The sequence below is a fragment of the Acartia tonsa genome, chromosome 5, assembly GCF_053477335.1.
Source record: "Acartia tonsa isolate MP-2025a chromosome 5, ASM5347733v1, whole genome shotgun sequence".
Taxonomy (NCBI): Eukaryota; Metazoa; Arthropoda; class Copepoda; order Calanoida; family Acartiidae; genus Acartia; species Acartia tonsa.
The window spans coordinates 6616645-6889943 of NC_137264.1; the positions used below are offsets into that span (position 1 = coordinate 6616645).

The following is a 273299-nucleotide window of genomic DNA, read 5'->3' on the forward strand; positions in this document are numbered from 1 at the left end:
AGTTATAATTATTCTACAAAAAAAGGTTTTTAAAACAACTACTGCTTTCATGTGTTAAGGGTAATATACAGCATCTATATTTTACATCAAAGGCCATTTTAAAGTCAAATCATCACACATTATTTGTTAAAATCTTTGAAATTCTATAATCGCGAAGAAGGAACAGATACAATTTAGGTAAAACCAGTTTTGATTCAGCAAATGTGTCTATTTATAGGATCCATTGGCCGCTTGTTGCGTGTCGGTTTTAAATCCGCTAAACTGTTGAGGAAAAGCGTGTCCAAATTAGTTATAAGGATAGAAAATATAAAGAAACTTACCAATACCTTGCATTGTGTTTGTTTGTTTAGAGTTTAAACTCAACTGATTATGCGAACTAATTTCTAGATACAAAAATAACATTATGGAAAATTCTAGAATGTTTTTTTGTGTTGTACAAATTTACGTCGTAAATAAATAAATTCAGCGCATTTTGGCAAAGAAAATTAAATTAGAATTATTTGCAGACAGTGTGTAGTACGCACAATAATTGTCAATGAAACAAGCTTTATCGATCGTGATGGAATAACTAAATTGATTTTTTCAGTATGGCGTAGAAACTGATTAATATTCGCTGAATTAGAACCGAGTCTTCTGCTATACTGAAAAATAATGTATAGCATCGAATTACAGGCAATTTTTCAAGAAATAAAAATCACAAAATTTATACCAATTTTGTTAGCCTGGGCCTGCGGCCCCTCGGGGCTCACAAAACTGGTTTTAATCTTATAATTTTTCATTTTAATATCCGCGGAAAGCTGTCTATAAAACGATGCGATAAATAACTAAGGGTGAAAAGTAAAAATTCTGAAAAATCCTAAATTTAAGCATCTTTTTTAATAATCTTTATTTTCTTTTTCTTTTATTCACATTGCAATTCGTTGCTACCCTATCCTATTAATGATTCTTGTTTTATGATTGTTATGAGCATTGTTTTTGAATATTATTAATATCTTTGCTTAAAGTCATTAAATATAAAGGATTTTTAAAAAATCTCTCTCAAATTTTATCATTATACTTTAATGTTAAGTGGTCTTATTGCTTAAACAGTAACACTTAAACTTGAAATTAAAAAAGAAAATATATATTGATCTTGTATTCTTGGTATAGTATGTTTTCTTTCTAGCTTATAAGCTTACTCGCGGCTACGCCCCTAGAGGCCTCTAGTGGCACTTTAAATGTTTGGTGTTTTAAAAAAATAATGCGATACCTTGCAATGTTGCGAAGGAGTCTCTATCAAATTGCTACGATAATTTGCAATGTTACGTAGGAGTCTTTATTCGAGGAAAAAAAATTCGATTTGCTGTTATTTCTCTTGGGAGGGTGGTGGTACCCTCCCCCAAAATAGTTATAAACCTTCCCAGGACCTATGAGAAGCTACCCTGTTAAGGAGAACCCGATCGGTTCAGCGGTTAGCGAGATCCTTTGGTACAAAGACACAGACACACAAACACACAAACAGATAGACATCCTGTTACTTTATTATAAGGATTATAAGGATATTATTATAAGGATAGACAATCATCATTGTATATTACATATTATGTATATATGTTTCAAATGTATAAGATTAACATATATTTGATGCTCTATTAGCCTTTAGCCTATGAATCAAGCTTTACATTGAAGTTGTTCTAGCAATGTGACATAACATATTTTAACAATATTTAACTACAATATAATTTATGTATTACAGTTAACTAACTGTTGTAGTTGCTACTCTTGACACAATTGTTCTTGTTTTGCAACTTTAAAATATATCAATTGTTATGTTGTGATGTATGAACAACAAAAAAATATTTGTTTATTTATTTTTTGTAGTCTTTTATAGGGCATAGACGTACCCAGGGGTGGGGTAAAAGAAAGTTTAACCCTCTCAAATTTTGAAACCTCTTATTTAAACCCCTAAAAATAACAAAAAATAATACAAAAAAAGGTTACCCCCCCAAACCTTATAATCACCTTATTTTACCCCCCTCAAAATAAAAAGCTTTGAAGTCCCTATAATATGACATAGAAACAAGACTTGATTTTATAAGTATTTATCTTATTTGAAATGTACCACTTTTAAAACTCTTCTTTAGAAACCTATCAATATTAAATCTTGCAAGATGATTCCAATAAAAGTGAGGTATAATTTTAACTTTTAAATTACCACAAATATTTTTAGCTAAATCTTTCAAGATAGATTATTGAAATAGATATTCCTAATATGTTTCATTTAGAGTGTCTTGGGAATGGTAACTTGCTTTATCAGACAATTTAATACACAAAAAATATTTGTTTATGTATAATAGATTTAGCATAAAAAAACATTAGAATATTTGTTGTAAACCGGTTCTCATCCATACGAAAATTTATGTCTAGCATCGTATTAATATAAGCTTTTCGCGGACACATAATATTTAATTTATTAAGATTAAAAACTGGTTTTAATCTTATGATTGTACATTTTTATATTCGTAGAAAGCTGGATATAATACGATGCTAGACATAGTTTTTTCGTATGGATGAGAACCGGTTCTTATCCACAGGATTCAAATGAATACAAGAAAAGTTATTAACATATTATAATTCTAAAAGAAAACAACTTGTCCTGTCCTAGGAAATATTCAACTTCTTGTTAAAAATCTAACAAATGTGTACACTTTCAGTTTGAAAATACAAAATCGTTTTTATAGATAAAAGATAAAAAACACATTAATTTTGTTATACTATAATACAAAGTAGATGGATGTTTGTCTGTCCTTCCCTCCTCTTGAGGTAATGGCTGGCATGATAACTTACGATGACATAATAGCGACACATTTTTTGACAAGAAAACAATAGCAATACATGCTTCCCGTTCCCTCTTTAGATGTCTATAGAAGTCGAGGTTTACCCCTCATTGGGGCAAAATTCCTTCAGGCTAAATTCGAAGCTATTGTTAAGTAAATAAATGACACAAAAATACAAATAATCGTTCATATTGCTGACTAAACAAGGATGATTATAATTTGGCGTAATACTTATATTAGATCCATTTGGAAGTGGATATCTAAATTACCAAGCTTGGGCGGCCTATGGCACCTGAGCTGGATTTTTAAATCATTTTAGAGGTGAGCCAGACCGGGGTGCGCCGATTTTCAGCCAATCACAGCGCGGCATTTCATGAAATGCTGTGCTCTCATTGGTGGAACATTGGCTCACCCCGATCTGGCTCACCACTAAAATGATTTAAAGATCCAGCTCTGAATATTTGTCCCTAATATGGATAGAACTAAAATTAAATGTATAGTAGCTGCCAGAGAGAGAGAGAGACAGACAGAGAGAGGGTACAATAGGCTGTTTATTAGTCTTATCCCCAAAGTCCTATAATAACGTTTTCTTTCTTTTGCTTAACAACTTTGGGGACTAGTGAATTTTGATTATTTGGTTAATTAAGTTGAGTGTTCAAACTTTTCAATTTTAATCTACAGAAGAAGTAATTTTAGTGTCATAATTGGAGATGTACATCCATTTATTAGCCATTATCTTATCCCTGTAGATCCCTGAGTAGAGGCACTAATAAAATGTGGTAAGACGGCAGCATACGGACGGGCATTATACAGAGTTGCTACGCAACGGCTTATCAAGTCAAGCCTTCTGCACTAATCCTATTATCACCATTCACCCCTGCCCGCTGAGACCCCACAGGCAGCGGTCAGATTGGACTGGCTAAATGGGGGAGGGACGCTGCCACCTTACAACCCCGCGCCCCAGGCAACTATCCTACCGGGAGGTGGTTACCTTCCCCTTTACTGCAGCTTACCCCACAGATGCCTACCGCTGCAGGGCTACGCCCTTGTCTCCCCACACCCCCTTCAACCTAACTTATTGTTATCATCTATTTTTGTATATATAGTAATAACCCTATTGTAAATGTATTCAGTTTTAAATATATCTTTGTAGTAGTAAATACTGCTAGTTTGTTATTGGTAGAATTCTTTAAGGCTAGGGGCTTGTTGGATTCGAACTCGCGACGGTAAGCTGAAACGCTTCAACTTACCACATCTTGGTGTCAGCGTGTTTCAATCGAGCCCTGCTAAAACTAGCCAATTCTACCTCTGATTGGACCCTTTTGCAAGTAAGGGGACAGTCAGCCGCCAACTGACCCGCGAGACGGCCTTTTTAGGTCGATTTTCCATCATTTTGAACGCATTATGTAGGCCTCTGGCCTAGGGCAAGCAGATTTAGCCTGCTAAAAGCGCCAGTTGACGGCGTTTTCCGTACCGTGTGGGAGCGGCGCTAGGTGCGCAACCACGGTAATCGGATAAATTAGCTCAGACAGCTACAGAACTGAGTCTAATTTGGCACGTGTAGCTGGGACAAGCCCCAGGACACCCAGGCCAAATCTAGGAGACGGACAGCTGCATAGTTGGTCTCCCTGAGAAGGCGATGTGTGGCTGTGAAGCTTCAGCACACAAGTAAGGCCTACCACTGCGACGGATAGCAGAATTCGAGCCCAAGGAGCGGCAGGACGGGACATTCCCTGCCGTCGCCACTCCAGACGCAACCCATCGGCGCTTGCAGGACGGACATTCCCTGCTGCCATCGCTTCCAGAATCACCTCTCTGGATTCGAACCCGCGGCGCTGCAGGACGGGACATTCCCTGCCGCCGCCACTCCAGACGCAACCCATCGGCGCTTGCAGGACGGACATTCCCTGCTGCCATCGCTTCCAGAATCACCCTTAGAGCTCCTAGTGATAACTACACATAAGTGTTTATAAATGTCAACCCAGTGATAAAATATAAAATTGTTGACCCAGTGATTTGATAAGCTCTAGTGATTCGAAGCTCAAGTGTAAACCACCACCAAAGGTTTGCACCCACTATGGTAGGCGAGAGCACCATAGCTGCGGCCTGGCCGCCGCCAAAATTTCGCCCGACACCGGCAGAACGGGAGGCCCCCTTGTCCAATGGGCAGGACCTCCACTTCCCCTGCCATATCAGGGTGAGGTTCCCCACTCACGACCCTGCCCAGCACGTACAGGTTGATGCCATGGTAGATTCTGGCAACCGTGTACCAGGGTCTGCTGTTATTTCCGAGCACCTCATGCACGCAATGGGCGTGCAGAGGATGTTGGTTCCAGAGGAGGAGGGCAGCCCCTTCAGGTAATTGGAAAGTTATATGAATTATATATGGCAGTCTCACACACTCTTATACTCCATCTGTACCACGTGACCGTGGTACGGAATCTCTCGCACCCCCTGAACTTAGGGGGGTACTTTCTCAAGGAGTTCGGAACTAGGCTCTGTTTCAACATGCAACCCCCCTGTCTGTGGGTGCGTGGGGAGTTTATCCCACTCCGCGGCGTCCCTGTGGACCGGGAGACCGCCGAGAGAGAGTTGAGTTACGAGGGGCCCCTGCCAGGCCCGCTGCCGGAGCAGCCGCGCGTAGTCGAGCGAGGGACACACTGGGTGGATACCACGCTGAACGCCCACAGGGGGACCAACCTGCTAGCCATGGGGGTGCCCCCAGTGCCCCGGGTGCCTCTGGAGAGCCTGCCAACGATGTTCCCCGAGATTTCCAGCCCTCCAGAGCCTATCTTCTCCGCCGATACCTTTATCAACGGCCAGCCGTGTCCACCTGGCCCCCTCTACCTGGGGCCCCCAGCAATCCAACCTGCTAAGTCCGAGACCAGGCCTGTCAAGTCGTGGTCTGATGCACTCGGAGCCGCGCCCAACCCCCAGGATTCAGCCTCTCCCGGCGCTGAGCCCGTCAAGTTGTGGCCGGACGCCCCCGGAGTGAAGGCTGGCCCTGACAACCCGGCCTCTCCCAGCGCCGAGCCCGTCAAGTCGTGGCCGGACGCCCTCGGAGCCACGAATGGCTCTGATGCCTCAGCCACTCCCGGCAACGAGCCCGTTAAGTCGCGGCCGGTTGCCCCCGGAGCCAAAGCTGGCCCCGTGCCAGCCACCACTTACAAGCTAAATGCTGTCACTCCAGCAAATGGCCAACCACCCCAACTCCGTACGGCCAAGCGGGTGGCCTTGCCTGGGCGCAGCGTCATGGCTGTCCCTGTTGAGCTAGTGGGACACCGCACCAAGGATGCCATCCAGCTGTCTGCTCCGGAACAAAGGTTTGGGGAGTATCTTGTCATACCAGAAGGCCTGTATGCGCACCGGCCTGGCTCCGCCAACGTGTTCCGAGTACTGATGGTCAATGAGGGGGAGATGCCTCTTCTGCTGAACGCCGGCCTCCCCGTGGCTGGGGAGCTGGTGAAGCATTCTGGAGGTCTCAGACGAGCCTCCCCCTCGCATCCATTCCTTCCAAGAGCCTGCTGAACCCCCAGATATGCAGCAGCTGTGGGCGGATCTTGAGATGGAGGAGAACGAGTTTCTGCGCAAGGAACCCCTGCTCAAGAAGGAGGTCTTGACTCTGCTGTCGGAGTACAGGGACGTCTTCTCCAACTCTACCCCGGGCTGCACCGACGTCGTAGAGCTACAGCTGTGCCTCAAGCCAGGGACCCAGCCGATCCGCCAGAAATTTCGTGATTTGAACCCCCGACAGGAGGCTGAGCTGGAAAGCCAGCTGGATACCTGGCTGAAGGAAGGAGTCATAGAGCCCTCGGACTCAGCCTGGAGCAGCCCCCTGGTGCCCATCAAGAAGAAGGACGGGAGCACCCGTTGGGCGGTCGACTACCGGGCCCTCAACAAGTGCCTTGAGCTAGACAGCTACCCCTTGCCCAAGATCCAGCAGCTGGTAGAATGAGCTGGGGGACACCGCGTCTACAGTGCCTTAGACGCGGTGGCTGCATACTACACCATCCGAGTGTCCGAGGATAGTCGGCCCTGCACAGCCTTCACCACCCCTAGGGGCTTGTACCAGTGGAAAAGGATGCCCTTTGGCCTAGCCACCGCACCTTCCGTCTACTCCAGGTTCATTGCCGGGGTTCTGAACCCATTGGGCATGGCCAATCTCCAGTCATACCTTGATGATGTCCTGTCCTTTCACAACGACACCTGGGCCCACCTGGCTAGGCTCCGGGAAGTCTTGGAAGCCCACCGCAGGGGAGGAATCCGCCTCAAGCCCTCCAAGACCAAGCTGTTCCGAGCCAAGGTAGACTATCTGGGCCACACCCTCAGCGGTGAGGGCATAGCCATGCAAGAGGATTACATTGACTGCATCCTCGACTGGCCATCCCCCAGCACCCCCAAGGACCTGCTGGCGCTCCTGGGGTTCTTTGGCTACTACCCGCTGTTCATCCCGGAGTATGCCGACCTCACCTACGAGATGAATCGGCAGAAAACGGCTAGGACACTGACCTGGACAGCTGAAATGGAAGCCCAGCTGGTACAGCTCAAGGACAAGTTTCGCTAGGCCCCCATCCGAGCGCCACCCATGTTTGACCTGCCAGCCGTGTTCCAGCTCACCACGGATTACAGCAGCCGGGCCATCTCTGCCATTCTCAGCCAGTGCCAGGACGGCAAGGAGAGGCTCATTGCCGCCGTGGGGCGCAAGACGACCAACCCCGAGACCCACTACCCGTCCTGGAAGGGAGAGATGGCCGCCATCATGTATGGGATCCGTAAATTCCACGGCATCTTGTCCTACCGCAGTTTCCAGATCAACACTGATTCCTCGGCCTTGCTACAAATGAAGTCACTGAATGCATCCACAGGGATGGTAGCCCGCTGGCAGGAGGAGCTAGCGGCCCTAGACTTCACCGTCTGCCATCGCCCCGGCACCCAGAATACCAACGCTGATGCCCTCAGCTGCCGGGAGGATGACAACATGCCGGCCCCGTCCGCCGAAGAATTAGCAGAGCAGGATGAGTATCTCCACCACCTTTGCCAGCTAGGGGAGCCTGCAGCTGGCAGATCCTCCGCAGTACGGCTGGATCCAGCACGAGTCTTGGAAGCCCAGACCCAGGATCCCCTCCTGCTCCGTGTCCGCCAGTGGGTGCCTGACAGGAAGCCCCCAACTAAGGCTGAGCTCTGGGGCAAGGACCGAGACAAGCAGCAGTACGCCAGCCGCTTCGCAGCACTTGGACGGCACGTACAGAAGGTCACCAAGGAGAGGCTAAAGTTAGGGATACACGTGCCCTCCCGGCAGGGGTATCCACAGCAAGTCCTGTTCATTGATCTGGTGGGGCCCCTACCAGAGACGCCAGCCGGGAACCGCTACATCCTCACCTGTCAGGATGGGTTCAGCCGGTTTGTCAGCCTCCACGCCATCCCCAACAATCGCACCCTCACGGTGGCCGAGACCCTACTGCACCGCCACCTGGCCACGTTCGGATGCCCCCTGAAGATTCACTCCGACAATGGGATGGAGTTCACTGGCCAGGTATTCAAGGAAGTAGCCTCCAAGCTCGAGATTGGCCTGACACATCCACCGCCCTACAACCCGCAGTCCAACCGGGTCGAGAGGTTCCATCGGACGCTCAACACAGGCATGCGACTGTTTCTGGATAGAGACGACAACAACTGGGAGCCACACTTGCCTGCTATTGCCTTCGCCTACAACACCAAGACCTGCAGGTCCACGGGCGTGACCCCCTTCCTGGCCTACTTTGGGAGAGAGGCCAAGCTCCCGGTGGACTTGGTACTCCGGCTGCCGGACACTGAGTATGCGTCAGTCCCAGCCAACGTCCAAGCCCTCCTGCAACGATACCACGCCGTGTATGACGCAATCCAGCAGCGAGAGGATGGGACCATCCGAAGGAGTGCGGCAGCCTACGAAGGAACGGCCAAGTACGAGGTTGGAGACCTGGTCTGGTATCTGGCCCCCCGCCTGGTGCCAGGTAAAGCAGCCAAGATTACCAAGAGATGGACCGGCCCCTGGAAGATAGTGAGACGGGCCACGGACGTCCACTACGTCATCAGACCCGCCTCTCCGACAGCCAAGGTCTCAGAAATCACCGCGCATGTTGGCCGACTGCGCAAATACACAGGAGATGTCACCGCCCAGCAGATTCCAAGGGACATTCAGGACGACCTGGACGGCGACGAAGACGCCACTGAGCTGCCGGCCGGAGCCGCGGCGGTGCCATCTAGTGAACCAGGGCAGTTTCCAGTGTATCAGCCGGCGGCCGCAGCAACCGAAGCCCCACAGCCTAGCTGCCAGGATCGTGACCCGGTGGAAGAGAACCTGCAGCACCAACCCAGCGAGCCACAGCTAGCGCCGCCGGCCCCAGAACCACCCACGGATGCAGTTTGGAACCCCGACGCGGACATGGAGCCCCTACCTGCCAGCAGCGAGCCCCCAGGAGGAGAAGTTGCCACTGAGATGGAAGTCGCGGCCCCAGAAGGTGAAGCAGAAGCGATGTGCCCCCTCCAGATGACAGCCGTCCCCATCCGGGTGGGAGCTAAGAGGCGGAGTAACCTGGACAAGATGGGCGCCCCTATGGAGTTCTACGCGCCTTCCACCATCGTTGTCCCTCCCCTGGGAGCCTCTAGAGTGAGCCTAGGCCTCCGTGTCCAGCTACCAGCCAAGACAGAGATAGTCCTGCAGACAAGGCCTAATTTCCAACGCCGAGGCCTGGCCGTTGCCAACCCTCAGCTGGGAACCAACCGGGAGCTGACAATGCTGATATCCAACCACAGCCAGACCGAGCAACGAGTATCCCGAGGAGCCTGTGTAGCCCGGGCTGTCCTACACCGAGCTGCGCCCCAGGGAGAAGCTGCCGTCCCCCATGGTTCAAGGCCTGGCGGCCCGGTGGTCCCGCAGCCCTTGAAGGGGAGGTTGTGGTAAGACGGCAGCATACGGACGGGCATTATACAGAGTTGCTAAGCAGCGGCTTATCAAGTCAAGCCTTCTGCACTAATCCTATTATCACCATTCACCCCTGCCCGCTGAGACCCCACAGGCAGCGGTCAGATTGGACTGGCTAAATGGGGGAGGGACGCAGCCACCTTACAACCCCGCGCCCCAGGCAACTATCCTACCGGGAGGTGGTTACCTTCCCCTTTACTGCAGCTTACCCCACAGATGCCTACCGCCGCAGGGCTACGCCCTTGTCTCCCCACACCCCCTTCAACCTAACTTATTGTTATCATCTATTTTTGTATATATAGTAATAACCCTATTGTAAATGTATTCAGTTTTAAATATATCTTTGTAGTAGTAAATACTGCTAGTTTGTTATTGGTAGAATTCTTTAAGGCTAGGGGCTCGTTGGATTCGAACTCGCGACGGTAAGCTGAAACGCTTCAACTTACCACAAAAATATCAATTTATAGCATTTTGCATATTTAAGTACATAAATATTTAAACTAAAATACAAAAAAAATTCTATATATTTAATATCAAATCAAATTCTTTTGAATTAGAATTTAATCATATTGTTCATATTTGTATAAAGGTAATTGTATTTATTTTAGTGGTAAAATAAAACAAACATATTTTAATATATGTTTTATTATATATTAAAATCAAACTATTTTAAAAACTTAATTTAAAGATATATGAAACACGATTTGCTCGGCTTTAATCAATGAAGCTTAAATTTTAAGCAAATATTCCTAGGCCTAATAAGCATAAATTTGTCATTTAATTTGTATTGGATAAATTTTTTTAAAACTGCTACTTCCTTTCCTAAATATAGATTTAATCTTTAAAAGAAAATTGTTTAACTTTTCGTTTTCAAATAGGGATATCCTTCAATTTGGTTATGACCAAAGCGAATCTCCCACAAAAAATGCAAGAAATCTCAATGGATTGACGAAATTGAGAAAAGTATTTTTATTTAAGACTATATATGGTTCCATCTTTATATATATTTTTTTATTTATATATCTCTCAATTTTTTTTCTATAGTCTATAATCGTCTATAATTAAAGAAAAAGACTTTGATAAACAAACAAGAATTGATTATAGGCTAAAATATAAACAAAGGTCATATAAAACGATACGAGAAACAAATGGAATATATATGAAAATTAAGTATTATAGACTTTTCTAGGTACATGTATGATAAGAACAAGCATGTCCACAACAAGCGAAGGTATTCCCACGAGAAGAATGTAGAAGGTTGTTGAGTGTCCAAATTTTTCAACCATTTTTATTGTAGTCTGTTCTTTGATGATTATTGCAACATTAAATTTTGTTTTATGCTATTATCAACACAAAGAGATGGATGGAACATTGGGTGAAACACTAGTCCCCAAAGTTTTATAATAATGTTTTCTTATTCGTTGGTTTAACAACTTTGGGGACCTTTGTTGAATTTTGATTGGTTGCTTCGTTAAATTGAGTGTCCAAATGTTTCTACCACTAATTGTTATCTACAGAAGGGGTAATTTTGTATCATCATTAGAGACACCTCAACATATAACAATTATAGAGTAGCTTTTCTATCAATTATGACTTTATATGTATATATACATACATACATATAATAATAATAAACATAATAGGTCGAAGGAGGTGGTAAATAAAAATAATGGATCTTGTACTCTGCTACATACATATACTCTCCATAATAAATATGCCTTCATTATTTGTTTACTATACATGGTACTCTTAAAAATTATATAAAAAATAAAAAAAAACGTAATTTATTGTTGGATTTTGTAATCTTTACTTCTCTAAAACTACAAAAGGTTAAATTTCATTCTCTAAACTACTTCTTAAACAGACAAAACTTAGAGGTTTCGAGATAAAAACAATAATTTTTTATAGTATAGTGCATAAGTATGTTTATTATATGTATACTTTTCTCACTTAATAAACCAATATATGATTTTCTTACCCATACCTATGTAAAGTTGTCATATAAAATCACGGAAAATTTATATTTAAGGTGGACGTACTTATATTTTATGATGAAATTGTAGAGATATTACACTAATTGATATAACATAATAGTTCTAGGAATCAGTATTTGAATAATCAACTTAATAAAATGTTGGTGTACATCAGCCAGGGTTGGAGGAAGGGGACAATGGACTGAAAACAATTCTCGAATTTTATAAAATTTTCTTTCATTTGTTGGCTATAAGACTTTTGGAGCATTTGTTAAATCTTGACAGGTTAGTTCAATCTTGCAGTGTCATAACTTTTCCTCCATTAATTTTACCCTGCGGAAAGAATAATTTTGTTTGTTCTAATTGGTAGTGTATATCAACTTATCGTCCATCTTATCCCTGCAAAATAGCCTTAATTTAATATTTTTGTTATAGTAATCCTAATGCATAGTTGACAACAATTCTACGATTTTTACATGCCTAACAAAGAGTATTTTTAAAAGCGAAGCTTTTCTATAATTAGGGTCCTACATTTTCATGTTTTTCTGATTTTCTCAACTCCTTTTTAAGATAATGGGCTGAAATTTTCAGGGATTGCTTAAATTTACATTTTACATATTTCCTTAAGTTTTATTACGATTTTTATATTAATAGGGGTGCTAGATCGATTCCTAGATTTTTAGGTTTTCTATTCTTTTCTCAATTCCTATTCAGAATTTGCGGCTGAAATTATCAGGGATTGAATATGCTCATATTCTACATATTTCCATCAAGTTTCATAAAGATTTGTTAATAAATTGTGGTGCTAGATCGATTCCTAGATTTTTCATTTTTCGTGCTTGAAAGGTTGCGTGATTTTGAAGTTTTTGTCATTTCCCTATTTCATCAAATATATAGGATGACACTGGTATATTGTAAATATATTCATAACATACATTCATAATTTCTGAGCTTCGCTACTTATGGATGCTGTCATCCTTGTTTAACAACAAATTTTTATGTGATCTTATTATCCGTTTGATCGGATTTGTGGTATATAGATTCCTGGGACAACAAAGTACAATATTATAAGCGAAGCAACTCCATAATCAAGTCCTAAAAATGTAAGTATGTCCATAAACATTATCCTGTATCAAGCAGTTTTTCAACAAAATTACTTACAATTTTGCTTCGACTCTCATACTTTTATATGCTGATTATTCAGTTCTGACACTAAGCAAGTATTAATGTCCGTTTGTCCTACCGTTTCAGTGCTTTGCTTTTTGGATGTTGTCATCCTTGTTTGAGGAAAAAGCACGTGTAATTTTGATTGAACGTCAATTTCTGATATCCATTTCTAGACTCTAGAGATTGGTTAATGTATATTGCTAAAAAAAATACTATTATTATCAAGAATATGTTAGGTTGTTTTTAAAGATAATATTATTTTTATATTCATTAAAAAATTTGAATATTTGGGTATAGTCCCTTTCGTTGTAACGCCTCTTAGGGGGCGATTCGTCATATTTTCAAAGTAGCTTTTGAGAGATTATTTTAGGTAATGTTAGGTTAAGATTGATTAAGGGATTGCACCACAGGGTTAGGTAATTGGCCCCGCAGGGGCTAGAAATAGGATAAAAGCTACTTTTAAAAAAAGATGAATCGCCCCTTAAGAGGCGTTGCCACGAAAGGGACTATATCCGATTATTCAATACTTTTACTTGATAATTTACTTTAATACTTTTAATTTAAAACCTTCCCTTAAGCTATAAAATCAAGGGAGGGATGAGTCTTTGCCCTTAATATTAAAGTTTTAAATAATCAGATCTTTCATACTTTGGTTTCAAAATGTTTGGATAAGGGCCCGGGGTAATTTTGTTTAAAGCTGTTTCCATGATTCCTTCTGTATTGATTTTTAGAAATATAGAATTACTAATCGTCCACCTTTTATTTATCGATATTATGGTTTTAGCCTATTTCCAAGGGAAGTTCAACCCCCCCTAACAACTACCAAAAAAAACTGAGAAAAAATTTTAATTTTTTTTTAGCTTAAATCTATGTTTTTTTTAAGGCTACAGCCATTAGTTAATGATAAATTATCTAATATATGTAGTATGTATGTAGGGTAATATCTATAATTTTATTATTTCACACAATTTATAATAATTATAATAAGAATAGATGATTATTTAATATTTATATTATATCTTACTTTTATTTATAGTTTATTATCATTATGATGCAAAGTATCTCTATAATCACGCCTCAAGTAACTGTAAAATCAATTATATAAATAGCTGAATAATTTTTAAAGCACAAATTGTCTCTTCCCACTAATCATAGCGCTCTTTTATACTTTTTAAAGCGAGGCTAATCTATAATTAAGGCATGTAGTCTGTCCGTCCGTACGTAACAATTAGCTCTTTTCGGCAATTTGGGCATGACAAATTGTGACACACAGAAAACTGTCCCGAATTTGTATTAATTTTGAGGAACAAGACTCCAGTGACGTCATATTTTTCTTTCCCGAAAAAGGGAAGGGGGGAAGGAAATCTTTTCAAAAGAGATGGGGAAAACCCCCTTTCCTCCCATCTCTTTTTTCTTCCCCCCTTCCCTTTTTCGGGAAAGAAAAATATGACGTAACTGGAGTCTTGTTCCTCAAAATTAATACAAATTCGGGACAGTTTTCTGTGTGTCCAAATTGTCCTCTCGATTTCATACTTTGGATGCTGATTCCTGTACCAGATTTGTACGATTTAGAAAGCGTTTAATCGTTACCCAAAACTAAATATAAAACATGCTGATTTTTATCTTTTTGGACAATATTTTTCGTATAATATCATTATCCTTAATGTCCTTTAATTGATTTGATTTCATGGCTTTTATGGATGTTGTCATCCTTGTTTTTCCCACATATTAAATAAATTATATTGAATACCTATATATATACATCCCTATATATAGGTACTAGCCTCTATGAGCTTTGTCCCAAGAGGTAATAAAAAAAATAATAAGTACCTCTGGTGCTGCAACCACTACATTCTAAATTCACTACCTAAAAAAACAGCTACTGCTGCAGCCTACCTACTGCTGCAGTCTACCTAGAAAAATTAAGGGTGATTTTTCTGTTTTTTTTTTTTTTTTTTTGGGGGGGGGGGGTTCGGGGTGTCCCGTCCCATCCCCCCAAGAAAATAGCTTAAAACCACCACAGTACCAGAAGGTATATTACATGAAGAGTAGAATCAGATCGGTTCCGTGGTTACCGAGACAGACAGACGGACAGACATCAAGCTACTTTGTATTTTAGATAGTAATAATAATGACCCTACTCTACTAGTATTACTATCCATGTTTACCTAAACCTATAATAACATACATATTAAAGTTTTTAAATAAAAATTCTATGATGTATGTCTGTGTATCCGTCAGTTTGCACCGAAATATCTCGCTATAACTACAGAACCGATATGGTTATCCTTTACAATAAAGCATCTGGGAGGTTCAGAAAAGGTTTAAAATTATATTGGGGGAGGATACCTCCCAAAAAAAATCCGCTACAGAAATAAAAATTATTTTCTATTTTCTTGACGGACTGAATTTCTAAATTAGACACACAAAAAATAATTTATCTTACCCCCAATTCTACATAATTGTATAAACACTATCATCCACCCTTTTACTTATAATCTTAAATCTTGGATACTTGGATAGATAATTCAATATATATAATATTCCTCAATTATTTGAAGGTCCGTCCGTCCGTAAATCACAGTTAGCTCTTTTCGTTAATTTCAACAGGTTAGAATTGTCCTATCGATTCCAAACTGTGCATGATGATTCCTGTAGTAGTAAGGTGCAACTCTATTATCAATACCAGAATGTCTATGTGTCCATTTTAAACATGTCGTTTTTTGACAACAAATTTTTGTATGTTAAAATTATCTGATTCTTCTGATTTTTTGACAACTGATTCCTATTACAACAAGATACAATGCGAAGCATCTCTATAAACAAGTCCCAAAAATGTAAGTATGTCATTAAACAGGTTATTCTATTCATGCAGTTTTGCAACAACTTTACTTGCAATATTGTTTGTACTGATGCATTAATATTCTGCTAATTCAGTTCTGACAATCTACAAGTGTTAATGTTCGTTTGTCCTTACATTACAGAGCTTTGCTTTTATGGATGTCTTTTAATCAGGGTTCTTTAGAGATAAGACAAAGGACGATAAATTGATGAATATCCCCAATGATGATAAACAAGATTACTGTTTCTATAGATTGAAATTATAGTTTGAAAAGTTTCTAGACTACTAGTTTGACCAATGAATAAGATAACGTGGTTTTAAAACTTTAGTTTGCAGTACAGATAAATGTAAAGTATAAAGACCCCTCCCTCCTTGTAACTAATAATCGTATGAAATAGATGAAAATTATTCATCTTTCATTGAACTACCCATTTATCCCTGTAATATTGTATTGTATACATTGGGGAACCAAAGGAACAATATTATTAATGAATCTTTAATGCAAAGACCACGGATAAAGTAATTGTTACTTTTAATAATGAAAAATTACATTTCAGCCATGAAAATATGGCTCCTAAACTATAAGTATAGATGTATAATCCAGACAGCTACCTGGCCCTTACCTTTGGGACCTTTCGTCTGCTAGCAAATTGCTTTCTGCTCTTTTGTAGCGATTTTGCTGTGTTAATATTTAATGCTGATATGCAAAAACTCAATTAAAAGTCGGCAAACACTTCTTGTGAGAGGTTGGGGGCGTGTTTCTTAAGTTTTGCTTTCAGTGAGGAAGGGGACATTGGGCTGTTTATTACACCTGAGGTGGATTCTTTAAAAAAATTTGCCCCACTAATCGCTTGGTGGGGAAAAATGTTTTCGTGAAAAATCCGCCAAAATCACATTAAAAATCTACAAAAATTAAACAAAATCATAGAATCAAAAACATAAAATTTTCTTTAATTTTTGTAGTTTTTTATGTGATTTTGGAGGATTTTTCACAAAAACAATTTTGCCCCACTAAGCGATTAGTGGGGCAAATTTTTTTTAATAAAATCCACCTCTGTCCACAAATTTTATAACGTTTTCTTATTCGTTGGCTCAACAAACTATGGGACTATTTTAAATTTGGATTGGTTGATTTATTCAAGTTGACTGTTCAAACGTTTCAACCACCAATCATAATCTACAGATGGGGTAATTACATATTACTGTTATTTTTCTATTAATGGTAATTATTGCTATGCATTTTATAAACATATTCATTATTTTAATTTTAAATCTATTTACTTGTCTTTTTACCCTAAGAGATAAATAAATGTAAATGGTAATACTGAACAATCAAATATATACTTACAAAGATCAATGTATTCATATTTTTCGAAGCAGAGCTACTTTATAATCTTTGTATTAATTTTATAAATTAACGAAAAAGCTATCCGTTCCGTTCCGGACGGACGCACCGACCCTAGTTATAGAAAAGCTTCGCTTTTAATAAAGATTTGCATAACTATTGATTGAGTTGTCTGTTTTAGGGAATGTTATCTGAGTTCCCTCCCACAGTGTTTATATATGCAAATTATTCTATACCTCTATGAGCGACTACTTTTTCTGTTTTTTACCATATGAATTATTTTCGATAGATTTTTTATAAATCGGCTTGATTTATTGCATCAAGATCCATGACAGATCTATATAGGAAATAAACGTCTATATATGAGCTCGAGTCTTCCAATGCAATGGTAGAGTGTTTATTACTCAAAGTGCTCCAAAAATCCACAATAAACTCTCATTGACCAGACGATAAGACCCATTATTTTACTCTATAAAGAATAAATTCATTTTTTTATTTCATGTTGCTATTTGAATTATATTAAAGTATTAAATTTCTATTCTTAAAATAGAAAATTTAAATTTATAAAATAGTAAATCAAAGAAAACTTAGTTTTCAAATAATTTGATACTAGCGACGCTTCCGTAATGTATTCAGATATTAAACTAAAATTTAACATTTAACTTAACATTTTAACCCCTTGAGGACGATAATTTGAAACAAAAAAATACTAGGATCCTAAAATATTTTAAAGAAAGAGAGACAAAATTATAAATACGGTTTTATTTAAAAGTAATGAAATTTAAACAAGGATGACAACATCCATAAGTAGCGAAGCACAAACAATTAAATAAGAATTTAGATATTGGTTGTCAAAAGCATGTATATTAGGAAAAAAACCACGAAACCTTTTCAACATTTGTTTTTAATTTCTTAATATTTATATTTCAGTACTATGACTAACAGACTGACGGTCAAAGTAAATTACATACTGGATGCTCAAAACAAAGGAAAATTTAATTTTGATATTTTTAACTACAAAAATTTTAAAAAACGGACCATAAACACCAAAGATAGGAGGAAAAATGTGAAAAATATAAAAATAGCCAAAAACCTGCATAAAGACAGTCTGACTGCCATTGATGTTTTCTTGAAACGACAGGAAATTTAATTTTGATATCTATAACTGAAAAACTTCGGAAAGCGGGCCATAAACATCAAAGGTATGGAGAAAAATGTGAAAAATGCAAAAATAGCCTAAAACCTGCTTAAAGGCAGTCTGACCGTCATAGTTGTTTTCTTGAAATGACAGGAAATTTCATTTTGATACTACAACTGAAAAAATTTTGGAAATCGGACCATAAACACTAAAGATATGGAGAAAAATGTGAATAATACAAAAATAGCCTAAAACCTGCTAAAAAGCGGTCCTACCGCCATTGATGTTTTATAGTTAATTGTGCTCCCTAATAACGGGAATGTTGTCAAAAAATTTCAGCCTATTATCTTTTATAGGAGCCGAGAAAATCACGTTTCCCCCAAACTAAGACGGACATACGGACATACGGACTTACGGACATACGGACAGACGGACATTTCAAATTATAGAGTAGCTTCGCTACTAAAAAGACGAAAGGAAAGGTAAGTGAGAGAGAGAGGAACATTTAATCTTAAAAAATAATGAGAAAACGAAAATTCAGGGATATGACAATTGAAAAAAAAAGATTAATATTCAATCTAGCCTGTAGCGGTATAATTTTATAACGCATCCTCTAGTTTGTTATATTTAAGTCTTGATATAGTTTTATGCTATTTTCCTGTCCTAGGGGCGCATCCGCTAGTATGTTATGGAGTAGGCTGGCTTTTTTTATTACTTTAAAAAGTTTAGTCATAGGGGAACGTTTTAAAACCGAGATTATGAAAAATGTTCGCTGGTAAAATTGTACTTTTGACCAAGAAAAGTATTAAATGCATTAGTATTATTACTTGTTGATATATTTTTCATTGTTCTATCTGTAAACGATGCTACTTTCGTTTTTGTTGAAAATACACTTTGTTACTTGGATATTTTAGTTTAAAATCCATCTTAAAAGTTGGTATTGTAAGTCAATCGACAACCTCCTGGTCACATTAGCTTAGTACCTTTGAACAAGGAGGTTCATGTGTTTTTTTATGGGGTTGGGGTAAATAGTTTCAATATGAGAATAAAGATATTTTTATCTATTAATGGGAGGATAAAATGGCGCAAAATCATTATTTACCTTCTTCCCCCCGAAACTGTTTAAAATCTAGGGGTAAAACTTACAAAGGGGGGTGATTACCTCATTGAAATTTTTTTTTGTAAAGGAAAGGTAAAACATGTTCTAATTTTAGTACTGCCATTATTTGAATGTTAATTTTCGTTTTTGCAGCCGTACACGATATTTAAATTATCATATACGAAGAATTTAAAACAACTATCTGCTTTTGCGTATAAAATATATTTGAACCAATAAAAAAATTGAAACTAAGTGTCCTTTTAAAAATCTCTTTCTCTCGCTATAATTTACTTTAATGACTCCTTTGACCCTAGGGCTCTTTTTAAGACTGAGTGCTTCATTCAAAATAGATAAAATATATTTTTAGCTTAGGTAAAATAACAGATCAATAGTATAGATGTATATACAGACAACTACTTCCCTTCCTTTTTCAAATACCTCTTTTGTCTGCTTCTAAATAATTTTCTGCTACTTGGCTGTGTTAATATAAGCGACACCATTGGTTGATTTTCAATGATCCAAATGGAAAGGTTGCACAAGGCAGTTGCGATGGGGAGATACAGTTATTTATACCTTTCTCCCTCTAGTGTTTTACTCTAATAGTAGAATTATTTTTATTGAATTTGATGTATTTTATAGAATTAAATATAATTTCTTTACCGAGATTTATGGGCTTGGTTATAAAACAGGAATATGACTTGCAGACAAAGATTATACAATAAAAGGGTTGTTATTGTCTTTTGGGGGTTATGTTTTTTTGTTCCCTGGGTTGATGGACTTTTGACCTGTTACAGAGTCATGATAACAGGGGCATATAATTGTTTTTGTGTGGCTTTGTTTAAGTTTACTAAGATCTCGTAAACGAACGAACCGACCACTCCAGAATTTCCAGGTAAGTGGATTTATGGTCCATGTTAGGTTTCAAGCTATTTGAAGAGAGGATTCGTCACACCCTCCCCCTTCCCCCTACGATTTATGACCCATTAAAAAATAAGACTTCTAGAAAGATATATTATCAAAAAATAAATTTTGGGGTTGGATCGACATATTAACCTCCAAAATTTATTTTTAAAAGTTAGATGTAGGTTAATAAATAATATCTTTAATTCGAAGAAAGCTAATCCATAATTTTCTTTCGCTTTTATGTAAGACTGTCTTATCTTTTATAGAAACAAAGATTTTTTTCATATATCATTATCACAGTAACTTTTAATCTTGCAGTAGCCTGTTGTCATATTGTTAGTTAAATTAACATTATGACCTTAGAAGCCAGCATAGGACTGACGCACTCATTTAGTGTAAGATTTGCGTAAGTGCATGTGTGTCTGTGTGTGAGTGTGTGTAGATGATGGTTTTGTGTTTGTGTGTGCGTATGCGTTATAACTGGTTCTATGTATGCTCTAGATAGGTCGGTCTATCAGTAAAGTAAGGAGAGATACAATTTACTTTTTCTTTAGTAGCACAGCAACGCAATAATTGTTTATTCAAGAAGTTCAATTATTTTTAAGACTTAAAAGTAGATCATCAACTTAAACTTTTATGTGGATGTGTTACAAGCCTTTCATGTATTTGTAATAGAGGAGTAGGCATACATTTTTTTCTAGGCGGTTTAAGTTCTCCTTTCTCACACAAAATAGCCTAAAAACTGTCCTTAAAAAACATATGTACATACAGACATATATTAAACACGCCCCTAGAGGCCTTTAAGGCACCTAAAATATTTTCTTTTTAATCTATATGAAGATCAGCTGTTTACAAAAAAAAATCGCCGCTAAATGGAGTTAGTTATGTTTTTGTATTTATTGCGATTTTTCTTTGGAGGGTGGGGGGGGGCCCGGGGGGGGAGCACCATCCCTCGAAAAAGCTATTAACCTTCCCAGGAAATATGAGAAGATATACTGTAAAGAAGAACCATATAGGTTCAGCGATAATCGAGATCCTTTGGTACACACATTTAGACAATTCAATTTATTTTGTCAGACAAATTGTTCTGATGGACTGTACCCCTATGCATGCTCAAGTCTAATCTAAACAAAAATATTACGGTCAGTATTAACTCAACCTACTATAGCCATATCATGTTACTACTAAAGGAATAGTGCTTAATAACTGTTTATTTTATACTTTTAGTAGCAAAGCCACTCTATAGTTTGAATTGTATGTACATTTGTCTGTATTAAACTTAGCTGTATAAAGTGATATGGATTTAAAATGTTAATTTACTAATAAAGAAATAGTGCTTAATAACTGTTAATTTAAATTCTTAAAGCTGCAAAGCAACTCTATAATTTGAATTGTATGTACATTTGTCTGTGTTGACTATTGCTTTATACAATGATATGGCCACAATATGTTACTACTAAAGGAATAGTGCTTATTAACTGTTAATTTTATGCTTTTGTAGAAGTAAAGCAACTCTATAGTTAATTGTATGTCCATTTGTCTAGCTATAATTTGTTTAAAGATAAAATGTCAAACAAGGTATTTTTGTCAAAATTGATCATCAATTACCATTAACTGTTGGGTTTAATATGTCGTTAATCCTTATTGTTACAGGAATACTTTTTTTTTGTTAGAATGATTCAAACATACCTAAATTTGCGATTAAAGTTAATAATAATGTAAAAGCTATATGTAAAAAATCATCAGTATTTGATTGACTAAATTTTGAGAAAACAAGGATGACAACATCCAAAAAAGCGAAGTACTGAAACGATAGGACAACCGGACATTAACATTATATAGTGTCAGAACTAAATAATCATATTATAAATGTATAAGAGTCAAAGCAAAATTGTAAGTAAATTTGTTGAAAAACTGCTTGATTCAGGATAATGTTTATGGACATACTTACATTTTTAGGACTTGATTATAGAGTTGCTTCGCTTATTACATTATACTTTGTTGTCCTAGGAATCAATATACCAAAAATCAGATCAATCGGGTGATTAGATCACATAAATATTTGTTGTTAAAAAGTAAAAAAATAACATGTTTAAAATGGACATACGGACATTTTGGTGATGATTATAGAGTTGCTACGCTTTCTAAATCCTACCTAATTATTAAAGGAATAACCAAACCATGCAAAATTTGAAATCGATAGGACAATTCTAACATGCCTGAATTAACGAAAAAAGCTTTCTGTTACGGACGTACGGACGGACCAACCCTAGTTATAGAAAAGCTCCGCTTTTAAAAACTTACCAAACAACTATTATGTTGATAAACTGGACAAACCAATAGAAATAAACTTCAGCAAAATAAAGTAACCGTACATCAATAGTTATAAAAAGCGAAGCTTTTTTGCAATCAGGGACTGTCCGTTGGTTTAGACATGTTAGAATCAACCAATAATTATTTCTTATTTTTTATTATCGCGGATTTTTATGATGATACATAGGTTGATTAGGCACAATATTATAAGCGAAGTGTCGACGTTTTACCTTATTTTGGCGTATTATAAAAAGAAGATTAGATTTCTTTTTATGTTTTCTTTAAGAGTATTAATTTTGTCAAGTGTTTTGGTACACTTAAAAATTAAATACAAAATACTTAACACAAAATAACAAAATTAGTATATTTTTGTAAAGAAAATTTGAAGTGGGTTTTGAGATTTTTCTTGCTTATCTTTAGTTATTAAAATTGCCGTAACAGTGTGATAAATTGAAATTTTAAATAAACGAACATATTTACATCTTTAAAAGCTTCGTAGATTTAAAGTGCCTTAATGTGTAAAACATGTTTGCTTAAGAACTGTGAAACTGGCTTATTATTATCCTTAAAATAAGATAAGAAATCTGTAATAATGTTGTAAATTCTAGTTATCAAGTACTATTATTGTTTGTATAGATCATATTGATCTGTGTATTATGCCTTCATCAGGCAAACTCTTCCCCTCAGGTTTGTATTACCACAGAATTTCTTGTATTATGTGTGATAATGTTAACTTTATCAAATAGCAAAAGTGTGTTGCTATGTTTAGCTCTGAAGGGCTCCTATTTAGTTAGCCTCTGTTGACCTTTCTCAATTTGGAACAGACGAAATCTTTAATTTATTTTTTCTAGGTTTCTAAGAAACTTTGAATGGCTCCTGTGCTCTCATATTTGACTTCGCGACTAAAATTTTAAACATAATTATTTTAGAAATTCTGTATCTTCTTGCATAAGATTTAAAATTTCACAATTTGACAATCAACCTGTATGTCATTTGTAAAGTTTTATAAAAAAATATCTTTAAAATAGTTAAGAAGAAGACAACCTTTGAATAGAAATGCACAACAACAGCAACAACAACAGCTACAGCAGCAACAACAACAGCCACAGCAGCAATTCTTTTCAACAGAACCTATTGTTATTGGTAAACAACAACAACAGTTTTGTCAGGTAATTAGAAAGCTCTTTTTGAATGATCTCAAAAGGATATATATCCTTTTTGTACCTTGGTGATTTCTCATTGAAAATCTTTTGACACATTAACCAACTTATTATGCTTTGTATCAATATTTTTGATAAAGTCACTGTATTTTGTCTATCTATTTTCTATTTATCTAAGCTATGATTATGTTTATCCGCCTATATCTATCTATTTATCTATCTATCTTTCTAGAATTCTATCAATATATTTGTCTGTCTTGAATTTATATCTATCTATATACTTATCTGTCTGGCATTTCTATCTACCTGTCTACTTTTCTGTCTATATCTCTATCTATCTACCTATTATTCTATGTATGTAGGGAGATGATATATATGTAGCAGAATAAGCTGATTATCTATCTATCTGTCTATATCTCTATCTACATGTCTATCTATGTTTCTAGGGAGATGATATATATGTAGCAGAATAAGCTGATTATCTATCTATCTGTCTATATCTCTATCTACCTGTCTATCTATGTTTCTAGGGAGATGATATATATGTAGAAGAATCAGCTGATTATCTATTTATCTAGGGTGATGATATACATGTAGAAGAATCAGCTGACTACCTATCTATGTTTCTAGGGATATGTATACATATGTGTAGAAGAATCAGCTGATTGTCTATCTATGTTTCTAGGGTGTTGATATACATGTAGAAGAATCAGCTGATTATCTATTTATCTAGGGAGATGATATATGTAGAAGATTCAGCTGATTATCTATCTATGTTTCTAGGGTGATGATAAATATGTTGAAAAATCAGCTGATTATCTATTTATCTAGGGAAATTATATACATGTATGTAGAAGAATCAGCTGATTATCTATCTATGTTTCTAGAGAGATGATATATATGTAGAAGAATCAGCTGATTATCTATCTATGTTTCTAGGGAGATGATATATATGTAGAAGAATCAGCTGACTCGTGTAATCAATTCTTCCTATGTGCCAATGGAACTGTTACTTTAGAGGAAAATACAAAAAAAACCATAAATTATCAAAGTAAACAACTGCTCTATTGCTAAATAAATATCTTAATAAGCCATTTCATAATGCACTAATTAATTTAGGCTAATCTAATTATTTAATTCATAGTATATTTTGTGGACTTACTTAAATTGGAATTAGAAAAGGATGAATTTTTGAAAATTTTGTATTTGGAAAACAGACCTGTGAAAATGGTTTACTATTTGACCGTGAGATGGCGTTGACCGATGCTGTGCACAATTATTGTGTTTACAATTGGAAAGTGGATTGTGGTAAAAGGCCCAGAGATGACACGCCCATTTCTTCCCCAGGTATATTTTCAAATAGGGCTTAGCAAACATTTACACACAAAAAGTTCTATAATATTTCATGGTATGAAGGCCGCTTTCCGCGGATATCAAATGAAAATTTATTTTGAAAAGATTAAAACTGGTATGAATTGTATGATTTTTTTAATAATCGTGGAAAATTGGCTGTAATACGATGCTACACATTATTTTTCAGTATGGCTGGAAACCTTTAATCTAACGGTTTCGAAGCAATACTATAAATTTTTTTGTGAAGTTAATTCACTTATTATTTTTACATATTTACTTTTTTCAATCTGTGTACATTGTTCTTTTATAAATCTAACTGCTAACAGGATGTGAATACAGATTTGGTATCTTCCCAAATGGAGATGGTTGCAAACAGTCCTATATACAGTGTGCTTTTGGACAGGGGACTAAGGTATGCATATGATACTTTCAATAGGCTTTTGTCATATACAGACAAAAACAGACAAGCAATCAGTTAACATAGTGACAGACAGAATTACAAACATAAGACAAAAGAAAAACATACTGACAAACATAGACATAGAAAAACAAACAGACAAACATCCTCTCCAACATGAGACAAATATAGAGACAAACATACGGACAAACATTCAGACAAACATACAGACAGATATATAGCCAAACATCAGATGAACATACAGACAAAGATATAGAAAAAAATACAGACAAACATACAGACAAACATACAGACAAACATACAGACAAACATACAGACAAACATACAGACAAACATACAGACAAACATACAGACAAACATACAGACAAACATACAGACAAACATACAGACAAACATACAAACAAACATACAGACAAACATACAGACAAACATACAGACAAACATACAGACAAACATACAGACAAACATACAGACAAACATACAGACAAACATACAGACAAACATACAGACAAACATACAGACAAACATACAGACAAACATACAGACAAACATACAGACAAACATACAGACAAACATACAGACAAACATACAGACAAACATACAGACAAACATACAGACAAACATACAGACAAACATACAGACAAACATACAGACAAACATACAGACCAACATACAGACAAACATACAGACAAACATACAGACAAACATACAGACAAACATACAGACAAACATACAGACCAACATACAGACAAACATACAGACAAACATACAGACAAACATACAGACAAACATACAGACAAACATACAGACAAACATACATACAAACATAACACAACCATAAAAACAAACATTCAGTTATGTAGACAACCAAACATACAAACTCACAGACAAATATATAGACAAACTTACATAAAAACCTAGAGAAAAACACACAGACAAACATACAGACAAATCTATAGACAAACATACATAAGAACATACAGACAAACATACAGACAAACATAGGGACAAACATACAGACAAACACACAGACAAACATACACTAAAATATACAGACAAATATACAGACAAACATACAGACAAACATACAGACAAACATAAGACAAATATATATAGACAAACATAAGACAAACATAAGACAAACATACAGACAAATAAGGGATAAGACAAGGAAGGACAAATTAGATTATTAGTTGAAACGTTTGAACTCTACTAATTTAGAACCAATCTAACAAATTTCTTTGAAAGTATCAAAAGATTTTTTTGGCAACAAATAAGACAACATGGTTTTAGTTATAAAAATTTGGGTACCAGCGTAATCTACGATCCAATGTTCCGTCCCTGACTGACTTGTTTTGATTTTAGCTGCCCTGCGAGAACGAGAACAGCAACATCCCAACGACATTGATGTTGTCCTATGATGCCAAGGCACACAAATGTGATTGGCCTGATCTTCTCCTAGACATCGGGTGCAACCCAGAGGTAAGTAGCGCAGGACGTCTAAGCTTTGTTGAGGGTGTAAATTGAGGGTTTTAAAGGCTTGAGGGGTGTAATCTTATGTATTTCTTAAAATTTTGAGGAGGATTTGAGGGATTTCATAGTTTAACAACCCCCTTGGACGTCTATGGCTACTATATAAGTAGGCTGATCATACATACAAATATAAAGTTTTAGTACCGGAACTACCATATAAATAAGATACGTGATCTGAAATAAAAATCTTTAAAATTAATCCCTTCCCTCCACCCCCCCCCCCCCCTCCCCCACCCAAGTCTTACAAATTGTCAACGCCTAGTTAGCCTGTAATTTGAAGTCAAGCTTAACCTTTAAACATTCTAAATAAACTATTTTTTTATATAAAAAAATTTCAATTTTATTTTTTTTAGTCTATGGTATTTATGGAAAGTACAACCAATGAAATAAGTAAAAGTTAACAAAAAGTGAACAATAAAACTTTTCTGAACCCTAAAACAAGCGTTGTAAATAAATATTGGTGGCTAGTTTTAAACTATTATGCCCATACAATGCAGTTTACAAGACAATAATATCCAAGGACAACGTTATTTACACTGAATAAAGAATTATATTATTTGGTCTCTTAGTGAACTACAATTACACAAGCTGTGTCTTTGTCCAAAGTTAAACCGTTAGACGGACTGACGGAAATTTACAATTGTAGAATGAATGCGCCACTAAAACATTTATAAATTATTTTTTAGCTTTTTTAAAGAAACAGTTTCTATAAGCGAAGTTACTCTATAAGGAATTTTGTCTTTCCTTCCGTCCGTTAATTATGACGCTATGGGAGAAATCGTATTTTCCTAGCTGCTATTTAATACAGATTGCAGATCTTTTGTCAATATATTCTAGATACATCCAGTTTATATCTACATGATCTGTTATGCTAAAATTTCATGTTCATATATCTTATATAAAGTTTTCATGATTTCCAATAACGCATTGCATACTTCTTTTCCTCTCTCTCTCTTTTCTTTCTCTCTCTCTCTCTCTCTCTCTCTCTCTCTCTCTCTCTCTCTCTCTCTCTCTATCTCTCCCCCCCCCCTCTCTCTCTTTTCCTCCGTCCCTCCCTCCCTCCCTTCCTGTCTCTCTCTCTCTCTCTCTCTCTCCCTCTCTCTCTCTCACTCTCCCTCTTTCCCTTCCTTTCTCCCTCCCTCCCTCTCTCCCCCCTCTCTCTCTCTCTTTCTCTTTATGACCACTTAACATCTCTTCTTATAACTCAGTATATTTGTTCCTCCATGATTTTTTATGCTTCGCTACTTATGAATGTTACCATCCTTGTTGTGTTGTATACCCAGCGCTGCAAATATTATTGGTCCTGTTTTTGTGCAATATCGATCCAACTTTTCATTAGCTTCCCTCCCACTCCATACAACATTATAAAGCAGATATAAATACAGCAAAAAAACTTTGCATAAAACCCTTTTAAAATAGGTAAATGTTTTTTTTTATTTGAAAATTTGGGTATAGTCCTTTTCGTGACAACGCCTCTTAAGGGGTGTTACGTCGTATTTTCACAGTAGCTTTTCTTCTATTTCTGGGGGCTCTAACCCTGCGGGGCAATCACCTAACCTAATCTAAAATAACCTATCAAAAGCTACTGTAAAAATACGACGAAACACTCCTTCAGAGGCGTTGCCACGAAAGGGACTAAAACCGAAAACTTTAAAGAATCATTTAACATTATTTAAAAAACTTCAACAAATTTTTTTTAAAAAAGGAAAATTCTAAAGTGATAAGATGGAATAAGTCAGGAAAATTCATCCATAGTTTTTTTTTAATTTGAATAAATTTGTTCTTGTTTTATCTGTAGGAGATGTTCCAGTTCCAATGTCCCTTGACAAGAGATTTTGCTGGCACCAGAAACGAACTCTTCGCCCCTTTTCCTAGATTTTCTGTTGAGGTAAAATTTAATTATTTATATCAAGGTGTTTTCCCTCAAAGTTCTTAGCAAGCACACAAACCTCTCCTTATTTTAAAATAAATTGAAATAATGGGATGGGGGGGGGAGGGGTTTCTTCTATGCCTTTCCACTACAGGACCTACATCTCTAGAGTGCACTAACCCTGTGGGGCTATCTCTAACCAATATAGCCTTACCTTACCTAGCCCAAGGTAACAATTAACACTAGAAAAAAACTGATTCCGGCCCTCCTATTCTAAATTTATATGAAAATAAGTAGGGGTTTCTTTGCTCGACTAGGCTATTGAATGATACCGCCTATATCTATATATCTGTATTTTGAATATATCTATCTATCTTTTAATATAAAAATACAATCATATATGTCGAAGTTTCTATTAATCTATGGAGGAGGCTATTTTTTCTATTGGGTAGGATGAGGTACCCTCCCCCAAAACTGATATAAACTTTATCTGACCTATGAGAAGCTTCACTATAGATGTGAACCATATATGTTCAGCAGTTAGCAAGTTCTAAAGGTCCACACAGAAGACAGACAGACATCCTGTTACTTTTATATAAGGATTAATCATTTTTACACAGAGGACTCTAAAGATTTGTGTTAACATTAATGGATGTTTTCAGCTCCTAATGTTTTTTTTAATGTTTTCCTGGGGATTTTTTCAATGTTTTTGACCCATGCAAAAAATATTTGAGCGAGAGAAAAAATATGTTTTTTTCAGGGAAATGAGAAAGTGTACATCATGTGTGTTGACAACCAGCCAAGGCTTCAGAGTTGCGGTGCTATTGATATCTGGAATCCAGAGACCCTGCAGTGCACCAGGCCCAGAGCTTTCTTTGGTTGACCGTCATCATACATCCGGGAGGGAGGGGACATTGGGCAGTAAATCTAAATTTTATCTTATTCGTTAGCTCAGAAAAATTGGAATTTTGATTGGTACATTCTAAACTTGTAGTTTAAAATTTTTTAACAAATTATTCTAATCTTTAGAAGGGGTTATTTTGATGATCAATATTAGGGATGTATTTTTTATTTATCGTCCATTGTCTTATCCCTTAAGATCTCTGTCATACACTTATACACACATTACTGCGGAGTTCTATAACTTCAAGTTACTAAACTAGTTTCATTTGTACAATAATATACCTTTTATACGTTTTTACTTAATTTGCCTTATAGGCAATTTAATTTAAATCATGGTATATATTAAGATTTAATATTTACATGTTGATGTAATTATTTAAAATCTATATTTAATGCAATTAATATTCTTTTTCACCCTTAATATGACCAATAAAGAAATGTATATTTAAGTTACCTAATAAATTCTTACTATTGAAATTGTTTTCAGTTCTTAATTTAATAGAAAAGCTTCTTAAATAAATCGATCTTTTATGATGATTGAAAAGCATTCCACTTTTTTCATTAAAATGTACTTTTTAACTTAAAAACTTGGCAACCTTTACCAAACTCACTTCATGGTCAATTTTTCCTATTTTACAAGGCTTGGCACCCGCACGCCAGCTACCTGTCAAGAACAGACAAGTCGTCATTCAACTTCAAAATTCTGCCGACTGTTTAATCATGCTCCTTATAAAGCAGTCATTCATTTTTTTAAAGCTAAACTGCTTTTAATTTTGCCCATTATTAACAGCTGATCCACCAAGCCGCGGCTGCCAAACCCTTTTTTTCTCTTTTGTGTACATTATAAATTTGTAGTGCAAATACACAATTCAATATTCCTCCTCAACCTATTTCATTGAACAAATAGAAAGAAAAATTTGGACTTTTCCTCTGAATGTTATTTAACACATCTCACTAACCCCTCTTACAGTGCCTATAAAAGAATGACGTCATACAAATGACAAATGACCAATGACAGGCTAATATACAGACCAGGCCAGTGTGCATTTTAATTGACCAATTGATGTCATTTTTAGGCACTATAAAAAGCTTGTATCTTTCCAGGGCTAAAAAAAGTATGGTTAGCGAGACCTGCCAGAAAGTCTAAATAATCTCGATGCAGTTGGAACCAGCAGGAACAACGTTTCCAGTATGGCTAGATTAGAACCGGTTCTAAGCCATACCGAAAAATCATGTATTTTATCCAGTTTTCTATGAATATAAAAATGCACAACCATTATATTAAAACCAATTTTGTTAGCCCGTGCCTTCTGCATCCCTGGTATAACATTACTGGTTTTAATCTTGTACATTTTTATATCCACGGAAAGCTGTTTATATACGATGCGACAAATAACTATTACTTTATTTATATACAACCCCTGTGGAAGCTATACTTCTTAACCTAACCTCTGTCAAACTTTTACAACCAAGACATTAAACATCTTTTATAAATATACTTTAACTGCCACAACACAATAAGCCTTAGGAGGTAGGAAGGGGGGTGGTTGTTATTGGTGTTGAAATAACAATTATAACGAATTTCCAATAGATAATTCATCATATGATATTGAGTAGTATTGGGCCGGATACTTTTTTGGTCGGATACCGGATATCCGGCCGATTTATAATGCCTGACATTCGGTAACCGGCTGGATATTGAAAATGGCCCGATATCCGGCAAATTACTGGATATCCTTTAAGTTACCAGATATCCGTTTTTTGAAAGCAGCCGGATATCCGGTATCCGGCCGGATATTCGGCTAAATCCTAATATTGAGGATATATATTTTAACATCGCCTATGATAACAGGTAACAAAACCAATAAGTGATATGATCGTGAATAGCAGCCGAGAAAATCACATTTTTTGTCAAGCGTTACGGATTTACTGACTTTCAGACGGAAAGAACAGACAAATAAAGTGAATTATAAAGTAGCCTTGCTACTAATAATGTTAATTTCCAAAACATCTTTATTTTAATGATGAAAAAGGTTACTTTTGAACTTAAAATATCAAATTACAGCATTTAGAAAAGAAAAGAAAAGAGTTTTTCAATGATATCAATGAAGAAGCTGTCAGTGTCTTCAGTTTCTTTACATTCAAGTTCTTCCTCAAAAAATCTGCCATTTCTGCTGTTATGCTCCAAGGTGCATGTCTAAACAAATATTCATCTTTATTGGTAGTCTGTCCGTTTGTCCAATAAAATATCGCTAACCACTAGAATTATTGTGTTCCTCTTTTAAGTGAGTATTCCTTAAGAAAATGTTTGAAACCCAAACAAATTAACTTCCTTCTCCCAATCCTCATAATAAAGTAACGGGATGTCTGTTTGTTTGTCTGTCTGTACCAATAGATTTCGCTAACCGCTGAACCGATCGGGTTCTCCTTAATAGAGTAGCTTCTCATAGGCCCGAGAAGGTTTATAAATATTTTGGGGGAGGATACCACTACCCTCCCAAGAGAAATCGCCCCTAGAAAAAAATTACCCCCCTCCAAAAAAAAATAAAAAACTTTTGGGTGCGGTCTCTAGGGGCGTAGCCGCTAGTAAGTAATAAGATATGATGGGAAAATGTTACTTTGGGGTTTTAAAGCCACCAACCAACAATCTTAATTTGAACTAAATAAAAATTGTGTTTGATAAAATCTGTTTGTAATAATACCTGTCCTTCATAGGAAACATCACAAGAAAAGTCAGAGGTTGGGCCACCAAGCCTTAAATAAAGCCACATAAATTCCAATAATTTGTCTACTTTCAATAAAAAAAAATGAAGGTAAATTGCATTACATGAATATTTAAAAATTAAAATCATTCTTGATAAAGAATCTACCAAACGGTTAACCGTATTCCCTATATTTATAAATACCATTTCACTTAATTTTATACATTAATAAAGCTACACAAGTACAAAAAAAAATTTATAAATGTTTTGACTTTTGTATTACTTCCCAGGTTATGTCATACCGTTTAGAAATTTTCATAGAACGTTTGGAATCAATTAGACGATTCCATCATTCCAACACATATAACTCTGTATCAAATAACCAACAGTGCTATCAATAGCGCCATACTAACAAACGGACTAAGAATCATAAGGGTGATTTCCCTGAAATTGCATAGAGAGCACATGAACCCACCACCTTGTTTTAAGTAAAATGGAGTATTTTTCTACTTTAAGTCAAGATTCTATGGGAGCTATAATATATCCAATATACCTCACCTAAAAAATAAACCCCCTTATTATTTACTTATTTGAAGGGAGGGGCGTAGCGTTTCTGTACTCTCTAGTCATTTTGAGGGAAACCGCGATTAAACAACTTACTTCATACACAGCCATACTTTGTCAACAGGTACCGTGGCTTTGCAGGAAGCTATGAGCATTGTCCCTTAAATAAAGTAAATCATTTGACTTCGATGAAACATTCTTGACAAAATTGAAGTAAAAAATTTGCAAATTAAATGTAAGGAAAATGTGAATTTATAGAAATAAATATAACAGATAGAAACGCAGTCGTATCTAAAAAAAAATAAAATAAAATTACATTATTTGGTTAAAAAATGAAAGACGTTTAATTCCTTTTATACAAGTGAATTACAAAGAGATTATTGTCTGTTATTCTACGTACTAGCGGCTTCGCCCTCAGCCTCTAAGGACTTTGCCCAAAGAGGTAATTTAAAAAAAAAATTTAAGTACCGCTGGTGCTTAAACTAACTGCCTAAAAAAGGGGGGGGGGTGGGATTTTATTTTTGGAAGGGTTTGGGTTGTGACACGCCCCAAGAAAATAGCCGAAAACCACCACAGGACCAGTAGGTATATTCTCTAAAGTAGAATCCGATGGGTTTAGTGGTTACCGAGATCTTAAAGGACAGGCGGGTGAACAGATATCATTCTACTTTGTATTATAGATATAACTTTTAAGTGTATTTGAAATTGCTCTCAGCCATTTGATAACTTAAATTAAAAAATGAATAGCTTAAATGCCATCCCGTGTCCTAACTAGTAAAAAACTATTAAAAAAATTTTGTTTGGGGGGGAGGAAATTTTTTTTGGGGGTGGTGTGTCTAAACCCCCTGTTTTAACTTTAGTTTTAAAAATAATTTTTTTTGGAGGGGTAATTTCATTTTTTGGGGGGGTTGGGGGTGTCCCATCCCCCAAGAAAATAACTTAAAACTAGCAGTAGCAAGGGACCAGCAGGTAAATTCTCTGAAGAGTAGAGCCCTATCGGTTTAGTAGTTACTGAGATCTCAAGCTTCAGAGAGACGGACAGACATCGTTCTACATTGTATTATTGATGATATACTTTGATTTTTGAGCCACAGATTCGTCAGATTCACAGTTGTCACACAGGTGTCTGTTCAAGAAGTTCTCGTTAGGACATGCACTCTATACAAAAAAATAAGATGATTTTATAACATTTTATAATTTATCATAGTTTGACAAAAACAAAGCATTCAATTTACCAATAAGAAATAGGGATCATGGAAAGAAAACGAAGTAACGGGTTTTGTCGTATTTCCACAGTACCTTTTGATTTGGTATTTTAGGTTAGGTAAACATTATGTATATAGAAGATTGCCCTGCAGGGTAAGGAAATAAGAGAAAGGCTAATTTGAAAATACGATGAAAGGGGGTTTCGTTTTCTTTCCATAATCCAGAAATAGTATAGGATAGATAAAATGGACATACTTATATTTAATATTGTATTATAGAGATGCCTCGATTATAGACCTATGCCTAATGGCACTAGTAATCAATTTTCTAAAAATTAATTTACCACCATTATCATCTCATATAAAAATGTAGTCAAAAAAGCTAAAAATATGCTGTTTAAAATAATTAACTTAACGACTTTTCTTGTAATTTTTATAAAGTCAATTGTGGTTGTACCTACAGGTTAAAGGACGCCTGCAAGAAATAACACGCTTTAACTGCTGAAAGACTGCCACAAGAAGACCCAATACCCCAAATTTAAAGCCTTCAGCTTCAATAATAAAAAAGTTCTAGGCATTTCAAAATAGCATTTTATGTACAATGGAATTTTTGAAAGATTTCCAATGCTCATAAAAGAAAAAACAATATTAAATTACGTCGCCTAGACACAAAATTATAACCTTATCTTTGTCAGAAACTTAGATTGCCTGTAACTGATTACATTTTTACAATAAAAACACCACATTTCATTGTCAAAATCTATGAAAAAAATTCGATTTAGATTGCATTTTTAAACGAAAATCATAGCGGAAACAAAGGGGTAAACTAATACAAGCTTAGCTGTGATTGGTTGTTAAGCTGATTCAGCCTTCTGATTGGCTACAGTACATTCGGTACAACCCAAGTAAAACTAAATTTTTTTTAATGATTTTGACTATAAAAATGGGTATTTTTATTGTAAAAATATAATTAGTTACTGGAAACCTAAATTTATGACAAAAATAAGCTTATAATTTTGTTTCTAGGCCACGTAGTTTAATTTCAAAGTTTTCAACATGAGCATTGCAATTCTTTCAAAATTTTCATTGTACATAAAATGTCATTTTAAAATGCCTAGAACTTTTTTGTTATAGAAGCTAAAGGCTTCAAATTTTGGGTATTTGGTCTACTTGTGGCAGTCTTTCAGCAGTTAAAGCGTGGTATTTCTTGCAGGCTTCCTTTAAGGAACATTCATGCCAATTCATGTTTATAATTTTTATAGAAAGCTTTTTGAGGGGGTTGTCTAAAGTGATCAAATTTTGAGGAGGAAACACCCTTTTATCCACACTCTCTTATGACGTCTATGGAAATTAATTTTTAGGCACCTTCAAAATAAACCTAATTTTGAGGCTTATTTTAACACCCCCCTCCTCTACCTTTTTTCTGAATATGGTTAGAATATTAATTTTACCTGAGCAATGACCGCTAAGAAATAGACGAAGGATAAAACCAAAAGTGTTTTCATTTTGACATTCAATTGTAAAATATTCTAGATATAACAGATCTATAGTATAGATATACAGATAACTACCTCTCCACTTTTTTCAATGAACTTTTTCGTCTGGTAGCAAATTGTTTCCTGCTAACTGGCTGTGTTAATATTCCCGTTACTATTGGTTGATTTTCAAAGACCCAATTGAGAGTCGGCACAAGTTCAGTGCTATAAGGAAATACAGTTATTTAACCCTTTCTCCCTCTAGTTTTTTACTCTAATCTAAATATGTTTTATAAAATTATTTGTACTAATTTATTGTAATTTATAAATTGACCTTTTACAAGGAAATTGATAAATTGGACATACAGAATGATAAAAATATAAATTAAAATTTTTAGTAAAATATAAGTGTAATTGTTACTCTTACCTTATGAAAAGCTTGCAAAGAACAAATGCTAAAATAAGGCATAGTTTGCAATTTTGATTCTAATAAAATCTTGTTTTTTTAACAAGGATGAAAATATTCATAAATGCGAAGCATAATAGACATTCAATAAATATTATATGAAAACCTGTTGAAAAATTGATTCAATATTGATGCCCTCTTGTGATAAAATATGTACATCTTTTTTCCAATTATGAGATCGGATTGTTAATTTTGGTCCAATCATAGATGTCATAGGAATCTATACTAAAGAGTTCAGCAGTCTACCTTGAATAGGTGCCGAGTAAATCAAACATAGCGTTACGGACGGACTGACGGACAAAGTGAATTAAAAATTACGAATTGTATTCAAATTAACTTTCCTATTTAAAATCATCAAGTAAAGAGATAAAAGATAAAAACAAGGATGACAGCATCCATAAAAGTGAAGCTCTAAACCGAAATGACAGACTCCTATATAGTGTCAGAACTGAATATACAAAATATGAATTTATAAAATTTGACAAAATTATACGTAAATTTGTTGCAAAACTTCATAAATACAGAATTCTGTTTAAGGACATACTGACATTTTTAAGACTTGATTATAGAGATGCTTCTTTCCTTCGTACCTTATTGTAATAGGAATCAATAATCCAAAAATCAGATCAATCGGATTATTTTATCAAATAAAAAATTGTTGTTATAAAAGTTTTAAAAAATGAACATGTTTAAAATGGACGTATGGACATTCTGGTAATGATTATAGAGTCGCTAAGCTTTCTAAATTATACCTAACTACTACAGAAATCATCATGCAAAGATTGAAATTTATAGTACAATTCTAAAATGCCTAAATTAACGAAAAAAAAGCTATCCGTTACGGACGGACTGTCGGACTGACCGACCCTAATTATAGAAAATCTTTGCTTTTAAAAATTGTATATTTATCTTTTCTTAGCTTTGAGCAGGAAAAGCAATTGAAAAAAAAACAAGATTAAATATTATTTTAACCCACACATGTTGAGAATTAAGAAGACACTTAAAAATAAAAATAATGTTTCTTTAACAGGGATGAAAACATTCATTGAAACAAAGCTCAAAAATGACACGAACTAGTACAAACATAGAGTAGCTGTACTTTTAATGAAGAAACATAATACTGTTTTGAAAACAATACTTGGGTATTTTCGGTTTTGTGACATCGCCTCTTAAGGGGCGTTTCGTCTTATTTTCACCGTAACTTTTTTCTCCTATTTCTAGCCCATGCGCGGCTATTATTACCATTAACCTTATGCTTACCAACCTAAAACAACATAATAACCTTAAGAGGCAATACCCCAGAACTTAAGGCTAACATATGTATCAATAACAAGCAAATATTTGTTAGGCTCCTAGATGAAACTTATCATTCGACTTTATTCTAACTAGCAGATGCGACCCTTGCATAAAGGAGCTTTGTATTCAAAGAAGAGGAAAGCAAAAAAATAGTCCATAACCATCTAAAAACTTCCATAAAAGACCAACAAATCAGACAAATCTATAACAATAAACAATGCATAGAATTAGCATACTTCATATAATAATTAAAAGTAAAACAGTGGTTTAAGTTAACAATTTATTCCAAAAAGTAGTTCAAAAATGTAAATAAGCATATATGTATTTTGGTATTTAAAATTATTTAAAATTCTTGAAGGCACTTAAGTGTATCATATAGTAGGTATCCAGGGTCTGACATCAGGTGTTCAAATTCACATTCCTATATAAAAAGATCATTTATTTAGAGTTAACAGGAATTAAAGCTAAAGACAGACAAAATCATAGATTAAAACATTTTCTTTATAAAAGGTGTACAAAAAAAATACACGGCTTGTGTTAATGGTAGAAAAATGGTTAGAACCGCTATGAAGTCTACTTTTAGGAAATATAAGAACGGTTTCTGTGCTATGTATAGTTAGGGAGCTACGTGTTAAAATGTCTCAATTGACGTAAAACTTGACTTGCGAGTATATTACTATATATTAGAGAATAGAGTGTGCAAAAAGAAATGTGTACATTTTTAAATTTCAAATTGCGCGGCTTGTGTTAATAGTAGAAAATTTTTACGCCTACTTTTACAACCGCTATGAACTCTATTTTTTGGAAAGAATGGTTCCTGTGCTACAACAAATTTAGGAGCTAGGTGGTAAAATTTCCAAAATTTACTCGCAAGTCAAGTTTTAAGTCATTTGGGACATTTTAACACGTAGCGCCAAAACTATCCATAGCACAGGAATTGTTTTTACATTTCCTAAAAGTAGCCTTATAGCGGTTCTGACAATTTTTCAACCATTAACACAAGCCGCGCAATTAGAATTTTAAAAATCTACGCATTTTGTGCACACCTTTTAGATAAAAATAAAGTAGTAAAGAAATTATAAATTCAAAAGATATAGGAAAACAACAATTTATAAACTGTGAATGAAGACATAGCCTGACAAAAATTATATCCACATTTTGATTTTAAAATACTATAATTTGAAACACAATGTTTACCGCGTTAATTGCCTTTTCTATACATGTCCATTCACAGCTGCAAGCATTTCTAATTATAAAGGAAAAAATTAACAAAAGGACTAAGATTGTAATAAAAATGCAAATATTTAAACGACTGTATCCCTTCTATTAAATCATAATTAACAACATAAATAATGAGTATAATTTAAACCTTTATTTTATACCATGACTTATCTGACAACAATAAGACTGGAACTTAGAATTGTACAGTAGGGAAGGGGACAAAGTGTCTCAAAAAACCAGACATGTGACTTCGTAAAAATGAGTGACTATCCATCTCATTTTTAGGGTTTTTTACTCTTCTCCTCTTATCTTTCTCTTTTTTTATGACGGCACATGGCTGATTTTTTATACACTTTCTCCGGTACCCTATTGTGCAATTCTTAGTTCCAGTCTTATTGTTTGCAGATAAGGTACATGGTGTAAAAAAAAGGTTTAAATCATAAACATTAATAATTTCATGTTTCAAGGTTCCCTACTGTACAATAAGACTGGAACTAAGAATTGTACAGTAGCTTCGCTGCTAAAATAATCTTACGTGCATTCCCAAACTATTGGAAAGGTATAGCTTCCTAAACAAGTAGCTCCTAAAAAATACATAGATTTTTTATTAGTTTATTCAGGTATAAACCCTTTCGTGGCAACGCCTCTTAAGGGGCGTTTCTTCGTATTTTCACACTATCCTTTCTCCTATTTCTAGGCCATTACGGGGGGGTCTAACCCTGCGGGGAAATCGCCTAACCTAACCTAAAATAACCTATCATAAGCCATTGTGAAAATTCGGCAAAACGCCCTTTGAGAGGCGTTGCCAAGAAAGGGACTATACCCATTAGTGTGGCCCAAATGAAGGTCTAAATCGCTTTTCAATGTGCGTTAAGTAAAAAATAGGTTATGCATTGTTTGTAGATTTTAGCCCTATAATTGATTTTAAGAAAAAATCTATCGCTATCTCGTCATATGCATTTTTATTTTCATTCTTTCTTCCCCAATTAATATAGCTTTACACAAGATATAAAGCAAAACATCAAATTTTCTGTCTGTTTGTTTACAAACATTGAAATAAAATATTAAAATCACCAGGAATAAACATATGAAGAAAGAAAGTATTTAATTTTTTTTATGTACAATTACAATAATTTGGGAAAGCTAATTCATACAGCAAAATCATTGAAGAAAAATAATTAAAGATATGCCTTACTCTTTATTCCTGGTTTGATAATAAAGAATCAAATTATTTTTTGCAATATTAATTTTTTTATTAGTATCCTTTTTTTAAAGTTGGATAAGAGAATAAGTGTTTTACATATTTTTTTACCTTCATATTTAATTTCTTATTTAAATAAATTGTCTCTTTATTGGCGATAATGTCTGTTGAGACATGAAATTTATTAAAAACTCTTTTTCCTATTTTATGTCTTTAAAATGTAGATTTTTTAGAGTTTTTCATCATTTCTCTTCTCATAAGACTAATGACTACTGTTTTAGTTCAATTTCTTACACAAATTATCATTTTAAATGAAACAATGTTTTTAGACGTTTTTTGGAATTATTCGGCAGGAATGGCGGTTCTGCCTACTTTTTATAATTGCTTCATATTTGAACTCTTGTTACATTATTTTAGGTTGGCAGTTCTTTACTTATTTCTTGTTAAAATCATGAAAATATGAAGTTTTTGATAAAAAGCTTAAGATTGAAATTTCGAGATCAATTTTCATTGTACAGAGATCTAGTTGTCACTAAAAGGTCTACTTTTGAGCCGGTAACAACTTCAAGGTATCCGCAAATTGATATGGTAAAGATTTAAAAATTCATGTTTTTTTGGGCCAGTCTAAATTACCCATTTATTCAATAGAGAACATGGATTAAAATATTCTTAAAATAAGGATATACTTGACATCTCAACAATTATCAGGCATCTTCTTTTCAATCATCAAATCAAATCAATCAATCAGACAAAATAACTTTTCGATATTTTTTTATCTCCATTGGTAAGAATAGTCTATAAGGCTGTTACTCTGTTCTTTTGTCGTAAAAAAAGTAGTATCTTTTTACCTTTTGGTGGCTCATAAGTTTTAGATGTCCATTCCACTTTAGTGATTTCACTTTCAGGCAGGTAGAAAATAGTAATCATATTATCTCTTTCTGTTTGGCTAAAAATAAAAGAAGCAACTATGACAATCCGACTGGAAATTTAATTTTCCTATCATTATCTACAAAAATTTGAAAATCGGACCAAAAATACTAAAATATGTGGGAAAATGTGAAAAATAGCAAAAAAAATCAAAAAAGCAGTCCGACCGCTATGGATGTTTTGTAGTTAATGATGCTTCTTAATAATGGAAATGTTGACAAAAAGTTTCTTCCGTGAATCTTGAATAGGGGCCGAGAAAATAACGTCTCCCCCCCCCCCATTCGTTTCTGATGGACAGACGTACGGACGGAATTATAGAATAGCTTCACTAGTAAAAAAACAAAAACATAAGTTAATTATTTAGAACGCACATGTTTAACACAAATAATACCTAGCAAATAATTGTGCCTTTTCTTCTGTATCACAATCTTTGCACCAATGCTTTTTAACAAAATTTGTGTTTGGACATATTGCTGTATAGGTTGGTATCGTTGTTGTTGATGGAGGACAGGTGGTTGTTGAGGGAGTTGTAGTTGTTGCAGTGGTAGTGGCAGTGGTAATTGTAGTAGTTGTGGTAGTAGTTGTTGTTGTAGTAGTGGTTGTAGTTGTGGTAGTAGTTGTGGTAGTAGTTGTTGTTGTAGTAGTGGTAGTTGTTGTAGTAGTTGAAGTTGTTGTAGATGTATGTGGACAAGGTGTTGTTGTTGTAGTTGTAGTTGTAGCTGTTGTTGTTAAATTTGTAGGTGTTGGCTGGGTAATTGAAACAAAATTTATAAATTGATAGTTTTAAATGTTTCTTCAGTATAAAATTTTTAAAAGGAGTAATAAAAACTTTTTAAAAGAAATTATTTTCAACAGGGATTGTAAATATTATACCTGTCCAAAACAACTATAACAAACAGTCATTGAAGAAACCTAAATGTGTAAAAGTGTATTCAAAATAAGGGAATCAAAGCTTAATTGAAAATGTGGGTATAAAAAAACCAAAAGATTTTAGTAAAGTGTTCGTTTACTTTTGTGTTTCAATCTGCTAAAAGTTAAGACAATTTTAAAATTTTAATTGACATCTATCTATAAAAACAAATAGTATTGGCATTTAAAGTCATTTTGAATAGTACAAATAAGATACTTTAAAACTCATTACCAAAAGAACAATTCTAAATATTAAGCCCATCATTGTTAAGAGCCTTATTTAAAACTAAAATTTTTATTAATTTTTTTGCATTATAAAAACTATAGTTTTGTAAATTTATTAGCACTTGTTAAATTTGATTGTTATCTTATTTTACATGACAAGCAGTAAATCTATTAAAGGTCAGGTGCAATTTTTGACATTGCATCCTGTAATTATGAACAATAAATGTAATTTTTTTGCATGTATTATATTTTGATGTTTTGAATTTTTTATCATACGTACTTGTGAAGGAGAGACTCCGCCTCTAGCATCTAGGGTAGTAAGGGTACAGTAAAATCTCTTTAAAATATATAGTGATAGACCTCAATCAGTTAAGTGTTTAAACTTTAACAGAGATTTTAACGGTCAACAAAAAATCGTACCACTTTATAAAAAATAATTTATAATTTGAGACGGAACCACTTGAATGTCCAATTTTCTCCACAATTATAGCCTATTAATCGTAGGTTTCTTTAAATATTAGATAGACAAAATGAGTCTTGTCAACAGCGTAGCTACTCTGTAACATAGTCTAAGAACCTACATCTCCCAGGGCTCGTAAGCCGCCTGTAAGGAAATCAACCTTTTTACAATATAAAACATCAGCTGGAAGTCTAAACCTGACCAAAATATCTCAATCCCTCCTTAATAATATTTTGCAAAGCATCAAAGCAGTTTTAAATCTGAGGCTTAGTCCCTTAGCTGAGAAGTGGCTTTTCTATCCTTAACCTTAATGTTTTGCTTAACGTAATTTTTTTTAATATAAATCTTGTATTCTACAAAATTTTTCCAAATATATTATTTACTTTTCATTTTTTAACAGAATTAAAATCGAGTTGTTCTACACGTAACTAAAATGCTTCTGTGTTGGAATGATTTTCTTGTATTCCCTGGCAAGTTCGAACCCATTAATTCCCTTTTCCTTATACCAGAGAATGAGTGTGTTACGCGGCATTCCTAACTATCTCCGCGCTTAGCTTGTAAACAAACAAAGGCGCGCACATTTTTTCCTTGTTGATTCCCATGTGAAGAGCTACGTGAATAAAAATAATGTATTGGATGGATATACATGCGCTCTAATCCGTGGAAGATCTCAAATAAGCCTTCCTGCTTAGTTTGACGTATAATGTGGTAAGAATTTATCTTTAATTCTTAATAATAAGTGTAGTATGGTATATTTTTACGAAGAAATTTAAAACATTAATTTTTCAACAAATAGACCATTTAACTGCTAACTTTTGACATACGAATATTTTCCTTAATTTTATTGATCATTTGAACCTAAAATTATCAATTTCTGATGCTATTTAATATGTTTCGTGCCAATTTAAAGTTTTTTAGAAATTTTATATTTTTAATTAAATTGAAATCACGCAACCTCGATATACAAAAATAATAAACCATTAATATTATGTTATTAATTTTTATATTTTTGTTTTAGATGCACCGTTTTCATGGTAATAAATACACATTTGTAAACATTCACATGTTGGTCATTCGGAGGGCTTGGAGATTAAGATTTCGTGTACGGCAAGGCATGCGTACCGAAATAATGAAAACGAGACAGAACAGATGCGGCTAAGAAAATATCTGTGAAGTTTTGTGAATGTGTTGGTTGTGATACCTTACCACACACTATTATAATCGTAATCAGTACAGTTAATTATTGTGACAATCATGGGTCCTAAAAAGAATAAAGGCGCTCAACTGGGACTACGGCTGCGCCCAGCCGTCGAGGCCCTAACCAGTGAACTAAATAAAGTGATGAAGTTGGTCAGTGAATCTTCAGAGCTTGATGTTAGACATTTCACTAAGGAGTCAATCCTTGTCCATGACAAGTTCGAGACATTCGATAGCATTATGGTCGGTTTTAGCAAGCTTGGAGTGAGAATCCAAGAGCTTGAGGAGTTTAGTGACATTTATTCTAATATAATTACTGTGCAAAAGGATTATAACGCTCTGAAAGATGCTCTAGATGCTATGGAAGAGCTCAGTGACATTCAAAGTGTTGTTGATTTAGTTGGTGATAATTTGCCTGACCATAAGGCTGAACTATATGATCGATGCATAAAGATTGTGAAAGTTATTAAAGGGTCATACTTTCCCTTACCAGAACCAATTATAAACACTTTGTCTGCTTTGATGAAACGGCTGGCCGAGGTTAAGCTTGAACCTGTGAAGCCGCCTACAACGACGGCGGGTGCTTCGACAGCATCGCCATTTGTGTCGCCGTTTGGCACACCACAGTTCGGCACCGGTTCTATATTCACGCCAGGATATATGAATCGTGTCGACGAACGTCTTCTTCCAAGCTTTGACGGCTCAGAGTCAGCCTACGTAAGTTTCAAGGACAATTTTAAAAAGCTTACCGTAGGACAGGACCCGTCATATTTACAGTTATTGTTGAGCAGTGAAAAGGTCTGCAAAAATAAAGAGTTGAGACTTCAGTTAATTCAGATTCAATCACATGAATCTCAATGGGCTTACCTCGACGCACGTTTTAAGTCCAAAACACGTCAGATGCTCTGCCTTTTCAACCAATGGGAGAAGAAGCCTAAACCGTCGGACTCCAACCAGATTGTGACAGTCTTAGCAGAGTTTGGTGGTGCAGTTAGCCAGCTCGAGCAGCTGACTAAGGATGATGATGATGAGGAAGTCACCACAAGCCAGTGGTTGACCATTATTCTTTTGGAAATGTTATCCAAAAAGTTGCCACGTGATTTCCAGGACAAGCTCAACCTGGCGTTGGGCTCAATGGATACCCCAAATATTCCTAAGCTGTTGAAGATTATAGAGGAACAGCGTGGCGCCATTTTGATGAGGTGTTCATTCGATGTAGACACCCCCTCCAAGAAGAAAGGTAATCCTGCGGCCGCAGCTACAGCCGTTGGTAAACCTGGGTCTCCAGCTAAGACCAAGAAGAAACAGCCTTGCCCGTCGGAAGGTTGTAACTCTGATCACCTGTTGTTCAAGTGCTCCAAGTTTAGGGATATGTCTGTTCCTGAACGCAAGGTCTTCATCAAGAAGATAGGCGCCTGTTTGCTCTGCTTACAAAAAGGGCATCGGGTGGCCGATTGTCCCAGAGCCGATAAGCTTGGCAGCTGCACCATTGACAGTTGCAACCAGCCTCATAATTCATTATTACATGAATCGGTTGCTAGTGGACAAGTTGCGGCAGTGTATGAATCACAATTGTTTAGCAAGAACAATTTTATGCTGATGTTGCAACAGGTCCCGGCGTTGGCGGCTGACAAACGTCAAGTCACCGTCAATGCCATGTGGGACAGCGGAGCAAATTTGACGTTGATTTCGAGAAGTATTGCCAAGAAGTTAGAGTTGCCATCTACTGGTCGCACAGCTACTATTTCTCTGGCAGATGGAAAGAGCCAAGCATGTCCTACAGTCAAGATTTGTTTGGTTGACCGCAACCGGAATTCACATATTCTGGAGGCGGCGGTAGTGCCCAGCATTGGTACTGAAGAAGGGTTGCGTTCTATTGATCCTACAGCCGCCGCCGACATTTTCAACATGAAGCCTGATAACTTTTCTATGGTCGACGGCAAGATTGATGTTTTAATCGGCCATTTAACACCAGCTATGTTCCCGTGTGCAGATAAAATGGTTGGTGATTCTAGACTGTACAGAAGCTTATTTGGTACAGGCTATTTAGTTGTGTCTGCAGATGGCAGGACTGTTGCTAATCCTGTCGCCTGTAAAGCTGTGAAGTTGGAGGTCAGCAAGATGGAGTTCCTGAGTACTGAGAGTTTGGGAATACAGCCGCCATCAATGTGCAGCGGTTGTAAGAACTGCCGTCATTGCGCCGCCATAGCTGCCGGGCAGTCCGCCTTGGATGTGCGTAAGCGGCAGCTGATTGAAGAAGGTCTGACATTAGATCTTGAGAACCATATTTGGACGGCCTCATATCCCTACAAGCAGCCGCCAAGTGTGTTATTTGACAATTCAGAGCAGGCCTATAAGATCTGCTTACGTGACCGGCAGAGAATGATTAAAAAAGGTGAATACAGCACCTTCTGCCAAGTGTTCCAAGAAGCTGTGTCTCGTGGAGTGTATCAGAAAGCTTCGCCAAAAGACCTAGCTTATACTAAGCCCGTGTATTACTCGAGCCTAGTTTGCGCATATAAAGAGTCTATTTCCACACCGTTGAGGATATGCGCTAATTCTAGCCTCTGCTGCAAGGGGCTAAGCCTCAATAGTATTATGATGGACGGCCCAGTTTCATTATATACTCTGATGCACAATCTTATCCGGTTCAGAAGTTTTAAGTGTGCATTCGTGGCTGATATTCAGAAGTTCTATAATTCATTATTAGCTACCTATGAAGATTCTCAGCTGAAACGTGTTTTTTTCGCTGATACAGTTGATGGAGAGCCAGAGGTCTACCTTACCAAAACCATCAACTTTGGTGAGGCCTTGGCTGGAGATATGGCCGTGACCGCCCTCAGACTCACTGGTCGTATTTTTGGTGGACGTTCCCAGCAGGATGTTCAAGATGTTTATGGATCTGAGAAGATTAGAGGTTGTGACGTTGTAGCCCAGCAGGATGTGTGGAGAGATGTTCAGCAACCACTCAGTTCTGAATTTGTTTTGTATCAAGATCCTCCATCGGTCAAATTGGAGACTTGTACTTACGTGGATGACTGTTTGAGCGGTCATAACAGTAAACCTGAAGCTGTCCAGCTGGTCCAAGAGCTGGAGGATATGATTGCACCTGGCAATTTCAAGTTTAAATCTGTTGTTTATTCTGGAGATGATGTTGACAGTGTAAAAGTTCTGGGCCTCGTTTGGGACCCTAAACAGGATAAGTTGTTCCTACCTGTCAGAGCCAACCACGGCGAGAAGATTAAGGGTAGAAAGTTACTAGAGGATCTGGACCTGGAGGATCTCTGGAGAAGTCTACCTGAGTTGATAACTAAACGTGAAGTTTGGAGAATTGTGCAACAACTTTATGACCCAATGGGTCTAGCAGCGCCATTGCTGCTTAAGTCCAAGCTTTGTCTGCGCTCAGTTTGCATACATGGATGTAACTGGGATGATGTTATACCTGGAGAGTTGAGGTCGGAGCTCGTGTCCAGCCTCCAGGACCGTTCGGCACTTGGAAATGTGTCGTTCAGACGTTCGATGGTCCCTGATAAGCCGTTGGGGCTTCCAATGCTTGTTGGTTTCTGCGATGCATCTAACCAGGCCTATGCAGCCATCACCTACCTGAGATGGCCAGTTCCTGGAGGATATGATGTAGTTTTGTGTTGCGCCAAGTCACGTGTCGCACCAGTGAAGATTGAGTCTATACCAAGGTTAGAAATGCTTAGTTGTCTAATTTTGGCCAGGCTTGTGGATACTGTAGCCAGAGCTCTACCTTTCAACATTTCTGGCAAAGTATTTTTTAGTGATAGCAGCTGTGCCCTAGCTCAGCTATCCAGTGACAGTGTTATGTTAAATGTTTTTAACAGTCATCGTGTTTCTGAGATACAACAGTTGACAAGCCCTGAAGATTGGAAATGGGTTCCAACCCAGCACAACATTGCCGATCTGGCAACGCGTGGTTTGTGTACGATTGAGGATGTACAACCTGGATCTACATACCAAGAAGGTCCAAGCTGGTTGCGCCTGGAACAGGACCAGTGGCCCGTTAAGACGGCGGGTGAGGTAAATGCATCCATTCCCGAGAGCGAGCTAAATCCCAAGATGGCGAAGCTCAAGGTAATGTTCACACAGGTAGTGGACAATGATTTCTGGAGGTCCCTGGCAAGAAGGACCTACAGGCAGGCAAGGAGGACTGTAGCCGCAGTTCTTAAGGCTGCCAACTGCTTTAAAACGCTGCTTATCAAGAAACGTGGCGTTACAACAATTGAGGATGATGTTAGCAACAATGATAGTTCTAAGCATTATGAGAACTATACTTTCACAAATACATACATGGATTCTGTTTGTGACCTGTTTTTGACTTCCTTCAACCAAGAGAAGGAGATGACCATGGACGCCGAGGGGAAATTCGACTCCCTTCAACCTTATCATCACAAGGTCCAGGTTTGTTGGCCCATTGTAGGTCATGATGGATGTTATCCTCTTAGGACATTTACAATATTGAAAATGTCCGGGAGAGGAGATGAGGCTCTTGAGGCCGCTGCTGGAGGCCCCAGGAAGATTATGAAGGACAGCCCAGGTGTTGTCTTGCTCAGCCGCCACAACAGGCTGGCGCGGCTCATCCTTCAACAGTCCCACGATGAATTGGGGCATGGAGGCCATCGTAAGACGTTGGCGCAAAGCCGCAGGTATGCATGGATCACACATGGCCGCATGGAGGCTATGAAAGTGGTCAAGAGTTGTGCTGCATGTTCCATTGAATATGCCAAGCGTTCGAGTCCCGCAATTGCTAATATTCTGCCTGATCGTGTCGAGCCCTCTATGCCCTTCAAGGAGGTGCATATGGACCTTGCGGGGCCGATCGAAGTTACGAAGCCTGGCGTTGGTACCAGGAGTTCCAAGACCAAGTACAAAGTTTGGTTGTTGATTGTGGCCTGTAGATTTACACAGGCTGTGTTTGTTGATGTGTTGACTGATTATTCAACTGAAGCCGTGCTGGTCGGCTTGAGAAAACTTCAGGCGTTTTACAATATGCCTAGAAGGGTTACCACAGACAGAGGCACCAATATGGCCGGTGCCAAGCGAATTATGGATGAACTTTTGAAGGATACCCGAATGCATTTTGAATGGCATCTGGTGCCCACCGCAGCACACTCGTTCGTGGGTACTGTGGAGAGGCAGGTTGGGCTGGTCAAGCGTGTGTTGAACAAGAAGTTGGCTGGTGCTACTGTAACCTTCAATGATTTATTGGTGTTGTGTGCTGAGACTGCAAGAGTCCTGAATTCTAAGCCATTGACCTACGCCACCCAAGGAGATGACGTCAATTGCTGGAGAATAATTTCACCTGCTGATCTGTTAGGCGGCAGGACCAACGATGCAATCTGCACCTTTGAGACAGGTTGTAAAGAGCCCATCACCAGGAGGCTGGAGAACTTGGAGGAGTTGACCCGTCAGTTCCATCAGGTGTACAAGGAGCAGCTCATGCCTGAGCTACTCAAGTCCGTCAAGTGGCGCAGCAACAAGGTGCTGCTCGAGCCGGGAGACGTGGTGCTGATCGACGATAGCACAAATTTGATGAAGAAGTTCAGATTGGGGCGTGTGGAAGAAGTGCGCCCAGGTGGGAGGACCGTGGTTTGCAAGTTCAAATTATCAGATGACGCAGCCGCCACGAGTAACGAGACTTCCGCAAGACGTCTGCTCAAGATCAATCTACCCAAAGTTTAGTATAAGTATCGTTCTTGTTTAACTTTGAATTTTATTTTACGGTAGATTTATCAGATTTTTTTCGAAAGACAAAAAACGCAAATCTTAACTCAATTTCGTTTAAACTTTCAAATCGACGCAAGATTTTTTTCATTTGAAATGCAAACTTAAGTTATTTATACGTTTACGCAAGTTTTTTCAATGATTTAAGTCTTTCCGGGACCAGGGATTTTTTTCGCGGAAATTTTCCTAGGTACCTACGCAAATACGAACATTTTTATACTCGTTTGATTGAAATTCGATATGATAAAAAAGTAACACAATGAGATTTTTTTACATCATATAAATATTTCTTAAGATTTATTATAATCACATAGATAATTTAATATTACATATATATTAAAATTATTTCTATTTACCTTTTAACCGATGTACCTAAAGAAAAATGCAGATTTTTTCGTCTTGAATTAAGTAGATTCTTTGAGTTCGAAGATTTAAGCTTAATAAGACCGCTCTATAGTGTATCTTAGCTCTGTTACCTCGGCCAGACATACTACAGAACGGCAAAACTAAAGCATAAGATGATTTTATTTTGATTGCTTTGATTGATGATTCTAAAGTTTCTTGAATTATTCATGATTCTTTTAATTTTTGATTTGATTTAAACATCACTAATTATGTTTATTTTCAGTTGATGGAGCCCTGCGCCAGAAATCCTGTCGGAAATTATGCAGTATCAAAAAATTGTGATGGAAAGACATAACGTCCGTCAGGATAGCTGGAACATGGCATTATTAATATTTGAAAGATTGGTTAGTTTGTATCTTGAGGGGTACATTCTAACTGAGGCCCCAAATTGCCTTAATTTTGACTGTATGAATATGTACAAGTTGCTTTCTTCTTAAAACAGAGAGAAATTGCAAACTCAGCATTTAAAGAAGTTCTTTTCTTATAATTGAGCTTTTGTTTTATTTTGGTAATTTAATTTGCATATTTCAATTGCAATTTTATTTACGCAATTTTGATTCACGAAGATTTAAAATTATGAAATTTTAATTTTCCGATGTTTGATGATTTTTTTTACAGTCATATTTTATTTAGATTTAAGTATCTATTTTATTAAACATGTTAGATTTAAGGATTTACCTATCTTATCTAAGAATGTCTAGATGTAAGCCGAGTATTTTTCCGCTGGAGAAATGCTTAATTTTGAGAAGTTTTTTATGAAAATTCTATTTTTCTTTTCTAGCAAAAAGATTTAGTAGAAAAAATGTCATTATTTAATCTTTCTTTCTTTTGATTAAAAGTTTGAGTTGATTATTTAATTATTGATGCGATTTTTAATATAAAAATCATTTGCCTATTATTATGTAGGTACCTAATCAAAGTTTAGGTACTATTGATTATTAATTCATGTATTCGCAATTACATGGTCTGTAATTCTAACTTTAATTGAGATTATGAGGCCATGATTAATGAGATGTGTGAGTGGTAAATGTGCATTTCATGAATGTTGAATGCTTTTCCCATTCCTTATTCCTATCCTTATGTGGTAGTGGAGTCGGTTTGAGTTATTGTGGTGTTCGTAAGTTACCATAATTAATTTTAGGCCTGATGGCCATGCCATTTTAAACTCTTGTAATTTATGCGTTATGAGATTGTGATTTTGTGGACACTGTCTGCACGCATGATGTTAAGATGAGTTATTGTGTTCGATTCCCAGTGACTAGACGGGTGTGTGTTGGAATGATTTTCTTGTATTCCCTGGCAAGTTCGAACCCATTAATTCCCTTTTCCTTATACCAGAGAATGAGTGTGTTACGCGGCATTCCTAACTATCTCCGCGCTTAGCTTGTAAACAAACAAAGGCGCGCACATTTTTTCCTTGTTGATTCCCATGTGAAGAGCTACGTGAATAAAAATAATGTATTGGATGGATATACATGCGCTCTAATCCGTGGAAGATCTCAAATAAGCCTTCCTGCTTAGTTTGACGTATAATGTGGTAAGAATTTATCTTTAATTCTTAATAATAAGTGTAGTATGGTATATTTTTACGAAGAAATTTAAAACATTAATTTTTCAACAAATAGACCATTTAACTGCTAACTTTTGACATACGAATATTTTCCTTAATTTTATTGATCATTTGAACCTAAAATTATCAATTTCTGATGCTATTTAATATGTTTCGTGCCAATTTAAAGTTTTTTAGAAATTTTATATTTTTAATTAAATTGAAATCACGCAACCTCGATATACAAAAATAATAAACCATTAATATTATGTTATTAATTTTTATATTTTTGTTTTAGATGCACCGTTTTCATGGTAATAAATACACATTTGTAAACATTCACATGTTGGTCATTCGGAGGGCTTGGAGATTAAGATTTCGTGTACGGCAAGGCATGCGTACCGAAACAGCTTCTTTACAAAATGATTTTTTTTAAAAATATAAATACAGAATTAGTAAATAAAATATTTCTACAGATAAGAATGAATTTATTTCCATGGCATAAAATTTAGGTACACAATACAAATTTTTAAAATCTATAATTACTGTAAATGGTATAATATAAAAATTTTTTTCTCGTGGGGCAGCTGCTATAAAGCCAGCGTTTTACATTTGTTGATTTCCACATCGAAGTTGGCGATAGAAGTAGTGTCCAGAATTTTCTGAATCATGCTCAAACTCACACATCTAGAAATTAAAAGTTGCATTGGGACTCAAAACTAATTGTTTGATAAAAGGTTCTATTTATCCTTATTTCAGGTTTGGTTAGGTTAAGTAAAGTTTAGAAGAACCCCGCATTGTTAGAACCCGCACAGTTTAATAAGATTTATAACGGAGTGGTATTTCATATTTTTAGTAGGGTTGGGCCGGATACCGAATACCGGATATCCGGCTGATTTCTAATGCCGGATATCCGGTATCCGGCCGGACATTGAAAATGGACCGATACCTTGTATTCAGATAGTTTTAATATTCGGTATCCGGTATGATATTGAAAACGGCTGGATATCCGGCCAAACCCTATTTTTTTGAAAATAGTTTTAATACTAGATAGATAATTAAGTGAAGTAAATTAGTTAACTACTAAATATCTTTATTTATAACATGAAAAATCTAATTTACCTCTCCCTGATATAACATGCGACAAGTAAAATCAGCATTCTGAAATTTCCTAGAAAATATTTTTTTCCAATTTGTAAGAATAAAATTAATAGGATATACGTAGAAATATCAATAGTGAAAAATTTGTCTTCAATTTAACTTGCTAATGTGGTAAATATTCATTGTGAAGTTCGTTTATCCAGTAGAAGGGTAGGGGATGGAGTAAAAGGAGTTGATGGGGAGTATCGATATTTTAGCCAGCTGCGAGTATCACTTTATTAGAGTATATGAAAATCTGATGTAACATACAAGTAATAGTATATCAATTTAGAGAAGTTGCAATGCTACATTTAATTTGAAAAAGAAAAAATAAGGGGGGGGGGGGGGGGGGTTAATGCAACCATCTCGTAATCAATGTATAAATGGCACTTGGAATTCGAATTTTGATCCGAAATTTTACATGAGTAATCCTTGGTAGGTATATTTTCCCTAAATCGAACAAAAGGTTGAAAAAGTAACTGCTAACGGCTCATGTCTTAAATTACGTAGGAATCAACTTTTTGAAACATATTTTTGCTTTAGATCATGTGAAATGATACAAAAAGACATATTTTAGATCTCTAGTACCGGCAACTACCGGCTAGAACCATTTGAAAACGTTTTAAAGCGGAAAAGAGTATTATGTGTAGATAGATTTCGTGATGAATTTCCCTTGAAAATAGCCCAAAAATGGCTGAGCCGCCAGCCGTTAGCCGCTACTTTTCCAACTTTTTGTTCGATTTAGGGAAAATAGACCTACCAAGGATTACTCATACAAAATTCCAGATCAAAATTCGAATTCTAAGTGCCATTTATACATTGATTACGAGATGGTTGCATTAACCCCCCCCCCCCTTTAGTATTTTCTCTAACATATTTTTTAAAAATAAAAAATGTGAAGAATCAAACCTACTCTTTAGTAAGTTTACCTGCACTGCCAAACAATGTGGACATATTGCCTTGCAACACATGATTTTACTAAAAGTGTAGTAATACAAGTGTTAAAAAATAATTTTAAATATTTGTAATTCGGTGTTTAGATTTTATTTTATTACTACCAGCTACGCCCCTAGAGGCCTCTAAGGGTACTTGAGGAGGGGGGAGTTGAATCCCAAAACCCATTTTTAGTTTTTAAAAAAATATTTATTTTTTGTGAGGGGGTTAATTTCTAGGGGCGATTTATCTTGGGAGAGTAGTGGTACTCTTTCCCAAAGCAGTTGTTATAAACCTTCCCGGGGCCTATGAGAAGCTACCCTGTTAAAGAGAACCCGATCGGTTGAGCGGTAAGCGATATTCTTCGGTACAGACCAACAGACAAAAAAACATCCTGTTACTTTAGCATAAGGACAAGCTATTCTTTTTTTACAATCAGTCCTTCCGTACATCCGCAGCGTTTAGTGATTTTGAAATTTTAATTATGATTTATTATGTGTCAACGCAGTACTTTTGTGAAAGCCTGGCAACATTACAATTATTAACAGGAATGTCAAAACATGTTGATTTTTTACACCACTTATTTTCTACAATTTTATTGTGGATTGTTTTATTTCTGAAGGTTTCTTTTTATGGATGTTGTCATCCTTGTTTATCAAATGACTTACATCCACTGTCATATCTTCTGGCAATCCATTGAATTCTGTTCATATTAGGAATGTACAGCACATCATTTACATGACTCTGTGGTATTCTATTTCTATAATATAATAGTTATTTATCGCATCGTATCATAGACAGCTTTCCGCGGATAATAAAATGATATATTACAATATTAATTCCAGTTTAGTTGGTTTCAAGGGATCGGAGGCACGAGCGAATTGAATTGGTATTGATTTTTTAATTTTGTTTTGTTATTTGTGGAAAATTGTTTGAATTACAATACAATACATGATTTTTCAGTGGGGCTTAGAACCATTTCTAATCCAGCGGATAATAATTGGATTAGAAACCACACATTTTTACCATTCTGGGAATTATATTTCTATACCTGGAAACTATCAACCTATCTTTATACAAGGAAACTATCTACCTATCTGTATACCTGAAAACTATCTATCTATATCTGTATACTATGCTGTTATGTAATATTTATCCCTGAAATACAGGTTTTTTCAGTTTTTGGTTATGTTTTGTATGATTTGTTTGATATTTTCAGTTTGCGTCTTTTATTCATAGCGAGAGTTTGGTATTATAATCTGGTGTTTCTGTTATGTAAAGAAATACAGATAAGTTTTCATATTATTTTATTCTATTGTTTAAAAAATTGAACTTATTATGCAAGAAATCTATTTAAATATTTTTAAGTACATTGTTTATTTTCGGTTTAAGGCTTTAGTTTTATTAAATAATTGTTTTAAAAATTTTCATTTTACTCTAGATATAAAGTTAATATGAATTAAGTATGTAAAATGTTTTGTTATGTATCTGTCTTATGTTTTAATCCTGGGCCATTTTTCAAAAGCTCAACTAATTATTATTAAATCTTATTTCAATTTGGTAATTGATATCTGTTTTGGATTTTGAATATCATGGAAAATTGATACACACAAGATTAAATTGAAATTGTTTTAGGGTTAAAAATTGTCTTACTCGTAGGAAAGCAGAAACGTATATTAGAATAGCAATTTATATTAGTGTCACTTCTTAATAAACTAGGGGGGGGGGGGGGGTAATATTTGGGTAATTTTAAGGTTGATTAATTGTATAATACATGTTATTTTGAGTGTAGAGCTGTTTGGTTTCCAGTGTTAGCCGGTTTTACAATATAATGTAATTATTATAAAAATATAGGTTTGGATTAAAATCTACGACATTTGAAATAAAGTTTTTTGTTAGTGGCTACAGTAAAAGAAACACTAGAGTAAGAAATTTACATGCCTGACTAGTAGTCTGTTTATTTTCGATGATTATTATTTTTTTTTCTTCAGAATATAAGTTGTTTAAAGATTTTTGTTTTTAACTTTAAAAATAAAGAAAGAAATTTTATTTTGTTGCTTTTTCTCACATTATTATAGTGCACAAATTCAAATTATTGTTTTGTCTGGTTTTAAATGAATATCTATTAAATGCCTAGAATATCTATTTGTTGCATCGTATTATAGAAGTTTTCTGCAGATATTTAACTCAAAATTGTAGCAATAGAACCAGTTTCTGTTAGCCACGATATTATACAGCTAATTTAGTCTGTTTTTCTTTTAGGCAATAGTAGTGCTAAAAGAACAAGGCAAACTGCAAATCTGACAAAGAGTTAAGATGCAGAAGAAACGGCAGCTGAAATTTAAGGTTAGAGAAATAAATTTGTTTAATAAGGTTTTGGTCTAAAATAAGTTGTTTATTATTTTTATTATCATTAGATTATTATTTGTCTTAATTATATAAATAAAATGTTTACATTTTTGATTATAAGACTTATTACAACTATATAAAATTAAAATTAGTCAAAAATATTCACTTATTGAAATGTGTAAATTGGTTGTAAAGTACTGCCTTAAAAACAGAGGTATAAAAGAAAGAAAATATAGTGCCGTCGAATATAAGTAGTGTACATTTCAACAAGACTAATTCAACATGATCTTTTATTAGAATGCATATTCGTGATAAATGTTGTTATTTGGGGTTAGACTAGTTCAAAATGCGTAAATAATCTAATTATCCTGATTTATTCTGGTTTTAAATAAACTTCTAAGCCATTCTATTTTTGTTATTCTTTTGAAATATCATCTTATCCAATATTAATTGGAATAATTGAAAACTCTAATATTTAGTTACTAAAATATCAGCAGATTCGACATTAATTGAAAGTTGTAATATTATTTGTTAAATGGAATGGATTCGATATTATATAATAAAATATTAACAGATTTAAATTAAAATATCAGCAGATTCGACATTAATTGAAAGTTCAATATTGTTTGTTTAAGGAATGGATTTGAAATTAATTGGGATTATTGAATGTTTTAAAATTATTTGTTTTATGCAAAAGAAAAAAGATTAATTGAAAGTTCAAGCATTATATGTTTTAAGGTATAGAAATACCAACCGATTTGATAGTTACTTGAATAATTGACAGTTCTATTATTATTTGTTATAACAAATTAAATATAACAGTTTCAATATTAATTGAAACAATTAAGAGTTTTTTTTTTTAAGTCAAGGAATGGAAACATCCACAGATTCGATATTAATTGGAATAATTTCATGTTCTCATATTATTTGTTTTAAGGAAATAAATATCAACAGATTTGATATTAATTGGAATAATTGCATGTTCTCATATTATTTGTTTTAAGGAATTAAATATCAACAGATTCGATATTAATTGGAATAATTGCATGTTCTCATATTATTTGTTTTAAGGAATTAAATATCAACAGATTCGATATTAATTGTAATAATTGAAAGTTCTAATAATATTTTTCAAGGAAAGGAAACATCCACAGATTCGATATAAATTGGATAATTGAAAGTTCTAATAATTTTTGTTTTACATAAGTGAAATATCTATAGATTCAATATTATTTGGAATAATTGAAAGTTCTAATATCTTTTTGTTTTGTTGTTGAAAGCTCTAATATTCTTGGTTTAAATACATGGATATATTAATAAATTAGATGTTAATTGGAATAATTGAATGTTCTAATATTACTTGTTTTAAGGAATGGATATATCAACAGATTTGATATTATTTGGAGTAATTCAAGTTCTAATGTTAATTGTTTTGATTAATGAACATATCAAGATATTCTCTTTTATTGGAATAATTGAAAGTTCTAATATTATTTGCTTTAAGGAACGGACATATCAACACAGTCTATTTTTGAAATAATTGAAAGTTCTAATATCATTGGTTTAAGGAATAGACATATCAAGAGATTCTTTATTACTTGGAATAATTAAAAGTTCTAATATTATTTGCTTTAAGGAATGGACATATCAACAGATTCGATATTGCTTGGAATAATTAAAAGTTCTAATATTATTTCATTTAAGGAATGGACATATCAAGAGAGTATATATTATTTGGAATAATTAAAAGTTCTAATATTATTTGTTTAAGGAATGGACATATCAACAGATTCGATATTGCTTGGAATAATTGAAAGTTCTAATATTATTTGTTAAAGGAATGGAAGCATCAACAGATTCGATGGTGCTTAGAATAATTAAAGCCCTAACATTATTTGTTTCAATTAAATGGAAACTTTAACAGATTTGATGTTAATAAAATCGTTGAGATTTCTATTATTAATTATTTTTAGGAATGGGCATATCAACTGATTCTATATTAATTAGAATAATTAAAAGTTCTAAAATTTTTTGTTTAAGAAATGGACTTATCAGCAAATAAAATGGAGCTCTATTATTATTTGTTTTAAGTTTTACTTCAACATCAACGGAATTGATATTAGTTAGAATAATTGAAAGTTATAATAATAAATAATAAATGAAATTATCAACAGATTTCATAGTAACTGGAATAATTAATAGCTTTATTATTATTTGTTTCATAAATAGAAACTTCAAAAGATTTGATATTTGCAGGAAACATTGACAATTTTAATATTTTATATTTACAGGTTTGATGTATATTGAAGTCATCAACAGGTTTGATGTATATATTGAAGTCATTAACAGGTTTGATGTATAAATTGAAGTCATCAACAGGTTTGATGCATATATTGAAGTCATAAACAAGTTGGATGCATATTGAAGGCATCAACAGGTTTGATGCAAATATAGAAGTCATCAACAGGTTTGATGCATATATTGAAGTCATCAACAGGTTTGATGTATATTAAGGTCCTCAACAGGTTTGATGCATATATTGAAGTCATCAACAGGTTTGATGCATACATTGAAGTCATCAACAGGTTTGATGCATATATTGAAGTCATCAACAGGTTTGATTTATATATTGAAGTCATTAACAGGTTTGATGTATATATTGAAGTCATCAATAGGTTTGATGCATATATTGAAGTCATAAACAAGTTGGATGCATATTAAATGCATCAACAGGTTTGATGCAAATATAGAAGTTATCAACAGATTTGATGCATATATTGAAGTCATCAACAGGTTTGATGTATATATTGAAGTCATCAACAGGTTTGATGTATATTGAAATTATAATCAAGTTTGATGTTTATTTAAGGCATCAACAGGTTTGATGTATATTAAGGTTCTCAACAGGTTTGATGCATATATTGAAGTCATCAACAGGTTTGATGCATATATTGAAGTCATAAACAAGTTGGATGCATATTGAAGGCATCAACAGGTTTGATGCAAATATAGAAGTCATAAACAGGTTTGACGTATATTGAAGTTGTCCACAGGCTATGTGCAAATTAAAATTCCGAACAGGTTTGATGTAAACAGAAATCCTCAACAGATTCTATGTAAATGGAAGTCATCAACAGGTTGTATGTAAATGGAAGTCTTCAACAGGGTTTATGTAAATGGAAATTCTCAACAGGGTTAATGGAAGTCATCAACAGGTTATATGTAATTGGAAGTCATCAACAGATTCTATGTAAATGGAAGTAATCAACAGGTTTTATGTAAATGAAAGTCTTCAACAGGGTTTAAGTAAATACAGGTTTTATGTAATTGGAAGTACTCAACAGGTTTGATGCAAATTATTATTGAAGTAATCAACAGGTTTGATGCAAATTATTATGGAAGTCATCAACAGGTTTGATGCAAATTATTATGGAAGTCATCAACAGGTTTGATGCAAATTATTATGGAAGTCCTCAACAGGTTTGATGCAAATTATTATGGAAGTCATCAACAGGTTTGATGCAAATTCTTATAGAAGTCAACAACAGGTTTGATGCAAATTATTATGAAAGTGATCAACAAGTTTGATGCAAATTATTATGAAAGCCATCAACAGGTTTTTATGCAAATGAAAATATTGACAGTAAAATATTTTTATTATTATTAAAATAACGATTTTAAAAGTATCCTTTTTATTTATTTATTTTTTAATAATTTGACTTTGTGATTAAGTTTTTCTGCACATTATTTTTATTTTTTTTTTCTTCAAATTCTAAAATGTTCAAAGTAACATGTAATTAAAAATGTTCATTTAAATCAGCCTAGGTTTTGAACATTTTTTTTAAGACCAGAATTCTGTTAGATGTTTTCAATGTTGTTTTTGTACTTTGCTTTATATTTGAGAAATATATTTTTTTTATAGTTTAATTTGGTTTAAAATTGACATTCTTCATTTTTGACTGGATCATTTTTATGAGATCCAGAAAATTAGCATAGATTATATTTTTTTCTTCTTCTTCTAATTATGTCTAATCAAAATATTAAGTATAAGAATAGGTGTTTCTAATTGATTTGTTTGTTTAAATTTGTTTTCTTTGAACTAAAGTTTCTGTATTAGAATAAAGATGTTTTTATTTGTTATCTTTTAGTATTGTTGAATATTTATGTAATTTTTATGAATCTTTCTAATTTATGATTGACAATTTTTTGAAGGGATTCTGTAGGAATAATGAAATAAAAAGTATACATTCTTTGGGTGGACGGGGAAGATATCTTTTATGTGTCTGGTGTTTAATCATATGAGTATTATTAATATTCTTATTTACCATCCAGCTTTGTTGGGTTTGGACTAATATCTGATTGTTGTTTTATTTTGGGATAGATATTGTATAACATGTGTTATTTAGACTTGGATAAATAATATGCTGTTATGTAATATTTATCCCTGAAATACAGGTTTTTTCAGTTTTTGGTTATGTTTTGTATGATTTGTTTGATATTTTCAGTTTGCGTCTTTTATTCATAGCTTCCCTCCCTTTGTAGTTCACCCACCCTTATTCGTTGGAATAGTTTTTAAAATTCGTCCATGCATGATATGGTTATTGTCTATTTTAAGGATTTTATTTATGATTTTATGATTTTATTTATGTAATTAATTGTATGGTATTGCACATTTGTATTTTTCTATTCTCGCTTTTTATGAATAAATGGACTAATATCTGATTGTTGTTTTATTTTGGGATAGATATTGTATAACATGTGTTATTTAGACTTGGATAAATAACTGGAAACTATCTATCTATATCTTTATACAAGGAAACTATCTACCTATCTGTATACCTAAAAACTATCTATCTATATCTGTATACCTGGAAACTATTTATCTATATGTATACCTGAAAACTATCTATCTATAATCTATATCTGTATACCTGGAAACTATCTACCTATCTGTATACCTGAAAACTATCTATCTATATCTGTATACCTGGAAACTATCTATCTATATCTTTATACAAGGAAACTATCTACCTATCTGTATACCTAAAAACTATCCATCTATCTGTGATTTTGTATACCTGAAAACTATCCGACTATCTATCTCTATTCCTGAAAACTATCAATTTATCTATTTCTATATCTGGAAACTATCTATCTATCTGAATACCTGGAAACTATCTATCTATATGTATACCTGAAAACTATCTACCTATCTGTATACCTGAAAACTATCTATCTATATCTGTATACCTGGAAACTATCTATCTATATGTATACCTGAAAACTATCAATCTATATCTGTATACCTGGAAACTATCTATCTATCTGTATATCTGGAAACTATCTATCTATATGTATACCTGGAAACTATCTATCTATGTATCTGTATATCTGGAAACTATCTATCTATATGTATACCTAAAAACTATCCATCTATATATGCATACCTGGAAACTATCTATCTACATATCTGTAAACTATCTTTCTATATGTATATCTGAAAACTATCCACCTATCTGTGATTCTGTATACCTGAAAACTATCCATCTATCTATCTCTATAACTGAAAACTATCTATTTATCTATCTGTATACCTGGAAACTATCTATCTATCTGTATACCTGGAAACTCTGGCTGCTTCAGCGGCTGTGCTACAGTTATGGCACAAATGCTTTTCTGCAAATGCGGCATGCGGGCAGTAGATAGTTCCCTATAATAATGTCATCTATAAAATAAAGTAGAACGATGTCTGTCTGTCCGTCTGTTTGAAGCTGAAGATCACAGTAACCGCTGAGCCGATTGGGCTCTACTCCTTATAGAACATGCCTACTGGTCTTATTATGGTTTTAAGCTATTTTCTTAATACCTTGCTGACCGCTACACAGATTCTGGAGGAAATTAATATATTTGTCACATCATGGTTTTAAATTATTTTTTATAAACAATCTTTCCTGAAATATCAAATTACAAAGCCCCGCCTTAAGAAGATTAATAATACGATATTAAATGTTAATTAATACTAAAACTTTAAGATATAATCATAAATTAATGTTTTTTGGATGCTTTCATGCTTATTTAAATAATTATTACCTGACTCGGAATACAATTATATCCAATCACAGCAAAGATCAATAAACAAAATATTTTCTTCATTTCCAACTTGTCGGATATTAGTGCATAAATCTAAACAAAAACATTTTAAAAATATTTAAATATTTTTATTTTGGAAGATTTTTAAAATTTAGCTTCCCTAATTTTTTGCTTATTTGTATAAAAAAAATGAATCTTGAATTCCGCTAAAAAAGCTATCAGTTTCGAAGTTTATTCCCACAGCCCAACAGTATCTTGATATTGACTTAACTTAAACGTTTGTCATTATTGGTATTGCGTCTTTTGTCTACTATGAAACACTTATCCTGAAAAAGACTATTGAGGATGGGATATACTATGATATCTTATGATGGTCTAAACCAAATCTTGCTTGATTATATGATATGATCAAACAGTCTTCAGCTGACAACCAACTTTTTGATTTTGTGCCAAGGCATTCCCCATACTCTACCCATTTAGAACAATTTATAACGTCATTAGCTATGAAGCTCTATTGGGATGAGTTTCGAACCAATTACCTTCCTGACAACGAGCGGATAAGCTGAGTGGTAAGCCACAACAGCGGGTATCTTTCAAATACTTATCAGTTGTAACAAGGACGTCCAAGGGGTTGGGTAAAGTGGTGATTACCCCCCCCCCCCCCCAAAAAAAAACGAATTTTTGGGTGCCTACGGTAATTACCCCCCTCCCCCCCAACCAAATTTTACCTCCCTCCAGGGTAAAAATTTGGGGGGGGGGGGGTAAAAAAATTTGCGGCGCGCTTTGCGCGTCATTTCACCCCTCCCCCATTAAAAAAATGTTACCCTCCCCCCCCCAAAAAAAAAGCTTGGACGCCCCTGAGTTGTAATACTATAGCGGAAACTATAGCACACCATATTTTAGATATAAATAATACGTAGTAAAAATCAAATAAACTTTCGTTGGAAAATCTATCTATATCTTGATTTCTTGATTTATCAAATAAACTAAAATGTTATGTATAAAAGCTACGTACAAGCTTTGATTAGACATTTATAAATAGATGGACTTACAATTAGGCAAATTTTTGTAATTTTTAAGAAAAAAAAATTGTTTTCGGATGAAACTCAGGGGAAATGGGAATGACATGGGAGAAAATCCAGGAGGTGAGTATTAAATAGTTTATTGCTGTGGGTCAACTCAAAAAAGTCTTCTTTAGAAAGAGTCTGCCATTCGTTGGCGGATGGCTGTTCTTATAATTTAGGTTTCTTGTAATTTTGAACAAGTTTGCTTTTATGAAGTCTTTCATAAAACCTCTCTGTAAATGATTTATTTAAGGCTGAATTTACGTGACCTTACCAAAGCAACTGATAAAAATGGCCATGAATCAACTCACTTTAGGAGTGGTTTTATGAAGAACTTTATAAAAGCAAACTTGTTCAGAATTTTAAATAAATAATCTTTGCTTTTCTTGTCATGATTATGTGGTAACCCCTAGGGGATGAAAATTGAACTTGAAATTTTCGAATCGAATTTTCTCAAACACGGCTGCATTTTAGATTGAAAAGTGAAATTAAGTTACCTAACCTAGGGTAATGAAATGCACTATATCCCAATTTAAGTTCTGACACAAAAGTCAAAGAACCTTCGAACGCATGGTGGTAGTTGAAGGGAAGTGGGTAAGAAGAGGGAAAGAAGGGAAGAGGGTTGTGGGAAAATTTTCACTTAGAATTGTTTGTCTGAATCACATTCCCTAGTCCCTAGATATGAGGAAGTTTCGTTCAGATTTTATGTGATGTTGAATATTCAATGCATTGTTACTCTTATATTTTATTATGTTGGTTTGTTGGACTTTTATGAATGTTGTCATCCCTGTTTGATTAAAATTTTAGCTATTTGTTTGAATATTTTTTAATTATTTTATGTAAACATTTCCAAATATTTAAAATATTTGTTGCTACCCTGTATTTCAAGTACGCAGATTAACATAAACAAGGTTGACAACATTAATAAAAAACAAAGCTCTAAGATGGTGGAACAAATGAATTGTAGAGTGTCAGAACTGAATAATCAGAATATAATTGTATATAAGTCGAAACAAAATTTAAGTAAATTTGTTGTAAAACTGCTTATATACAGGATAATGTTTGAGGACATTCTTACATTTTTAGGACTTGATTATAGAGATGCTTCTTTTATAACATTGAACTTTGTTGTCCTAGGAATCAGTATTCCAAAAAATCAGATAAATAGGATCATAGACGTTCAAGCTTTTTTTGGGAAGGGGGTAAAAAATTTTAAGGGGGGGGGGGTAATTCGTATTTGGGAGGGGTAAAATGGCGCGCGAATAGCGCCAAAATTTTTTTTTACCCCCCCCAAAATTTTTACCCCGGGGTAAAATTTTTGGGGGGGTAATTTTATGAAGAACTTAGTATTAAAAATGCGCGCAAAGCGCGTAAAAAATTTTTTTATTAGAGATTTTTTATTTTGGGGGGTATTTACCCCTCCAAAATTGTTTGGGGGGGGTAAATACCCCCCCCCCCCCTAAATGGTTGGAGGTGCCTACGGCACCCCCAGGGTAGGGTAGATTTTAAATGGGAGGGGGGGGGGTAATCGCCCCATTACCCCCCCTTTTGGACGTCTATGAATAGGATAATTATATCACATAAAAATTTGTTGATAAAAATTAAAAATCAACATGTTTAAAATGTACGTACGGGTATTCTGGTAACGATTATAAAGTTGCTACGCTTTCTAGCTACTACAGGAATCACCATGCAAAGTTTGAAATCGATAGTTTAAATCTAGCATGCCTAAATTAACGGAAAAGCTATCCTTTCCCGACGGTCGGACGGATCGACCCTAATCATAGAAAAGATTCGCTTTTAATAAGGTTGACAACATGAAACATCCAGGTAGAGAAGATCATAAAATTTTAAAACAATTTACTAATGTAACAAAGCAATTGATAGACAAACGGATAAGGTCAATAGTTGAGTAGATATTCATAGGTCAATCACATGAAAATAGCTTAAAACCATCACATGATCATAAAATATATTCCCTATGAAGAACAACCTAGGTGGTTCAGTTGTTACCGAGATCTTAAGCTTCAGACGGACAGACATACTAAACACTTTGTATTATAGTTTACTTGTTTTTTTTTTGCAAATATGTGAATATATAAATCAAAAATATGCAAGTTGTACACAATGCCAAGAGGTACAAAATATAGCTACTTATCGCATCGTATTATAGACATCTTTCCGCGGATAGTAAAACGATAATTTGTTAGGTTTATTCCGAAAGCTAACTGGTATTAATATTATGATGTAATCCAGCGAATAATAATCGGTTTCGAAGCTATACTGGAAGGGACATTTGAGGGTTTGAAATTTGTTAAATCTTCAAAATTTTTGAATTGTGGCTTTGATCAAAGAGAAGCAGTTTCAGATATCTATATGGCCACAACAACTTACTCGTCTATGCAGGGATTTTTTATTACATAAGAATATAGACAATAGATGTATCATGCAAAACGAAATAAAGTTAAAGAAAAACGTGCGTATTTTGATAATGCTTCGATTAATTTTCTTAATTAATCGACTTAAAATTAGTTTTCAATATACTTATTTATAAAAAGAGAATATTAATTTCATGACAATGTAAAGTGAGCAGGACATTCCAAGTATCAGCTACTTCTGGTGCCAGGTATACCTCTCAACAGGATGCTCCAAGTAGTAGCTTCTTCTGGTGCCAGTTATACCTGACATCAGGATGCTCCAAGAAGTAGCTACTTCTAGTGCCAGGTATACCTGTCAACAAGATGCTCCAAGTAGCAGCTACTTCTGGTGCCAGGTATAACTGTCAACAGGATGCTTCAAGTAGCAGCTACTTCTGGTGCCAGGTATAACTGTCAACAGGATGCTTCAAGTAGCAGCTACTTCTGGTGCCAGGTATACCTGTCAACAGGATGGTCCAAGTAGTAGCTACTTCTAGTGCCAGGTATACCTGTCAACAGGATGCTCCAAGTAGCAGCTACTTCTGGTGCCAGGTATAACTGTCAACATGATGCTTCAAGTAGCAGCTACTTCTGGTGCCAGGTATACCTGTCAACAGGATGCTCCAAGTAGCAGCTACTTTTGGTGCCAGGTATACCTGACATCAGGATGCTCCAAGTAGCAGCTACTTCTGGTGCCAGGTATACCTGACATCAGGATGCTCCAAGTAGCAGCTACTTCTGGTGCCAGGTATACCTGACATCAGGATGCTCCAAGTAGCAGCTACTTCTGGTGCCAGGTATACCTGTCAACAGAATGCTCCAAGTAGAAGCTACTTCTGGTGCCAGGTATACCTGTCAACAGGATGCTCCAAGTAGCAGCTACTTCTGGTGCCAGGTATACCTGTCAACAGGATGCTCCAAGTAGCAGCAACTTCTGGTGCCAGGTATAACTGTCAACAGGATGCTCCAAGTAGCAGCTACTTCTGGTGCCAGTTATACCTGACATCAGGATGCTCCAAGTAGCAGCTACTTCTGGTGCCAGATATACCGTCAACAGCCTTACTGACTTTTGTAAGCTTATTATCAATGTCACTTTGTGTTTTGAACAAAAAAGACTGTTATTAAGTAATTTTTATACACCTTTTAAAATGTACATGAATATACTTGGATTTTATATTTATTGATCATAAAAATAATTTCACTAATAGCTGTATATTTGTAACTATATAACCTTTCCTACAACTTGAATGAGGGACAAATCCCCCCTACCTACCCTGGATTCACATTACGCTCTTACATAATAATATTTAACTTTGTATGATTTTTCAAGATTGTGCCTAATAGTTGTAGGTATCACTATTCCAAAAAGCAATAAATAGGACAAATTTTTGTCATAAAAATAAACAATGAACAGCTTTTAGTTTACTGAATACATTTTCTCCGTTATGGACGTACAGACCGACATTAAATGTTATAAAGATTCGCTATTAAAAAAAAAATTTACAAACCTCTTTTAAAGCAATGAATTTTACTACGAGAATGATATTTCATATGTGACATATGCCCCGGCCCAAAGTCAACTATCCATGTATCTTAGGCGTCTCAACTATGTTTCTACAATTTCACACAATTTTCATGATAAAATCAGTACTTAAAAAATTAAACAATTAAATAAATGTTCTCTTCTATATATGTATGTTTATTTGATTAGGGTATTAAGAAACAGCTGTCCATGAATAGGAAAATTGAGTAGTCGAAGGCTTGGGCCAACTAGGGATGGATTTATCTTAAGACTTACAATTTCTATAAAACTACAAGAAGTGTTTTTTCAATATGGTTCAGAACCAGTTAATTAATATCCAGCAAAAAAAATCTGTCTGAAGCATTTCAGTAATATTTTTAAAAACGAAGCTTTTCTATAATTAGGGTCGGTCCGTCCGTACGTCCGTCCGTAACGGATAGCTTTTTTCGTTAATTTAGGCATGTTAGAATTGTCCTATTGGTTTCAAATTTTGCATGGTGATTCCTTTAGTAGTTAGGTACGATTTAGAAAGCGTAGCAACTCTATAATCATCACCAAAATGTCCGTACGTCCATTTTAAACATGTTGATTTTTTTCCTTTTTTAACAACAAATTTTTATGTGATCTAATCATCCGATTGATCTGATTTTTGGTATATTGATTCCTGGGACAACAAAGTTTAATGTAATAAGCGAAGCAACTCTATAATCAAGTCCTAAAAATGTAAGTGTGTCCATAAACATTATCCTGAATCAAGCAGTTTTTCAACAAATTTACTTACAATTTTGCTTTGACTCTTATACATTTATATTATGATTATTCAGTTCTGACAATATACAAGTGTTAATGTTTGTTTGTCCTACCGTTTCAGTGCTTTGCTTTTATGGATGTTGTCATCCTTGTTAATCTTTGTGTTATGTGCGTTTTTGAAAGGATTGATGTTTAATAAAACTATATAACAGCCTTGGATTTGATATTTGTATTTCTTAGAAATAAAAGAAACACATTATGAAAGAAATTGAATGATTTGGACTGTATATCTTTTTATATAAAGTAGTAAATTTCTTTTGCCTGTAGCGAAGGATCTCACTAACCGCTGGACATTTATGGGTCTCCTTTACAGTGAAGCTGTTTATAGGTCACCCCCCACCTAAAGTGCCCCTAGAGGCCTCTAGGGGAGTAGCCACTAGTATATTTTAAAATGAGATGGAAAAAAATAATCTTTAAATTAAAAATTATTTGCATATGCAGATTATTGTACCAATTTTCATTAAAATTCTTGTGGTATTTAAGAAATTGGCGATTGTAGGAAAGGGCCGAAATTTTTGTAAAATTCATCTATTCATTATTTAAAGATTTTCTTACTGCAATAATTTGAAGTATGTTAAATTAGTTGTAATCTATAAATCTATAAGTAGCGAAGCAAAAACAAATTTTAATAATGAACAGAAAACCATTAAACCCAAAGATTCTATGTCAATTGTAAAATCATCCAAAATTCTCAGTGTACAGATGTACCCTAGTTAAAGAACATTTGCTAAAATAAAAAAAAATAAGGACATACAATTTCATTTTCCTTGTTATTTACAAATAAATCAAGGGTGTGCATCCAAAGAGAGTAGGGGCAATGGGCTGTTTATTACACTAATCACCAACGTTTTATGATAACGTTTTCTTATTCGTTGGCTTAACAACTTTGGGGACTTAATGAATTTTGATTTGTTGATGTATTAAGTTAAGTGTCCATACGTTTCAACCACTAATTTTCATTTACTGAAGGGGTAATTTTGTGTATAAAATTGGGGATGTTCTGTGTAAATCAATTTATTGGCCATTGTCTTATCCCTTTAGATCCCCAGCCTTTCAGGGAAATGAGATTCGGAGATTATGTCCTGTCATTCTATGTTATTTTTTTATAATGGTATACGAAGTTTTGGGGAGTAGGAAAACCGGGTATAGTCCCTTTCGTAACATCGCACCTTATGGGGCGATTCTTCGTATTTTTCACAGTAGCTTTTCTTCTATTTCTAGCCCCTGTGGGGGGCTCTAACCCTGCGGGGCCAATTACCTAACCCTGTGGGGCAATCACCTAACCCAATATAACCTAACCTAGCCTAAAATAACTTATACAAAGCCATTTTAAAAATATGACGAATCGCCCCTTATGGAGCGATGTTACGAAAGGGATCATATTGGCTGGTGAGATCCTACCTCCATTTAAACTATTTCAATATATGGCATTCAATATCTTTTAAAGTTGAAGATCTCCTATGTTTAAAATTTTGTTTATGCCCGCGTGTGTGTGTGCGATTAAACACATGGAAAATAATACGCAGATAGACACACAATTCTTATAAAACTATAACATAGAGGCATTCTTACAATATCACAATGAAAAATAATAAGAAGTTATCTAAATTATTGAATTGACTGAAGCAAAATATCTCAGGAATGCTCGAAAGATGTTTCTCGTATTCGTTTGAATCCGGTGGATAGAAACCGGTTCTCTTCCATACGAAAAAACTATGTCTAGCATCGTATTATATCCAGCTTTACAATATAACGAATATAAAAATGTACAATCATAAGATTAAAACTAGTTTTTTATCCCTGGGGTGCCGAAGTACATTCTATATCCGCGGAAAGCCGTTTATAATACGATGCGAGAAATAACTATTCTTTCATTTAAATTTCTATTTATTTCCTAAGGCATCCCCATTTTATTCTTTTTAGCATTGAAGCTTCTTTATAATTCGCTTTGTCAGTCCGTAACGCTATGGGGGGAAATGTGATTTTCTTGGATGCTATTGAAGAAGAAGGCTGAAAATTTGAGTGAAGATTACTAAGTTTATACGTTGTTTTGTCCGTCTGTCTGTCGGTCATGCTCTAATTAAATTTAAACCATTTATTTACGGTTTTGTGATTTTCTTTAAGCTTTGGCATATGCTCTCTCTTTCTTTTCTTTTCTTTGTTATGACTATTGAACATCTGCAGTATAACTCACTGTGTCTGTTTGTCCATTCCATGATTATTTTGTTATATTATACATCAATTAAAATCTTAGTTGTATTATTGAATAACTTTAAACACCCTTCACATGTACTTTATGATGTATAAAACGTATACATGCATTCAAAAACACGGCCGTGAATTAAGAGATTATGTTAAAACTTTAAAAATTGGGGGGGTGGGGGGGGTTATGCTTTTCTTTTTCCATATTTTATTTGGTTAATTCTATTATATTTATAATAATTCTATGTGCCTTGTTGTACTGATGTTTTGGCATATATGGCCTGATTGTAGAAAACCTTTGATTGTAAAATTTTTTTTTATAAATTCATGCAAATATGCGAATTGTATTATGTACATAGTACTTATATCATGAATTATTGCATATCAACAATAAATTTGCAAGGATAACAACATTCATGACTAGAGTTTCATATGGAAATAACTTAAAAAGAAGATAATCACCTGTAAAAGCAGTCGTCAAAGAGAATCTAGCTTCTTAAACAGCATCTAAGAAAAACACAATGTCCTATAGAGTATAGGCGACAGACCAATGGAAAAAAATAGACACATAAATTTTGCTTTCAAATATTTAGCCGTCTATCTTTTATAATAGTTGAGTAAATCCGAAAAACCCAAAAAATGAAATATCGGCAGACATCATAATTTATAGACTGGATGCTTATTGGTTAGAGAACTCTTCAAAAAAAAGCGCACTATATTTTAAAACAACTGAGAAAATCTCGTTTTTCTTTAACCCTTACAGATCGGGCGGCCCCTATTTCCACCTTAATAGATCGGGGGGGGGGGGGTCATATTGACCCCCCCCCCTCTATCTCGGCTCCTGTTACAGTTAGAGACATAAATTTTTTTTCTGGTGGTTCATGTGTATTTTTAGAGAAAATTACTTTTTCTAGTCATAGCAGTCAGACCGCTCCTTAGCCGCTTTTTAGCGGCCAGCCGCTAAATATTAAAACAGCTGTAGAGCGGCCAATTTTGCAGCTAGGATGACCAAATTTTAGGACGAACTTTTATTTTTCATAACAAAAAAATTACTTTTTCAGATCATCGCCGAAAAACGGCAAATAACGGAAACCGCCATTTTCGGCGGTTACGGCGGTAAAACGGCGGTTGGCGGCGCCAATTAATGTTTTTATCTGTTTACTGTTGCTCAAGGATTTACCAAAAAAAATTTTAGACCTCTAGCTGTAATAGAAGCCATGATATTCATGATATATGTATATAGTAAAAGCTGGACAAAAATCGGTCATAAAGTCGGTCAGGGAGCGGTCAAACGGTCATAACACCACTTTTCTCAGAAGGTCATTGATATCTAAGTATTCACCAAAAAATTTTTAGGTTTCTACCTTATAAACAAAAGTCATAATGTAGAAATTAAGATTTATTTAGAATTTTTTCTAAATTTGGTTCCACCTAACCGACTTTGACCGGACGCCACGACCGACACAGACCAGATATCCTTATAAGATCAACTCTTGCCGACGTATAATTACTAAACTTAAAAAGTCATGAAGTCACAACTCTCTATCTTACCTACAAAAAAAATGACATTGAAAAAACAGAGGGGGGGGTCAATATGACCCCCCCCCCCCGATCTGTAAGGGTTAAGAAGTGCGGACAGACAGACGGTTGGTCAACAGTATAACTAAGTAATTACTTAACTTCTAGCAGCAAAGCTACAACATATCTATTTTTACTTTGCTCGTTCTTGTCAAAATAAAATTGTTTCAGTCTTATTACCATTAGGAAAACTAGTGGCTACGCCCCTAGAAGCCTCTAGGGGTACTTAAGGTGAGAGGAGAAAATCGAACTACACCCACTTTTCAATTAGAGTTTAAAAGAAAAACATATTTTTGTTGGTAGGAAGTGGTAATTTTTTATTGGGAGGGTGAAGATACCCTCCCCCAGAATACTTTAAAATCTTTCCTGGACATATAACAAGCTTCACTGTAAAGGAGAACTATTTTGGTTGAGTGGTTAGCAAGATCCTTTGCTTCAGACTTAAAATCTTACTACTTTATATACTAGGATACATAAAAAATCTTTAAACTGTTTTGACTGTGATAATTATATGAACTCATAAGGAGAAAATTTAAATTCATATGCTAAACAACATTAATCTGTGATTTGATTATGAAGTAGCCACAGATTTATTTGCTATTTTTAAACTCATAAAAAGCTGGCAATAATTATATCAATTTAGACATATTATACTTTTTGAAGAGAGAAAAAATGAAATAAATGAATGAAAAAAAGAGAAAAGAACGAAATTAATGACTTCTTCAATAGAGAAAAATGATATAGGTAAAATTGCACCGAAAATCAGAAAAAAACAGAGCTGGATCTTTAAATGTGTAGCCGTTGCCGTAGCCGTGGCCGTAGTCGTGGCCGTAGCTGTAGCCGAAGCCGATGCCACTGCCAGTGCTGCCAATAAAACATGGATAGTGTCCAAGCGTAGCCAATTTGAATGAAAGATCGCTACTAAGTTAGTGGCTGTACCTCTGGCAGCGGCAACGGCTACACATTTAAAGATCCAGCTCAGTTAAGGATTGGTCTGACAGTCAACGTCATTATATGGTAAAACATGTTAATAAGCTGACATTCTACACAAAACTCAGATGGGTATCTTTAATACATGTCTAGAAATGTTTAAAAATCATACACTTCTTTAATGCAAAACGAATTATCTTTTCCTCTTGTGCTTACGTACTTACAAAAAGGCCTAAAAGGCTAAAGTATAGAAACGATTCGGTTTATAAAAATACATATTTTTTTAAAAATAAACCTTAGCAACATGTTCTTAGACAATAGACAAGGGAATGTATTCAAAAAAAAATTAATAACAGCAGAAACAAATAAAAGAATAATGGGGTATAGTCCCTTTCGTGTCAACGCCTCTTAAAGGGCGTTTCTTCGTATTTTCACGGTAGCTTTTCTTCTATTTCTAGCCCCTGCGGGGCCAATTACCTAACACTGCGGGGCAATCACCTAACCTAACCTAAAATAACCTGTCAAAAGCCATAGTGAAAATGCGACGAAACGCCCTTTAACAGGCGTTGTCAGGAAAGGGACTATACCCGAATAATGTAATTATCGAATTACTTGTATAGGCTATACAGAACTTAAGCGAATTTATAAGATTATTAAAGAAAGATTTTGATATTTTATTTATAAAGATATAACTTCATTTTTGAAGCTTTTTTACAGTAGAAAAAAAAACAGATTCTTTTGCAACTATTTAATATTTTATCCTTGTTTTTCAGAAAGTGAATTTGACAATTACAATATTTTAAAAACTTGATTTTGTAGAAATCACAATTTTAGCGAAAATTTGCCAAGCAACAATTATAAACAGAGTAAAACACAATTAAGCAATTTTAATCGATACCATACTATGATAATTTTTGGATGCGTAACATCTCTACATGTATCCAATATCCTCACTGACTTAAAGAATCATGGACTCTTTTCCTAAGAAGTTCTGCATATCGATATTAGAGTATTTTCAATTAGAGTGTCCTGAGAGTATATGCTGTTAGAGCATATAAATTTAGCTTCAATTTAAAGATATCTTTACTTGCTTAATTTACTTAATATGTTCCCTTTTTGATGGAGAGATATTACATTTACTATTTTGTACGGGAATAGTCACTTTCATGGCAATGCACCTTAAGGGGAGATTCGTCGTATTTTCAAAATGGCTTTTTATAGGTTATTTTAGGTTAGGTTAGGTTATATTGGGTTAGGGGATTGCCCCACAGGATTAGGCAATTGGCCCTGCAGGGGCTAGAAATAGGAGAAAGGCTAATGTGAAAAATACGAAGAATCGCCCCTTAAGGTGCGTTGCCACGAAAGGGACTATACCCTTTTGTACAGTACTTTTATTAGATTGTGTACTAAAGCTTTGTAAAAATTAAACTTATTTTTTTATTTTCCAATTTTCAAGGAGGGAGAGGAAAATTAAATCAATAACATTTACGCATCTATGACCGTTTTCGGTCTTGTTTTCTCGCTGGTTTTTTTAAGTTGATCTCGATCCCAACTTTGGACAAAGTTCGTATAAGCTAGGGGTTAAGCCTCTATAGTATTTTAATAAAATTTGTATAGATCTTTTGTGAAATATGAAAAAGGAATGCAATTTTGAACCTAGTAATAGTGTCTGACTCTGATTATGACGTATAAAAAAATTAGCCAATGAGAGGCCAGTATACACTGTAATTGACCAATTGTAAAATTTATAGTGATCTCTCATTGGTTAATTTTTTGTACGTCATAATCAGAGTCAGACTTTTTTTTCAAAATTTTGTGTTTAAAAAAATTATTTTCCATGTATCCAAACCTGATAAAAATATTAATAAATCTTAAGAATGTAGACGTAAATTATTACAAAATGACTAAAACAATCATTAAGAATAAAGTAATTTATCTATTGGTAAAAGTAACCTTTTTGGTTTATTTCCGAAGATACTTAGTTTAAGAGCAGAAGTTTTTCTATAATTCACCTAAAATTCTGTAAGTTCTTTAATTTTCCTATCTGTAATATAATGATAACGGAGTGGGGACAAAACACCTAATTTAAAAATGCCTAACTAAAAATGCCTAACTAAAAACACCTAAGTTTAAAAATACCTAATGTTAAAAACACCTACATTAAAAACACCTAATTTATAAATGCCTAATCTATAAATGCCTAATTTAAAAACGCCTAACTAAAAATACCTAATTTTAAAAATGTCTAATTTAAAAAAAGCCTAATTTAAAAATACCTAATTCTAAACTACCTAAACGCCTAATTTAACAATGTCTAATTCTAAAATATCTATTTTTTTCACTAAAATACTTAAAATTTTGAAAACATTGATCCAATTGGCTGATTGTTCTTGCTGAAGGATCTCGCTAGTCATTGAACCAATATGGTTCATCTTTACAATAAAGCTTCCCGTAGGTCATGGGAAGGTTTATAACGCTTTTGGGGAGGTTACCAACACCTTCCAATGAGAAATCACCCTTTGAAAAAATCCCAAACCTCCCTCCGTTTTTTTTTTATATTTCTTCAATCTTTCTTTATATATAAAACTAGAACTAAAATGGGGGATGGTAAACTATCACCCCCCAAGAAAGCGACGCTACGGCTACTTAGGTTAGGGAAGAAACCAATAAAAATTAAAATTCATTTTCCTTGTCCTTAAAGCTTTGATTTTACTAATTAATTTATTTCTCATGTGAGGTGCCACAAACTAATCATAAAATTTTATTTTTAAAAGCGAAGCTTTAATATAATTAGGGTCGATCCGTCCGTACATCCGTCCAGTTTTCTATTTCAAACTACATTTTGAAATTTTGGAGGGGGGTTGTAACTCCCCCCCCCCCCCCCCCCCCGACTAATTGAATCTCCGCACTGCAATCGCCCCTAGAGGACTCTAGGGGGCATAGTTGCCGGTTTGACATATTCAACAACAGTTTTAAGATATGCTTAAAATTAGGTTTTTTTAAATTAGGTATTTTAAAATTAGGTATTTTTAAACTTAGGTATTTATAGTTAGGTGTTTATAAAATTAGGCATTTTTAAAATTAGGTGTTTTGTCACATTAGGCATTTTTAAAATTAGGTATTTTTAAATTAGACATTTTTAAATTAGGTATTTATAAATTAGGTGTTTTGTCACATTAGACATTTATAAAATTAGGCATTTTTAAATTAGGTATTTTTAAATTAGGTTTTTTGTCCCCACTTCATGATAACTACATGTTTTTTTTGTTTTTTTTTTAAATATACTTAATTCACTTTCCCGTAACTTCGTAGCGCGACAAAGTGTCTCAAAAATCTGCCATATAACGTCATAAAAATGAGGGAGATGAGAGGAGAAGTAGGAAAGAAAAAAAGAGATGGATAATCCCTAATTTTTATGACGTCACATAAACATGGCTGATTTTTGAGACACTTTGTCCCGCTACCGTAACTTCCCCCTTTTTCCCCTCTACTCTCCTAACCTTCCCAGGTAAAAAACATAATTTTTGGATTATAATTATTATAGTTTTTTTTTAATTAGCTAATAGATAAGATTAATCAAGTCAAGGTTATAAGAAATAATTATGATAGTTGTATAATTTATATAAAACTAGCGGCTTCGCCCCTAGCCTCTAGGGGCTTTGCCCCAAGAGGTTTGATCAAACTGATTTTTCGTATTCTAGATTTTAAAAAATAATTTTAAAAAAATTTAATTTTGGGGGGTGAATTTTTTTTTTTTTTGGGGGGGGGGGATAGTCGACCCCACTATTTTAATTTTAGTTTTAAAAAGAAAAAAAAAATTTTTACACCCCCCAAATTTTTTTTTTTCGGGGGTAAAATTTGTTCGGAAGGGGGGGGGGGGTAATTACCCCTCCTGAAATCTGTTGGCAGGGGTAAATTTTTCCCCCCCCCCCAAAAAAAAAAAAATTTACCCCCGGGGTAAAATTTTTGGGCGGGATAATTTAATAATGTAAAACCTACCTAACGATGAAACACTATTAAATATTTAGTAGTAAAAATGCACGCGAAGCACGGCAAAAATTTTGTTAGGGATTTTTTATTTTGGTTACCCCCCCCCCCCCCCAAAAAAAAAAAAAAAAAAAAATGAGAGAGAGAGAATAACTGCAGTAAATATGTAGTATCGTAAGAAAGGTAAACCATCATATTAATAAACATTATAATATTTTTTGGCAGGTTTTAGGCTATTTACATGAAGTTTAGGTCAACGATAAAATTCGATTTATCATACTTTTATTTACTTTTTTGCTCCATTTTTCCCTGTTTTTTTACACTAATATGTTAGAGGAGTACAATATTACTTATGGCTAATTACTCTTTTTACTTTGTAAGGTTATGGATCATATATTTACATAAATACATCAATATGTGTTTTACGAAGTATTTTTTACTTGTTTTCTTGTATATTTTACTAGTGGCTTCGCCCCAAGAGTGGTTAGTGTAAACTGCTATTCTATCCACCAGAAAAATAGCCTAGAGCCATCAAATGACTAGTATTTTTATTCCTTAAAAGTCACAAATTAATTATTACAGAGCGGTTAGCAAGATATTAAGGAAAATATGACCGGACGGACAGACAGATCGTTTAACTATATAAAACAGATATGGAAGGTCAAAAAAATCATCTAAGATATTATATTTCTAATTTCAAAGCAATTTATCCAAATTATTCAGTGTATAGGGTGGGTTCATATCGGAATTAGACAAAGCGGGGATATGCAACAGATAAAATTAACCTTAAAAACATTTCTGACTGAAAAAGAATTTTAAAAAATTGAGTTTTAGAACACGACCACTTAAAAATATAATTCATTACTTATTAGTATGCAAAGACGACATTCAAAAAAAAATTTGAATCAGAACTATGGCTTCATGGTGCTCCCTGGAAAGGCCTTGAGGAGCTGAATCAGGAACTTTTGTCCGTTTCAAAATATCTCGTTCCTAGCCTTAGAAATCACTAAAAAAACAAATTTTTTTAAGGTTTATTGAGAATTGTCCAATTTGTAGAGGTTTTTTAGATTTTCTCAGGCTAGGAACGAGATTTTTGAAACGGACAAAAGTTTCTGACTCAGCTCCTCAAGGCATTTCCAGGGAGCACCATGAAGCCATAGTTCTGATTCAATAAATTTTTGACTCCCATTTACAAATAGCTATACAATTGAATGTCTGGTCGTCAGCGGTTTTAAGACTTAGGATAAATTTTAAATCATCCAGAGGTGTATTATATCTATATAAATTGAGTGCAGATCCCCGCTTTGGCCTCAGAAAAAAAATGTCCAAAATCGACCCACCCTAGTATACAGTAATTAAAATTTTTCCAAGTCTTGAATAAAAAAAAACGTTGATTGCGTTTAAAAAAAATAACTTTTTAAGATGAATATAAAATAACTTCAAACATATTTTCCCATGAAACATTTAGATATACGAGTCATCTTTAATCTTTTCGTTTGAAATAGAAATATTTTGACAAAAGTTGCTTATCGTAATTTAGACACTTTTGACTTCCACAAAGCATTTGACAGCAATTATTCCTTTTTTTTTCTAACAAAGAAGTTTTTAACGTTTCCATGGATACAGGGACGGGACAACAAGTCTATTAAAATTTAATTACATTTTCGTAGACTTTTGGGGATAGAACTACTTCAAATTTTATTATATTGACTGATTTTTATAATTTTAGGGGCAAGTTAACTATATGTTTTGAATGCTGGTATAAGTTTATTATTCTACCAGACCAGGAAACTTAAATTAGACAATTAAATAAGTTTCAACTGTTTACTTACATCAATTTCAGTTTCGTTAAGCATCTGACATAGCAGCAGGAGTAGGAACCATTTTGAACATACTTTATATGATCTTTATACACTCCATTTTCAATTTTGGTTTTAAGAAGAAATTTTTTTTAAAAATGAGGGTAGGAATTTTATCCTGGGGACGATATTTCCAAAGGGGGTGAGTAACCTGCCCCTAAATAGTTATAACCTTTAAATGACTATTAGAAGGAGATTCATATTTGTTCAACGATTACCATGATCTTACTCTAAAGAAAGACAAACATCCTGTTACCTTCATATAAGAATAAATGTTTTAAAAAGTTATTTTCTTACAAGTATATTCATGTTGATGGAAACAATTATTTTGAAAACTAAATAACCTATTAAGTTTATCTTCTACCTAATAATATGTATGTTATAAGAAAATATATGTTGGTAATATTTGTTTAGTTTATTATGTTTACTATAAGTCTCAGGTCTCTTAAACAAAACTTTTGTGTGTTTACAATTACCTTCGGGTGCCTAGATCCCAGGCATAAATGGGAAATAATAACAACCAAAAAAAAAACGTACTGAAAAAAAAAATTTGATGCTTATTTTTGGTTTATTTTCCTAGAAAGGTGTAGTTTTTTTTAAAATATTTGTGAGGAGAGTAATTTATGAAGAAGATTTCTTTTATATATGTGTTAATCAGGGATAAGGGATGGGAAATGTAAGAAAATATTATTCCAGGCCTATTTTCCAACTAGGCCTAAAAAACCAGTTACGGGAGGGTGCAGCAGTTGGAACTGACAACTATCAACTAGAATAATGAAATAGCTAAAAAAGTCCAAAGAAGATAATAGAATAAAATTTAGGTAGCTAGCCTCAAGTAAAAATAGAACTTTTTTACCCAATATATAAATGGCATTTGTTAAAATTACGTTTTGATGTTTTTTATTAATGAATAACATTTTATTTGAAAATATCATTGCTAATTAAAATTGAAAAAAAATAAATTAATAAATAAGCAATGGGTAACATTCTATCAAGTTCTATGGATACTATTATGTAATAATAGATTTGTACTGTTTACAAATTAGATAATAGTACAAAAAATAAGGTTAATGTGTTTTATCCATTCTGTATAAAATTGTTAGAATTTGAAATACAACACTTCATTTATTAACTGCCAATTGAATATTCTTAGCTATGCACTTCCTAAAAAATAATCCCTCTATTTTTGTTTTTTATATAAGGTATTTTTTAATGTAAAACTCTAAGCAGATTTGATAATTAAGCAAATGTGATCAAACACCATTTCTATTATTTTTTTTAGAAGCAGACAGCTCATTATTTTTTCTAGAATTGTCTGCTTCTAAAATTGCCGCGGTTTTTATATAGCTTGCCTCCAGTTGCCCATTGGTTGATACAAAACAAGCTGATTCTTATTGGTTGAGAGCGATAGCTAATTTAGAGCTGACTCCAATGACTATATTTACTTAGGAAATGGTAAAAGTTGCAATATCTATTGTGAAACTAGGCCAGGACATAATTTATGGCCAAGTTTCCTATCCCTTATTCCTGGTGTTAAAGTGTCATGTTGATATTCAATATTTTTTTCGTAAATTAAAAAATTTTAATTTCTTAAAGTGTAATCTGTCCCTGAGAGTTTGCGTGGATATTGAGAGAACAAAAAGTTTTCAATGCTATACTTGAATATGTTAGAAGGAGTACGGCAATTGGAGATAAAACTGAATTTATGTCCTGTTTTTCAAAATCATTTAACCAAGGGGTTTACCGTTATATGCTTGCTGCCAGGGAGTTGGACCAAAAGAAAGCGTCATTCTAAAGACATTTAAAAAGGTGTGTACTGCTGTTATATCAGGCCCATGTTATCACCAGTAAGAGTAGGTGGTTATGTTTCAACGCGTAAGCAGGCACAATTCATTACCAAGCACAGTTAGATCATACAGTTAATTGATGAGGATCGAAAAATATCCTAATTTCTTATAATGTCAAATAAAAAATCTAGCCTGAATATTGTGCAGTTGTTGGTAGATAGGATTTTATATTGTATCTCTTATTTGAAGTATTAAAAATATTTATTTTCAAAAAAAACAATATTACTTTTAAAATAGAAAAAGAGAGGGTTTTAAATCTTGTTTGAATTCTTCTGAATTTAATTTGTTTATTGTAACCCCTAGTTGGAAAGCGGACTTTTCAAAATTTATTTCAATACAAATTGCAATATAAACAGGGATGACAACATTTTAAAGTAGCAAAGCAGTAAAAAATCATGGATGAACAAACAGATAAAGTGAGTTACAGATGTTCCGTAGCTCAAAAAGAGGTAGAGGCAAAAAAAGATAAGGTCAATGTAAATAATAGTATATCATGATACATTTGATTGGCGTTTGTAGCATGCCTGACTGAGAGACCGGCGGACAAGGTCAAGTTGTTTACAGGATGCTTTTGGGCAAGAAGTATCTTCACAAAAAAAACAATAACAGTTGAGAGACATGGTGAATTATAGAGACGCTTCGATAATATAAAAGCAATTGAACAGTAATTGAAAGAAACGTCGATTGTAAATTGTTTTATAAAGAAATTAGTCTTTGATTGAGAAAAATTATATTCAATGATTAAAAATGGATGATTAAATCGCAGCTGAAAAAATAGGATTCCAAGCAAAATGTGTCTGCAAAACCCCATGGAGGGAGGGAGGTGACTTTGGACTGTAAATTACACTGGTACCCAAAGTTGTATAACCACGTTATCCTATTGGTTGGATTACAAACTTTGGGTACTTTTATTAAATCGTAATTTGTAGATTCAAATTCGAACCTTTCAAAGTCAAACAATTACCTTAATCTACAGAAGAAGTAATTTTGTTTAATATAATTGGGTATGTACTTCAATGTGTAGATTGTCTTATCCCTTAGAATCCCTGCCACAAACATGATTTGTTAGTACATTTAAATTTGTGCCATGTAAACATTGCGAAATTTCAAAATCGGGGATTTCCAAGCAATATAAAAATTTGAAAAATGAAAGAAAATAATAGATAAAAATAATATTTTGTATTCATTTTTATAAGATAAACGTTTGCTTAACTTTTATTATCTTATTAGAACAAAATAAATGCAGTTCTCTATCATAACTTTCATTTTTTCAAAATTGTTTAGCTCATACATTTTTTATATTCAAAATAAAAAATTTAAAGAAATGAATCAGTTCTAGCGTATATCCTTTTATGAAAAGAGGTAAATTTTTTGCTTGTTCGTTAAAATCTCACTAACCACTAAACTGTTTGACTTAGATCCTTTTTAGATAAGCTTCCAACATAGGTTCTGGAAGTGGCTTAGCCATACTCAAAAATTTTTAATTTAAGTCTTGGAATAGTTTTAGGCTATTTTTCTGGTGTGACCTCCCATTTTAAATTCAGATACCCTGGATGCTGAGGACACAGCCACTAGTCTATTCAAATGTGGATAGCTGTACGACTAATTGAAAATTGTTTGAGAAAATTATAGAAATTTCTAAAAGTGTTGTTTATTGGTATTTGGGTAAAAGTAATATTTTGTGAGCTGTAGCAAAATAGGATGAATATACGGAAATCAAAGCATCAAGGCATTGCAAAGAATCCCTCAACCTTTTACTAGACTATCTTTACACCCTCTCTATCCGGCGTTTGTGTAGTTAGTATCACAGATTTAAGGGGATCAGACAATTGCCGATAAATTGATTTACATCCCCAATGATGATACACAAAATTACCCCTCCTTTAGATTACAATTAGAGGTTAAAATGTTTGGACAAACCAATCAAAATTTTAAAAAAATTCCCAAAGTTGTGAAGCCAATAAATAAGAAACCGTTATTATAAAACTTTATGGACAGTATAATAAATTAGCTCAGATTTTTTTAATTGTTAAAAAAAATTATTTTATGCTTTTTAATCTAAATGTCACACAGTGCGTTCGAAGATGCTTTGACTTTAGTGTCAGAACCTAAATTGGGTGCATTTCATTACCCTAGGTTAGGTAACTTCATTTCATTTTTCAATAAAATCTAAAATGCAGCCGTTTTGAGAAAATTAGATTTTAAAATTTAAAGTTCAACTTTCACCCACTATGAGTTATCGAAAAATCATGGCAAGAAAAGCAAAGATTATTTATTTAAAATTTTGAACAAGTTTGCTTTTATAAAGTTCTTTATAAAATCACTCCTGAAGTGAGTTGATTTAAGGCCATTTTTATCAGTTGCTTTGCTAATGTCACGGAAATTCAGCATTAAATAAATCATATATAGAGAGGTTTTATGACAGACTTTAGAAGAAAAAAAATTTTCAAAATTTTAAATAAATAATCTTTGCTTTTCTTGTCATGATTATGCGGTAACTCCTAGTGGATGAAAATTGAACTTGAAATTTTCAAATCTAGTTTTCTTAAAAACGGCTGCATTTTAGATTTTATTGAAAAGTGAAATGAAATTACCTAACCTAGGGTAATGAAATGCACTCTGTCCCAATTTAGGTTCTGACACTAAAGTCAAAGCACCTTCATACGCACTGTGGTCAGTAATATTAAATCAACAAAGCATTTAATCAAAACTATCAATATAGAAATCCTTAAGAAAATTTTACATAAACTATTAAAGATTTAAAAATAAGAATATTTGACTATAAAGTCTACTCTAATATTTTTTCTAAAAAGTTACGAAGTAATTGTTCAAGCTGTCCTGAAGTCACATACATATTCATATCCTAGGATAGCCTATAAAGGACAGGTTACACTACAAGCCCTTGTTAAGGAGTGACTCTAAACCAAATTTTGCTTAAGGATGAGTATATTATATAGTCAAACGTCCTTTAGAAAACTAACTGTTTGATTGCAAGAATTATGTCTTGAAGAGTCCTAACTGTGGATAGCAATGAGTTGCAACTGTTTTTTGCTGAGACATTCCCCTGAACATAAATAGAAGTATAGCGCAACTGACATATCAGCAGTAGGAACCATGTTTAATGTCTGTAGTTATAACACGGTGTTTGTCCGAGATTCGAACTTATCACCTTCTTGACAACGGGCAGATGCGCTACGCAGTCTTGGGTTCATACCTAGAACCCCAGCTTCTGTAGGAATGTTCATGGGAAAGGAGGGTTTATTTCAACTCCACAATTAAAGCTTTTGTGGAAACTGGCGGCAAATGTGAATAAAATGATCCAAATTCAAAGTTTATTCCTCCATAAGCACTTCAAATAAATCCTTAACCCTGGTATCTACCAGGGACAAGGGATGGGTAAGTTTGATTTTTAATAGCGTAGCTATTCTTTAACCAGGGTTGTAGTAAGTCAAGAATTTTAAGAAAATATTTTTTCGACGTTTGATGTTGCCTTTTTCCTGTGAATTTACACATATGTATCTGTAAATCTATATGTGGGTTCCATAAACAAATGCATAGTTTTAAATAACAGTTGGATTTTAGGGATTGCCTGCCTGTTTCTGTACTGTTCTGTATAATTTTTGGATCCAGTTGTATTCTTGTATCCTCCAGGTATGGCAAAAGGTATCCAGGTATGATTTATTCCCGGATATTGTAGGCACTGGGGTACACTCTCACTTCAGATGTAGTAGAATAATATCAATAGATAACTAGTAAACTTAACCTTACATAAAGTAACAGGATGTCTCCACTGCATCGATATGGTTTTTCTAAGTGTCTTCTGAACGAAAGTGAAGGGTCGATTTGTCCCCTCAAGTGCCACAAGAGGTCTCTAGGGACGTAGCCCCTTTCGTTCAATAAGGTAATGAACAAGAAGATAAGGATCATCGTAAGGATCCGCACCTAGTTTAATTTTTTGTAATTAAGCAGTTTTTTTCGGAGGTTTTTATCGTGTAATCTTGTACTCTTATATAATAAAACTTAACTAACCCATATCTTAGACTAACCTAACACAACTATTGGCGATTTAGCGAAATTTTTGCAATCCTGTTTGGGTGCAATTAAATGTTCATCGGGACGGGACAACGTGTCTCACAAATCAGCCATGTGACGTCATAAGAATGAGGATTATCCATCCCTTTTTTGGGAGGGTTTTCTTTCCCAATTCTCCTCTCATCTCTCTTATTTTTATGACGTCACAAGGCAGATATTTGGGACACTTTGTCCCACTACATGTTCCTCGTTTAAATTGTAACCTAGTAGAATAGAGAATCTAGAATTTAAATCTATTATTTGAATAATTTACAGAAACACATAAATATATTTTAGATTTAGATCAAGATCAAGATAAAAATACAAACAAATATTTTTTTGGGGGGAGTGAAATGTCATATAAGGAAGCTGCATATGGGTCCTGTGCTGGTTTTAAGCTATTTTATTTTTCATCAAATTCTTTCTATTGTTATAGAATTTTTTGTCACCCCCCCCCCCCCTCCTTTTTCGAATTCAGAGCCCCTAGATGCTAAGAACGCAACTGCTGTTCATTTTTGGAATAGATAAATGAATAATTATAGAAAATATGTTTTGATTTCTATTATCAGAGAAGCTTTATATGTAACGTTATGTGGTTTTAGGCTATTCGGCAGAGAACCTCAACACTTACAGTTTCTGACGGCTAATACTAATAGCGAAAATTAAAGAACTACACACTTATGAACTACATAGATCCTCCTTAAATAAAAGTAAGATAATATCTACTAATGTTCTAGATACATTTTATTCATTAAAATAAACATTATACATATTAGACAAATTATACAAAATTTACATAAATAAATAATCTTAATAAATTAATCTAAATACACATTTGTTACTTTGGGTTAGGAAAATAAGGAACAGAAAAAATTTAAACAAAATAAAGCATTAAGCGCAGCTACTCCAAAAGTTTGGTAATTTAAAAACATGTATAGATAATATAATATATTCTATACTGAGTTATTTGCTTTAGTACTAGCGGCTACGCCCCTAGAGGCCTCTAAAAAAATTTTTAGGGGAGGAATATTTTTTTTGGGGGGAGGGGGTGCCCCCTCCCCCCTGTATCTTTATTTTTAGTTTTAAAAAATGTACAAAAATTTTTTTTGGGGGGTGGGATTTTTTTCTAGGGGCGATTTCTCATGGGAGGGTGGTGATACCCTCCCCCAAAATAGTTATAAACCTTCCCGGGACTTATGAGAAGCTACCCTGTTAAGGAGAACCCGATCGGTTCAGCGGTTAGCGAGATCCTTCGGTACAAACACACAGACAGACAAACAGACATCCTGTTACTTTAGTATAAGGATTTTACTAAAATACAGACTTTTAATCTGTAAAAAAATGATAACCTTGTTATTTCTGCGCTACTTTAACAGATGATAAATAAAAATTTTAAGTTACAAATTAGACAACTTAAGACAGACGTCCAAGGCGTTTACCCCCCTAAAACTTTGAAAACCCTTTATTAACCCCCCTTTTAAAATTTTAAAAGATACATTAAATGACCCCATCCAATCATTTGAAACCCTTCATTTTACCCCCCCTCAACATAAAAAACTTGGACGTCCCTGATTTAATTAAAGATTTTAAAAATAACTTAGTAATATTTAAAAGGATTTATTTTTACATTTTTAGGAAGTTAGTAATACAAAAAAATGATAAAGCTGTTTTTTTATAGAAATTGTTTAGGTGTAATAGTCAATCTTAGAACAAGATTTTTAAAAAAATTATCAAAAAATATAAGACAGGATTTAGGAAAAAGAATGAATTAATCTCCCCCTAAATTTTTTGTCTATCTTTACGTAAAAAGATATGAAAATATATTTTTTTTGTTAATTCTCTTCATCGGGGGAAGATTATATCAGAACTTTATTAATAATTTTCTAAAATTAGAATAAAATATAAAAGAATAAAATTGTATTATGTTAGTTTACTAGTTTATTTAATACCCAACCTTTAATAAATAGCCCATGCCACAAAACAAAACATTCCAAAATCGTTACCTTTTAAACCTTACTCTGATCTTGACCAAACATTGATCTTATTAAATAAGATGGTAGTATTATTATTTTAGTGAAGCTCTTTATAGTGCCTATAAAAAAGGGGGATAAAAAAAAACTTTTGGCCAAAAAATATCAAATTGCGTCATATTAGAATAATAAACTTTTCTAATATGACGTCATTTTTTGTCTTAACTGGCCATTTTAACAAGCCTATATTTTAGGAGGTTTTAAATTGTGAAGCGGGCATTTAATGTTATTATTATAATAATAATGTTTTTTTCTCACTTTATTCATATGATAATATAAATAATTATGATTATATAATGTTTGTGTTATTATGTCTCTGTCTCTCTCTCTAAATTTCCTTGTGCTTCACTCTCTACAAATCACGTTCAGGATCTGAAATTAAAACTTTTCTTAGAATATACAGGGATCTAAAGGGATACGTCTTTGGTCTATAAATTGGGATCTAAAGGGATACGCCATTGGTCTGTAAATTGATGTATGTCCCCAATGATGACAAACACAACAATTGGTGGTTGATTAACAACCAATCAAAATTCAATTATATTCCCCAAAATTGTTAAGCCAACAAATAAGAAAACGTTAAATTAAATCTTTGGGGACCAGTGTTGTTCCCCCCCCCCCCTCCCTTAGAATATCCCATAGACTTTAAACGAGCAATACTAGACCACTTTAAATTCATTTTCAAATTTTAAATTTGTGTTAAATTCTGGCTCTAAAAACCAAAACTTTTAAGCATTGTTTCTTAAAATTTAAAGGACAGGCACATTTTATTAACTTTTTTAAATCACAATTTTACTATAATCAACCAGGAGCTGCGCCCCTAGAGGCCTCTAGGGCCACTAAAAAGCTAGGAGGAAGGGTATGTAAACCCACAACCTTATTTTAAAAAGTACACAGTCTAAACAAATTTGAGTGTTATCAGTTTTCTTTTTTTAGGGGATATTTCTCTTATAAAGGAATACTTGAAAACTCAAAAAAAAATGAAAAACAATTTGGTCCAGTAATTAACGAGAAATTTCGGTACAGACAGACAACTTACTTAATTATGTAAGGTCATTGTGGAGAGGTTGAAATAAAAGGTATCAAATTAAGTAAATGTAGATAATGACGAAAACTTTCCTTATTTTTAATTCAATATTTCAATTTTGATATATTTGGCAAATATTTCCATATGGATAATAGTGTGGCATTAGAATAAACTTTTATCAACTTGAGCGGAATGTCTTTACTTCATAGTTTTTTTATTTACATTTATAAACATTTAATTAGAAAATATTTCATGAACTAAGAAAGATGCCTACGTGTAATGAGCCAAATAAGATCTCGTAAACAGCTGAACTCATTTTTAGCTTAGAACTGTTATAGTAAAATAAATAGGCTATCTTTGAGTGATTTGGGGGTGGCGTGGGGGTGTGCATAAAAACTCTTCTAATAAATATACCTAATATATTTTGATATGTGGTGAAGAGATCCTTTAAAAAAACAAAAAAATATAATCAAATAAAAGATTTGTTTTGTATATTAATCAAAAGACTTTGATCAAAAACAAACATGTGTATGTAGAAATAAATAGCTTTTTATTGAATCTACATATATTATCAGCAAAGAAATGTGAATATATTATAAGAATATCAGATTAGTTCACAGTTGTCTCTTCAAACGCCACACTAGATAAGAGACACAAATATTGAGTAAGACTAGCACAAATCCATACCATATAGATTTTAGTAAAGTAAGGTAATAGACATATAACCAAATTTATTGTAATTTATTGTAATTTAGTAATAACAAGTACAATTATCTGCATAAATAGCACAGTAATGTTAATACTTTTTTCGCGATATTTAAGGAATCACTAAATATTACACTTAAGATATTAAGGACAAAATAGTTCACAAAAGGACACAATTTTAGCAATAGCCCCCGAAAACACCATGAAGAAATAAACAAAACAGCAATATAATATCTATTGCCATAATTATACAAAGACATCTTACTGGCTATTTTGAAAAAGAGGATACCAAAAATCAAAGTAAAAAGGCCAATTAGGTTTCTCATTCTAAAATTTTATTACTTTTTAGATTACTAGCGGCTTCGCCCCTAGCCTCTAGGGGCTTTGCCCCAAGAGATGGTAAAAAAGGTGTAAGGTGAAATTTGTAAAAAAAAAATATTCCACAAAGGAAATCTTCTACAAAGGAAATCTTCCACAAAGGAAATCTTCTACTAAGGACCAAGGATATTTATTACAAAAAAAAAAAAAAAAAAAAAAAAAAAATGGGGTTTTTTTTTTGTTTTTGGGGGGGTTAGGGGTGTCCAACCCCCCAAGAAAATAGCTTAAAACCACCACAGGACCAATAGGTATATACCCTGAAGAGTAGAATCCAATCGGTTCAGTGGTTACCGAGATCTTAAGGGACAGACAGACAGACGGACGGACATCAATCTACTTTGAATTATAGAAAGACCTCCTTAGAAATAAGAGGGCCAGGAATCCCCATCAACTGAGCTACATAATGACAAAATAGAGGTACATAGCATGTAGATAATACCAATTACTGAATATAATTAACTTGTAAATTATACATTTTAGTGTTGTCAAAGATATCTTTAATGTAATCTTTTTACCTGGTAGCAAAGTATCGTCTCTCTCCCTTCTGTTGCTCTAGTGCAGTGTACACTCCGGCGGAGGATAAAGGTCGTCGTTTTACTATTTCATCATCTTCTTTGCCAGGGCAATGCCTAAACATAAGATTTTTATAATATCACATTAGGGCAAATACAGATTTAATTGTGCCAGCTTACATGACAAACAATTTAGAGTTTTTAAAATCAAGGCTATCATTTCTCAACATTTTACAATCTCAGAAAATTTTGAATGAAAAAATTCTTAAAATTACTTTTATTTTTATTATAATTTTTTTTTGTTCTCAGCTGTGAAGGGTTTTAATTTATACTTAATTATCACTAAGTAGACAAGATTAATTATGTCAATAAGAACTGTATAGGAAATCCAAATTTTTTTTGAACAAATAATTGCTCAAATTTTGTTATAATTTAAGTTTAAATGATTATCTGGTTAAAAACTGAGATACTTTTCATACACTAATTTTAGAGTAGCTGGTTCCTATTTAGGGGTGTATATTTTCAAATTTGACCCTGCTGAGGGGGGGGGGGAGGGAATAAAAAATATGTGGTTGGGGGGAAAAAATGTAAAAATTAAGAGAACTGAAAGCTTTCATTTTTCTCACCTTTTTGGTGAAAAAAAAAACTAAAAGAATATGTGGGAGGGGGGATAATATGAATAAAATAAAGAGTTTTGAATATATTTTTACATTTTATTTCCTTCCCTGCTGGAAAAAACTAGGAGGGGAAAAAAATAAAAAATTTTGCAGCAGAGGAAAATAATGAATCTTGTGCAGAATATACACCCCTGTTCCTACTTGAAATATTTTACCTTATATGAGTTTCAATATCGTCAATTCTTCTTAAACACTCAGCAAGTGTGGCCTAAGTTTTTCAAAATTTTGAAGATTAAATTTCTTCATACATTAAACCATTCATTTTGATTATTTATTTTTAAAAAGTTTTTGGTTTAGCATTTATTCTGTATTACATCTTTTAGACCTAAAAGTGTCTTTTGTAGATTTTAAAAAATCCAAAATCCATCTGATTTTCAATATTTTAGAAAAAATTATTTTAAATCTCCAATTTCCTTGAGACATTTAATTTCAACATTGTTGTCCACAATAACCTTCTCTAGATCTCCAATTCTTGACCTGAAACAAACAATCATTAGAAAATGATCATCTATAATACAAAGAAGAAAGATGTTTGTTTGTCTGTCTGTCTGTCTGTCTGTCTGTCTGTCTGTCTGTCTGTCTGTCTGTCTGTCCGTCTTGTCTGTCTGTTTGTTTGTAGCAAAGGATCTCGCTAACCGCTGAACCGATTGGGTTCTCCTTTACAGGGTAGCTTCTCATAGGTCCCGGGAAGGTTTATGACTATTTTCTTGGGGGGTGGGACATTCCCAACCCCCCCCCAAAAAAATGAAAAATCCCCCCCCAAAAAAAAAAATATTTTTTTTTCTTTTTAATTCTAAAATTAAAATAGTGGGGTCGACTTCCCCCACCCCAAAAAAAAAAAAAAATTCCTCCCCCTAACGGAGAACACAGTAATAGTGTCTGACTGATTATGACGTAACAAAAAAAATAGCCAATGAGAGGCCACTATAAATTTTACCATTGGTCAATAACGGCTTCTCATTGGCTAATTTTTTTTGTTACGTCATAATCAGTCAGACACTATTACTGTGTTCCCTAACGGAAATTTTTTTTTAATTTTTCTTTTAAATCTAAAAGACGAAAAATTGGTTTGATCAAACCTCTTGGGGCAAAGCCCCTAGACGCTAGTTAATAATATAAAGAATGAGTCTAGAAAGTTATTAAAAATCTTTATTTAAGAATTAAAAGAATTGAAGTTTTGATTGGAATTTTGTAAGTTGGGACCATTTAAACATGTCGTTTGGATGTTTAAAAATACTTGCTTTGGCAAAAATAAAATCAAGGAGATTAATTTATCAAAACTGTTAAATATTTTCTTATATGAGCCTCCTCAAGCCAATGAAGAAAATAAGATATTATTAGATAATAATTTATGTCAAATGAAAATTACCCCCTCCCCCTATAACACCAAAATTAAAAGGCTTAGACGTTCTTGAAACAACTTATTCAATATTTGTTAAAATGTAGACACCCTACCTTAAATTCAAATTCTCAGACCTAAGTAAATTCAATATTATTCTCTTTCACTTGAATAAAGCTGGGAAATCTCAGGTTTTAAAATATTTTTCATCTTTTTTGCATTTTCTAGAAATAAAGATACTGGATATCCTATTATACAAAGTAGTAGGGATTTTATTTTAAAATTTCGATAACTACAAAACTATTTGAGATCCCAAATTATTCATAAATTTAAGTCTTGGGATTATTTTAGGCTATTTTTGCTACTTTCCATGTCTATAGATGCTAGGGGCACAGCCACTAGTTAAATCTAAATTCACCAGTGAGGAAACAGAGCCAGTCAAATGAATCTACAACCATTTCAAGCCCTAAAAATTTGCTGTCTATCATCAATCTATAATACAAAGTAGCTTGATGTCTGTCCGTCTGTCCGTCCGTCCGTCTGAAGCTTAAGATCTTGGTAACCACTATACCGATCGGATTCTACTCTTCAGAGAATATACCTACTGGTCCTGTGGTGGTTTTAGGCTATTTTCTTGGGGGGTGGAACACCTCCAACCCCCCCAAAAACAAAAAAATCCCTCCCCCATTTTTTCTTTCTTTTTTTTACGAATTTCACCTGAACTTTTTTATCATTTCTTGGGGCAGAGCCCCTTGAGGCTAGGGGCAGAGCCGCTAGTTGTTTTAAAAAGTATTTTAAATAAGTATAAGTGCTTTTAAAAAAATCAATTTATTTTAAAAACTGTTGAACAAAAAGAACTGTCTTTATATTCTCTTTATGCATAATGTAAAAATGTATCAACAATAGAAAAGATTTTTAACAGAGACTAGAGTCTTGTAGTTTACATGAATAACTTGAATTTTGAACATTTTTACACAAGGTGTAAAGGAATTTTTCTCTCTATTTTTTCCCTGTTTTACGTGTTATTACAGTCCTAACAATTACAGGTTAGGAAAGGTTCAGCCTTTTGAAACTAAGACATCGTAGTTTATGGTCTTTTATAAAAAAAAATTTTTATGATTTCCCAGTCAAGTTTTTAAAAATAAGTTTGACATTATTTACTTTTAATTTAAATACAAATGCATAGTGTAAAACCTGGACGTATATGTCCTTGTTGTAATTTCCCAATTTTAAATGACTCCAGGAACCAGGTTCCTAGTCTGTGTATTGATAATAAAAACAGTATTGAAATACACTACAAGTAATAGTAGTATATAGAAAGTAGAAAAAAACTCTATCACAAAATTTAAATACAAGGTAAACATAAAAAAAAGGACTCTATTTGCTTTTGAAAAAAATTATTTTGAAGTAAAATAAAAATGCATTTCTAAAGATAAAAATTTACTTTTAATGAAATCTTATCTTATTTCAAAATCAAAAAAGTCATTTCAAAGCCGTTACTTTAAAAATTTATAAACATATTTTTATGTCTTTTTATGGCTATAAGAAAATTTGTAGCACCCTGTTAAAATTTGAATAAGATAGGGAACAATGAGAAAATTTATGTAAAAAGTAAAATGAATTCGTATTGATATATGTACTATACATTGCTCTATGTATATTTTTCTATACTGTACTGTATTTGATTTTAAAAGTCAATATAATTAAATTTTTTACATATTTCTTTTTAATTTTTTTTTAACAAATCAAAAATAAAGATTGGGGTAAAGATGTTCATATTTCTTTACTCAGGAATTAAAAGGATTACGACAATTGCCGATAAATTAATGTAAATACCAACTGAAAATACACAAAACTTTTCTGTTGATTACAATTAAAAGTTGAAAATTTTGAACACTCAATTTAATGAACCATCCAATAAATTTTAATACAAGTCCCGAAAGCTAACGAATAAGAAAACTTTAGAACCAAGTGTGATGAACAGCCCAATGTCCTCTCCCTCCCTGAAATGAACTACTCTGTATATTTAAAACATGGAATTTAGAAAATTTTCTGCTAACAAAAAGTAAAAGAATAATTATTGTTTTCCTGTACATATCAATCTCTGCCGTGGCGTCGTTCAGCGAGTCCAAAGAGAAGGCGGGATTCAAACCGGTTGGATCACTCACTTTCCTCCCGTCACCGATGATTTTTGCGCTGTTATCTCCGCCTTGTGGAAAGCTTTGGGACCTTTCCAATGTATTCAATAAATCAAATATGAAGTAATCTATAAGTCGATTATAAAACTTTTGCAGGCTTAAATAAATTACAAAAAAATAATAATTTTGAAACTGTGCTACCGAAATGTTTCTTATTTGTTTAGATTATGATATAAAAATACATTCCTGTTCCATTCAGCGAGCAGTGGCGGTATTTGACGCCCTTTTTTAGGCGTAGATGACATTGGTTTATCATCAGCTGACGCTTGAGTGTCGTCTTTGCTGTGGTTCTGTTCATCAGTTACTGTGCCGTCACTGTCGCCGCCATTTTCTCCAGATGTGTCCTGCACCTATAAAATAATATACATATAATTTCATGTTGAACAGTAATCCCAAATCAATTGGTTAGGCTCCACAAATGGATTGTTGACAGTTTTATTGGAATTCTACATAAAAAAACTATCCCTGTCCTACGTAGGGCTTGAACCTTGCGGTAGCCTGAACACAGCCTGCATAGGAATAACCTAACTAATTAACTAATTTAACTAACCATTTCGCAAGAGAAACCCCTTGAGATCATCATTCTTTCTTGTTCAAAACAAAGAAAAATGATAGTGAGTGTGGGGGGAGGAAAACATTTACAAAATTTAAAATAATAAACAAAAAATAAAATTTACCTGGATTTTAACTGGTGGCACATGGATCCCATCCTTGCTGCTGGATCCTCCATGGCAGAAAGAAACTCCACTCCCACTTGAATCTTTCCGATCCTTCTTTCTATCGCCTGAGGATTTCTCTGATAGCTTGTCAGCAGTCTTGTCACCTTCATGGGGGTTGTTGTCAGATTTATCTTCAGATGTTGCAATCATTTCGTTGTCTTCGCTTTCATTGTAACTAAAATAAGGGTTGTTACAACAATGGATATAGAATATACGTGGATATTATGACAGGGTTGCTAACCTGGAACTCATTCAATGTTAAGGTCGTTCATCCAGTAAAAGGGGAGGGGATGGGGTAAATTATGTCAAATGACTTGAAATGAAAGACAGCTGAATTTACTATAATTCACAATAATATCTCCCCCCATGCAATGGGTGTTATGTGCATAGTATCTTCCAATTATGTAACACAACCAACCAATTCACAGCTAAAGAGTAAACTTTTTTATTTATTTAGGTGTATTTGAAAATTACCTTTGACTAGAATAAATATCTGCCTTGTTCTTATGCTCAATACTGATTTGACTAAAACAAAATTAGATTTTATTTGACCCAAGTTTTTAACGAAAATCAATATTTTCGTTATAAGTAAATCATTGTGATATTAGAAGCAAATTTTATGCGCACTATTAGAATGCTTACAAGTTCTAGTTGTCTAAATGATAAATAACTTTCTTTTGCTATTTATATTTTATGACTTACCTGTTGAAATGCTGAGTAGAAAATGTTGGAGAACCATCAGTTGGGATGATCAGGGTTGTTGGACGATTTACTGTCGCTGAGTTATTCATGAAGCTAAATAATAGAACAGGACAGTCAAATATTTGAATTCTTCCTATTGAAAAAGAAACAGAATGTCTGTCTATCTATCTGTCTGTGTTTCCTTTACAGTTAAGCTTCCAGGGAAAGTTAATAGCTAATTTGAGGGAGGGTACCCCCTCACCATTTCCTCTACTGCCCTAGAATGTTCTTGAGGCGTAGCTGCTAGTTATAGGTTAGTTTTGTATATGTATAAATAAAGTTTATTATGTACCTAAGATCAGAAGTGTTGGATCTGACTGCTTGGTGGTGCACTGAGCCCCTAGATAGATAGATATATAATTAGGTCAATAGATAGATTGACAAAAAATTTGTTTATTATAGATGAGTTGAAATTAGATATATAAATAGATGGATAGATAGATACAATTAGAGATTGAAATACAAAATTAGATAGATAATGGGATAGATTGATAGATGAATAGATTGATAGATGAATAGATTGATAGATGAATAGATTGATAGATGAATAGATTGATAGATGAATAGATTGATAGATGAATAGATTGATAGATGAATAGATTGATAGATGAATAGATTGATAGATGAATAGATTGATAGATGAATAGATTGATAGATGAATAGATTGATAGATGAATAGATTGATAGATGAATAGATTGATAGATAAATAGATTGATAGATGAATAGATTGATAGATGAATAGATTGATAGATGAATAGATTGATAGATGAATAGATTGATAGATGAATAGATTGATAGATGAATAGATTGATAGATGAATAGATTGATAGATGAATAGATTGATAGATGAATAGATTGATAGATGAATAGATTGATAGATGAATAGATTGATAGATAAATAGATTGATAGATGAATAGATTGATAGATGAATAGATTGATAGATGAATAGATTGATAGATGAATAGATTGATAGATGAATAGATTGATAGATGAATAAATTGATAGATGAATAGATTGATAGATGAATAGATTGATAGATGAATAGATTGATAGATGAATAGATTGATAGATGAATAGATTGATAGATGAATAGATTGACAGATGAATAGATTGATAGATGAATAGATTGATAGATGAATAGATTGATAGATGAATAGATTGATAGATGAATAGATTGATAGATGAATAGATTGATAGATAAATAGATTGATAGATGAATAGATTGATAGATGAATAGATTGATAGATGAATAGATTGATAGATGAATAGATTGATAGATGAATAGATTGATAGATGAATAGATTGATAGATGAATAGATTGATAGATGAATAGATTGATAGATGAATAGATTGATAGATGAATAGATTGATAAATGAATAGATTGATAGATGAATAGATTGATAGATGAATAGATTGATAGATGGATAGATGAATAGATAAATAGATAGATAGATTTCTGTGTATAAATATTTGATGAAGGAATGATCTTATGGTTTTGACACATTTTAAAACAAGAGAAAAACAAGGAAGATAAGTTTCATAAAAATAGGTATTTAAAATTTAAATAATAGAATAATTTTAAAACTTTTCATGTAAAGAAAAAAAGCTATATTAGTTATTTATCGCAACATATTATTGACAGCTTTCTGCGAATAGTAAAATGAAAAATCACAACATTCCAGTATTGTTGAACTTGAGGGACCGAAGGCCCGGGCTAACAACTGGTATTAAAATTTTCTAGTATGGCTTAGAACCGGTTCTAATTTAATATGCTTTAATACTGTTTAAAACTGTCCTTTAGTAAGAAAAAAAAACTGAAAATATTAATTGTAACTTTTAGAGTATCTTGAATTTTATCAAGAAAACGACAGAATAAATCAGACATAGACACTGTTTTTGGCATATTTCAAAATATCAAACAAGTACTAAATTAAGATTTCTTTATTTTAGTTTTTTTAAAATAAAATTTTGACTTAGAACTTTTTATAAAAAATCCCTCTTTTACTCTTTGTCTATCTTTGATCACTTATTTCCTTAAAGATCCATAAATTGCTAGAGCACTCGTTCCAAGGTAATTAGGGAAGTATAGTATTGCTCTAGGGCAAGTTTTAAGCTAGAAGTCCTAACTGTACATGGTACAATGAGTTGTGATTATACTGAGGCTATACTCTCCCCCCTATTCTTACTATTAGTATCACACATTTAACTTAGCAGCAGTAGGTAAAAGCTTTGAATTGATATCCCTCAGTTTGAACCTCCCTAATGAGCTAATGTGTTACACATTGAGCAACTGTCGTAAGCAGCATACCTAAGATGCCTTAATAAAGTTTGACACAAATTTTACAGCAGCTTCCGTGTCTATGCAGATCCTGCATAATTGAAGCACCAAGCCCACACTTTATATGTGAAGCGCTGATTGATTGCACTACGCGGTACGACTTGACAAGTCCGTTTTTGGAATCATTATAACAAAAATATAAATGCGACACTATTTACTTGTAAAAATAATAAAATATGATAATAATTCAATAACGAAAACACTTAAATTGAATAAACTTTTGTTACTTAATCCTTATTATTCTGAATATGTCAGATGAGAAGGCTTAACAAAAGTGTAAAATAAAATGAGACGCCTAGCGAAAAATATTCAAACTATATATAATAATCATAATTTTCTTCTTTTTAAAAAATAATTATCTTATTCGATAAGCTATAAAAATTGGAAAGAATTTTAATGAATATAATAGATTTGAAATCTGCATAAAATTTTAAGAAATTTTTATAAAATTCGTTTTTTGTATAATTCTTTATCTATAAGCGCAAATACAAATTAAGTTAAATAATTTTGACATCTGTGATTGGTGGATTGAAAACTATCTGCGCCCTGATTGGAGAAGCTTGAGTGACGTACATCATTCAACCAATTAGAGCGCAGGTAGTTTCCAATCCACCTATCCTATTGGTCAAAATTTATTAACTTAAATTGGATTTGCGCTTTTAAATAGTGAAATATATAAAAAAAAGGAATTTTATAAAAAAAATCCTTAAAATTTTATGCAGATTTCAAATCTTTTATATTCATTAAAATTCTTTCCAATTTTTATAGCTTATTATTCAATGCTTCTCTATAATTTGTTGTCAATCTACCTAAAACTGTTTTAATACTAAATGTTGTATTAATCTAAGATTATGTTAAAAGAACAACTGTATTAATTAAATAAATGTAATATATAAAATTTTGTCCATGGACAGTTCAAATGTGTCTTAACCTCTTTTCGAGGAAGCTTTGTGTTTATCAAGTTCGAAATTAATTCCTTATCATTATCCTAGAATTAAGCGCAAATGTCGTCTTTTTTGACTTTCCTTTCATAAAGTGACGCGGTATGGATTGTTTATATATTTTGATGCGCACGTTCGTTACTTTTGAATGAGATATGAGTGTGTGAAGATTTCGGAGAACAAAATTGGGCCTATCATTGGTCTCATAGTGCGTGAACGACCCTAGTATACCAGGGATTTGAAACCATAAGAACTTCAGGTAGAATTTGTTAATTTTATTAAGAAGAATGGTGTATAGGACGATTATATGTAGTTTAAAAAAGGCTTTAGCCAGCTAAACATGAAACTTAATAATGATTAATATATGTTTTAGTAATTTTTTATGTGCTTTTATTTTTGCATTTAACAATGATTTATTAAACCAAATAATTTTCCTTTAAAGCCAAAGTTTCCAAAGATTCTTAACCGTAGAGAAAAATGATTTTTAAAAAGCAATTAAGATTACGTGGTTATAAATAACTGGAATTATGAACTAATTGATTTTGTAATTTCAGGACTTTGAAATAATTTCATCAATAAATCTATAATCAAACCTGCTGTTGAAACTTGATGGTTCCTGGTATTGGGGGTTTGTATGTTCGCCAACAGATCTCGAGAACTTCCCGCTAATTCGGAAGTCATACTCAACCAAAGTGTCATGGTTGAGACAATTTCAAAGTATCTGATGAATAGGCGTTAGCATTCATCAAGAGATCAATAGCATCCAGTGATTATTGATGCAATAAACTGTGACAATTTTTTCTGTGAAATAAGTACCTAGTGAATCAATATGCCACTAACCAAAAAGCAGAAAATTGAGCGAGCTATCGCTATTGGCAGTGAACGGCTAGAGGTGTTTGACGAACAGTTAAAAGTGTTTTATGACAATCTAAAAGCCTGCCAAAGTTTTAGTTCATGTGAAAATGTGAATGTAAAATCAATTCGTGACATTTTTAGTGAGGTCAAGGACCAATCTGACCTAATAAAAAGTCTAAAACCTGCCGTGGAGACTAGTGAGCTGCGCGAGTTCAAGCGTGATTTGGATGAAGCTAGTGAGCAGAAAACTGTTGCAGATAAAGTTTATACGTCGTTGGAGCAGTGTACAAAAATTCTGTACTGGCTTGACAATGATTCAGACGATGCGAGGTCAAGCACTGTTGCCAGGAACCTCGACGTCATTGAGAAGGTGAAGATGGACATGGGAGTGCTTAAAATTTCCATGGAGTTGCGCCAAGAAGTACGTGATATGTACCGAAGGCTTAGAGAGATGGAACGTCGTTCATCTAACTTGGATGAGAGTGGGACACCTGCCATGCTCTCCAGAAGTATGTCTGCCGTGGATATTCGGAGTTCCAACTCGCAGTATGGGCGCTGGGACAACAGTTTGTTGCCGTCCTTCGACGGTACTGACACGGATTACCCAAACTTTAAACAGGTCTTTAAGGATCTATGCTCTGGTTACGGATTTGCTGACCAGAGGTTAAGTCTGATGTTGTGTATGGAGAAGGTGATAACCAACCCGGAACTACGCAAGCAAGTGTCAGCGATTAGAGATCATAATGAACAATGGTCGTTTCTCGATCAGATGTTTTTATCAAACACTCGCCGGTTCATGAGGATTTTAACTAAGCTGAACAAGATGAAACCTGTAGATAAACCTGTGGACGTGGTTAGTGCAATTGCTACCTTCAAGAGCATGATGCAGGAAGTAGAAGCCATCGTTGGTTCTGCAGCTAAGGATTACAACCACCTAACTCTTATTCATATTTTTAAAGACAAGTGCCCTGAAAATTTGAGAGAGAAAATTATGATGGAGCTAGGTAGCATGAACCAACCAAACATCCAGAAGATTGTAGAACTGCTGGAGAGGACCAGGGGAGCAATGTTGGCCGGTGATATGTCCTATGACACTAGCGCCGGCAAGAGAAATCGTGACAGAGCTGCCGCCGCGCAAGTATCTGGCCGCAGTGACAATAAGAATGGAAAGGCTGGAAAGGACAAGGCTTCCAAGTGGAACAGTACATGTCCTGTGGAAAGCTGCAAGGAAAAACACCCGATTTTCCGTTGCCTCACGTTTAAGAAGATGGATGTGGTTGACCGAAAGAAAGTTGTCCAGCAGAAGAAGTTATGTGAACTCTGCCTGTGTGACGGCCATGCTGCTGACAAGTGTAATAAATCGGATAAGCTTGGTGTTTGTGGCACCAATAATTGCGACAGATATCATTCTAGGTTGCTCCATGAGGCTAGTGCTGGTGTGAATACAGTCTACAAGTCAAGTTCTGCATCCAGCCCCTGTACCTTCTTACTTCAGTTAGTTCCTGTTGTAGCACCTGGCGGCGGCACCTGCCACGCCACTGTCATGTTTGACTCTGGTGCAAATTTGCCACTTGTGTCTGAGAAGTTATCCAACAAGTTGAAGCTGAAATCTACCGGCAGATATACAACTATTTCTGTAGCTGACGGCAGTGAGTCTTCCTGCCGCAATGTTGTGTTTTATCTGAAGGATAGGGACGGTAATTTGAGGGAGTTTGAGGCAGCTGTCATGCCTACCCTCGGTGGGGCCAACGAGATGCGCTCGGTCCACCCCGAAACTGCCGCCGAGATATTTAAAATGCCGCCAGAAAGATTTACATATATTAGTGGAGGCTTAGATATCATCATTGGAAATACACATCCTGACGTGTTTCCATCAACCTACCAGAAAGTGGGCCAGTCTATGTTGTGGCGAACCATTTTTGGTAGTGGTTTTATCTGTACGAGTGCTGACGGTGGAGCTGGAGATCAAAAGTCGGCATATAAGGCTGTCAGTGTCAGTGGAGGCACCTTGCCAGACTTTCTGACGTCTGAATCGTTTGGCGTACAGCCGCAGGCACTTTGTCCAGGATGTACTGCCTGTCAAGAGTGCAAGGCTATGGCCGACGGCACTACCTGGGACCAGCGTGAGAGGCAGAGGATAATTGAGGCAGGTTTAACACTAGACTTGCAGTCCAACAAGTGGACAGGTCAATATGCTTACATTGAAGATCCTCACACCTTGCCCTACAATGAGAGTTTAGCCCGCAAAATTGCTGAAAAGGATCGTGCCAAGATGGTCAAGGAAGGTACCTATGGAATGTATGTGGAGGTATTCAACGACGCCATATCCAGAGGCGTGTTTCAAAAAGCCACGCCTGAAGAATTGAAGTATGAAGGGCCTAAGTCTTGTTCATCAATAGTGGTTGCTTTCAAGGAGGATTCAAGTTCCACACCCATGAGATTGTGTGCAAATAGTTCTCTGATGTTCAAGGGTACCAGTTTTAATAACATAATGCTGGGAGGTCCGCCGCCAATGCAGAAGATTTTTTATCATTTGTTGCTTTTCCGTGGTTACAAGGTTGGTTTAACCGCGGATATTTCCAAGTTTTATAACTCCATCCTGGCCACAGAGTTCGACAGCCAGATGAAGAGAGTTTTATTTTCCCTGACGCCAGACGGTCCACTTGAAATTTACCTGACTAAAGTTGTGAATTTTGGCGAGTTGGCTGCGGGAAATTTGGCAGTTACAGCCCTGAAGTTGACGTCCCGCCTGTTCGGCGGAAAGAGTGAAGCAGAGGTCAAGGAGATGTATGGAGAGGGGCAGATAAACGGTAGTGAAATTGTTGCTAAACCTGAATTATGGAAGGAGCCACAAATACCTACCTACCCTGATGAGGATTTCAAGTTACCTCAGATTCCAGTTGCAGTCAAGCTTGAGAAGCACAGCTTCATAGATGACGTTATTTCGGGAGCAGGATCGGTGCCAGAAGCCAAGGAGATGATGAAAGAAGCCGACAGAATTATCGGCAAAGGTAGTTTTTCCTTCAAACAAGTCATTTATTCTGGAGATGATTGCCAGCCAACCAAGGTTCTTGGGCTGATATGGAAGCCAGCCACCGATGTGTTATCCATCGCCACAAGAGTCAACCAAGATGGTAAAGTCAAGGGAAAGAAGGTGAAAGAGGATGCTGATTTGTACAACCTCCAGGACGCCTTGGACGAGAATCTGACAAAGAAGATGGTCCACAGGTTCGCCGCCCAGACCTTCGACCCGATCGGGCTTTGCAGCCCTATTCTGTTGAGAATTAAACTTGTCCTGCGGAAAACATGTTTGCTGAATTTGGGCTGGCAAGATTTCATTCCAAAAAGTCTACGGGATGAACTTGTTAAGTCGCTGGAGGACAGAGCTGAGGTCGCTAAATTGGAGTTTGACCATTGTGTGGTCCCGGAGGAACCAACTGGCCTTCCATCCTTGATGATGTTTTCGGATGGGTCATCAGAGGCTTATGCATGTATGGCATATTTGAGGTGGCCAACTAGACAAGGATTTGAAACATTTCTGCTAGCCACCAAGTCAAGAGTTGCGCCGGTCAAGTGTGAATCAATTCCACGCCTTGAATTGATGGGTTGCCAGATGTCCACAAGGTTGTCAAAGTCCATCAGAGATGCCCTGCCCTTTGATGTTATCAGAGTGATGTACTTTACTGATTCATCGTGTGTTTTATCACAAATAGTTTCCAACAGTGCTATGTTGAACACATTTAATTCTCATCGCATTGGAGAAATTCAATCTGCAACCAACAAGGATGACTGGAGGTGGGTCCCGGGGACACACAATGTTGCAGATTTGGGCACCAGAAGCACCTGCAAGGTATCAGATTTGGGACCAGGTTCCAGGTACAGATTGGGCCCAGAATGGTTGCGCCAGGATGAAAGTGCGTGGCCGGTGAAAACTGCCGAACAAGTCAAGCAGGATTTACCACCAGAGGAGTTGAATACCAAAATGGTTAAGTTATGTTCAATGAAAGTTGCCGGAGAAGCCGCTGAAGATGTCTTTAGGTTTAAGCACAGGAGATCATTTGGACAGGCCAAACGTATTATGGCAGCTGTCCTGCAAGTAGCGAACACCTGGTTGAAGAAGCTAAAGAGCAGACAAGAAGGTAAGACTACAGCCGCTGGTAGTCATGTAGCAGCCGCAGATTCTGTGTACAAGCCGTCTTTGTACAATTTTATGGCGGCGGCGGAACTTTTCATTGTGTCATGTAGCCAACAGGATGAGTGGATAAATGACGCTAAAGGCAATTATGCGTCATTGAATCCATTAGTGCATGAAGTATCATTGACCTGGCCTGTCGTTGGTCCCGGAGGAAATTATGTGACCAGGGAGATGAGAATTCTTAAAATGGTTGGTCGTGGAGAGCCCGTCATTGACGCCATTACTGGTGGCCGTAAAATGATATTTGAAGACATGCCAGGTTTAATAATTTTGGAGCCTGGTAATTGGTTAGCTGCTGTTTTTATGAGAGAAGCGCATGTTGAGCTTCACTCTGGTGTCCGTGGAACTTTAGCTGAGAGCCGCCGTTGGTGCTGGATTGTGAAGGCAAGGAGGTTGTCCATCATGGAAGTGAAGAAGTGTTGGCCCTGCAGTGTTGAGAGGGCCAAGGAATGTCGTACTACCATGAAGGATGTGTTACCTGACAAGTTGGTCCCGAGCAGGCCTTTTGAAGCTGTGCAAGTCGACCTGATGGGTCCGCTGGTTACGAGGAGAGCTGCCGACAAAACGAGGAGTCAGACAGCAACGAAGAAGGTGTGGGTGTTCGTGGTGGTCTGCAGGTTCTCAGGGGCGTTATGGTTAGATGCCTTGGAAAAGTATGATACCAGCAGTATCCTGTTGTCCCTGTGCAAGTTGGAGGCTGTTCATTGTCTGCCGAAGGTCATAGTAAGCGACATGGGCACACAATTATCCGGTGCTCGCAAGGTTTTAGAGCAGAAGTTGGGCAGCCAGGTAGAGTTTTCTTGGTCTCAGATCCCGGCCCGAGCCCACCATTTTATTGGGCAAGCTGAGAAAATGGTGGGATTAACCAAGAGATTGCTGTCCAAGAAGTTGGTGAATAGTTCTGTTAATTTCAACGAGCTCCTGGTGCTGTTGGCAGAGGTTAGCAAGTTGATGAATAGCAGACCATTGACGATAGAAGCTGCGAACGACGTGGAGAATTGGCGGCTGATTACCCCTGGCCAGCTGCTGGGAAATGTTGACCGCCAGCCGTTGTGCAATGTGGCGATGAAACCGGAGGACCAAATTTCCTCCAGGTTGAAGTTGTTAGAAGATTTGTCTGCCCAGTTTTGGACTGCCCACCGCCAGGAGATCCTACCGAAGATATTATGGATGTCCAAGTGGAAGGATGAGATGGCGGAGCCACTAGCCGACGGAGATATAGTTCTGGTTACGAGTACCAATCCGCTGATGAGATGTTTGCGGATGGGCCGAGTGACGAGGATTGAGGATGGGAGAAAGACTGCAAGAGTCTTGTTCAGGCTGTCAGATAAATCTCCCCTGGAAGAACATGCTGTATCAGTCAGGCAGTTGTTAAAAATTATGATTAATAATTGATTCTTATTTTATGGAAATTGAGATTTTTTTTAGTAAAAAGCCACATTTTCATATGCCTATTTTATGCCTAAAATAAGAATCAAATGAAGTGCGATTAATTTTTATTCTATTTCATATGCTCAAATTTAATTTTATTGAGTTTAATTTCTTTTCAAAAGTACAATTCATTATAAAACTTACCTGAAAAGTTTACCAAAAAGAATAAATGTGTCGAGGTTGCGTGATTCGATATTTATTCTAAGAAAAAAAAAAATCAAGTATTTTTTTTAGCAGATTTTTTTAAAAAAATTATATATGAATTTCAATCAAGTAAAACATTTTATTCAGATCAAGGAATGATTGAAAATTCATATTTAAAGTCTCATATTTTTTTACAAAGAAAAATTGGTATTTTTTTTCATAATTCCGATGAAAATTCTAACGAAGATATTATTATTTTGCTATTCTTTAAGTGTTAAAAAGTTTTATTGTTGATTAAGATAGTACAGTTCTTATTCATTAAGTTTGAAAAACTTTCTGCCCAAGGATTTTGAAATATTTTTTCTTACTACTCTTTTTGATGCTTAACAAATTTAATTTTAAGTACCTATAAATCTTAATTTTCTTGTCTAAGATTTATTTCGTTTTATTTTACCATTATTGTTTACATTTCAACCTGATTTCGTAGGTACTTATTGATTTATTAATAATGATTTATTACCTATTGATTATGAAATGATTATTATTTAGTATAAGTTGTTATATTTACAACATCATGATTAATAGGATTATCCATTTTAGGATTTGTGTATGTGATCTTGTGAGTGTCATGTGCATGGAATGTTGTATGGTACAAACCAATCCCCATCCTTCTATCCTAAATGTGAGGTATTATGAGTCCTAGTGAGGAGTATAATATTGTGTATGCATTTCACGGGGTTTCATTTAGTTAGGAGCAAAAATTGTCACGGTTTTCGGGATGTGGCCATTCTCATGTGATTATGGTGAGTTGAGTTTAGTGAGAAATGTTGCTAGTGCTCAGCGCAAAAAAACCTTGAATCTCGTTAAGGAAGTTAATTTGACTTTCAAACGGGGGGTGTGTCTTAACCTCTTTTCGAGGAAGCTTTGTGTTTATCAAGTTCGAAATTAATTCCTTATCATTATCCTAGAATTAAGCGCAAATGTCGTCTTTTTTGACTTTCCTTTCATAAAGTGACGCGGTATGGATTGTTTATATATTTTGATGCGCACGTTCGTTACTTTTGAATGAGATATGAGTGTGTGAAGATTTCGGAGAACAAAATTGGGCCTATCATTGGTCTCATAGTGCGTGAACGACCCTAGTATACCAGGGATTTGAAACCATAAGAACTTCAGGTAGAATTTGTTAATTTTATTAAGAAGAATGGTGTATAGGACGATTATATGTAGTTTAAAAAAGGCTTTAGCCAGCTAAACATGAAACTTAATAATGATTAATATATGTTTTAGTAATTTTTTATGTGCTTTTATTTTTGCATTTAACAATGATTTATTAAACCAAATAATTTTCCTTTAAAGCCAAAGTTTCCAAAGATTCTTAACCGTAGAGAAAAATGATTTTTAAAAAGCAATTAAGATTACGTGGTTATAAATAACTGGAATTATGAACTAATTGATTTTGTAATTTCAGGACTTTGAAATAATTTCATCAATAAATCTATAATCAAACCTGCTGTTGAAACTTGATGGTTCCTGGTATTGGGGGTTTGTATGTTCGCCAACAGATCTCGAGAACTTCCCGCTAATTCGGAAGTCATACTCAACCAAAGTGTCATGGTTGAGACAAAATGATTTTTAAAATTAAATAGTAAAATATGTTATGTGAGTTTTATCAACTTTAAATGGGAGAAATTTCATCAATTTTTGACTACAAATTATTGACTATTGTCTATTTGTAAACTAGAGTTGGCTCGATATAACTATCTTGCTATTGGCTAGTTTTCTATAAGTACATTTCTATTTTCAATAAATCAATTTTCCTCCCCCGCCATTACTATCTAAAAAAAGAAGTAAATATTTAATAATTTAAATGATTTTAAAAAGATTTTTTCAATTATATTTTGTTTCACATTACCATCACTAAAAGGTTAATATGATTTTTGTTTATTAAATGAAGATTAAATACTTCAATGTAATTCAAATATCAACATGAAGTAAAAAGCTTAATTCATTCCATAAACAATTAGAATAAAGGTTTTATCGCTTTGGTCAATGATAGTTTAATTAGGATTATTAGACCACTAAGAGTATTATACACTATATCATTGGAAGACTCGAGCTCATTTATAGACGTTTATTTTCTATATAGATCTGTCATGGATCTTGAAGCAATAAATCAAGCCGCTTTTAAAAAAATCAGTCGAAAATATTTCATAAGGTAAAAAATATATAAAGTTTTCGCTCATATAGGTATAGAATGACAACAGGATCAACATGAAGCATCAATACCGTATCATATAAGTTATTATAATGATAACATTGTAATATAATCCTGATATCCAATAATATAAAGTAATAAGTTTTTTTTGTCTGAAGCTAAAAATCTCGGAGAATACTGGTCCAAATTGGTTTAACTTTTCAGGGGACTTTGTGAAGGTCTTTGGGTGGTTTTACGCTATTTTTCCGACTACCCCGCATTTCCTTAAAGGCCAAGGAAGAAGCAACTACTAACAGCAAAAAATTGTTTACCAGGATATATCTACTATGAATTAATTTTGCATTAACCTCTCCCTGTTTCGGATATATATCAGACAACTGTGCAAAGTTTAGATTTCATATTTCATGGGGTATAAAGGGATAGCTTATTTTAGGTTTTATCTAGCTTGAAAAAGCAACTTGTGAGTATGACTTAAGCAAAGGTTTTGGTGTTGGCTTAAAATGGGTCATAACAAAAGACGTTAAAAAAAATAGTTTAACTGCATCCTTATAGTATAGGGAATGCCTTTGAATTTACGTTGACGCATCTTTTGACCATGCAAAAAGTAAGAGTTCAAGACAAAGAAGTACAAGCTTTTTTGGTAAACTGTTTTTAATTCTGGAGGGGATAATCTTTTGTATCTTAAAAATTTTGAAGGTGGTAAAATTAAGAATTTCAAAGTTTAAGGGGGGTATAAACACACTGTTACCCCACCCCCCTTATAGGTCTATGTATCATGATTCAAATCAACATCGCAGTCAATTGCATAACACCAGAAAATAATAATTTTTCATTGGCCTATCCTAATATCTCTGTTATTGTTTAAAAGTTAAATCTAAAGATGGATGATATCAAATTTATTAAAGCTATTCCATTGGAAAACTCGAATATTCATTTCATTATTGAACAACTGCAACCTATCAGAAAGAGGATATTAATATTTATTTATCCCATCCTATTATAAACATCTATCCGCAGATATAAAAATGTACATTTATCAGATTAAAACCAGTTTTGTTAGCCCCATGGTGACGAAGGCACGGGCTGACAAAACTGGTTTTAATATTATGATTGTCCATTATTGTATTCGTAGAAAACTGGATATAATACGATTAGATACATGTTTTTTTCAGTAGGCTAAGAACCGGTTCTTATCCAGTAGATATAAATCGGTTTCGAAGCCATACTGGAAAATATTTTACCTGATGCCTCCGAGAGATCCGCCTCCGTTGTCGGAGTTGGTATGTCTGAAAATATCAATAATTTGTCAACTAATGATTTTGGGGAAACACCATATAGTTTTATTTCAATGGGACGATTCCATGAAAGGTTTTTGATTTATTTTATAAGTTTGTATGTCAGAAATATTAATAGAGGAGGAATATTTTTTTGAAAAGCAGAAATTAGTTATCTATTAACAGTATGATATTAGAGGACAGTTTGTTAAAGAATCTTTTTTTTTAACGAGTAATTTTTATTGCAATTTTTCGTAATTTTCTCCCAAAGGCTATTAGATTTTTGTCTCACTCAGAAAAAAAGCTTCAATGTCCTTATGTCTATTCGATAAGTCATAAGAATGATTGTACCTGAGTATACTTTTTGGTGCCGGGGACTCGGGTCTACTGCCAGGTCTGCTGGTCGCAGCCACGGACTCAGGACGGCTTCCCGGCCTAGATTAGATATAACAAAAGATAGATAAATATCAGGGATCTAGAGGGATAAGACATGGCCTATAGATTAATGTACATTCCCAATGACATTAAATAAAATTACACCTTCTGTACATTAAAATTAGAGGTTAAAACGTTTGAACACTGAACTAAATGAATATTAAATAAAGTACCCAAAGTTGTTAAGCCAACTAATAAGAAAACATAAATTATATTGATTGGAATAGATAGAAAGGTAGATTGACATAAAGTATAAATAAATATTTTCATGTTAAGATAGGAGAAAGATAGAAAGACAAATAAAAAAGTGAATGAGATGAAGGTTTTAAATGGAGGAAATATGCACCAAAAGAAGAAGTATTTTTATTCAAATATTGTCCTGTATCTTTCATTATATTTAGAGACAATCTTCAATTTTTTTACATGTATCTAAATGTATATAAATTATATTTCATAATTTTTTAGTTTCAATCTCAAATATAAAACAATTTTCTTAGAGATTTTCTAAAAAGTATGAAGCAAAACAGTTTTTTGGGTACCTGCTGCTTGTGTTGTTCTGACCGCCAGACTGACTTCTAAAGCTAAATACGGAGTCTGCAAATTCAACTCTTCGTGGACTACATACAAAATATACATACATAAGTAGAGTAACACAAAAAAATCAGTTGTTGGAGAACAAATTACAATATCTTATTTTTAAATTTTTAGTATTTATATTTCATAGCATGATTGACAAATTGAGGGATAATGTAAATTACAAACTGGATTCACAAAAATCAGCCATCTATCTTGAATAGCAGCTGACTGACGGATGGACAGACAAAGTGAATTATTGAGTAGCTTTGCTACCGAAAAAGGCAATTTTAGAGTATGTTCAAAAATCAAATCAAACACTAACTTCTGCAAATATCTATAACTTTGAAATACTCAAAGGGTATTTTTTTTTCTGGCATGTAAAGTAATCCTTATAAAAAGTAAAAGGATGTTTGTTTGTCTGTACCGAAGGATCTCGCTAACCTCTGAACCAATCGGGTTCTCCTTTACAGGGTAGATTCTCATATGTCCCGGGTATGTTTATAAATATTTGGGGGGAGGGTACCACCTCCCACCCAAGAGAAATCGCCCCTAGAAAAAAATTACACCCCCCCCCCCAAAAAAAAAAAAAATGTATGAAAAAAATAGGTTTTAGGATTCAACTCCCCCTCCTCTAGGGGCGTAGCCTCTAGCCTAAGATAAAGTGAGATTAACAAGATTTTAAAATATTACCTTAACGGATCTTTCATAGATGGCTCATAATCTGGACTGCGAATACTGAAAAATAACAAATGTTTGAAATGAAATAATTGTTTTAAATACACATGCATAAACAGAACCATAGCTTTTAGGAAAATTGTGGAGTAACCAATCTAAATGTTTAAGAAATCTTACTGGACACACAAGAAAACTTAATGTATTTTTTTAGGTAGGGGGGGGGGGTCAGTTAATACAATAGTTCATTTGTTTCTTTGTTCCTGTTCGGCAATAATAACCCTCCCCCCGTATTTTTTTAATGAATTTAGATAATGGGGGGTGTAGTTTAATTTCTCCTATTCTTAACCCCTGTTGGGGTCATAACCCTGTGGGGTTTATACTTGCTGTGAACTTTAACCCTGCAGGGATTCCCAGTTCTCAGTTAATCTAACCTAACAGTAACCATTAGTAAACAAACAAATTAAAACTATACTCCTCACTCTCCTTAGTTTCAATATATTTTTTAAAAATAAGAAGGAGTGGGTTTATAGTTGTGCAACTGGGTACTTTGTGTGAAACCATTTTTTTATTTATAGCTTAAAAATTTTGTTTTCAGTATTTTTGTTAATAGAAGCAGCTTAGATGGCCTATAAAAAAAGATGTCATACAATAAAATGACCAATAATAGGCCAGTAAACATTTTACTATTGGTCAATTAGAATGTATACTGGTCAATAATTAGTCATTTGTATTTTATAATGTAATTTTTTACAGGATTTCTAAGCTGCTTAGATTAGAAATCTTAATTTTAGCTTAGCTTCAGCTGAGAGTTCCTATAAAAAAAGATGTCATACAATAAAAATGACCAATAATAGGCAAGTATACATTTTACTATTGGTCAATTAGAATGTATACTGGCCAATAATTGGTCATTTGTATTTTATAATGTAATTTTTTACAGGAACTCTACGCTGCTTAGGTTAGAAATCTTAATTTTAGCTTAGCTTCAGCTGAGAGTTCCTATAAAAAAAAGATGTCATACCATACAAATGACCAATAATAGGCCAGTATACATTTTACTACTGGTCAATTAGAATGCATACTGGCCAATAATTGGTCAAATGTATTTTATAATGTAATTTTTTACAGGATTTCTAAGCTGCTTAGATTAGAAATCTTAATTTTAGCTTAGCTTCAGCTGAACGTTCCTATAAAAAAAAGATGTCATACCATACAAATGACCAATAATAGCCAGTATACATTTTACTACTGGTCAATTAGAATGTATACTGGCCAATAATTGGTCATTTGTATTTTATAATGTAATTTTTTACAGGAACTTTAAGCTGCTTAGGTTAGAAATTTTAATTTTACCTGGTTTCATAAACTTTTCCACTCTCACCGTTAATCTGAATCCGTAACTCTTTCTTTTTTCCCTGTAGAGACCAATACTGAAATTCATTTGAAAATGTATTGACTTTAAATTTTTTTTAAATACATCTCAAAGTTGACCTGCCTGTGTTATCCTTTATTTCCACTTAAAATATCTTATAAATCTTCTAGCCTCACCTTTCTTAACTTTTAAAAAGTATATTTTTTCTGTTTATTACACTAGTCCCCAAAGTTTCGTAATAACGAATTCTTATTCGTTAGCTTAACAACTTTAGGAACTTTAGTGAATTTTAATTAGTTTTAATATCCAGATGAGTATTCAAACAGTTAAACCACCAATTTTAATCAAAAGTAGGGGTAATTTTGTGTACATCAATTTATCGGCTATGGTCTAATCCCTTTATATCCCTGATATTTTTTTAAACATAAACAATTATTATTTTGACAGAAATTTAATGTTTTAACAGTTAGGGAGTTGAATCCATTTTTATAGAAGCAGAAATATAATCTATGATTATGGTTTGGACCCTCTAAAACTGTAATCTACCCTTCCACTTTCCCCTCTCTTGGTGAAGATATCTTCAACGCCGATACGATTTTTGAAATGTAAGATTCTACTTTCCCCTCTCTTGGTGAAGATATCTTCAACAAGAGAGACAAAAGTGGAATCTTATATTTCAAAAATCGTATCGGCGTTGAAGATATCTTCACCAAGAGAGGGGAAAGTGGAAGGGTAGATTACAGTTTTAGAGGGTCCAAACCATAATCATAGATTATATTTCTGCTTCTATAAAAATGGATTCAACTCCCTAACTGTTTAATGTTTAAGCATTGGGCTCATGCCTGACTAGTATCCCACCTCCCCCTGCTGGGAGAGGCTGCATACGTCTCCTCTACTCCTCCCTTTACAGGCGACTTTTTTCATTTTTGTTTGTTAACTTTACAAAGTGTCTCAAAAATCAGCCATGTGACGTCATAAAAATGATGGAGATGAGAAGAGAAAAGGGAAAGATAACCATTAAAAAAGGGAGATAGATAATCCCTTATTTTTATGACGTCACATGGCTGATTTTTGTGACACTTTGAAAGTTACTATTGTTTCAATAAAATTTTGTAAAAATTATACTAGCTGTCAATATGTTGCATATGAGGAATAACTTACAAGGAAATATTTGCAAAAAAAAATAGAAAATTTATTTTAAGTCGTCTGTTCCTTAGAAGTTGAAGTGTAATGATTCGCATTATTTTTGCTGCTTCCGACATAGGTCGAGTCCTCAAGATGCGCGGAGATACCGCTGGTCTGCGGCTTGGCGTACTGATGGTTGCGCGGGCTGGCGTACGGGTCCTCGCGGCCGCGGCTGATTAAATCTTGTTCTTGGCCGCGACGCGGCACGGCGTACTGCGGGTTGTCATACTTGGATATTCTAAATTATTATCATAATTAATGGTAGAAGCATCTTATAGTGCCTAATAAAAATGACGTCAACCAATACAAATGACCAATGATAGGCCAGTAAACATTGCAATTGACCAATAGTAAAATGTGTACTGGCCTATCATTGTTTATTAGTATTATATGACGTCATTTTTAATTAGGCACTATAAGCTGCTTCTTAAAGGTAATCCAAATAGCTTTGTTTATCTAAATACTAACTTAGATTTTATCATCAATATATCTTTCATCTTGATCTATCTGTCTATTGGACAAATATATATTTCATGAAAATGTTTAAAAGCTGGAGTTACTGAAGTCTACTGAAGTTAATATCTTTCTATCTAAAGTATGCTACTATCTATATATCTATCTTTTGTGTCTATCTATCTATCTATCCATCTATCCTACCTAGATCTGTCCCTAGAATTATCTCTAGTAGAGGGAGGACTCCTGGAGTCAATATCTTTCTATCTAAAGTGTGCTACTATCTATGTATCTATTTATTGTGTCTATCTATCTATCTATCCATCTATCCTACCTAGATCTATCCCTTGAATTATCTCTAGTAGAGGGAGGACTCCTGTAGTCAATATCTTTCTATCTAAAGTATGCTACTATCTATATATCTATATTTTGTGTCTATCTCTCTATCCAATATCCATCTATCCTACCTAGATCTATCCCTTGAATTATCTCTAGTAGAGGGAGGACTCCTGTAGTCAATATCTTTCTATCTAAAGTATGCTACTATCTATATATCTATCTTTTGTGTCTATCTATCTATCTATCCATCTATCCTACCTAGATCTATCCCTTGAATTATCTCTAGTAGAGGGAGGACTCCTGAAGTCAAAATCTGACTCAATCAAATATCCACTATTTCTCTCGGGATGGCTGTTATAGAAGTCCCTATTTTGTTAATTTTATTATTTGATCATATTTGTAAGAAATATGACAAGAAATGACAAATATTCTTTTAGTTTCAAAACCGATTAATATCTGCTGGATTAAAACCGGTTCATAGCTATACTGAAAATCAATTATAGCACTGTATAACAGACAATTTTCCACGAATATTGTAATAAAACTATTTTTCATTATAAAACCGCGAAGAGCTGTTTATAATACGATGCATATAAATGTCACGTTGACTTCTACATGGCGTTTGATATTTTTTGTAAGAAATAAAACATGTTTCTTTTTTACTTCTAAAGCATTTTTTCCTAATAAAATATGTTCCAATGCAACAACTAATAAAATTAAATCATAATCAAATAAATTTTCCTTGACGATGGTGGCCCCAAATAATCTCTCGACCCACTCCCCCCACCGCCGCCGCTGGTGTTCAAAAAATCCCGCGAACCACCATAACTTCCACTGACACTGCTATTCGGCGGGCCCAGATACTCCCGCGAGCCGCCAATCTGACGGCCGCGACGGACAGGCCGGCGCGGCTCTCGTTCCAGCTGGCGCAGGGTGTCCTTGAATTCCAGCTTACCCACAAACTTGTCGCGGACCTGGCGGTAATCCTGTAATAAAAAAAAACATAAGTTTGCATAACACTATACATCATACTCTAGGGACACTTGGGGTAGGAGAGGGGGAGGGGAGGAGAAGTCGACCCTTACTTTTCAATTTTAGTTTCAAAAAGAAAATGTAAAAACAGTTGGGTCTTTTTTTCTTAAGGCAATCTCTCTAGGGAGGGTTAGAATATCCATCTCGAAAATATTTATAAACTTCCCTGGACCTATGACTTAATGTAAAGGAGAACTTTAATGGCTCAGCGGTTAGCGAGATCTTAATCTAAAGATCTCATGTTACTCTTATATGGGATTACAAGCATTTTGGGTGATAAAGTTTGTAATACTCTAATCTTTTTTTAGTATATATATATGAATTTAATACGATTACTATTTCCCCCTGAAAAAAATATTAAGCCCTGTTTCATGGATATATAAGATGTTATGATACAGACCTGCGGTTGAAAGGACTGCCGTCTGTCAACTTTGCTATGTGAATCCTAAAAAATGGGAATATTAATTTTTATTTTGATTCTTAGGCTACAAATTCTTTAAAAATCAAGATACCTACATGATATTGTGGTCTTACTTTCTAACATAGTTTGTTAGTATAACAAAATAGTTCTTTATACATAAATTGCCAACCATAATATATTTAATTCCAATCTACATGATAAAATTTCTTGAATCTGTCATTATACATCTAGTAAAAGTCCTCAACTTGCTAGACTTGAATGACTTTCTTTATAGAAAAACTGCTCTGTCAGTCTGAATCCAAATTATTATGAAACGAGTATTTAACTTAGAATTTCTACCTTATTAAGTTTTCTGGGTAAGCTCTGGTAGTAATGGTCAATCAAAGAACCTCTGAAAATTAGAAAAACAAAAATATTAGATAATTAAGAAACATAATTTTTAAAATAGCAGTGTCGTGTGGAATGGGGGTGAGTTGCTGTGCTTGTCACTGATGTAGAGAAGATTTTGATCTAAACATTTTTTTTCAGTCACAGTTGCCTTTTTCAAAGACACCTATGGGCTAATTAGGGTAATAACCCCCTCCTCTCTCATAAATGTAAATCAAACTCTCAAAATGTGTAATTTTTACCCACCTACCCCCCCCCCCCAAAAAAATAAACAGTTTGAACATCAAGACATTTTTAACAATCTGAAGACGCCAGGAAAAGTATAAAGTAAATTACCTTGAATTTGACAGCTTTTCTGTAGACCCTGTCCTACTATGGGTGCGTTGACTGCTACTACTTATGACTAGACTTCGTCGATTTTCCTAAAAATTTGATTTTGAAACAAAGGCACTTTTAAAATAAAATCAGTAAACAATAGTCCTATATCTGATTAATACAACTAAGAATGATTGATATTAAAACGACATAAAGTTATATATATTAGCTAGCTACACTAACATCCATTTTTACCCTTTGATTGCACGACCTTTGTCAGGAAGTGTATACCTATGCTTGAAATTGAGTTGTGTATTATTTGTACCAAGACATTTCCCCTAGTAATTCAATAAGACATTACCTGATCAGCTGATTCAGAGTTTTGATTGCGCCTGCGCATAAAATCGTGCGCGCGGCTGCCGCGTCTGGATTCTGATTGGTCCATATTGTGCATCGGACAGTCGGTAGACACTTCAGACTATAAATGGTACAAATATGTTATATATATTCTGGAAAATCTCTTTTATATATGCCTTATTTAGGGTATCATAGATAAGAGGAGATTGAAAACTTAAAAGTCATTCAAAAAATGATAAATTAGTATATAAACAAAGTCAAATATCCCAATGAGTATTGACAAACTTACACAATGCTTACTTGAAGAAGTAATTTACTGCAATAATCTAGATTCAAAAAGGCTGCGCCACTAAGGAAATTATCAAACCTGGTGCTGAATTTTCAATACGACCCTGTTGAGTTCTTTGGATAGCTTGGTGAAGTCAGGACCAACGTTCTCAATTATGGCATTCGATCTGGAACCTAAATAGACAAATAAGTTTTATTCAAGTTTTGAGGTTTGCAACTGCAATCAGTACTAAACAAGGATGACAACATAGAGCATATAGAGCAGTTTAATAAAAAAAATCAAACTAAAAAGTCACAAATCTATTAAGATGTATAACGTGAAAATCTAGGAATCGAGCTAGCACCCCATTTAATTGACGAATCTTAATGAAACGTTGTGAAAAGTGTGAAGAATTTTAACATATTTAATCCCTGAAAACTTCAGGTTTCTATCTTAAAAAGGGGCCGAGAAAATCACGTTTCCCCCCACTCTGTCTTTGACAGACGGACGCACGGACGTACATTTCGAATTATATAGTATCTTCGCTACTAAAAATAGAATGGGTCATGAGGAACCCTTGAGGGGATACCAGCAAGGTTTGGCAGCTGTAAGCCACAGTGAAATCAACATTTTACAATCTTTAAAACCTGACACATATATGACAAACTCTGACTATTAGCCCTATGGGGAATGGGGATCTCATAACCGAAGTAAAAAAGGCATCAAAATACATTTGTGGTCTACTATTGCATTGGTTGAAGAGAAATTGCTCATTTTCATTAACTACCTCCATTAATAGAAATAAAATAATTAAAGAAATAAACTTGAAAAATAAATACTTTCAGTATTGCATCTAAATATAAGCCAATAAATAAAATTCATTTTTAAATTTAATTTATTGAGGAATTGACCCTCAAGAGTAAATAGATTTTTTTCTTGCAACCAGCGATGCCAACTAAGATTTTAGCTATGATTCATTTTTTATTAAACTAGCCCCCAAAGTTTTATAGTAACGTTTTTTATTTGTTGGCTTAACAACTTTGGGGACTTTCATTGAATTTTGATTGGATGGTTAATTAAGTTGAGTTTTCAAACGTTTCAACCTCTAATAATAATCTACAGAATTGATTTGTTTGTGTATCATCAATGGGGATATACATCAATCAATGGGCCATTGGCTTATTCCTTAGATTCCTGCATTCTCTCCCTGTTAAACTCGACAACCCTGTTGTAAATGAAGCAGAACTGACGACGACCCGACCCCGAAAATCTTCTGGGAATTTTGTCTCAAAATAAAACTAATTTTGATGAATTCTCTAAAAACACCGAGCGAGAGGGAAAATGGGCTGTTTACTAGACTATAATACCCAAAGTTTTATAATAACGTTTCTTATTATTTGGCTCCAATCTTTGGGACTTTTGTTAAATTTGGATTGGTTGGTTTATTAAGTTGAGTGTATAGATGTTTCAACCACCTATTGTAAACTACAGAAGGGGTATTTTTGTGAATTATCATCGTGTATGTACTTTAAATTTTGGCCATTGTCTTATCCCTTAAGATCCCTGCTAAAACATGTGTAGAATATTCTTGCTGTAGATTTATAGATAGATAGACAATTATGCAATACTTGTACGTCTGTTCTTTTTTATGTCAGTTCAGTAGAATATTGAAGGATAGGCATAGGTAAAATAAATTAAGTCCCCCCCCCCCCTTTTATTTTCAATCTGTTTACAAAAATAATTAAGGAGGTTTCAGAGATTGACTGACATTTAGAGGGAAAGAATCAAATATAACATAGAAAAGAAAAAACTCAATTTCCCCTTTATATATTTAATTTAAGATTCAGTCTTTTTGAACTTTTTTTTACTTTGATTTAAGAAATATTTTTTAAAAATATTTTAAGGACTATAGGCACCAAAATATACTAGTCAAAAATAATCTATAACCCTTTTTATAAGCTATAGGGTATTTGTTTTTATGTCCATTGTCATATCCCTAAATAATTTATTTTTCCCACAAATAAATGATACCTGAAAACTGGTCTAAATCTTGGTGAGCATTACTGTGTCCACCTGTGCTTGAGTAATTGTGGGAACTGACATCAATCACGCGACGTTAGTGGTGTTGATTATTTGTATTTTTGCATATGTACCATACTATCAAATAATCAGAAAAAAAATCAAATTTTATAATAACGTTTTCTTATTCGTTGACTTAACAACTTTCGGGACTTTTATTGAATTTTAATTGGTTGGTTAATTAAGTTGAGTGTCCCTACATTTCAACCACTAAATGTAATATGTACTTCAATTTATCGGCGATTGTCTTATGTCTGTTTTTTTTGACATTTTGCAAGTAATCCTTAAAATTCAAATATTGTAATATTAACTTTGCATGATTAAAATCAATAATAAATAACCCAATTAAAAAAACTGTAGTTAATTCTTAAATTTATATAAACACCACTAACGGCACCTGTTGGTGAAAACTGGAACTGAAGTTGTGGGAATGAGTTGCGGACTTTGGGAGGAAATGAGCGGTCGACCTACTGTTCCTGAAACAAAAATTAACAATTAGTTAAATCAGTCAAAATAAATTAGGGACAAAATATAATTTAAAAATCTATAGTTTTACAAGTAAGAATTTCTGAATGAAGTTATGTTTAGGTTACCGTTTAAGAGAATTTGGTATTATCCTCTTAGAATTTTTTTTTCAATTTGAAAATTTGAGTACCCCCCTCCCCCTTTATATTTTTATTTGGTTGTATTTTTCCTATTTCTCTTTTGATAAAATAACTACCGAAAGTGTTTCTGGACTTCCGAATTTTACAAGACAAATCGAACATTAGCGTTTTTTAGTAGCTTCGCTAAAAGACAAAGAGACGTACTGTCGTTAATTTTATTTTAACTTTTCGTGTTTAACAATTTTCACACTCAGCATCCAGTAGGCGATAAATTGGGTTGACATGGACACTTTTTATTATAATAAGAGATGAATAAAGCTTCCCTAAAAAGGAGCTCTTTTTAGGTCCAGTGGTTAGCGAGAGATTTTTGTACAGATATTTAGACAAATATTATGCACTAGCGGCTTCGCCCCTAGCCTCTAGGGGCTTGGCCCCAAGAGGTGATCAAAAAAAGTTAAGGTGAAATTCGTAAAAAACAAAATAGGAAATCTTCTACAAAAAAAAATGGGGGGGATTTTTTTGTTTTTGGGAGGGTTGGGGGTGTCCCACCCCCCAAGAAAATAACCTAAAACCACCAAAGGACCAGTAGGTATATTCCCTGAAGAGTAGAATCCGATCGGTTCAGTGGTTACCGAGATCTTAAGCTTCAGACGGACGGACGGACAGACATCAAGCTTTTTTGTATTATAGATATGATATGATATTAGAAGCATCTTAAATGCCTTTTCTACAATATGTTTTTTTAATAATTATCTCTGTATGTTATACGCAGATAGGTTGATAACAGTAGGCGTCAAAAACCTTCATTTAAAATTATAATAACGTTATGTAATAATCATTCAAAAACCAAATTGCCTTTATTCAAAAGTTTATGGATATTAAAAGGGACCGAAGTATATTTGTTTTTATCTGTATTAATTTAATGAATTATATATTTAACTAAACGAAAAACTAGTGGTAATGTCCCTTAGATCTTATCTATAATACAAAGTAGAACGATGTCTGTCCGTCTGTCTGTCTGTCCGTCTAAAGCTTAAGATCTCAGTAACCGCTGAACTGATTTGGCTCTACTTTTCAGGGATTATACCTACTGGTCCTGTGATGGTTTTAAGCTATTTTCTTGGGGGGTGTGACACCCCCAACCCCCAAAAAAAACAAAAAAAATCCCCCCCATTTTTTTTATTGCAGAAGATTTCCTTGGTCCTTTTTTTGCAGGAGATTTCCTTGGTCCTTTTACGAATTTCACCTTAATTTTTTTTTATCCCCTCTTGGGGCAAAGTCCCTAGAGGCTAGGGGCGAAGCCGCTAGTTTTGAAAAAAGTAATCATAAAAAAATAGGAAATTGTTATATTATTTTTTATGCAGAGATTTTTAGGGGGGGGGGGGACGAGCTCCGCTCCCCCAAATTAAATTGAAAGTGTTTAGCAAAGAGACAGATAAACATAAAGACATCATGTGTATTTTGCAATACTATAATACTAATAAGTTGCAAATATTGTATAACTCCAGCCAGGGGCGTCCAAGCTTTTTTATTTGGGAGGGGGGGGGGTAATCACCCCATTACCCCCCCCCCCCCTCTTGGACGTCTATGACTACAGCTTATCATTGTTAATTGAAAATTTATTATTAACTACTAAAGGTTAAATCAAAATTTACATGACTATTGAGGCATTTTATTGCTGCGTTCTTATGGATCTAATTGTCCTTGTTAATAGGTTGAATGAGCTTTTTTGAAAAGGCTTATTGTAGGCGTAGGGAGGAAAATTTAATCTTCATGCCAAGTTAGCGAGGTGTGCGCAAAAACCAGAACAAAACCTTCGCTATGAAATAGATGTCTTAGCTCAATTTTATTGTTAATATTCTTGTTCAAAAAAATGCTATTATTATATTAAAATAAGAGTACAGATAAGGGGCACTTGAGAAGGGGAGAGTCGAATTTGATAATCCAATTTATTATTTTAGATTATAAAAGAAAAAGTAAAAAACATTTTTTTTAGGGGGGGGGGGGGGTTGGTTCTCCCCCTAATTTTTAATTCTAGTTAAAAAAATTTACATTTTTTTTTGGGGGGGGGTTATTTTTTTCTAGGGGCGATTTCTCTTGGAAGGGTGGTGGTACCCTCCCCCAAAATAGTTATAAACCTTCCCGGGACCTATGAGAAGCTACCCTGTTAAGGAGAACCCGATTGGTTCATTGGTTACCGAGATCCTTTGGTACAAACAAACAGACACACAGACAAAGATCCTTTTAATTTATTATAAGGATTATAAGGATAAGGGTTTGCTTTATTTTATTTTAAGGAGCCCCTAGATGCTAAATAGATTTAAACCAATACGCTGCTTTGTACATGATTATCCTTGATATAAGAATTGCTAAGAATAATGTAAGTTTTTATAAGCTAGTTTGTGTAACAACCACGTTAGCACTAAAACTATTAACCTTTTAGTAATGGTCCCTAGTAAACAATTACATTTCAAACAACACAGACGTAAAGACAATGTAAATGAGTAAAATTCGGGAATCGTAAAGGATAAGAAAATGGACAATAAATTGATGTAAATCCCTAATAATGATATACAAAATTAACCCTAATAAAGATTAAAATTATAGATTGCAATCATGTCCAAAAGAAGCGCAGAAATAACATTTCATTTGAAAACAGTCAAAGTTCTTTGGGCTTTGAGTAGGCGGACAGATATTCTCTGTTTAAATAGCAGCTCTGCTGTCTAAAAAGCATAAAGACCAGCGTATTTAGCCTATTTCATGGCGGCTTATCAACCCGTATTTCAACCATTTTACGCCAACTTATCCCGTGTAGCTGTACAGGGATAAAAGGATAGGTCAATTGCATATAAATCAATTTCTCCACCAATTTACGTGTTTCTGTGGCTAGGTTTGAGAAATAAGACAGAGAAGAAAATAGCTAATGAACTAATATTTATTACATGAATTTAAAGACATCGCGTGGTGACGTTATTGAAAAATCATTAAATTTACTGAAAACCATTATTTGACCATTGCACATAATGTAAATATATCAAAGTAAAAGAATAAAGGGGTCACAAGATATATGCAACTATACCCATGGGGCGGGGACCCTGGGCCGAGCCCGTATTGGGTCTTTTAAATCAGATAATAGCGCCCGAAATATCAACATAGACGAGATCCATTTAATTTAGATGGTGGACAACACATTTTAAAAGATAATTTGACTGACATTTATATCGACATTGTGATCAATCACTAATATAGTTCAATTTTCAGCTGTCTTAAATATTCATAGTTTTTCTGTGATTATTTTATAAAGGGTAAATGATGAATCTTCTTGGCAAACATTCAACAATCTATCTAAAATTGTTATGCTATTAGATTTTTAAAAATATATGGATAGAGTATTTTAGGTAGAGAAAGAAATGGGGAGGGGTGGGGGGTAGTAACAGTAACAAGCCCTTTTCACTCCACAGGGGGAGCATTGGCCGCTGACAATTTGTCAATGTTTCTGTAACAATGTGGCTTTTTATGGACATGGGATAGGGTTGTCAGCCCTAAGCCCTTTGATTGCGGTGTAAAGCGTCCATTTGGTGGGGGGTAGAGGGTAGAGTAATATCCCTCAGTCATAAAATATTAAACCCCACAAAAAAATAGTTTTCGTAATTTCCTATTTCATTAAAAATCCTCGAAGGTAAAGTGTTAATTTAGCAATTTTTCCATCAATTAATAAATCCATTTTTAACCCTAGCACTATTAGATCTATCAAACGGTAATAATCATTTTCCATATTTAGTCAAGAAATAACTTTTAATAGGTTTTTATGTTGGGTGTTACAGCCATTAAGAGGACAGTCTTTGGGTTAATCATTTCATTATTGCAAAATTAGCCCATTCTGTAGATTACATTTAGTGGTTAAAATGTATGGACACTAATCTTAATGAGCCAAACAATAAAATTCAGTAAGAGTCCCCAAAGTTGTAAAGCCAACGAATAAGGAAACGTTATTACAAAACTTTGGTGACTAGTCTAATAAACAGCCCATTGTCCCCATCACTCCTGAACTGCATATGATGAAATATGACCTATTTTTCTCTTTAAAAATTTCCTTTAAACACCTCCCCCTTTTCATATCAATAGGCAAATCCCCCCCCCCCCCCAAGCCCATTCAGGATATAAGTCGTAAGAATAAGTTCAAGAGATCCTTCAATATTTAAATCATAATACATGAATTTTATCACTATACTCAATCATTATTAATTTCTTACTAAAGTGTATACTGTATAGGACTTCATTTTAGGCGCAAAGCCATAAATAGTCCAGCAGTTTGTTTTCTACTTTAAACACAATTCACATGATTATACAGGGAAAAGACTCTAAAGGATAACTAGGCATTTATAATAAATTCCTTCAGCCCCTCGGACCTGACAAACCTGGTGTCAATATTATTATTTTTATTTTATTATTCGTAGAAAATTGTCTGTAATACAATAAAATACATGATTTTCAGTAAGACTTAGAACCGGTTCTTATCCAGCTAATAATAATAGGTTTCAAAGCCATATTGGAAAGTATATTTAAGTTATTTAAAGCTGTTTTAGGGTTGAGAATGAACAGACATGCCATAAAAAGAGTTGCACTACTAAGAAACAAACAAGGAGGACAAAATCCATAAAATAAATCTTGAAGAACAAACGAAGGATTAGAGTTATAATGTAGATGTTCAGTAGTCATAAAGAAGAGAAAGATGGACATAATAAATAATAGTATGTTCATATGTATGTCTGTTGCAGTATGACTAACAGACAGGTGGTCCAATTAAGTTGTTTTATAGATACTCCTTAACAATGAGAGTGTTACTTAAAATTAGAGGAATAGTACCTTTCGTGACAACGCCCCTTAAGGGGTGATTCTTCGTATTTTTAAAATGGCCTTTTATAGGTTATTTTAGGTTAGGTTAGGTTATATTGGGTTAGATGATTGCTCCACAGGGTAAGGCAATTGGCCCCGCAGGGTTAGAGCCCCCCGCAGGGGCTAGAAATAGGAGAAAAGCTACTGAGAATTGCCCCTTAAGGTGCGTTGTCACAAAAGGAACTATACCCAAAATTAGTGGTCTATCTTTAACAGCAACAGAGAAAATAATATATCCCCCGCAACCTTACGGACAGACAAACAGACACCGTGAATTATATAGTAGCTGCGCTACTTACAAAACTATGTTAAACATACATAAAATGTTTAGTTTTTCCATAAAGGGACACAATATAGATCTTTGTCTTTAATGTGTTAATATACAGGTCTATAGATATAGAGGGACAGTCTATAAATATTTTTAGACAAAGCCCAAATTGTGTCAAAATTGCGTCAAAAATCATCCATGTGACACAATAAAAATGAGGAATTATCCATCTCTGTTTTAGAGGTTTTCTTTCCTACTTCTCCTCTCATCTCCCTCATTTTTATTACGTCACATGGATAATTTTTGACACAATTTGGGCTTTGTCTAATTTTTATTATACAGGACTACAGATATAGAGGGACATTTCATTACTTTAAATGTGTTAATATACAGGTCTTTAGATATAGAGGGACAGTCCATTACTTTAAATGGGTTAAAATACATGCCTACATATATAGAGGGACAGTTCATTACTTAAACTGTATTAAAATGTAGTGCTACCAGATATAGAGGGACATTTCATTACTTTAAGTGTGTTAATATACAGGACTATGGATATAGAGAGACAGTTCATTACTTTAAATGTGTTAAGATACAGGTCTATGGATATAGAGAGACAGTTCATTACTTTAAATGTGTTAATATACAGGTCTATGGATATAGAGAGACAGTTCATTACTTTAAATGTGTAAATATACAGGTATATGGATATAGAGAGACAGTTCATTACTTTAAATGTGTAAATATACAGGTATATGGATATAGAGGGACAGTTCATTACTTTAAATGTGTAAATATACAGGTCTATGGATATAGAGAGACAGTTCATTACTTTAAATGTGTTAATATACAGGTCTATGGATATAGAGAGACAGTTCATTACTTTAAATGTGTTAATATACAGGTCTATGGATATAGAGAGACAGTTCATTACTTTAAATGTGTTAATATACAGGTCTATGGATATAGAGAGACAGTTCATTACTTTAAATGTGTAAATATACAGGTCTATGGATTACGGATATAGAGAGACAGTTCATTACTTTAAATGTGTTAATATACAGGTCTATGGATATAGAGAGACAGTTCATTACTTTAAATGTGTTAATATACAGGTCTATGGATATAGAGAGACAGTTCATTACTTTAAATGTGTAAATATACAGGTCTATGGATTACGGATATAGAGAGACATTCCATTCCTTTAAATTTGTAAATATAAAGGTATCTATGTCGTTAAATGTTTTTTTATGTTTAAATATCTATTCTAATATGCCTATAATTTCATCCTTTCATTGTCTATACTTATCTAACTCATGTAGGAGGGTGAATTCTTAAGAAGAAAAAACAATGCTAAACAACTTTTAGGTAGTATTCAAAAAGCAGGGAAAGGTCATTGTTAGATAAAAGGGAGACTGAATTGAAGTATAGATCTTAAAAAGTTAAAAATTAATTTTAGGCAATTGGTATAGGATAAAAGTGGAGGATATGTTAACAGGGGAAAAATTGTCGTTAATATGGATCCCATTTATTTGTCAATACGTTCAACCAGAAGGAGGGAAGGATGAGGTAAAGGGGGTGGATATTATATCCAGGTGCGAGCATCACTTTGTCAGTGTACATGAAAATCTGGTGCAAGATCCAACTAAAAATATATTGATTTATGTAGCTTTCTGTCAGCAGACATGATAAAGTTTAATTTAAAAAATTTATTAAAATATTCTGAACTGCAAAAATCTGCAAATCAAATTAAAAATATCAAACGCTTTGGCAAATCAAAAGTATAACAGATTGTTTTATATTTTAACTGTGGATTTAAATCTTAATTTTAAACACTTAAAAGCACAATTCTTGATTGAAACACACTAAATTAGCAACCAAATGTTGTTTAATAAACTTGTCCCCTATGCTGGTTTCCTTATCTATTTGTTGTTAAATCATGACTTCTTAGGTTAAACAAAAGACAAATAAGAATAAATATATGAATAAGAAAGATCTTCCTCGTTTATTTATTGACAATTCCTGCAACAAATCTATTGAAAGCGTTCACTGTTATTGTTTGGCCACCTGTGGATATATTTGTTCTTGTCTGTTCTGAGCAGTATCAAATAATAAAAGATTTTAGTCTATTTGAATCCTGTAGTTAATATTATTTGTAAACCCTTTTCATTTTTGACACAAATCTATCTAAAATATATTTTTAACAAAAATATAATTAATCTTCAATAACTATATTCTTGAAAACCGTCTCTTTCTTCGGTTTTCCTTATAAAAAATTTGTTCTTTTGCCTAATTAGGAAATATAACAAAATAGTTATAGTTACTATAAAACAACTAAGAAAAGGCTATAAAAAATAGTATTACTTCCTCTAAGGCCATTCAAAATTTTATGAAATGTAAGATGCTTTAAAACGCAGCTACTCTATAATAGAGTATGATAAATAACAAGTCCAGTTGATTGACTTGAAAAGATAATTGGCTGTTACCTAATTGCATATTGAAAGTAGATCACACTGGTCTCAAAAAAAGTTAAACAAGTTATCTCATTAATTCGCTTAAAAACTTCGGGGACTTTTATTAAGTTTTGATTAGTTAGTAAAAACTAAAATTGTTAACATGTTTTCATAAATTATTATTGTATGTATTTAGAGAGAACAGTTTGTTTCTTATTATTTGGAATGTATATACATCAATCTTTTTATTTTTAGCTTTTAATTATTGTCATACTTTGACAAAATTTTATTTGTTTTTTTTTGTTACTGTTTTGTAAAAATATATTAACCAACCAAAGATGTGTTTTGATAGATTCATGACTGTTTTGGTCAATCTTGACTTATCTTTGATTTTTACTACAGATTTTTCAGACATTATTTGACTTTAAGGAATAATATCAGACAAAGCCCAAATTGTGTAAAAATTGTGTCAAAAATGATCCATGTGACGTAATAAAAATGAGGGAATATCCATCTCTTTTTTTAGGGGTTTTCTTTCCCACTTCTTCTCTCATCTCTCTCATTTTATTACGTCAAATGGATCATTTTTGACACAATTTTAACACAATTTGGGCTTTGTCATATTATAATTTTATCATTTCTAAAACAAATTATTTTAATTACAAAATCAAATAAAAATTCTGCAGGAAAATTATTTGTTATTCTATGATGTAAAGTAAAAGTTTGTTTGATATAACGTTCGTTCGTCTTTTAAGATCTCACAAACCGCTATATGTGTTTCTCAGTGAATACCCATACAGGTTCCGTGATGGTTTTAAGCTATTTTCGTAGAGGATAAGACTCTCTATAGGCTGCTGTGGTGTACACAGAGATTTTCTAGGGAGTTTATTGCTATACACCACTCCCCATTTTCTCTGGGGGTGTGTATTAACTAGGGTTGGGCCGGATACTTTTTCGGCCGGATACCGGATACCCGGCTGATTTCGAAACCCGGATATCCGGTTCCGGCCGGATATCTGGCCAACGTTCGATATCCGGCAAATTACCGGATATCCGGCCGGATAACCGGATATCCGGCGTCAAAAATCAGCCGGATATCATGTAACTGGATAGTTTTAATATCCGATATCCGGCCGGATATTAAAAATGACCGGATATCCGGCCCAACCCTAGTATTAACCCCCCGTACCCCTATTGAAGCACGCCTATAAGTTGCCTCTGTAAGAAAAATGTAGTAAATGATTGAAAAAGTTGTAGTTTAGTTGATTAATTGATTGCGTAGGAGTTGTTCAACAGGGAAACATAGTCTTTATAACAAGGACGATTACATCCAATTATTATTTAGAAAATCAATAATAGGTGAAATTTATTTAAGTAAAATTGGTATTTTTTTCCCAGACAGTCTTTTCTTAACTTATCTACTTTTACTTTAACCAGGCACAAAAGAAGTAAAATATTTCCTATTACATTACCCAAAAGAAAAGGTGTGATAAAAATGAAAAGAGATAATAGGAGGAAAATAAGATAGAAAACACAACAAGCATTACTGGTGGACAGACAGACATGATTAAGTTGTAGTAATTCAGATTTACTGCTAAAATATCAAAAAGTCTATCATTAGATTTAATTTATCCTATTTTTATTATAATTTTATCATTATTTTTCTGAATTCAGGTCCCTTTCTTAATTTTAGAGGAGGGCTACTTATACCTTTCCATTCAAACTAACCAACAATTAAATTTAGCAAAATCAACAAACAAAAAAGTCATTTTTTCTAAGCCTTTTTAATATAAATAAAACTGTAAAATTTGCATTTTTCGACATCCAATTAAACAACTTTATGTTGACAGATGAAGATAGTCATCATTGAAATAACATCTACAAACCTTTTATCGAGTTGCTGGATAAAAAGTCTCAAAAAAATCAGCATTGTGACGTCATAAAAATAGGAATTAGCAATCGCTTTTTAGGGGTTTTCTTTCCTACTTCTCCTCTCACCTCCCTCATTTTTCTGAAGTAAAATGTCTGATTTTTGAAACACTTTGTTCAGCTACTTTTATTAAATTATATTATAGAACATTGTTATGTCGACAACGTCATAAAAAAAATATAGATATTACGCAAAATCTTAAAGAAAATCACAAAACCTTAAAAAATCTGCCGAACAAAACAAACTAGATGCACATATGTCATAAGAATCTTCGCTTAAAAATATTAACTATTTATCTTTAAAAGTAGCCCATTATATTTCCCCCATAGCTATAAGGACGGCCGACAAACAAAGTGAAATATGGAGTAGTTTCGCTACTCTTAATTACCATTAGATTTCAACAAGTTTGCAAAAACACCCATCTACATATATATCACAAAAGATTATCTACTTTGTTTAATTAATCAAGCGACTAAATATACATATTAGGTTTTTGCTTACATTATAATTTTCTACATTAGCTTTTTAAAAGCGAAGTCTGTCCGTCCGTACGTCTGTAATGGATAGTTTTTTTCGTTAATTTAGGCATGTTAGAATTGTTCTATCAATTTCAAACTTTGTATGGTGATTCCTGTAGTAGTTAGGTACGATATAGAAAGTGTAGCAACTCTATAATCAATATCAAAATGTTTGTACGTCCATTTTAAGCATGTTGATTTTTTTACTTTTTTAACAACAAATTTGTATGTGATCTAATTTTCCGATTGATCTGATTATTGTTATACTGATTTCTAAGACAACAAAGTATATTATTATATACTTATATTAAAAGCAAATCAACTCTATAATCAAGTCCTAAAAATGTAAGTATGTCCATAAACATAATCCTGTATCAAGCAGTTTTTTATCTAATTTTCCTATAATTTTGCTTCGACTCTTATACTATTATGATTATTCAGTTCTGACACTATACAAGTGTATATGTCCGTTTGTCCTAGTTTCAGAGCTTCGCTTTTATGGATGTTGTCATCCTTGTTGTTATATTCATAGTATCTATCTTTTTATTTGGTTTAATTTTATTTAATACTATATAGACGATAGTGTCAATGTTAAAAATATCATAATATTGACCTATCAATCTAAGTCAAGATTAGCCTAATATTTACTTCGACACTATGACCAACAATATGAATTAATGTTCGACATATCAGGGAGGTAGGGAACATCGGGCTGTTTATTACACAAGTCCCCCAAGTTTTATAATAATGTTCTCTTATTCGTAGGTAACAAGTTTCGGTACTTATACTGAAATTTGCTTCGTTGGTTTATTAGGTTTCAACCACTATTTGTAATCTACAAAACGGTTATTTTTGTGTATCATCATCGGGGATGTACATCAATGTATCTACAATTGTGTGTCTTATCATAACAATACAAAAATATCGTTTTGATAAAACGAATCCACAGTAAACATGTTCAAACGTTTAATTATACAAAAACAATATGTGATTTGAATTGATTAAAACCACTGCATACAAAAAGTCACTTGTCTGCAATAAATCATTCTAGATACAGGGAATTAGTGATAGGAAAATGGAAATAAGAATAATAGGTCTAAAGAGATGAGTCAATGGTCAAAAGATGATACACAGAATTACCCCTCCTGTAGATTACAATTAGTGGTTGAAACGTTTTTTCACTCAACTGGATGAACCAACAAATAAAAATTCTATAAAAGTCCCCAAAGTTGTTAATCCAACGAATAAGAAAAGGTTATGATAGAACTTTGGAGGCTAGTGGAATAAACAGCCCAATTGCTTAATTTAAGCACCATTGACTTCCCCCTCTCTGCCTTGAATTAAACAAAAGTTTCATTGAGTTGGGATGATTTAGTAACTTTTTACAATAGCATCTTTGGTAAAGAGAAAATACTCAATTAAAAATATATTACACATGTAGCTTGCTTTCAAGGAGAAATTATCAGGGCTCGCCAGCCGCACGTCAGCCGCGACTAAGCTTCAAAGTAAAACCCGTTTGGATGCTTTGATTATTTTTTTCAAAAAAAAAGGATTGTCATATTTTGGTAACATTTAGACTTCTAGCTGATTTTAAATTGTAAAAGGTTCATTTCAATTAGGCTTACAGGCGGCTGCGCGCGGCTACCGAGCCCTAGAAATTATTAGGGATTGACAGCCGAGCCCAAGTGATGAGGGTTGGTTGTGATTAGTACACTGTTTTAATGAATGAATCAGGGTTCTTAAAGGAATAGATGATAAAGTTTAATGCATTTTCCCAATTATGAGAAACAAAATATTGACCTCTGCGTGTTTGTATTACAACCCATTCAAGATTTAATAAAGTTCCCAATGTTTTTTTAAGCCAACGACTAAGAAACCGTGTTTATAAAATTTTGGGACCTTAAATGTATCATCTAATTACCAACAGCGTAGCTACTTTGAAGCTGTGGAAAAGAGTTTGGCAAAAATGACTGTAACTTCTTATATTGCTTTACTATTATGGATAGACATAATTGTCCTGATTTTTTCTTTCTTTTTTTTTAATTAACCTTCCCTACGTGTATTTTAAATGTGTAAGTATATATTCTATCATGCAAATTATGCATGCTATATATCATATGTGCATGTTTGTATGTTAAATGTGTGTATGTTTATGTTTATCCATTATATAATATACTATACTGCTACGCCCCCTAGAAGCCTCTAGGGGCCTTTAAGGTTGGGATGGGAAGTTTAAACCCCCCCATTTTCAAGTTATTTTTTTTAATTTTTGGAGGGTTCTTTTTTTGATATAGTGGAGATACCAACCTTCAAAATAGTTAAAAACCTTCCCTGGACCTAAAAGCAGATATTTGTAAAGGAGAACCATATCGGTTTAGCGGTTAGCGAGATCGTTCGCTACAGACAAAAAGCTTTCTATTTCATATAATAGGAAATTATTTCACATATGAAATGCTTATACTTTTAGCTAATGAAATTCTTTTATATTCTACCCTTACATTATAATATGGATGTGTGTCTGTCTTTTGTCTAAGATTGCCTAGGTTTAAAGCAGGTTGACCGATATATGTTTTTATTTTGTTTTTTATGTTATCTAATTTAAGTATGAGGCTGATTTCCAGCATTATTCGAAAAAGAAAAATGGCAAAATCTTTCCAGCAAAGAGTTTAGGGGCGCAGCAACTAATAAAACAAAACAACAACAAATATCTAAACAATATTGACATTAATGTATGAACACTCATTTAATATATATTAGCTTAGATAAGGGAGTCAGAATAAACCTTAAAAAACTTTTTAACCTATATTTCTATTTCAGGAAAGCTTCTTATAGATCCAGAAAAGGTTTTTAACTTTATCAAGGAAGGGTACCTACATCTTCCCGATGGTTATGATTTCTAGGAAAACCCTTTCCGAAACAATTTTCAATTAAAAAAAAATAAAAGTTGAGGTTCTACTTCCTCTCCCTATCCAACAACTTCCCTCAAGTGCAGTGTCCATAGAAGCCTCTAGAGGCGTAGCCGCTAGTTTTATACATGGACATTAGGACCAAATTTATTTTCCTATGTGTTAAATGTTTTAAACCTAGTAAAGGTGGCATTTAAATTTTAAATATATGCCTTTATCCTAGGACATGAGTTTAGGCTAACATCGTGCCAAATCCACCTTTTCAACTAAATATCCATTGGCGCCCCGCTGAGCTAGGGCCGGACATTTTCTAAGCAACAAAAACTCGAGGATTTTTCTTGGAGGGATGGGACATTGAAAAGTAAACTCGTTCTCATAGTTTATTGAACTAGATCTCTCATTAATTAGCAATACAACTTTGTGCATTTTAATCAAATTTTTTAAACTAGCAGTGTTTAAACTTTCCAACCGATTATTTTAATCTACAAGAGAGCTATTTTTTCTTATTATTGTTAGGGATGTACGATGATAAGAAAATAAAGAGTGTCTAATTAGTTTTTTTTAAAAGTGAAAGTAGATCCTTGTCAAAATTTTTATTCATAATGTTACTAGAATATCGTTAATGTCGATAAAATGACAGATATGACCATAAAGTCGATATGAATCAATACAATTTTCATGCCATGAGAGTGCAGAAAAATCAAAATCCTCATGCACAAAAAGAAAATAATTATTCATGAAAAAGTCCCGACTCTGGACCAATTAAAAAGTTTTTTTATGTAGTTGAAGCCAGTCAGTGTGAGAGAGAGAGAAAGAGAGAGAGAAGAGAGAGAGAGAGAGAGAGAGAGAGAGAGAGAGAGAGAGAGAGAGAGAGAGAGAGAGAGAGAGAGAGAGAGAGAGAGAGAGAGAGAGAGAGAGAGAGAGAGAGAGAGAGAGAGAGAGAGAGAGAGAGAGAGAGAGAGAGAGAGAGAGAGAGAGAGAGAGAGAGAGAGAGAGAGAGAGAGAGAGAGAAAGAGAGAAAGGATTTAAAGTGTATTATACAGATAATATAACACACACCCTATTAAATTTCAGCCATTTAAAGAAAAGTAATTTAATTAAACATTTTGACATACTAACATTTACAGGTATGATATTATAGAGTTGCTTCGCCTAAAACATATTATGTCTAACCGCCAAAGAAATTTCAATTCCAAAGGCAAGTTTATTTGAGAATTATATCATGTAAAAGTTGTAACATATTTTAAATAAAATCAGATGAATCTGTTAGGGAATAATTTCATTTAATAATTTCTAAATTCAATAGAAAAAATTAAATTTTTAACTATGCCTTTATTCCTTATTAAAATCTGTAATATTTAACTGTAGGAAATGCTGAATAAAAATGTCCAAATGAATAAATTGAATTCCTTTCCTATTGTAATTAATTCATTTTCTAGGCCATTAATAAAGGTAGAGGGCATAATTTTTATTCTTGTATTCATTCGAATCCGGTGGATAAGAACCGGTTCTCATCCATACGAAAAAACTATGTCTAGCATCGTATTATATCCAGCTTTCTACGAATATAAAAATGTACAATTATAAGATTAAAACCAGTTCTTTTAGCTTGTGCCTTCGGCACCTCGGGGCTAAAAAAATGGTTTTATCCGCGGAAAGTTGTTTAAATATGATGCGAGATATAACTATTATTGACTTTAAAAATGACTTTAATAAAACGTAGTAATATGTGTTATGAATGCAAGATAATGTTGAAAAAAAAGTTGCACAGTTTTTCTGGGAGCTTTTAATTGGTCATAGATGTAAGAACAGAGGAAAATCGCCAGGGGTAGCTTTTCTAACAATAAATTCTACAAAAAATCACGAAACCTTTTAAAGTTTTCTACAAAAATTCATGAAAATTTTTTAAGTGTTTCACTTAACTGAAGAGGGGTGGGTAAGATGGGGAGGAAAAGGGGAAGGAGGTTATGGGGAAATTTTGTAATAGAATTGTTTGTCAGAATATCATTTCCTTTTCCCAAGAAAATCGCTCTTGATGAAAAATCGATGATATAATATCCATTTTAAAAATCTTAAATACTCGAAATGAACTATTTCTTGGTTATGCAGATTCAGATTCAACACAGACAGACAAACAAACATCCAAATACATCATTATACAGAATTATTTGTAGCAGATGTACCCTGCTTCATAGGACAATTTATGGCAATTCAAAATTAAATTTTGGACGACTACACCTTACATAGTTATGAATATACGTATTTATGTATATTCAAATTTTGATACACATGTTTTTTATAAATTGTAACGCAGCAATGAAGCAATGCCATGCCAATAGAATTTTATATTAGACAAGATCAGTAACCTGCTAATAAAAAAATAAGGAATATTTAGTAAAGAAAGTGTCAGTAAATAAAAAATTTAAAATGCATTTATCCACATGAAAATACGGTTCTAAACTTAGAGGTCAAATTCTTTTTCAAACGCTTTGGACTTAAAAATCCGTCAATAAATAATAATCTTGAAATCAATACAATTGTATGGACAGACGAACACCCAGGCGACGTGCGGACATGTTAAAGTAAAAGGGTAGCTATGCTACAATTTAAAAAAAACTAAATGGGCCAAGGACGTCCAAGGTTTTTAATTTGGCGGGGGGGGGGTAATCTCTAAATCTTACAGGTAAGGACGTCCAAGTTTTTTTTATTTGTGGAGGTAAAAATAAAAATAAAAAATTTGAGGAGGGTGATCACCCCTTTACATCCCCACCACAAGGACGTCACTAACATGGGACATATACAAGTTTCACAATATTTTTCAAGAGTAAAAGCAGAGGCGTGCACAGGGCTTAACGGATGGGGGGTATGAGCATTTGTAAGATGTTGTTTATTCTGATATTTATGTAAACCCTCTTCCCACAAGATTGTGAGTGAAAGATTATTATTTGCAGTCAATTTTGACACCTAAAGAAATTTATAGCTTCAAGCATATTATTTTATGTCAGGGATAAAGGTAGGGATATGTTAATTGAAGATAAATTAATATTTCGCCACTATTTTCACAATAATTAAGATGGTATGAGAAATTTTATATCTCTTTGCCAAAACCTGGATAACCTCTAGAGGACTGGATCGGTCACACCAATAAAGGATTAATTTTTGTGTATCTCTGAACCAAAACTTGCTAAATTTGCTACAACCAACCCTTTGATTGCACGACCTTTGTCTGAGGAGTCCAGCTGTGCATGGTAATGAGTTGGGCCAAAGCATTCCCCCTACTCTAACTATTAATGTCGCGCACCTGACATAGCATCCGTATGAACCATTTTTAACGTCTTTACATATGACACGGTGTCGGGTAGAGATTCGAACATATCACCTTCCCGACAACGAGCGAATGCGTTATGTGTTACGCCACCGTCGCGTTTTAAAATTGTCCTATCTCTATATCCCAGTTTGATATACATATATTAAGAGTGGAAATTTTTATGCTAACCTTTACCCTGTACTATGCATAAAAGGTGACTCAAAAATTAAATATGTCTGAATTATAGTAAAACAATAGAGAGGGAAGGGGTTAAATAACTGAATGTCCCCACCCCGTGGACCCGGTGCCGACTTTCAATTGGGTCCTTTATTATCAGCCAATAGCGTCGAAAATATTAACACAGCCAAGTTGCCACAAAAGTTCAGAAAGCAATTTGGTCGCGGACGAAAAAGGTCCCCAACACTGGATCCAGGTAGTTGTCTGGGTTATACATCTATGCTAATTGATTTATTATCTCTGTACTGTTTTTGACGTTTATAATTTGTTTAGAAATCTAAATATTTTCCAAACTACTTTTTTATTTTGTTACTTGTTTGTTAGTTAATAGCAAATTTTATTTGTTTTATGCATTCTTAAGAAGACTTTATACTGATGAGATTTATATCATTTTCTTGGCTGCTATTCAAGGTAGACGGTTAATTCCATTTTGTAGATTCTCTTAATAAATAATATTTGCTTTGTTCGTTAGTCGGTAAAAAATATAAAACCCTCAGTTTATTTTTAGAGATTTTGAAGACCACCCTTAAAATATTTCGCTAGCACAAGCTAAAGCTAAAAGGACGATAAAAGAAATCGAAAAGAATCGCGTTCATACAAAATGGTTAGATATTTTACTGGTTTTCTCTCAGAACCAGCCCCAAAAATTAACAATAAGCCCAGAAGGAAAAACAACAACAAAAAAAAAATGTTTGAACTGTATTTGTATGTACATATTATTGTTGGTTTAGTAGCGAAGTTTCTCTATAATTGCATTTTGATGTTTATTTATAGAATATTAGCGCCTGCTCCCCTAGCATCTAGGGGCTCTATAGTCGAAGGGACATGACATAGAAGGAATAGCCTAAAACCATACCCAGACTTATTTATGAAAATAGGATAGCCTAAAACCATTTCAGGACTTAGAAGAAGCTTCACTGTAAATGAGAACCATAACAGTCCAGTTACATTACAATCTTACTACATTATAAAATAAGATGTAAATTTTAGGTTTTTAAAGCTTAGAACATGTAATTTAATTAAAATTTAAAGCTTCAAACTGTGTTATTATATATTTAGTATTGTTGGTTAGCTCTGTATGTATGTTTTTACACATTCAACAGAACCATAGAATCAAGCATTATTTTTATATGCTTGTAAACAAAACCTCCAAGGATAATATAAAAAGCTGCTTTTTAAATTGACTAGCCAACTTATTATGAATAATATCATTCTTGTTCAGCATTACCATTCTCTAGGAAAGTGTGAGTTATGAAAATGGATATATTGTTACTTGGATCTTACACCAAATATTCATGTTCTCTATAAAGTGAAACTTGCAGCGGGCTAAAATACTGATTGTCCCCTTACACTCCCTTTACTCTATCCTCTCCCCTCCTACTAAATAAACAAACTGACCAATAAATAACAATTTGACGATATTTTTACCTTGTCATAACATCCACGTATATTCTGCATCCATTATTATACATTGAAGTATTAAAAATACAATACCTATGAATTTATGTAGATTAGATTAATACATTTAAGCAACTTTTCTTGATATTTTAGAAATAAACAGGGACTTTAAGGGATAAGATAATTGAAAATAGATTTAAATACATCTCAAGTGATGATATCCAAATTTACCTCTTTTGCAGTTTAAAATTGTTGGTTAAAAAGTTTGGACTCTAATAGCTTGGGACCAATCAATCCAAATTTAACAAAAGTACCCAACGTTTTTGGGCCTAGAAGAAGATAACATGGTTATACTTATAGAACTGTGGGTACCAGCAAAATTATGACTCCCCTTCTTTGATTTTCTATTAATACCTTCTACTTGGTAGGGTTAGGTAAGTATTGGACCAATAGATAATTAAATATTTTCAGGGAATAGGCTTTAAAATAATCCAAGAACATGTAATACAGACTTAAATAAAATAAGTATTAAAATGATAATCTCTGGTAGACTTTACTATTTAAATCTCTAACCTAATAAAGACGACAATTAATTTAGAATTTGATTGTACAACTAATTAGTAATCATTACCCGAGAGAGGTGGGACAATGGGCTCTTTATTTACACTAGTCCCTAAAGTTTTACAATAACATTTTCTTGTCAGTTGGCTTAACAACTTTGGGAACGTTTCTGAATTTTGATTGGTTGGTATATTAAGTGGAGTGTTCAAACGTTTAATCTATAGAAGGGGTAATTTTGTGTGGCATCATTTCGGGATGTACATCAATTTATTGGCCATTGTCAGATCCTTGAATCACTGATAGATCTCTAACATTTAGGATATTATTTAGGAAATTTAACACACAGTGGAAAATAGGCCTTTTGATAACCCGACTAATACTGGAAGTCCTATCTAGATTCTAGATTATTAATGAGTCATTGAGTACCATTACCGCATATGGATATGCTGTCCATGACATTCAAACGCCATGGTTCAACAACCCAGGATAACCAAGGGGATCCAAATGTCTCCTTTTCTGTCAAAACACCTGGGGTATTAGGTTAAGTAACACCCATCAGACAACCAACCCTTTGATTGCACGACCTTTGTCTGAGAAGTCCTAAATGTGCATGGTAATGAGTTGCGCCTGTTTTGGGCCAAGGCATTTCACCTACTATTTATAACTATTACTTTCGCGCACCTGACATAGAAGCAGTAGGAACCATTTTTAACGTCTTTAGTTATGGCGTGGTGTTAAGCCGAGATTCGAACCTATCACCACCCCGACGACGAGCGAGTGCGCTACGTGTTGAGCCACGGTCGCGGGTTAAATGAGTAAATGCTTGGATTGTTTTCTAAATTTCCTCATACACAAGGATGAAAACACAAGAAATCAGAGAGACAAGTTGACATTGACAAAAATAGAATGTTAAATAGCTTAAAAACAGAATAATCGATGTTGGCCAAAGCTTTGAGACTAAATTGTAAAGATGCTTTGCTTATTACTCGGTACATAATTATTTTTATGAATCAACATTTAAAAATAAACATGTTGAATATATAGGACTTTTATGTAAAGATTACAGTTTTGATCATTTTTTAGTAGTGTCCAAATAGTTTAGAAATCATCATGCAAAGTTTGAAATTTATAGGACAATTCTAACATGCCTTTTTAATGATCAAAGTTATCCGTTATGGATGGCCATGCCCTAAATATAGAAAAACTTTGCTTTTGAAAATTTTCTTTATCGAAATATGAAGTAAACTGGATATGCAGTATTTTATCGGATAAAATTCCTTTATCGTCATGATATCACAACAAAAAAATGGAGGAAAAATGCCTTTTGCCTAGTTTTTAGGCATACATTTTTTGGCCCGATTTTATCAGGAATAAAAGGTTGAGTAAATAAAGAAATATATCACTATGATTCTAGTAACTAAAGGATTTAGGGACACAATAAGAAAAGACAGAGGACCGGACAGACTTTAATTAAAGAGTAAATACGCTACTACACAGCTTAGTTATTTATCTACCCCTACAAACATGTATGTATTATATGCTAAACATTTTTATACCAATTTTTATTTGGTGTTCATTTTATTCAAAAACGGGTTTAAACCATTTATTTAGCATAAACTGAGTTTGTTTCATTTTTTCAGATTTTAATATCACAGCTACTCTAGAATTATGAAACTATGATCTGTCAATACGTCATACAATCCTCTGGTCAATAAACTTTTAAAGAACTATGAAAGGAATAAGACATATCAATGGCTTTATTAATTAACAATACATGTTAAAACAATTTGTAAATGAGGCAAGTATAAAATCTCAGATTAATATTCTAGTTGTTTAGGAAACATTTATAATTGTGGAAAATAAGGTATTAGAAATCAGCCAAAAAATAACCTATTATATAAATTAGTAATTTGTTTGTCTGTAGCTACGGATCTCAGAAACTGCTTGTCCATAGTGGTTGCATTTTGCAGGGAAGCTATTTAAATGTCTTAAATGTGGTTTTAGGCTATTTATAAAGGTTCATAGATAATTACTAGATATAGTTAAGAGTTAGATTTTCTTCTTTAACATGGAACTCTCTAATCTCTGAATATGATTTCTAGTCGTGAAGTGAATGTCTTGATCTTAAGACCTAAACTGTCGGGTTTTAAGCCATTTTTATCCTGCAAAATCACACCTTAATGACCAGCAAGGACCATTATACACATAAGGTGCAATAAAAGGGTCGGTTGTCTGAAAAAGTCAATATTAAACGAAAGTCTGAATTACTATAATGTTTTATCAATGCATCCGATAGCTGTAATAAATGGGTTGTTTTTAAGTTCCTATGTAAAACTATTTATCAAAATGACTCTAAAACCCGACTCAAAGAGAAGAAATCATCTTACTCATAATCTAATGGTGTGCTAATAATCAAGCAAAAATCTACCAAAAAATAGCCATAAATCCGCAATACTGAAACAATAATAAAGTTTTTTTTATCCCTTACAACAATAAAATATATTAGCTTTAAAATACAAAAACAAAATTAATTTAACATTTCCAATTACATAAAAGTATTTAATAATGAATAAAATAAATATAAAAAAACTATCTAATTTGTATAATCTATTTTGCATGTTTTTTAAGTCACATGAACATAACTCTAAAAATCTCTTTTTAACCATCCCTTTTATATTCTTTTATTCAAACCTAAAAGGACATAAGGTCTTTTTTTAAAATCCTTTAATAACTAAGCTAAATCTTTTAAACAAATAAGTTTATTTCGTCTTTATTTTTCTGTGTTTCTCTTCATTTTCTTGTGATTTAAATACTTTTTATTCTGTTGTCATCTCCCTGATTTTTCAGAAATAAATTTTTCTATTAAAACCAAGTTTCCCTTTTGCCCTTTTTAACTCGTCTTGTTTTTAATAGTTTATGGGGTTAAAACATGGTTTAAGTTTAGCTTTAAACATTAAAGTTTAATTTATTAGCTAAATTATTAGTTTTCTGATGCGTAGCTACTCTTAAGATACTCCTAGTCTGTTATTTTTTATTTGTAAATTAAATGCTCTACATTTTTTTAAGTAAGTGAACATATTTTTATACACTATTTTCTTTATATGTTTTTTAGCATTTTTTTTAAAATTTGGCTAGTGTCATACAGCCAAAAGACACAAAAGCAAACAAAATTTGCTATCCTAAAAACTGTTCAATAAAGCTATTGTACTAATTTGCTAAAAAAAAGTTGGCATTACGCATTATGAAGAAATATTGTAAGAGGATAATTGTTTTAGAGGCTCAACAAATATATGGTTCTTGTCTTAAAGTGATAGGATATTCATACGTTTGCATACCAATATATCTTGCTAACCACTGGATCATTTGGTTCTCCTTATTGGAATGTTTTTGCAAATAAAAGTAAAACTAAAATCAAGAAAATTTGTAAGAGGCTATTGATTATCTCAAATACAACAAAATTCAAGCAAAGTTTCTCTACAATTAGATCAATCTGTGATATAAACAAGTTTTTACCTGCTGCTGCTTTTTTCATAACAAGCCGGCGAAGATTTACCTCGTCTTCCATTGAACTGAAATAAGAGAAAAGTCTTAAATCCAAATATACAAATGAGGTAGAATAGAGGTTATTTTTAAAAGCTAAGCTTTTCTATTACTGGGGTATATACGTCCATAAGTAACAGTTATATCTTTTTGTTAATTTAGGCATGTTAGGATTGTCCTATCCATTCAAAACTTTAAATGATGACTCCTGTATAAATTAGAATCAATTTAGACAGCGTTGCATATCTATAGACGTTACCAGAAAGTCCGTACGTCCATTTAAATTCTAATTTTTAAACATAAAGATAATAAGGCACATCATGGAAGTGAACCATCTCTATAATCAAGTCTTAAAGATGTAAATAAGCAATTTTTATAAAGTTTCTATACAATTTAGTTTAAACTTTAAAATAAACATTCTGCTTATCAAGTTTTGACACTCTACAAGTGTTCATGTTCGCTTGTTTATCCATTTCTACTCTTTATGATAGTTTATTATAGTATAGATTATTTTTTATCTATTTGAGGGTGAGTGAACCCTCATGTTTTTTCATTTTACAACATTTGATATCACTGACTATTTATATTTTTTCATGTGTATAAAATTGCCAACTATAGTTTTATATTTTAATTATTTATGCCTATACGGTTTTGTTAATAATTATAAACACTACTGTACATTTAGTTCACAGTTTATAGAGATAAGGAATAGTATAGATTTTGAGTTAAATCGATATATCACAACAAAATTCTCTTATTTAAAAGCTTTTTATAGTGCCTTTAAAAATTACTTTAATCTGGCCTTCCATTGGTCAATTTAAGTGTATACTGGCCTACCATTGGTAATTTAGACCTATCATTGGTCATTTGTATTGTAAGACGTCATTTTTTATAGGCACTATAATTAGCTTCCCTCATTTAAATTATTAATACAATTGAACATACTAATGACTTTTTGATAATTTGCCATTAAATCTAATATTTGTTATTAGGTTTTTTTAAAGCCAAGCTTTTCTAATAAAGTATTTAAATGGTTGCAATTAAATTGTAATAAGCTGGATATACAATTATTATGGTATTTCAAAATAAACAACCAACGTATGAAAGGTATAGGATAGGGGGCTTCGCTACAAAATAAAAATTATGAAGCCATTCGTTTTAATTCCTGAGTCCGTTATTTAAAAAAAGTTCCGCCCAAAAATAAGAAAAATTTATCAAATAAACGATGAAAACAAGTATAGATTGGTGCACAGAAAGAGTGATGACGCAAATGAGCTTAAATTTACTCAAGCTTAACCCTATTAATGTATTAAGTGGGAGGGTATCGGGTTCGAGTCTGACACCTTAATAGTCTTGGCGCCAAGAGACGTCATTAATGGCTGCTGTGATATTATCAGAAATAGTATCTGGTGTTTGCCTTGGCCCATAAACAGGTAAAACGCTTTACAATAAAAGTTAAAATTAATAGACAATGCAATTAAGATATTTGTTGTCTTGTGGATGTTTCTTGTAAGTCCTAAAAATCTAAAAATTAAGAATTCATCAAAAGACTATCAGTGAAAGACAAGTTTTAAACTATGATAATTCGGATAAGTTTATTATATCAAGGGGAAGGGGGATAAATTTTGCTCGTTTTTGCTATTCTATCCACATATCAGTTGGGCCATGAAGTCTTTAAATAAAGTAGGGTAGGGCCTGATATCCGGTCTGGCCGGATATCCGGCCATTGTGAATATCCGGCCGGATACCAGATATTGAAAGCATCCGGATACCAGATATTCGGCTGTCTTCTAATGTCGGATATCCGGTAATTTGCCGGATATCGAACGTTGGCCAGATATCCGGCCCAACCCTAAAATAAAGTTTATCTTGTCGTCTGAGCCTCACTGTAATTGCGTTTCCATCCTTGTTACTAAAAACAAATATGACAATATAACGTGTAAAAATTAGAACAAATACAGTGACGCCCTTACAAATAAACATCAGTTATCCAAATATGGAAGAAAAAGTCTCAACATAAATATGCTTTCTAAAAACTTATGATTTAACTATTAAAAATATTATTTTAAAACTGTTACCTCTAATTTGTCATATACCAACCTTTTTCCAATATAATTCTTTTTTTTATTCTTTGGCCCCAAAGGTTTTAAACCGGAGGAAGATATGGATCTAATTTTTATATCTTGAAGAGAAGGTGCTTTACGTTCTTTGTCGAAGAGCCTTAAATCTGCCTAGGAATAATGTCAAGTTTCACTAATAAATTGTAAACCCATCGTTTCCCACAATCAATATTTTTTTTTTCATTTTTTCTACTATATTTCCTAAACTATATTAGTTTTTCACTATCTCTATCTTTTTCTTAGTATAGCCTAAGTTAGAAATTGACACTTGAAATATGTTCATACAGAAGGGTGTCAAAATTAGAAGATTTTTATATGAGTAACATCTCTATAAGTGCCTCTCTCCCTTTCAGAAAATAGCATCGAACAATAATGATTTAGTATTAAGGGAATTCGTAGATTTAAAGGTCATATATAAATCAATTTTCTTATTTTTTATGTTTAATTTCAGTAACCTCAATATAGTCATTTGGAAGAAAAAAAAAATGCCATTATAAAGAAAAAAGTTTGACCTATACTAATGTTGAATTTTGATGTAGAATTAGCTACTTGTCACAGCATTTATAGTAATCTTAGGTATACCCAAAATTTATGGGTATAGAAGGGTATAGGATGCATAAAAAATATGCTTGCATTATAAAAACTAAGCCACGATGTTTTAGAACATTTTTTGTGATGTTTTGTCAGGGATATATAGATAGAAGATAAAGTATTATTTATCTTCCGTTCAAAATACTAAATTAATTTTATGATTTTTATTTTAATATTCGTGGAAAATTGTCGGCAAGGCTGAAAACCAGTTCTAATCAAGCAGACAGAAATGGGTTTCTAAGTCATACTGGAATGGTTTTTCTATTTATCTGATTCCCTTTACCAGAATAGTAACAATGTAGATAGATAATATTAGGGGGTGACGTGAGATTATTTTATCTTCCCTTCATCTATCTCAGTATCTATAGGGGTTTTGAGGTTAAAGATCATTGACAGGGATACAAATTCTAAAAACAAAATATTTTATAAAATGGGGGGGGGGTAAGGGTGCAGCAGTACTCAGTGGGCAGAAGATCTGTCTGATCCGTTATAACCTGTCGAGACTCTTTGAAAACTTGTCTTTGCTGTTTTAATAATTTTGCATTATTCCAGAATTGCATGTAAGGGCCAATGGAAAGTGATAAAAAAATGAAGAATCTACAGAGAGGTAGGGAACATTGGACTGTGAATTACACTGGTACCCAAAGTTCAATCTATTATTTAATTTGCAGAAAGATTAATTTTGTTTATAATCATTGAGTGTATCTTTTCATGTATCGTGCAGTACCTTATCACTTAAGATATCTGAGAATCTTAACAAAGTTAGGAAATCATTTACCTTCCATTTACCTAGTCCTGTTAAACTGCATTTTTTGCTATAAATGACGGACAGACGTACCCACCATCCATTATAGTAGCTTCGCTACTTAAAATATGTGTTTGTGTCTAAAAGTTATAAAAATTGAGTTAAACAGTGTCAAATACAAATAATCTTTCTACCCACTCAAAACAGCAGGAATAAAAAGATATTCTAATTTTAAATTACATTTGTTAAAGCCACGGAAGGAGGGGACATTAAACTGTTTATTGCACTAGTCCCAAAAGTCTTATATTAAAGATTACTTTTTGTGGGCTTAACAACTTTGGGGAAGTTTTTGGATTTGGGTCAATTGTTATCTACAAAAAGTAATTTTGAGTATCATAATTGGGAATGTACATCATCTCTATCCTATAGATTCCAGGTTAAAATAGGCTGCTTTGTTGATAGTACCTACCACACTAACTCATTTGTAAGGCCAGCTACTGTATGACTAATGTAAATATATTTGTCTGTCTTTTTCTTATTACATAATGTATATTTATTTAATATGGTATGTTAGACGTTGCATTGGTTTTTAAGAAGGATATCCAACAGAAAATTATTCGAAGTTGTTTGGGAAAATCTTATAAACAATTAAATTTCCTTAAGGATGGTCGAACATACGGACAAAGTAGTAGATTTGATAAGCTTATACTAATAACAAAATTAATTCGGGAAAAAAATCACGCAACCTATACGTAGTTTTCAGCTGTCGTTGGGGGGCAACACATCGTAAGATTGACGACCTCTACATTTGCTCCCCAAATATTATTTAATATTTATTTCACTTGTTGGTTATACCTTATATCTGAGATTTGATACTCTAAATTAAAAAAAAAATACCAATATCTAAATTCCTGATTTGTGATATTTTTTAAACGTTATGTACATATTAATCTTATACAAATGGTGGCAGTACTGGGACACGCCTTTTCTATAATTTACTTTAATCAGTAGTAGTAACTGTCTTGTGAGGACAGGTAAATTCACGGACGGTTTTGTACAGTACATATTCTATTTTACAAATATATTTATAATTAAAAGTACGTTTACCAAAAACAAAAAAATGGCAAAATCAAACATTTATCCACTATTAGTAGTTTCGTACTTTATATCTTGCGTACAAACTCGAACTTTTGGGTACATGTCACCGTGTTAGTTAACAGTAACTAAATTTTGTTTTTTTTATGATTATCGACATTGTAGTCACACTATCACGACGCTGTTACAAAATTATTGAAAATAAACTTCTTTTCTCGTATTCATTCTAATCCGGTGAATAGGAACCGGTTCTCATCCATACGAAAAAAAACTATGTCTAGCATCGTATTATATCCAGCTTTCTTTCTACTAATATAAAGATGTACAATCATAAAATTAAAACCAGCTGTTTATTAGCAAATACCGTGGGAAATATAAACACGGCGATGGCGCTACAAAAGAACAGAAAGCAACTTCAAGACGAATAAGGTCCCGACCACTTGGGCCAGGTGGTTATGTGTATTATACATCTATACGTATACATTCATTTCCTCATCCAAAATAGTTTTAGTGGCGAAATTTTTTAAGGGGTAGGGTGGGGTTGGATTAAGATGTTCCTTGGGCAAAATCCTTCTTAAAATCAAAATACCTTTTCTTTTATTTTGTTAGTGTGGATTAGTGATTTCCAAGGGCCAAAGCTACAACCCCTCATAAAATATCCAAACTCCTGCTTCAGACTAAAACTAAGCTTCCTAAATAAATTGCATCCTTGTCCATTTTCATGTGTTCAGACAAAAGTACAAGGTTAATAATTTTTAAAAACTCCTACAACAAAAACCCACGAAAATATTACGACCAGGAGGTTTTTTGTACAGGGAATAATGTATAGGTCAATTAGGTTTAAATTTACACCTAATTTAGAAAATAATGGAAGATACATAAATTGTCTCCTAGCTAAAAAAAAAGTATAAAAAAAAGTCTAGATCATGGAAAGAAAACGAAGTAACGGGTTTCGTCGTATATTCACAGTAGCTTTTGATAGGTTATTTTAGGTTAGTTAAATGTTAATGTTTGCCCCGCAGCGTTCGTTTTCATGATCCAAAAGTCATTTTTAAATCTTTAAAATTTCGTTGCTAGTGTTTGAGAATGAATATTAAAATTCCAAGAGAAGAGTAACAAAACTTTTTTATTAAACTTTTGAAGGAATAATTAAAATCAAATCTTTTTCTTTTACATTTTTTTATGATGTTTGTCTCTTTCTCTGCTACTTTTAGTGATAAACAAGATGTATATTTAAGGCAAGGGCACAAAGAAGTAATTAGATATAAAGTAGCCTAAAATGTATCACATGAAGTTAAAAAGAGACTCTTATTTTTCATCTTAATATAAAATAATGTTACGCCTAAAGTTGCAAAAAACCACTGAACTTATTTAAATTGAGTCCTCCATTTTTTTAAAAAAATGGTAACATAGTGTTGAGGAAGTTTTTAAAGTCTTGAGATGGTTTTCTTTCCATTACAGAGTTCACATATGCAAGGAGCGTTGCCGCCAGTATAAAAAAGCAGGAGAGAGTTTACTTTGATACCCACAGAAAACAATTACTAGACCTGCATACATTATTTCTTCTTAACAGGGAAGCTTACTAAATGTTGTAGAATAAGAGAAAAATAGGTCAACTCAGCATAGACGTCCAAGGGGGGGGGGGGGGTAAAGGGGTGATTACCCCCCCCCCCAAATGAATTTGGGGGTGCCGTAGTCACCCCCCAAAATTTTGAATTTTAATTTTTATCCCCCCCAAATAAAAAAAAATGCTTCTATGAAATAAAGATTACCCCCCCCCCAAAAAAAAAATGAGCTTGGGGGTGCCTACGGCATTTGTATTTTCAAAATTTTAGCCCCCTAAATAAAAAAGCTTGGACGCCCATGCAACTCAGGGTATAAGGTATGACCAACAAGTGAAATAAATCTTAAATTGTATTTGGGGGGCAAATGGAGACGTCGTCAATTTTACTATATGTTGCCCCCCAAGGGGCCAACTCTCATAATATAAATAAATCCTAGAAACGAATACCTTTTTGAAACAAAAATTAAGTGGGGTTATGCGAAGTCACAAGAAACAGCGTAAAGTGTATCCAAAAAAATGACGTCATATAATAAAATTACCAATGATAGGCAAGAATACATTGTTATTGAGCAATGGTAAAATTGATACTGGCCTCTCAATGGTCATTTTTGGCAGCACTTTACGCTGTCTCAAGCCACTAGCCTTAATAATACAAAGATGTATAATTGATCAATTACCATAGATTTGATAAAGATTAAACAAAAATATAAAAAAAATCTAAGCAAAATTTAATACACTAAGTCATAGATAAATTGCTTATAGAGATGCTTTGTATCCAAAAATGGGGTACAGTCCCTTTCGTGGCAACGCTCCATAAGGGGCGATTCATCGTTTTTTACACAGCAGCTTTTCTCCTATTTCTAGCCAATGCAGGGCCAATTGCCTAACCCTGTGGGGCAATTACCTAACCCAATATAACCTAACCTAACCTAAAATAACCTATCAAAAGCCATTTTAAAAATACGACGAATCGCCCCTTAAGGGGCGTTGCCACGAAAGGGACTATTCTCCAAAAATGTATCTTACCACCGTTTATATATAGAATGCTTATATGCATATAAAATTGACAAAGATTAAAAAACAATGAGGGACAATTAAAACCCACGCTTGATGGGTGTTCATACAAAAAGAATGAATATTTTAATACATAAAAGTTATAAGGAAATTATAGCACAACTACTTAGTAACTGGGAAATGTCCGACCAATTTGTATTTGTTATTTTCTGTTCAATTCTAAATGTAATAAAGTTATTTTCATGTTTTAATTTAGTGACATAAGATTTATTTATCGAGGTTATTGTGATATATTTATTAACTAGCGGCTTTGCTCCTAGTCTCTAGGTAATTAAAAAAATCAGACGGACGCACGGACAGACATCATTCTTCTTTGTATTATAGATATATTATCGCTATTTTAATATTTTTATTACAACAACATCATAATCACACCAATCTTCCAGTTGCCATATTTAAGGCACCGTTAAATTAATTTTTTTCTCGGGAATAAAAAATAAGCGTTTAAAAGATAAATTGGTCTGCAGCTACCGTTTTGTTCAAATATGTCGATTTTTTGTAGCCACCCTCCTGCTGTTTTGGTGGTGACTTTGCCAGTAGGGTGTCCTAAATATTTCAAATTTTTCAACAAAAGAAACAAGGAGGTTAACGTCCATTAAGCGAAGCTTTTTTAAAAGAAAAGCAATTAAATGTACGAAATTTTTATCATTTCAAATATAACTTAATTCTGTATAAGACAATAACAGTAGTTTTTTTTATATAATACACAATGGAAATTTTATTTTGTGCCTCTTCTCTTTTAATCTTTGGATGTTTTAATAAATTATCACTATGTCTGTCAATTAGCTAGTCTCTCGGACCGTCCGTAACGCTATAGTGGAAATATATTGTTCTCGGTTACTGTTTAAAATAGACAGCTGAAATTTTTGTGAATATTCTCTGTAACCAATTAGCATCCATTATTCACTTTCTTTGTTACGTCGGTTTGTCGGTCAAGCTCTAATAGACAAAAAAAAAATTTTCATTTTAAAGGATTGATATTTATTTCTTCTTCAAATTATAGCATATTCTTTCTATCTCTTTATGACATCCGAAAATCTGCTCTATAGCTTACTTTGTCCGTTTGTCTATTCATAATTTTTTTGATGTGCTTTGCTACTTATGTTCTTCCTTGTTAACAACATGATGTAGGGTTGTTTTGTGAAGATTTTTAGGTATATAGCCAAAATTTAATTAATAAGAAGCTTATTTGTCTTAGATTAGCCAATAGAATATAAATTGATCTTTAACATAATTTTTAAAATATAGACCTTGAAAAAAAATTGTGGAAGGTTAAGGTTTAAGGTGCAAAAAAGCTTCGCTTTGTGGGGGGGGAGGGGGGTGCAATAATTCTTTTAACGGGTGATGCATTCCCTTGCAAACTAGCATAAAACCTGCCTATGACCATAACTTAACTTTTCTGAAAATTTTAGAATCATCAGTCCAGCTGTTTACGAGATATTACGACTCTGGCTGGACTTACACGACTGATCTTTCCAGGGAAAATAAGATGGTTTTAGACTATGTTATGAAAGTAAAATTAGCTACCTTATATAAACATACACTAATGTAGATATTTTAAAAAGTCTTAAAAGATATCATTGGGTTTTATCTATATCCTAGATTATACTCATTTGTCCTGGTTTGTTCCTAAATACGCAGGGATCTTAAGGGATAAGACAATGGGCGATAAATTTACGTGTCCAATAGAAGTACCCAATGTTTGGGTGCCAGTGAAATAGAAAATGGATCAGTAATATTTGACATAAAATCACTTCACATAAATTCATTTCACATAAAACATTTGACATAAAGTATCATTTGACATAAACTCATTTGACATAAAGGTACATTTGACATAAAAATGTTTCACATAAACTCATTTGGCATAAAGGTACATTTGGCATAAAGATACATTTCATATAAAGGTATACTTGACATAAAGGTACATTTGACATAAAGGTACATTTGACATAAAGGTACATTTCACATAAAGGTACACTTGACATAAAGGTACATTTCACATAAAGGTACCCCGAGCATGGCAACCGGTGAACAGAATCTCAGTTCTGCACCACAAGCCTCGCACGACTGAAGTTCCCATGTCTATACAGTCATATTTATATGAAAATATTTTTAGAAGATTTTTGAATTTTTTTTTGAAGATTTTCTTTTAATAATAAATAAAAAATTTTAAAATTTAAAAAAAAATGGAAAATCTTCAAAAAAAAATTCAAAAATCTTCTAAAAATATTTTCATATAAATATGACTGTATAGACATGGGAACTTCAGTCGTGCGAGGCTTGTGGTGCAGAACTGAGATTCTGTTCACCGGTTGCCATGTGCGAGGCTTGTGGTGCAGAACTGAGATTCTGTTCACCGGTTGCCATGCTCGGGGAAAAAAATGACAACCTCGGGTAGACTTTGAAATGTATCTTTATGTGAAACGTTTTATGCCAAGTGTACCTTTATGTCAAATGTACCTTTATGCCAAGTGTACCTTTATGTCAAACGTACCTTTATGTCAAATGTACCTTTATATCATATGTACCTTTATGTCAAATGTACCTTTATGTGAAACGTTTTTATGTGAAGTGTACCTTTATGGCAAATGTACCTTTATGGCAAATGTTTTTATGTCAAATGTACCTTTATGTGAAGTGATTTTATGTCAAATGTTTTATGTGAAATGAATTTATGTTAAATGATATTATGTCAAATATTACTGATCCATAGAAAATATGTTTTTGAAATCTTTGGGTACCCATATGATTTTGGGTCCAAATTTTCCTTTCTTTCTGAAAATTTGGGTCATTTTTTTTATCTGTATAACTATTTCAGTTTACTCTTAAAGTTTGTCGGAAAACATAGATTTTACAAATAATATGACAAAAAAGTTGATGTGATTATTTCCCTAATATATTTTGTAAAAAGGTATTTTTTGTCTGTAGTTTAAGATTTCGATAACCAACTTCTGAACCGATTAAGTTCTCAATTTTATGGTAGCTTCACATAGGTTCCGATGTGGTTTTATGCTATCTAATTTAAGTTTTGGTGCGGTTTTAGGCTATTTTTTTGCTTTTCATACACATTCGAATACAGAGCTCCTAGGTGCTAGGGGGGCAGCCGCTAGTGTTATTTTTAAGAATTAGGAGACCTGTCTGAATGTCTTTAAAAATCTTGGGCCATGAAACTATCCCATTATGTAAGGTAGTAAGGTTTTTTTCTGTAGCTGAAGATTTAATTACCTACTGAAACGATTCACATATGTCTTGGCATGTTTTATGCTATTTTTCTTCCCTTCCCAACCCATTCGTATACAAAGTCCCTATATATAAGTAAGGGCACTGCTATTATTTTTATGATTAATTTAAAGAGAAGCTGTGCGCCAAAAACACAACAATAACTGCATAATATTTTTAAGAAATACATATTATTTTTATGCTTTGTTTTTAAGCAAATATCTTTATGGTCCTGTTTTTTTTGCTAAACTTTTTCATTCTATTACGACTTTATTTTTAGTAACAGAGTTGCTCTTCAACTCACAATACCTAACCGTCCGTTTGTACCTTACCAGTCAGTCTGTCCATCCGTCTAAATTAGACCTAATTAAATATTATTTTTCTGGCAGCTATATGAGATAATCTTCTGATATTTTACAGAATATTCCTTGTGCCAATAATAATTAATAAGTTTTCTTGCATCAATTAACATATTTCTTTAATGTCATTTGATTTTTAATTTGCTTTATGTTCTGGGCTTAACCACTTATAAAACTGTTATTCTTGTAAAATTTCTAATGACAGTTTATATGAAAATAACAGTAGACCACTATTCAGTATAAATAAAGATAATAATTAACTAAACCAAGTAAATAATATTGAAAGTTCAAGTAATTAAGGTATGGTTGATACGAATATTAAACACAAGTTTGGCAATATCCCTACGCGTAATTTGTTCATTACAAGCAATATAAAGTAGTATTTGAATCATAATAAATTGGTTGAATCAGGTTTAGAGTTATTTTACACAAAAATTAACAAAAAAAATTATTCATTGAGTTAAATTAATCTTAATTCTTTCACCTATATACTTTTGTAAAGTTAAAAATTTGTGGAAAATGTGTCGGTCTTATAATATCGTGGTCACTGCAACTGTATAAAGCAATTTTTAGCATATTATTCGGGAATGCAATATTTTATCACGGTGGAAATTAAAAGGAATATAAAGAAAATAATATTTTAGTTCGTAAAGCCGGATTTAATTTTGAAGAAATAAACAAAAAACAGTGGCGTGCTAAGGGTTTGTCAGAGGTTGTTATTTCATTGTTAATTTATTTTCAAAGGGGTGTTAACACAAGTTTATGCAAAAAAAATCATGAACTTTTTTTTTCACTGTCAAAAGTTAAAGATTTTTCCCACTGTACGATCCTTAGTTGTGTCATAGCATTCTTTTTCAATAACACCGTTACAAGACAATGCACTACTCAAAATATTCACTGTAGCTTAAAATTGGACAAAAAAAATTAAAAGTGTTTAAATGCAATTTATCAATAAGCATAATTTCATCTGCCAATCCAACTGAACCTAAGCTAACCAATTTTGAAGTGAATTTATGTGTTATTTACCAAATTAAGGCAAGTTATTGACTAGTTTAGAAGTATTAAAAAATCCGTTTCTGCTACAAAGGATTGAAGCAACAGACCCTAAAAGGCAATAGAGCCACAAATTTATAACAATATAAAATTTTAAAATTTTGTCCCATTCTAAATGACTGTGGCTGTTAAATTGCGGGGGCAGTTGTTATTGTCTATCTATGGACCAACAACCAAAATTTTTAGACCCTTGGCCATTTTTTATTATTTTCAGATACATTGCATATGTCTTTACAAGTGTTTGTTTCCCTTACTGACTGTTTTCGCATTTTTTACATTTTTTTAATAATTATTGATTTGGTTTTTGGGTTATTTTTACAATTATTTATAGGTAAGGTATGCAAATAAGTAATTAATACCTATAAATCTATAATACAAAGTAGTACGATGTCTGTCTGAAGCTTAAGATCTCAGTAACCACTGAACCTATTGGGCTCATCCTTTAGGAAATATATTTACTAGTACTGTGATGGTTTTAAGCTATTTTCTTGGGAGTGGAACACCCCCAACCCCCCCAAAAAATGAAATATAGCCCTCCCAAAAAAAAAATTAAAAAGGTGGTCGACTACCCCCCCCCCCCAAAAAAAAAAAAAATTGCACCCCCCCAGAATTTTTAAATTTTATTTTTCTATTTTTAAATTTAAATAACTCAAAAATAGGTTTATCAAACCCCTTGGGGCAAAGCCCCTAGAGGCTAGGTGCGAAGCTGCTAGTAATAAATATGCCAATAAAAGCGCTAGAAAGTGTAATGTGTGACGTCATAAAAATACGTCTAAATCTATCTCTTTTTATGGGTTTCCTTTCCCACTTCTCTTCTAGCCCTTCTTTTTTAGACGTATTTTTATGACGTCACAAATGACACTTTCCAGTGCTTCATACCAATGCAATGTAGTAGTTCCCAAGGGCTGCACTTTAACATCCCATTTAATAACAGACAACCATACCCTTTAATAACAATACCTTCATCTGTTAGTCCTAACTGTGGTAATGAGTTGCGCCTGATTTTGGCCAAGGCAGTATATCAACTATTTAGTACAGTTCATGTAAAACTTATGACATAGTAGAAGTAGGTACACTTTTTTAAAGGCATTTGTTATGACGCAGTTTAAGCCAAATTTCAAACCTTTCAGCTTCGTGGCTTATCCAAATGAAGTGCTATCTAAGGTCCTACCCAAAACGTAGGAGTCCCAAACATCGGAGTGGACAAACGCAGGAGTCCCAAACGTCGGAGGGGACAAACTTGAAATTTGAAAAAAAAATAAAAATTGAAAAACAAATTAAAAATTTAAAAAAAATTAAAAATTGAAGAAAAAAATTAAAAGTTGAAAAAAAAATTTGGGACTCCTATGTTTGTCCACTCCGACGTTTGTCCCAAAAATCCTGCGTTTGTCCACTCCGACGTTTGTCCCAATCCTGCGTTTGTCCCACTCCGACGTTTGGGACTCTTGCCTTTGTCCACTCCGATGTTTTTCCACTCCTACGTTTGGCGTGGAACCCTAGCTAAATTATTAGTATAATGTTATTTCCAGTCGGTTCTCAGCCATACTCAAAAATCATGTATAGCATCGTATTACAGACAACTTTCCATAGAAATATAATAAAGATCATAAAATTTAAACCAGTTTTGTTAGACCGGGACTTCGGCCCCTGGAGGCTAACTGGTTTTAAATATTGTATTATATTATTTCAATATCCGCGGAACGCTGTCTATAATACGATGCGCTAAACTCTTATTGACTTTATGCAGATAATCTATACTAAATTAACCACAACTACGTTAAGTTTTAAAACAATACAAAACGAAGATGTATTTCTTTGCATCATATCAATCTTGTTTTAATTTTTTATATGAAAATGCACTGATAGTTTTATATGGATAACTCGTTCAAGTATTGCTTTTGCGTTTTAAATCAATAAACTATTCTAAAATTAATACGTTTATTAATTTAAGTATGTAGCTGTTTTTTAACAAGGATGCCAATGTCCTAAGTAACGAAGCAGATAAATACAGACGGGGGACTGCCATTTACACATACAGCAAAAGCACGGTTGAGTAGGGATAAGACAATGGATTAAAAATCAATGTACATACCCAATTACGATAAACTTAATTACTACTTCTGTAGATTATATTATTTGTGAAAAATTTTTCACACCATTGGTTGGTAAAAGATTTAATAAAAGTACCCAAAGTTTTATAGCGTGGTTATACAAATTTGGGTGACAGTATAATTTACAGTCCAAAGTCCACTCCATCCCTGATAAAAATGTATTTATTTCTACAATGTTTTATAATAATAAAAAAAAGATTTGTCTTCTTTCTATGAAGAAATATGGGATCATGGAAAGAAAACAAAGCAGTGGGTTTCGTCGTATTTTCACAGAACCTTTTCTCCTATTTCTAGCCATTGTGGAGTGCTCAAACACTGCGGGGCAATCATTAACATTTACCTAACCTAACCTAATAAAACCTATCAAAAGGTACTGTGAAAATACGACGAAACCCGCAACTTCGTTTTCTTTTCATGATCCGAAATCTACTATGGCCCTATCTCTGCATCCCTGGCTGAATATTCTCAAAAATAGTTGAATAAAGTAAAGTGTTTACATATTCTATTTTTTATAGGTTTAACCCCTGTGGGGCCGGGGTCAGCATGTCTCATGAATAAGGCCTGACCCCTGGATATTAACACATGTCCTACAACAGAAAAAAAAACATTTTAAAATTGGTAAGATGTTATCAACTTTGCCAGGGATTAGAGGGATAATTATTCATTTTTGTATGCTTTTATTTACTAAGTATATTTGCGATTACTTTTATTTAATGAAATCTACCAATTTTTAACATGTACAAAACAGCCTGTTTTATTGCATCAAGATCCATGACAGATCTATATAGGAAATAAACGTCTATAAATGAGCTCGAGTCTTCCAATGGTAAAGTGTTTAAAACTCATAGTGCTCCAATGATCCTCATTAAACTCTCATTGACCAAAGCGATAAGACCTTTATCCTATTTGTTTATGGAATGAATTAAGTTTTTCACTTCATGTAGATATTTGAATTACATTGAAGTATTTAATCCTTATTTCATAAATAAATAATATATGTTCATAATAGAGTAAATCTAAGAAAACTGTATTTTAAAAGAATTCGATTGTGGTGACACTTCCTTTGTGTTAAAATATTAAAACTAAAATTTTAATCATATTAACCCTTTGGTGATGGTAATGTGAAAAAAATATAATTGAAAAAATCTTTTTAAAATCATTTAAATTAATAAATGTTTACTTCTTTCTTTTAGATAGTAATGGCGGGGGAGGAAAATTGATTTATTGAGAAATAAATAAATAGATATGTACTTATAGAAAACTAGCCAATAGCGATATAGTTATATTGGAGTGGGGACAAAACACCTAATTTAAAAATACCTAATTTAAAAATGCCTAATTTTATAAATGTCTAATGTGACAAAACACCTAATTTATAAATACCTAATTTAAAAATGTCTAATTTAAAAATACCTAATTTTAAAAATGCCTAATGTGACAAAACACCTAATTTTAAAAATGCCTAATTTTATAAATACCTAACTATAAATACCTGAGTTTAAAAATACCTAATTTTAAAATACCTAATTTAAAAAAACCTAATTTTAAGCATATCTTAAAACTGTTGTTGAATATATTAAACCGGCAGCTACACCCCCTAGAGTCCTCTAGGAGCGATTGAAGTGGGGAGGGGAATTCAATAAGGCTGGGGGGGGGGGTTACGACCCCCCTCCAAGATTTCAAAATATAGTTTGAAATAGAAAACTGGACGGACGTACAGACGGATCAACCCTAATTATAGAAAAGCTTCACTTTTAAAAATAAAATTTTATGATTAGTTTGTGGCACCTCAAATGAGCAGGGTTGTGCAAAACCCGTTTTTTTTTTTAAAATACCCCAGGGCCGTGGGTAATAGGGGTATTTTAGGGGTTTTAGGTTTTTTTTACTGTAAAAGCTAGAATAATATAAGATATTTGATTATCTATAATACAAAGTAGCTTGATTTTTGTCCCTTAAGATCCCAATAACCACTGAACCGGTTGGATTCTACTTTTCAGGAAATATATATAATGGTCCTGTGGTGGTTTTAAGCTATTTTCTTGAGGGGTGGGACACCGACCCCCAACCTCCCCCCAAAAAACAAAAAAATTACCTAAACCCCGAACCACTTCATTATGCAATCTACATTTTCCTGGATATTTTGTCTACGGTAGTCCATAAGTGTACAGCTTTACAGTACATTGTTTCTATTTGTTAAAGCAACACGTATGATAAAAGAAAAAGATTTTTTTTAAAGTAAAATGCTTATATTTCAATCAAAATCTATATTTTTTTATTTTTTACCGATCCACGTCATTATGCAAATCAAAAGAAAATCAATGAGAAAACGTTGGTTTTGCACTTTTCTCCACTTTTAAAAAATGATTCTGATAAAAGAACAATTTTTTAAGGGATTTATGCATTAATTATAATGAAAAACAGTTTTAGGTAGATTTTAATGATTTTTCTAAATAAGAAATAATTGAAAAAAAGAAATTCTATCCTTATCACTTTAGAGGACAGCTGCTGACCCCCAGTCTTATGGATGAAGCTAAATACATGTTAAAGATAAAAATTACCCTGAAAAGTATACAAAAATGTTTTTTGATGTGTTAAAAAAATCCATTTTAAAATCTTGATTTTGAGGATGATGGCCTTTAAGATGCTCTTACTAGTGGTGATGGTGAGCTAAATGTTATCTAAGTACATGACCATTACAACAACTTGTCTATTAACCTATGTACCATTTTTTTGTAGTCATAGCAGCCTCCAGTGGAGCCTCTCGACATGAAATATAACCATTATCTAAAAACTACATTATTTACTTTATGAATTTTAGTAATTAAAATTGCAATTTTTTTTCTTTTTTAATATTGCTTGGCTGGAGGCTGCTATGACTACAAAAATTGGACCATAGTTCAATATATAAGTTTTCTTCAAGGGCATGCACTTTGATAACATTTAGCTCACCATCACCACCAGTAAGAGCATCTTAAAGGCCATCATCCTCAAAATCAAGATTTTAAAATGGATTATTTTAACACATCAAAACACATTTTTGTATACTTTTCAGACAGTTTTTTATTTTTTACATGTATTTAGCTTCATCCATAAGACTGGGGGTCGGCAGCTGTCCTCTAAAGTGATAGGGATAGAATTTCTTTTTTTCAATTATTTCTTATTTAGAAAAATCAATAAAATCTACCTTAAACTGTTTTTCATTATAATTAATGCATAAATCTCTTAAAAAATTGTTATTTTATCAGAATTAATTTTAAAAAGTGGAGAAAAGGGCAAAACAAACGTTTTCTCATTGATTTTCTTTTGATTTGCATAATGAAGTGGATCGGTAAAAAATACAAAAATATAGACTTTGATTGAAATATAAGCATTTTACTTTAAACAGAATCTTTTTCTTTTATCATATGTGTTGCTTTAACAAATAGAAACAATGTACTGTAAAGATTTACACTTATGGACTACCGTAGACAAAATATCCAGGAAAATGTAGATTGCATAATGAAGTGGTTCGGGGTTTATTAGGGTAAAGCCCATAGATGCGAGGGGCTAAGCCAATAGTATAATATATGATAGACAAGTCCAAGCGAGTTTCATAGTATTTTCACAGTAGCTTTTCTCTTATTTCTACCCCTGCGGGGTAATCATTACCTCTTAACTAACCTAACCTAAAATAACCTATTAATAGCTACTATAAAAATAAAAAGAAAACCACTGTGCCATGATACCAATTAGGTCCATTCTTTTAATCTTTAGAAACAGGCTAGAACATAATTGAGTAATTCCTTTGTTAAATACATGCAAGGGGTGAATGAAAACATATTTTTTTTATATAAATAATGAAAAATAAATTGCTTTGTAAATTTTTGCTTTTTTGAAAAAAACCCAAAAACCTAAAACCCCTGTTAGTAAAATCAAAGGTTGAAGGACAAAAAAAATGAATTTTTATTTTCATTGGTTTCTTCCCTAAACTAAGTAGCCGTAGTGTCGCTTTCTTGGGGGGTGATAGTAGACCTGACCATCCCCCATTTTAGTTCTAGTTTTATAAAGAAAGATTAAAGAAATATAAAAAAACGGGGGGAGGGGGGGGGGGGGGATTTTTTGAAAGGGTGATTTCTCATTGGAAGGTGTTGGTAACCTCCCAAAAAGCGTTATAAACCATGAACTACGGGAAGCTTCATTGTAAAGATGAACCATATTGGTTCAATGACTAGCGAGATCCTTCAGCCAATTGGATTAATGTTATCAAATTTTTAAGTATTTTAATGAAAAAAATATATATTTTAGAATTAGGCATTGTTAAATTAGGCGTTTAGATAGTTTAGAATTAGGTATTTTTAAATTAGGCGTTTTTAAAATTAGACATTTTTAAAATTAGGTATTTTTAGTTAGGCATTTTTAGTTAGGCGTTTTTAAATTAGGCATTTATAAATTAGACATTTATAAATTAGGTGTTTTTAACGTAGGTGTTTTTAACATTAGGTATTTTTAAACTTAGGTGTTTTTAGTTAGGCATTTTTAGTTAGGCATCTTTAAATTAGGTGTTTTGTCCCCACTCCGTTATATTGAGCCAACTCTAGTTGATAGATGTCCAGGAGTGGAAACAGCTATTAGTGTCCAATAAAAATTGACGTCATACAATGCAAATGATTAATGATAGTAATTAGTCAATTACAATGCATACTGGCCTGTCATTGGTAATTTGTATTGTATGACGTCATTTTTTATTGGACACTATATGCTGTTTCCCACGAGTTATTTAATTACAACTTCTTAGTCCTAATAAAAAAATAATCTTATTTACGTTTCCAAAGGCATTTTTATAAAAATAATAGTGTGATTTTTCTTAAGAATGATTTATATATTTATGAAAACAAGGACAATTATGTTTGTAATAAAACAGCAATTAAAAGCTGAAAATTAGTAAAATTTAAAAAGGTCCTAAAACTGGTATACAGTAATAATAAAGAAAAAAGGTATATTTACTGGCATAAATAAAAACTTATTTGTCACAGATTGACATTTGGATGGTCGGACGGACAAACGTACATATAGTCTTAAAGTGGCTATGCTCTAAAATTATAAGGACTTTTAGATTTGATTAATAAATAAGGAATTGATATTTTTCGCGCAATTATTTTCTATCCCTGAATTATAAGATGCATTTTTAAGTATGTTGTTACAAAACAGATCTCAAAAAGTGCAGCGAGAGTACGTGAATGTTAATTAATAGCGAAAACTACCGCATTATGCATGACAGAAGGACAGACAGGCAGTAAAGGCTAGTATCAAAGAAGCCTTGCTACTAAAAATAATAATAATTTTTCGTTTTAACCGAACACTTTACATTTTATTTTGTAATTTTTTGGTTAAAAATGCATTTTATAGTTTTACGATACCTTTCTTACTACGTACATAGTTCTCACAGTACAATTTTTATTATTCTCATATTAAACAATCTAGAATGGTTTTGTTTGCCCTCAGATTCCAAAGGCCCGAACCAACAAATCATGGATTAATTTATGATTTTTATTTTATTATACATTGAAATTTGCCTCTTATACAATACGATAATAGTTATCTTTCGCAGCGTATTATAGCCAGCTTTAGGCGGATATTAAAAAGAAAAATTATAAGATTAAGTTTGGTTAGCCCCGAGATGTGGAAGGCACGGGCTAACAAAACTGGTTTTAATATTATGATTGTACATTTTAATATTCACAGAAAACTGGATGTAATACGATGCTAGGCATGATTTTTCAATTTGACTGAGAACCGGTTCTAGTCCAGCGGATATTAATCGGTTTCGAAGCTATACTGGCAATGATGTTCTTACCTATGACGCTAATATGATGCTAGGCATGATCTTTCAATTTGACTGAGAACCAGTTCTAATCCAGCGGATATTAATCGGTTTCGAAGCTATACTGAAGAAATAAATTTTCTTACCTATGACGCTAAGTTAAACAGTGGCCATTTCTAACATGATACTCAGTTCAGGATTTTGTCTACAGGTCGTCTGAAAAATAAATAAGGAATTAATATTACATATGTAATACGTATTTACTAGAGACTACGCAATTTAGAAGCCTCTAGGGGCACTTAAGGTGGGAGGGGGGAATTTTTACCCCCCCCCCCTCACTTTCGATTTGAGTTTTAAAAAAGAAAAGTAAAAAATATTTTTTTTCTGTTTTGGGGGGGTTGGTAGGGTTGGGATACCCTTGATAAAATTGTTAAAAACCATCCCTGGATCTATATGAAGCTTCACTGTAAAGGAGAACAATATTGGTTCAGCGGTTAGCGAGATCCATCGTGACAGACAAAAAAGCTTACTACTTTATATAATAAAATTTTAATACAGGTACCCAAAGTTTTAAAACCAAGATATCTAAAAACTTTGGATATTTTTATAAAATCTTTATACTTATAGTGTCCCAATTATTTAACCAAGTAATTTTAATCTAATTTAGGGATAATTTATTTCCTTTATTGGGAATATTAATCAATTTATCGTCCATTGTCTTATCCTTTAAGATGCCTCATTTTGTGAGTAGTTGCACTACTCTGATAAAAAGGAGAATGTATTTGCATGGATATTATGGGATCAGACAATACAGGATAAATAGATATACATCCCCAATGAGAATATACAACATTACCCTATCTGCAAAATAAAATTATTGGTTGAAACGTTTGGAATAACCGCTCAAAATTGAGTGAATGTACCCAAGTTTTTTAGATAAAGTGGTTATAAAACTTTGGGTACATGTGTAACATCCCAATGTCCCCTCCTTCCCTGGTATTTCGTGATCTGTTTAAGTTTTATAGGATTATCCATTTGTTTTCATATTTTTGTATTCAGGAACAAGTATGCCCATAAGAAGCGCAGCATTAAAAATCTAACAGCAGAAAGGATGTTGTAAAAAATATATTCTCAACAAAAGTAACAGGATGTCTGCGCTGAAGGATCTGGCTAACCAAAATTCGATATGATTACAATAAATCTTCTTATAGGAAAGGAAAGGTTTATAACCATTTAGAAGGAGGCTACCTCCACCCTCCCAAGAAAAATCGCCTTTAATTAAATTTCATTTTTTTGTTAAACTAAAATGTAAACAGGAGGTTTGACTTTAGTTATAAACCTTCCCTGGACATAAAAGAGGCATTACTGAAAAGAAGAACATAGAGCAAAATCTAAAGCTACAGACAAATACGAATACACCCGTTGATACAATTACATATAACCTGAATCTACGACCAAACCAATTGAATTATAGAGTAGCTTAACAACCCTTTATGAAAATAAATTTCTAAGAAGTGAACAATAATAATTTTAAACTTATTTTTAAACCCTAGAAAAATAAGACTAACCATTTTTGCAATTCTAAGAAAATCCAAGAAAAGGTTTTTATTAGATTTTAAGCATGTGATGTTTGTAAGAAATTATATTCTAGTATGGCTTTAAAACGGATTAATATCCGTTGGATTAGAACCGGTTCTCAGTCACAGTGAAAAATCAGGTATAGCATCGTATTACAGACAATTTTTAACGAATATTAAAAAAAATAATATTAATACCTCTTTTTATTAGCCTGGGTATTTGGTCAATCGTTGCTAACAAATCTGGTTTTGATAATTCTTTATTTGATATACGCGGAAAGCTGTCTATAATACGATGCGATAGATATCGATTACTTTCTACCTTTCAGGCAGTTAAATTTTTTACAATTATAGCATGCTAATTCTTTAAGGGTAAAAATAAAGTTTTTCTTATTTTATTTAAACCTTTAATAATTTACTGCACAAGATCAATATTTACATGTTATTAAATCATTATATACTTTTCCTGTTTTTACCTTAACCTAACCTAACGTGAAATTTTTAAATTTATGCTACAATTACTCTCTAATTAAGAGTTCTAAGTGAATATGTTAATAATAATTCATGTTAACACCCCATTAATTTGATAATTTCATGAGTAAAAAAAGGGCGGGAAAGGTCGGGAAATAGCTTATAACCATCCCAAGTTACTTTTAAAGCTTACCAGAAAAGTAAAACTAATTTGGACCAGCTAAAGCTGAGATCTTTAGCTACAGACAAAAAAAAACATACCATTTTATATTATAGGATACACTGTTACAATTAATAAAAAAATAGATGAACTATAAATAAGATAGATAGATTAAACAGACAGACAAAAACAAATAAGATAGATAGATCTAAATAGACAGACAGAATAGACAGATGGACAGATAGATAGACAAAGTTGACGCGAATGTGCGTACAAGTCCTTAAATAGATGTCACAAGACAGATAACAACAAAAATGCGCCGTTTTAGGCGTCACAAACAAAAAAGGTATCAAATATGAAGGCAAAATCCCTTTTATCGCCACCAAGAACAACTATTGTACCCAAATTAAAGTAACAAAAAATGTATTTATGATGCTTTATTTAGGTTTACTTCGGAGGAGCCCCGCAGAGCTAAGGAGCATTATTGATTCAGAAAATTCATTAAATGAAGGATTTAAAAATATTTAAATTAACTTTTTCCTTAAGTAAATACTTTATAATAATTTTAATTCTATGTATAAAATCTGACAAATTAACCATTCTTATTAAAAACTTATTAATACAAAAAAATCAGTTGTAAAAATCCATAACTTAAATATAGATAAATATATTCACAATTTTAAACCTCTTTTTAATAACTTTATTGTAAAGAAGACTATTTTTCTTTATATGTTCAATTCCTTCTATCTATTCAAGGATTTAGGGGATGGTACAATCAAAGATAAAGTGAACTTTAATACTTCAAGATATTTTGAATCAACCCTGGAACTTTCTCATAATGGTCATAGAGTTGCTACGCTTTCTAAATTGTGACCAACTCTTAGAGGAATTTAAAAGCCAAGTTTAAAATTGATACTAATAATGACAATAATAACATATCTAATGTAACCATAAGAGCTATCCGACATTGACGTACGGGTGGATCGACTGTAATTATTGAAAGGCTTCACTTTTAGTTAGAAGTTTTACTTATTGTGTTATGTGAAATCCTTTTATTTGTGAATCTTTAAAGCTACAGATATAAATTCCAAATTTGGAGTGTCTAACATTAAAAATTACCTTATTTTTATAAATCATTCTACGGCTTTAGTCAAGCAACTCTTTGACTATTTTCTGACTGTACGTCTTACTCTCTAACATTTAAAAAAATTATAAAAAGTTTCAAAGCTTCTCTATAAATATGTCTGTGTGTTATCCTATTATATAAAGTATTATTATATGTATAAACACATTTAATTTTTTTAACTATTTATTTGCGGAATACATATGTTTCTCTATAAAAATAGATCATCAGTTCCAATTAAGATGTATAAAATAAGAGTTAAAAAGATATATGTCCATGCATTTTGAATCCTTTTTAAAGACTAACTAAATGAGAAAGAAGTGTTAGAAAATTGTGCCCCCTGCGGGGTTTTTTTACTGCCTATATCCTCTTGGGGTTGGGGGGGAATTAGCATCTTTATATAAAAAGGGGGAGGTGTTTAAAGGGAATCTTTAAATAGACAAAATTAGGTCATATTTATCATTTGCAGTTTTACAAATTAATACATATTATATAAAAAAATGCTGCTTTGAATATGTTTCACGTCATGCACTTTGAAAGAAGGAACTTTTCTCTGTGTGGACACTTGCTGAAGATTTCATTTCTGGTGTTTAAAGTTTGTATGTTAGATTTGAAAGCTTTCATTATTTCGAAGCTTTCTGTCAAGCAAAGATTGCATTTTTTGGAATTTTGATTGTAAGGGTTTGCTAGTTTTTCAATTGACCATTCAATTTTATAGTTTGTGTTTTTCTGTCTTTGTGTTTTGATGAAATCAGATAGCTTTGTGCAAGCTGTGTCTCGTGCGAAAGAGGTTTTGTGCCTACTATAATAGTAAGCGTTTTTTGTCTGTCCCGAAGGATCTCGCTAACCGCTGAACTGATATTGTTCTCCTTTACAGTGAAGTTTCTTATAGATCCTGGGAAGGTTTTAAATTATTTTTAGAGAGGGTGTCTTCACCCCCCTCCCCCCAAAAAATATTTTTAAAACTCTTTTGAAACTCAAATTTAAAATGGGATGAGGTCGACTTTTTCCCGTCCTACCAGTCCTCTAGAGGCTTCTACGGGCGTAGCCGCTAGTATTTAATAAAGATATAGAAATATAGGAATAGTGTTAAATATACATATTTTATGTTGTAGGACATAGTGTCTCAAAAATCAGCCGTGTGACGTCATAAAAAGGAGGAAGATGACAGGAGAAGTGGAAAAGAAACCCCCTAAAAAAGAGATGATAATCCCTCATTTTTATGACGTCACAGGGCTTATTTTAGAGACATTTTGTCCCACTACCATTTAGGTTTTCTTTGCAAATTTTAACTTGTCTCTTACAAGTTTGAGCTGCGTAATTTTCAACAACAATTGTTCTTGTCCAGTGCTCATCCCCCCAGTTTGTTCAAAATGTACATTTTACATATGAATGGTTGAAGCTTTATAAAAATTCTAAAAACAAGGATGATAACATTAATAAAGAGCGGAGCACCAAACATGGAAACTAATGTTCATGAATATAAAGGCAAAAGTTTGTTAGACTTTAAACTTAAGTTTGTAATCCTTATTTAAAAGTAACAGTATTTCTATCTGCTTGTCTTAACAAAAAGGATCTCGGCTAAACTGCTGAACCTATATGATTCTCCTTTTCAGTTTAGCTTCTCACGGGTCCTGGCAAGGTTTTTTGGGGGGGACGGTACTATCACCCTCCCAAGAGAAATCGCAAAAAATATTTTTTTTTAATATACTAGCGTCGCCTTATTTGTTAAACAGTTGAACTTAACGTTTTACGTGTATCTAGAGGCTTCTAGTGGCGTAGCCACTAGTGTAATATTAAAAAGCTGTGATGTAGAAAAAAGCAACAACCCTTTGACTTTAAAAGGGGCGATTCGTCGTATTTTTAAAATGGCTTTTTATAGGTTATTTTATGTTAGGTTAAATTGGGTTAAGTGATTGCCGCACAGGGTTAGGTAATTGGCCCCGCAGGGTTAGAGCCCCCCGCAAGGGCTAGAAATAGGAGAAAAGCTACTGTGAAAAATACGAAGAATCGCCCCATAAGGTGCGATGTTAACAAAGGAACTATACCCGATGTTTTTCATACCAAATAATACAGTAGACGTATACAGACAATCTATATTGAAGCTTCGCTGTTCAAAAAGAATGTTTTTGTATTCGCAAAAATATATACAAAGAATTATTATTGTCACGATATTAAAATTAACTTTAACCTCTAAACGTTTTATTTTGACTAAAAATACTAAGTTTTTAGAACGAATAGCACAGCTACTTTATAACTAGACTAGCGGCTACGCCCCTAGAGGCTTCTAGTGGCACTTGAATTTTTTTTATATATTTAAAATATGTCTGTGTTGCGTTGAAAAATCGAGAAACGTAAAAAAATTTCGATTTTGTGTGATTTCTCTAGGGAGGGTGGTGGTACCCTCCCCCAAAATAGTTATAAACCTTCCCAGGACCTATGAGAAGCTACCCTGTCAGGGAGAACCCAATCGGTTAGGCGGTAAGCGAGATTCTTTGGTACAGATAAACAGACAAACACACATCCTGTTACTTTATTACAGAATTATTGTTTAAAAGTCCAAAAAATGACCTATAACGAACTTTTTGAGGAGAACTTAAATTGGTGTTTATCTAAGTTACCTTATATATAAGGGTCTGAATATATCTCTACACGGGTAGAGCTCCCTACACAGCTAATAACATATAAAAAATAAATTAGGGATGGGAGCTTAGTAACAATTGAATATGAGAGCCCTGGAGTACCTTCGTCATTACTTAGTTTTGAGATTGTTTCAAGTAGGAATTAGGAGAGCTTTGTATTAAAACAGAAAACTTTTATTTCAATTTCAAGAGTGGTTTCTATCAGGGAGTAAGGGAGGGGACAATGGGCAATTAATTCAATATAAGAGTTATCAAAGAAAGGGCATGAAATCCAGTTTAATCCAATAAATTTGTAGGAAATTATAAAGGGATTGTTAATTGAATAATAGATTTCCATAGCGTCATGTAAAGTGAAATCACAACTTGTTTTTGACGAAATATATTGAGGTTTTTTGGTGAGATTTTTATATTAAAAGATTATTGGACCCGGCCAGCTGCTAGCAAGAATATGGCTGCCCCTTTTTATTTTTATTCTGTTTATTTCCCTTGCCCCTTACCCCCACCTCCCTTCTCCCCGTCTGCTACATTCCAAACTAACACAACGAGTTTTTATTTCCCTTCCCCCCACTTCCCTTATCCCTTCTCCCCGTCTGCAATATTCAAAACATAATAACCAGTAGCGGCATTTCATGCGCAAGTCCCCAAACTCAGTCAGAAACTGCTAAATTCTTGCTCATTCCCTTTAAGCCAGTCCCCAAAGTCTGAGACTCCTAAAAATTGAATATTCGATCCATTGTCCCCTCCCTTACTCCCTGGGTTTCTATGGTTCACTTGTTGGTTGCAGGGATTTATTATTAAATCTTCACAATAAAAAATTTAATTGATACTTCTGAAATAACACAACAATGTCGTTTTTTTTCATTTTGGGGAGATTATTTATTTGTATTACATTGACCTTTCCCTATTTATTTTAAACCCATATGAAATTTACACCTAATAATACATCACATACACACACACACACACATTCACAAACAAAATCGATCTATAATTACTTGGATGTTGCACCACATTTTTATGTAATCTATAATACAAAGTAGAACGATGTTTTTTTGTCTGTCTTTCTGTTTGTTTGTAGCGAAGGATCTCGCTAACCCTAAACCGATCGGGTTCTCCTTTACAGGGTAGCTTCTCATAGGTCCCGGGAAGGTTTATAACTATTTCCTTTTAAAATTTTTTTTCTTTTTAAAACTAAAATAAATAATAAATTTGTGGGGTCGACTATCCCCCCCCCCCCAATTTTTTTTTTAATTTTCTTTTAAATCTAAAATACGAGAAATCGGTTTGATCAAACCTCTTGGGGCAAAGCCCCTATAGGCCAGGGGCGAAGCAACTATAAAGTAATATTCCCAGATGGCTAAAATAACGATAGCCCTTTACCACATCTCCCCCCCCCCCTTCGAATAAATGAGGTCAATATTAGCAACTTATTTTGAAAATATTAAAGATTAGTTTGCGATCAGCTGAAATAAATTTCCTATTCGAGCCCTAGTTTCCTAAAGTGTACAGCAGATAACCCAATTATTGCAGACCCTATTTTCAGCGACTCCGGTCAAATGGAAAAGCGATTTAATGTATAAACGATTTATACATTATACATTCAAAAATTTTAATTTTTCAAATTTTGATTTTTTTTGAAATTTGAAGCTATTTTAGCTAGTAGCAAATATTGAGATAGGACGCGGAAGCTACGCACACTTTCGGAAACTAAAATCAGTTCATCTAGTTTGCAGGATGGTGTATTATAACTTCCACTAAATGCATCTTGATAATATAATCTTGAGAAACCAAATCTATTATTACAGCACAAACTACACCTTTCTATTTGCTTGTCTCACATCTTTGAAAGTCAAGACAATGATGATTAACAAAATTACCCATTTTGTACATTAAAATTTTTGGTTAAAAAGTTTTTACACTTTTATTTTGACTCAATTATTGAAGCTTGAATAAAAGTACCAAAGATGTAGCAAATCAAAAAGTGTAATAATTATAAAACCTTGAGTACAATAATAATTTTTTAGTCCAGTATCCCCTCCCTCCCTCCATACGGCAGTACACAGATGAGTGATTATATATATTAGATGCTACATATATTCCCAAACCCTCCCAAATCAACCAGCACCACAAGGATAGGCCAATGCAAGGTAATTTTATTACTCCATTACCTATGCAAGGTAATTTTATTACTCCATTACCAATGCAAGGTAATTGTATTACTCCATTACCAATGCAAGGTAATTGTATTACTCCATTACCAATGCAAGGTAATTTTATTACTCCATTACCAATGCAAGGTAATTTTATTACTTCATTACCATTACTTCTTTTTAACATGCAGTAACGGAACACGTCTTAAACTTTTATTCAGCGAAGCCACTTTAAGATCATCAATGTGCGTCTGTCCTTCCGTAAGCTACTTAAAAGTTGATATCAAAGACACGTGTCCGTATTTATTTAAAGATTTTCCGAGATTTTCATTGCCATACCTAGAGCATTTACTATTTAACTTGTCCGTACATTTGTTAGGCTGTTGTGTTCATAATCTATAATACAAAGTAGAATGATGTCTGTCTGTCTGTCCGTCTGTCTGTCTATCCGTCCCTTAAGATCTCGGTAACCACTGAACGTATTGGATTATACTCTTCAGGGAATATACCTACTGGTCCTGTGGTGGTTTCAGGCTTTTTATTTTGGGGGATATTTTTTTCCTTCATTTGTATTTTTAAAATTTGTAATAGCTTACAAATTTTTCGGATGAGCACTGGTAACCTCCCTACCCATTTAGAGTGTTATTTTTTCATCTGCTTTACCCCTTTGGGGCTTCCCTGTACCCAATTTTACCTAACTTTACCTGACCTAGAGTAATAAAAAATAATCGAAAAATATAGTTCCTTTATTTTTGGTTAAACCCTTCAATCATTATTCAATTCTGTTACTCATTGTAAGTAATTTTCTTTTCTTTTATTTTTATTTTTTAGAGTATTTGCTCCGATTTTAGATTTCTATAGCCTATTTGCTATTATCAGTAATATTGGCTTGAAACCCCTAAATTATCACCGGCTAAGATAAGGTCTGTAATAACAGAAAATCATAGAAGATTACAATTTTAAATCATGCCAAAAAAGGACGTCCAAACGTTCAAAGAAGTGGGTGTAATAACCCCACCATTTTCAAAAAAAAATCTCTTTGTAGGAACCCTCAAAAAAGGTTTTGGGGGTGATATTATCCCTACAAAATAAAACTTGGACGTCCTAGCGTTTTGTCATATAAATGCAAAATATGAATGGAGGGTGAGTTGGGATAAGAATACTTTTCCCTATCACTTCGAAACCGATTAATATCCGATGGATTAGAACCGTTTCTCATCCATACAGAAAAATTATGTCTAGCATAGTATTATATCCAGTTTTCTACGAATATAAAAATGTACAATCATAATATTAGAACCAGTTTTTTATTCCGTGCCTTCAGCATCTCGGGGCTAGAAAATGGTTTTAATCCTATAATTGTACATTTTTTATCCGCGGAAAGCTGTTTATAATACGATGCAAGAAATAACTATTCACTATCGCTTCGAAACCGATTAATATCCGATGGATTAGAACCGTTTCTCATCCATTATTTGTAATTATGTCGTATTATATCCAGTTTTCTACGAATATAAAAATGTACAATTATAATATTAGAACCATTTCTTTTTAGTCCGTGCCTTCGGCATCTCGTGGCTAAAAAAATGGTTTTAATCTTATAATTGTACATTTTAAATCCACGGAAAGGTGTTTATGATAAGATGCGAGAAATAACTATTCCTTCGCCTGACGTGTTATAGATACACGGATTTATAAATGTCCTTCATGTAACAGAGTTTCTATAGAAAGAAAGACACCTTAGGTATAAAGGTATAGCATAGAAAAGCTTAGGGGATAAGACAAAGGACGATAAATTTATGTCCATCCTTAATTAGGACAAACAAAATTACCCCTTCTTTAGATTTCAAAATTTTATCAAATGAAGGTTTAAGGATTCAATTCTAACTGGTAAATTCAAGTCTTTCATTTAAACTTAGACAATTATATTCAGAGACATGTCTTGGCCCATAAACAGGTTCAACCCACCATCAAGACATTAAAGAATTCGATAAGAAATGGTTGTATTGTTATTAAATTAATATAAAAAACGCTAATTATCTTGCCTAATAGTATTAGTAATCTTCATTAAAAAGCACATACCAATGTGTGAGCGATCTAATCATATTGTGTAGATTGATAATCTGTCCTTTATCATATAAAATTGACACGTATATTCAGATATAAGGCACAAGATGCTAGAAAAATAAGAGCCTCTAAGTAGAACTTTCAAGTTGGCACTAAAGGGCAGATCAACCCCCTACCCAAAAAAAAAGTTGGAAAATTGTAATTACAATTGTACCAAAAGTTCTCATCTGTTTGACGGGACTTTGGATACCTTTATTACATTTTGATTGGTTGGTTCAAACTAGCAGCATCCCAACCCAGAGCTTTAATCTACAGAAGGGGTAATTTTGTTTATAATTATTTGAGAAACATTAATTTATCATCAATTGTTTGACCCCCAAGATTTTATCTCATCCATACGAGAAAAAAAACTATGTCTAGCATCGTATTATATCCAGCTTTCTACGAATATAAAAATGTACAATACTACAATCATAAGATTAAAACTAGTTTTTTAGCCCCGAAGTGTACATTCTATATCCGCGGAAAGCCATTTATAATACGATGCGAGAAATAACTATTTTACACATAATTCTTTACCAATTTCATTTTTAACTATTTTTCGGAAAGATTTTCCATTTCCCTGATTTTTTCATGCCCACCCATGAAGGGGTGGGGGCAGGGATGGGTGAATAGGGAAAGTTTCAGGCAGATTACAAGGCCTATTTCAAACCTTTTCATATATATATAATCTACTTTTTTAATCTATTTGAATCATTTAATGTCTGTAATCAAAACTTACTTTATTTCACCAAAACTTTATTAAATTTATTTTATATGAAGAAATAAAATCTCATTTTTAGCATAATTTCTACCAACACTGAATTTTGCGAAGGTGTATGTTCTATACATTTAAAGACATTAATTTTAAATAGAAATGTGCATGAATAATATGTTATAATAATTATAATTATTATTACTGTATTTAAATTTATTTCAATATCTTAACTTAAAATTAAAATGTTTCACACCTAAGGTATCAATATTCAACATATATATCATCAATGAGCTGGTTTTACAGTTGATTAAAACCTAAGAATAACAGTTGACTTTTTTATGATTTCGAAAGGACTCCAATTAAATAATTACCCAAAGTTTTTAAGCCAACGTATAGGATAACTTTAGTTACCTGTGTATTTAAAGTCTTTTTTTCTCTCCTTTCTTTTTGTACCAACTCAAATATTCCAACCTTCCTTCACCTATTATGATGATACACTTAGACCTTAGGACCCGTCCTAAAGGTATCAATGTACCATCATCAATGTCAATTCTCAGCGGGTGGAGGGTGTACGGGGGAGGGAGGTGGTTGGAGTTGGGGGTGTGAATTACAATTGTGATTTGAGGAAAATCTGTTTCTTAGCAATTTTTCCAATATGGCTTCGAAACCGATTAAAATCACTTATAGCATCATATTCCAGACAATTTCCACGAATATTAGGAAATCACCATTTTATGATAGTATTTTAGATTTATAATGTCAACATAGGTATCCGACAAATTACAAAATTTTAGGTTTGTCATGGTCTCTTTTAATAGATTTTAAATGGTTAGGCTAAAAAACTAAAGAAATTGTATGTCAATACAAGTTTCTAGTTTCAACCAGGAATAAGACAATGGCCGATATATTAGTGTACGTACATACCGAATAATGATACACAAAATTATCCTTAAAATTAGAAGTAAAAACCTTTTGACACTCTTTTGACACTAAATGAATCAAATTTCAATTAAATTCTCCAAAATTGTTCAGTCAACGAATAAGAATACGTTTTTATGAAATTTTGGGGACTAGTGTAATAAACAGCACTATGTTCCCTCCCTTCCTGAGTTGCAATAGGAATAGGTTATGATTGTATTGTCAAAAATCAGAAATTTCATTCTTACTGTGAAAACAAAATAGTATACATTATTTTTAGAGGGGAGGGGGATGCTAAAACTTATGTACTAGAATTATCTATATAAATTTTATACCGATTTTATGTTTCAAAGAATCTTCCTATCTTTCAGATTTCATAGTAAACCATATTATAACATACCTATAAAATTTAATTCTAATTAAACAAAAATCATAATATCTCAAATAGTATAAAGTGAATAAATCTTTTAAATTTTTACAAGAATCAAGTGCCAAAAATTTTTTCTTAAGGTAAGCTAGATATCTATATTGAAAAGAAATAAGAGGTTAAAACGCTTAAAATTCGGAACATAAAAAAATATTCATTCTTAAAAGCATAGCTTTACTTTAACTATGGTCGATCCGTCTGTACGTTCATAACGGATATCTCTTATTGTTAATTTAGGTATGTTCGAGTTGTTCTATTGATTTCAAACTTTGCATAATGATTCCGGTGAAAGTTTTATACAATAGGAAAGCGTAGCAACTCCAAATTCACCAACAAAAAAAGTCAATATGTCCGTTTTTAACATTTCTTTCTTTTGATTACAGTTTATTAAATGTTATGTTGATTTTTGAAGACTTGATTCCTTTGGCGAGAGACATATGCATTGTTTAACACGTAATATTACAACATAAATTAAACGAATAACAAACCATTTATTTTACAGAAGCATAGCATTAGTTCTTGCAAAGTTTAATATTGTTTTCTCGTATTCATTCGAATCCGGTGGATAGAAACCTGTTCTCATCCATACGAAAAAAAAATATGTCTAGCATCGTATTATATCCAGCCTTCGGCACCTTGTGGCTAAAAAACTGGTTTTAATCTCATAATTGTACAATCTATATCCGCGAAAAGCTGTTTATAATACGATGCGAGAAATAACTATTACCAGAATATTGGATAAAAAAACCGATAAATCAATGTACAACCACAATCAAGATAAACAAAATTACTCCTTCTATAGATTATTATTATCGGTGAAAAAGTTTGGGCACTGCTAGTTTAAACTATCTAATCAAGGTTTAGTAAATATCTACTGAAAATTTAAGTTAACGAATAAGAGTACGTGTTTATAAAGCTTTTGGAACAATGTACTTTACAGTTCAATTCCCCTCCCTCTCAGGGACGAGTTGTGAGTATTATTAAGTTATGTCTTTATTTCTGCCAAAACATCCCTCCTAATTAATATTATTACTGGATATCATTAAATAAAGTAGTTTATTCTCTAGCAAAATTAGCTAGTATTTACTTATTTTCTTTGTATAAACACAAAACTGACAAGTTCATAAATCATTTGCGATATATTTTACTCCTTGCCTAGAAAACCCACTAACTGGAATTTAGCAATTTGTATTATTTAAAGTTGTCTAAAATTGCATCATTCATTTTGGTAATAATCAGTGGAATCAGGTTGAGGAAAGGGGCGGTTTCCTTCAAAGTGCCCAGTCGAGCACTTGAAATAAAATGAAACAAGGGAGGGGGTAAATTTTTGTGTATTTGTGTTTTAATTTAGGTTAGGTTATATTCGTTAAAGGGAAGCGCCGAAGGGGTTAACTACAAAAAAAATACTACCTCTTTACAATCAATTTATTTTAAGTAAAGAGGCAATAATGCAGTTGTGCTACTTATGAATATTGTCATCCTTGTTTTTTATAACTTTATACTAACATTTAAACTGCATACTAAAACGTTTGAAACAATTTGATCTGTCCTAAAACCAATTTTTATGATGCAAAGCTTTGCATGGTTAAAAAGATGAGTAATGGTAAAATTTTGGCGCAATTTTTAAGAAAAGAACTGAAAGTTTTATAAATGATCGCTACTTTTTAGTTTTTTTTATATTAATTGATAACAATTAAAGCAAAACAATAATATGTACAAAGAACAAGGAAAATTACATCAAATCGAAGCGAAACTGAGGTGGATTCTTTAAAAAAAAATAAGATAGCTGAATCGGCTAAGGTAGCCAGATCACCAAATTGTTGTTTTTTTGTAAAAAAAAATCCTCCAAAATCATCTTTAAAAATCTACTAAAATTAAATAAAATCTTATGTTTATACCCCTTCTATTATTTTAGAACATTTTATAGATAAATTTATACAAAATTAAATGTAGTGATCTGGCTACCATAGCCGATTCAGCGATGCTTGATTTTTTAAGAACCCACCTCTGTTTCAGATTATAAGATTAATATTAAGATTAATTTACAACAACTACAATACCCCTCTCCCACACCCTTTCAAAGATACTTTATATATGTCTAAATATATAGACAGAAAGAAGACCGTAAATAAACTCGTTTTACCATTCGTCAGCTTCAATTAAATTAGCATCTAGATCCTTATGGACATAATTTTCCTTGTTTTTCAGCGGATTTGAAATTCCCTCTATTCCTGACTACAGAACGCAGGCGAGCGTATATCGATCAAATTGAGTATTGCTAAATTTGCATTTTGCATCCAGCTATCATGTACATCATATTTTTACAAGCGTAGCAACTCTATGTTTTATATCTAGCTACCATGTACATCATATTTTTACAAGCATAGCAACTCTATATTTTATATCTAGCTATCATGTACATCATACAACATAAGGTTTGGGGTAGATTTCTTTATCTTTGTTTGCCTTAATCCTGTATTGTATATGATACACAAAAATCTAATTGCACATCTTATATGCATTGTATATAATATACATATATAAATATTATGTATTATTACTTTTCTTTATTCAAATGGTTTCTTACATCATAAAATAGCGAAAACGGCTTAAAGCGTGAAGTTTCTGTTAGGAAGGAAAGGTTTCGCTTGACAGTAAAATTTAGTAAATGAGGCATGCCTTGACCCATTGCCAGGCACAGTTAAAACTACAAGACAAGGGTAGCCAAATCAAAAGGCAAGTTATGTTCCGTAGGCCTTTATCTGTCCTAATAAGTTCCTAATGGGTGTTAGATATAGGCGATGTGAGGCCTCTGAATTTGTACAGAACATAGTTTGTACATGTGGATTTTTCAGAGTTCTAATATCAGTTTTTCCTAATATTTAGTTGTAAAAAAGAAAGATTTTTTTTAAAATCTTAAACAATTAGTATCAGTATCTTAATGATATTTTGAGTTGTACTTTTTTTCAATTAGTTTGTAGATTCAGAATAGTAATAGTTAAAGGTCCAAGTACATTTTAGCTTTGAAAATAGAAACTTTATGCTTGTTTAATATTCTTTCAAAATTAGGGATCTTTCGATTTTTTTGATAAAATTAATTAAATTATGTTGGAGTCGTTTTCTTAACATGCGTCTGACAGTTTAAGTAGCGAAGCTACTACACAATTTAAATTTGTTTGTCTGTTTAAGTTTTTATGAACTGGATGACTAAACACATCTTAAATCGAAGAAATGGATTATTCTTATATAATTAGAATTTATCCTTTTGTGCGTTGACGAGTGCATTGACGAGTGCATTGAAATTCTATAGCATATATACATGTTTTCTTAAGTCAAAGGCTTTCAACCCATATGTACTGCTTGAGCTAACCGTATAATATTTCTTCAATATACTATTTTTGGAAGTAACCATCCTTGTTAAAATCAATGTATTATCCGCCCACTACATATCTATCTGTTAACAATTAAATCGAGCCCACAGCGTCGCACAAAAAGGCATAGACAAAGATTCAAAAACCTAACCATTTTTTATAATTTTTAGGAATCTCTTTAAAATGCCTGTAAAAAATGTCGTCATATTAGAATGGTTAATTATTCGGGAATAGTCCCTTTCGTGACAACACCCCTTAAGGGGCGATTCGTCGTATTTTAAAAATGGCTTTTGAAAGGTTATTTTAGGTTAGGTTAGGTTATATTGGGTTAGGTGATTGCCCCACAGGGTTAGGCAATTGGCCCCGCAGGGTTAGAGCCCTACACAGGGGCTAGAAATAGGAAAAAAGCTACTGTGGAAAAAAACGAAGAAACGCCCCTTAAGGAGCGTTGCCACGAAAGAGACTATACACCATTATTCTAATATGACGTAATTCGGAAATTTTGGCCAAAAGTTTTTAAATTTATCCTTCTTTTTTTATAGGCACTAAACGTAAAACTATATTGAATGACGTCATATTAGAATCATAGACTATTCTAATATGACGTCATTTTTTACAGGCACTATAAAGAGCTTGATTTTTGTCAATTTTTGCTACGTTACTTATGGATAATGGGAGCTTAAACCCTACGATGAGTACTGCGGGACCATACCTCTTTTAGAACACAAGAAGAAAAAAATTATGGCTTCAAAACTGATTAATATCTGCTGAAATAGAACCGGTTCTCAATAACACTGAAAAATCATGTATAACTTCGTATTACAAACAATTTTACACGAATAATAAAATAAAAATTCTAAAATCAATACCAGTTTTGTAAGCCCGGGCCTTCGGCCACTCGGGGCTAATATTTTCATTTTAATATCCGCGGAAAGCTGTCTATAACACTATTCTTATTTTACGTTAACAATGCTTTCAATTTAGTTTTTTAGAAAAATTGTCTTACTTTTGTTAGACATTGTCTTTCTGTACATGACGTGAGTGGAGAGAAGCTATCTGTTGATTCACTTTTGACTGGCTAGTCATAACAAGTTTTTTGCTTGTTTGGTAAGATCTTGCTATTGACGTGTAGTAATAGCAAGAACAAACAGCTAAATATTCTTATAAAGTGTATTAATTCAAGACAAGATAAACATACAATAATAATATTAAATATAAAGGCAACTATTCACTTTTATGTTCGTGTCGTGTTGCAGAGCAATGTCTTGCTCCGAAACGGTTGACACAAGAACTAAAAGCTAAAATACAAAATACATACATTGCTCTCAAGTCAGGAAGAAAGGGACTATACATCACATTTCTCCCTGGCTTTAACATGAACATGGATTTCAAAACTGTAATATTTCAGATTGAATATAACAATATGTTTATTACATGTTAATTATCATATATATATATTATAAGTAGCATTGAATGCTTATTAAATAGATAATAATTGATCTGGTATGACACCTGCCATATTTTTTTTTTATTTTTTTTATTTTATTTCCAGATCTTTAAACACTTCATATACATTTTTTTTCTTTTTGTTTTGGTTCCTTAGAACTCTTTTATGTTTTTTTTATATATGTTCCTTTTTTTCTCTTTATGTGTTTTTTTTCTCTTTTTTTATATTTTTTTTTAAAAAAACATTGATTAACATATAATCATTGAAAAATGCATTGATTAACATATAATGCATTGACTAACATATAAACATTGGAAATGCATTGATTAACATAGTTATTATAAATGCATAATAAATAAAAACACTGATTAACATATAACCATCAGAATGCATTGATTTAAAAACATGTCATTAGAGATGCATTGTTATAAAAGCATTAATATTAAACCTTTCGAGACTACTACTGCCTCAACAAATACTTAAACATTAATACATAAAAATAAAATAAAATATGAATTAATACACAGTAAAACTATAATTATTCTTGATCATAATATTCATTTTCTTTTGCCAGATTTTTCTTGATAATGGTAGTATCATTCATATCCATCAATCCATCATTATCCATAAATCCATCAACATCTCACAAATGACATAACCATACCAATGCTACAACACCACAAACGATATAACCATACCAGTTGACCTTAGCTTAATTATAAACTTAGTTATAAACTGGTTTCCACTTAGCAACTGTGATTTTCTCAAACAACACAACAGCCATTCACCTCCACCACCAGAAGCCTCCAATCTCTTCAAAAAATTGGGATCAAATCCTTTCTAGCATCGGCTCTAGCTACTTCCCAAAATTCACCCTTTCCTGATTCAAAATACGTTACTGATCCTGCAGGTTAGCCAACCAAGCATCTAACTCAACCATTCTAGTAGCCAAACCTGCCAAATGTTTGAGGTCTCATGTCAAAAATCAGAACTGCTGTTCACCTTTATCAACCAGGAGATTATATCTATTGCATAGTCAGGCATGACTTAAGCCTAATAATGACAACCACAATAACTGCTATTAACATCTCTGTTAGAATCCAAAGATCGACATGTCATTCAAAATACAGAAACTGCCAATGATTTTCGTTATAACAATGATGCTACTGTCGACACTCCAACCAATGATAACGTTGACAATAATGACCAGAAACAACAAACACAGAGAAAACTGCAGCCGAACAAAAGCAACCAAAACCTTCGCCATAGATTGATTCGAAATCTGATCCATTTTGTTTTTCAATACTAACTATCGACAAAAACACCAGCCATTGACAAGTAAGATATCCAACCTGGCAGTCAAATCTACAACAGCCACATCATCTTTAAGCCCCGCCTTCTTTAGAACAGCTAAAATTTCACTAACCAGCATTTTACTTTAACTGCCCACTGTATTAACAACTTACAAATATCCGTTTTATCAGTCATAAATATATTTAAGATACAATGCATGCTATTGAAAATTCTGCACAACTTCACAATAGCTTCTAGCCCATGGTGTATATCTCTGTATATCATTATCTGTCAACTAAATTCTTCTCATTTTGACAACTGTAAATACATCTCTTTGTAGCTACCTGACTCACTGTGCATTTATTTACGTTATTCTGGCACACTGTGCACATCTGTTCAAAATGTTACAATATCAACATATTTTGTTTAACTCAATGTTATTTCATTATCCTTGACATACGAATCCTCAATTTTCAAAATAAGCTTCAAAACTACTTTCCGACGTCTTATTATCCACCGCTGTTGCTTAAATGCTTAAATTTAACACCTCCAAGTCTTCAAAACTTTTCAACAGTTATTATAAATCTAGCAATCTATAAATCTAAATTACTTTTCTTCTCCTTGGCAGCAGTTGGACTGTTGATTGGAGTACTTGTAACAGGTTGAGAAAGGGTTGCAACAACAGTACCAACAGATTGACTTGCTTCAGTAGAATTATGATCATCACTATCACCAGTACTATCATTAGCTGCATATGATTTGCCACTACTGGTTGATTTAAGACTCTTCTTGCCAAGATCAGTAATAGTCTTCCCATATATAGAGATACCATATTCAAGCTCAAAGATAGCTTCATCAATCATTGTTTGCAAGTATTTAATCTGTAACATCATCAGCTCTCCTTTTACTTTCAACTCTCTTCTTCAACTCTAGTACATCATGAGGAAACATATTCTGTTGCACAATAGACAGAATATCAGTAAATCCATAAACATCCATAAACTCCAGCAGCTCCATACATTCCAAATATGTTGTCAATCCAGCACAGGCTTCCTTTGGAGTTTTGTGCAAGCACTCAGTTGTTAGCTTCAGGTACTTTTCATGATCACTAAATCTCCTTATAGTTGCCAGAGAATACAGGAACCTTGAACTTGATATCTACCTTCCTGGTGATACTCCAAGCTTCCTGACCGCATTATTGAGAGCAGTTTTAGCATCCTGAACTTCAACAGACTTCACATCTAATCTATAAACAGATCGACTACAAATAATATAATTTTCTATACTTTTTCTAATATTATTCTAACAGTAATTAAGTCCTTAAAATCATCATACATAGCATCAATATTCTCTAGAATAGGAGTCAATTTTATTCTAGTATCTTCGAAGTGATCACCATATTCTGGCCTAGCGATGCTAAAACAATTGAACAAAGCCTCTAACTTGGTCAAGTAACTCTTTGCACAATCTCTAACAAACTCCTTGGGTTCAGCAGGGTTGTGTATATGCGTAGATAAAACACTGTTAAAATGAGCAAAGAATTCACGAATATCTTCCCAAAACTCATAAGCCATTTCAAAATGCCTGTCTACATCAAATTCCGCCATTTTTCTTACTAACAATGACAATAGAAAAAGCAAATAAAAATCACTATATCATAAAACAAAACAAATCACTCACCTACAAATAATATCAATGTCAACTCAAAACAATGGCCAAATTCAAAACTAGATTTCAGTCACCACCAACTACTTCTCTTGCGGCCGATCTAAAACAAAATACAATCATTTTAGATGCCAAAACTTATTTAATACATATTTTATTTTCACTCAACAAAATAAAATAATTTCTTTAACATGTATTAGTATATATAACATTAATCAAAGGTATATCAATATTGAACATCATTAAAAATAAAATCTTAACAAACTAAAACTCACCAACAGGTAATACTGTATCTCAACCACCACAACTACTCCTCTTTTCGACCAATCTAAAACATAATACAATTATTTTAGATGCCATACTTAAATGTTATCACTTAACAAATAAAATTTCAAAATGTCTTCTTAAAAATGTATTAAGAAATATAATATTAATCAAATGTTTGTCAATAATCGAGCAACATAAAAATAATTCTTAATACAATTTATTAGTCTAATACAGTAAAAAATTTACCTAATTATTCAATGAAATATCTGAATAATAACTTATATCATCCACAACTATTTTTATGTATTAGAATCTTGAAAGTTGAAGCACAACTAACTATTTTTCTCTATACCTGTGAGCACTTTCTTGCGCAGCTCAACTTTTGCGCATACAACGCCCAACTCCTGCTCATCATTGCAGCTACCTCTCTGCACCACCCCATCTTGCGCATACCAACTCCGAGAGCCAGTGCAAACTTTCCTTGCCAAATTATTGCCCACCCCTCTTCTCCATGAAGAGAGACAGCTCCAAACAAATATCTAATGCATTATAACAATTTTGCTTCATGAAATTCTAAGCTTCATAAATAATTTTGCTGAATCAACATCACTAAATCGCAATATATACTATTCTATATCGAGTGTTCTTAAAAAAAATTTAAGTTAAACAAAAACTTAAAAAAAAAAACTTATTTTGATTCATCCAAAATTTAGCAACACATAATGTTTCCATTTCAAGTTTGAGTGCAATTTGATTGACCACCCTGTGTTATTGATATATTTGTTTTTTCTATAATTAGATTCGGTCCGCCCATCCATACGACCGTTCGTCCTTCCGTCACTCTGTACGTCAATCCTTTTAGCTTTTTTCATTAATTAATACATGTCAGCATTGTCCTATCGCTTCCAAACTTTACATCTATCTACTTTTTGTATTTCGAACTTTACATGGTGATTTCTGCAGCAGGTAGGTACAATTTAGAAAACGTAGCAACACTATAATCATTTCTATGACGTCCATACTTCCATTTGTAAACATGTTGATTTGACCACTAATTTCCATATGATCTACTTATCCGATTTGTATACTAATTCCGGGAACAACAAAATTCAACATTATAATCGAAGCAGTTAAAATATCTAATTATCCAATAATTTTATATGATCTAATTATCCGATTGATTCGATGTATATTAATTCCTGGGACCACAAAGCACAATACTTTATGATTGCGGTGTCAATAATTTCATATGATCTAATTATCCGATTGATTTGATGTATATTGATTCCTGGGACAACAAAGTACAATACTTATGATTACAGTGTCAAGCATCCAATCACCCTTCAGACAACCAACACTCTGAGATGCACAACCTTTTTCGAGAAATTTTAACTGTGCATGGTATTGAATTGCGCCTGTTTTAGCCCAAGGCATTCCCTCACTCTAACTATTTACTTCTAACTATTTACTTCATTTACTTCAAGTATCTGACATAGTAGCAGTGAGAACCATTTTTAACGTCTGTGTATGGTAATGAGTTTCACCGGTTTTGGCCAAAACATTCCCCCCACTCTAACTTTTACGTCACACATCTCACATAGTAGCAGTAGGAACCATTTTTAACTTTGTTAGTTATGACTCAGTGTCAGACCGAGATTTAAACCTATCACCTATCCAACGACAAGTAGATGTGCTACGTGTTAAGCGGTTTACAAGCGAAGCCACTCTATAAGCAAGTTCATAAAATGTAAGTAAAACATCAATCTGTATCAATCAGTTCTTTTTTAACAAATTTACTTACAATTTGACATCGACTCTTATACACTTATTTTCTCAGTTTTGACACTATACAAGTGTTGATGTTCGTTTGTCCTACCATTCAATGCTTCGCTTTTGTTAATGTTGTCTTCCTTGTTTATTACAAACAAATTTGCTTACAATTTTGCATTGAATCTTATACGCGTATATTCTGATTATTTAATTTTGACACTACACAAGTGTTGATGTCCATTTGTCCTGCCATTCCATTGCTTCGTTTTTACGGATGCTGTCATCTTTGTTTTTATACATCATATCCTCATTACAACTATTATCATATATCATATAAATCATATATCAACATTTACTATACGAGTGTTAATGCTCCATTTTTATGAATATTAATATCCTTGGTTTATACATCATATTCGAAAACGTTTCATATACAATAGAAGTCAAATATAAATCAAACTAAACTTGCAACATTTAACCACCAAGTCTAAACAACACATTTAGTATTAATCTATATTGCATCACCCATCATTGGATATAGATATACACAATAGACATCTCTTCCCTACACAATCCTATATATAATAGATCTATTGTCAAAACTTGCACAAAGTTTTATTTTCAACAAACATCCATAAATAATATATCCATTGTACACACATCAACAAGTTTTCTCTTCTCTCCATACAAATATTTCCAATAACATTCATTTCCTACTATACAAATATTTCCGATAATTCATTCATATATATATAATATGTCCATTATACATTTCAATTCTGCACACATATCATAATTAATCCACATATAATATGTCCATTGTACAATCCAATTCTACACACATATCTCTCTCTCACTCTCTCTCTCTCTCTCTCTCTCTCTCTCTCTCCCTCTCTCTCTCTATCTCACATCATAATCAAATACTGAATAACAATTTTTGCTTCATTAAAAATTTTTGCTGAGTTATGCATTCCAATCTTAAATCGCCATTTAATTGTTTAAAATAAATCTAGTTAAATCCACAAAAATTCCGCCCACCAATCAAATATCACATTCTACTGATCATGATGACAAGTATGTATCAATCCAAATCAACGTAAATTCAAAAACAAAACAAACAAAATTTCTGTTCTATCTATAATAGAAATTTCGTACTATGAATAATATATCACAGATCAAAGATCACATATCTATCTTCACGCAAGTACAATCGTTATTATTATTATTCATTAAGATATATAAGTTTTTAAGTTTCAAAGGGTTAGGGTCAAAAACATAATCAAGATAATAAAAAAAAATGTTTGTATTTTTAGGTTTTTTTATTTTTGACCTTTTAAAGGTCCGGAAATGCAAATGAAAAGTCAAAATTTGAAAAAAATCTTGCATTCATTTTTTTTTACCAAAGACGACATTTATATTATCCTTATGTCATCTTATTGGCGCATACAATTCTACAAACAATTGGCGCTTTCTGATTGGTTGAAACGCGCTGTTGCTAGCAGACAAAGACAGAAAAAAACAACAACATTAGGCGCCAAACAACGGAAACAAAACAATCCATTATTGTGAATTATAAACATTTAAAACAAACAAATAAATGTTAATTATCTTTATATAAAATAGTGAAAATGAAAACTCGAGATAAGTGTTCCAAATATAACCCAATTGGTGAAAAATTAAAGAATACTAGGCCTCCTACGTTTAGTGAAATTTTGAAACTTTCAAACTATTATCAATATCAAAATCCAAATTTGAATGAACGTAATATTGTTAAAAATTATGTTATCCCCGATATTATGGAAAAATGGAGTAAAGTACACAATAATCTACCACTAAAAACTGAAAAAAGCATTCTTCTATCTTTATGTAATTTCTTAAGTAGTGTGAAATGCTGCCGATTTAAGAAAGCAACAAAAAAAAAGATTGCAGCTGTTGATGCCCAACTAATACGAGTGTTTAATGTAACTACATGTTCTTGTGGTCTTCCAGAGATAATTTGTAGGTAGGAAAAATTAAACATTATTCTAGTATCGCTTCAAAACTGATTAATATCCGGTTTTAAGCTATACTTAAAAATTATGTCTAGCATCTATTGTTTTTAGTTTTCTACAAATTTAAAAGTTACTATGTAAAAAATAACTATTCCAATATAGCTATTAGCTTCGATACCAAATAATTCTTACTTACCTATTTAAATCATAAGTTTGTTAATTAAAACAAGGATTAATTTGATAATAAAATGAATATTTTTTTATATTTTAGTAAGCCAACAGCTAAGTGTCCAGCTGAACAACACTCTCATGTTGCATGCAATTGTCCAGCCGACAGTAAGGTTAGAAAATTAATTAATAAACTGTTTAACTATTGCCTATCCTTGAACCTTTCTCAAACAAGCATTGCAGAGAATTAGCATCTAATAAAAAAAACTATTTCCAGTCAGGGGGGAGAGGACATTTGCTGTTTATTACACTAGTCCCCAAAGTTTTATAGTAACGTTTTCATATTTGTTATTTTTAACAACTTAGGGGATTTTATAAAATTTTGATTGTTTTGTCTTAAAGTATAGTGTCCAAACGTTTCAACTACTTATAGTAATTTACAGAGGGGTTAATTTTGTGTGTCATCATTGAGGTTTTGCATAAATTTATATGTCAATGTCAAAGAAATTATGCAAAACAATGCAATATAATAATTTCAATACTAGTTTAAGACTGTACTTTATTAAAGAAACCGATTGCATACCTAAATTCTATGGAAAATTTTAATAGTTTTACTTTTTAGATTCCAAGTTCTGATACTGAATACATGAAGAAGATCTTAAATCCTAATGGTCCCCCTAGTGATCTGTGCTTCGGAACTGTGGACATTAAAGAAACTAAGAGGGGTGAATCTATTTTAAAGAAAAAAATAACTAAAGAGGTTAATTTAGAAAAAAAAATAGTTAGTGAAAATGCATCATTTGAATTTTTGGACCCCTCAACATTAAGTGACCTAAGTGACAATGATCAAAGTGACACGGATAGCAACAGTGACAATGACAATGATAGAATGACAAAATCTACCCTCAACCTACTTAAATTACCAAATGTTGCATTAGAAGCCGATAGATATAATTTAAGTGATGGCGCAGTTGCAGCTATAGTTAATGCTGTTCTTATTGACACTAACCAAATAAGTGAGAATGACCAGGACTTAGTTTGTACAACAATGAAAATTCACAATTTGAGAAAAAAATACAGGCTTGAATCAGTGAAAGAGTCTTTTAATGCAAACAATGAGTTAGTGAAATGCATGTTATTTGATGGTAAGAAAACAGAGGGCTTAACAAAAATAGATAACAAAAGACGAAAGGTAGTGATAGATTATTATACATTTGCTAATGGTTCAGGAAAGTATCTTACTCATGCCCCTTTAACTGACAGATCAACAAGTGACAACATTGCTAATATCATATTAGAAACTTTAAAACATTACAATAGTGAAAATATTGTAGTTGCACTTGCAGCAGACGGCACAGTATTAAATACAGGTCGCCTAGGAGGAGCTTTAGTCCTTGTTGAAAAAAGGTTAGGTCGGCCTTTGCATTGGCTTATTTGCCAGCTACATGGAAATGAGTTGCCTTTTAGGTAAGTGCAAAATATTATTTTATGGTGTTTAAGATTTTTAAAAGCAAAGCTTTTCTATAATTAGGTTTAATATGTCCAAAACTGATGGCTTTTTAAAAATATGTTGATTCTTAACTTTTTTTAACAACAAATTTTTGTGTGATATAATTATTGGATTGATCTTGTTTGAAATACTGATTCATAGGAAAACAAAGTACAATATTATAAGCAAAGCATCTCTATTATCAAGTCCTGAAAATATAAGAATGTGCTTAAACATTATCCTGTATTTTTTAACAAATTTATTTACAATTTTGTTTCAACTTTTTAAAACTTATGTTATGATTATTCAATTCTCACACTCTACAAGTGTTAATGTCTCTTTGTCCTATCATTTCATGGCTTTGATTTATGGATGTTGCATCCTTGTTTCCTATCAAGTATTTACCTACCACAATTCCAAGTTATTATATTATAAGTTATTAAGATATTAAAAATAGTAGGTACCTACTGTAATAATTTAATATTTTCTTTTTTTTCAGGGCTTTGTTTTTGAAATTAGATGGAACCACGTCAGGCCCTAAGAGTTTTAAAGGGCCTGTGGGGATTGAGCTCAGCCGAGATGACCTGGATGAGAAGGAGTTCGTTGAATTTGTCAAAATAGAGTCTGACCTCAGTGTTCCAGAGGCCGTTTTCAACGACCTCAGCTCAGATCAAAGAGTACTTTTAGCTTATATTCAGTATATTTCTACCAAAAACTTTCATCCTTGTCTAATGTGGAAATTAGGCAAGCTATGTCATAGCAGGTGGTTAACACTTGCAATAAGAATCTTATCTTTATATTGCAAAACTTTGAACCCTTCTGTGAACCTTATAAAGTTGGTGAAGTATATTATTTTTGTTTATGGACCTACTTGGTTTTGTATCAAAAAAAACTCACATTGGCAAGATGGCCCCAAAAACTTGTATTTTTTGCTTGATAAGCTTAGAAGCACACAGCCATCTGATGTCATTTTAACTTGTGCTCCTGCAGTGCAGCGCAATGCATTTTTTGCATTTGTTGACAATATTTTAGCTGCTATGTTAAGTGACAATAAATTTGAGATCAGAAATCTTGGTGTTGAGAAAATAATTCATATAAGAAGAAAGTCTGATAATAACACCATAGAGCCAGACAGAACAATTCCTGATCTGAATTGGGAATCTAAATCTTACACTGAAATTGTCGACTTTGACAGTTTAAAAAGTGACCAGTTGATAGAACCTGCTGTTACCAGACACTTCAGTGATGATGAGCTACGTGATGCTATTGCTGGAGGCCCTTTGGTATTAGAAGGATTTTCTAATCACACTCAAGCTGTTGAGCGAGCTATAAAACAAGGAAAAACTTAATGCCAAAAATGTAATATTCTTAAACATATTAATTTTTTTATTTTCTTCATGTCATAGTTTCAGGCCATTTCAACTGTGATAACATATTATAGCAATACCGTCCTACAATAAAGGCTTATTAAGTGTATTTTCTAGTGTCAGCTACTGTTACCCATCACTATAGTCAGCAGGATCAGCAAGGCGCAATTTTACAAGGCTACAAGTCTAGGGAATCGAGAAAAAATACTTTTACTAAATTAAGCTATTCTGTAAGTAATCTGATTGTCTTAGATTTTTTTAAATATTTGAAAATATTTTTTTCTTAAAATTTTTTAGAAGACAATCAAATTACTTTCATTATAGAACTACTTTAAAAACGAAAGAATATAAGAAATTAATCATTTATTATATTGCATTTATAAAGGACAGTCACAGAAGGTAGCGCAGCTTCACTATAAATTCTTTGTTATCATTTTTTAGTATTTTGTCTTTAATGAATGACTGTCAGATATTTTACCAAAAGTGTAGTCAAATTTAAAACAAGGATGACATCCTGAAAAGCAAAGCTCTAAAATTAGAAATAAGGACAAACGAACAATAACTCTTGTAGAGGTGTCAGAACATAATTAATAGAACATTAACTTGTAAGTCTATACAGATTTTACCAACCGTGATGGACAGACATTCAGACGGACTGACTCTAATTATCAAAAAGCTTCGCCTACCTACTAATCTGAATTGTCCTTTATAATTTGATTAATATAATACTTTTTTTCATGATGTGGGACGTTAATATCCAAAGTAGTGCAGCTAAAGAAATAATTTTAATTGTTTTTAGCACCATTCTTATTAATTTATGTAAATACTAGCGGCTACGCCCCTAGAGGCCTCTAGGGAAACATGAGTGGGAGGGGGGGTTGACCCTTCCTCCCATTTTTATTTTAAGATTTAAAAAGAAAAGTATTTTTTTCTTATTGGGGGGGGAGGTTAAATTTGTATTAGGAGGGTTGAGTTAACCTACCACAAAATAGTTAAAAACCTTCCCGGGACCTGTAAGAAGCTTAACTGTTAAGGAGAACCATATTGGTTCAGCTGTTGGAAAGATTCTTTGCTATAGACAAAAAAGCTTGTTACTTTATATAATAGGATTTTTTAGACTAAAATTTGCTGAAAAATTTATTTCTATTTAAAGGTAATAAAATTGACGGTTAGATGGACTTTTTCTATTAATAAAGAGCACCTGAAAATTGTTTTTGTGATAAAAGAAAATATAATTTATTTAATTGTTGAATGACATTTAGCATGAAATATTGTTTTGAATGACAGTTTAATATTCTTTTAAAATTGATTGTTTAAATCTAGTCATATATTAATAAAATCTAAAAATGTACTGAATTTCTTAATTTTTCACATTTCCTAGGGTATTTTTGGAGCCATTTCCGCTTGCCGATATTGAAATTAGGGCTTAAAACTCTTCATAGAGGTTGTTAGATACCTATGTTGATTATGTTTTTGACCCTAACCATAAAGAAATCGGAAAATTTTAGAAAACTTATAAAGCTTATTATTCATAGCACATTTTAACCATATTCAAAATATTTTGTTTCCATACATATAAACTTGAGAGTAGCTTTACTCTTATTTATACATAAACCGCAATATAATTGTTTTAAAATTAAATACTTAGAACCATAATAACTGACTCAACTTTTAAAACAATTTACAGCCTTTCATCAAAATTCTAATACCTTTTAAAGTATCTAATTTCAAATTTTTATCCAATTTTCATAAAATCACGATATTAACATTTAATAAAATCAATTTTCTTCCATTAACAATTTTACAAAATTGTATTCCTATTTTCGTTGAAATTAATCCATCTTCAATTTTTTTATTATTCTTATCTCTGTTAGACACCACAATAGTCTGAAACAAGAATAAATATATCCAAATATCCAATTCCAGTGTAACAAAACAAAAAAAATAAATGCATATATTTTGATTTTCATAATAACATAATCTCATAAACTCGTATTCAATAGTTAACAAAATGTTATATTTCCAGAATTCAAATAATTACCATAAATCAAATTATTTTCCATCACAAACTTTATAGAGTTGCTTCGTTTCTCTCCTTATTATTTAAACAATGTCAGCGCTTTCCAAATTATATGTTATAAATTCTAACCTTATGCATGGACACCACAATGGCAGATAAATTAACATTTATCCCACTAATTCGAATAATATCAGAGATCTACATTGATTAGCAATGGATACAACAATGGAAAATAAATTGACGTTCATTCCCAAAAAATCGAGTAAGATCAGTAATATACAGGGATATAACAATAGCAGATAAATTTTCGTTCATTCTAGAAAAAGTTGCTCCACAAATAATCTATATGATTTGTAACATAACATCTCCGAGTTAGATCAGTAATATACATGGATATAACAATAGCAGATAAATTTTCGTTCATTATAGAAAAAGTTGCTCCACAAATAATTGATATGTCAAATCTATCAAATACAAAACTTATTCAATTATAGATATCTTAATTGCAAAACTTCAAAAATCGATCGTCGCCACACCGCCGTCAAATCGCCGTAGTACATGTATATCCTGCTGATACAATCCAAAACTGTAGAGAAAATCCTTCTTCCCTGCAAATTGTAGAAAGAAATACTCGTTTAATCAATACACAATAGAGAGAATACATTTTTAACAATTTTTAACAATACTCAACTGTCCTCGTCTCCCTGTAAAAACAAACTATAAAAGGATATATTTTTAACAACACATGTCTATCCTTCTTTCCCTGCTGATACATGTCCAGGGCGGCACCTTTTCCCCTTTCATGGTGTCCTCCACCAACATAGTACATGTCCAGGGCGGCACATATCTTTCTCTGGACATTATGTTGGTGTCCTCCACCCACATGTTGTCCTGCAATGTCCAGGGCGGCACCTTTTCCCCTTTCATGGTGTCCTCCACCAACATAGTACATGTCCAGGGCGGCACATATCTTTCCCTGGACATTATGTTGGTGTCCTCCACCCACATGTTGTCCTTCACTAGACAGGATGGTGTCGTGGTGTCCTTCAATGGACAGGATGATGACATGGTGTTCTTAACCATCACATATCTCTCCTTCACCAGGGGTTCGACCTGGTTCACCATCTCTCCATTCTTCAAGCATAACTGGTCCAGGAATTCGACCTGGTCCAGCATCACATGTCTCTCCTCCTCCAGAGGTTCGACCTGGTTCACCATCTCCTTGACTGTTACCTGGTCCTCTCCACCTATACACTCTCCCCCCCCCCTAACCTGTTTGGCAACACCACCAAACTTTCTTGTTCAAGGAAACACAATTTTTCATTAGCAATTGGAGCTTTGAAATTGTCCATAGAAAGTGTTGGCAACACCACCAAACTTTCTTGTTCAAGGAAACAAAATTCTTCATTAGCAATTGGAGCTTTGAAATCGTCCATAGAAAGTGTTGGCAACACCACCAAACTTTCTTGTTCAAGGAAACAAAATTTTTCATTAGCAGTTCGAGCTTCGAAATCGTCCATACTGTTAGCTAATCCTGTAACCGCAGCACTGTTGGTATCAACATTATCCGTCAACTCTTGAACCTTCGTCTCCAACGGCGCCACTCGCCCAGTCAAATTATCCAGCTTAGTCCCAAGATCAATCTGCATCGAGGATATAGCACCCTGCAACGAGGCTATCGCCTCGAAGATGTACTCCTGCCTCTCCTCCGGAGACAGCTTCCTGAAATGAGCAATGTCCAACTTCATCGCTCACAAAAAATCCTGAATAAAAACAAAGTAAAGAAATAATACAGTCAAAAGAAAATCTGAGCTATAGATTCATCCTACCGACTGCGCCAAAATGACGTGTAGTAATAGCAAGAACAAACAGCTAAATATTCTTATAAAGTGTATTAATTCAAGACAAGATAAACATACAATAATAATATTAAATATAAAGGCAACTATTCACTTTTATGTTCGTGTCGTGTTGCAGAGCAATGTCTTGCTCCGAAACGGTTGACACAAGAACTAAAAGCTAAAATACAAAATACATACATTGCTCTCAAGTCAGGAAGAAAGGGACTATACATCACACTATCTGAAGATATACACATAAATCATAATTTTAGGTAAGCTTCACATTAGTCATAGAATGCATTAAAGTAATTATATCTTTGAAATTAAGTCTTGGTGTGATTTTATGGTACTTTTCTGAAACCTCCCTCCCCCTTTAAATGCCTTGACCCTAGATGCCAGGGGCGCGGCTGCGCTTTAATCCTCTAGGGATCTCTTTCAAAAAAAAATAGAAACTTAATTCTTTGAGTGTTTTAATCTTTTACAAAATTTGCCAACTATTATGTCAGAAATCATTCTTGTTTTTCAAAGAAAATGTGGGGGCGAAGCATAAATAATTAAAGTAACGGAATTTAACAATTAACCTAAAAAAAGAATTTGCTTTGTAGATTGATTATTAGGAGCGTAGCTTCTCTATAAATGAAAAAGCTGCTTTTTATATATACACGCCTTTACAAATTTTTAACTTTGCATTTTCTGAATTCTGAGTTGCAAAGCAAATTAATGGAATATTAGACTGTAATTTACACTGGTACCCAAAGTTTTAAACATACTTTCTCGTATTCATTCGAATCCAGTGGATAGGAACCGGTTCTCATCCATACGAATAAACTATGTCTATCATCGTATTATATCCAGTTTCCTACGAATATAATAATGTACAATCATTAGACTAAAACCAGTTTTTTAGACTGTGCCTTCGGCATCTCGGGCTAAAAAAACTGGTTTTAATCTTATAATTGTACATTTTATATCCGCGGAAAGCTGTTTATAATACGACGCGAGAAATAACTATTCTCTCATTCGATGACTTTGTGGACTTGTATTAACTGGTAATCTGATAATCTGGTTTAACTTTTCAACTCTATATATCTTTAAAAATATTCTAAATAAAAATTAATATTCCATAAACCCATATCTGAAACCAAGTTTAAAACCTAATGACTTAAAAAAACACAAAGTGACAGAAAGAAATTTAAATGGTATGTTTATGACACTGTAAAAAAGTGTTTCTCCTTGAATTGTGCTTTTGTTACACTGTATAAAAGCACAGGTACAATAATATATCACATAAAAATGTTTTTTTAAATTATCTTTTATTGATCATTATATTTTAATGGACATACAGACTTTTTGGTGAAGATAATAGATTTGTTGTATTAATTGATGAATTGTACCTAACTGCAAGGACGTCCAATGGGAGGGGGGGGGGGTAAAAGGGCACCCCCTAAATTTTGAATTTTTATCCCCCCCCCCCCCAACCCCCTTGGACGTCCTTGGATGAAAAAGCTTGGAGGTCCTTGCCTAACTGTTTCAAGAATCACCATGGAAAGTTAAAATTTGATTAATAAAATCTAAATCTGTTCAGAGGTATTTGTTTTTCATAAGAACAGACCAACATACCGGCAAATATTTTAGAAAAAAATCAATTTTTAGAATGTACTAGAATTTCAAATATCAATTTAATTTTTTAAAGTGTATACGTCGCGATGGAATTTTTTAAAAATCATTGTCTCTACGTGTCAAGGAATATTTTACTAAAGTTTTAAAAATTAGCACAAATTAAAAAGTCAAGATATCCTTTTATATAAAGTAGTATGTTTTTTTTGTTTGAAGCTTAAGATTTCAATAACTACTAAACCGATTGAGTTCTACATTTTAGGAAGCTATATATTTTTCCTGGAATGGTATTAAGCTTTTTTAAAATGGTTTTAGGTATCTTCTCCTTTCTTCACTCAAGATGCTAGGGGCGCAGCTGCTCGTGGACTATTAAACCGATAAAAAGAAGTAAATGGAAGAATAATTTATTTTAAAATCATTAAAAATGAAAACTATAACTAGAATAATTAAGTAAGGTTCTGCCAATCTTATAGCTTCACCCCAGGACTCGGCAGCCGCGCCTCAGCCGTGCATAAGCCTCAAGTTTAAACACGCTTGTGAGCAAAAACATAAAATTCGAAAAGCAGGGTTATCTGCATAAGAACAGATTTAGACATCCAGCCAAATTTTAAAGTTATATTATTACGGTTTCATTCAGGCTTACGCGCGGCTGCCGAGCCCTGCTTTGCCCTGCAGGGCATTTCAGTACCTTTTTAGCCTAACATGAGCTATCAGAAGTATCACAATGTGAAGGTGTTTTGGTCCTTTTTTTCTTTTATCATATCTTGTGAGTGTTTCTGCCAACTTTTATTCAATACTCCTTGGTCTAGGAAAAGGATAAGGAAATATTTTGTCTGGATTTCAGAGAGAGATAAAGCTATAATACAAATTTAATATTAATTGAGAAAAAAATTATATTAATCTGTTTAAAAAAATCCCTAAAAAGAGGATTTACATTTAGAGACAAATTATAAAGATAACATAATCATAAATCGGACATAAAAGATTTACCATTTCAAAAAGGAAGACAAAATACAGTGTGTTTTTTTTTATGAGAACTTTTTTGAAAGCAATTTTACCCCACTTATAGTTATCAGAATTTAATGATTGATGGCTTATTTTCTTCGTTTTTTAAGGGAAATTATGAAACAACCAAAAAAAATTACAGTTTTTGTTGAAAAAGTACAGTAAAGTTGAAAATTAAAAACTTAGGTGACAACATCTAAAAATGGTATTAGCGCATTTTTGTTATGCTCAAAATTGGATTTTCAGTAGTCGACTTTGGGGGGCCAGTACTTTCTCCCTGATTGAGATATGGCCTTCAAACTTTGACCTATTCTAGTACATGTCCCCAATAGTATCTGTATAAATTTATAGCTCTATATCTCAACTTTGAAGCGTTTTGCAGCCATTCTTGCAAAAGGTAGAATATTTGAACATAAGAAAAATGCGCTAAAACCATTTTTAGACGTTGACACCTAAGTTTTTAATTTTCAACTTTACTGTACTTTTTCAACAAAAGCTGTAATTTTTTTTGGTTGTTTCATAATTTCCCTTAAAAAACGAAGAAAATAAGCCCACAGCTGATCTGAAGACTAAACGGGTCCTGCGGAGGATCACACAACAAGTTGATGAAAACTAGTAAAATATGATGCCCAGTGAACCCAGAAATGGTTTTGGTTAAACTGTATGAGTACCTTCCCTACTATGATTTTTTTTAAAATTACTTTTTCTTCAAAGAAGGTGTATCAACTTTTTTTTTATAGCTAGCCGGTTCTTATAGTAAGTAGTAGATGTAAAATTTTTCATAGAATTCAAATATGCAATCGGTTTTTTTGTAGACCTCTTATTTTTTAAGTAATTTAAGTTTAAAAAAAAAAAAATTAAGTCGATTTTAAGGTACTAAAATGCAACAAAAAAAAGAAAGAAAATGGCCATTATGAACAAAAATAGTAAGATCTTTAATTTGACACCTTACGTTTTCAATTCTGTCAGGTAATTATTGAAAAAATCGATTTTTTTAAACCCACGAGAATAAAAACTTTTAACTTAATTTTATTATTTCACAGGTAAAAAAATATGGGTTCATATATACCTTTAGAATCAGAAAAATATTCCGAATTCATTGTAAGCAAAATTGAAAAAAAAAGTTTACAATATAGTATATAAACTACAATAAAAGGAATTATATGAAAATATCATATCATATTGTACAGGCAACGTCTTAATTCTTGAATTGAGTATAAAAATGGGAATGGGGTAAAGAGGGGGTAAAAAAGGGAAGACAATAGTGTTGCCTGAACAAAAAATATAATTGGCCATTTTTTTATTTTTTTACTTTTTTTCAATTTTGCTTACAATGGATTCGTAATATTTTTCTGATTCTAAAGGTATATATGAACCCATGTTTTTTATGTCTGTTTGAGAAAATATTTAGGTCTAAAGTTTTTATTAAACTGAGGTTAAAAAAATAGATTTTTTCAATAATTACTCAACAGAATTTTAAAAGTAAGGTGTCAAATTAAAGATCTTACTATTTTTGTTCTTACTGGCCATTTTCTTCTTTTATTTTGTTGCGTTTTAGTACCTTAAAACCAACTTAATTATTTTTTTTAAAAACTTAAATTACTTAAAAAATAAGAGGTCTACAAAAAAACCGATTGCATATCTGAATTCTATGAAAAATTTTACATCTACTACTTACTAAAAGAACTGGCTAGCTATAAAAAAAAAAGTTGATACACCTTCTTTAGGAAATTTCAGATTTTTTTATATTCTGAATTGAATTTTTTTGTTAATTTTTTCAGTTCATGTGTCACTTGGGGAGGATCATATGTGTTCTGACACCTCTTGAGGGGAACCCCCTCCCACCCCCATCCATTCTGATATTTACTCCATTTAATGCTATTTTTTAAAGTTAGGAATCTATTTGTATTTGTTAAATTGACTCACATTTTAAGGGGCTTGTGACCCACAGACAAACATGACTATTATAATACAACTTGTTCCTGTGATATCTGTCTCACAGCTATGTCCCACAAAAAAAAAACAAAAGGATTAATTCAGATTGTATTAAGAGAGAAACTGGTTTAGCTGCCTCTAATTATATTGATAAATTTCCTAAGAAAGAGGTAGTAAAAAAGATGAAAACCACAATAGATATTTGTAAAAACTGTAAACAAGATGTGGGACCAGGTAGAACCCACAGTACCAGGTGCACTGATGCATAGGCATCTGGTAATCTGATAGAACAGATTAAAACTACTCCAATAAAACAACAGGAGCAGGTTACAACAATAATGCTTAAGTCTCATATTCAACAACAAGGATCCTATAATAATACAGTAACTTTGTCTACTAAGGATTCAAAGGCTAGAGTGAACCTGAATCCTTCTCTTAAAAAAAGTGAAGTTAATTTCTCCCACAATGCTCTTAATATTAGTTATACCTCAACAATATATCCAATAAACATATGAAAAACATTGCTAAGTGATGGTGTTCATGGTATTCAAATAAAGTTATAAGAGTAGGTATGATTTATCCAAGCTTGAGACCCATACATTTGAAGACAAAGAGGGTGTAAAGGTGCAAAGACCAATCATTTATGCAGATGCAGAGGAACTAGTCGCTGCTGTAACTGATGCTAGAGGGTGTATTACTGCTGCTATTAGAATAGAAGTTTAATAGAATCAGCTTTCTATTTGTTGCTGATTATAAGCTCCTCTAATTATGTCTGGGTTGTCAGACATCATCAGCATCATTTCCTTGCCCTTATTGTCATGTTCCTCTCATAGAGATCACATCTACAGTTGATGATACAGCTGAAGATCTATGGGATGAAAGAACATTTGGAAACTTAAAGAAAAGCCTTGATATATATACCACAATTTATGATTCCAACAGAAAGTTTGCCAAAAACTCTATAGCACAGTTGAAGCTTCACATCTGAAAGAAGAAGCTGATATTAAAGTTCTTGACAAGTGTCCTGTTGAAGAACTGCATGCTATGATGGGGTTTGTAAATCACACCTTTTGGGATGGTTATGCTAAAGTTGTTGGGTGTAGAAAGCAAGCTGCAAAGTTTCCATAAAATCTTAATGCTATAGCTAAGGACTATCATGGCGTGCAATTTAAAGGGAAAGCATGCAGAGATATGCTTAAACAAGCTCACAGAATGCTTGATGAAGATTTACTGGGGGATACCAATCTAATCCTTTTCAACCCTATGTGAGAGCATACCAAGCCATGGACAAGCTTGTTAGCCACTGCTTTGTCACTAAGCTTGTTAATCAAGATAAGGTTGAAGATCTACTCAAGGAGGTAGTGATATCATACATGGGTCTTGAAATCAGTGTCACACAAAAGATGCATGTGTTATATTACTATCTAATACCAGCACTTTCCAACCCTGTATTACAAGGCAGAGGATTAGGTGTTGTGTCAGGACACGGTGGTGAGTCTATTCATCAGGAATTCAAGATCTTTTGGTCTAAATATAAGATCAATTCTCTTGATAATCCTATATATGGAGACCATTTACTTTGTGCAGTAATAGAATTTTCTTCTAAACATATTTAAAAATATGCACTTTTGATTTTTTGGCCTTTTCAAAATTTCTTTTCAATTTAAAAACTCTTTGGTATTAATTGAAAAAAAAATTAAACATGCCAGATAATGACCTTTCTTTTCTTATCTGTGGGTCACAAGCCCCTGAAAATGTGAGTGAATTTATGAAATAGTAAATATAGATACAATTAGACTCTTAACTTTGAAAATTAGCGCTTAGTAGTGGAAATTTCAGATAGAAATGGTTGGAGTGAGGGGGAGCCCCTGGGGAAAGGGAAGGTGGAACCCCTCAAGAGGTGTCAGAACACATATGATCCTCCCTAAGTGACACATGAACTGAAAAAATTAACAAAAAAATTCAATTCAGAATATAAAAAAATCTGAAATTTCCTAAATTTGAAGAAAAAGTAATTTTAAAAAAATCATAGTAGGGAAGGTACTCATACAGTTTAACCAAAACCATTTCTGGGTTCACTGGGCATCATATTTTACTAGTTTTCATCAACTTGTTGTGTGATCCTCCGCAGGACCCGTTTAGTCTTCAGATCAGCTGTGAGCCATTAATCATTAAATTTTGGAGATATTAGTGCTTCACTTGTTATAATAATAATACAATATTTCTAATATATTTACCAGTGCGTGGGGGAGGGGACAATGTGTAGTATATCATACTGGTATCCAAAGTTTTACGAAAACACAATGCAATATTTACTGTCTTAAAAACTTTGGGTACTTTTAAAGCATATTAATTAGTTGGTTCAACTAGCAACTAGCCTTTTCAACTAATGATTACAGAAAAGTTACTTTTGTTTAAGATTAATGTTGTTGTACTTTATGGTCTTATGTCTTATCCCTTAAAATCCGAGATAATTTCTAACGCATGCTAGATGGCGCGCAGTTTATGAATAATGAGTTTATCATGATTTATTGTAGGTTTTAATTGGTTCATTGCAAGATTATTTATACAGGTTATTTATTAACAATTCACTTTGGAAATTTACAAGTTAGTGATTTGTTAGAAGAGATAGCGGCTTCAGTATTAAAAAATCTAGGGACTCTTTATTTGGATCTTGGACAAAGTAGCTTCGGACAAAGTAGCTTCGGACAAAGTCGCTTCGGACAAAGTAGCTTCGGACAAAGTAGCTTCAGGACAAAGTAGCTTCCAGACAAAGTAGCTTCAGGACAAAGTAGCTTCCAAACAAACTAGCTTCCTAAGAAAAGTAGCCTCCACTGTTAATAAAGGTCATGGCCGCAGCGCTCGGCCCCCTGGCCTGCCTAGCCGCGGGCGCTTGGCTCCCTAGCCTATAACCTAACCTAACCTAACCAAAAAATTGTAAAAACATTATTAAAACTTATAAAAACAATATTAAAAATTGTAAAAATCTATCAACCACTTTTTGCAAAATCCACGAAATTCTAAACCACCTATGTATTATCAGTTGATGATATTTTTCTTAAATTAATGTTTTGAGGCTAACATAGGTTAGGTTAGGTTAGGTTATAGGCTAGGGAGCCGAGCGCCCGCGGCTAGGCAGGCCAGGGGGCTGAGCGCTGCGGCCATAACCTTTATTAATATTAGAAGCTACTTTTCTTAAGTAAATGTCCTATAGCTACTTTGTCCGGAAGCTACTTTGTCCTGAAGCTACTTTGTCCGAAGCTACTTTGTCCGAAGCTACTTTGTCCAAGATCCCTTTATTTAAGGGGTTGAGATCACCGAAACACGGCATTTTATTTAAATTTTTAAAGAAAGGACAGCATAGAATTTTTTTTTGGGGGGGGGGTGGGGTAATATTGCCTAGAAGTGATTTATTATCTAGAAAGATAGAAACCTTCTTATGATCTGTAAGAAGATTAATTGTTGTGGAGAGCTTTATCAGTTCAATGGTTGCAAATCAAAATAAATAACCTTGTATGTAAAAAATACAACTGATAAAATAAAATAACCTTGAACTATTAGGAAGTGTTTCTTATAAATAACTTTTTTCTGCAAAGTTTAAAAATGCACCTCATAAAATAACCTTGAACTATTAGGAGGTGTTGTTTAATTTATGAATTTTTTTCTGCAAAAATGAGCAAAGTCTATAATGCACCCAATGAATAACCTTAACTATTAGTAGGTGTTGTTCCATTTATGAATTTCTTTCTGCCAAAATGCACAAAGTCTATAATGCACCCAAATAAATAACCTTGAACTATTAGGAGGTGTTGTGTCATTTATAAATTTCTTTCTGCAAAAATGTGCATAGTCTATAATGCACCCAATTAAATAACCTTGAACTATTAGTAAATGTTGTTCCATTTATGAATTTCTTTCTGCAAAAATGCGCATAGTCTATAATGCACCCAATTAAATAACCCTGAACTATTAGGAGGTGTTGTTTCATATGTGATTTTTTCTGCAAAAATGTGCAAAGCCTAAAATGCACCTCATTAAGTAACCTTGAAATATTAGTAGGTGTTGTTCCTTTTATGAATTTCTTTCTGCAAAAATGCGCAAAGTCTATAATGCACCCAAATAAATAACCTTGAACTAAACCCAGAACCACTTCATTATGCAATCTGCATTTTCCTGGATATCTTGTCTACGGTAGTCCATAAGTGTACAGCTTTACAGTACATTGTTTCTATTTGTTAAAGCAACACGTATGATAAAAGAAAACGATTCTGTTTAAAGTAAAATGCTTATATTTCAATCAAAATCTATTTTTTTATATTTTTTACCGATCCACTTCATTATGCAAATCAAAAGAAAATCAATGGGAAAACGTTTGTTTTGCACTTTTCTCCACTTTTAAAAATTGATTCTGATAAAATAACAATTTTTTAAGGGATTTATGCATTAATTATAACGAAAAACAGTTTAAGGTAGATTTTAATGATTTTTCTAAATAAGAAAAAATTGAAAAACAGAAATTCTATCCCTATCACTTTAGAGGACAGCTGCCGACCCCCAGTCTTATGGATGAACCTAAATACATGTTAAAAATAAAAATTAGCCTGAAAAGTATACAAAAATGTTTTTTGATGTGTTAAAAAAATCCATTTTAAAATCTTGATTTTGAGGATGATGGCCTTTAAGATGCTCTTACTGGTGGTGATGGTGAGCTAAATGTTATCAAAGTGCATGCCCATGATGAAAACTTATATATTGAACTATGGTCCAATTTTTGTAGTCATAGCAGCCTCCAGTCAAGCAATAATCAAAAAGAAACAAATTGCAATTTTAATTACTAAAATTTATAAAGTAAATAATGTAGTTTTTAGATAATGGTTATATTTCATGTTGAAAGGCTCCACTGGAGGCTGCTATGACTACAAAAAATGGTACATAGGTTAATAGACAAGTTGTTGTAATGGTCATGTACTTAGATAACATTTAGTTCACCTTCACCACCAGTAAGAGCATCTTAAAGGCCATCATCCTCAAAATCAAGATTTTAAAATGGATTTTATTTAACACATCAAAAACATTATTGTATACTTTTCAGGGTAATTTTTATCTTTAACATGTATTTAGGTTCATCGGTAGACTGGGGGTCGGTAGCTGTCCTCTAAAGTGATAGGGATAGAATTTCTTTTTTTCAATTATTTCTTATTTAGAAAAATCATTAAAATCAACCTTAAACTGTTTTTCATTATAATTAATGCATAAATCCCTTTAAAAATTGTTATTTTATCAACATCAATTTGTAAAAGTGGAGAAAAGTGCAAAACAAACGTTTTTCCATTGATTTTCGTTTGATTTGCATAATGAAGTGGATCGGTAAAAATAAAAAAAAATATAGATTTTGATTGAAATATAAGCATTTTACTTTAAAAAGAATCTTTTTCTTTTATCATACGTGTTGCTTTAACAAATAGAAACAATGTACTGTAAAGCTGTACACTTATGGACTACCGTAGACAAAATATCCAGGAAAATGCAGATTGCATAATGAAATGGTTCTGGGTTTATTTGGAGGTGTTGTTTCATTTATAAATTTCTTTCTGTAAAAATGCGCAAAGTCTATAATGCACCCAATTAAATAACCTTGAAATATTAGGAGGTGTTGTTCATTTATGAATTTCTTTCTGCAAAAATGCGCAAAGTCTATAATGCACCCAATTAAATAACCTTGAACTATTGGGAGGTGTTGGCATATAGTATTGATATATGAAATCCTAACTTCATTTGTTACATTGATGCATTTTACATTTTTTGCTCTACATTTTTTTTGTATTTCGTCATATCTGTTACTACAAGCGGATGTTTTCCATATGTTAGATTTTACTACGTCTAAAAGCCTTTACATAAATTGCTTTTTACTTAAGGGGGTTAAGTTGCCCTTCGCCAAAATAGTTTTAAAACATCCTGGACCTAAAGGAGAACCAAATCAGTCAAGAGGTTGGCGAGAAATTAAGCCACAGACAACCTGTTACTTTTATTTAAAAGTTTTTTTTGTTAGCAAATATAAGTTTGACTGACGGAAAACATAGAGGCAAATGATATGTAACATAGGACTTGCAGACCAACAAACATGGTTACTTTAATTGTAACTTTCCTACCAAATATATTAGAGTAATGGATGTAAAATGTACGTAGAAATTATGACAGGAGAAAAATTGTTGTCAATTTAGGTTGCAATTTTTCCTTGTTTTTATTGGCCGGACCGTTTATCCAGTAAGGGGGGAGTGAGATAAAAGGGGAGGATGGGGGATTTCGTTATTGTAGCCCGCTACAGAGTTCACTTTGATATAGAACATGAAAATCTTTTGTAAGATCCAAGTAATAATATATCAATTATTAGATTTCGACAACTGTATATGAGCCGCCAAACGATTTATCTGCGGAATATTGGTGTAAATGCACGACTGCCGGCCCCTAAAAAATACAAAACAAACCCTACCTGGGTTTTCTGATATGAAGGAGAGGATAGGTCACTAGCTGGATAGGTAGGAAATAGGAATAACTTTTTATAACCGAAGGGAAACTGTATTTATCACTCTGACATTCTAACCCATTTTATATTCTGAAATAAGACAATAATTATTAATTTATAATATAAACAAGGATGACAAAATTCATAATGTTGTTAGTCACCGGTTACCGAAATTCATCCAAAGACATTTATAAAGCTTCCAAGAATTGTACCAGCATTTTTCGAGATCACCAGACAACAAAAATCTTACTACTTTATATTAAAGAACTAGATGCTTCTCCCCTAGCCTTTTGAAAAGGCGGGGTATGTCAGGTAAATAGCCTAAAACCACCCTAAGGATTTTAAAAGCAATTTTGAAAAGTAAAACCTTTTTGTACCAGTGTTTTCCGAGATCCTTAGCTTCAGACAAAAAAAATATATTTTACGATAGTGAGTATATTTTTCAAAACAAAATACATCACTTTTGTATATTAGAATTAGATGAACTCATATTGAGTTGTCCCTGCCCTGTATACCTGGTTTCAAATCATGTTAAACACGTTTTGACAGATATCCGACAATTCTGTAATTGGTCATAGGCCTAAAATTTCATACATTCTTACATTTCAGGAATAAAGTAATAGGACATTGGGAGATAAATAATCAACTAAATTTAATACCTCTGGGTATGATTAATAAAAGGAATGTAGAGCAAGAGCTTTATGGTAGTTCCTATGGTCTTTTTCTCCTAACTAACTACTCTTTGATTACAGAACCTTTGGCGGTAAGTCGTAATTGTAATGATGTTGCGCACCTGACATAGCAGCTGTAGATCAATTTTCAACGTATTCAAACATTATACTAAAGGAAGGTAAGGAATGAAGGGGAGGAGAACAAAATTTATCTGCTATTGATATATCTCTTGAACCCTGAAATGACGCAATTTTGATAGAATATGGCACGCGGCAATATACTTGTAATAATTCATTGCTAGTGCACTATCACTTCCACGAACGTATTTTTTCTACAATTATTAGAGTATTAAAAAAAATTTATAATAGGAATAGTTGATGTAGCTCAATTGTGTGAATTTTTCTAGGATTAAACCTATCATATCAAATACGCAATTAATAGAAATGCCATTTCCGTGAAGGGAATCGAACATCCATTGGCCAGAGGCTAATCTTATCAAGTATTTACTTAAAGATACAAATCAGATATTTATACAGATACAAAGAGAGAGGTCAATGGCAAATCAATTTAGTTCAAAATAATGTTTGGTCAACTTCAAGCTTGTAAATAATTTATCTAATAAAATTTAGTTATATACAATAAAGATTGTTGTACTTTTATTTGAAAAAAATTATATTTGTTATGGAAATGGACATAGAATGTACGTGGATATTAAGACATGGGAAAAGAGTCATCATATAGGTTGCTAACATAAACATCATTTATTGGTCAGTTCCATAAGAAGGGGTGGATGGGGGAACGTTATTTAGTTAGCTACAAGTTTCGCTTTATTAGACCTGGTGTAAGCTCAAAGAAATATGGAAATTATTAAATAAAATTAATATTCAATTCAAAAATTTGATATTATGACTTATTAACCATATTAATAATCTGATAAAACCAAAATTAGTAATGATAATGTTTAATAATTTGTTTGGGGAGGGGGGTGCCTTTTTATGTTTTGGGTATACCTATCTAATACATCAAACTTTTGCAGTCCGACCACGACACAAACACAAACTACTGCAGACAGCCATTTGATTGCACGACCTTTGTCTGGAAGTCCTAAATAAGCATTTTAAAGATATTTTGTAGGGACAGGACATTGTATGTTGGATTATTGTTTCACCAGTTTAGCAAGTGGTTGGGCCAATCTTTGATAGATGGTTGTTATTCGGAGGAAGAAAGGGCTGTGGATTAAATCATCTAAAATTGGCTTGTTCATCAACTTTGTTTTAAATATTGAGTGATAAAAATCACTTTAAGGTGCTTTAAAGTTGCATTACCTACTTACCAACCTTTTTTTTAAAAAGTAATTTTGTTTTATATTTAAGTTACTTTTGGTATTCAATTGTTTTTCAAGAAATGTACTTTAATCTAACTGTTAAAAATTGTTCAGTATTTGTACTTCTTTCAGTAGCGAAGCTACTATATAACAAGGCATATCTGTATTGTAGATCCTACAGTAACTACACAGTATAGAAACTAAAGAAAATAAGCAGTTTTAGGTTGTTAGCTTTCTTGTGCTAACTCAGGACAAAATAATACTGATTTTATAAAAATAAAAACTGATACTAACAAAATTATGTTCTTAAATGGCTATAAAAACTAAAATTTAATAGAACAACACCTGTTAAATTTACAATTTTATTTTCGTTGTTGCTGCGCTAGTTTACATAAAGAATTGTCCTTGTTATAGTATGACCTGTCGACAACACAGGTCTCATCAATTGAAACACGGAGAGGTATTCAGTTATTTTAATTTTGTAATGTTGTTTGGATTTAGATTTAAGAGATTTAATGTGATATAATTTAGGCTCTTTTCCCTCAAAGTCCCTTTCGAGTTTTGACCCCATGCTTAAACACTGGGGGGGGGGGGGGGTCGATACCCCGTCAGGGATACTCAGTACCCAATATAACATAAACTAATCTGGCATGGCAACGAAAAACTTACCCCAACCCCCATATTTTCAGTTTATTTTAAAACAGGAGGGGGATGATTTCTGTGCTCGACAATGAACTTTGGGGTAAACTGCCTTGATTTGTATTATATATTTTACTATATTTAACATTAGAGTAAAACACTAGAGGAAGAAAGTGTTAAATAACTGTATCTCCCCATCGCAACCACTTTGTGCAACCTTTCTATTTGGTCATTGAAAATCAACCAATGGTGTCACTTAAATTAACACAGCCAAGTAGCAGAAAATGATTTAGAAGTAGATGAAAGATATCTTTGAAAAAGGAATAGAGGTAGTTGTTTGTATATACATCTATACTATAGATCTGTTAATTTAACGAGGAAAATAAAGTGCATCAATTTTAAGATGATAAAATTGCTGATTCTTGACTCCTATCTTTGGTTTCTACTAAGAATTATCATTATCTTTAATAGAGTATTATTAAGGTGATAATATACTTTTCTTATTTTATATTTTTAACATTTTTCGGGAATAGTCCCTTTCGTGACATCGCACCTTAAGAGGCGATTTGTCGTATTTTTAAAATGGCGTTTATAGGTTATTTTAGGTTATGTTAGGTTATTTTGGGTTAGGTGATTGCCCCACATGGTTAGGTAATTGGCCCCGCAGGGTTAGAGCCCCCCCCCCGCAGGGGCTAGAAATAGGAGAAAACCTAAATACGAAGGATCGCCCCTTAAGGTGCGATGTCACGAAAGGGACTATACCCCATTTTTCTTGTAAATTAAGATAATCTGTGTATATAAGCTGAGTGTATTTTTTTCATTTGATGTAATCATGAAATAACTAATAAAAATCCCTAACAAAAAAAAATTTGGCGCGCTTCGACCGCGCATTTTTACTACTAAATATTAATACATTATCAAATTACCCCCCCCAAAAATTTTACCCCGGGGGTAAATTTTGAGGGGGGTAAACAAAATCTACCCCTCCCAACAGATTTCTTTAAAAAAATTTACCCCCCCACCCCAAATAAAAAAGCTTGGACGTCCCTGCAGACAGACATAGGTTACTTTTGGAGTAACATTTTTACTAAAAATAAAATGTTATATTTAGTAGTAATGAGTCTAGTTGTCTGTCTACACCGTAAATTTGTTAAGGAAGTAATTATTTTTACTAATTCTAATCTATTCAGCAGAAAAATCAATTTCCTCTGTCTATCCATCTATCCATCTCTATGACTGTCTATCTAACTGTTGTCAATCTATCAATCTATCTTTCCATCAATCTGTCTGACTATCTATCTTTCTGAAATCCTAAAAATAGCTGTGTATCTGGAAATACACTAGAGGCTTCGCCTCTAGCCTCTTGGGGCTTTGCACCATGAGAGTAGAAATCAGGGTAAGTTTCACGCTATAGTTGTTATTTTTCAACAAAAAAATCGGGGTGGTATTTTTCTTTTTTTTCGGGGGAAGCGGGTGTCCCACCTTCTAATAAAATAGCTTGAAACCTGAAGAGTAGAGATCAACTGGTTCAGCGATTACCGATACTTAAGCTATAAACATACTTACAGAGATCGTTCTACTTTGAAATATAGATATTACTTTTAGCAATCTTTAATAATTGAGTTATAATTGTAAAACTATACAGGGTGAGTCAGAAAAAACTGAGTTTTTCGATTTTCAGAAACAACTAGACGGAACACAGAAAAAATAATTATATGTCCTTGTTCTCTGTACAAAAGCACATCAAATTTGTAAAAGGTGTTTTTCATTATCTCTAAAAATGCGGCCTCTATGATAGGTGTATGGTGTCAAAAAATGCCTTGTGTGAAAAATGTAGATCAAGAAAAATCAAAATAACTCATCTATTTTGTATAAAAAAATCTTAAAATTTCAATATTTATTTAGAAAAAGGTCTAAGAGAAGTACTTTAATGAGTTTTAAAGGTGAAATGCTTTTTGGCTCCTCACAAATACATTTTTAGAATACTGCAATTTGTCATTTTTTCATATTTCTTGATTGTGATGCATGTGGTTTAAAAGAATCTTTTATAATAATGTAGCTGATAGAAAAAAGAAAAAAAAAACCTTTTTATTTGAAAAAAAAATCTCTTAAGATAAAAAAGTTATCAAGGTTTTAATTTTTAAAATAAAAATGCCTTTTAGAAACCCTACCCTATTTAAATGAAGTTATTATGATGGATTATAACACACAAGTATAATTTGTCAAAAGGGGGCGGGGATTTTGGAGATTAAATCCAGTCTTGCACCAAATATAGAGGAAATTCAGGGGGAGGGGGGAGGAATTTAGGTAACAAGATGAAATATTTCTGGTCATGAGCTGGTTTTCCGGTCATGGAGTATTAAATCTTAACAATAGATTACAACAAAACGTTTAATTTATAATGTGATAATTTAATTTAAATAAATTGTATTTTTAAGATGTTAAATATTTACAATTTGTTGAATTAAAATTTTAATAATCGAAAAATATGTTTATTTATCTTTTTAGAATGGCAGACATTTTTTATTATAAGTAAATCTACCTAAAAAGTACAAAATAATGCCCGAAAAAGTCATCACACACACTTTTTGAAATCTTTATGCTCTAAAAAGCGACGCTGTTTTTTGAGATATTCAAAAACACCTTTTCTAAGTTTAATGTAAATTTTAATAGAGAACAAGAACCTATAATTGTTTATTTCCATATTCCTACTGGTTGTATCAGAAAATCGGAAAACTCAGTTTTTTCTGACTCACCCTGTATATGAATTTACAACCTTATTTATGCATACTCCCTCTTTGTCTAATTCCTATATGAACCCGCCCTAACTTATAACCCCCCCCCCCTACCCTTAATTTTGAAATAAAAGTCTGGTTAGGTTAGGTTATGATATATTAGGTACTGGGTAGCCCCGCAAAGTTAGGGTACCACAGATTTAGATACCCTGCAGGAGTTAGGAGTAGGAAAAAACTACCTCACCCCGTATTTTTAATCTACATATATCAAATAAGGGGAGGGGTTATAAGAGAACAACAGACTCTATATATGAACATATAAGTATGTCATATAATTACATTAGACACATATGTATGCAAAGCAAGTCCATTTTAGTATATTTATATAAATTATGAATTTATTAATTTTTGCCTAAATAAATATTTAAAGTAAATATCACTGAATGTAATTTGATTGATGTTTATTACCAGCAGATCTGCTCTATAATTGACTTTGTTTGTACTTCTATATTTTGCTTTTTACATTGTCAATTAAAGGTTTATACCATATAATGCAAATATTTTGATCTTTTTATGTCAATTCAAACTTGTTTTTAGGCAAAGTATAAAATATACTAGACTTTAAACTATCTATAAATTCTAGACTTTACACTATCTATGAAGTCTAGACTATACATACATCTTATATATAGTCTAGAATAGATTGTATCTGTAAAGTTTAGAATGTACAATGTCTACAAAGTAAATGTATCTATCTATAAAGTCTAGACTATGCCGTATCTGTAAAGTCTAAACTTTACAGTATTTACATTAGACAGTCTAGTCTTTAAAGCATCTATAAAGTCTAGATTATAAGTCTAGACTCTTTAGTATCTATAATATCTAGACTCAATAGTATCTCTATAGTCAAGATCATACACTTGCTATACAGTTTAGCCTATGCAGTATCATATATATCCTATTGTATAGTATCTATGAAGTTAAGACAGTATCTTCATAGTCTAGAATCTTCGAACTATACAACAGTATTTATGTGCATTCAATTATAAAAATAAAGTTTGCATATTTTAAAATTACAAATCTCGTCGTCTGAACAATTACTGTATCATTGTATTCAAAAGGATGTCTTTTGTTCACCAAAATTGGATTATTATGTTATACACAAAAAAATCTAAATAAAACAAGGATGACAAAATTTCAAAAAACAATATAAAAATCAGACGGTATGACAAACGAACATAATTAAAATATTTTAACAGTTCTGGAAAAGCTAAAGATCAACTTATTTAGAATTGAACATGCAGACTTTTTCGAAACGATTATAGAGTTGCTACTCTTTTAACATTATACCTGACTGTTACAGGAATCATCAATCAAAGTTTGAATCAAAACATGTCTAAATTTGTAGGTACTTAAAAAGTTATGAAACGAAAACTCTTTATGTACCGGTAAAATCTATCCCCCCCCCAAAAAAAAAAAAAAAATAATTACGCTAACTTTACACTTTTATTACATCGAAAACTAGACAATCAAATGTATTTAAAAGTAAATTAAACATAAAGAAAACGGTGTTATTTTGTTAAGTTTTTTTTTATTGCTAACAATAAAAAGACAATTTTTGAGTATTTTTTGTTATTTCTCTTTTCTTTGTCAATTTTTATGATTGATTTTTACACGTATGTAGTAATGTATTTTATTGAGTATTTTTGATAGCGAAGCTTCTCTACACAAGCCATACGTTTTTTTCTGTTTTAAAAATATTAAAAAGGATATTAATTATCTTGCATTAGCCCCTTTCTTATTTTCCCCAATTCTATTTTCCCTAAACGTTAAACCAGAATCCCCACGCCCTCTTATCTTTTAATTTTAACAATTTATTAGCTGAAAAGGAAACGCCAATATTGAATTTTTAATGTTCTCTTTTACTATCATAAAAATCATTTACAGTTTCTGATTAATAAGATGTCTTTGTGTTTTACAGTAGGCAGATTTTATGATATTTTAATCATGTAATTGTTAAAAGCGAAGCTTTTCTATAATTTGGGTCGGTCCGTCCGTACGTCCGTCCGTCCGTCCGTCCGAGACAGATAGCTTTCTTTCATTAATTTAGGCATGTTAGAATTGTCCTATCGATTTCAAACTTTGCATGATGATTCCTGTATTAGTTAGGTACGATTTAGAAAGCGTAGCAACTCTATAGTCATTATCAGAATGTCCGTACCTCTATTTTAAACATGTTGATTTTTCTACTTTTTTAACAACAAATATGTTATCTAATTATCCGATTGATTTGATTTTGGGTATATTGATTCCTAAGACAACAAAATACAATATTATAAGCGAAGCAACTCTATAATCAAGTTCTAAAAATGTAAGTATGTCCATAAACATTATTCTGTATTAAGCAGTTTTTTAACAAATTTACTTACAATTTTACTGCGAATCTTATACATTTATATTCTGATTATTTAGTTCTGACACTATACAAGTGTTAATGTCCGTTAGTCCTACTAATTCAGTGCTTCGCTTTTATGGATGTTGTCATCCTTGTTTGTGTATTCTTCAGAGATTACAATAGACAACAAATTGATATAAATCCCCAATGATGTCAAACAAAATTACCCTTAAAGAAGATGAAAATTTATGAAATGTTTGGACACTTCTATTTTGGAACCAACCAATCAAAATTAAATTGGAGTACCCAAAGTTTTTGAGCCAACTAATACGATAACATGGTTATTAAACTTTGGGTACAAGTGTAATTTACAATTAATGTCCCCTATATATTGCTCTTTATATATTTTCTAAATATATTTAAATCTTAAAATTAGTTAACCCAAATTTGTGTTTCGGAGCCCCAGGTAAGCAAATAAATACATTTTAGGCTCTTTGATTAAAAAGTTTTAAAGTTGTTCATTTTAAGACAATCTATTGCTATTTTTTTTCACTTAATCTGTAGTTGTTTCGTGTGCACAGCTCCTGTTTACTAACAAGTGCTTTTGCATAAATTTCCGGCACTTCCTGAAAAGTTTCTTCCGGCCCGGGTGTCAAAAAAAGGGGGTTGTCAGATCCTCCACCCCGTATTTTATTACACATTTTTATACGTTAAACACTTATTAGCCAAATACACATAAAATTGCTAACAACCTTAACTTTTTGTACAATATGATTTCTTCAAAAATAAATCAAGTGATTTATTCGAGAGATTTAGGATTTTTATGATAATTTTTATAAATCTAAGCTAATTTAACTTGTATGCTTTTCGGAATTTTTAAAGTTTATCTTAAAACAAAATTTGATGACAAGGTATGGGGGAAAATTTGGGGAATTTTTGTGGTAAGAAATGGGGAAAAAGAAGATGGTGTTGCTACCTACCGTTATATTACACAGATTACTGTTGTTGTAACTTACAGAGTGTTCATTTCAAACTACGGATTGTTTAAAATAGTCACAACCTTCTTAAATTAGCAATTAATGATAATAAATTTAAACCAATTTTAGACAAAAATAGTTTTAAACGGAATGATTATCACAATACAATCTTTTGGAAAAAATGTCCTATTTAGTTTGTACTACGATGATTTATTAAAAAATTAGACATTTGTCTGAGTCAAGAGCCTCCAAATGGCCTCTATTAGACTGAAAATTTAAATTATCCTCCATTTAACTCTCCCTATCACCCCCAAAGTGTTTGATATAGAAGATTTTTTTTCAGAGATTTGCTAATTTGAAAAATCAGCTGATTTTTGTAAAAAAAAAACATTGATCCATGTGTTTATGTTAATAATCACTAATCATTTACAATTTAACAATAATTTAGTGTTAGATTTGGAAGGGATAGGTATTTTTGAAGAAAAAAACAAGGACAATTATGCGCTTAAGTAGCACAGCAATAGCAAGTTTTTTTGTTATAGGGTATTAGGGGGGTTTCAATATCCCCCATTCAAATTAAAATTAGCAAGAGCTACCTTTCCCCTTTTTAACCACCAAATGGTTTCCCAACCCCCCTAATAAATCACTGTGCACAACTCTGATGACAACATGCATGACGAGAAAAGACCAGCTTTTTTATTGAACAGATAATTTTAGGTAATTTCTGTTCTTAAAATGCTTCTTGATTAGATGATTTGTGGTAAAGATTAAACCATTAATCAATTTAATTTAAATTTTTCATGATAAACATGTAAACTAGATACATATTGGCCTTTTAATTGCACGGCCTTTGTCCCGAGGTCTATTCATGGGCGATGACAAACTTTTGGTATTATACTACATTTTGAACTTGAAGGCTAACTAATATGTTTCTTTTTTCCATTGGAAAAAATAGGCTTGAGAACATAATGTCAGTATTAAATTAGTTTAAATGTAAAAAACTTGTTGTATAACAAAAGAAAAATCAACATTAGAGTAAAACACTAGAGGGGGAGGGGGTTAAATAAATGTATGTCCCCTTCCCAAGGACCTTGTGTCGACTTTCAATTGGGTCTTTAAAAATCAATGAAAAGCGTAGGGAATATTAACACAGCCAAGTTCCCCAAAAAAAGAGCAGTAAGCAATTTGCTAGCAGACGAAAAAGTTGCTTTTAAAAGGGGGATAGGTATTTGTCTGGTTATATTTCTAAACTATAAATTTATTAAATCAACAATGATTGAAACATTAAGCTGCACACGTTTCTACTCCTTGAATTTGTAAAGCAAAAATTTAGGGTTTTTCCTTAAAGCTCTTAAAAGGAAAATCATAAGTTGTCCTATCACTGCGGGGCTTCTCAACCAATATAAAGTACCTAAAATATTAAGGTTAATGTTAAGATTTAGCCCACATTAAACTATGCATTAATTTTAAATCGTCAGGGATAAAGGATAGAATAGTTATTTCTTTCATCGTATTTTAAACGGCTTTCCGCGGATATAGAATGTACAATTATACGATTAAAACAAGTTTTTTTTAGCCCCGAGGTGCCGAAGGCATGGGCTAAAAAAACTTGTTTTAATCGTATGATTGTACATTTTTATATTCGTAGAAAACTGGATATAATACGATGCTAGACATAGTTTTTTCGTATGGATGAGAACCGGTTCCTATCCACCGATTTCGAATGAATACGAGAAAAATAGATAATAAATCTATATTTTCCCATTTCAGCCGCAACTCTACCAAAAAAAGACCACCATCAAAACTTATTCATTTCAATGATTTACGGATAATACGTCAATCGTTTTCATTCCTGTTTAAGATTTAACCAAAATGATATCCTTTATAAATTTGTGCATGACTTTAATAATAAGGTGAATCATCTCGTCTGCAAAAAGAAGCGAAGCTTCTCTATAAATGAACATGTATGTAAGTTCTTCCTTCTAAATACCCTGCCTCCAACCTAGAGGGAAATATATGTAGCAAATGGCAAAAAGATAGTCGACAATGGGCTGTTTATCACACTAGTCCCCAAAGTTTTATTTAAAAAACGTTTTCTTATTAATTGGCTAAACAACTTTAGGGACTTTAGTGAATTTTGATTGGTTGGTTTATTAAGATGAGTGTTCGAACGTTTTAACCACTGATTTTGATCTAAAGAAGGGGTAATTTTGTATATCATCATTGGGTATGTACATCAATTTATCCTTCATTGTCTTATCCCTTTAGATCCCTGAGGAAATGGTTTAGAGTAGGTTTTGCTACACACACAGAAAAAGTTTTTTTGCAGAAAAAATATAACACAATATTGTAATGAAGGAAAAGTAAAAACCAAAGTGATGTATTAACGAACCATTAATCGGATAACAGAGTAGTCAAATCAAAAAAAAATAATTTTGATCCTATCTCAATTAGAGCAGCTTCTATTTTACTAAAGATTTTCCGTACGTCTAATCGGCAGTCTATTCAAAGGGATGATACAATTTACTATAAATTGATATACAATATACATCCCCAATGATGACAATCAGAATAGTAAGGAACACAGTCCCTAATCAATTATAATTCTAGAGTACACCAGTTCTTAAAAGTGTTCACTTTGTGTCTTGAAGAATACTTTAATTTATTAAAATTTAGCAATTCTGAATTTTTCGGCACGGCAACCTTGTGTTGGCTCCCATTAAATGTGGTTGTTTTTATTCCATGCAATAGAAGCATCATTATAGTAATTTTAAAAGATAAAAAAAAAGATTTTAGCTAATATGAGCATGTTAACTAATTGAAGACTACAGAAGAGCTTTAAATTTTGATAAAAATAAAAACAAATATTTAATATAAGTTCCTAAAGTTATTAAACCAACGAATGGTCATATTCATAAAACTTTGGTTACCAGTTTAATTTGCACCCCAAAATTCCCTCCCTCTTTACTATAACTGGAATTTTATTATTATTATTATTAGCTTAATTTATTTCAGTAAATTTACAAATAACATGAAATAAACTATAATATTTTTGGATTTTTTTTATGATATAAATACAAATGAAATTTGGTATCGAACGCGGCAACTTGCAAAGCTTTAAACATTTGGGTAAAGATTTGGGTGTAGATTAACTTATCTGTCATTATCCTCTCCCTCCTATGCCATTATTAAAGGCGAAGCTTTTCTATAATTAGGGTCGGTCCGTCCGTCCGTCTGATTTGGTCTGATTTTTGAATTTTGATTCCTAGGACAACAAAGTACACTGTTATAAGCGAAGCGTCTCTATAATCAAGTCCTTAAAATGTAAGTATGTCATTAAACAATATTCTGTATTTAAGCAGTTTTTCAGCAGATTTACTTACAATTTTGTTTCGTTCGACTTTTCTACATGTATATTCTGATTATTCAGTTCTGACCCTATACAAGTGTTCATGTTTGTTTGTCTTAACGTTTCAGAGCTTCACTTTTATGGATGTTGTCATCCTTGTTATTTTAAAAGTTGTGATGATTCATTTACATATTGAATAAAATGTTAGCATCCAGGGGCCCAGAGCTAAATGTTTTAAGCGTTCATACATTGTAAAATTTGTTTATGGTTCTTTTTTTTAAAGAGCATATATTCTATAACTAGTTCTAGTTCATCAATCAGAAGACTTTAATAACAATACCGTATCTCTTAGTATACAGAACGAGAAGAAGATAAAGTAGAAGACACACTAAAGTCAGATAGAAACAGAGTTAGTGACAGACAGACAAACAAAGACAGGCAGAAGGAGACTGATAGATAGATAGATAGACAGAAAGAGACATACAGATAGACAGAGAGAAAAATGTGTTTTTTGGTATTTTAGACATCAGAGAGTGAGAGGGAGAGACAAAAGGACAGGCAGATATAAACACTTATAGAGCAGTTTTACTATTAACTTATTTTGTTTGTCCGTAAAGATCTCACTGACCACTCTATTCTCCCCCCTACATTCTTCGAATTCAGATCTTCTAGATTTTAGAGACGCAGACGCTAGAGGTATTTTGAAATAGTTGTTAAAGCAAAAATTTTGGATTAATGGCTATTTTGAAGAAACTCATAATTTCAGACTCTTAAAAACAATATTCATAAAAGAAGTTGGGGATAAGGAAAGTTATTTCTTAAAACAAAACGTTTTAGTTTTATTAATATATTAAATACATAAATACACAGTTTCTTAGCTAAATTTTTATCTGCCCTGGTAATGGAGTTAGAAAATGTGGATATTGTGAAAGGGGAATTTTGTCGTCAATTCTGGTTGCAAATACAGTCCTCAGATATTAGTCAATACATTCTTCATGGTCAGTAGGATATATAAGTTGGAAGGAATTTTAATGTTAGAGGGAGATTTGAAATCTGCATCAAATTTTAAGGATTTTTTTATAAAATTTGTTTTTTGTATAATTCTTTATCTAAAAGCGGAAATACAATTTAAGTTCATAAATTTTGACCAATAGGATAGGTGGATTGGAAACTACCTGCGCTCTAATTGGTTGAATGATGTGCGACACTTAAGCTTCTCTAATCAGAGCGAAGATAATTTTCAATCCACCAATCACAGATGTCAGAATTAATTAACTCAAATTGTATTTCCGCTTTTAGAATCTCACTCTAACATTAAAATTCTTTCAAACTTATATATCTTAATAGTCAGGGGGGTAAATGGGGTAAAGTCTTGTTGGGGATAGGGGGTATCGTTAAATTAGCCATCTGAAAGAAACATTTTATCAGGATATGCAAAAATCTCTTACTATATGCATGTATTCTAAATCTATTGCCCTATTCTACTTTGATTTTCAGAATGCATACCCTATGTCTCTTAAATTAAAGTATGTATATTCAGGAATAAAGGAAACGGCAACTAGGGCAAGTTCCAGAAATTTTATAAACGTATCTTTTCTATGTATCGTAAATATCAGTATGTATGTAATTTTCTTGAAACGTAAAATGTAAATATTCCATGTTTTTGATAAATATTTTGTATAAGTAACTAAAATCAAAGGATTAATGGAACAAAAATTACTTAAATTTACATAATGGAACAAAAATTACATAATTCTTATTGTCAATATTTGACCTAAATTCATTATTTATATTCCTAAATAGAATATATAGTTTATACAACGTTATTCTAATAATGACTTTATACCAAATTTGACATGGAAACATGCCTCTCCATATATTCATGAATATGCCCCTAAACCCCCTTGTATACATAGGTAGACGTCAAAAAATTGACAAAACGCTTGATATACATAAAAGGGACTAATTCCTTTATTTTGCATATATAGAGTGCCTTTTGTACCCCCCCCCCCCCCACATTGGTGCTTACATTAGGTTAGGCTAAGATAAAGATAGATAAAAGGTATCACCGCTAGGTTATATCCGTCTTAGAAATTATATTATAATTTAATAAACTTCTTCTCAAAATATATAAAATCTTCCCTGAAAATTGTAGCCATGTCGGTTTAGTTGTTTTAAGATATTAACTTATTTGTATATAGAACAAAAACACCAAACTATATATTTGTCAATTTTGTAATGTAAATAAGATAGACAACTTTCTGCTTTTATTAAGATTTTTAAAAACTGATATCCTTGTCATATGCTTTGTCTGTTCTGTTATAATATTTGTTTTTATGAGACCAATCCCTACCTAATAAAGATTGAGGAGAATATAAAAAATAAAACCATTATTCCATAAAAGGAAAAAAGGCCCCTGTTAGGAGTAACCTTCCCATGACCTACTAAAAATGTATTGCCTATTTCTTCCCTAATTTCCGAAGTTGTACAGCAGATAACCCAACTATTGCAAACGCTATTTTCAGCTACATCATCATTAATTTAAAAATAAATGATAAGACGACTCATTATACATTCAAAATTTTAATTTTTCTTTTTTTTTTTGAGGTTTGAAGCTTAGTAATAAATATTGAGATAGGATAAGGGTGCTAGGTACATAATCGGAAACTCAAATTTAGCTGACCCTTCCCATACTTGCGGTGTGTCTTCACCTCCGTATATTGTTTTATACTCAAATACTTTTATAATCTCAAAAAGACACAATTTTTATGTAAAAGTAACATGATGTCTATCTACTTGCCTGTCTGTGTGTGTGTTCTTCTTAGTAACAAATAATATCACTGGCCACTTGACCGATATGGTTCTTTTTTTCAATTCAGCTTCTTATATGTTATATACTTCTACCCTTTCATGAGAAATCTCCCCTAACGTGGAGGGTTAAATCTCCCCCTCCATTCCCTGAAGTACCTTGAAGTAAATAAATAAGAGTGTATGTTTTATACTGAGGCAAAATGTGCTGTAGTAACAATTTTATTAATTATTTAATGTCTGAATACATTTGATGGAAGTGAAGACATATATCCCATTACATAAAGGAATAGAGACAGATTTTAAGGTGTTCAAATCATGTAATGTTTTCGCATAATTCTTGATACCAATCCAATTCTTTTCTAAAATTCTACAGGCAGAAATACATTTTTAATATTATTACGATAGTACGGCCTAAAACAAAGTTTTTTACTGTACCTTGCTTTATTTTTTATTTTTTTTTAACTTCAATGCAGTTAGTTTGTTTTTACTATGATAAATTTTTTGCTCTCTTAATCAATTGTAATGAAGTTTATTTTTTACCGTGTTTTGTCCATAAAATGTTGCTATCAAAGTTTTTAGAAGAGTCATTGTTTGTTTTAAGATATAAAAACAATTCAGATTCTAACATTAAAAACAAAGCAATGTCCCCCTCCCCACATTACATTTTTTTATTGCCGCAGCTACTCTAGAGATATGGTCTGTTTAATACGTTACTCAACAACGTCATGGGGAGAGGTAAAGGCGGTTTTTGCCTGCCAAAAAATTGAACTTTACACCCTACCCATCATAACAAATTTATCCAAGTTTTGGGGTGTTTATAGCTTGAATATTATCGGTATAATGTTATACTTCAGACATCATGACTCAACAATAATAATCTATCCACTCCATTAGAATATGTAAGTATATTATATTTCAATGTTTATTTTGTTATTATTATAATGTAAAATCTAATATACTTAAAAACCAATAAAAAATGTTATTAGTTTAACTGTATTTAATGTTTAAAATTTTTTTAAACAGTTAGGTAAATATGATCAATAAACAATAAACTAATGGGTTTTCTATATAATGACAATATTAAATCTTTAGGTAAACTCTTTCATTTAGATTTATATGCCTAAAAATACTAGCCATACCTGACGTTTTATTGTCATTTTTGGGTGTAGAATTAATATTCTACATTAATTTGTCGGAAAAGAACTGTAGCATTTTTTAAATTTAAAGGAAGATAGCTTTAACTAAATTAAACATACAAAGGATTCTTTGTCTTTTAATTTATCTTTCCTAGTCTTCAAGTATTTACACAAAAATATTAATTTAGCAAAAAGGTGAGAACTAAACCATGTCAAAAGATAGTGAAGTATTTTTATCAGCATAAGCATGTAGTCATAAAAAATGTTACAAAGACCAAATTGTGTCAAAAATATCCATGTGACGTCATAAAAATGAGGGATTATCCATATCTTTTTTAGGGTTTTTTTTCCACTTCTCCTCTCATTTCCCTCATTTTTATGATGTCACATGGATCCTTTTTGCCACAATTTGGTCTTTGTCAAAAAATATCAGTCATAACCACTTTTATACCCATTCTAATCTACTTAATATTTTAGGCTGACATAAAAAGTACATTGGACTAAAAAATATTTCGCTGATAAGTGAAAAAATGGTTTTGTAGCAAATTTGCTGATTTGTTAAAAGTAAAATTTACCGTATTTTTGTATGAACACTTCTACATAATAATATATACTTTTTGGGGTTTATTTTAATTTCCTTCGTAATTATTAATACGTCAGTTAATGTTATTTATCTTGTAGAGACATACAAGTAATTATCTTATTTTCAGCGAAGCTTCTTTATGATTAGGTACAGTACGTCATGAGTAAGTTGTGATATGGTTTGAATTACAGTAATATGCTATTAATCCTATAGAGGCAAACTAGTAATTATAAAATTTTTAAGCAAAACTATCTTCCCATTGTAATGTATATGCTATTTGCTATAATATTAAAAGCGTAAAAACTTTTAAAAACAGTGTTCAGCTTCGCTTTAATGGATATATGTGATATTATCCTTGTTTTTGTTCTTTTAATTAACTTTAAGGAAAGATGAACCAAACATAAATATAAACAGAAAGGGTTAGGATAGGAAAATGAAAGATAATAGTTATTTTTCGCATCGTATTATGGACAGCCTTTCGCGTATTTTAAAATGAAAAATTATAAGATTAAAACCAGTTTTGTTGACACCGAGAGTGCTTAATTTCTTGATTTACATTTTAATTTTTGGGGAAAGACGGTGTTATACATAATTTTTTAGTATGGCTGAGAACTGGTTCTAATCCAAATGTTTTGAAGCAATACAATACAATAAGATTTTGTTTAATAGTAGCTTTTTGAAGAAAGAGAAAACAGAAAATTTAGAAGTAAGTTTTAATTGTTTGTACATTAAGATCTCGCCAAATATTAATCTGATTAAGCTATCTATTGTAAGGAAGCTTCATATTTGTACTGATAGAGTTTTAGACTTTTTACTTTTCTGTAACAATATGATATTGCCCCCTTCTATCTATCCCATCACATCCACTAGTTACTTAAAATATATTATTTTGTAATATTTAAAAGCGAAGCTTTTCTATAATTAGGGTCGGTCCGTCCGTACGTCCGTCCGTCCGTAACGGATAGCTTTTTCCGTTAATTTAGGCATGTTAGAATTGTCCTATCGATTTCAAATTTTGCATGGTGATTCCTTTAGTAGTTGGGTACGATTTAGAAAGCTTAGCAACTCTATAATCATTACCAAAATGTCCGTACGTACATTTTAAACATGTTGATTTTTTTACAACAAATTTTTATGTGATCTAATCATCGGATTGATCTGATTTTTGGTATATTGATTCCTGGGACAACAAAGTATAATGTAATAAGCGAAGCAACTCTATAATCAAGTCCTAAAAATGTAAGTATGTCCATAAAATTATCCTGTATCAAGCAGTTTTTCAACAAATTTACTTACAATTTTGCTTTGACTCTTATAAATTTATATTATGATAATTAAGTTCTAACACTATACAAGTGTTAGTGTTCGTTTGTCCTACCGTTTCAGTGCTTCGCTTTTATGGATGTTGTCATCCGTGTTATCATTAAATTTATCTAATACCACTTTATTTTCCAAAAATTATGTTTTTCTAATGTAAAAAGTATTGATTTTTAACACATTTTAAAACTTGGTTTACACCCTATTCAAATAGAGATTAGTGACGTGTATTATTAATTAAAAGCAAATGTCAAATCATTTTTACTCTCTCCATGGTTTTTGAATACTTGAAAATATTATGAAAAGATTAACCAATCTTCAATTAATCTATACCTAATTTACTTTAATTAATTAATCAGTAGACAAATATTCAAATTGTTTCTCATAATTCTTGTCCTTATGAAAGACAAAAATTTAAGGCTACTAGATCGGTTACAATAAAAGGACCACACCCTCTTTCAAATAAAATATTTGTGCAGCTTCTATATACCTTGGTCGACCCGTCTGTACCCCATCGGGCCATCCCCCTCCTTTTTGCTAAAAAATATTTCTTGTAGGGTAGAAAATTTCCAGAAGCTATTGGGAGATTAAACTACTCTTCTCCAAGAAAGATAAAAACCTAAATATTTATTTTATGAAAAAAAAATTTATTTGTCAGCTATTGGCGAGATCTTTTGGTACAGATTGACAATTTTAGAAGGTATCTTATATTTCTTTCAAAAAAAGATTGTGTTTATATAATTCACTTATACATGTTGAAGTCATAAATAATAACATTTTAGTTATTGCACTGCGCTACCTATGACCACTGATATATTTGAAAATATTGAACCCAGCTAACATGAAGTATTAGCATGCCACTACCTTTAACAATGGCTGAGATAATTAACTTTGGTATCTGTCATTATTAGCAGATAATTTGGTTGTGGTAGGGCAGGACAATTGAGTTAAACATTTAACTCGGACCCTTTTTTTCAACAAACAAAATTTGTTTAAAAAAGCTGTCTGTCGGTTGCAACGCTCGTTTCAAAACTCAACAAGCGAACAACAACAGAAATTAGGTATCATTATATAGATGCTACGCTTTCTATATTGTGCATAATTCTTACAAGAATCAATCAGTACATTTGAAACTATAATATGGTTTTAGCATATCTTATACTAGCGGCTACGCCCCATAGAGGCCTCTAGGGGCACTTAAAATGTTAACAGATTTTGTCAGATTATTTCTATGTTGCGTTGAAGTCTCCAAAAATATTTTTAAAAATTTGATGTTTTGTGATTTCTATAGGGACACAGCTATCCTCAACAGTTTAGCGGATTTATAAACAACACGCTCCAAGCGGTCAATGGATCCTAAAAATAGACATACTTACTGAATCATACCTGGTTTTACCTAAATTATACCTGCTCCTTCTTCGGGACTATAGGCTTTTAAAGATTTTCACTTAAATTACCCTATTATTTGACTTAAAAATAGCGTTCGACAAGACATCCTGTCGCTGTTTATAAGTTTTAATACAAAAAAAATGTTATTATTTTCTTTTAAGGCCATCCAAATGTCTTTTATTAAATTTAGATTTAACCGATATAATTGTTATTGGTTCCCTCTGCCGTTTCTATCCATATTTCATGAATTAAAACCATGAGAAAGAGTTGACGAGAAAATAAGAAAAGTGTTGAGAGGATGAGTAAAAACTAAGTTAATGATAGAGGTATAGTATTAAGACTAAAGTAATTTTATCTAATATAAGGTTTAACAAGGTTAACCTCAAGAAAAACGTAAATATAATGGTGGGACAAAGTAAATTATAAAGTAAATGATCAGTTAAGTTGTCATAATAAATAGGAAATAGAGGAATAGAAATAAATGAAAAGAATGATAGGAGAATATATAAAAAAACCGAGAAACCCTTAAATATCAATATAAAAAATGTAGCATGACCAACAGACTGACAGACAAAGTAAGTTGTATGCTGTTACTTTTTGTTAAGGGATATCTTCACAAAAATTGACTTATCTATCTGAAATAGTATTGGTTAAAATTAAATTTCACCATATTGTTATGGACTGACAGACAAGATACATTATAAAGTAGTTCTGCTACTAACCCGCAACTATGGCTCGTCATGTAGCGCATTCGCTCTTCGTTAGGGATGTGATAGGTTCGCGGTACAATTAAAGAAGTTAAAAATTGTTCCTACTGTTACTATATTAGGTGCGCGGCATAAATAGTTAGAGTAGGGAGACAGGGATCTAAAGGGATAAGACAATGACTTATAAAGTGATGTAAATCCCCAATGATGATACACAAATTTACCCCTTATTTAGCTTACACTTAGTGGTTGAAAAGCTTGGAAACTCAACTTAAATACCAATCAATCAAAACTTAATAAAAGTCTCCAAAGTTATAAGCCAACAAATAAGAAAACACTATTATAAAACTTTTGCTACAGCCCAATGTCCCCTTTCCCTTCTCAGACAAAGTGTTGGTTGTCTGTTGAATGTTACTTAAATGAATATCCAACAGTGGGCAGTAGAGCTCCCATGACAAGCGCGCGGATTTTGAAATCGAAGGATAAACCCACCCCAATTAGGTAATATTTTCGCTATTAAAAACTTAAAACACGTAGATGTATTTATGTTAAGTATACTCTGCTAACTTAATTTGAAGTCAAAAAAGCTGATCATATTTCTACCATCCACCTTCTTGTATTATGCCTGGAGTAAAACTTCAATTATATAGGTTAGTACTGTAGCCTATAACTTTTCCTTAAGATAAAAATACAGTTAATCTTTTATATGATTGTAAATTTCTTTGCTATTAATTATAGCATACTATTGAAAATCGGTATGAAAAGATAAATTTCTTGTCAAGTTTCACAATTATCATTTTTATCTTTTGATATGATAAAAAGTAATGCATAATTAAATTTTCTATTTTTATCATTGGTGTTGGGCGTTATATACCAAAAAATATTTGATGCAGTTATCAGTAAGTATATAAACAGCAGGTCAACAGTCTTTAGATTTATGAAATAATAATAAATATGTATTAGATGGTAGTTCACAGCACAAAAAACGCGTGAACAGAGGTTAGTGGGTTAAACTAAGCACTACTTTTATTTCAAAAAATAAAAATCACCCTGTCATAAACATGCTGCTACTTTTGTTTTCCATAAATTGTTACATGTCTTTTATTACTATAAATAAACATATGGTTGCCCTTTAACATCCAGGGAATTTGTATTCAAAATGGAAGGAAAAGGCAGAAAAATAGCCTAAAACCATTCTGAGACCGATTTAAATTTTCCATTATTTCGAGAATTCAATCAATTCATTAGTTATTGAAATCCTAAGCTAGCTACAAACAAAAAAACCCTTAAAACTTTAAAAAATAGAATAAGTATAAAATACATTTTACATTTGTGCCAATAAAAAAATTTGATCCTAAATTAATGTTAGTATATCATACTGTAATCTTAGGCAATATAATTATGTTTTAGAAACCGCTATTCTTGACTAGCTGGAGATTTAAACGCACACTAGATCATTTTCTGATAATTTTTTTTTCTTACTGCCCTGTAATTTACTAATTACATTTCATATTTTGTTTTGATATCTATTTCAGCTTAAAACTGTAGTCATAATGTCACCAATCCTACTTTATAAAGTAGTAAGTTTTTTTTGGGTCATGTGAAGGAAACGAAGTTGCGGGTTTCGTCGTATTTTAACAGGAGCTTTTGAAAGGTTATATTAGGTTAGGTTAGGCTATTGCCCCACAAGGTTAGGCAATTGGCCCCGCGGGGTTAGAGCACCAGCAGGAGCTAGAAATAGGATAAAAGCTAATGTGAAAATATAACGAAAACCGCAACTTTGTTTCCTTCACATTAGCCAGCTTTTTTAAAAAAAGCTTAAGATCTGAAAAGTTGTTAGGTTGTACTTTTCAAGAAAGCACAATAATTGTTTTTTTTTTGTTATTTTAGGCTATTTTCCGACACACAGAAAACTGTCCCGAATTTGTATTAATTTTGAGGAACAAGACTCCAGTGACGTTATATTTTTCTTTCCCGAAAAAGGCAAGGGGGGAAGAAAATATCTTCAAAAGAGATGGGGAAAACCCCCTTTTCTCCCATCTCTTTTTTCTTTCCCCCTTCCCTTTTTTTTCTTTCCCCCTTCCCTTTTTCGGGAAAGAAAAATATGACGTAACTGGAGTCTTGTTCCTCAAAATTAATACAAATTCGGGACAGTTTTCTGTGTGTCCTATTTTCCTCCTCCCCCGCCTTCCCTAGAGGTTTAGGTTGACCAATTAGTAATCTTATAATGTTAAGTAGTAAGTTTTGTGAATGTATGAATTAACATTCTGATATTTGAATGGTAATTTTGTATAAAAACAAGCACTGTAAATAATGGTAGAAGCAAACGCTGTTAACAATTTTATCAATATATTAAATACAAATGACTCCTTTTTTGTAATAAAACTTATAAACAGCGACAGGATGTCTTGTCGAACGCTATTTTTAAGTCAAATAATAGGGTAATTTAAGTGAAAATCTTTAAAAGCCTATAGTCCCGAAGAAGGAGCAGGTATAATTTAGGTAAAACCAGGTATGATTCAGCAAGTATGTCTATTTTATGGATCCGTTGACCGCTTGGAGCGTGTTGTTTATAAATCCGCTAAACTGTTGAGGATAGCTGTGGGGACGGTGGTGATACCCTTCCCAAAACAGTTATAAACCTTCCCGGGACATATGAGAAGCTACCCTGTTAAGGAGAACCAGATCGGTTCAGCGGTTAGCGAGATCCTTTGGTACAAACAAACAGACAGAAAGACAGGCAGACATCGTTCTACTTTGTATTATAAATATTTTTTATAGCTGTCCGTTACAGGATTTAAACCGATCCTAACTTTACTTTTATAACATATGCAAACTATAGATAAAGTCTAATTTTGACTGGTCTACAACGTTAAAGTTAATTGTCCTAGAATTGGATGATAGGGTCATATTTCGGGGTCACAACCAACAAAGGATAGATAGATAGATAGATAGATAGGGATCTTAAGCAACAAAAGATTCTCTACCCTACATATTCAGGAATTTTGGGATACGTAGATTTCCCAAATATTTGAAATTAGAATTACAAATCTTTTAGTAGCTAGTAGCTTTTAATATACCTATGGTATGTACGTGCATCCCCACGTAAACTTTATTCAAAAATGGCATAATCAGAGATTTATTGACAGGGAATTCCCAAACTAACAAGGATGACAACTTCCATAAAAGCGAAGCTCTGAAACGATAGGACAAACTAACATTAATTCTTGTAGAGTGTCAGAATTTAACAATCAAACTATAAATATAAAAGTTTTGACAAAATTATACATACATATATTTGTTGCAAAACTTCTCAAATACTGAATACTGTTTAAGGACATACTTACATTTTTAGGACTTGATTTTAGAGATGCTTCGCTTATAATATTTTACCTAGTTGTAATAGGAAGCAGTACTCCAAAAATCAGATCAATCGGATTATTATATCACATAAAAATTTGTTGTTAAGAAAGTTAAAAATCAACATGTTTAAAATGAACGTACGGAAATTCTGGTAACGATTATAGAGATGCTACGCTATTCAAGTCGTACCTAACTACTACAGGAATCATCATGCAAAGTTTGAAATCAATAGGACAATTCTAAATGTCTAAATTAAAGAAAAAGCTATCCGTAACGGACGGACGGAACGACCCTAATTATAGGAAAGCTTCGCTTTTAAGAATTAAGCTTATTTGTCTCATTATTATTCCAAATATTTCCAACTTTCAATTTTTGGGATGTTTAATTCTACCTTTATCTTATGTTTATCATATTATACCATTAACAGTTTAATATAATATACAATTAAACATATTTTGATAATATTGTGTTAGATAGATAGATAGATAGATAGATAGATAGATAGATAGATAGATAGATAGATAGATAGATAGATAGATAGATAGATAGATAGATAGATAGATAGATAGATAGATAGATAGATAGATAGATAGATAGATAGATAGATAGATAGATAGATAGATAGATAGATAGATAGATAGATAGATAGATAGATAGATAGATAGATAGATAGATAGATAGATAGATAGATAGATAGATAGATAGATAGATAGATAGATAGATAGATAGATAGATAGATAGATAGATAGATAGATAGATAGATAGATAGATAGATAGATAGATAGATAGATAGATAGATAGATAGATAGATAGATAGATAGATAGATAGATAGATAGATAGATAGATAGATAGATAGATAGATAGATAGATAGATAGATAGATAGATAGATAGATAGATAGATAGATAGATAGATAGATAGATAGATAGATAGATAGATAGATAGATAGATAGATAGATAGATAGATAGATAGATAGATAGATAGATAGATAGATAGATAGATAGATAGATAGATAGATAGATAGATAGATAGATAGATAGATAGATAGATAGATAGATAGATAGATAGATAGATAGATAGATAGATAGATAGATAGATAGATAGATAGATAGATAGATAGATAGATAGATAGATAGATAGATAGATAGATAGATAGATAGATAGATAGATAGATAGATAGATAGATAGATAGATAGATAGATAGATAGATAGATAGATAGATAGATAGATAGATAGATAGATAGATAGATAGATAGATAGATAGATAGATAGATAGATAGATAGATAGATAGATAGATAGATAGATAGATAGATAGATAGATAGATAGATAGATAGATAGATAGATAGATAGATAGATAGATAGATAGATAGATAGATAGATAGATAGATAGATAGATAGATAGATAGATAGATAGATAGATAGATAGATAGATAGATAGATAGATAGATAGATAGATAGATAGATAGATAGATAGATAGATAGATAGATAGATAGATAGATAGATAGATAGAAAGATAGATAGATTTGTTTAATATTTAAATGTTTAAATGACTTATTTAGCAAAGATATTTACTATTAAGTTAAGGAAAGAGGAAATATTTATTGGTTTTTAACTGGATACTAAATACAGGGGTTAATACTGGAGGATAAGTTAATCTGCCAAAAATATCTACCTTATAGGCTAATCTCATATAAAAATTAAAGTTATTTTCAAAAACCTTGGGCTAAACATAAAAAAAAAACAAAGAACATAATTAAAATCCTATTTAAGGACATAAAATAGGTCATTTTTTGCCAGTACATAGATAGGCATTCAGTAAAATTATATCTATTTATATCATGTAAAGCAAATATATGATTAAATTATTTTCCCCGTTTTTTTTCTCTATTATCACTTTTAAAATATATTCATTTTTGTTTGCATGAGATAATTTAAATCGGCTTAAATATCTGGCCCTAATATTATCAATTAAATGGAGAATAAGTTAATGGAAGATATCAATACCTATTGTACCGATAGGGTCCTCTAATTTAGGTAAGCTTCACATAGCTGTGATGGTTCTAGCCTATCTTATATCCAGATTTAAGTCTTAGGATGGATTTAAGCTATATTTCTGTTTTTCTAATCCACTTCTATCCCAGAGCCCTAGAAGCTAGGGGCTTAGTCTCTAGTAATAAAAAAAGACTTTTTAATCTACAAAAAGATTCTTTTAATCTTAATTGGACCGTCCCTGTATATATTACTGGTTAATTATGCTGTTACCCTTATTATACATATATGTACTTCTTAATATTTCCTTTTAGAAATGACTTTATTTTGTTTTCAACAATTTAAACACATGGATCTAAAGGGATAAGACAATGGCCGGTAAATTGATGTACATCCCAAAAATGACACACAAATTACCCCTTCTGTAAATTAAAATTAGTGGTTGAAACTTTTGAAAACTTAATAAACCAACCAATCAAAATTCTTTAAAAGTCCACCAAGTTGTTAAGCCAACTAATAAGTAAACATTATTGTAAACTTTGGGGACTAGTGCAATAAAAAAGCCCTTTGTCCCCTCTTTCTGAATTAAATATGATCTCTAAATTAATCAACGTCTAATTACAAATTTCATCAGATATTCTATAATATTATTAGATCTCAGAAAATACTGGTCCCAATTTCTTGTACTTTTCAGAGAGGCTTTATAAATATTATTAGGAGGTTTTAGGCTATTTTCCTAACTTCCTCCTCCTTCCCCTAGATACAAGGGGCGATGTTATGTATATTCCAGTTATAGCTTCGAAACCGATTAAAATCCGCTGAAAAATCATGTATAGCACCGTATTAAAGGCAATTTTCTACGAATACTAAAATAAGAATTTTTAAAATTGATACTAGTTTTGTTAGTTAAGGCCTTCGGACCCTAGGGGTTTTATTAACAACTTGTTTTTATTGTCTTACAATTTTTCATTTTAATATCTGCAGAAAGCTGTCTATAATACAATGCGATAAACAACTATTATCACTTTTTCTTTAAAACTTATTTTATAACTTATTTTTTCACTATTTAAATTCATACTTGTGTTTTTTCTGTTTTCTTCTCAACATTTTTGACATTTGTTTCTGAAATACAATTATATATTATTTTTGTGTAATTTATAGATTAAATATACACCAAAGACGTATGGATAATAAATTAGCTTCCAATTATGACAAACAAAATCATCTTCGTAAAGATTAAAATTATTTGTGGAAAAGTATTGACATTGAAGATTTGAGCACATCCAAATCAAGATTTCATAAAAGATCACAAATTTATTTTTTTAGTTCATGCAAGTTAAATCTTGTTTATAAAACTTTGGGGACTATTATAATTTAAAGTTAAATGTTCACTTCATAGCCCTCAAATTTTTGAAACCCCTCAGTTTACCCCATACTAAAAATAAAAAGCTTGGACGTCCCTGGGTTTTTCTCCCTTCCTCCCCATAAAGCAGAACAAATGAGAATAGGTACAACCAAACTAAATAAATCTAAGTAAACAAGGATGACAACATCCATAAAAGCGAAGCACTGAAACGGTAAGACAAACGGACATTTACACTTGTATAGTGTCAAAACTGAATAATCAGAATAAAAAAGTATAAGAGTCAAAGCAAAATTGTAAGTAAATTTGTTAAAAAAAACTGCTTGATACAGGATAATGTTTATGGACATACTTACTTTTTTAGGACTTGATTATAGAGTTGCTTCGCTTATAATATTGTACTTTGTTGTCCCACAAATCTATATACCAAAAATCAGATCAAACGGATAATTAGATCACCTAAAAAAAATTTTGTTAAAAAAGTAGAAAAATCAACATATTTAAATGGACGTACGGACATTCTGGTATAGAGTTACTACGCTTTCTAAATCGTACCTAACTACTAAAGTAATCAACGTTTGAAATCGATAGGACAATTTAAACATGCCTAAATTAACGAAAAAAAGCTATCTGTCCTAGACGGACGTACGGACGTACGGACCGACCCTAATTATAGAAAAGCTTCGCTTTTAAAAAGATGATGCTTATTTGATGTTATATTTTTATGTAAGATTCAATAAAAATGGTAACATTAGATATAAAAGAAACCATTAAAAGTGTGAATAAACTTCAAATAAGCCCAAACATTACATAATACACATAAAACTTTCTAATTTATATTTTATTACTACATCATTCTATTTCGCAATCTTTGTTATGTATATCACTTTTTATATTTTCTTGGATAAGGAATAGAATTATGAAAAAAAAATAGTATATCAGTATATATTAAAAGAACTGCTACTCCATGAATCTAGTATGTCCGTGCGAACCTATCTTTCTGATTTTCATATGTAGAATATATTTTGAAAGTATAATAAGGTAAAATTTGTATTTTTTAATATATATAAAAATTATATTTCAAAAATTTAACCTCATTTGAATATGTTAATATTGATTAATTAATGATGTAAACAATCTTAAAGTTTTAAGTTATTGCTGCACTGCTTAAATCATTTACTTTTTATTTATTCCACAACAGTTCACTGTTCTTTTTTCACGAAATAAAGCTTTGCTTCACCCCTCCTCCTTCAGTTCGTGATCCGAAATACAATTGACTTTTGATTCAACTATTTAAATACTGAAATACGAGCTTTTCATTACAGACGTACATTCAAAATTACAAAATTTTGATAATTGAAATAGCCAACTAGAATGAATTTTGCCTTGACAGATAATAACGTTTCAGATAAAAACATAAAATTAGAAAACAGCTTTTAATATTTTTAAAATAAGAATGGCTCTAACCCTGTGGGGCAAATTTCCTAATCCTGCGGGGCAATCATTAACATTTACCTAACCTAACCTAAAATAACATATCAAAAGCTACTTTGAAAATGCGACGAAACCCGCTACTTCGTTTTCTTTCCATGATCATAGAGAATTATAGAAAAATACTATTTTCAATTTTGACAGATATTGTAGTTAAAAAACTGAAAATTACATATTCATTAGATATAAAATCAATGAAATTCATATTTATATTTTGTTTTTAAGCAATCGATGTAATTTTATTATCTTTCCCTTTCTTAAAACAGATTATTTATTTGAAAGAAGTTGTATCAACTTTTTTGCTTTTTATTTAAGATAGCTAGCCGGTTCTTTCAGTAAGTAGTAGATGTAAAATTTTTCATAGAATTCAGATATGCAATCGGTTTTTTTGTAGACCTCTTATTTTTTAAGTAATTTAAGTTTTTTAAAAAAATAATTAAGTCGGTTTTAAGGTACTAAAACGCAGCAAAATAAAAGAAGAAAATGGCCAGTATGAACAAAAATAGTAAGATCTTTAATTTGACACCTTACTTTTAAAATTCTGTTGAGTAATTGTTGAAAAAATCTATTTTTTTAACGTCGGTTTAATCAAAACATTAAACCTAAATATTTTCTCATACAGACATAAAAATATGGGTTCATATATACCATTAGAATGAGAAAAATAATATGAATTCATTCTAAGCAAAATTGAAAAAGTTTAAAAAAATTGTAATAAAAAATAGAAAAAATAAAAAGTTTATTTTAAGAATTGTAACTACTAAACTAGCCAATCACAAATCGCAAAAATTGACGAATCGGGAAACTTAACCTATAAAATCAACCTATAGAATTGCCAGAAAAAAAGGAGAACATTCATACAATATATACAATAGATACTACAATAAATATAGTGATATTAAAGAACATGTAAAGAATGAAAAATTATGAACAAATATGCATCAGTATGTTTATAAACTTCAAAACAATGCAGTTAAAAATACATTATTGTTTCTTGTGTTTAAAAAATATCTGCTACATTGCATTGTCTTTTGTTTAGGTTTTGTTCAGGTTTGGTTTAAGCTAACCCTTTAAAGCCGAAAATTATGATTCTTAAAATAAACTTATTTTTTTTATTATAGTTTTATAAAACTTTTTCAATTTTGCTTAGAATAGATTCGTAATATTTTTCTGATTCTAAAGGTATAAACCCATGTTTTTTATGCCTGTTTGAGAAAATATTTAGGTCTAAAGTTTTTATTAAACTGAGGTTAAAAAATAGATTTTTTCAATAATTACTCAACAGAATTTTAAAAGTAAGGTGTCAAATTAAAGATCTTACTATTTTTGTTCATACTGGCCATTTTCTTCTTTTATTTTGTTGCGTTTAAGTACCTTAAAACCGACTTAATTATTTTTTTTAAAAACTTAAATTACTTTAAAAATAAGAGGTCTACAAAAAAACCGATTGCATATCTGAATTCTATGAAAAATTTTACATCTACTACTTACTGAAAGAACCGGCTAGCTATCTTAAATAAAAAGCAAAAAAGTTGATACAACTTCTTTCTAATTCTTTGCTTTTTCGCAATTTTGTAGGAACATTTTATTCATTAGTAATAGAAAAGTGATACAATTAAGACACATTTTTTTCGAAGATTTTTCCATAAACATATCTATATCCTAATTTTTAAAAAAATAATGTTTATTTGTAATTTCAATATTCTAAAAATCCTCTAAATTTTATTGAAAAAATCTATAAATGAAGTGTTTTTGTCTGTTGCCTAAGATTTCGATTGAACCGATTGAGCTGAGTGTGGTTTTATGCTATAAACCCCTCCATAATTGAAGATTTAATTATTATGTTTAGAACAGCTACATCGAAAATTTTATAATTTTAGGGTAGCTTCGTGGCAGTCAGTCTTGAGCAGGCTTAAGGGGGTTCATTTACGCATTTTATTCTTTTATCCCATTTTCTTTTCGGCCATGATTTACCATTTTGAATAAATTTTTTGGCTGTTTTAATAATTGTTTATTTTGAGTCACCAAAGATCAGCAAAATTTCAAAAGAAAGATAAGAAACAAGAACAACAAAAAGCAAAAGGGTCTAACAATGTCTGCCAATCAAAAAAATGGCGCAAAACTTTTTTTATAGTTAGGGCTATTAATCAGAGGTCGTGCAATGAGCAATCAAAGGGGTGGTTATCAAACTATTTTATGAAGTTAAAGCAAGGCATCAATCAAAAGAGTTGTTAAGAGACAAACAGAAATAAAAGAGCAAACTATAGAGCATCCTCGCTACCAACAAATCCAAGAGTAATAAAAATATAAATTTGGCAAAAATTAACTTTATTACTTTGATAAATAATATAATCTAATAATACACTTTTCTAAGTAAAGATCATAAATAATTTTATAATTATTTTGTTGAAAAAAATTATTATATTTACATTAAACTATTTTATATTAAAATGTAAATCAATTAAAAGTAATATAAGTTAATAATAATATTATAAATACTATTGGACTATGAAAATAATTTATGTTTTAATATAAAACAAATTGTGAAGAGAAATAACTAGGACAATTATATTCATAAATAGCGCAGCAACAAGAAGCTCAACGACGGTTGAACATGGAGTTTGAAGATGTATTGACAGCACAAAATGGGCTTTCACGGCCCTATACGATCAGTTGGACATATCGTAAATCCTACGGATATAATCCAGCTATAAAGTAGCTTCGCTATCTTTAAAAATTAATGTAATTGATTATAGACTGACAGGTAATAGTATCGTATTATAGACAGCTTTCCATGGATATTTAAATTAAAATTCATAAGATTAAACCCAGTTTTGTCGGACCCTAGGGGCCAAAGTCCCGGGCTACCAAATCTGGTATTAATTTCACGATTAATACTATACATGATTTTTCAGTATGGCTGAGGACCGGTTTGAATCCAGCAAATATTAAACTTTTTTGAAGTCATACTGAAAAATATAGCTATAGATTAGCTGTTCTCTTGTAAGCAATTTTGTATATTTTAATAGTTTTAATGTTTAATGAGTAATTTATAATGATAACAAGGTGAAAATGACCTTTAATAGTAGTTTATATGACCAAAATTAGGAAATTATAACATTATTTTAGATTATGAAGGTAAATTTATTTGGAAAAAATACAATTATGGAAGGCTTCTTTTCATAGACGTGTAAGCTTTTTTTTGGGGGGGGAGTGTAAAATTTTTAAAAATTGTTTGGGGGGGGTAAATACTCCCTCCTAAATGGAAGGGGGGGGTAAAATGAAAAAAATTTTGGGGATGTAGGCACCCCCAAAACGAATTTAGGGGGGGAATCGCCACTTTACCTCCCCCCCCCTTGGACGTCTATGCTTCTTTTATCTTAAAGTAGTAAGGTTTTTTTCTGTCTGTAACTATAGAAACGATTAAGCTGTCTCTCTCTCTCTCTTTAGGGTAAGCTTCATATAGGTCTCGGGATTGAAGGCTATTTTTCTGTTTCAGAACCCCTTTAAATACAGAGCCTTCAGATGCTAGGGGCGTAGAGTTTAGTTTAGAGGGAAAACATTTAAAAGCAGGAATGACAACATCCAGAAAAGCAAAGCTCAAGAAATGTATCGACCCCATAAAGTTTCAATTTTCCTTTTGTTTATTTAATAATTGAAAAAAAAAATATCACTTATACGAAAAATAAAGTGTATTTTTCTTCGATATTTCAGCTTTAATTGTTTTAATAACTTTTTAATTATTTGTCTAGAGTTATTTAAGTTAAAATGTCATACATGTTGCATGTTGGCTGAATTCGATTCTCTATCGATATGCATAAAGTCGACAAACTAACTTCATAATCTATAATACAAAGTAGAACGATGTCTGTCCGTCTGTCTGTCCCTTAAGATCTCGGTAACCACTGAACCGATCGGATTCTACTCTTCAGGGTATCTACCTATTGGTCCTGTGGTGGTTTTAAGCTTTTTTTTTTTTTTTTTGTAAGAAATATCCTTGGTCCTTTGTAAAAGATTCCTTTGTGGAGTATTTCCTATGTGGAAGATTTCCTTGGTCCTTCTTATTTTTTTTTTTTACAAATTTCACCTTACACTTTTTTTACCATCTCTTGGGGCAAAGCCCCTAGAGGCTAGGGGCGAAGCCGCTAGTGTCATATGAAGTAGCATGTCGATTTATTGTCAGCTTTTGACACTTTTATTTAATTCCAAATAGTCGAGATGTCCACATTAAAAACTTATTCGAACCATTTATTTTGCTTCCGGCTAAATATATGTGTTGTTTTGTATAAACGTAGCGTCAAAATAGATTTAATGAATATAATTGCTTGGCTCTTAAATACAAATAAACTACAATTAAATGCAAACCAATGCATTCACAAGCCATTAGGGATAGGTAAATGAATTTAAAACAGAGGTTATAGCGTTTAAATTGCTATAAATAGAGGTTCAATCATATTGCATATGTCTGGACCACAATTTTTTTTTTTTAACTTTTTTGTAGTTTTTTTCGGTTAGGTTAGGTTTATAGAATCACTTATTTCAAAGATTCCTTAGATAACTCAGTTATCTTATTCTTAATTTATATTTTAAATATTATTTTTTGATAAACTAGCGGCTTTGCCCCTAGCTTCTAGGGGTTTTGCCACAAGAGGTGATTAAAAAAAAATTAAGACGAAATTCGTAAAAGGACTAAAGAAATCTTCAGACGGACAGACAGACGGACAGACAGACGGACAGACAGACGGACAGACAGACGGACAGACAGACGGACAGACAGACGGACAGACATACGGACAGACATCAAGCTACTTTGTATTATAGATTAGCTACTAAAAATGATATTAAAATTCTAAGTAGTCTTTGATTTAAATAACACATTAATGCTAATTTAACCATCCAGTTATCCATGAACATAGCAATCTTAAAACATAGTTTTTAACAAGGACAATACTGTTTATAAGTTGCAACGCACACCCACACACATTATCATCAAATAATAACGATCAAGCACATGTGCATCTATTATAAAATAGTTAGGAAGGGAGGAGACATTGGGCTGTGAATTATATTGGAATTTACACCTTTAATTAAAAACTGTCCGTCATGAGTTGTTTGATTACTTCGTATAAACCTTCTGTTTCCAAACTTTTTACTCGATAATTTTAATCTAATTAAGGGTAGAATTTTGTTTACTAAAATTGGAGCTGTACATTAATTAGTCATTAATAGTCCACTGATCTCGTGTCTATTATGACCACAATAGTAGTATAAAAAATTCTTCATAATCAGATAAAATCAGCAGAATTATAGTAAGAAGAATATAGAAAAAATAATTGACGCCTATTTAGTGAACATACTCAATTTACAGAGTAGTTACGCTTCTACTAAACATTAATCAGATATCATAACTGATAGTTTTGGATAAAACTTACAATAAAAATAAAAATCACCTACATTTATTTGTTTTTGGCTATAAAAAGAACATTTATAACAATCAATTCAATTTATTCTAATCATTATTTTTTTTTATTTTATTTAAATCAGAGTATCGATATGTTTTTACTGTGAAGTAATTTTAAATACTTTTTAATATTGATTTGAAACCTATTTATATTTGCTGTATTAGAACCGGTTCTTAGCCATACTCAAAAATCATCTATGGCATCGTATGAACGACAATTTTTACGAATAATAAGATAATTATCATAATATTTTTCGGCCCCACAGGCCTAACAAAACTGGACTTACTCTTACAATTTTTAGTTTTACTATCCGCGGAAACCTGTCTATAATACAAAGCGATAAATAACTAATAACAATAAGCGCAGCTTTTGAAGCTAATTAATAACTCCTAACTTTACAACTGAGCTGGATCTTTAAATCATTTTAGTGGTGAGCCAGATTGGGGTGAGCCAACTTTCCACCAATGAGAGCACAGCATTTTATGAAATGCCGCGCTGTGATTGGCTGAAATTCGGCTCACCCCGATCTGGCTCACCACTAAAATGATTTAAAGATCCAGCTCTGACATGAGACAAACTGACGGACTGATTGACGGACATACAAACATACTCTGACAATATAGAGTAGCTGCGCTACTAATTCTACAAGTTTTGAAATTATTTTCACATAAAGTGCCGGTAGAGCAAAAAAAATAAGGCCGGGTAAGAGAGAGTGTTATGAGTGCTCGACTGAGTAGTTTGTGGGAAAGCACCTATTTTTACAACTTTTTGCTATCAGAACAATCTAAAAAATCCGGAAACTGTCTGTAAAAGATAACTTGGAGGGAGTGGAGAGATAAAAAAAGATCTACAATCCATTCTTCCTCCCATATTTACTAGTAACTAAAAGAAGAAAAAATATTGTAAATATTTTTGGGGGGAAGATTAATCTATTTTTCATTTTCCTATCCCCAATATCTCTGAAAATATAAGTAACCTAAATAGGCAATTTTTTACTTGTAAAATTTGTATTTCCATTTTTGGTTATAGTGCAATTTAAAGGGTAAGATAACGTATACAGAAAGACAACCCCCCCCCCCCCCACACACACAGAATAATTCTGCCAAATTAAAGGAAAAACAAGGATTTTCGTTTTTTGAGGGTGTCCCATCCCTCAAGAAAATAGCTTAAACCCACCACAGGACCAGTAGGTATATTCCTTGAAGAGTAGAATTTAATCGGTTACCAAGATCTTAAGGGACGAACAGACAGACAGACGGATAGACATCAAGCTACTTTGTATTATAGATAATCAAATACAACGAGCAATGAAATTTTAAAAGATATAATTTCCCCAAGAAAAGCTTTATCATAAAAAATTATATTTTCATTCCATTTAAATAATGAAAACAAATTTGTTTCCAGTATAGCGTCGAAACCGATTAATATTCGCAAGATTAAAACTGGTTCTCAGCCATACTGAAAAATCGTTTATAACATCGTATTACAGACAATATTCCACGAATACTAAAATAAAAATATTATAATATTGATAAAACTTTTGTTAGCCTGGGCATTGCATTGGTACTTTGGGTCTAACAAAACTGGTTTAATTTTATATTTTTTTATTTCAATATCCGCGGAGAGCTGATAACTGTTATAACATTTGTGAGTCTCTTTCTTGATATTTTTTTTTTAATTATTTGCTGGTTTTGTATATAAATAACTGAAAACGAAATATTCATAAAAATTAATATCAATCTATGTTTTTAAATTTAAAGGAAGAAAAAATCAGTTTTACGAAGTAAAGATTTTAGTTTTATGGTAGTAGGTTACAGGTTTAAGGGGGGAGGGGGGATTGAAACTGATATATAGAGGGATTTTCCCACTTAAAGGAACAAATGGGAACTTTTCATGACATTTGTGTCAGATAATTGGGGGGAGATAGGATGACAACGCCCGGAGAAAACAGAGAGAGAGAGGGGACAATAGCCTGTAAATGATCCTGCCCCAAAAACGTTTATACACTCGTTCTACCATTGGTTGGCTTAAAATGTTTTTGGGGATCAGAATTTATTTCGTTAACTTTGCCTAACCTAAAAAGTTCGTTTGTGGTAAATATACAATTTTTATAAAAAAAAAACCGAAAAGCTGCTTTTAGAGCATTAACTGATATAAAAGAAATCGTACGGACATACCTTAGTTAATGAGTAGCTGCGTTACTACAAATATTTGAAATGTGTGTCCTGGTTATTTTTGTCATTTTTAATAGCCTAGATGTAAAAAGACCCACATTACCATAAAGATAGGTTAACTAACAAATAAATCCTTAACACGAATAGAAATAAATCATGTTTTGTGGATATTTTACACTAAACGGTTCCGCCCCTAGCTTCGTTCAATTTGTGAAAGCAATTTTTTAAAGATCTAGTTAAACTTTAGATTAAAATCTGGTTCGGCAGTTTTGAAATGTTACTAGACAAACACAAGAAAGAAAAATGTTACTAGACAAACACAAAAAAAACAAAAAATGTTACTAGACAAACACAAAAAAAGAAAAATGTTACTAGACAAACACAAAAAAGAAAAATGTTACTAGACAAACACAAGAAAGAAAAATGTTACTAGACAAACACAAAAAAAGAAAAATGTTACTAGACAAACACAAAAAAGAAAAATGTTACTAGACAAACACAAGAAAGAAAAATGTTACTAGACAAACACAAGAAAGAAAAATGTTACTAGACAAACACAAGAAAGAAAATGTTACTAGACAAACACAAGAAAGAAAAATGTTGCTAGACAAACACAAAAAAGAAAAATGTTGCTAGACAAACACAAGAAAGAAAAATGTTACTAGACAAACACAAGAAAGAAAAATGTTGCTAAACAAACACAAGAAAGAAAAATGTTACTAGACAAACACAAGAAAGAAAAATGTTGCTAGACAAACACAAGAAAGAAAAATGTTACTAGACAAACACAAGAAAGAAAAATGTTACTAGACAAACACAAGAAAGAAAAATGTTACTAGACAAACACAAGAAAGAAAACTGTTACTAGACAAACACAAGAAAGAAAAAAGGAATAATTAAACAATGCCATTAGTGTTTTTAAGGTTATTTTTATATCACCAGTTGATAAAAAAATTCAACAGTAGGCTTGGTATAAATACAATATGGCAGTCATCTATTGTCACTTATATGATTACTAGCGGCTACACACTTAGAGGCCTCTAGGGGAATTTTAGGTGGTGGTTAATTGAATTTGGCCGCCCTTCCCCTAGTTTTAGAGTCAAAAATAAAATAAAAAGTACGATCCCCGTTTTTTTTTTGGGGGGGGGGTGGGAGGGGATCATTCCTCCAATATAATTATAAACCTTCCTGGGACCTATGAGAAGCTACCCTGTAAAGGAGAAACATATCGGTTGATCGTATGCACAGCTACTCTGTAACTCCATTCAAGAATGTAAAGAAAATTATTTTTGTTTGTTTATCGACAGATTTTTGTATCTATCCCAAAGAATTTTAAAAAACTTTATCATTATTGTTTCTATGCAACCAGTTATTTATTTATTGTTATGCTATTTATGGTCAAAACTATGTTCAAAATGTTTGACCATGCCTGCAAAACCTAGGAAGAACAACTGGCTATTTATTACACAATAACAACGTATTCTTATTCGTTGGCTTAACAACTTTATTTCATTTAGATTGGTTGGTTAATTAAGTTGTGTGTCCATACGTTTCAACCACTAATTGTAATGTACAGAGGAGGCTAATTATTGCATCATCGTGAAGGATGTACATTTATTTATCGTCCATTGTCTTATCCCTTTAGATCCCTGTGTAAAACCAGCCGGCATCAGAGAAAGTTCCATATTTTTGCATCTTATGGGTTCCTTTACCTCTATTTTTTCAGTATTTACATTATAGTTAAAGGCTATCTTTGATTCTAAAGTCAACTGTTCTACTTTGTTATTAAAGTCTATGGAACTAGCTAAATGAATTTTTAGGCCGCTAAATTCGCTTATAAGAGTTGTGTTACAGGGAGTGATATGACAATAGCTTTTAAATTAATCAACCCACCGGAATTTAGGGGGGGGGGGTTACGAGGTTAAACTATCCTGTTATATAAATATGCTTATCAAATAATAGGTAAACCTATTCATATTTAAGTACACCTATTTTACATTACATATATATTTTCCAAATAGGTAAATTTATATTGGTATAATACCACCAAACAGCAAACTTATAATATCTAAAATGCTTGTTTGGCTAAATAACATTCTTATAAGTGAAAAAGGGGTAGGGGGTGGGAGCAAATATGCAACTTTAAAATAAAAGTATGAGGAAGATTGTTTTGGGTATAGGGGCTGGGGGGGGGTGGGGGAAGGTGCAACTTTTAATAAAGAACAATAGGGAGGTCGGGACGCAAGGAGTGTGTGGAAGGAGGGGGGAGGTTGCAACTTTTGATATTGCAATAAATTATGTAGCTCATGTCCCTAAGCTACATAACCTAAACATTCCACAGTCCAGTCTATCAGTTCATTCAGTGGGGGCCAAAAAAATAAAGTTATCTTTTGTAGCAAATATTGCTTTAAAAAATGGTATGATATAAAAAAAGGGAAAAAAAATCCTGCATATCTCTTTAAAGTAAGATAAAAAAATTATTTTTGGTGTTTCTTGGCAAGAATACAAAAAAACGTATGCATACAAGTCATTCTTAAAAATTAAATGATAATAATAAATGGGGACAAGATTAATTTTTGTTTGAGACATTAATACTTGTAAGCTACACAAGACCTTGACTGTCTTGTTAAAATATCTGATTTTATTTAGCCTAGACAATTGTTTTGATAGACCGTACCTGAGTTAGTTTAAATGCTTATTCATTTAGAATTTAGAATGCTAAGGTCGTCTTATGTTCATTTCTTTGCAATTTCCTGCAAATTTTGATAATCCTTTTAAATCCCCCTCTTAAACATATTTTCTAAAATAGATTAGAATCGGTTCTGAGCCATACTGAAAAATCATGTATTAAAGAAATAAAATAAAAATCATAGAATTAATACCAGTTTTGTCCTTCATTCGGTCCCTTAGGGCCAACAAAACTGGAAACTGTTTAATATTTTTAAGTTTACTATCGAAGGAGACCTGCTTATAATACGATGCGATAAATAACTATTATCCAATTTCATAGGAGGAATGAGACATTTGAATGTTATTTGTTTACTTTTTGAGTATTTTTTTTTGTCTCGGGAGAGGGGGGATATTTTGTTCCGCTAGATTTATGGGAAAATATACATTTCTTGTATGAGCTTTGCCATCACATTGCCAAACATTTTTACCATAGAAAAATAACTTTAGAAATACCATACTAGGTTGAAAAGACGTAACTTAGAAACTTACTCATGAACGAAAGGAAAAAAATGGCCTGCACGCACTACCACGTACCCGCGTAGACTAGTACACTCGCAGACAAAAATGCTTACACATGTCTGATATGCCACACCTAAAGGTTCAATAAATGAACTATCAAAATAAAAAACCTATCCTAATTTCTGTTTTTTGTTCTAAACTAGCGGCTACGCCCCTAATGGCCTCTAAAGGGAATATAAACGGCCCTTTAAATTGTTTTTGTTATTTATTTTTTGGGGGTATTTCTCTTAGGAGGGTGGTTATATCATCCCCCAAATTGTTTCTAAATCTTCCCAGGACCTATGAAAAGCTACGATGTAAAGGAGAACCATATCGGTTTCTACATCTATGTGTAAGCCTGTAAGTATCTAAAAATAATATTCAGGTGTTTTTCTTTTTTCTATGGAGAAAGTTAATCATAAACATTAATGACATTCTACTGCATATTTTTCTATGTATAAAGATTATAATAAATGTATTTTCTACATATATAAGCCTCTAAACTTGCATTCATGATTTTAATAAGATTTTTCTTTAAGTCTTTGTGCAAAAGAATTTAGTGATAGACCAATGAAAGATAAATAAATCTGACTCCACGCAAGGACGTCCAGGGGGGGGGGTAATGTGTTGGTACTAGAGTTGTGACAAACCCCAAACTGTCCCAGTTTGAGCAAGACGATTCCTGTGACGTCATATAAAAAAGGGAAGGGGGGGGGAAGAAAACCTCTTCCCTTTTCTCCCATCTCTTTTGAAGAGATTTTCTTCCCCCCTTCCCTTTTTCTTTCTTGAAACGTATGTGACGTCACTGGAATCGTCTTGCTCAAACTGGGACAGTTTGGGGTTTGTCAAAGTTTTTGGTACTGTTGTTTAGGGAAGTTTAGCGGACATAATTACATTCAGAAATCCTGTTACTTTAGTATTTAGGTTTAATTGACACTGCCGACCAGCGTTTAAGGAAATCTTAGCGGACAAAATTGGTACAGATAGACAGACATTATGTTACTTTAGTACAGAGGATTTGCTGAATATATTTTGCAGTTGTTATGGCGTATCTAGCTTTTACAAGCTCATGAAATCCAAATTAAATTCTACAAAAACTTTTAAAAGAATTTGGCTCAAATGTAGATTCACATTAGCATAAACCAGGGCAGGGCAGCCGCGCATCTGCGGTGACTAAGCCTCAAATTTATCCCGTTTGGATACTTAAAAAGTTAAGAAAAGGGGTTTTGTAACATTTGGGTCAGGTTCAGACTTCAAGCTGTTTTTTTTAATTGTAAAGGGTTTATTTCCCTGTGGCTTACAGGCGGCTGACGCCCTGGCATAAACTTACAATAATATAGGGATAGATAATGCAAAAAAAATTAATCTACACATATCAAAACTATTAAATTAAAAATTGTTTATCTTCAGAAAGTTGCTGGTAAGGAAGAAATATAGGACTGTAAATTATACTGGTACCCAAAGTTTTATAAACAGGTTCTATCATTTGTTTGTTTAAAAAATTTGATAATTTTATCAAATCTAGATTAATTGCTTAAAAAAGCAGTGTCAATACTATTAATCTAATACTTGTAACCTACAGAAGGTGATATTTTGTTGATTTTCATTAGAGATTTACATAAATTTTAGATTAAATTTTCCATTTTGATAATGTAAAAATTACTTATCTTTTTGAATAAACTAATAGAGATATGATAGTTATTTCTCGCATCGTATATTTCCGCGGATATAGAATATACAATTATAAAATAAAACTAGTTTTAATCTTATAATTGTACATTTTTATATTCGTAGAAAGCTGGATATAATACGATGCTAGACATAGTTTTTTCGTATGGATGAGAACCGGTTTCTATCCACCGGATTCGAATGAATACGAGAAATAAGATTATTCCTAGTACATTTCAATTAAAACTCAAAACACACACACTTACAGCCACCCACTTTTAAGGCTTCAGGGTTTATTATTAAAAGTTCATACATTTTGTACTTGTAAGATGCAAGGATGACAACATCCATAAGTAGCAAAGCCTTATTTCATTTTGTATGATGACTGACAGACCGATTGCCAAAGTAAATTATATACTGGAAAATTATTTTGATACTGTCATCCCAAAAATATTCAATAACCTACTAAAAAGCAGTCCGACCTCCATGGACGTTTAATAATTAACTATGCTACTTAATGATGATAATGTTGTCAAAACTTTTAGCCTTCTATCTTTTATAGGAGCCGAGAAAATCACGTATCCCCTACTTTGTCTTTAACAGACGGACAGACATTTGAAATTATAGAGTAGATTCGCTAATAATACCATTACAGTATAATCAAAATTAGAAAGGTTCTAATCCCTTTAAGGATTAAGTATTATTGAAAGAAAAAAATCTTTGCAAAACTTTTACTGCATTAAATATAGTTTTTTTTATAGCTGATATATTAACGAAAAGCTATTTTAATACCTATTACATAATCTATGTCAAGTATACGATTTTAAAAGTGGTAGTGGTTGACTTATTGTCGATAATACGTAATTCTGATGATCAATCGACTATGCAGCATTAAATAAAGGTGTTAATGGCTGTCATCATGCTGATATGCAATTGCCGTAATGACATATTGATATCGACTAAATTGTATTAAATACGTATGGCTGAAATATTATCGACACAATATTTACTACAGTCTAGTGATGAAAATAAAATGAAATAACGCAAAAAAAAATGCAAATACTGTTTCAATAAACTACTATTTCTTTATCAGAATAATTCTTTCATTTTGTATAAACAAGAATGACAACATCCAAAAAACAAAGCCCGGAAACGGTAGGACAAACGAATATTAACATGTAGAGTGTCAGAACTTAGAAAGCAGAATTTTAATGCATAAGTCTGAACAAAATTGAAAGTAAATTTGTTGAAAAAATTCTTAAGTTTTGAGCTAACAAATAGAAGTCTATAAACTTTGAGGTGCAGCCTAATTTACAGTCAATTGGTCTCTCCCTCCCTCTCTTGAAAAATATCGAGTTACGCGAAGAAAGTTTATGAAGGTGTTAGCTAAACACTTTAAATTCTATGTTTAAACAAAACAATAAAAAAAAACTTTATTGAAAATAAAATTTTACTCTCCAAGTTAATGAAGACCTTAAAAATAAGTCTATATGAAAAATTGCAAGCATTAAAATTATTCAATTTTGTTTTATGTTCAAGTTTCTGTATAATTACTGTATAATAACTCACTGTTCTCTTCCCTTTTATTAACTTATAAATGAATAGGTTTTGTTAAAAACTTGTTTGTGGTCCAATTTGGGTTAAAGTGAAACTACCAAATTTTCCATATGATTACTGTATTACATTTTGCTGTTTACTTTTAATAAAAATATCCAAGTTGCTATAATAAGACGGGGAAAATTGGTAAATGTTGGAAACACCTGACCAAGTTGAGTATACGTCCATGACAGCGCATAATTTTATGCCTCAACTATGCAATAAGATATATAAGTTGGAAAGAATTTTAATGTTAGAGGGAGATTTGAAAACTGCATCAAATTTTAAGGATTTTTATAAAATTCTTTTTTTGTATAATTCTTTATCTAAAAGCGGAAATACAATTTAAGTTGATTAATTTTGACATCTGTGATTAATTGATTGAAAATTGTCTGCGATCTGATTGGAGAGGCTTAAGTGTCGCTCATCATTCAACCAATTAGAGCATAGATAGTTTCCAATCCACCTATCCTATTGATAAAAATTTGTGAACTTAAATTGTATTTCCGCTTTTAGATAAAGAATTATACAAAAAACGAATTTTATCCTTAAAATTTGATGCAGATTTCAAATCTTCCTCTAACATTAAAATGCCTCCCAACTTATATATCCTACCATGCAATTTCACTTAATAGGGACAGATTTAAGGAAAATTAAATAAGTTGTAACAAAACAAGGATGACAACATCCATAAGTAGCGAAGCTCAAAATTTATTGATAGACATCAGGAAAAAATAATCTTTTGAGTATGTTAAAAAGACATAAATGAAATAAATCACGCAGCCTATTAAAAATGTATAATATCTTTTGAAGCATTAAGCTAAGAAGAAAAACGTAAAATCTAGGAATCGATCTAGCACCCCAACCAATAGCAATTCTTTAATAAACGTATTTATAATGTTGAATTAATTAATCCCTAAAAATTACAGCTGTTTATCTTGAACAGGAGTCTAAAAAAATCATGAAAACTTGAAAAACTAGGAATCAATCTAGCACCCCATCCAATTATCATATCTTAAAAAAAAACTTTATATAAATGTGTAGAATGTTGACTTAATTAATCCCTAAAAATTCCAGCTGTTTATCTTGAACAGGAGTTGAGATAATCATGAAAACTTGAAAAAACTAGGAATCGATCTAGCACCCCAATCAATTTACAAATCTTGATTAAACTTAGTAAAACTTTGCATGATGCAAATTTACTTAATCCCTGAAAATTTCAGTCGTCTGTCTTGAAAATAAGTCGAGAAAATTACGAAAACAAAAAAATCTAGGAATCGATCTAGCACCCCAATTAACAAACAGATGGACAAAACAATGTATAGATTAGATGCGCATATGTAATGGGAATCTTCACTAAAAATTTCAGCTGTCTATCTTTAATAGGAGCCGAGAAAATCACGTTTCCCCCACTTTGTCTCAGACGGACGGACGGACGGACAGACGGACTGACATTTCGAATTATAGAGTAGCTTCGCTACTAAAAAAAATCAAGGATGATTAAATCCATAGGTAGCACAGAAGAAACAAACTAACAATATCTGTTTATATAAAGAAACATTAAATATTAAGGGTCTGATGTCATAAAAATACGTCTAAATCCATCTCTTTTTTAGGGTTATTATTTCCCACTTCTCCTCTCATCCCTCTTTTTAGACTTATTCTTATGACGTCTCACATGACACTTTCCAGCGCTTTGGATTACCACATTTTCCACTAATACTAATTGACAAAAGGACATACGGACAAAATTATTAGGTAGAAGCATAAGAAATCTTCACTTGAGATTTTAAGTCCTATATCTTAAATAGCAGTAGAGCAAACGATAAAAGCCACATTTGACTTTGTTCAATAATCAGAAATCTTCACAAGAAAATTTAGCCTGTATTGTATATTATATCCTCACCTCACTTAGAGTTTTGACAGACGTACAGACAGAGATAATCCTTGAAAATCACAATGTTGCTTTAATCAAAAAATTATTGAACAAAAAATTAATAACAAATTTATCTTCCCTTGCCCCATCCCAGTGTGTGTACCCGCTATTAAGTTATTCGTTGCACTGTATATGGAATTAATTATAAATATACGTAAATATTGAAAATTTAACCTAAAATTAAGTTTGAATTTTGAATAAATTATAATTATTTAAAGCAAAATATTTAATAAATAAATAACATGTAAAAGGTTGAATAGTTATTTATCGCATCGTAATAAAGACAGTTTTCCGTGGATATTAAAATCAAAAATTTAAAGATTTACATCAGATTTGTTAGCCCAGAGCTTCCGAAGGCCCAGGCTGACAAAATTTTATGATTTTATGATTTTATTTTAATATTCATTGAAAATTGTCTGTGATACGATGGCATACATGATTTTTCAGTATGAATTATATCTGGTTCTAATTCAGCGGATATTAACGATTTCGAATTTACACTGATTCTCTCAGCAGCTATGAACGGTATTTATTTAATTTTTTTGTCAAGACTTCCATGACCATTGAGAATCTTGAATATAACTCATTTTTCTACCGTTCAGCCGTCTATTACACCGTTTAGGAGACAGATTATCCTACTCAGTGGCGTGCGAAGCACTTTGTCTAGGGGGGGGCATTTTGAAGATTTTGTAAAATTTTGCCCCCCCCTAAATCAAAGTGCCCCGGGGGGGCACTTTGATTTAGGGGGGGGGCATTTTGATTATATATACTAATTTTAAATAAGGGCGTTTAAAGGGGTGGGATTATTTGATTATGGGCCTTCTAGTTCTTATCCCTTCTTCCCCATCCCTTCCCCCATCCCTATTTCCCATTTATATCCCACATCTCTTCCCCCCCCCCCCATCTCTTCTCCCCCATCCCTTCTCCCCACCCTGCAATGACCGAAAACCAAAGATATAAAGAACTATGTAAAAAATGAAAAAAATACCCAAAATTTAAAAGATACAAAAATAGCCAAAAACGTCCTGAAAAGCAGTCCGACCTCCATGAATTTTTAATAGTTAATTATACTCCATAATGATGGGAATGTTAACATTAAGTTTTAGCCTTCTATCTTTAATTGCAGTTGACAAAATCACATTTCCCCCTTAGCTTTATGTACTGACAGCCATAGTGAATTATAGAGAAGCTAAAAAGTATAAAATATCCTACCCTCTTTAAATGGCACTTTTAAACTCTGTTAATTTTTGATTAAGTGGTGTTTCCAAGGATTTATAAGGGCGGTATGTGAAGCGCACCTAAAAATATTTACTCCCCCTTTGAACTAAAATCAATTAAAGACAACAAGAGTGGCGTATTTTATCAAGTTAGGAATATAGATTGTACTTAGTTTTAAGGGTTTTTAATGAAAATTGCCATAAAAAAAAACATGTCTTTTTGTAAGGGTATGTACACAAAAAAAATGATAAACTTATCCTGAAAATAAAATGACATCATATATAGTTATTCATTTAGACAGACATACAATGTTGAGAAAAAGGCTTAGATAAATATCAACGCTGTTTCTTTTTATATAAAATAACTTTTAGATTAAATATTTGTTGTTTACACATGTATTATAGAAATAAAAACAAAATATACAATGTGATAAAAAGCAGAAATCATTTGGAAGGGCGCGAAGCGCAAATTTTTTTCTTCAAATATGCAGGGAGGAAGGGGTTTTTGGGCTATTTATTACACTAGTCCCCAATATTCCATATAAAATTTTCTTATTCGTTGGCTCAACAACTTTGGGGACTTTAATGGAATTTTGATTGGTTGGTTAATTAAGTCGAGTTTCCATACATTTCATCCACTAATTGTAATCTATATAAGGGGTAAATTTGTGTATCATCATTGGGGATGTACAAAATTTGTTTGGTATAAAGTTTATATTATACAAAATAAAATACTTCATATTACCTGGTTTGTTATGTTCAGTGAAAAAAGATTAAAACCTAATTTCTACACTAATTTAAAAATTTGGTAAGGTTAAATGAGTAGTAACTGTCTGTTTGGCGCGAAGCGCCAAAATTTTTTTTTGGAGTATTTCTTGATCTCTTTTTGGAAACTGGGATAGTTTTTCTTTTTGTAGGGTAGGGGGCAAAAAGGGGCATTTTTGTTGACCAGGGGGGGACAAAATGGGGCATTTTTCAACATTTAGGGGGGGGGGGGCAGGGGGGGCGGTGGCTAGGGGGGGGCAGGGGGGGGCGTTTTGGTCGCTAGGGGGGGGCGATTGCCCCAAATGCCCCCTTCGGTTCGCACGCCACTGAATTCCTACTCTATAATTCACTTTGTCCGTTGCTCTCTTTGGAACCCAGTAATAGTGTCTGACTAATTATTACGTCAAAAAAAAATTAGCCAATGAGAGGCCATTATTGACCAATGGTTAAATTTATAGTGGCTTCTCATTGGCTTATTATTTCTTTTACGTCATAATCAGTCCGACACTTTTACTGGGTTCCTCTCTTTGACAGCTCTGTGTTATTGTTATTTTATTTCATAGTCTTTGCCACTTATGGAAGTTGTCATCATGCTTTATAAAAAGATTTTATTAAATCTTTTCAAAACCTTGAAAAATCAATTATTTTTTATTGTATTGATTTTTTAAAGGAAAGTTTTAAATTTCATTTAATCTTTCAGTATGATTTATAAAACAAGTATTAACATATGTATATGTCACAGCCACTATAACCAAAGTTTTTGTTGAAATGTGATTTGATAATGTCGATAACCTGATCACTTTTATTTGCTGCAGTATATTCAATAACGATAATATTATGATAATAACAGCATATATGTCAATAATATTTGAGTAATGGTCACTTTAATTTAATACCATATAATAGAGAGGAGAGAATATTTATTTCTTTCATCGTATTATAGACAGCTTTCCGCGGATAGTAAAACGATTAATTATAGGATCAATGACGGCTTTGTTAGCCCCGAGGGACCGAAGGCTCGGACTAACAAAACTGGTATTAATCTTATAATTCATCGTTTTACTATCCATAGAAAGTTTTCTAAAATACGATACGACATATGATTTTTCAATATGGCTGAGAACCGGCTCTAATCCAGCGGATATTAATCAGTTTCGAAGCTATACTGGAGAAAAAAAATCTTCTTCAATTCTAAAAAGAATCTATTTATAATTCTAATCGATATTATTATTAAATTTCTTCCAAAAAAATGATAAAATAGCAATATTAAAACTATGTAGAAAGAAACAATTATCTTATGGGTCAGCTGAATTTGAGTTTCCGATTGAATACATAGTTTCCTCATCTTATCTCAACATTTACTACTAGCTAAAAAAGCTTAAAACTACCGAGAAAAAATCAAAATTTGAAAAATTAAAATTTTAAATGTATATTGTATAAACCGTTTTTACATTATATCGCCTTTCCCTTTTACTGGAGTAGATGAAAATAGGCTTTGCAATATTTGGGTTATCTGCTGTACAACTTCGGAAATTAGGGAAGAAATAGGCAATAAATTTTCAGTTGATCATCTTGTGATATCATTATTCTTTAGGATATTAAGTGATAGGACATTGAAGATAGATTAATGTACATTAGGATATATAAGTTGGAAGGAATTTTAATGTTAGGGGGAGATTTGAAATCTGCATCAAATTTTAAGGATTCTTTATAAAATTCACTTTTTGTATAATTCTTTATCTAAAAGCGGAAATACAATTTAAGTTAATTAATTTTGACCAATAGGATAGGTAGATTAGAAACTACCTGCGCTCTAATTGGGTGAATGATGTACGACACTTAAGCTTCTCCAATCAAAGCGCAGATAGTTTTCAATCCACCAATCACAGATGTCAAAATTAATTAACTAAAATTGTATTTCCGCTTTTAGTTAAAGAATTATACAAAAAACGAATTTTATAAAAAATTCTTAAAATTTGATGCAGATTTTAAATCTCCCCCTAACATTAAGATTCTTTCCAACTTATATATCCTAATGTACATACATCCCCAACTATGATAAACCAAATTACACCTTCTGTAAATGAAAACTAGGTGGGAGAGATTAGACACTTATAGTTTGTTCTACTAATTCAAGATGTAATAAAAGTCTCCAAAGTTTTTTAAGACCACCAAAATGTTTATAAAACTTTGGAGACCAATATTATTTTGAGCCCAATCCCCCTACCCCCTCCCCTTAACTCCCCTTAATATACAGCAGGTATATTTGTTTCCTTGTTTTGTGTCAAGTAAAATCTCGAAAATGGCTGAAATTAAAATCGGAAAACTTTGTTATAAGTCAGTTTTAAGAGGATTAGGTATAAAAAAAAACTCCTCATTGACATTAGTGATCAATTATACTAAGAAAATGACAATTTCGGTAATTTTTGTGCTTTTACCAGGCAACTTTTAAGTTCACTCCTAATGACTTTTTAAAGCCCATGAAAAAAGTTAATGACAAAAAATTAAGTTTAAAACAAAAAAGACAAAATCCATAAAAAGCTAAATAAAAATATTTTCCTTTGCTGAAATTTTCTTATATGGAAAAATAAGATAGAACATTTATTTATCGCATCGCATATAAACAGTTTTTCGCAGATATAAAAATATATAATCATAAGATTAAAACCAGTTTTGATATCCACGAGATGCCGATGGCACGGACTAAAAAACTGGATTTAAAATTATGACTGTAAATTTTTATATCTGGATATAATATGATACGATACATGATTTTTGAGTATGGCCTAAATCAATCCAGCGGATATTAATCGGTTTCGAAGCCATACTTCAAAAGTCTTTTATTTGACTTAATTGACAATCTTAACTATCCGTTACGACGAACAAACAGACGGATCCATAAAAAAGCATTGCTTAAAGTTAGTTAAGCCTACATTAAACAAAAATTCCTTAGCGTAGTCAGGGGTTAGGACATATAATCATAAGTTCATAACACTTAATCATATATATAATCCAATTTCTAAAAAAAAATAAAAAGAAGCATTTATTTTCAAAAATCATTTGCTTCAAATTATGGCAATTGCTTATAGCTCTAACTTTCGACATAATATCCAAACTTCAGTATTGCAAGTTAAATTCCTAAATCTACCAAATAACGCTATTCTAATAATGACATTACTGATATATTTTTCCATCCTAAAAGTTTAACTTTTAAAGGAAGGAAAGAGATTTCCTTGATTATATTTTAAGAGATTAAAGAAATATTCAACTGCCTGATTGTTGTAGGCTTAAATGTCCAAAAATTAACACACACACACACACACACACACATAAACATAATACATGTATTTTTTATCTAAAAAGGTTCAAAGATACATTTTAGAGATAAGTCTTAAGACAATAGTACTTTTTCCCCAATGCTGTACTCTTTATCTACCTACTTTTCTTCTAGAAATATCTGTTTCTTAATCTACTTTATTGTGTCTACGCCCCTAGAGGCCTCTAAAGGAACAGGACCTATGAAAAGCTACACTGTTAATGAGAAACACATCGGTTGAGTGGTTTTCTTAGGGGGGACGACCTCCGTTGTTTTTAAAATCAACGGTTTGTGAGATCTTTTAGTACAAACAAACCTCCAATCTCCCTGTGTAAGAACTAGCAGCTGCTTTGTTTTTAGCTTTTAGCGGCTTATCTTTGAGCCTCTACCAGCATCGCTTCTAGCCTCTAGCGGCTTTGCTACAGAAGGAAAACAGCCCCAAACCACATAAAAAAAGGATGACAACAAAATTGTTAAAATTTGTTGAAAAACTACGTAAATACAGGATATTTTTTAAGGACATACTTACATTTTGAGGACTTGATTATAGAGATGCTTTGCTTATATATTGGTACTTTGTTGTCCTAGGAATCAGTATTCCAAAAATCATATCAGTCGGATAATTTTATCACATAATTATTTGTTATTAAAAAGGTTAAAAATCAATATGTTTTAAATGGACGTACGGACACTCTGGTAACGGTTATAGAGTTGCTACGCTTTCTTAATCTTACCTATCTACTACAGGAATCACCATGCAAAGTTTTAAATCGATAGGACAATTCTAACATACCTAAATTATCGAATAAAAGCTATCCGTTACGGACGGACGGACGGACGGGCTAACCGACCGTAATTATAGAAAAGCTTTGCTTTTTAAAAAATAAAGGCTCTCTTGAAAATCACAACCCACCCTTAATAGCCATTTTGGATATTTCTACTGACCAAAAACCTTAAGAATAAGAACCTGTTTATATGTAGACCAAACTAGCAAAGCCATAAAGACGTTTAATTCTAACTTTAAGGTGGTGTACTTTAAGAATTCAACTAAAATTAGATATCAAATATTATTTTACTCAATATAAAGTTATTAAAAATAACTTGTATATGATTTACTCAGGGTTGACTTTTAAAAGAATAATAACCTTTTAAGAACTATTTATACGTACTTTAAAGTTTAGATGCTGTAAAATATTGAAACCAAAAGATAAATATTTTAAAAACATTCAAGAAGAATTATAAAAATTCCTAAAAATCAGCTGGGGTTTAGGAGGGGCCAAAAAAATAAAATTGCTCAATTATCCTTCTATTATTGGACACAACATCACTGCCTCCTCCTCCCACCACCCCATCCCGCCGTTATAATCCCCCCCCCCCCCCCCCTAACAACCAACATTTTTTTTTGCTGTTGATTGTTGTTGATGTTGAACCAAAAATGAAAATCTGGTTTTACCATTACAGAACAGCTAACCAACATCATTAATCAAATTGGCGAAAAAATGTGTATTTTTCTTTCTTGATTTTTTTGCATTATAAATACATGATAATTTTTTCACTTTTAAGTATAAAAAAATCACTGTTTTTTTTAGTATAAAATTAAGATATTAATTTTTGTTTCACTTAAAAAAATTCAATCCCAAAAATTTGGGCGTTTTTGTGGCGTGCGCTGGAGCGTTCAGTGTGTGCACAACGGCTTACACACAGTAACTGTTGAGCGTTCTGCAAACCCAATGTCAAGTTACGGGGCGCTCACACACACACACACTAGCTCATATGTGCTTATAATACGCGCGTATTAGTGGTGCACACATGATACAACTAAAATTCAGATTAGCTTAAGAATTTGAAATAATTTCGATTGTGATAGATTTAAGCAGTTTATACGCAAACAGCACGAAAAATACAGGAATTAATCCATAAAAGATATTAAAAGCTGATTTCAAGATTTAATAAAATTTCAAAATCTTAAGTTTCTATCAAAAAAAATATTTTAAGTAAACAGATTATCTCTAAGACAGTAAAATGATAACTTATTTTGTTTGCATAATTTTATGTATATATGTATATATAATATAAGTATTTCAACGATTTTTTTTCAATTTTGTAGGTGTACCACGTATTTTTACCCACTAGTACTCTCTTTCTATCTCTTTCACTCTCTCTCTTTCTCTCTCTCTCTCTCTCTCTTTCTCTCTCTCTCTCTCTCTCTTTTACTCTTTATCTCTCTCCTCTCTCTCTCTCTCTCTCTCTCTCTCTCTCTCTCTCTCTCTCTCTCTCTCTCTCTCTCTCTCTCTCTCTCTCTCTCTCTCTCTCTCTCTCTCTATGTAAATCTCTATATCTTTTTATCCGTGATCTTAGCATCTTTATCTTTTTCTATTTTATCTTTCTCTTTTTTTCTTTCTCTCTCCCTTTCTCCCTTTCTTTCTCTCCATCCCGTTCTCTCTCTTTCTTTTCCATATCTTTCTCTAAAAATTAATGTACATCCCCAATCATGGTATACAAATTAATTCTTATATTCTGTTATTTAAAGTAATGAAGATGATTAAAGTCCCTCGACAGATTATGACGTCAAACGATAGAATAGCCAATGAAAGGCCAGTATACACTGTAATTGATCAATGGTAAGATTTATGCTGGCCTCTCATTGGTTATTTTATCGTATGACGTCATAATCTGTTGAGGGACTTTAATCATCTTCAAAGTAATCGTTAAAAAAGTTTGGACTCTTCTGATTTGGTTGCTATTTTGTTATCGTTGGCAGGACATGAACATGATGAAGTAAAACTACACAACAGACGGATGAAAACTATAGAGAAGCTTTTTTTAGTGGATATTTTTAATTAGAGACTTTTTATATTTCGGTATGTCTTCAAGATATCTTAGGAATCTACATTGTATATTGTACAATGTAAGCAGTACAGGAATAATAGGTATACCTGTCCAGGGACAAGGGACCAGGATTCTGGCAAAAAATATCTTCCCAGGAATATAAAGACAATGGACGATAAATTGATATACATACCTCCCTAATGATAATAAACCAAATTAGCCCTACAATTGTTTTTTTATTAATGGTGGAAACAAAAAATGAAAATTCTTTAATAGTACCCTATGTTTCAGAGCAAACTAATAAAGCGGTTATAAAACTTTGGGTACTAGTAAAATTAACAGCCCAATGTCCCCTCCTTCCCTGGTTTTACCCAGAGTTTATCACAGCCTCTAGAGATCAACACTCCCCTTTTATTTTTTATTTATTTATTTTTTTTTTTGGGGGGGGGTTCTCACAATTTTGTAATGGGTGGTTGTTCGCCCTCTACAACAGCCATTTTTAACGTCCCTGCATTAAAATTTACCTACAAATTCCTACCCAAAATGTATGAAGAGGTTGGGAGAGAAATAATATACCCCCAGAGCTAGTCCCCAAAGTTTTATAATATCTTTTCTTAATCGTTTACCACTTTGGGGACGCTTATTGAATTTTGATTGGCTGGTTCATGAAGTGGAGTGTCTAAACGTTTTAAACACTAATTATTTTGTAATTTTTTGTATCATTTTAGTTGGAGATGTACATCAAATTATCGGTCATTGTCATATCCCTTTAGATCCCTGAATAATATATCTACTATTACCCAATCCCTATATCCCAAAACTATTCACAGACGATGTGCTGAATTTTAATTTCCAAATGTATACGCAGTTTCCGCGGTGTTTCCTCATCCTATCTTAATATTTACTACTAGCTAAAAAAGCTTCAAATTTTTCCAAAAAAATCGATGAAGACCCACGCCAAAGTTTGTATCTATGAAAATTCCATCGGTACAAGTTTTGGCGTGGGTCTGATTTTATTTGGAAGTTTGAAGCTTTTTTAGCTAGTAGTAAATATCGAGATAGGATGAGGAAACACCGCGGAAACTGCGCACATATTTGGAAATTAAAATTCAGCACATCTTACAGACACATACATTATTGTGTCTGTGGGAAATCAGGGTTTACAGGGATAGGACAATAGATCATAAATCATTCTTCTACAAAATCATTATGTATGTACTTCTTTAGGCAGCTTGTAAAACAGATCTATAGTATAGATGTATATACAGATAACTACCTCCCTCACTTTTTCAATAACCTTTTTCGCCATCTAGCAAATTGTTTTATGCTACTTGGCTGTGTTAATATTCTCGACACCATTGGTTGATTTTCAATGACCAAATTGAGAGTCGGCACAAACTTAATCAAATTAATTGCCAATGACCTCTCCTTCCCTGGTAAAAAGTACAAAAAGGTATAACAAGGAACAAAAGTCATAGTTGTAAAAGGAGTAAAAAATATGCATATCGTGCGGTTTAGAATCTCTCCCATTTTCACAGGATTCAAACCTGTTCTTAAATGGCTTAGAAACAAGGTTGACAACATCCATAAAAGCGAAGCTCTGAAACGGTAGGACAAACGAACATTAACACTTGTAGAGTGTCAGAACTGAATAATCAGAACATAAATGTATGTATAAAAAGGAATCACCATGTAAAGTTTGATATCGATATGACAATACTAACATGTTTTAATTAACGAAAAGACCTAACCTTTACTGACGTACGGAATGGAACATAAATGATGAATAAAGGATTGTTTAGAAGGGGAAGGATTAGAAAGTGGAATCATATAAAGATGTTCCGCAACTAAAAATACTTAAATCAAATTCTAAATATCTAATCTATGTACTGTACAAATAAGAGGATAAAATCATTCATGAGAACGAAGTAAAGGAAATAATTATATACTTTTATCTATAAATAATAGGATTTAAACATTTTTTTTTAATTTTTAATATTTTCAGATAAAATAAAAATAAGTTATAGGTAGTATATTCAAATCTATACCATAAGTTTAGCTTAATATTGATCCAAGGCAGGTTTTAGGCTGTCCAGGTGGGAGACTCAAACCACAACCATTCAAAATAAGGAAAAATAAATCCTACATTTTTTTAAAAATTCATTTAAAACTAGCGGCTACGCAGCTAGCATCTATGGGCTTCGTATTCTAAAGGGCTGAGGAGCTTGAAAAATAGCTGAAAAGCATACCAAAGAATTTAATCAGAAAATAAAATAGCCTAAAACCATGACAGGACCTATGTGAAGCTTACCTAAAACAAAGACCCTATCGGTTCAGTATTTATTGAGATCATAAGTTTCAGACAAAAAATTCTTACTGCTTTATATAATAGAATGTATGTTAGGGGTATGGGAATCAAACAATCTCTAAACCCACTCCACCATTATTCAATTAAGAAAATGACCATCATATAAATAAAGTGTTGACCATAATTTGTTGACAAGAAGATATATTTCATATAAAAAAATTTTCTTCAACTCTTTTGGCGGTAAAAAAAAACAGCTATTATTTCTCAAAAATTAACATTATAATGCAGAAAATATTGCCTTTTGTCTTAACAAAGATACATTTGATTGTCATTAAATAATTTTGTTATATGAATTATCCCTCAGATGTGCGTTGATAGTTGTAAGGGTTGGGTTAGGTCAATCTTAATTGTTGATAGCATAGACACAAATAAATTGTATTAAAAAGCAAAGCTACTTTATAATTTACTAGCGGCTACTCCCCTAGAGGCCTCTAGTGGCACTTTAAATGATTATTTTTTTTAATAATACGTGACTTTACTATGTTGCGTTAAAGTCTCTGCGTAAAAAAAAAATAGATTTTTCTTGGGATGGTAGTGGCACCCTCCCCCAAAATAGTTATGAGAAGCTACCCTGTTAAGGAGAACCCGATCGGTTCAGTGGTTAGCGAGATCCTTCGGTACAAACAAAAAGATAGACAATCAGACAAACACACATCCTGTTACTTTATTTTAAGGATAAGGATTGTTTGTCCGTCATTCAGGCCGTAATGCAATATGGGAAATGATTTTCTCAACTGCTATTTAAGATAGACATCTGAATTTTTAGTGAAGATTACACTGAAATATGCACATCTTATCTAATACTGTGTTTTGTCCGTCTGTCTGTAAATCATGCTTCAAAAGATATAAACGGTATTTTTTAAGGTTCCGTGATTTTCTTGGAGTTATTGCATATTATCTTTCTTTTTTTTTATTTTTATGAGAACTGAATGCCTGATCAATGACTCACTTTGTCTGTTTGTCCATTTCTTGATTTTTTGTGCATCGCTACTTATGGATGTTGTCATCCTCGTTTTTTTTGTCGGGGAGGGGTTTCTGAATAGTTTTTCTCATATTCGTAATTTTTAATTTTGCAATAAGAGACAAAGAAATTAGAATCAATTTAGAATAATTTTAGATTTAAATTATTGAAAAGTTTAGACACACCTAATTTGAACAAACTAATCTATATTTAATATTTATGTGCCATTATAATTTTTATTTCAATGTGCTCTTCCTAAATTATTATTTCCAATTCCTGCAACTTTACCATAATTACCCAGGGAGGGAGGGGACATTGGTATGTTTATTACACTAGTCCCCAAAGTTTAATTAGAACGTTTTTTTTATTTATTGGCTTAGCAACTTTGGGGACTTTTATTGAATTTTTATTAATTAAGCTGAGTTTCCAAACGTTTCAACCACTAATTGTAATCTACAGATGGGATAATTTTGTGTATCAACATTTGGGATGTACGTTAATTTATCGGCCATTGTTATATCCCTTTAAATATTATTTATGTCGACACTTTGTCTTCTTTAGTAAATGGTCTTGGCTGTCATAATATCGTCATTCTGTTTTTGAAAGAGCAATCATTTACGTTTACTTTAATAAAAAGTGGTCCTTACTGCCTTAATATCGACAGTCTAACATTATAACAACATACTTTTGTTTACATAATAACGACACCATTTTTTACAGTGTATTACATTGACACCGTTGAGTTAGTCTAAATAATATATGTAAGGCCATTATAATTATCAAAGAATATTTAATTTTCTAGTCTGTAAGTAAAACTCCTGTGAGCAATTTTTGTATAAATCTTTTCATACTTAACCGTCACGAGGTAAGACATTAAACAAGAGTGCTTGTGTATATCAGTAGCGCAACAATGTAAAAATTAAAAGACATACAGTCAGAACTGTGGTCGTGGCTGATTTGACATCGAAATTCGGTAAGCAAATTTTAAAATTATATCATATCATCTGTATAGCTTTAATAAAAAGTGGTGATAGCTGACATTATGACAATATACTTATGTCGACCTAGTAACGTCAAAACACACTTGAAATTAAACAAGTGAATTATGTAGCAGCTTCGCTATTTTTGTTAAATGGGACAAAAAAAAGCGAGTCTGAAAAAAGCCTATTGTCTTATGGCAAATAATTATAATGGATACTAAACAGGATGGCAGTGATTGTTACATGGAGGTTAAATTAACCTTACTATCACATGGCTCCGTAGCTGCGCATCAGACGCGTGTAAGCCTCTGTGAAATCGTCATACTATAGCTTTAAAATTTAGCTGGGTGTAAAAATCTCGTCCTAAACAGACAATCCATCTTTTCGGATTTTTTTTTCTTTAATCAAGCGGGTTTAAATTTGAGGCTTAAGCGCGGCTGCCGAGCCCTGAGCCCTTAATCTACATGAATTAAACGTATGGCTATATGGAAGCCTGGGAATGAATATTTATTATCAAACATTGGCCTATCTTTGTATTTCTGGTTTTGAAGACTTTAAAGTGGCTGGATATGTGCATGCATGTCCATTTATATCTCGTAAATGGCTGGTGTAGTAGGGAAAAATAATCTTCTAAAACTTGCATGGAACACATATTATAAATGTCTAATTCGATATTACTGTTTTAATTACAACTGGCTGCACCCCTAGCATCTAGATGACCGATTTGTTTCTCCTTTACATTTTAGTTTCAAATATGTTGTTAAGGTTTTTAAACTATTTTGAGGGTGGGTACCTCCCCCCCCCCCTCCCCCAAAGCCCTGTGCTAAAGGGTGTGCAAAAAAAATGCGGACATTTTTGAAATTGAAATTAAGCGGCTTGTGTTAATAGTAGAAAAATGTTACGCATATCGTTAGAACCGCTAGGAAGTCTATTTTTTTTTTGAAATATAAGAACGATTCCTCTACTACGTATAGTTTTGGAGCTATGTGGTAAAAGATCCCAACTGGCTTAAAACTTGACTTGCAAGTAAATCATTAAAGATTAAATTAAAGGGTATGCAAATGAAAATACGTACATTTTTAAAATTCTAATTGCTTGGCTTGTGTTAATGGTAGAAAAATGTTTTGCATACCTATGGAATCGCTATAAACTCTATTTTATGGAAATATAAGAACCATTCATATGCTACGTATAATTTATGAGCTATGTGGTAGAATGTCCCAACTGACTTAAAACTCAAAAAAAAATTCCACTTTTCTCACATTTATCAATACAGCTCCTAAACTAAAAATAGCACAAAAATCGTACTTATATTTCCAAAATATAGAGCTTATGACGGTTCTAACGAGATACATAGCATTTTTTTACTATTCACACAAGCCGAGCAGTTTGAATTTTAAAAATGTCTGCATTTTTGCACACCCTTTTTTTAACTTTAATGATTTACTCGCAAGTCAGGTTTTAAATCAGTTGGGACATTCTACTACGTAGCTCCTAAACTATAAGTAGCACAGTAATGGTTCTTATATTTCCATAAAATAGACTTCATAGCGGTTCTAATGGTATGCATAACGTTGTTCTACTATTAACACAAGCCGCGCAATTTGAATTTTAAAAAGGTACATATTTTTTTATATACTTTAATCTTTAATGATTTACTCGCAAGTCAAGTTTTAAGGCAGTTGGGACATTTTACCACATCGCTCCTAAACCATACGTAGCAGAGGAATCGTTTTTATATTTCCCAAAAGAAGACTTCCTAACGGTTCTAACGATATGCATAACATTTTTCTACTATTAACACAAGCTGCGCAATCCAAATTTTAAAAATGTCCGCATTTTTTTTGCACACCCTTTAAATGCTTAAATTGAATTAGATATCAATTGTTCACTCCCTACAACCAGGCTTAGAAGACAGGGAGGCAGGGGATATTGGGCTGTTTATTACACTAGTACCCAAAGTCTTATAATAACGTTTCCTTTTTCGTTGGCCTAACAACTTTGAGGACTTTCATTGAATTTGATTAGTTGGTTGATTAATTTGAGTGTCAAAACATTTCTTCAACCACTAATTGTAATCTACAGGAGGGGTAACTTTGTGTATCATAATTGGGGATGTACATAAACTTACCTGCGATTGTTGACTCCCTGTATTCCAGCTAAGAAGATGCTAAGCTGTGATTATTGTCAATCATGTCAGGGATAACTGGAAAACATAAATGGCCATTTTTAAACACAAAACCTTTGGCAAAATAGCCTAAAACCTAAGTCAATGAGCTTAATATCTATATCAGTTTCATTTCAAGTAGCTTATAGGGGATGCAATACCCCCCCCCCCCCATCCTCCTAACATTTATCAATTTCTGGTTGACATTTGACTTATCTTAAGTGAGTTTTCTCAATATAATAATCCCAGGACCAAGACTAAACTTCCCTAAAGATTTGTGTGCGATTTGTCTGACCGTTTACAAGATCTTACTGGATATATGATATTATCTTTTGGTGACTGAGAGAAAATTAGTATAAGATAAATAAATACTCTATTGTCCCATCCCTTTATCTCTTCAGTTAAGCAGACTATTCATAAACAGGATTCTAAGGGATAAGACTATTGACAATTTATTTATCAACAAAATAATTATTTTATGATATTAGAATCCCTAGGGGCTTCGGCCCAAGAAGTATTGAAAATCCCCCTCCTATATAGAAACGTTCGTTCGTAATTTGTTTTGTTTTTTCACGGGGGCTTCGACCCAGGGGGTGGTGGTGGTGGTCCCCCCACTCTGCTTATTTGTTTTAGTTTACGAAAAGAAAAACATTTTTTGGATGGATTGGGTGTCACACCCCCCATGAATGTAGCCTACCACTACCGGATCAGTATGTATATTACCTGAAGAGTAGAACCCAATCGGTTAAGCGGTTACCGAGATCTTAAGCTTTAGACAGACAGACATCGTTCTACTTTGTATTATAGATTAATGGAAAAATTGGACACTACAAATGTATACTAATCATTCTAGATTTAATTAAAGTCACTACCGCCTTGAAGCCAACGAATAAGAGAAAGTGTTATATATATAAAACCTTTTGAGACCAATATAATTTAGAGCCTAATGTCCCCCCCCCTCCCTGATTTTCAATACATAAATCAATTGTTATCTGCACTTAACATCAATAATACCCATCATTACAGGGATACATCAATTATGGATACATTAATCTATCTCCCAATCTTGGAAGCTAGTAAAAATGGCGGCACAGATCATGACGGCAAAAAAAATAACCAATGAGAGGCCAGTATACACTGTAATTGCCCAATGGTAAAATTTATAGTGGCCTCTCATCGGTTATTTTTTTGCGTCATAATCTGTGACGCCACTAGCTTCCAATCTTGTAATGGATGTTATCCTTATAATAAAGTAAAAGGACCTCAGTCTGTCTGTTTGTGTGTAAGGAAGGATCTCGCTAACCGCTGAACCGATACAGTTCTCCCTTATAGTGTAGCTTCCTATAGGTTCTGGGCAGTTTTATAAATATTTGGGGGGGAAGGTACCACTACCCTCCCAAGAGAAATCGCCAATAATCCAAAAAATATAACAAGCGTCGCCTTGCGGCCTTCTTGATATTATTTAGTCTTTACATAGATTGAAAAGAAAACATTATACGTGCTGCTAGAGGCCTCTAGGGGCGTATCCGCTTGTATACACTAACAAGATTAAATTTTGGACTTTAAATGACACTGGTACGTAGGTACCCAAAGTTTTATAACCATGTTTTCTTATCTATTGGCTAAATAACTTTAGATACTTTTTTAGAATTGTGATTGGTTATTTCCAAACTAGAAGTGTCCAAACTTTTCAACCAATGATTTAAATCTAAAGAAGTGATAATTTAGTTTTAATCTTATCTTATCCCTTAAGATCCCTTTTAATTATACTACAGCATTACAGTGAAAGAATTTTCAATAGTTAATCTTGAAGCGTAGCAAAAACAAGCTTACAAAATTAATAACAAGGATTTGAAAAAGATAAAAATCAGCATGATTTTTAAATAGACTTACAGACTTTCAGATTTTTACGCTTTCTAGATCGTACCTACCTGTTACAGGAATCACTATGCCAAAAATAAAACCAATAGTAAAATTTCAACCTGCATAAATTAACAAAAAGAGCTAAATATGGCGTAAAGATGTATGAACGTACGTCAGACTTTTACAAATATATATGAATCCCCAGGATACAAAGGGATAAGACAATAGACGATAAATTGATGTACATCCCCAATGATGATACGCCAAATTCCCTCTTCTATAGATTATAATTATTGGTTGAATTGTTTAGACACTTAACCTAATGTATCAATCACTAAAAAAATCATCTAAAGTCCCCAAAGTTGTTAAACCAACGCATAAGAAAACTTTATTAAAAACTTTGGGGACTAGTGTAATATACAGTTCATAGTCCCCTTCCTTCCTGATATATTCCGGGATTAAAATAGAAATTTGTTCGCTATTGTTGAAGAATGGTGCAAGGTTGATGAAAGTTGATAGATATATATTCTAGAGAGATGTCACAAATTTGGGTATTCTCAGTCTTTAGAAGCATAGCTGTTCTACAATTCTTGTCTGTGCGTCAAATTAAAAGTACGTGCATTCCCTCATCATATCAATCTAACAAGTTTGTGGCAATTAAAATAATAATTTTTTACAGTGTCTTTTATGGAACAAAAGTATTGCTTAACTTAACCCACTTACCATTAACAGAAATCTTATTTTCTTGTCTAAACTTAATACTTTTCTTCTATTAAAAAAAACGTTATGATAATTGGATAATATTTTTAATAACAAAAATTTTGGTTTTATCAACATTAGCGTTACTTTTCACTTATTTGTCCTTGTTAGATATAGATATCATATAAAATTGGATATTCTTCGTTTTTGGAGCATTTATTAAGTATTCTTACAAAGCTGTAAATGTAAAATCTAAAGTTTAGCTATAACATGTTATAACTATGAAACACTAAGTGTACTGTACTATAAAATAGGCATCTGGAGTAAGAATCTGCTCTCTATAACTCATTTAATTGAATTCTTAACAAGGATGACAACATCCATAAAAGCGAAGCACCGAAACGGTAGGGCACACGGACATTAACACTTGTATAGTGTCTGAATTGAATAATCAGAACATAAAAGTATACGGGTCGAAGCAAAATTGTAAGTATATTTGTTGAAAAACTGCTTGATACAGGATAATGTTTATGGACATACTTACATTTTTAGGACTTGATTATAGAGTTGCTTCGCTTATAATATTGTTATTTGTTGTTCCAGGAATCAATATACCAAAAATCAGATCAAACGGATAATTAGATCACTTAAAAATTTGTTGTTAAAAAAGTAGAAAAATCGACATGTTTAAAATGGACGTACGGACATTCTGGTAATGATTATAGAGTTGCTACGCTTTCTAAATCGTGCCCAACTACTACAGAAACCATCATGCAAAGTTTGAAATTGATAGGACAATTCTAACATGCCTAAATTAACGAATAAAAGCTATCTATCACGGACGTACGGACCGACCCTAATTATAGAAAACCTTCGCTTTTAATAAACGTTAGGGTAAGTGGGATTTTCTCGGATGCTATAAAAGATGGTTTTAACTACTTTTTTTGGCATTTGCATTTACTATAATACTTTTTTATCTGTTTATAATTGTTATAATAATCTTCGCTACTTATGGATGTTTTATTTTTTGGCTGTAATAGGAAAACATAGGTATATCAATGGATTTTGTGTCATAAACACCCTAGACGGTAAAAGGAAGAAGGTCATATGAATATAAAAAGACTAGATGATCAATATCTAAGTATGGCCAATAGGAACACAGTCAAGGAACAATCTGACCGTATTATTGGTTGTAAAAAATAGATAATTTTGATACAAATACATAGAAAGTCAACTGGAATTTCTTCTCAAGTTAATGGTTGAAAATTTGGGACACTTCTAATTTGAACCAAATAATGAGAGAACAATAGGTTATAAACTTTGGGGGTACAGTTTAACTTACAGCCAAGTGTTCCCTCCCTTAACGTTGACTTGATTATATGACATATTGATCCTATTTAAAAAATAGTCCTGCTGTTTTGTTTTTGGTATTTTTATATGGACGTTAGATAATCAATAACTTAGATGAAAGGTTGGTCGATCGTGTCCACAAAACGATTCAAATTGTCTAATAATATACGATTAAAAGTTACGTTGTCCATATATTATTTAATACTAGCGACTACGTCCCTAGAGGCCTCTAGTGGCACTTTAAATGTGTTTTTTATTTCATGTGTATGTTGCGTTAATACTCGTAAAAGCAAGAATATTTTTTCAAAATTAGATTTTTTGTGATTTCTTTTGACAGGGTGGTGGTACCTTCCCCCAAATTTTTTTATAACCTTCTCGGGGCCTACGAAAAGCTACCCTGTCAAGGAGAACCCGATCGGTTCAGCAGTTAGCGAGATCCTTCGGTACAAACATAAAAACACACTGACATCCTGTTACTTTAGTATAAGGATAATTAATTAATAATCTTTTTAATTATGTACGAAAACTATTTTTTGCGGCTGTAAATGAACACTCATGAAAATGTGTGAAATCTTTGACACAAGATTCGTGTCTGTCTGTGGTGTTCCTACAAACCAACAGTTTCAGGTAGCAAAGCTACTAAATGTGGTATTCGGCAACCGTGAGCCATGCCCATGGCACCCCTGATCTGGGGTTCGGTGGAGGGTCAATGGCCCTCCCCCGAGTCCTGGGGAAGGGGTCTAGTGACCCCCTCCCTACGCTTAGAATTAATGATTGAATCTGTCATGTTTATTATGGTTAACTGTATTCTTAATTCTCCCCCACCCTTTCCAGGGATGGGGGATCATTATTGCCCAAACTGACCATTGTATATGTATTATCTATGCTTTTGTGTTATGATTATTTATTCCTATCCATGTAATTATTGTTTGTTGTATATAGCTTCAGTATCTTTTAAACCTTCAATAAAGTGACAACTGAAATAGATGTTGATCATTATCTAGTGAAAGCTAGAGAAGCGTAGCTTCTCTATAGTAAGGTGTCCACGTCTGTCACACTGCCGTAATCTAATTGAACTCCGGTGTCTGCCATTTATCCTCGGCGGATACCACAACTTTGGTGACAGCTGTGTGAGATTACGGCGAACCACAAGTGTAGAGCAGACGCGCATCTGAGGCTAAGGTACTCCCAGCAGTGAATCTGGCAAAACTGACGCAAGCAACCTGAATTACCCACCCTGGACAGCAAAGTTTGACTCTGCATCCGGCAGTCGTGGAAGCGAGACAGCGAAATTTGACGAATAACCGCGAGCAGCGCTGATATCTAACGGAGAATTGAGCGCCAAAAGGGCTGAAACAGGCCTGCGGACCAGCTGAAACAAGCCAAATAAGTGTAAACGGCTGGAAATAGGCCAACTTTACTGCAAGAATTAGCAGGATCCGAACCAGTGGCGCTAGCAGGACGGGACATTCCCTGCCGCCATCAGCCGGATTTGGATCAGCGGCGCCAGCAGGACGGGACATTCCCTGCCGCCGATAGGCTGAAACATGCCACATAGCTGCAAGCTGCGAGCTAACATACGAGTGTAGTGCACCAGAACAGAGAAAAACTACGTCAACTCCGAGTATCCTGAGAAGCTACAACGCAGCCATCCATCTAGAAAAACAGATATTATGTTACATTGCAGGGATTACCACCCTGGTGTTATGGCCAAACAATAGATTTATGAGCAAAGCTTGGCAAACAAATTGTTGTGTTGTGATAAATCTAAGAATAGAACAGGCTTGGATTATTGTGTATTGTGATAACAGCTAAAAATAGAACAGAGTTGGTAAACAAATCTGTTATGCAATTGTGATAAGGACAAAAATAGAAGCTAGATGTAATATAATAAAGACCCTGATATACAATCAAAATATCTCAAACCCACAGCACAACAACAATACACCCCTTATTCCAAGGGAAAGGGAGGAGCCCCTCTCCATTGAAGACAAATACAATCAGGGTGATATAATAGATAAGCCTAGGATTAAGAAGAAAAGGCCCTATTACACCAGCACACAGTTACCCCCCTCCCTCACAGGGGGAACGGACGGAGTTACCCCCGTCCCCTCACGCGCTTCCCCCTTCCTACCCACACTAGACTAAGTCCGTCTGTAGTGTGGGGCTAGCGATCGGACACACAGAGCGCCATTCACGGGTAGCGCAACAGAGTGCGGAAAACATCATAAATCCAACGGACGAAGCGGACCAATGAGAGAGCGAGTTGAGGGGTGAGAGCGCGTTTTCCCCGTGTGCGCGGATTTGACGGCGCGGACGCGCGTTACAAGGACAGGAGATTCCACGCACACACACACACACACACACTCACACCGGAGCGGAGCTACTCCATAGCATTTAACAGGGGTATTTTTAGCAAATAAAGAATTGCAAGTTTCTTTCCTTCTAGCTCTAGTGTGATAAGGGAAAACCCAATCAGTTCCTGACAGCAGTTCAGACCCTCAACATCTATCTACCTCTACCAGCCTACCCTACAACCTCAACACCTAACTAGTGATAAGTACAGCTAAGTTATATCTTTGCAACTAAGCTCCCAACCTAGTGATACAAATAGTGTTGGCTGTTAGGCTAGGAAGCCTCAAGTGACAAACCATTTATTTTAGTACTGTACAACTTTGTGCCCGCCGTTGCACCGTTGACCCAATGGACCAGCATCAAGCCCCAGGAGGTGACCAAGCCCCAGGATGGCTCCAGGATGACCCTCAGCCGGCCCCAGCCGAGTACCGCAAGCTGATGCTGAGCAATCTGCCGGAGTTTAGAGGGCCGCCCAAGCAATCCTGGTCGGCACATATCCGCAGACTCGAGATGTCATGGGCGGCTTACCGCGTGCCACCTCATGATTCCCTCAACCGCCGCAACGCCCTACTCCTGTCACTGGTAGGGCAAGCGGCGGAAATGGCGTCCCATCTGTTTGGCGAGGCAGGCCAAGCCTTGACCTACAAACAGGTCAAGACCGAGTGTGAATTGCTATTTCGCCCTGCTTTTGAATCCCAAACGCTTAAACAAGCGTTTAGGGATTACAAGCAACACTCGACAGAACCTATACAAGCGTACATATCAACTAAGTGCGCCTTGTATAGGGACGCCTACAACCATGAGGATCTTGAGTTGTTGGTGGACGAATTAAATCGTGGAATTCGTAACGCCAATGTAAAACGCCTCATGATGAACCATGAAATTACGAGTGTACCTGAGTACACTCGTAAGGCCATGTTCACCGTGACCATGGTTACTAAGCAACTGAAGGAAGGTGTGTGCTTAGTGGACTCGACCGACGGGCTGACTGGATCTGCCTGCATCCAGTTGCCCCAATATGACGAGTCGGAGCCAATGGAGATTGGCTCCTTGGCTCCGGGTCTCCACCAGATGGGGAAGGTTGCTCCAGATGACAAGGTTCCAGGCCGCTGCTACCGCTGCCAGGGGAGAGGCCACCGAGCTCGAGACTGCCCAACGCCTGTGGAAGTTAGCCTAGAGGAGAGACGCACCCAGCCACGCCGTGACCGTTCTGCCAAGTGTGAGCGTTGCCACTATGACGGTCACACGGCGGCCGATTGTAGAGCTGACTGGGCCCAGGTAGCCAGCCGCAGGCGCACCGCCGACAAGGGTGCCCCTCCAGGGAAGCCCAGCAGAGTGGCCCATATGGAAGGGAGCGCGCCCCCAGCACCACCACAGCAAGCAGCCGCCCCCAGAGCTGCGGACCGAGCCGATGGGATGCCGCAGTTTGGGACTGTCCCAGCTAGGATCAACGTACTGGGCGGCGCGGCTGAACCCAACCGGGTTGGCCTAGGCTTCAGTCTTAACCATCTGGGGCCAGAGCTGATACAGCCCAACAACATAGCCGAGCCAGAGGTGCTGAGGCCCCAGCCTTTTAGCCTCAACATGATGGAACCTGCCCGACTGAGCCTACCCAGCAAGAGTGGAGGGGCGCTGCCCAGCGTCCCTGAGACAGTGTATGGGGAGGTCCTGGCAGCCGCCGAACGAGAGAGGCAGGAGGTGCTAGCCAGCACCTCTGCATCGATGTATGGGACGCCACCCGGCGTCGCCACCTGGGATGATGGGGGGGTGCTATCCAGCGCCTCCCACCTGGTGCCTGGGGCGACAACCGTCGCCGCCACCAAGATACCTGGATCCTGGAACGAGCCAGCCTCCAACCTGATGTCTGGGGCGACAACCGTCGCCGCCACCGAGAGACCTGAGTCCTGGAACGAGCCAGCGGTCCCAGAGGAAGGGGTGACACCCGTCACCCCCAGTCAGCCAGCGCCACCAGCCTGCAGGGAGAGCCCAGCTACATGCCATCCAGAGCCCCCTGCCAGCCAAGGGAACCCAGCTGCTCAACATCAGGATAAGTTGAATTTGTTAAATGTGTTGTATCCAAGATATTGTAAACACCCAGCCTTGCCTGTGCCCCCTGCACCAGAGGCTGGGGAGATTGAAATTTGGGAAAATAAGGACTTGCCTGTGCCACATGCACCTGAGTTCCTAGGGCAGGGGAGGGAAGTGAGTAAGGGCGAGCCTGTGCCACATGCACTTCAGCCCCATGCCACTGGGCATGCTTTGGACAAGGGAAGGGAGCACTTAGGGCTAGGGGAGCCGACACCCAGGCAAGTGCCAGTCGCTTGCCAGTCTGTCATTGGGGAGGGTATCGGGGTGCCTCGGCCGCATACAGATAACGCTCAATGGAAACTTGTATCTAGCCAGGAGCAGCCCAGCCGTGTCCAGTCCCAAGAAGCAGCCGTGACCAGAGCTGAAGATCCCCAGCCGCGTGTACGAGGAAGATGGTTACCTGGAAGCCTCTCCCATTGGTGGATGGTCCTGTGGGGCCTCCTGCTGGCAGCCGTGTGGCCTACAACCAGCTACGTCCTGGTGGGGTGGGACTGTGCCAACCCCACCCATGTCACGTCTTACAATAAAGAAAAGATGTGTAACACGGAGCCCCTACACCAGGAGGTGCCCCTGGGCCATGAAGTGCACGTCCTGCAGCAAGTCAAGGTGAGGGAAACCACTGGGTACAGTTGTCAACTCACCGTGTCCCAGTGGACATTCAGGTGTGGGGTATGGGGTCACCTCAAGGTGACCTCGGTCCCCACCCTCATGAGGCCAACCAAGATAGACCCAGAAGCGTGCCGAGACCTGGCCAGGAACCGAGTCTACACGTTGCCAGGCAAGACCCAGCCACTGACGTTCCAGCTGAACCACCCCCTGTTCTTCACCATCGACATGGTGGGCGCCCTCGTCAACAGCCCCGAGGGGGTGGGTTGCGAGGGGGAGGACGTCCACTTTGAGGGCCAGCTATACCGCAACGAATTAGTGCTCCAGGAGCGACGGCTGCTGGTCAAGGAGGAGACCTATGTGGTGGAGGATGGACGGGTGGAGTCCCAGTCTGACCACCTGACCCTAGAGTGTCCCCATTCTGAGCTGTCCTGCATCACTGGGGAAGCAACCTACGTGTGGGACCACCTGGGAAGAGATTGCCCCTTGAGGCTGATCCGCAGCCTCCAGCCCAGCCTGGTGATGGATGCCTATCTGGTTGACCATCAGGCCCAGTTTTTCATCAACATGACCAACCCCACCTCGATTGTGAACTGCGACTTCGAGGCCCATGCCACAAACCATCCAGCGTTGTTCGTGGCAGCTGACCCAGCCGCGGCTGCGCTGCCCAGAGTGTCGGCCAGGGATGTTGACGTTCCCCTTCAAGCACAGATACATGCAGGTTATATTGGGTTTACCCTGGAAACGCACATGAAAAGCACCGCAGCAGAAGAAGTAGCGGCCAACTGCTGGAAGCTCCAGCAACTAGACCCGGCCCACCCGGTGCGTGTCCAGGGGAGCACGTTCTCGGTACTGAGGGGAGACATCCTGCTGCAGCTGACCTGCCAACGTCACAAGTACGTTGTCCGCGAACACAAGGAGTGTTGGGACAAAGTGCCAGTAGAGCCCACAGGTTTTGTAGACGCTGTAACACGGGTATACAGTGAACACGCCACCAAGATTCCCTGCTCCTCCACCTACCCCCTGACTGTGCACGCGGAGGAAGGCTGGATAGAGTTAACCCCTGCTCCCAAGAAGAGGCCACCCCCGCTGGATACGCCTAAGCAGTTGTTGACAGAACCCTTAGATGACTTCAGTTCAGGTGGCTTGTATTCGCAGGCTGAGTTGAACGACTGGCAACAACTGCTGGCGTTCCCAGCATACAAGAGTGCCATGCTGACCGGCCTATCCTATGGCTCCTGCGTTCAGCAAGGCAGCTGTTCGGCCACAGGAGACCATGGGATAGTGTCCTACAACATTGACCGACTGGCGGAGGAAGGAGAGGCAGCCCTGGATGTCTGGGCAGGATTTAGACAAGCCATCCACGAGTGGGGAGATGGCGCAGCCATACTGTGTTTGCTGTTGTTGATCCTCAAACTGCTGGGGGACCTAACCATCATTTCCCTGGCAGCAGCACAGGGAGGAGTCCGGGCAGCCCTGAATGCGATATCACAAGTGTTCCTGTACCATCCAGCTTTATATAGGAAAGCGCTGGCTAGAGCCAGGCTCAACCATGCCAAGTCCCGGGACTTTTCAGTGGACTGGGATGCCATTCCCATCGGCAGGGAAGCAGCCGAGGAAATGGTGTCTATGAAATCAACTGACAGCGGGCATGACCGCCCAGGTAGGCCAGGACCGCCCTCTGGCAGACCCCGCGGCCCCTCAGGAGGACAGGCCGCTGCTCAGACGATCAACCTGGCAGCCAGTGCCCCAGCCGCTGCCAACAACAACCAGCAGGCCCCACTGCTGACTGTTCCAGCCACAACTGTGCCACCAGCAAACCTGATACCTGCCGGCGCTGACCAACGTGTCCAACCCAAGTCAGCCTCTGCCTTCTATCCCACATTGGGAGCCCATCAACCCTAAGAAGATACTCACCACTAGGATTCCATTGAATCATTATCGTTTGTATATATTTTAGCCCTAAGGAGCGGACCAAAGGCCTCAACCACTGTCGGAAGTCTGGCAGGGAAACCACCTCCCAGCCTTCCGAGGGGAGAGTTGTGGTATTCGGCAACCGTGAGCCATGCCCATGGCACCCCTGATCTGGGGTTCGGTGGAGGGTCAATGGCCCTCCCCCGAGTCCTGGGGAAGGGGTCTAGTGACCCCCTCCCTACGCTTAGAATTAATGATTGAATCTGTCATGTTTATTATGGTTAACTGTATTCTTAATTCTCCCCCACCCTTTCCAGGGATGGGGGATCATTATTGCCCAAACTGACCATTGTATATGTATTATCTATGCTTTTGTGTTATGATTATTTATTCCTATCCATGTAATTATTGTTTGTTGTATATAGCTTCAGTATCTTTTAAACCTTCAATAAAGTGACAACTGAAATAGATGTTGATCATTATCTAGTGAAAGCTAGAGAAGCGTAGCTTCTCTATAGTAAGGTGTCCACGTCTGTCACACTGCCGTAATCTAATTGAACTCCGGTGTCTGCCATTTATCCTCGGCGGATACCACATAAACATTTATGAACGTACCAACGTTCGTCTGCTACCAAATTGTTTTCTGCTTCTTGGTTGAGTTAGTATTCTCGACATTATTGGTTGATTTTCAAATACCCAATTGAGAGTCTGCACAAAGTCATTGGAATGGAGAGATTATTTAGCACCTTCCCCCTCAAGTGTTTTACTCTATTCTACACTTTAACCTCTATTTGGGTTTTAGAGCGGGATTCTGCCACTATGTCAGTTTCTAAAGTGAAACTAAATTCGCACTAGACGAGTGAAAAAAAAAAACTAAAGAAAAAAATCTAAGTATGAAAAAAACAGACAATTAATGAAAAGTTATTCTACACCTCCTTTAAAAGTATCAAAACTATTGGTGGAGAAGTTTGTACAATCCAATGAAGAATTGATAAATATACCAACAGTTTGTAAGCCAATGAATGACGGATCGTGTTTATAAAACTTTGGGTACGAGTATAATTTTCAGTCCAGTGTACCTTCCCTTTCCCAAATGAAAAAGGATGACAACATCCATAAAAGCGAAGCACTGAAACGGCCATTAACACTTAAAAAGTGTCAGAACTGAATAATCAGAATATAAATGTATTAGAGTCAAAGCAAAATTGTAAGTAAATTTGTTGAAAAGATGCTTGATACAGGATAATGTTTATGGACATACTTACATTTTTAGGACTTGATTACAGAGTTGCTTCGCTTATAACATACTGTAACTTTGTTGTCCCAGGAATCGACAT

The 273299-nt window shown here is 33.3% G+C and overlaps 8 protein-coding genes and 2 long non-coding RNA genes across 12 annotated transcripts in view; 4 read left to right on the forward strand and 6 right to left on the reverse strand.

Annotated features, from left to right (window-relative positions):
* The window catches only part of LOC145318615 (uncharacterized), a 4973-nt gene extending 4488 nt beyond the window's left edge, over positions 1-485 (reverse strand). Inside the window, exon 1 of the long non-coding RNA XR_013879390.1 lies at positions 321-485. This is a non-coding gene — a long non-coding RNA (uncharacterized LOC145318615). The remainder of the gene's footprint in view (positions 1-320) is intronic.
* A 20898-nt stretch (positions 486-21383) lies between these two features.
* LOC145318614 (protein obstructor-E-like) lies at positions 21384-30271 on the forward strand. Of its 2 annotated transcripts, none has more exons than XM_080160004.1 (9): positions 21384-21432; positions 23192-23244; positions 23586-23726; positions 24657-24735; positions 24933-25064; positions 25397-25482; positions 26854-26970; positions 28820-28909; positions 29652-30271. In XM_080160004.1, exons 1-9 carry the CDS (start codon positions 21420-21422, stop codon positions 29772-29774), a joined length of 834 nt encoding a protein of 277 aa, XP_080016130.1. In that variant the 5' UTR covers positions 21384-21419; the 3' UTR covers positions 29775-30271. The 2 variants fall into 2 exon arrangements, with proteins under 2 accessions (XP_080016130.1, XP_080016131.1); XM_080160005.1 differs by lacking the exon at positions 21384-21432 and adding an exon at positions 21677-21704.
* A 1522-nt stretch (positions 30272-31793) lies between these two features.
* On the reverse strand, positions 31794-35967 carry LOC145320232 (uncharacterized). 2 transcript variants are annotated; one of them, XR_013880127.1, is made up of 5 exons: positions 35837-35967; positions 34136-34218; positions 33157-33220; positions 32497-32548; positions 31794-31991 (listed from the first exon to the last, which is right to left on the reverse strand). It is a non-coding gene; the product is annotated as an uncharacterized LOC145320232 (long non-coding RNA). The 2 variants fall into 2 exon arrangements; XR_013880126.1 differs by having other exon boundaries at positions 35717-35850.
* Positions 35968-37768: 1801 nt separating this feature from the next.
* Positions 37769-41850, reverse strand: LOC145318616 (uncharacterized). Its single transcript, XM_080160006.1, has 6 exons — positions 41725-41850; positions 41243-41598; positions 40773-40870; positions 39259-39307; positions 38700-38748; positions 37769-37923 (listed from the first exon to the last, which is right to left on the reverse strand). The coding sequence occupies exons 1-6, from the start codon at positions 41752-41754 to the stop codon at positions 37846-37848; spliced, it is 660 nt and encodes a 219-aa protein (XP_080016132.1). The 5' UTR covers positions 41755-41850; the 3' UTR covers positions 37769-37845.
* A 1044-nt stretch (positions 41851-42894) lies between these two features.
* LOC145319912 (uncharacterized) lies at positions 42895-44429 on the forward strand. Its single transcript, XM_080162314.1, has 3 exons — positions 42895-43153; positions 43464-44359; positions 44397-44429. The coding sequence occupies exons 2-3, from the start codon at positions 43700-43702 to the stop codon at positions 44427-44429; spliced, it is 693 nt and encodes a 230-aa protein (XP_080018440.1). The 5' UTR covers positions 42895-43153; positions 43464-43699.
* On the forward strand, positions 44396-51753 carry LOC145318617 (uncharacterized). The gene is made up of 2 exons (XM_080160008.1): positions 44396-51332; positions 51643-51753. Exon 1 carries the CDS (start codon positions 44543-44545, stop codon positions 49346-49348), a length of 4806 nt encoding a protein of 1601 aa, XP_080016134.1. The 5' UTR covers positions 44396-44542; the 3' UTR covers positions 49349-51332; positions 51643-51753.
* LOC145318618 (uncharacterized) lies at positions 51754-66974 on the reverse strand. Its single transcript, XM_080160009.1, has 7 exons — positions 66846-66974; positions 61857-61949; positions 61388-61476; positions 54086-54177; positions 53414-53462; positions 52467-52515; positions 51754-52031 (listed from the first exon to the last, which is right to left on the reverse strand). Exons 2-7 carry the CDS (start codon positions 61917-61919, stop codon positions 51951-51953), a joined length of 423 nt encoding a protein of 140 aa, XP_080016135.1. The 5' UTR covers positions 61920-61949; positions 66846-66974; the 3' UTR covers positions 51754-51950.
* A 17897-nt stretch (positions 66975-84871) lies between these two features.
* LOC145318620 (uncharacterized) lies at positions 84872-111906 on the reverse strand. The gene is made up of 17 exons (XM_080160011.1): positions 111769-111906; positions 110908-110969; positions 109570-109614; positions 108843-108920; positions 108220-108303; positions 107836-107880; positions 94762-94809; positions 94431-94523; positions 94203-94253; positions 93687-93903; positions 93195-93359; positions 92899-93039; positions 90928-90947; positions 89885-89949; positions 89628-89679; positions 88799-88912; positions 84872-86545 (listed from the first exon to the last, which is right to left on the reverse strand). Exons 3-17 carry the CDS (start codon positions 109584-109586, stop codon positions 86539-86541), a joined length of 1197 nt encoding a protein of 398 aa, XP_080016137.1. The 5' UTR covers positions 109587-109614; positions 110908-110969; positions 111769-111906; the 3' UTR covers positions 84872-86538.
* A 202-nt stretch (positions 111907-112108) lies between these two features.
* LOC145318621 (uncharacterized) lies at positions 112109-160154 on the reverse strand. The gene is made up of 12 exons (XM_080160012.1): positions 160149-160154; positions 140355-140410; positions 118160-118238; positions 117715-117779; positions 115783-115877; positions 115420-115536; positions 115080-115165; positions 114696-114747; positions 114336-114380; positions 113644-113889; positions 113162-113268; positions 112109-112349 (listed from the first exon to the last, which is right to left on the reverse strand). Exons 2-12 carry the CDS (start codon positions 140404-140406, stop codon positions 112124-112126), a joined length of 1170 nt encoding a protein of 389 aa, XP_080016138.1. The 5' UTR covers positions 140407-140410; positions 160149-160154; the 3' UTR covers positions 112109-112123.
* Positions 160155-183751: 23597 nt separating this feature from the next.
* Positions 183752-187379, forward strand: LOC145318619 (uncharacterized). Its single transcript, XM_080160010.1, has 4 exons — positions 183752-184222; positions 184483-184552; positions 185002-185846; positions 186368-187379. Exons 1-4 carry the CDS (start codon positions 183849-183851, stop codon positions 187215-187217), a joined length of 2139 nt encoding a protein of 712 aa, XP_080016136.1. The 5' UTR covers positions 183752-183848; the 3' UTR covers positions 187218-187379.
* Positions 187380-273299: the final 85920 nt, after the last annotated feature.

Coding starts and splice junctions, on each gene's coding strand:
- LOC145318616 (XM_080160006.1), bottom strand. CDS start 41,754: ATGACTGTTTGTTATAGTTGTTTTGGACAG. Junction 39,308..40,772: donor AACTTATGAGCCACCAAAAG/GTAAAAAGATAC, acceptor TGTATTTTTTAG/GAGCTACTTGTTTAGGAAGC. Junction 37,924..38,699: donor TAGAAAAGGCAATTAACGCG/GTAAACATTGTG, acceptor CTTTTTATATAG/GAATGTGAATTTGAACACCT.
- LOC145318614 (XM_080160004.1), top strand. Junction 23,245..23,585: donor AGGCAAACTCTTCCCCTCAG/GTTTGTATTACC, acceptor TCTTTAAAATAG/TTAAGAAGAAGACAACCTTT. Junction 26,971..28,819: donor ACATCGGGTGCAACCCAGAG/GTAAGTAGCGCA, acceptor TTTTATCTGTAG/GAGATGTTCCAGTTCCAATG.
- LOC145318621 (XM_080160012.1), bottom strand. CDS start 140,406: ATGGAAGACGAGGTAAATCTTCGCCGGCTTGTTATGAAAAAAGCAGCA. Junction 115,878..117,714: donor AGATTTAGACCAGTTTTCAG/GTATCATTTATT, acceptor TTGTCTATTTAG/GTTCCAGATCGAATGCCATA. Junction 113,269..113,643: donor TGGGGCCACCATCGTCAAGG/AAAATTTATTTG, acceptor TAACAAAATAGG/GACTTCTATAACAGCCATCC.
- LOC145318618 (XM_080160009.1), bottom strand. CDS start 61,919: ATGAAGAAAATATTTTGTTTATTGATCTTTGCTGTGATTGGATATAAT. Junction 53,463..54,085: donor CAGAAGATATGACAGTGGAT/GTAAGTCATTTG, acceptor CTACACTTTTAG/TAAAATCATGTGTTGCAAGG. Junction 52,516..53,413: donor CACATTGTTTGGCAGTGCAG/GTAAACTTACTA, acceptor AATATTTTCTAG/GAAATTTCAGAATGCTGATT.
- LOC145318619 (XM_080160010.1), top strand. CDS start 183,849: ATGAAAACTCGAGATAAGTGTTCCAAATATAACCCAATTGGTGAAAAA. Junction 184,553..185,001: donor ATTGTCCAGCCGACAGTAAG/GTTAGAAAATTA, acceptor TTTACTTTTTAG/ATTCCAAGTTCTGATACTGA. Junction 185,847..186,367: donor GGAAATGAGTTGCCTTTTAG/GTAAGTGCAAAA, acceptor CTTTTTTTTCAG/GGCTTTGTTTTTGAAATTAG.
- LOC145318620 (XM_080160011.1), bottom strand. Junction 93,904..94,202: donor GATATTTATTCTAGTCAAAG/GTAATTTTCAAA, acceptor CCCTTATTTTAG/TTACAATGAAAGCGAAGACA. Junction 89,950..90,927: donor TCTGAGAATTTGAATTTAAG/GTAGGGTGTCTA, acceptor TGTTTGTTTCAG/GTCAAGAATTGGAGATCTAG.
- LOC145319912 (XM_080162314.1), top strand. CDS start 43,700: ATGGGTCCTAAAAAGAATAAAGGCGCTCAACTGGGACTACGGCTGCGC. Junction 44,360..44,396: donor ACGGCTCAGAGTCAGCCTAC/GTAAGTTTCAAG, acceptor AGCTTACCGTAG/GACAGGACCCGTCATATTTA.
- LOC145318617 (XM_080160008.1), top strand. CDS start 44,543: ATGCTCTGCCTTTTCAACCAATGGGAGAAGAAGCCTAAACCGTCGGAC.